Source organism: Apostichopus japonicus, chromosome 23 (assembly GCF_037975245.1).
Source record: "Apostichopus japonicus isolate 1M-3 chromosome 23, ASM3797524v1, whole genome shotgun sequence".
NCBI lineage: Eukaryota > Metazoa > Echinodermata > Holothuroidea > Aspidochirotida > Stichopodidae > Apostichopus > Apostichopus japonicus.
The window spans coordinates 985,007-1,273,364 of NC_092583.1; the positions used below are offsets into that span (position 1 = coordinate 985,007).

Consider the following 288,358-nt stretch of genomic DNA (forward strand, 5'->3'; position numbering starts at 1 on the left):
TTTAAGTAAGTAAGTAAGTAAAACTTTATTTCATCCCAAAAGGGAAAATACAAGCTCGCATATGTACATATAAGACAAATACAAGATGATAAAGAGTAAAAAGACATAAGAATGACAAACATGAGAGTATCAGAGAATTAAAGTATAAAAGTTTAAAGGCGTGATGATAAAACAAATGTAACACCCGTATAGATGGCAAGAACGGGAAGATAAAGCAGGCAACTAACGATTGAAACGAAAATTAAAGAGCTTAATGCACTGAGGGATAAAGGAAGATTTGTGTCGATTTGTTATTGCACTCGGAAGCCTCATCCGCCCACTGCGAGATATTATTGCACTGCTGAGATTTAGAAACAATGGGTGATTCTCGTCGGCAAGGATGGCGTCGAGCTTAGACTCTATAACATTATGATACATACACTCCATTGTGAGCTGGTTCCCACCCAGAATACGGTTAGCCTGTCTGATAACAGAATCAATGCGACTCTTATCATAAGCAGTCACATTACCACCCCAGCATGTCATACAATATGTAAACACGCTACAAATGACTGAGTTATAAAATATAGTGAGGATACGACTGTCAATGTCAAATTTACTCATTCTACGGAGACAGTATAGTCTAGGGTTTACTCTCTTTACCAAATAATCAATATGCTCATGCCACGCAAGTTGATCATCAATAACAACACCAAGATATTTATAGGATGAGACTTGTTCTACGGGATTTTCTTTAATCACAACCTCTCTCGGTTGACCCTTGACCCTTCTAAAATCAATATTCATTTCCTTTGTTTTTTAACATTAAGCTCCAGGAAGTTCTTATCACAATAACCGACGAAATGATTAATTTCTTCCAGATATTCCCTGTCATCATCCTTTTTAATCAAACCGACTAAGGCTGTATCATCTGCAAATTTAATTAAATGGCAACTGTCAGACGAGGATCTCACATCCGACGTGTACAGAGTGAATAAAAATGGGGCTAGAACGGTTCCTTGTGGAGCACCAGTATTTGAGTATTGGACATCTGACATACAGTTGGATGAGCTAATGTGAACATATTGAGAACGATTGGTAAGGTAGTTGAGTATCCAAAAAATGAGATCATGCGAAATATTCATATTTAACATCTTGTCGGCCAAAACATGAGGTTGAATTGTGTTAAACGCAGATGAAAAATCAAAGAACATAATTCTGGCAGAATTACCTGATTTAGAATGTTCAAGGTGGGAATACAATTTCTCCAAGCAATTTAAGACCGCGTCCTCTGTATTGCGATGGGCCCTATAAGCATATTGTTGAGGGTCGAGGTAGTCATCGACTAACGGCTTTATGTGCCGCAGTACAATTCGTTCACACGACTTCATCAGGACAGAAGTAAGGGCCACAGGCCGAAGGTCATTCATGCAGGATATGACAGCCTTTTTGGCTACTGGAATAATACAAGAGCGTTTCCATGATACGGGTATTGTTTTTGTACAGAATGAAAGATTAAAAATGTGAGTAAAAATGTCGGCAAGTTGATTGGCACAGGTGTTCAATACCCGTGGTTTCAGTTGGTCTGGGCCGGCAGCTTTAAATGCATTTAAACGAGAAAATTCCCGATAAACTTCGCCCCTGGTTACACATAAAAAGGGTTTTCCCCCAGCACAGTCGTCTAATGACTCTCTGAGAAGATCAGTCTGTGTAGAAAAGTCATGACAATCAAATCTGTTGTAAAAATCATTCAATGCGTTAGCGTAATCAATAGAGGTATCAGGCAAATATGATTTATGATTGTTAACCATGTACCCACTCATCAAACGGATTCCCTCCCAGACTTCTTTCATATTATTATCAGTAAATCGGTTTTCAATCTTACGCTTGTAAATAGCTTTCTCCTTTCTAATACAGTCTTTCAGTTCTTTCTGGACTGCTTTCAGTTCAGCTCTGTCCCCTCTGCCAAAGATGCCTTTCTTCCTGTTGATCACTGATTTGACTGTGCTGGTAATCCACGGTTTATTGTTTGGATACACCTTCACTTGCTTTGTAGGGACCGAGCAGTCTACGCAGAAGTTCACGTACCCGGTAATCGCATCTGTTAGTTCATCGATGTCACTTGATGAACGGATAAACATATCCCAATCTGTCGTATCCAGGGTCGATTGTAGCTGGTCGAGTGACTCCTGGCTCCACTGTTGGACTGTAATCACAGCGGGCTTCTGCCTTAGGACGATTGGTCGATACCGGGGATAAAGGATTACCAGGTTATGATCCGATTCTCCAAGGGGGGAGATCGATACTGCATTGTAAGCGTCTTTAACGTTCGAATAGCACAGATCCAGGGTAGCCTCTTCACGAGTGGGGCAGTTCACATGTTGATAGTAATGTACGCCGGTTTTCTTCAAGTTGGTATGATTAAAATCCCCATCAATGACGATAAATGCATAGGGGTGGGCAATCTCCAAGTCCTGTATGACCGTGCTTAGATCCTTTGCAGCCTCTCTGGCAACATTCCGATTGGGGATATAAACAGTTAGATGAATGACATGTGAAAATTCCCGGGGTATATAGTACGGTCTAAGGCCAACAGTCAGAATCTCGATATTTGGGGAGCAAAAGTGGCCCTTTAAAATTGCAATGTTAGGATGGCACCAACGATTGTTAACATAAAGACATACCCCTCCTCCTTTTTGTTTCGCGGCCAAGTCCAGATTACGATCACCCCTCAGTAGTTTGAATCCATCTATGTACATGGACTCGTCTGTAATGTTATCGTTAAGCCATGTCTCAGTAAATGACATGAGACTGATATCTCTGAATTCCTGGAAGTAACGTGCATTGGCCTGTAGTTCGTCGATTTTATTGTTTAGCGATCGAACATTCCCCATGATGATAGATGGTAAAAATGGTTTACCCTTGCAACGTTTCTGTCTTTTCTTGACTCCTCCCGCCTTGCCCCTTCGTCGTTTCCGCATTTCTTTCGGTAGTGAGTGCATCCAGTTGTGTGTTGGCTGATCGCGCCTAGACTGTAGGATACGTAGTGTGTCCGAGTCATAACGGATCGGTGAGTTCAGTCGATCGAAAACCTCATGATTCTGACATAATCCGAGCCGTGGAAATACAAATAGCACTAACATCCAGGTAAAATACTTCCTTATATCCATGATAATTCACGAGCAAAGACAGATAGACATCGGACAAAGGTGAAATACAAGAAATTAGGATGATGAAATTGCGAGCCGTGTCGCCACAAGTGCAGCGCCACCAAGAGAGCTGATTATGATTATGATTATGGTTATGATTAATTATGATTATGATTAATTATGATTTATGATTATGAATTATGATTATGAATTATGATTTATGATTATGAATTATGATTATGATTAATTATGATTATGATTATTAATTATGATTAATTATGATTGTGATTAAATTATGATTTTTTTATTTTTTAGCCAAAATCGCGACTTTTTCAATTCTTCCCGAAATTATATGGGTGTGGTAGAGGGCTCTTCTCTGTACTTATAGGATATATGTATGCTCTAATTCGTTCAAATAATCAAGAAAAAAAGACTCTTTTCATACAATATTTTAACCATCATTCTGACAATATTAATGCTCTACATGAGGCTTAATATTCCAAAAAAAACTCATAAAAACTGATAAAAAAGTACTATCGAGCGTCATGAATCCGAATGAAGCATCCCGACAGAAAAATGAGAAATGTCATTTTTGGCCAAAATTTGGCAATTTTGTAAGGCTATACCCCTTAGCCAAAATCGCGACTTTTCCAATTCTTCCCGAAATGATGTGGGTGTTGTAGAGGGCGCTTCTCTGTATTTACAGGATATACATATGCTCTAATTCGTTCAAATAATCAAGAAAAAGACTCTTTTGATACAATATTTTAATCATCATTTTGACAATATTAATGCTCCACATGAGGCTTAATATTACAAAGAAAACCTCCTAAAATATGATGATAAAGTACTATCGAGCGTCGGGAATCCGAATGAAGCATCCCGACAGAAAAATGAGAAATGTCATATTTGGCCAAAATTTGTCAATTTTGTAAGGTTTATGATTTTTTTTATTATGATTTTTATTATGATTTTTATTATGATTTTATGATTTTTTATGATTTTTTATGATTTTATGATTTTATGATTTTATGATTTTATGATTTTATGATTTTATGATTTTATGATTTTATGATTTTATGATTTTATGATTTTATGATTTTATGATTTTATGATTTTATGATTTTATGATTTTATGATTTTATGATTTTATGATTTTATGATTTTATGATTTTATGATTTTATGATTTTATGATTTTATGATTTTATGATTTTATGATTTTATGATTTTATGATTTTTTAGCCAAAATCGCGAATTTTTCAATTCTTCCCGAAATGATGTGAGTGTGGTAGAGGGCTCTTCTCTGTACTTATAGGATATACATATGCTCTAATTCGTTCAAATAATCAAGAAAAAAAGACTCTTTTCATACAATATTTTAATCATCAATTTGACAATATTAATGCTTTAAATGCGGCTTAATATTCCAAAGAAAACCTCCTAAAAATTGATAAAAAGTACTATCGAGCGTCATGAATCCGAATGAAGCATCCCGACAGAAAAATAAGAAATGTCATTTTTGGCCAAAATTTGGCAATTTTGTAAGGCTATACCCCTTAGCCAAAATTGCGACTTTTTCAATTCTTCCCAAAATGATGTGAGTGTGGTAGAGGGCTCTTCTCTGTACTTACAGGATATTCATCTGCTCTAATTCGTTCAAATAATCAAGAAAAAAAGACTCTTTTGATACAATATTTTAATCATCATTTTGACAATATTAATGCTCCAAATGAGGCTTAATACTAAAAAAAAAAAAACTCATGAAAATTGATGAAGATGTACTATCGAGCGTCAGGAATCCGAATGAAGCATCCCGACAGAAAAAATGAGAAATGTCATAAATTTGGCAATTTTGTAAGGTTATACCCTAATGATTTTTTAAAATTTTTACCAAAATCGCGACTTTTTCAATGCTTCCCGAAATGATGTGTGTGGGGAAGAGGGCTTTTCTCGATACTTACAGGTTATATCTATGGTGAGGTGCATGCTTTGCATAAACGTTCTATATCAGCCAAGGAAACTTGCTTACTTTTAACAAATTGTCATTAAGTACCTGTAACTGTAGCCGTCAAAAAGGACCGAATATTCTACGGAAGGTTGCTCTTTAGTTATTCGTCTCGTTTTGTTTGCTTACCTTCGTGAAAAACTACAAATACAAATATACAAACAACTACAAAGTGCACATTCGATCGAAAACATAAACAATAACAAGTGAATATATCATCTATTATATTAAGGCTAGCCCATTCAATAATTTTTAGTCCCATCTAAACTGTCACTAAGTTTTCACGAAAGACAATGTTTACTATCCCTGTAACTGAGGGATATACATATTACAATTGGACAGGAAGCATTTAGGTCTGGGGTAATTTTACATCTTAACCATAACATAAATTAACGTACCTCTATGGACTCTTATTACAAATTTCGGCTCAGTTAAGCAAGTGAGTAAAGGTGTGATGAATCGGGTCTAAACGACATGCATGGTCGGCCTATCTGCAAAGAAACTGTGCGGTCTGTCTGGAATAATTGCCGAGTGAGAGACACCTCTCCCACGTGAGCAAAACAATTTAAACTAACCATTGTGCTGTACTGCAATTTGAAAACAATTTAAAAAGTACCTTTTTTGTTAAGTTTCACGCATCAGTTGAGGCTTGCTTTTGTTAATGCTTACAAACTTTGACACACCACTGATATGTCATGGGAATTATTACCATTTGTATATTAGTTAAGACATTGACTTCAACCATGGCGTTTGTGCTAAAATTCTGTCTTTTCTTATTAGCGTTCTGCTTATCGGAAGACACTGCGTGTGCTCGATCAACTGTAAGTTAATTTTAAATTGAAGCTGCATTTTACGTTTCTTTGGTTTGTAACCTTCCATCATTCCTACGTATACACCAAATATTCACACATAATAGAAGGGTTGCCCTAAGGAATGAAAAAGATCAGTCTGGATGCAAATATCCAATTTAATCCAGTATAGAAGACGTCGTGTTCCAACTAGTTAGTTGCAACTATGATATCTTTGGGAACCTTTCAAGTTTATGCTCAGCTTTGAAATTTCAACGTTCCTGGTTTACACATTTTTAATTTAAAGATGTATGCGTTATTTTACTCTTAGTGGTCGACTATCATCACAATATAGATTTTGGAAAATTCTAGACAGAGTGCAGCTTATAGCAAAATCTATTGATCCATGGGATGGGGTGAGAATGGGAGGGGAGGGGGTGAAGGTGGACATCTGTTTATCACAAGTATCTCTATCATAAAAGTTAACCAGATAAAGGTTGTAGTTCCTTCTCCCCTTAAACGTTGTGGTATTTGTCAGAACCGTTGAAAAGAAATGTTATTTCTAGATAGAAAATTGAAAATCAAACAACTGAATGCGGTTTCTCATTGGTTCCCTCCACACTCTCCTGCATAAATTCGCCTCTCGATCAGCTTGTATTTAATGTGTTTGTTGATCTGTGTTTAAACTAGTCTGAATATATGGTATATACAAAAAAAAACAAAAAAAAAAACAATGTTATTACTTTAATATTTCAGCGTTTTCTTAACAAAAAGAGCCTGAAATCTTACATCAAGAATCCAGATGAAATCCGAGGTAAGATACTAAAATCACTTTCAGGAAAAAGTTTGTATCATCAAAAGTTTAACCAAAATCAGAAACTTTACCGAGAAGGCACATCGAAGTTGTTCTTTCCAATAGTTATGGTTAATTTGCTTTAAGTGGTGGAAAGTTACTAATTTTGTTTGACTACTCAAGTTTCTTTCAAATGTAAATGAAAATTCCAATGTGAGAAAACTGGTAGAATTAGCATAAATTAGTTTATTCATTTGGTAAATTTATCGTTTACTCACGTTACATTTTGGATCACTTAAACTGGGCTTCTTTTTGGCATGATCCTAAACTATGCACGAAGAATATTGACATCTAACCTTATCTTTACAGTAGGTACAAACTTGTCAGGTCTTCCTAGGAACAGAAGAATGTTTTAAAATAATATTATATATATTGTTCCCCATATGAAAACTAATATATATAGTTATAGTTATATATATATATATATATATAGTTATATATATATATATATATATAGTTATATATATATATATATATATATATATATATATATGTTTAACAGTTTTTCCGTTATTCCTATATATATATATATATATATATATATATATATATATATATATATATATATATATATATATCGTTTACTCATGTTACATTTTTTTTAGAATATTGAATAATATTTGATAACAACATTTTGTCTCAAAGGTCGTTTTAGTAAACTTTAAACTCTGAAAGTAGTAAATATGCGTGGTTGGTATTACCTATCTACTTATACATATAGTTGGTATTACCTATCCACTTATACATACGTAGTTGCTATTACCTACATGCGTGGTTAGTATGACCTATCTACTTATACATTCGTAGTTGGTATTAAAAAACTTCCTTATACATGCGTGGTTGTTATAACATATCTACTTATACATACGTAGTTGGTATTAAATAACTAACTTATAACACCAACATCTTACGTGAAAACATTTTACTCACTCACAAATCAATTCCTGAAATTATAATTTAACTTTTTTTTAGTATTAAACTTTTTCTAAACATAGTTTGACAAAATAAAATCTGCTACATCGTCTGCAGTGTAGTGTCTTCCTCAGTATCGGTACATCCTGTTTGACATGTATAGGATCATGCAGACTACCTGAATTGGTGGATTGTATTTGAAATCCAGTCTATTTTGCATTTATTATAAGTTAAAATTGCTGTCCTTTGTATTAATCTGCAAGCACCACATGTAGAGCAAGAAAGGTTTCATTATTTTCGGTGAAGACATAACCATGTTTCAGATCATCATAGGGTTTTTGCATATCCCAATAATTTTATGTATGCAAAGTAGATCATACCTTTGCTTATAATGACATTATATTACTCACTATTGTCATAAATACGACATTTTAAAACTGTCTTGTGACTATAGGTATTCAACATGTTTGCAATTACATTTTGTATATGAGCAATATTTGAGTTAAATTATTCAACGAAAGCTGCATTATAGTATGACCTAGTATAACCAGCCAAGAGACCAGGAACTATTTGGTCAACAAACTGTGTACAGAATTCTACTTAAATATGTAACTTTTTTTTAATAATTAGGAATATATATCCATTAACCTTATACATTTGTTTATATCAACGTTTGACCAATGACCACTATAGCTACTGGTTAATCAAGTTTTGAGCCTTTATCCCTATAGTTCCTGGACACGCCCATTCAAGATGTTCACTTATTTATGCACACATGTAATTTTGATATGTTGCAGCCTATCAAAAGGACCTTTTTTTATTTTGAAAGTGACATTAGCTGTATGGTTAATCTCAATGACATATAATAGCAAATGACAAATAAAAGAATAATGTACCCGAAAAGATTTTTTTCTTGGAAGGAAAATGATGGCGTTATAGAAAACCAACATAACTGAGAAGTGTATTAGTAGAACAGCTAACAATTTTTTTCTTTTCAATCGTAAGATCAAGCGTCCACCACCATAGGCTTTACGAATGCGTACATCCATCAGAAACAATACTTCAATAAAATGAACCACACGGGTAGCATCATCATTTTTTTTTTATAAAGTTATGAGCCTAGGACATTGATCACGTTGTCTAATCGTGTAGGAGTGGTATTTAACTGTTTCTTAAAATTTGATATCATACAGGTTAATTAGTACCTCAAAATATGAAACTGATAATGGTGACCCAATTTTTGTTGTTCATGTAGAAACCATCATTACCACTTTTTCGGTCAAGCGTACAAGTTACGTGCAACAAGGAAAACCAATGTGTCTGTAATTATACATTCAAATTTGTTGTCGTTCTTTTTTAAAATGATGGGATTGCTTACAAGAGCATATTTTTTCGATTTATTGCAAATTACCCTGAAATGTAGAAGAACACTTCTCCAAAGTATGTACTCATATGAATAACAAGTTAAGATAAATGCCATTTATATTCACTATTAAGAGGGACACCTAACGGAAGCCAAAATTTCAAGTAAAAATATAAATTTTATCCGTTCAACAGTTTAATAGAAAAACGTATTCTATTGACACTAAAGGTGTGTCGACATGCACGCCTTCATAGGTCAAGTTTATAACTAAATAATTGCACAAGAAAAATTCCGACAGCTTTAACAAAGAAAAACGGCAGTCTTATATTCTGAATAAAACCTTGTCATCTCTGAATGTTACAGAAATACGGCAAATGATATATATCTAGAAAAACGCGTGATTTATGTCCATTGTTGATGTTGAATGATCCGAGGCAGAATCTGCACGCTATTGAGTATCCTGTTGTTGTATGCTTGAAAGAGTCTTCTGTTTCCCTCACGACCGACGACAGTCAGCATTTTTGCTTCAGTTTAAATATGAAACGTTTCAATAGCTATTTCACAAGTCAGAACAAAACAGATTCCTTGCTTTTTTTTGTGCTGTTTTTTTTCCCGGTTTTAAAAAGATATATATACAATGGAAACCAAGCAATAATATGTTTTTGCTTTGACAACCAATCATTCCAGTTAATACATTCCAATGATTAACCTTTACAAAATTGCACATGTCTAAGGGCATTTAAGAAATGGTGTGAATGACGTGACTATAACTGTCTGGTGGTTTTAATTCGTTTGTACCTTATGAGTTGCTCCTCTGCTGTTTTTAAAATGGATTGCAGCCATAACAGAATCGAATCTCAGTATGACATGTTTCCCGAAAGGTAAACAGGGCGGTATTGAAGAAGTTAGCATGCATAGATCCCGGATGTATGACCTGATTAATTCGCAGATGACATTACAAGGGTCTAACCTGTACCGCGTAAGATTTTTTCAAAGGGGTTCTATTCGTAATTCGTAAGGTTGGCATGAAATATACATCTCTGATTAGTCAAATGAGAATTTTATTTCTAAATTTTGTTCGTTATACGTCATATGTCGCACAAGTAGGTATTTTCGTTATAGATATTTTAACAGTGTTTTAGTCATTCGAAGCCAACTTATGTTACCCCTATCAACACAATGGACTAACTTAAAAAGCTTCAGATACAGGGAATATATTGTATATGAGTTTTAAACACTTCTGTATTAAACACAACATATTTTAACATCTAAAGACATGTTAACTATATAATATTATCAACATTTACTAATGTAATAGTACCAAGTACAACTGTAATGTTCCTTTGATAATTTTAGTCTACCTGTTCCATGTTTTCTCTTACATTGACAACAGTGCAGACCCTAAGATTTTAGTCATAGCAACCTTTCTGAGTAATGATAGTCTAGCCGTCGCTGGACAAACGATTTGTACTAACGAGGTCTTCGGCTTTGTGTACAGAGTTTCTGTATGTTGCCTCGTTGGACAAATCTAACCGTACTAATAATTACCGACTTTGCGATCCACGTTATAGTCATTGCCGACTTTAAATCTGTGGTCTCCCTCACAAATTTACAAGGTCAGTAATAGTGACTCTATATTTTTCCCTTTCGGGAAACCAAAATAGGAATCCCCGCACAAGATTATGGCATTATAATTCGAAATTTGTGCTACACTATACATGTTAACGACACTGTTTTCTTCCCATGAAGATCTATAGTTGTGTAGATGTTACAGTGGCCAAGATGGGACGTTTTTTATATCATAATTTAGGCCATTCATTGAAAATGTCCTACTTTTTCTCTAATTTTTGGCTTTTTCCTATGGGATTTGAAGAACAGTTGATACTGTCGGATTATGTGGTATGCCAAATAAGACATTGATCATGGATTTCATGGCACTGATATTGCTAGTTTTATCCAGGTAAAGGATCAATCATGTCGTGGAGTGCATCCTCACTTTGAGGCATGAGGGACCAGAAGCATATAGCCTCTTCCAGTGCACAAGTTTGTTTTGTGTTTTTAAGTAAGTCATTACTCCACTGCACTTTATCAATAATTATATGCAAATGAGTCACCAGCAATCCGCATTATAGTCAATAGGACGGACGCCAGAGCTGGATGACAAATCACAATAATACTGGGGATTGTTTTGAAAAGAAAACTACGATTGGGTGGATTTCATTATTCATGCGTGTCAAGCCTACAGTATCATTTCTGTTCAAGTCAGTTCTAGTATACAATAGATAGTTATTACTGTTGTCCCAAATTTGACTGAACCCTGCAAGGAAGAACTATGGTCGGTGGTGACGAAGATGTTTGATAAACACCTGGCGATGTTCATTGCCCATCTCCTTCCCCATTTCACCCTTATTATTTTATCCACTGAAAGTTATGAACAACGCTAGTCCTGCCAGGACTGTTTGTCTGGTGTCAAATGAAGTTTTTTGTATCTTCACTCATAACTTACAGGTAAATTTCATATAAAAACAAGTTTATCGATAACCCATACATGCTGTGCATAGTCTGGAAAGCAGGATATCCAAAATAATTGCAAACCGTAACACGAATGGAAATTTACTTCAATCCAGATAGTGTGATATTTATAAGTAATTGTTCTACAAATATTTCCTGTTTGGTTTAATTACGTTTATTTAAGTTTAATTAAGTTTATCGATAACCCATACATGATGTGCATAGTCTGGAAAGCAGGATATCCAAAATAATTGCAAACCGTAACAAGAATGGAAATTTACTTCAATCCAGATAGTGTGATATTTATGAGTTATTGTTCCACAAATATTTCCTGTTTGGTTTAATTAGATTACGAACTATTCGAACCCGTAATCGGAAATGGAGGGCGCTACAGAAGATCAAGTGACCATCAGTTTGTAACTCAGGTCACTTTCAATGCCTTTGGAGAAAACTATCGATTGAATCTGGTGCCCGCTCCTCGCTTTTACAGACCTGATTTGGAAGTCGAATATGTCGATACACATGGCAACGTCACAAGAAAACGTTTAGACGTAGACGACTGTTTTTATCACGGTCAATTGACGTCCCATAATGTATCTACAGCAGCAGTATCCATTTGTAATGGAGTTATGGTTAGTGATCATATTTGTTGGTAATAAAGAATTGTAAAACATAAAAGAAATGGTAGCGTTAACTTAGCTTTAATAATGACAAATTAAATATTGATAAAAATGTGAAATTTTAATAAAAGAACATATTCTGCATCCGAACTACCAATCATCAATGACAAAGTGAATAGTTTATTTATTTATATTTCCTCAGAGGAGAATAATAATTAATCACCCCCCTCCCCCCAAATATATATATAATATTTTGGGTAGAGAGGAATATTTACAGCTGTCCAAAGCATTCAAATTGTATCATGTTTCAATGATTAATCATCAAGAAGAAATATACTAAGCTATTGTCCAGATGATATCACACAGCCCGGCTGTTATCCAACTTTCTGGAGTAGTTGAAGGATTATCCAGTCAAAATAGGTTTCATTCAATTAACCATATCCCGAGTCATATGCAAGATATTGAAATGGGGTTTTCAACTAGCAGTAGGAAATATTTATCTCTTTAATATATGTTGACATTTTTCGTCACCAGAGAATCCTTAATATGTTTTGTTTCATTTCAGCGGGGAGTGCTTAGTCATAGAGATGACACCATTTATGTCACTCCTTTGACAACAGATCACGCACAGGAGTTTTCAAAGAGGTACAAGAGAAGTAGCAATAACATGCATTTGATCTACAGACGAAATACTGAAGATACTGACAAGTATTGCGATGTTGAACGTAAGTTACGGTTTATAAAACTGATATGTAAATTATCAGCTGACCTTAACAGTGGCGTGCGCAATGGGGGAGGGGAAACGGGTACAGAAGGGGAGACGGGAAGGAAGGGAGGGGGCGTACCCCCACCTACACCGTCGGTCGGGGGAAACATCCAGTCGGGTTGTTTTGCAATTTAAAAGTGTTTATTAGCACAATCTTGCGTAATTATAGACCAAACTTCGAAATCCAGTGCACCTACCTGAAGGGCAAAGTAGAAAGAAGGAAAGATAGTAAGAAGTGAAATACGGTGAATAAAAATGGATCAAGAAGTGGCATATTGAACTCCTGTTTTTTAAAGAGAACATCAAGGATGGTGCCTTAGTTTGATATGTTGTGATATATCCGACATTACTAACCATGTTTTCTTACAATATACTCTTTACAGCTCCTCCGTCCTACACAGCATTCAGTGAATTTACCGCTGAGGCAGCACAGACCATTGAGAATACAAATCTTCCACCTAAATACCTGGAAATGTGTGTCATTCTAGACAACGATTTCGTTACTAGACATACTCCCGACCATGAGGCGTACGCCCTGACACTTCTAAATATTGTAAGTAACACAACCTAACTAGTAATCCATGTTACGACATGGTTAGTGAACATACATCATAACATGTTAACATGTATCATACACAAACCCTACACATCTTGAACTAATATTAATTACTACGAAATACGTAAACAACCAGACCCAACCCTGTTTATAGAAATATATTGTTATTAGCTGATTTCTGCACAATGAGAACCATCAGTTCATTTATTTCTACTTATGTTTTTCTTTTGTTTTCCTTTTGAAGGTAAGTAGGAGATATTCTGAACCTACCCTTGGCGTGATCCTCAGGATTTACATTGTTCGTATTATTGTCATTGCCAGTGATACAGCAACGGTTAGTACAAACAGCTTACATTTAATGTGATATCTAGCCATCATGTGATGTGATGTCACCTTTCATACTGTCATGTGATGTGATACGTTGCGTTGTCCTATCATGTCGTGCCTTCGTTTTTGGTATCCTGTGGTGCGACGTGGTGTGTTTGCGGTGTCGTGTTCTGTCCTATTTTGTCGAGTCCTGTTCATGTTGGTCCCTCTCCATCTATAACAAAGCTCAATCTGGAGTGGAAGAATACTGATGAATAATACACAATAAAATATATCCATCGTTTCTATTTTTGTTAGGTTGATGGTGCAACTTTTACCATCGATAATGTTGATGTTTCTGGTACTTTGGCGTCTCTTCGTTCCTGGAGTATAACAGTAAATCCGCAAGGAGATGATGACCCAGATCATTGGGATAACCTTCTAACTTTTTCTGGGTAACTTTTAAAATCTCACATAATACTAAATGGCCTTCAATATCTTACTGAGTCATCAAAATATAAAAAGAGAATCCTATGAATAGCTGTGACTTGCTCCTGTTTCATGATTTACGATAGCAATCGTGGTAGAATACATACAGTAGTCTAATGCAACGTTCAGTAGTATAACATATCTCGTAAGACCATGGCTATAACTCATCATGGTTAAAACTGAACTGGTGCATGAATATACTACTAAAGATCTTCATTATCGTGACTTTAGGAAGCATAATTCATTGACATTTTCCCGTTGACTTACTCACAACTCATCGTGATGTTTAAATGTCTAAATTCTAACTGGGTCAAAGTTTCCCCTCACTGGACAACGACATGTTGACTGTTCTTAGCATCTCCAGGTTTCCGTACCATGACAAAGTAGATGTTTAGAAACGTGATCCCAAAAATAAACACCCTATGGTGCTCTTTGAAGACCCAGTTTTCCAATTATCACAGCCATTTTACTTATATTCATGCATTCTGTCATTCAAGTCATATTTTACATAATATTGTTTGGTAACATGAAATGTTTTCCAGTACCTTCTGGCTGTTTTCTTGATTACTTGATTTAAAGAGTATTACACCTAAAAATAAATTCACTAAGAATTCTTGGAAGAATTAAAACGGTTAAAAGTGATCCCAATTTTCCAATCATCACAACCAATTTGACTTATATTCGTGTATTGTTTCATTCAAACCGACTATTCACCTGTTACTTCTGGCTGCTTTCTTGATTACTTTGGGTGCATTAATGTAATTGGAGGACCATCGAGCTGTAGCTATAAGCCATCAATTTTACATAAATGAACGAACATGGCTGACGCTGTAAATAAACTACTAATCAACTACAAACTAAGTGAAGCAAAAAACAACATTTTCCTCATTTAACCGTCTACTTACATAACTAATGTGGTCCATAAAACGTAAATGAAACGATGGTTCTGCAAGTATGTTTCTACTGTTGCAGCTTATCACCAGAAAGAAAGTTGTTGAATGTTTCTTACGTTTAACATTTCTCATTTTTTCCAGGAAAGATCTAATGAGTTCAACGTCGGGAAGTGGGTTGTTGGGTCGTGCATACACAGGTGGAACCTGCTTATCTGAGCTCGGTATTTCCATCAACGAGGATTACGGACTTTCGACAGGAATTATAGCTTCCCATGAAGTTGGTCATACGTGAGACCGAAGTTTTGTGTTTAAAAAATAACTTGTTGCATGAGAGATTCTTGATAAACATTCGGGAGAGGCTCTTCCCGGCAGTGGTAATAAACGTCAACATATTGTTGGCAAGGCCTCGTATAGCTTAATTGCATGCAACGAAAACTAATTGTTGGCGATATCCAAGAAATCGTTTGCTTCCACAACAACACATATGATTTTGAGGATAAGTTACATATTATATATCCATTATTGCATTTCAACCCTATTTTATCTAATGAACACGTGTCGACCGTCATACTATCATTATAATACCAAAAGGCAAATCCGGGACGTGAATGCAGAACGGGTGTACTAAATGTTTAAATTAAAGACTTTTCTCTTTCTCTCTCTCTTCCTTTCAAGGTTGACTCTGCAACATGATCAAGGCGGATGTGATTTGGGATACGTCATGGGATCATCGATAGGAAACGGACAAAACATATTTAAATGGTCAACATGTAGTAGCATGAACTTAAAGATATATCTCAGGTAATTTGTTGAAAATAAAAAGGAAACGAGACGGATGGGAATGGGTGTGGTGACAACCTCGCACGATACACATACTGTCAAAGAGTTGCCTATTTAAAACGTAAGGTATGTTGATATTCATAGTACATTGGCATACACGGGAAACGTAGGAAGGCAGGCCATGGGAGGAAATATGGGGTTTGCTCTTTATTCCTAATATGAAAGAAAGCATTCATGAAAATCCAGTAGATCAGTGACTTGTAACTTATTTCTTGTTTTTCGTAGCACGGTTGTTTCCGCGTGTCTGGATGACGTTCCTAGTGAATTGCTTTCTCCACTTGTAACGACCAATCTACCGGGAGAAACAATATCGTGGGAGGAGCAGTGTCAATTGATAGGTGCAATCAGTACTTGCGGAGAGGTTAGTGGACAATGGCCACTTTTCTGTCGTCCTGAAACGTCACAAAGATAATATAGTGAAAGTACTTTCAATAATGAAAAGATTCCAACAAGAATTTGAACTGAACTGTCTTACAGACTAACTTTGAAGAATTTTAATCAATAATATATGGCTGAAATTCTAACGTCAACTATAGACTTTCTTGTTGACAATCGCATAAGTATCGAGTGGATACAAATAGGTGAGGTATGGACTCTTTTCTTCTATTTTAATCTGGCACAAATGTTAAGGTTTGCCTGTTCTCGTGTAAGCTGTAACTTCTTGACTCAAACATAAAATAAACAACATGATATTTGCTATTCATAGATGGACTGCGGCCAATTGAGATGTCAGGTTCCAGAAGGCTGTGCTACATATGGTGGCCATGCAATGGCCGAAGGAACGCCATGTGGGACAAATATGGTAAGTTGTGATTTGCTTTAAGATTCAATGATTTGTACCGACCTCTGTCTCAAATTTTCAAGAGGTTCATTCTTTCTTGTTTTTCGACCACTCTGTATTTTGAACAGTAAGAGGTACAAGATAGAGAACAGTAACAGTAAACAGTCTCTGTAACACTGTAAAATAGTACAAGTAACGAATGCATCATCTGAAGTCAAAGCCGAGTCTGGGTGATTATATGTTGCTAAATGTTTTAGTAACTGGATTCTATACTATTCATCCATCCATCCGTCCATCCGTCCATTATCTATCTATCTATCTATCTATCTATCTATCTATCTATCTATCTATCTATCTATCTATCTATCTATCTATCTATCTATCTATCTATCTATCTATCTATCTATCTATCTATCTATCTATCTATCTATCTATCTATCTATCTATCTATCTATCTATCTATCTATCTATCTATCTATCTATCTATCTATCTATCTATCTATCTATCTATCTATCTATCTATCTATCTATCTATCTATCTATCTATCTATCTATCTATCTATCTATCTATCTATCTATCTATCTATCTATCTATCTATCTATCTATCTATCTATCTATCTATCTATCTATCTATCTATCTATCTATCTATCTATCTATCTATCTATCTATCTATCTATCTATCTATCTATCTATCTATCTATCTATCTATCTATCTATCTATCTATCTATCTATCTATCTATCTATCTATCTATCTATCTATCTATCTATCTATCTATCTATCTATCTATCTATCTATCTATCTATCTATCTATCTATCTATCTATCTATCTATCTATCTATCTATCTATCTATCTATCTATCTATCTATCTATCTATCTATCTATCTATCTATCTATCTATCTATCTATCTATCTATCTATCTATCTATCTATCTATCTATCTATCTATCTATCTATCTATCTATCTATCTATCTATCTATCTATCTATCTATCTATCTATCTATCTATCTATCTATCTATCTATCTATCTATCTATCTATCTATCTATCTATCTATCTATCTATCTATCTATCTATCTATCTATCTATCTATCTATCTATCTATCTATCTATCTATCTATCTATCTATCTATCTATCTATCTATCTATCTATCTATCTATCTATCTATCTATCTATCTATCTATCTATCTATCTATCTATCTATCTATCTATCTATCTATCTATCTATCTATCTATCTATCTATCTATCTATCTATCTATCTATCTATCTATCTATCTATCTATCTATCTATCTATCTATCTATCTATCTATCTATCTATCTATCTATCTATCTATCTATCTATCTATCTATCTATCTATCTATCTATCTATCTATCTATCTATCTATCTATCTATCTATCTATCTATCTATCTATCTATCTATCTGTGTTTATTAATAATGTATGCATTTATTAACCTCAGGTGTGTATATTAGGGGAATGTGTATCGGAATCATCTGTGCCTGTGCCAGTGGCTGGCGGTTGGTCAGAATGGACGGAAACATCTTGCTCGAGAACGTGTGGAGGAGGCGTTATCATTCGAGAAAGAGTGTGTAACAATCCTTTTCCGGCCTATGGTGGAGCTCCTTGCGAAGGAGATGGGTTTGAACCACGACTGTGCAACACTGAAGTAGTAAGAAACAGTTTTCCTTTGTGATCTGGATTGCGTTTTAAAATCAAATTCCTTACCTTCCTCAATAATAGATCAGGTCAATCATAACAAGCAAAGAAGTCATGATTAAAAACTTGCTTACAACTATCATAGTTGTCTTTATTATTTGGATATTCCCCTTGTGTGGATAATTAAATAGAGCCGATGCCGACTGTCTTCAGAAATAGCGACACGTTTAGCCTTGTAGCATGAATCTGGTAAGTACCTGAAGCTCTCTGACGTTGAGTGTTGAGAAGAGAAGCAATGGCAAAGAGCCTGGACTGAGAAAACAGTAACAGCACCAACTTTGTCTAGCTTACAACCAGCTCTCTGAGGTACAGCCCTAACGTTCTAACTTATCATTACAAGTTATGTATTCCACACCATCTTTATATTACAATAGAAACCTTCAAACGTGAGAGGCTTGTAATTAATGGTCTCTGGTACACAAAACGTTATTTTAAATCAGCTATTATCTGAGTCAACGCAAATCTTTAACGTGTATAGCTAAACGCATTACTTGCTCATATAATTCGTTAGCATTCATCTTTTAAAGCTACGTTAGCGACAAAGTTATACAGTTTACCTAAAATACTAACTCTATCGTGCTGACGTGGTTTATTCACACTTTCAAAAAGACGTTACGAAAGTTTTGATCGGTAATATAGAAGGCAGGGCCAACTCCGTACTTTTCAGTGCCTTAGGCGAGTCATGCACTCAGCGTTTCCAGATTACAAAAAAAAATAAAAGAAAAGGAGAACTATTACCATATAGTAAATCCCAGTGACTACAATATACTTCATAGGTGGGGAAGGGGCAAATTGTAAATTTATCCAGATTTATTTATGTAGGTGCATGAAGCTATATGGAAGGGCCGGAGGCAGATTAATGATTGTATAAAGGAAGTGGTTCGGCCTGGGTCCATTAAACTGGCTATAAAAGGGTCTTCTGGGGGGGGGGGGCCTTTCGCTGAAAAAAACCTTGAAGTTTAGACAACAAAAAGGTGCATTCTCAGGCACATTTAGAAATTACTTTAGGTGTATAGTTACATCTTAACGCAAGGGTGTGCTACCCAACGCATCGATTCCAGAGGGAATTCTGTGCCCGTAGGCATGCATGGACTAATTCTAACTGGACTGAATGTTGAAAAGTTGGCTGATTCACACACAGATTACAGTAACTACTGTAAATCTTAAAAGTTTTGTACCATAGTAAATACTGGATTTTGCTTACAAATCTGATAAATGGTAGCATGTTCTACTAGGTTTACAGTAAGAACCGTGAGGATATGTGAAATCCCAACAAATACCAACAACTGGATTTGTTGGAATTACACATATGCTCTGTTCTTATTGTAATCCTAATAGCACATGCTACCGATTTAAAGCACAATCTATTTTCTACTTTGATACAAAACTTTAAGATTTACAGCAGTAACTGTGTTCTCTGTGTGCATCGGGTGGAAAAATGCGCGACCGACGATGTAGATGGGTCATGCCTGCCCCATTGCGTACGCTGCTAATGAATGTACAACGCATGGTAGCGCGACATGGTGACAGTAACAAAGTTTTGTATTTTTGATAGATGTGGTAGAATACTTCATTCAATTAATAGCGGTTTTGATTCTGCAGGGAGTTTCAATTATAAAAAGACACATTAAAAAGGAAAGCCATTTTGATGTGTTGTGAATTATGGCGAAAAGCTCATCCTTTTCCGAAGACGAAAGATGATTTTAATTAAGATCCCAACAATGGATCGATAATGAAAAAAAAACGGGAATTGGGTGAATGCACTTTGTTATAGCCTGAGAATTTGCTATACTATCAGTTTCACTTTTAAACCTTTCAGTCGTGCACTGTGTCGCCAGATGGGTACAGAGACGAACAATGTTTGGAGACGGCAAATGAGCCTTACTTTGACGGTATCGTTTATGGATGGACTGGCATTTTTGCTTCTTTCTTGCCTTGTAAGTGATATATTTTATATTAATCAATTTATAATATAGTAAATTTAAATATCAACGCTATAAATAAATATATAAATATATAATATATATATATATATATATATATATATATATATATATATATATATATATATATATATATATATATATATATCGGAATAACGGAAAAACTGTTAAACAACTATGCTGCATTTAGAGAAAGGCTGGATCTCGAGTGAGATACAGTAATTAAATTAGGTAAGTGATTGTGATTGAAGTAAAACAGCCAATGTTTGGTTTTTGCAGAGCTTTCTAGCAAAACTAGCTCTTCTTCAGTGCATGATCACCGAAAGTGACAAGGAGTAGCAGGAATTGAAACTATTTTGTAGAGAAGATTGTCGGCATGGTTGCAAAGGCACAGCGACTTACTGATTTCTGCTGAATTGAGCAGAAGTTTTAGAAATTCGGATTATTATTATTACTTCCAATCACTTACCTATATAGATAGACAGATAGATATATAGATAGAGAGATAGACAGATAGACAGACAGACAGACAGACAGACAGACAGACAGACAGACAGACAGACAGACAGACAGACAGACAGACAGACAGACAGACAGACAGACAGACAGACAGACAGACAGACAGACAGACAGACAGACAGACAGACAGACAGACAGACAGACAGACAGACAGACAGACAGACAGACAGACAGACAGACAGACAGACAGACAGACAGACAGACAGACAGACAGACAGACAGACAGACAGACAGACAGACAGACAGACAGACAGACAGACAGATAGATAGATAGATAGATAGATAGATAGATAGATAGATAGATAGATAGATAGATAGATAGATAGATAGATAGATAGATAGATAGATAGATAGATAGATAGATAGATAGATAGATAGATAGATAGATAGATAGATAGATAGATAGATAGATAGATAGATAGATAGATAGATAGATAGATAGATAGATAGATAGATAGATAGATAGATAGATAGATAGATAGATAGATAGATAGATAGATAGATAGATAGATAGATAGATAGATAGATAGATAGATAGATAGATAGATAGATAGATAGATAGATAGATAGATAGATAGATAGATAGATAGATAGATAGATAGATAGATAGATAGATAGATAGATAGATAGATAGATAGATAGATAGATAGATAGATAGATAGATAGATAGATAGATAGATAGATAGATAGATAGATAGATAGATAGATAGATAGATAGATAGATAGATAGATAGATAGATAGATAGATAGATAGATAGATAGATAGATAGATAGATAGATAGATAGATAGATAGATAGATAGATAGATAGATAGATAGATAGATAGATAGATAGATAGATAGATAGATAGATAGATAGATAGACAGACAGACAGACAGATAGACAGATAGATAGATAGATAGATAGACAGATAGACAGACAGACAGACAGATAGATAGATAGATAGATAGATAGATAGATAGATAGACAGACAGATAGATAGACAGACAGATAGATAGATAGATAGATAGATAGACAGACAGACAGATAGATAGACAGACAGATAGATAGATCATCATGTATCTTATTAGATCATAGTAGACATCGCAGAGATACCTTAATAAACTATTGCGATTAAAATCGAATTTAAATTCAGGGGTTTCTTGGATCACTTATTGAAATACATTTTAAAATCATAATATAATGATATTGGAAATATCTGTCTCATTGCTGTTGTTCAACGCTTACCTAATGTCGTACCGTTATCTTCTTTTCGTCTTCGGGCAGTTACCGATTACTGTCAAAATACTTGTCTTAGGTCGGATAACGCATTTTACTCCAGGAGACCCCCCGGATTAAATACGGATGGAACAGAATGTTGGGATTACAATACTGCTGACGAATCAAGATACCTTCGGTGTGTTCGGGGTTTCTGTTTGGTAAGCTGAAAATCAAAACTACAGTATGAAATGTTTCCAAAAAGGTAATGTAGGCGATATTGAAGAACTTAGCATGCATAGACTCTGATTAATTCACTTTAGCTTCGGCTTTGAGTACAACGTTTCTGTATGCTGCAGTGTTGGACGAATCTAACCGAAACAGTAATTACCGGATTTTGCGATACGCGTTACAAACATTGCCGACTTCCAGTCCGCGGTCCTCATAACAACTTTGTAAGGTTGTAAGGTCGGTAAGAGTGACTACATAGGTTTTGAAACCAAAAAGAGTTGTGACTATGCGTTAGTTAATTTAAAACCAATATAACGGTGATGACTAGGGTTATGCAGGTACTGGGCTTAATTACGTGACAATGGGATATTCACTATTGGATACTAAATAAGGGTTTTATAATCACTTTGCAAGAAAATGACCTTTCGGCATCCTAAAATTTCATGTAAATGTATACAATGTCTCTAATCTTTTGGAGGAAGGGGCGGGGCACAGGGGCGGGAAAGATGAGAACATAACAAGCGATGTGCAATTTGTAAATCATAACCTTTCTTACAATGATTGCGTATGTGTGCGTGTTCGCGTTTGTAGGTGTCAGCTGTCCAGACAAAAGGTTAGAATATAGGCGATTGTCACATTTGGTGAAATGGTACAAAAGAAATCTTGTCACCATATCAAACAAAAGAGAACAATTGTCATTGGTTGTCCAGACAAGGGGTCAGAATTAAGGGGAAATTGGTGTTGATGTCAGTCTGTGTGTGTGTGGTTGTGTGTGGCGGAAGTTCGAACAGATCTCAAACCTTTTACGTGGCTGCCCCGTATGGAGTTCAAGAATTATTTTGTTATGGTGGAGTTCAAAGTTCATTTGGTCATTTTGAGATCAGCTGAACGGAAAGATTTAGCAACCTTACAATCACGGTATATAAAGAGGAAGCCATGTGTTTATGTCATAAACAGTATGGGGATTATTCATGTTAAGTAAATATATTCTTCAGATATAATTGGAGCTCAAAGGTCATTTGAAGTCAGCAGAGGTCAAAGTTTGAAACTTCAACACCGTTACCTTAAGCATGGAATCTTAGATAATTATCATTTTTAGATTCTCCTTTTTGTGTTAATGAACCTATTTCATCGATTAAAATACCGTCTATTTGTTAATGAGACAGTAATACATGCATAAAAATCAGAAATCTTTTTCATGTATAGACATTCGGATGTGATGGAGTAGAGGGCAGCAGTAAAGAATTCGATATGTGTCGCATCTGCAATGGAGATGGAAGTTCTTGTACATGTACGACCGGATCTTTCACTACAGGAACGACCGGAGGTGAGTTATCAGGCTGGCAATAAACAGATACGCAATTTACTATTTTAAACCAATGGGTGCGACATCTTTAGCAAGAGAACTTCTTTGTAAGAACATTGACAGCATTTCAGTTGAAGTTTGTTGGTCGGAATGTGCTTCTAAATGGTGGGGCAAAACATTCGGGACACTTGCAGTCCGTTCAGTTTGGAGGGACCAGAAGATTTGTTGCAGATCAATGTTCTGGCGATCTTAGGGTATGGGAGGGAGATAATTCTTCATACGACATTGGCCACCTAAATTAGATGCAAAGTGGTGATATAAATATATATATATATATATATATATATATAGCATCATGTTTGATCTCTAGAGTAAGGCAAAATATGTCACCAAAAACAGAACTAGTATTGTTCGATACAGGTGACAAACGCCTACAGTGGAATTACGACCTTCCTTACCGGTTTCGAACTCTGGACATACAATCGGCTCCCATAGCCCAGTGGTTAGGGTGTCCGCCTACAGAGCGGAAGGCCCGGGTTCGAATCCCGGTGGAGGCTGGAAGTTTTTCACTGTTCTTGATTTTCCAACTCATTACGATTTTCATTTTCATTTTTATATATATATATATATATGTATATGTATAATGTATACGTATAATGTATATATATATATATTTATTTATAGATATATATATATATATATATTTATACCGAAGTAAATTTATATTCCATAATATTAAAATCTTAATGAGACTATGACGGACCAAATGTTCTCGGCACCAGCCCATCCCTTCCCTCGCCCTTGCAAAGACCGTACCATGGATCTCTTATATTTCCTAACGCAATTGATATTATGTGATCATATTCCAAGCATTGAGACCTTGACATCACAGATGTCGTTACTCAATTTCGCTTTTATGGTTCCACAGTTGTCTGTATAGCCGTGAGACTTAACAGTGTACGGGAAATACAATAAGAACTAGTGTGGGTGATAAACTTGCTATTTAGACAAGTTAGAACTATCAGTGGGTTGCAATGTTGAGTGGTTTCATTTGTTTTAACGACACCATTAATTGGGAAGTTATTGGTATTTTAATTAGTACAATTACTGTACATTGCCTAATTTCATGTAGGTGGTATATAATGACAATCTACTATTTGCTACTAGAATACAACGTTTGGGACGACATTCCAATCGGAGCGACTTCCATCCAAATAATCAACAACGATGTCGGTTTGGGCAACAACATTGGTAAGTGAAGCAAATCTTACAGTAGGCCTATATGTAAGTTTGAGGTCACGTAAACGTATCCAACTGCTTACTCCCGATTGATTGCATTAGTGACCGTCGTTGATGAACACAAACCCTTCCTTATAATAAATTACGCTTGACCGTTTCAAATGGAATTATTATAGGCAAATCCATAATTTGGAATAAAGTACATGCTTCAAATCATTAAGTATACGCTTGAAATCCATATAAAATTACTTTGACACCTGACAGTATGATTCACTGTTGAACATATGTTTCCTTTTCTGAAATGTTCCCAACTGGATGACACTGGTGACACCCCTTATGCATATACATATAAAATGAAGCACAGTTATTTGGTTATACTTACAAGCAGATTAGCCCGGAAGGAGTAGCTGATATGCTAGAAATTAGATTGTCCGTAAGGTATTGCCTAAGAAGTAGCCTACAACATCATCCAACAGACCCCAACATTAGTTCCATCAACTATACTTGTAGTCTTAGGATCTGATCTATAATTAATGTGCCAAAGAACCTTTTCTACTACCCCCGCCGGATTATACCATCAAGTTGTTAAATCGACTATCACCGATAAAATTTTACCGTAACCGTATAGGTTTAATAAATTTGAAAGTAATGAATGAATGCCGAGTATTAAACCTAGCTTCTGCTCGAAGTCTTCCAGTATCTCATTACTGAATACAAGCCAGGAGACTAAGTATTTGATTTAAGTTCAATATAAGTTTCCGTCACCCATTTTTCATAATAATATTCACACGTAAAAAGGAAAATTGTAAAAGTTTGAATATTTCGCTATTTGAAATAAACATTTCATTGGTTAAGCCACAGAGCCATAATGTCATCATTCCGATTATCAATTAGCGTCGAAATATTTACTACAATATGCTTATAAATTTCATCAGTAATAAATTGAATATGTTAAAAATCTACTTGTTATCTAGCCGGACAAACTGCAGGCATTTCTTTCACGCTCAATTGAACAAATAAACACCCGAACTAATCAACTTCTTTAAATTGTAGCTACAAACGTACAAATATTGACTTGGTAAGTTATAAGCTTACCTCCTCATTCACCGTCAAAGAGTCAAATCATTCACGTTGGCAGAGGATGTGGAATACTGAAGCATTGTTTGCATTTCTATCAGTGCTTGGATCTTACCCATATTCTTAACCTTTTGGGGAGTGTTTTATGCAGTTAACATTTCCTCCAATATTATGCCATGTGTTTTATTCCATTATTGTTTCAAGCCATCACTGGTTTAGATTCGTCAATGCAGTACTTTCGTGGAAGTGGTTCTAGCATAGACACAAGTGTTCGAGCAGCCTTGGGAAGCTTCATCATACTTCATGCAGCTGACGGGGTCGTGGAAACATTTCGCAGCACAGGCCCAAGTCCAGAATCCTTGCGGTTTGAGGTTTATCTAGCGGTACCTGTGCAGAATTTGATAACGTACTCTTACTGTCTTGCTAAGACGGGAACTACATACTTGTAAGTCGCGTTAACGTATTCCATTTCACCTACCTCACAGCGAATGCCTCCTTTCATCTAAGGCAACAATACTAGTAAGGATATATACGTATATCTAAACTTAACACGCAGAAAGTTCTAACAATTGAGATATGTGTTTATGCTTTGTCAACTCAAGGCTAACTTGTCTGTAATACAATATGTCGCATTGCATAGTGGACTGCAAATCAGTGGCCATGGAAGAAGTTATGTAAGTTCAGTTATCAGAAGAAATACTCTCCAGGTGGATTTAGTTAGCCACAATAACATATTCCTTAAATTTGGGCAAAGTGAAAATAGTATGTACCATTTGCAACTTCTTATGATCCTCCGAATAAAACCTGCAGCATCTACATTACATCATTTGCTTGACATACGTGTGAATATTTTCAAGTTGACGTTTTCGTAAACAGGCTAACCTAATCCAAACTTGATTTCAATTATTCTCTAATGTTATTCGACGGGTATGACGTTTACTAGTATTTGTAGGTAACTCAATAAATAAACATTGTAACTATAGTGAGTATTATGCATGGTAGTATTTAGGAATGCATATAGTCCTAGAGCATAGTCGCTGATTTAATAGGGATATTTAGATTCGGAATTAGATGTAATAACTGCAGAATGTTTGCTTAGCTGCCAAAGTTCCATGAAGTTAAGATTCATTGGAGTTTACCTTCCTCTGTAGATGATTGGTACATTAATCACAATACCAATGCTATTTGTCAGTTCAATCATCAAGATGATATCATTTTATCACTATGTTACTGACAGATATAGTCAAAAAACAGTTTCACATACACGCGTCTATTGAAGCATAATACATGAAACATTTCGTCGTACTTTCTGTTTCATTCTCAACTGTCAGAACGTGGTATGTTTAGATCAAAATTGTGAAAGATACTTAAATTAAAATCTTTGGCATCTTGAGTAGCCAAAGCTACATAAAGTAAAAAAATTAATTGCAGTTTAACTTTGTGTACGGCAATTATCTTCCTCGGTGGATGATTTGAACCTTAATCAGAACATCAAGGTTATCGACATGTTACAGTCACAACAGAGTTTCAAATGCATGCGTCTATTGAATCAATCTTATTTTGTTTTACATTTTCATGTTTCATTCTCACCTTTCAGAAAGTGGTATATTTTAGATAGAAAGTGTAAACGATGCTTTAAAAGCCTTTGGCATCTTAAGTAGCCAAACGTTAGTAATCATAAATTTATCTACCTCGAATTGAAATGACTTTTCTCAAACGACTGTAAGCACCAGACGCCAACGGTACGTCACATACAGTCTTATGTCTGCAATCTCCAATTGGCCAGTATATATTTAATCATTTTAACTGTTTACGACAACTGTTTGTTCATACAACAGCTGGGATGTTGAAGACTATGGAGACTGTACCGCAACATGTGATGGCACACAAATGAGAACGGTCACCTGCACAGAAAAAAATAACTTCGTTGTCTCTCAAGTTGATGATGGTCTTTGTGAGACAAACGTTGGTCCCAAGCCTAACTCTGTCACGAATTGCAACGTTGGCATTTGTCCGTTATGGTTTACCGATACTTTTGGTGATGTGAGCGAATTTATTGATTTTCAATTAATTTTTCTTTGAGATTTAAGTTATTGTATTCCAGATGCGTGTTTGACTTCAATAATGAACCTTAACGGTTTGCACACTTCCGTTTTGATTTAAAGGTTATTTTCGAGATCAATTGCCGGCACAGGTGTCAAAGGCTTTGCAAGTACCAGGTTTCAAAGTTTGCGACAATTCCTGTTGTCGTTCGAAATATAAACCTGATAACGGTTGCTATGGCAATATGTTTCTTTCCTATTTATAAAATTGTGCATAGAGAATAACCAAATGATCGAAGGAAACTATGTCAAAACAGAGACAAAATATCTAAGATGGTAATAATTTCGAAAAAAACGAGGTTACGAAGTGCGAATGATATTATGCAAAGAAACAATAAGGATATACGACATATACATATTTCGTACGGATTCCAGAACTGTTAAGGAATTTAAGAATGCCAAACATTCTGATATATTTATGTTAGAAATGGCAAGTTATATATGTCAAGTTTAATGCTAAAGGGCATTTCATCAATGACTTCACATTTTCACTTCATTTCACACTGCAGTGTTCTGTAAACTGTGGAAAGGGAATACAATTTAGGGAGCTGACTTGTAGGCTCGGATCTTCAGTTATTGGTAGTGATAATTGTGATGCCAGTACTAGACCATCAGTATCACAGGAGTGTCTTTCAGATGTCTGCCCAGGAGGTAGGTTTGGAAATGTTTTTTGTTGTTGTTATTTTTCATCACTGTGCATCCGTTGCTTTACGAGATAATGATTAGATCTTATAATATTCTACAATCGGTCCTTGTGCTGAATGAAATGAATGTTCTTATAGCAATTGACAGCGAATTACTCGATGGCTCATTTAGTTCACAGTATGGACAACACAAACCGTCACACACTATTCTTGCATGGCTGTAAAGCAGTAGAGTTAAGGGGTTTAAGTGTGTGCGTGGGGGATGGGGGTTGGGTGTGGGGTTGGGTGTTCCTTCATAGTAGACATCCTCAAAATTTTTTGTACCAACTTTGTCACTGCATTTTATATCAGGCTGTAGTTGACATATCAAGACATCAGAGGGTGACAATGTATGTTTTTATATTATCACCTTTGCAAATTGCTCCTGTATGGTTTTGAATTCTTTATCAATCTAAGTGTATCTTAGATTATGTCTACATAATACTTGTTTTTTCTTACATTTTCTCACACAGCTTGTGATGCAGCATTTATTACCACCAACGGCCGAACATCTGGTACTTTCCAAACTCCTAGGTTTCCCAGACCATATCCCAGGAGGTCGTTATGTAATACCTGGATATTTGCCGAAGTAGGGAAGCATGTTGAAATTAGATTCAAAAGATTTCAACTTCAACCAAATAAAAATGATGGATGCAGGGATTGGCTGTTGGTGAGTAGGCAATAGGAAATACCAGAGACGGATAAAAAAAAACTTTATCTTACCAACAAACTCTTTTGTATTTGCTGAAAATGCTGTATTAATTAAATACATAAATCCACAGTAACTAATGATGTAATTATGACTATTATCTTTCACAGATAACGGATCTCAACACTGGTGACATGAAACGATATTGTGGAAAGCGTCCGAATTTTAGAATTACTTACGACCATGAAGTAAAGCTCGAATTCCGATCAAATAGACGACGCCAGTTTCGTGGATTTAGCGCAAATTTCGTTGTTCTTTAGACAAGGTTTATATTGGTTATACTTTTAGGTTTTTATTACTTTTACAGCATATTAGTAGTCAGACAAAACTTGAACTCAAACCATATAATTCTATACTCTTAGAAACGTTTTCCGTTTTCTATCCAACGGAGATATCAATGTTAAATTGCGCTTACATCTCCATCTTGTTTAACCGTATGCATGGAACTTTCTACTGGAATGATGGGAACGCAAATTCCGTTCGGTATAATATAAGTATGATGTAGACGTTAGAAGTAAATAACTTTTATGACTTAAGTTCAATAATACTCAGACGTTGTTTTTTTTTTGCTGTTGTACATGCACTAAATGTAATTCCTTGTTCAAGCATATTGTTTCATAAGTTTGTCATTACGAAGTATACGCTTAATTACGTTTTAAACGTTTTTATTTCGTTGTACTTTCTCTGAGATATATTGTTTCATAAGTTTGTCATTATTAAGTATACGCTTAATTACGTTTTTACTTCGTTGTACTTTCTCTGCATGTGGTATATTGTTTCATAAGTGTTTCATTACTCAGTAAACGCTTAATTACGTTTTTATTTCTCTGAGGTAGGCTATATTGTTTCTTAAGTTTGTCATTACTTAGTATACGCTTAATTACGTTTTTATTTCGTTGTACTTTCTCTGCATGTGGTATATTGTTTCAAAAGTGTTTCATTACTCAATAAACGCTTAATTACGTTTTTATTTCTCAGAGGTATATTGTTTCTTAAGTTTGTCATTACTAAGTATACGCTTAATTACGTTTTTATTTCGTTGTACTTTCTCTGCATGTGGTATATTGTTTCAAAAGTGTTTCATTACTCAATAAACGCTTAATTACGTTTTTATTTCTCAGAGGTATATTGTTTCATAAGTTTGTCATTACTAAGTATACGCTTAATTACGTTTTTATCTCGTTGTACTTTTTCTGAGGTACAGTTTCACTGTGCATCCGTTAGCGACCCCACCTTTATAATTGCATACAGTATTGAGGATGTCAGCGACCCCCACCAGACTCTCTTAATAAACGTATGTGGTTTTCATCAAGAAAGAGACAAGATATGCTTCAGTACTTTCCACATATATAGATAATGTTTCAATTTGAGATACTTGATAGTTTCACTGTTGGATCTATAACATGACATTGTCCGGAGGTCACGAGCCTAATCCTAAGACATGGGATGGGTTAAAGGGGGGGGGGGAGGAGGCGTGGGCTGGTATGGAACCAATCTTAAAAAATGTCTCGTTTCGTTGATGGGAATACCCCCAAAAGCATGCATCATGAGATATTTGTTTTATACGGAAACATGGAAAGCAAGCATTACTAATTTTTTTATTTTTCATTTTTAGGTTTACAGTCTTGTTCAGGGCCAAGGCCTTCTCACACGACTTTACAACTTAACCCTGTTATTGGTAACTTGTCACACCTACACACCAAAGTGTGCACAATTCAATCAATCTCTCCTGGGGCACCACAGTGCACCACAACCACGTGTCCCCCGGGGGACTTCCCATAGGGTGCAGCCACAAACCGGCGCACACAACTATATGTACAAGTTACCTCGCAAGTCCCCATTTATACACCTGGGGGAAGAGAGGCAATGGAGATAAAGCGCCTTGCCCAAGGACACAACGTAATGATCTGGCCAGGGCTCGAACCTGTAATCCTTAGATCACAAGTCCACTGCCTTAACCACTTGACCACAACGCCCTCACATTACTAGACCAGCATGATGAAGATGTAGGTCCCACCTGCAAAAGTGAGACTCAGATGAGTTTCTTTGTACAAAGCATCAATGCATGGCTTATGTTAGCTATTTTATGTCTGCTCTACTTCGGTCAGAATTTTAAGACCTATACGACGTAATGTTTAGTAGCCAATACTCATTCCCACAGTGTCGGCCATTTCAATCCCTATGTCCCAAAGGGGTTCGTGCGATATTTATAATATCATGCAATATACAGAATGCCCATACCCCCTGCTAGTTCGTTTCAATATCATACATAACACAGCCACATTTGAGAAAGAAAGAAAGAAGAGGCTTCTCCCCATTTGGTCGCTTAAGCGTCGTACAAATAACTGCTGATTATTATTATGATTATAACAAAACAACAAAAATGTTTTGATAATTACAAAGTGTGTAAAAGCGTTTAATTTGCACAGAAAGACGTTTACAATGCGAAATAGCGTTACTCTAAATTATGAGATTTCATCACGCACAATAAGCGTATGTAGAAGCATAATTGGGTGACATAAATCATGTTGGCTTTTCCAAGACGAATGATACCATTATTAACATATGCGCGAGGTTGTCTACAACATCACATTACTGACAAAATAATTACAAGGAATAAGTAGGCTTGCACAAACGGCTCGCCATAGGTTTTCCAGGTGCAACAACACGCATTTCAAGAACAATGATCCGACTTTCTGCGCTACAAGTTATTGCCATTGACATGTACATAAATCGGCTCAATGTGTAATGTGGATTTTGTACAACAAATGTCTATTGATATGTGCGCAGTCTGCTTGGCGCGCGCAGAACGTGTATTCTGGCATTGCATAACTTAGGCCTATTACTAGTAGTACTAGTTGGTAATATGAATATGAATATGATAGCCCTGGTCTTAATGAACGTTTCGAGTTAGCCAGAGTAACGGTAAATATGACTGCACCGAGGTCCACTTGATATACGCCTGGAAGCCTACATGTTTATCCAGATCAACAATCATGACGACTTGTTACATTTCGAAGAAGGTTAGGCTACTATGGGTTTTTGTTTGGGGCACACGGACTAAGTTAGGCTTCGCCTACGGTAGGCTATGTCTATAATTAAGTTGGGCTACAAACTGAGTACAGTACATATAGGCATAACAGTAACACTAAGACTTAGGCAGTAAGGCCTACGTTTTCCAGCCTCGTTTAGAGGACACAATAGTTGGAGACTAGAGGTAACTGGTACAGACTTGAAGGTAAGTCTTATGATGCTATTTAGCGAGGGGCTATTAATTAATACCACTTAGAAAGTACGTCAAAACAAAAGGACTACAGTATAGCATTTAGCAGGATAGGTAACGCAAGGGCACAATAATTATACGCGAATCGTAACCGTAACAAACGAGCATAATATTTTCAGAAATTCCGATCAAACTCCGTCCAAACGAAAAAATAGTTCGATTTAGGCTAGTAAAGTCTGATTTTTCGAGATACCAACCCAGTAAACATTTTGACGTCGGATCGACGTCGGGTTTAGGTCCAGATGGTCGGTTAAACGTCGGTGTCCAACATAAGTAGTAGTTCAGACGTCGGATTGACGTCACAAATTAATCCTTTCAATTTTCGACGTCCTAACGACGGCGGATGGACGTTTGTTAATATCGTAGTTATATAAAGGTAGTCTTTCCGACGTCGGATGACAGCCCTTTAATATACGTCGCGTTTCAATGGTCCATCCGACGCCGAAATGACCTATTATAATAGACCTATAATAAAAGGTTCGTTGGATCGACGTCGGATGAACTACGTACAGGCGACGTCGCAATGAGAACGTCCCTCCGACGCTCAAACGACCATTCAGAATAGACTAATCATAAACGGTTCGTTGTATCGACGTCGGTTTAACTACGGACAGGCGACGTCGCACTGAGAACGTCCCATCGACGCTCAAACGACCAGAAAGAATAGACTAATCATAAACGGTTCGTTAGATCTACGTCCGCTCAACTACGGACAGGCGACGTCGCACTGAGAACGTCCCATCGACGCTCAAACGACCAGTCAGAATAGACTAATCATAAACGGTTCGTTGTATCGACGTCGGTTCAACTACGGACAGGCGACGTCGCACTGAAAACGTCCCTCCGACGCTCATACGACCAGTCAGGATAGACTAATCATAAACGGTTCGTTGTATTGACGTCCGTTCAACTACGGACAGGCGACGTCGCACTGAAAACGTCCCTCCGACGCTCATACGACCAGTCAGGATAGACTAATCATAAACGGTTCGTTGTATTGACGTCCGTTCAACTACGGACAGGCGACGTCGCACTGAGAACGTCCCATCGACGCTCAAACGACCAGAAAGAATAGACTAATCATAAACGGTTCGTTAGATCTACGTCCGCTCAACTACGGACAGGCGACGTCGCATTGAGAACGTCCCATCGACGCTCAAACGACCAGAAAGAATAGACTAATCATAAACGGTTCGTTAGATCAACGTCCGTTCAACTACGGACAGGCAACGTCTCACTGAGAACGTCCCATCGACGCTCAAACGACCGGAAAGAATAGACTAATCATAAACGGTTCGTTGGATCGACGTCGGTTCAACTACGGACAGGCGAGGTCGCACGGTAAATGTCTCTCCGACTTAATCATTGATATAGTTGGTTGGATCGACGTCGAATGAAGTGTCGACAAGAGACGCCATATTAAACGACGTTAAAACAACAATTCAAAATAGACTAATCATAAACGATTCGTTGGATCGACGTCGGCTGAACTAGTTCGGTGTTGGAACGGCATTGGCGGTAGAAGTATATAAGCTTCCCTCTTTATACGCTCCAATGACTATCTAGAAATATACTATATCATAAACAGTTCGTTGGATCGATGTCGAATCAACTTTGAACAGCGGGCGCTTACGTGAATACGTATACCTTCGACGTTTAATACAGTTTATTAATATAACGTAAAATAAACATTTCGAAATACGTGTATCCGTGACATCCAACTTAACACTGGCAATCATATGCGACTCAGACGAAAGCTGTGAAAGTACCGTCAGTATATACAACAACTTCTCGCTTATCATGCCGTTATTAAGGTAAGTAAAACTTAAATGAATCCAATAAAAGGAGACATATTTTCAGTAAAATGAGACTATAGAGCAATGTTAAACATGTTAACAAGTATATTGCAAATCTACACTCGTTTTCTTCCATAACACTTGCACTGCGAGTGAAAGAAAGAACCATATCTGGTGCAGTAATATTGAGGTAACGTTTAACTTAAATAATTGATTCGGTCATGGCAGCTCCATATAACAATTATGAATCAAGTAATCGTTTGACGCACTAGAGCATACCTCGTTATACCCCATCCCATATCCTCACAAACACATCCCCGACTACGCTTTTATAACACTTCCGTAGACAAATGTGCGTCGGCAGCGCTTTCATCTTCTGCTGAGCGAACGTGAAAGAGGAATGTCAGTTTTCCTAATATGCGCTGTCCAAGACTATGGTAGCGCAGAAGGGACATTGCATTGAACAGTTACCGACTTTTCTAAACCACAAACAACGGTAAATTGTCGAGTTGACGAGACGATAACGTCATAAAATTCACAAACTTGATATTGAATGTTGTTAATTTATTAATTTTCTGTAATTTGCTGAGTCGCACACTGAGTTGCTACTATCTCAAAAATGACAGAAATCGGAAAATGTTGACGAGATAAAGTATCTCCTTCAAGTTTCTGCAAATTGGCAGGTTACCAACTTTAACAAAACTACAAATATCTGAAAAATGTTGAGATGGTAACGTGATTCTAGAAATTGCCGTTTTGACCGTACAACCGACGGATCTCGTCAACGGATTAATTTTCTGTAATTTGAAGAGTGCCAAACTTTTTCAAAGAAAGTCGGGAAATTAAAAAGAAAATTACTCTTCAATGATTTGACGAATTGCACTATACTAATCTCGCGAACATAGCATTATATAATTGCGTTGAATTTTGGTTGCTCCATAGTGGAATTGTGTTGTTGCTTGTTCATTTTTTTAATAATATTTACGAGTTGTAATTGTGCAACACGACACTTTAACGGTGGTCATACGGGGACATGTCTCACACATTATAGAATAACTCAACTTCTTGCCAAAACTCGTGGTTCTGTCGGGTACCCACGCTTTCTTGACATGTCTGTCAAAAAGCTTATACCTGTACCATTGGTTTAATTCTAGGTAGACTGGCCACTGTTTAGCCATGTAGTGCCCCCCCCCCCCCCCACACACACACAGAAACACTCATTTATAGGGAGTTTCATCCGCCATTTCGGGTCACAATCTGTTTGTTAATTTGGTGTGGGCGCTAGGGCTGTTGCCACGGCAACTCAATTTTAAATTGGAATTAATGTAAACAACATAAAAACAGTACGACTCTTTCATACCGTTTTATATTTTCACAGCACAGCAGACTACCCCCAACCTCCGCAAACTCTGCATTAAATCTCATGTATAGGCTGGGTCATGTAATGTATGATTAGCCATGACCCATGATAATTGGTCATATAGGCCCAATAATCACGTGCAAATAAACAAAGGGTCAAGTTTTTAATGCTTTAGTATAGGTCAGGCCCATCTTTTAAGTGTTGCCGAGGCTGAAACTTCTAGAGTGTGGGACCTCCTTTATAGCTACTGGTTATCTGCTAACTTAGGTAGATCAAACATAGCTCCTGCGCCAGAATGCGATCTATTTTCGCGGTTATAAAACACTACCGTATTTTATTCTTAAATACGATCGTGCAAATGCCGAACCTGGCTTAAGAAATAGAAACAAAATTGACTTCTCGTTCAAAACGGTCTTTTAATGAGTCAACCATTCGGACAATTGAAAATACAAAAGATTACATTTTCTTAGCACAAAGTACGTCAGTACAAAACTGTAAACATGCAAAATAAAGCCTACATATAACGTTCGGACATTCGGTGAATTAAAGGCTGTTGACAAAAGGATCCAAACTAAATTAGAATAAATTACTTCCAAATATTTCTTGTGCAAATAGTGTGAGCTATATCACACTAAAATTTGATAAATATCTAAGCCTTAATAGCACGATTCTGTAGAGCTGTTACTGTTGAGTACTTGAGGCAAATTAAATTTTCCTTGACGGGGGGGGGGGGGGGTAGTATAGCGATTACATGGGGGGAGAGCCTCTTCGACTTGCAAAATGTGTGCAAGCAAAAAGTAAAACAAAAGGTTTCATTCGACAATATTTCACACCTGCAACTTTCCATATTACACTACTTGTATAATATTTGGATCAGTATCAGATCTTTAGTTAATTCTAATTTATTCAGTTTCCGGAAACGGGGACCAAATATGCTACGTGTATCATCCCTTGCTCGTATAACTGATATGAATCCCACACGTTAGATAAGTCATATATTCCCTTTAGTGCAAACACACGCCCTCACATATTCAACATTGAAGGTTTCCCGCGTAAATATTAACATAAATAATCACTCTCCTACACAATGACCGGCTGGTCGAATCGTACGTACGTACAAGTATGATAAGTTGCTGTAATCATACACGTTTTACATGCACGTGTTTGATCTCGCAGCTTGCGAGGCATGGATTATACATTGTATATATGACAAACATTCCACGTCTAACATACATTAACCGGCCGTTATAGCTATAACAAATTGATCAGCATCAAACAGGGATTTGCGGTTACGAGATTTTTCGGAGTACAAGGTTTTTATATAATAAATGCAAAACTAGTGGCAGCGGTCTCAAAAAAACAAAACTGCCAAGGATTCGATATAATTTGTGGAAATAAGGACCTTGCTCTGTATACTTATGTTGTTATACTATGTATAGCCTATAGGCTCAGATTTATTTACCAACCTAGTGTATGCTGTTGTATATACTGCACAGGCTGTAGGATGTTATAGCCTAGGCCTTGTCTGTTTTTTGTTGATTCCTCGAATTAAGTTATAACCTATACTGGAGTATAGCAGAAACTGAAATGATAACGTCCTCATTGTGTTCCTCTTTATGAAGTCGGACAAGGCCTAGACGTAGGAGGTCAATTTTATTTTTTCAAACATTAAAAGGCTAGGGCCTAGGTCTATTCTTCGAACGGTATAACAATAAAGGTAAATAATTGAGCTTAGGCCCAGGGGTTGCTACAATTTTCGTCCCACTCCCAGTTTCAAACTGCCCCAAGCTAGGATCACCCCCCCCCCTCCTATATCGTATTCTTAAACATTACCAAAAAAGGCACCAAAAGTGGTTTTTACCATATTCGATACTATCCTAGACTAGGGCCTAGAGGCTAGTTCACAATCCCAAAGAAGAGAATGCCCAGGGACACTGGGATATTAATTTAACAATAACAGTTTAGGAAAGACAAAATCCCCACACCTGTCTTGAATACTCAATATAGTTCCCTCTGAGACTAAGAGGATATTTTAGGCCAGTTGAGCACAACTGCCCGTAGCTTAAGTCTCGAATTTTCAACATTTCTTCTTTGCTATGGCTTATGTAAAACCAATATCGTATTGGAAAATAAGACGTAATGTACAATTTCAACTAAAGCACCACCCCTATCTCAAAATAGATAAGAGTAAAGTTCCTAAACAGATTCAAGAGCCCAGCAACTTAGACATTCCAGTCACAAATACTGCACTAAATTTTACTTCTAGCCCCACAGTATCACAAACAGGCCATGACAATGTTAGGCTTAGCACTAGGCCTTCTGAAAGCAAACACCTCTTCAACAATACATTAAACAATCCTGGAGTTACCCACAGGCCGAGTAGTAATTCTGAAAGTGAATTTGAAGAGCTTTCACAATGTTCTAGTAGCCAGTCAGATGTTGATGAAATGAGCCTCTCTGATCAGTTGGGGGAATGGGCTACATCAAACAACATATCACAAACAGCAGTATCTAGTTTGTTAAACATTTTAAAACCATACCACATAGATTTGCCAAAGGATCCAAGATCACTTCTAAAGCCCATTAAAGACATTTCTTTTGAAAACATAGCAGGGGGCAAGTACTATCACTTTGGCATTGCTAACTACATTAAATCAAAAATGCAGTTATCACAGCCATGTAAAGAATCTATCTCAATTAAAATTAACATTGATGGTCTACCCCTGTTTCGCAGTTCAAATATGCAGTTCTGGCCAATTTTGGGGATCACTGATCAAATTTTTGACAGTACACCATTTCCAATTGGAATATTTTCTGGAATGTCGAAACCATCTCCAGTTAATGAATTCTTAAAACCATTAATTGACGAGGTTACAAGTCTCGAAGAACATGGTATTGAGCATTGTGGGGCAAAATACCAATTTTCAATATCTGCTGTTATTTGTGATGCCCCGGCTCGTGCCTTAATAAAGCGTGTAAAAGGGCATTCCTCCTACAAAGGCTGTGATCGGTGCATACAAACTGGAACTTGGATGGGAAAAATGGTGTACAAAGAAAGTGCAGATAGTTTAAGAACTGACGAAAGTTTCCAACAAATGCTTGACGAAGATCACCACCTTGAACAATCTCCATTTTCATCTACTTCTATAGGATTAGTTTCCCAATTTCCATTAGATTATATGCATCTGGTGTGTCTGGGTGTTACTCGTAAACTGCTGGGTTTGTGGATGAAAGGTCCGCTCAAAACTAGAATGCCAACCAGAGTGATCAATGCAATTTCTGAGAAGATGATTTCACTTAGAGAGTTCATGCCAAGAGAGTTTTCAAGAAAACCTAGATCACTCCGAGAAGTTGATAGATGGAAGGCTACGGAGTTCCGTCAATTCTTAGTCTACACTGGTCCATTAGTCCTTTCTAGCCAAATACCAGTGAACCTTTACCACAACTTCATGCTGCTTTCCGTTGCAGTTCAAATTCTGTTGTCACCAAGGCTTTGTAACCAATCATCATTGATTGATTATTCTGAAGAATTATTAAAACTGTTTGTTGCACATTTCTCCAAATTGTATGGCAAGGAAATGGTAGTGTACAATGTACATTGTTTGCTTCATCTTGCTGATGATGCACGTAAATATGGTCCACTAGATAATGTTTCTGCATTTCCATTTGAAAGTTATTTGGGCACATTGAAGAAAATGGTGAAAAAGCCATCACTGCCACTGCAGCAAGTAGTTGGGCATCTGTTGAGAAAGGGGGAAATTCAGAAAAGCATGAAGAACAATGAGTGCACTATCCTCAAACAAGAACATTCAAATGGGCCAGTGCCAGAAGGACATTTAGCTATGTCACAGTATGCCTACTTTTATCACAAAGATTTGAATGTCCATATAACTCTTTGCACTGGGGACAATTGTGTTCAAATAGGGAATGATGTGTGCCTAGTGCAAAACTTTTTTGTTACCAATGATGATTTGTATGTGGTTTATCGATCATTCACTCACAAGGAAAATTATTTTAGCTATCCTTGTGAATCAAAGTGTATAGGAATTTTACAAGTTGACAGTATAAGTGAAAATCTACAGGTATCACATTCGAGGGAAATTTTCAAAAAATATGTACTTTTACCGCATAGAAATTGGTTCATTGCTATGCCTATCCTTCATTAAGGAGCAAATTTATATTAAGGAGACTTGAGGCCAGTTACTGTTAGTTTAAGTTTAATGTTAAATACATTTTAACACTTCATTTACTTACATATATGATCATCACTTTAACATAAATTAGAAAAATTATATTACTCAATCTTAGCATGGACCCATTGTATCACATTGTGGAGTTTACGGACTCTAAGGAGATAGCCATCATCAATGAGAAATGGATGGTTTCTGAGGGTACTTGTTTGTGGCCCCCCTTCAAATCTTCAGCAAGTTTGGCAAAGGCTCTGAAGACTACCACAGAGCCCGAGACAAGTTGGAAGGCTTTTAAAATAAGAAAACTATATGCAACAAGTAAGTAAAAATTATGTTAAATATAATTGAAGGGTGTGTCTTCATACTCTCTATTTGCCCCCATTTCTAAGTACTGGTTTTAATACTTGTTACTAATATGCTACACAGCCCAGCCCAGAAGTTTGAGATGAAATGTTGGAGAACAGTAATAAATTAATGCAGTAACTACCATTGAACGCACTGTTTCACCACGATGGGCTATGAACTCACAAGTGCTCTGTCCAGTGGTTACCTAATCTATAAGGACCCCTTCCCCCCCACCCTGTCTCATGCCCTTTGTTTATCCTTCTCATTTTGGCTGGGTTATCCAACTGTTTCCTGATATTTTTCAATTTACCAAGGAATAAAATAAAAATGTAACTTCACAAATTCAAAGTAAAGGTATTCAAATACATGGGGCATATTTTATATTATTCCATACAGATTCATATGACAAGGCAGTTTCCAAACTAAGGCAGGCTGAAGATGAGTCAGACCTGCAGACAGGAGATGAGGAAGTAACCATAGGAAGAAAACGAAAGTAAGTCTCAACACAGCAAAAAGACTGATAGAGTCACACATGTATACAAAGCAGTGAAGCACCAAAGTATAATTATCACCAAGTTTCTCTTTTCAACTGGGGTGGGAGGGTGATTTGTTAGCGTAAAAGTGGTCAAAGTAAGATAGATTTTAGGTTATCATTATTGTATTATGGTAATTTAATTTTTATTTTATTTTTTTATTTTATTGCAGACCTAATCAACGTTATATGGTTGAAAGCTCGAGTGATGAGGAGTTTCCTGCCTCACCAAAGCGACCCAGACCACCATCATTTCCATCAACTTCAACACCTGTAACTCCGCTTGCTCTATCTCCTGCCCCACCGCGCTCTCCAACCCCACCTTGCTTCCCCAACCAAACTTTGGACAATAGTGCAGCCTCTTCTTTCCATTGCCCTGGTAATTTTCTTTTAACTCTTTTCAATTATTTGCAAGCATTGTACATTAGCTCTATTGATTTACAGAATTTTCAGCTTCATTAAATTAAAGCAATTGACACATGTTTGAATTGTTTCAATTAAAACCAGAATGCAAAATGCATTGAGGTTTCGATGACTACAATGCACTAGACTTCTGCTTGTTAGTATATAACCAGAACTAGCTGTTACAATAACACTATGGCATGCTAACACAGGTCAGTCTGTACGTGGTTATACACACCTCCATCAAAAACAGTAGGGTTCTTGTACTCAATGTTATGAATCCGCACACCAAGTATTACAAACCAAACCAAATCGCTTATAACTTTGCACATTAAGGTTGCAGAGGAGTCCACTTATGGACAATTTAGATTGGAATATGCCCACGAAACTTGAAAGAATCAACTTGAAAGAAGCTAACCACAGGTCACTGGAGGTCAACCTGAGGTCAAAGGTCACCCAAATGCAGGTCGACTATTGTATTACAATAGCGTAACTCCCAACCTTGATGGACATTTGGTTCTCAAGTTATTGCAAAAATACTAGTTTTTGACCCCTGATTGACCTTTGTTGACATTGGATCACATGACTGTTATGTTTTGAAACAATCCCTTACCCCCATTCACAACTAGTCCCAAAATATCAACCTTGTTGGAACCTGTCAATGGTAGTTTCACAAGTTGAGAAAAACTAGGCCAACATTACAGCCAACTCCATGAAGTGAAAACAAATCTCAAGTTCACAGGTGCTTGACCTAGTTTCTCCTTGGCAGCTGGCCAAGAAATGTTTTGAAATTCGTGGTACCTGTGCAACTTACATCCAACCAGAACTACCAATGATCTACAAATATTTTCTAGAGAAGGCATGCTTCGCCATTCAAATGCACTATTCCATCAAAATCACATCAACTTTTTAGCAAAATATCCATACGGATGAGTGACAAGTGTTGCAGTAGCTCTAGCACTTTTATATATCTATGGTCTGCAAGCAAGCCTTGGAAGACACTGTTTTACACACACACACACATGTATGTAGCTATGTACATAGTAATTCAGGACTTCTAGCGACACACTTAAGTCAATGGGGATATTGTCGCGAGTTCGGATTCAAATCTACGGATGCCCGTAAGATCATTTTCAATTGTCAATAGGCTCTCCTATTCTTATGAGGCGAATCGCCCATGTCATCTACTTATAGGCTGGACGATGGGAGATACCTATATTATGAAAAGGTTTTTACAAGTTGACCCCTGGTGACCCTAAATGACCTTCGACATCCACCAAAAACGATAGGCTTTTTGTACTTAATGTGGTCAACCTACATACCAAATATGAAATCAATCCAAGCTTTGCTTCTTGAGATATCATGTTTACAAGCGTCTCACTATTTGACCCCTGGTGACCTTAAATGACCTCTGACCTACACCAAAAACAATAGGCTTCTTGTACTCAATAAGGTACTCCTATGTACCACATATGAGAACTGTCCAAGCTTCCCTTCTTGAGATATCGTGTTTACAAGCTGGGCGTCACAAATGCACACACACACACACACGCATGATTGCAAATGTTACGATTATCATCGAAACCAAAAATGCTAAGGTATGAAGACAAAGTAATATTTGTTACTATTTAATATTATTTATTTATATTCTTGTGAAATTGTTATTTATTATTAAATTGATGCTAAATATGCAACAACAAAAAATGAAAGACCTAATGTACAGTATAATTTTTAAGGGAACACAGTTTTACTATGACACATGGAGTTTATAGGAATGTAACTAAGTTTATTTTGTTGTTGTCAACTTTTATTAGATTTTGAAAAAAGGGTAATCTCGATGCTGACTGAGATTAAGGCGGAGGTTCAGCACAACAAGTTGCTGCTAAAAACACTGACTGAGGCAAACGTCCTACCAGAGAGTGAAGAAGACGATTGGCTAAATGAATTTCCTCTAAAGTCCCTTGAAGGTATAACTTCTTTGGAGGAAAAACTTAAAAATGACACAGGATCAAGGAAAAAACTGGTAAGAAATGTTTTTTGTGTGTTTTTGATTGCACGTTTATAAAGAAACCAGTAGTGTAAGCGTTCTATGATTGAGTTTTAGACTAAATGTAACTTGCTGTAATTTCGTGCTCCATCAATTTGTAATATAAAGTTAATGAAAACCTTTTCACAGCCATATTAAATAGACATATGATGCTATGTGGTCTATAAGTCTCATATTTCAACCCAAGTTATAAGTGTAGATGGCACAGTTTAAAATTTGCTCTATGAGCCTTATAATTGCATATTGCTTTAAAAATTGCACTACTTTTTTTTCAACTGGGAGTGGTAGGAGTCTTACAGTTTTAAACAATCTTGCCAAACTCTTAGATACTTATGCACCCAGTGACCCCACTCCTGTCATACGTGGTATGTCATAAGTCATACCTCTATCTGAGATATATTTGCATTATTTTTTTGAAAAAATTGTATCTCTGTTAACTACATACATTTTGAAATATATTACTTTTTAATTATACTTCTTGTAGTAATGTTTACCAAATACATATTTTTAGAAAATAAATTAATTACAACTAATGTAATACTAATAGTAGTGTGGTGGTAAATAACAAGTAAACAATTCATAACTTATTACAACTGGATAACATAAACTTTGTTCCTTAATAAATTTCATTTTTTTTTCGCAATCACCTCCTTATATAGGTCCAGAAGCTGTCTATGATAGGTGGGACCAACTTGGATAGTAGTGTGAGAAGGATTTTATCATTCCTAATGAGCAGTGCCTTGGCCACAAAATTCAACTGGTTAGGCAGGGGGAGTGCCGAAAAGAAAGCCTTTTCTACCCTTCTTCTGAAAGATTTGATTTTTAGTAAGTATACAAATGCCTATAATAAAAAAAATAAAATCGTCCCAGTTGTTCAAATGGTATATATACTGTGACAAACTAACAGTGCTTCAATGATGCATCATGTTACATGTAGAAAAGCTTCACACTGAACTACACACAAACATTATGCATTGTATACATCTTTCCCAAAAGGCCAAGGCCCATATTTTAACCATCAAGCAACTTTGTGTAGATTGAATGGTTTTGTCAGACTGCAATGTGTGACTGTAATTCATATAAGATAATGTACTCATCTTTGCAAAGCGCTGAGCAGAGCAGTTAAATTGGACCAAGTTGATAAGTATCATCAATGCCCTCCAATCATTTGGGATGAGACTTGCCTGAAATAAACAACATAATATCAATTAAGCCATGCGGTCAGTCATTAGATTACATTTTCTCTTGGTTTATTCATGTGATTATACTTATAATTGCTCTTCGTTTTTTCCTATTGTCCCTAGGGGCCATCTCAAGAAACCCTTTGACAAAAACAGCAACCCAGTCACAGGTGGAAGCAGTCATTAAATTATGGCTAAAACATGCTGCAGACCGGACTGGTGCCCGCAAGGACAGGCAGGCACAACAGCCAGATTGTCAGCTTGATTAAAGTCAAATACTTTAAATTCAACATAAGCCTAGATCATCTTTCCATTATCAATATCAAGACTGCTTTCCCATTGTTTAACTTTAGTGTGACACTTTTGAACTGTCATCAAACTGTTCCTTTCACTTAACATGCCTTGTAAATAGTAATGGCTATATTATAGTCTTCTAACACATTTTGAAGACTATAGCAGTAAAAGTAATCAGTAAAAAAATCTTGCAGGGTCTACATCCTTGCATCAAATGCAATTCCATTCTCCTAGTGAAAGATATTTTATTACAATTCAAAGTAGTCCTTAGCCTCATATCAGCCCAAAGTGCCTGCATGACATATAAACTACATGCTGGAGCCTGGTGGTATTCTGTTTGGTTCCTCCAGTGCCTTTCCCAGAGGATGGTGCTACTTTTTTTCTTACAAATTAAGAGTGCTTAAATACAAAATGGTGAGTTATTATATAAGATTGGTAGTGACCAGAAGCCATTCTGGCAATTTTCTTATCCCACCATACTTTTGGTGACTATTATCAAGTTACCACCCCCAGTTTAAAAGTAGTCTGCATAGGCCCCAAATTATAGCACTTTATAATTGCTAGACATTTTCAAAAAGTATTCTCCTGGAGGTCGTTATTCTCCAAATTGTTCTCGGACATTTTCTTAATGAACACCCAAGACGAAAGAATTTCTCAGTGGGGTAAATTTCTTCGAAGGCGGTAATAAAAACAATTTAAGAATTATGACCAAAGGTGACCATATTTAAATTTCTGGCATAATTCGCGGAAATACTGCATACCTTTAAAATTAGCACTGCTACATGCTGGTCGATACGCAGACCGACTTTACAAAAAAAAAAAAAATTCTTACAAAGGAAATCCCGGCCTGAACTTTAATCAAAGTTAGAGGGTGTTGGGATTCAGGCATTAGCCAAATATGCTACAAATAAAAATAGTATATACAAATATTGTACTGCAACTATATACCAACTGCTATTGAAAACATCGGTTGATACTTGATAGGTCCACGGCATATGCCCTTCCTGTACAGACTGTAGTGTTATCCAGGGCATGATCAATTCGGTATCTTATTTCTACTCTGCAGTAATTGACTAAGCAACTGAGAACGAGTAACATGATAATTAAACAACCGATGGGATAAATATGTACTTACCTATCAACTCTATCGATACTGCTCATTCCGTGTTTTTGGTAGCACGATATCTGTATTATTGCGTTTATTCTCGTATTAATTGGAAAAAAAATTATTAGGCTGGAATGGCGATCCGTAACAAGTGTTATGAGGCGGTTTACTGCTACGAGTGTGACGACGCCTTGTGAGCTCGGTATTACTGGTATCTCGATTTCTCGCCCTTGCTCAAGTAAATGAGTCAAATATTCCGTTGATTATAAGATTACCTCTCTCGTCTCTAAATTAAAGTCCAATTAGCGTTGTTAAGTTACTTCAAGATACTGATAAGAAACCATGTTTACTTAAATAGCCTGTACGTCCGCAAACAACGATCACTAAGAGCGATTGTTTCGACTAACTTTTCCCTACTGACATGCCTCTGAAATAACAACTCTTGGGCTCACTCATGTTCGGGCATCTGGTCACTGATTGGTTCAATGTTACCTAATTCATCAAATCTGTCACTGCAAGGACCAACCAAGAGTGAGAAATAAACGTCACGTGCTGTTTATCTTTTTATTGTTTTTTTTCTGAATTGACTAGACGTCTGAAATAGCGGGTCAAGCAATTTTTTATGTTTTTCTTTTTAAGGGATTGTGGGAACCAAGGGAATGTCAAAAGTGCAACGAGGTTAATGACCTTACATCTTGTAGATAGACAGAATGTGGTATATGCACAAAGGCACCGACATTTCCAATCTACGTGTGTCTAGTAACGACTCCAGAACTGATGTAAAAATATTTATATTTCGAAATTTCAGTTGTATACTTGTTTTGGATTGCTGTTATGGGAAAATATTTATTTTTTACATTGTTTTATTTTGTTGGTAATTTTCCTTTTTGTACTTCTCGAGTGTTTTCGGGATTTTCCCTACCTCTAGTGTAGTGAATGCGAGAAGGCATATTTGGTAGGAGATTAGTACCGTGACCTAGCGGTGTCAAACCTATTCTACTTGTAAAATGCGATACCAATAGGACTGCATGGACTATTTTCTTTACATTTGTGTAATGAACCGTAGGCGGTTGCAGTGATATTACGGTAAATCGTTACCGCCATAAGGGCGACAGAAAATTTTTTTTTCTTTCTTTCGATTGCGACAGCTTGTCTCCATAAAACCCACCTGGTCAGAGTGTATTTAGGTTAAGAAACGTTGGAATCTAATTCGGAAGTTTGTTTTCTGAAATTCATGAGGAAACTATGAATGGGACTTTAACATATGGCATTTCATCGGCGGTGGGGTGTAACTCGTACGACAATGTACATGTAGAGCGCTCCTTTTTACCACAACGGTGTATGTTGACAAGTTTGGAACAACAGTCAACAACTTCCAATGCCTTTTAATAAACATGCAGCTGTAGTAACATATAGTCTGTGCTATGTAGCGCATTTTACCTCTATTAACTTTATAGTAGACTTTTCTTGTGACTTTATCATATTATTGTAATCAAATATAAAAGAGCCGTTTTCTTTTAAAACGAAATATTTCAATCAACTCATGTTTTTCATTTTTCGATTTAAAACAAACTTACCATACATTGTTAGTAAACTATAAACCAAGCCAGAGTCAATCCGACGTTAAAATGATGTGTTACAAAGACGTCCACTTAACGTCGTTTGGTATATCGAAGAGACGGCCAAACGTCGGACCAACGAATAATGGACGGTTTCATCGACGTCAAATCAACGTCGACATTAAATGTTGGAAAAACGTCCAATGAACGTCGTTTGAACGGTATACCGAAGAGTCGGCCAAACGTCGGACCAACGAATATTGGACGGTTTCATCGACGTCGATTCGATGTCGACATTAAATGTTGGAAAGACGTCAAATGAACGTCGTTTGAAAGGTATACCAAAGAGTCGGCCAAAGGTCGGACCAACGAATTGTGGACGGTTTCATCGACGTCGATTCGACGTCGACATTAAATGTTGGAAAGACGTGAAATGAACGTCGTTTGAACGGTATAACGTAGAGTCGGCCAAACGTCGGACCGACGATTATTGGATGGTTTTATCGACGTCGTTTCGACGTCGACATTAAATGTTGGGAAGACGTCCAGTTAACGTCGTTTCAACGTATACCGAAGAGTCGACCAAACGTCGGACCTACGATTATTGGACGGTTTCATCGACGTCGAATCGACGTCGACATTAATTGTTGGAAAGACGTCCAATGTACGTCGTTTTAACTGTATACCGAAGAGTCGGCCAAACGTCGGACCAACGATTAATGGACGGTTTCATCGACGTCAAATCAACGTCGACATTAAATGTTGGCAAAACTTCCAATGAACGTCGTTTGAACGGTATACGGAAGAGTCGGCCAAACGTCGGACCAACGAATATTGGACGGTTTCATCGACGTCGATTCGACGTCGACATTAAATGTTGGAAAGACGTCAAATGAACGTCGTTTGAAAGGTATACCAAAGAGTCGGCAAAAGGTCGGACCAACGAATTTTGGACGGTTTCATCGACGTCGATTCGACGTCGACATTAAATGTTGGAAAGACGTGCAGTGAACGTCGTTTGAACGGTATAACGTAGAGTCGGCCAAACGTCGGACCGACGATTATTGGACGGTTTTATCGACGTCGTTTCAACGTCGACATTGAATGTTGGGAAGACGTCCAGTTAACGTCGTTTCAACGTATACTGAAGAGTCGGCCAAACGTCGGATCAACGAATATTGGACGGTTTCATCGACGTCGAATTGACGTCGACATTAATTGTTGGAAAGACGTCCAATGAACGTCGTTTGAACGGTATACCGAAAAGTCGGCCAAACGTCGGACCAACGAATATTGGACGTCTGAATCGACGTCGAATCGACGTTGCCCCACTTTGCAAACGGAAACGTGGGAGACGTCGGTCCGACCATTTCACGCGACCCAAACCCAACGTCGATCCGACGTCAAAATGTTTACTGGGAACAGGCAACACTCAACAGCAAAAGCTAGTGATTTGTGGTCACCAAACGCCTAAAACAATTCCCAAAAATGTCAAGTGTCAATAATAAGTTAAACAACGATCACGTTTGCATGAAGAAAAATTTACATTAAAAAATTTAGTACAAAATACATATTCTGACTTGGAAGGATTCAAAACACCTTATTTTCGGCTTATCGCGGTAACTGATCATTTTGCCATTAAACATTTATTCTATTCACACCATTTCGTAAATACTGATGACGCGATAGACTAGCCAAAAATACTTTTTTTTAAAGACGAGGCCTAAAGCCCAAAGGTTAATAAAACAAAAAACAAAACCCCCCAAATATGTTAAACTCTTCAAAAACGGCAGCAATAGTAAGTTCCGAATGATATTGATTCGCGGCAACATTTCGGAGATGTCATTTTTGGTTCGGTATAGGCCTACCTATCCTACTACTACGTATAACCAATATATAGGCCTACTAGGATAGAGCTGATAATATGGTAGCATACTCGATATTATTGCCACTATGACTTCCACAATGAATCGTCAAAATAACGTGGTCCAGAGGTTCTCTCTAGCTAAACCCCACCCATCACTCAAGTTGGCCATTTCATGGCATCGTAATTTTTCGTATCATGACCGTGTGGATTTTTTTTCGATTTTAATTCAGGACTTTTCAGGAGTAAATTGCAATTTTCATATTCGCCTCAATTCACACAAGTTTTGTACCACATTTATTTTCATTTGTGTACTCTGAAATCCAAGCCACACCAAGAGAAAAAACCACCACAGTTTTTGTTTGATAAGATATCAGAAAAAGATGTTCTCCTGATGCTGTCGGCACTTTTCCTTACGGTGGAGAGATAAAGACTGTATATATACCGTATGTTACCATATAGCCTAGTCAAATAGGATAGGCCTCAATCCATGGCATAAGGCCATTGCAACATTCGAGTTTGTCTCGCTATTACTATTAGGAATGTTTATCTCAGGCTGATCGATCCGTATACATTTAATTCTGGATTTGTTTGTGGTTGTCTGGAAATTCAACACATTCTCTGATATTTTAGTAACATTTCTTTGATCTTGCCGTTATTAGAATAGTATATAGGCCTATATTTAGGCCGATCTCTTGACGGTAGGCTAATAATGTACCGGTAACTAGTAAACTCGCAAACCGTGTTTAGGCTAGTTGCGAATTGATCGCCGCGATCATTGAAATGTTGCATATCAAGACTTGAAATTGCCAAAGAACACCCACTTTATAAGTTATAATGGATTTTATTTCTTAGAGACGTTCACGTATGGCGGAGTTGTATGGGGCCTCCCATCTTCCAACCCGTTCCCACTTCCCCGGTTTGTGGAAAGATAATTCTAAAAAGTACCTCTTTTTCATAAATAAGAAGCTCCGATTAAGTTCGGTAAAAAGTTTCGGTAAGACCAGACTGAGTTTTGCTTTCTTGTCTAGTTTTAAAAACGTTTACGTTCGGCATGTGAACTAATGAGCACCGGTCGTTAACAGAAAACACATGTTGTGTGCGCTCATACAAGGGCGTCAATTTGCAATTGAAAAGTGGGGGGGGGGGACATAAATGACTGAACATGGATAAAACTGAAGGGGCCCGCCTTAGGGCTCCTGGTGGGTTCGGGGGGGGGGGGGGTGCGAAACCCCGGCGGGGCTCAGGGAGCGGATTCACTTGTTGAAATCCTCAAGTTTGCTTCTGTTTGGTACCTGAATTAATGTCAGTCATAAACATATTGTAACAAGCCTGGATGTAATTTTTTGCCCAAAATGCCTCCCGGATTTCCGGAAATGGCACTTCCCAGGCCTTATGAGTTGCATCTAAACATTCTTTATTTTGAGATCTCATGTTTTAGAAATTTACACTTAAAATCACTTGTTGTAAAAAAAAAAAAAAGCACTTAACGTTACTTTATAAGCTCTGCTTCATTCATTGTTTTACACAGGTATTTGAAATTATAATGTAATGTAAATAAAATCTTATATAGCGCACTACGCGCGATGCATCTGTGCGCTTTACAAACAAGCACTGGTGAAGAGTAAAGCGATAAAGCAGATTGACTACAAAATCTACAATTTGAATGCTATAAAGTGAAAATTCCAATTGAAGTTAGAACCTAAAAACCAAAACGACAGAACATCATAAAATCTAAAAATCCTAGAAACCATCATTATAGTGCTCTTGAAAGAGATGCGTTCTCAGATGTGACTTGAAGGAGGTGAAGTCCGTGATCATGCGAATTCCGGGAGGCAGCTCGTTCCAAAGATCAGGTACGCTAGTCGCTAGGGCATTCCCATGGTATTGGTATCTATGGAATGCGATGTTACTACTTTTATAACAACAACAACAACAAAAACAAACAAAAACACGCAGGAGTCCGTACATTCATAAAATGGAAAAACCTGAGCGTGGGTGGGTGTGTGCATTTATGTCCTGTCAAGGGAAACATACCACGTGGGATCTTCACACAGAGTGTGATGTGTGTTTGTGTTACTCTTTAATAGGGGCCCTCCATAGCGAGAGGAGACGGTAAGAGGAGGGGAAGGGGTTAGCTATAGAGACATATATGTCTGCGCACTCATTACAACGTTTGAAAGCAGTTGGTTTACATTACGACCCACGCAGTCTTATATTAGGCTATGCTGGCAGGCTAAAACTGATACAAAACGGCTTCTGTAGAGGCCCCGTCGTGACGTGAGAAAATGGCACAGAAAATGACATTCCGTACTATGAGATCCATAGCAGCAAAGTGTTTTATTTACCCTATTTTATGATTTGATCCTTATTCTTCAAAACAATTAATTTTAAAGATATTCTGAATAGCCTTTCAGCCACTGTCACTCCTAAACAGATTTGTAGTAAGCATTGAATAAAACTTATTGTTTTGATAATAGTTCCTTGCTACCGGAGAATCAATTTAGTGACAAATACTTTGATTTGGAAACCGTTGGCAACCGTATGCTCTACTTTTGTGGGGCAAAAGTGATGTCCTTTGGGGCTTATAGCCCTATAGCATATATACACCGGTGAATCTCTGCCGTTTCCATAATTTTTCCCCTTTTTTTTCGTGACGTATGTATATATATATATATATATATATGTCAATTTCCTATTGGACAATCCAGTCTCTCAGGGGAACTCAAACCGCCTTTTTGGTTTCTGGAACGGAATATAAATCATAATTTCGGACTTTTGACTTTGGGCGTCCCACAGAGCCGTCTCATAAATGTCCGTAAAGTTTACGTCTCAAGCCTTGTAATAACCACCTGTCATTTATGTTCCATGAACGATGCCGGGTATATATATATGTTTTATCAGGGAGTTACCATGACAACTCCCTGGTTTTATTACACATTTAAGCGCCAGACAAGACACCCTGGTCGACATAACTTTGTTGCCCACACTGCGGTTGTTTATTCAATCCGTTACTTTTTTGCAGCCGTAATGTTTTCGGGAATTAGATGCGGTCGTAACATAAGGTGGATAGATCATGTTCGGGCATTGGTTTGAGCATGGAGCTATTCTCGTTTATAGCTCCATGGTTTGAGTGACAGACAATTTCTCGTTGTTACTTGTCAACGTGGATTAAGATAAAGCGAGAATTCCGAGGCATTTGACCCGCCCGTCCCGCGGGGAGTGCTTGACTGCACGGCATGCGATTTTCATCGAGCGATCTGGCCTGGATCTTGTTAAAATGACTCAATCTTCACCGGATTGGAATAACAATTTTACAATTCTCTCCGGCTTACGGATGGATTTATTTTGTTGTTGTTGTCCCCTTTGCCTCTTATTTTCATCAATTATTTAAAAATGAAGCAGTGTAACGTACGGACTTGATTAATGTTTGCCAGCAGAAATAATGTAATATTTTAAGTAGTGTGTGCGTGAGTGTGTGTGTGGTGTGTGTGTATTTCGCTACATACCTTAGTCGAGCACCTTTCTAGTCAAGTCTCGAAATATTACCAATTTACCGCTAGTAGCGACATGTGAAGCTGCTGTAATTGATATGCCCTACTTTTTGTAATCGCGAGGGAAGGTTTTGAACATGTTAATGGACTTTTATTGCGCTGTGCAAACAATAAAACTGTGACAGCGAAGCGACAGGAATTCGAGTTCCTGTTTTCCATCTGTTTTTATTCTCTGTACCGCGGAACATTATTTTATCCGACTGTACTCATAGCTTACTTACATGTGGTGCATGTTGAAGGCTGCAAAAGTTGGCGATTCTCGAAGTGTCAAGGATCGGTTTCACATTTCGACATTTGCTTGCCAACCTCCAGCAGACGACAGTTCAAGATTCGTTTATCAGTTCGTAACATTTAATACAGTGGACTGAAGTCCACGAAGATTCGAAACACCTTCAAGACAACCCCCGTTTATGGAACCCTCACGTATCTACTAATTCAACTCCGAATGGATCGATTAATAAACATTGCGAGGGCGTCACCTTCCGGAATGTTATAATAACAATGTTAAGCATTGACTAGGGCGTACGATGCATGGAAAATTGAAGGAAAGTCATATTCAAATGTGCTGTATGATGTAAACATTGGACAGAAAATCACATGTTGTGGAACATTAACTGCTGACCATCATGCACATTAAAGAGTACGGTATGTGGAACATTGGCAGAGAGCATCACATTTAAATGCGATACATCTGACTGGATCACTGACATGGGGAGCATCACAGATCTAAATTGAACATTAACACAGCATCACATTAAAGAATACGGTATATGGATGATATCGGCGGATAGCATCACATTATTGGCCATATATCTATACGGAACACTAACAGAGCATCACATTAAAAGGCGATGTTAGTGAAACATTGACAGAACATCGCGGTTAAAGAGTGCGATGCCGGGAATATTGATGGAGCATCACACTAAGGGATGTGATGTGTGGAAGACTTACAGAGCATCTCGGTAAAACGTGCGCGCAGTGCACTGAAATACGACAGAGCATCCCATTAAAGCGTGCAACGCGCGAGGCATTGGTAGACCTCCACGTTTAAAGTGTGGGTGGTGTCAACCACTCACAAACTGTCACAATAAAGTAGTAACAAATCTTTAACGCCGAAACCGTTATCAGCCGGATTTGAGAAGGAAAAGTTTGGACCTTTAGCAGCCCGGGTTTCCTGTACTCTTGTTTGATTACGTTCTGGAATTGTGTCACGCTTTTGTGAAATCATTTGCGTATATTAAAAGGAAAAAAACTGAAACTTGATTCCCTTATAGAAATTGACTGCATAGTGGACCCTTTGTAATAATTTTTTTTGATTGTGAGAGAGCTAAGTAAAAATAAAAACTATCGATGGATAAGACGAAAGAGTAATAGCAAGATATAAAGAATCGTATCAATACATATTTTTTGAGATTTTATTTTCGCAAAAGCTTGAATTCAGAAAGCAACGACATTTCAAAGTCAGATTGGACTGGTTGTCTGCGGTTGGTAGATTTATAAAGACTATCCCTTTACTATACGATGGAGGATTGATCAACTTGTCCAGTAACTTTGGACTATTGGATACTATCAAAACTAAATTTAGTCGGATTCACTTGAAATGGTTACAGACAAGAGAAGTTTGTACCAAACAAGTCATAGAGCGTTCAGATATAATTTGGTAAACTACGTTTCAGGCATTATCGGTGCCAAGTTTGTGTCCTTCGCGTTCAAAATTTGGCATTTCCGTGGATCATGAGGAATTTGAAATACTGTACTAGTGGAAAGTGGCATATGTAAAACTTTTCATAACGAGAACTAGCCTGTGTATTTTGTAATACATGTTAACGACCACAGACGCGCTCATCGTTCTGATTTTGTGTTTATACCTGTTTGTCTGTACCGGCTTCTCGGTGGTCCCGTTGAGGTTAAACCAGCCAGTGGTTTTGATTTTACATGAACAACCATTGTTAATAATGGAAAATATCCGCATGTGTAAGATCGTAGTGGTAAGTTGCTTAGTTCAGTTTCTTCTATAAAACAGTTAGTGGTTAAGGTTTTATCCATTTCACGAAAACCTGGTTAAGGAGTTGTTTTTTAATCATGTTATCTATATTGCTGTTCGTGAAATCGATAAAAAAACAAAAAAAAACAGACCTGTTTATCGTACAAATTAGGCTAACTGGTGACAAAGAGGTTACTTTAATTGTTCGGAAGGGTGGTGAGTTGAGTTTTGTGACACAGGAAGACATATTGTAGTTAGGCTCTGGCTTTATGCTACGTACAATAGCGCATATATAGAGAGGCGTGGTGCCGTAAGATGGAGTGGTGGTGGCCGTGCACGTACCGGTACGTATTATGGAGAGGGTGGGTGTCTTATGGAGGGAGTTGGGGTGGGGGGGGGGGGGTGAGGAGTCGAGGTATGAGATTCTACGTCTCATTTTCTGGAAGTATGTTTACTCATGAGGGATTCTGTGGTGTGTACATTTTAACGGTTTGAAATGACTGTTGTCCATCAACAGCTCGATGCGGTATTCAATACTGCACTTTAAAGACACTGAAGACTCGCCCCAAACCGCGTGTCGCGCTCTGGAAAAGTTAACTTTCCGTTGCTTGCATATGACGTTTTCTTCTTGTCGCTACAAAATGCAGACAGTAATGAAACGTGATACCTTGTTATCTTTTATCTAGACCTAAGATGTCCACGCTGCTATGTACACGGTGTTGTGGGTATTGACCGTAGCTGCATGTATTGACTGTACACTAGTGTCTAATTACCGACGGTAGCAAGCTGTGTGTGTACTTTCTTGGATCGATGGTGGTGTCTGACACTCTGTTACACCTCATTCGAAACTAGGTCAGATTACCGGCATGAGACGTTTCTTTGTTCGCGAGTCTTCACACCCTTTAATGCTGCCATTGTGTTTGCTAGTTAAAAGTTGTGTCTCAGGGATTGATCATTTTGTAAATATGTGATGTCATTGTGCCTCAAGGATGTGAAACCTGTTATTGTTTCTTTGTTTTTCTTTTTATAATGATTCAGTATCAAGTTGCAAAACCTATAACTTTCCTTTACGAGTACCGTGAAAATAAATATTTTAATAAATAAAACAAACTTTAAAACAAAAGAGCCATTGTAGCACATGTGGCTCGATTTAAAGTCCTATTTAGAATTGATCGAATCTTCGGCCTTGTGTGGTGTCTGAATGGACAGTCAATCTGTGATATCCCAAATCTGGGAATACTTAGCTGTTTGGAGGCATGGCATTTATCTCTATCCTATGGACTAATAATAATGGTCACGGGTTTGTGACATCTTTAGGTATATATGAACACATTACAATCATTGTGGTATTCATAACTTCACACCCCTTACAGTAAAGTTGGAGACCTTTCCCAGTTTTCCCAGTTCCGTCGACCTCCCCCCCCCCCCCCAAAAAAAAAAAAAAATACGTGAGCAACTATGACATCACGCCTGTTTGCTTCAAGTTCACTGTAATAAAAACTGTACCACAATTACAACATATAAATATCTCTTAAACGCATTAAAGGGAATAACATGCAAGTTTCCACCAGGATGCTTGGTCTACTCTATATATATCTTTCATTAATCAAAAAAAAAAAAATGAATATCACACTGGACTATCCTTTTAAAGACAATTTGAAGAAACTGTCGTTGATGTTTTGGCGAATAAATCAATGTTCTCTGCAGGGCTAGGTCATTTTAGGTGTGTATCTTGTGATTGCCAAAACAGACATATGATTTATTATATATACATCTGTATCGTTGCGGTTACGTTTGCCGGGTATTGTCCTCTTGGCAGACATTTTAATGTTTTCGTCTGTTTAAATATGATTTTAATGTGTATCATTACTTCACATGTGGAAACTCATTACTTCACATGTGGAAACGATTAATGTCTCTACAGTGACTTTTATATATCCGTTTGTAAAGCATGTTGTTTATCTGTTAACAAGAAGAATGCATAAAAACAAAATCAAAAATACAAAACAAGGGAAGCGAAAGCAAACTTTTAAAGGATAGTTCCAGGCAGAATTTTAGTCCTAATATTATGTCAAAGTCCGGGAAATATAAACAAATTGATTGCTAACCGTGTATATATTTATTCAGATTGTCAAGAGTTACAGCTGTTAAAATAACCGGCTCAATCTATAACTGGAATGCTCCTTTAAGGCTAAACTGATGATGACGTCAGCCCCACAGTACAGGAATAAACTTGAATGCTAATTCATTGTTTTATAAGTTCATTGTTTATGTGGTTTGCTTTCCTAGAATTCCCTATAAGCGCTGTTAAATAATGAGGTGGATTAGAAAGGCATATATACAATCGTCTTAATATTTCTTCATTTGTTTTAATACGTGACGTAACGAGTTTGTATTCGCTTATTCATAATATTGTTATGCCAATAATGTACTGTCAGTTGCATAGCCCTCGTGTGTGTATGCATAATAGCCGTGGTAATCCACGCAGCCAAGCTTCTCGTTTGGGGCATGTAAGATTATGTGGGCAGTGGGGGTTTTGCAACATGGAACGATAGACGAGTACTGCGCATGTGTAAGTATATCCGCGTACGCATAGATTTCATAGTCTCTCAACTTAAACTTCTTTTTGTCTCCACAATACCCCCCCCCCCCCCCCGGAGCTATACCCCAAAGAACGACGAGAAGTCTTTCGCGTGTAGGAGCCTATACCATGGCAAAAGGGTCGGAATTCGCAGAACAGACCTAAGCGTATAGTGTCCAATTATAACTTGTTGCTAGGATCTTGGTCTAGTACATTCTAGGTGGGCCCACAGGTGCGTCTCTTGAGCAGATTATCTGCAGGCAGCGAGGTTATCATAATACCATTTATGCGGCCCACGGAACCTTAGTAGGCTACATGGAAAGCCCAAAAATATATCTATCCTAGGTAGTATGTAAATCAATATGTAGGACCTGCTACATGCGACATAGAATATAACAGATGGGACAACTTTCTGGGCTTTCAATTCTCATGTAATGTTATATGTAAATTTGGTCACGGGAGTGGGTGCACTGGATTAACTTTTCTCCCAACACCTTAGTCTAGCATATTGTGTGGAACCCAGTTTAATCAAACCGAAGTTACCAGTTTCGTTTACACGCACATAAACCGTGCACGGGAATCAAGGGTAATACTTTTATGATTTAAAACCTTCTCTTGACAATCACGTTTCACACTTTTAGACTTCTTCTTTCTATAAATCTGCTTTTGTTCGGTTCAGATTTCACCTTTAAATGCAAAATGATAATATAATTCAATTGCTATCATACTCATGTATGTGCACGTACAGGCTACATTCTTGAGGCTTATTTTCAAAGAAAACAAATGGAAGAAAAGTCCGTCATCGAGAAAGATATGGTAATACAGGGGGATAGTATAGCCGTGAACATGTGGCCATGAACAATTTCTATATGGAACATGAACTGTTGTGTTGTTACGATTTAGTCACTGAATTACAACAGTGGATATATATATATATATATATATATATATATATATATGTAGGCCTATATATATATATAGGCCTATATATATATAGGCCTATATATATATATATATATATATATATATATATATATATATATATTCATTTCATTAACATAAAGTCTGTTCAAAGTATCTCTTTCGAGATCCGGCTTAAGGATTCACAAATGATTTTCGAGTTGGTTAGCATCATGTTTGATCTCTAGAGTAAGGCAAAATATGTCACCAAAAACAGAACTAGTATTGTTCGATACAGGTGACAAACGCCTACAGTGGAATTACGACCTTCCTTACCGGTTTCAAACCTCTGGACATACAATTAGCGTCCATAGCCTAGTGGTTAGGGTGTCCGCGTACAGAGCGGAAGGCCCGTGGTTCGAATCCCGATGGAGGCTGAAAGTTTTTTCACTGTTCTTGATTTTCCAACTCATTACGATTTTCATTTATATATATACATATATATATATATACATGTATATGTATATATATATAATATATAATATAATACAGTGGCTAATATATATATATATATCTATATATATCTATATATATATATATATATGTATAATATAATAAACAGTGGCGTCGATGAATAAGCCGACTATAGACAGCAGCATTATACTGGTATAGTGACGTGACACGACAATAAAACTCACTTTACACAAATGTAATGAAACCTAGTATGAGGTACATCTGTGTCATATACATATGTTTAAGAGTACATTTAATATAACATGTAGCTTAGATGAAAATGGTGCTATCATATCCGTATATATCATCGCTATTGGTCTTTTTTGTTGTTGCATAAACTTGTTTTTGGCGACCCGTTTTGTCATTGAAAAGTTCTGTATGTCCGTGTGATTTACCCCCCCCCCCCCTCACCCTTGGCTACACAAAATGGTCAAGTAACTCAAAGTCTGGTATACCCCATACTTCGTTATCTACGTTTTTTATACCTGAGCTGTTTCTGACGAGTATGTGCTTAGGTATAGACCATCTTAACCCACGTGACCATTACTATTACCGTATATACTATTTTGTTCTCAGAAACCTCGCCGTCTGCTCGTCTTTTCATTTCTTCAACTTTTCGTCTTCACAACTGCCTATATCATCTTACTGAATAACTACAGCGACGCTGTTATGAAAGTTGCCGACAGCCTCCCGTCTGTGATACTCCATTCTACCGGTTCGGAGCGATCTGCGGTTAAACGGTCATCGGCTAATAAACCGAGAATAGGACATGGGACGGTGTTTAATGGCTACCGCGATATCATTTTCCATAAGGTAAGCAATAGATTTGATTAATGGCTGCCAATATGTCTATATTTAATTTACAGTTTAATATGGCAACTTGCACTTACCCCGAAAATCTTCCAGTCTCTTCTCGTTGCTGCTTAGAATTTAAATAAATACAATTGAACACGTTCACACTAAAGTGGCTTAGAATGCCGAATTCCTCATTTAAAGCTCGGTAACAATGGGCACCACAAATCGGAAGTCGGTTCAAAACCAGCTGACAATGTCTAGGCTTAAATGCTGAAGCATCAGTCCATATGGTTTACTGAAGCGTATCGTGTTTCCTATTAAACTACTATCTCCAAGAAAAGCCCTGAATGAGAGAGGGGGCTTCTCAGCCTTTTGGCTTCCCCTTCGAGGGGAATCGTGATACACACCTGACGATGATCACACAGTCACAATGCAAGGGGACTGGGGTTGAGAGCGGATCAGTCGTTCGGTTTTTCGTGCCCAGGTTCTTTCCTGGGTGATATTTCTTAAAAAGTACAAGAGAGAGTGGAGACCCCAAATACTTTTCCCCTTCTCTGGCGTCCCTTGACTTACCGTAGATTAAAGTTCGTCGCCCACAAAATTTCAAAATCATACATTTTCTTCTCACTTGTTCTATAGCCTTTACGTGTATCGTGTGGATCATGCGCAGTCGTTTCAAGTTCCGGTCATCTCTTAGGATCTCGGGCAGGCGGTGATATCGACGCCCACGACTGCGTCATCAGGATGAACAACGCCCCCGTCCGAGGCTATGAAAAGGACGTCGGTACGAGGACTACCATTCGATCAATGGCTAACGTAAATCTGGCGAGATCTTTCGCCACGCGGAACCATTCCCGAAAAGAGATCCTGGTTGCCAAGGAAACCAGAGCAGAGGTCATCCTCATTAACTGGATGAATGAGCATCACGTGCGCAGGCGCAAAGGACGGGAGTATCAATATGCTTTAAAGTTAGCTGGCAGGCACCAAGATGTCCACTTTTTTGAGTTCACACCCGCCAAGATGATGGAAGCTGAGAATCTTTTTCAAAAGGAGACTGGAATTACAAAGTAAACATTTTAATGTAACATACCCAGCCCCCCCCCCGCCCCAACCTTCCCTCCCTCCCTCCACACATCGTTTTCTTCTGCCATGTGTTCATGAGCTTGGTTCGATCCATTTCCTGACATGTGAACAAGAATTTGATTTGGCTGAAAGTTAAACTATTCTCTTTTTAAACCCTTCACGCAACTCATTACAAAATGAACATAAGAAGGAAGAACATATATAGGCTAAGCTTACAGTAAAACATTGGTTCATCACAGTCATCAGTGTACAAATAGGTCCCTTACGTAATCTCAACTCTCATCAAACCCTGCTCGACTCCCCCACCCTAACCACTGACAAAGAAAAAAACATAATAACTATACCAAAATCTCCACATTTGCAAAGAAATTATTGGCACCCTTCATACACATAACGAAGATCATACAGAAAGTGATCTCATTTTGTTCCCGCTATACCCTCCCGGCCTTCCCGGTTCCAAAACTAATGTCAATCGCGTCTATTATTATGATTATGAATTTCTTTTTTTGTATTTGTATTTGTTTTTGACTAGCTGGGTTTATTGTTATATATGATCCCCTGGTAACTTCGCACTCCGTGTAGGTCTGACATTCTGAAAGTAAGAAGGATTGAAACTGACATAATTGTCGTCTGCATGGTGGTATATACCAGGGAGTCTAGACAAACAAAATACTGTGTATCGTGTACCCAACTGCGCATGCTCTGTGGAAGTTCTCATGCGACTGTGAATAACGGCAAACATTCGATACTTTCAGTGTTAAAAGGTTGACAGAATCTCTCGCACGTCATAAACCATGGTAACCAACAAAGCAAAAATCCCTTATATACATGATATTGGAGTCTAATTTTTTTATTTCATTTTATAAGACATTCAGTATGTGTGACGTCATAACAAAAAATCGGTAATGATTCAATTGAACTTTAACTGAAATGAATGGGCAAAAGAGTTGAATTTTATAGATATCGAAATTTAACTGAAAATAATAAATCTTTCTTTCGTTTATTCTATTATGCCCTGCATTCGCCCGTCTGAATTCATGAATAATCATAGCCTACCGTTTGGTGATATCAAGCACAAATCCCATTATTTTTTCCACGCAGTTTCCCTTTCTAATCCCACATAGAGACCAAGCGAACACGTGGCTCTCGACGGGTTGGTTTACGATGATGGCGTCGTTGGATGTCTGCGATCGAGTGACGGTGTTCGGCATGGTTCCAAAGAACCACTGTCAAAAACCCAGGTTGGTTCAGTAACCATGACGACTTATCCGTGGTGACGAGATCGTTGTGATCAAATATAGGCCTATGTATATTATTGTCGTGTATACTCCATAACTTGGAAATGTAAGGTTGTAATCTCTTGGTAAGACATCTATACAAATAAGTCAGTGTTGTCCCGAAAAAAGTGAAGAAGAAGAAAAGAGACAGACAAAGCCATAATTGTGACTCATGTATAGGTTGTCTTAAAGAGTTCAAACTATGAACATGTGCCAAGATAGCTACACCATGTAATTGCATGAATGTGTTTTGATGGGGTGTCAATTTATATATATTTAATGACAGTGTCACAGCATGTTCCTTGAATGTGCTCTAGAAGGAAATAGCAAAACGACAAGCAAAATGGTTCTAAAAGGAATTTAAGGAAGGAATATTTACGATTTATAAATATTATTATATATATATTCATTTGCCTTTGTCGTTTACCTTCATTTCATTAATAAAGTCTGTTCAAAGTATCTTTTTCGAGATCCGGCTTTAGAAATCACAAATGACTTCGAGTTGGTTAGCATCATGTTTGGTCTCTAGAGTAAGGCAAATATGTCACCAAAAACAGAACTAGTATTGTTCGATACAGGTGACAAACGCCTACAGTGAAATTAAGACCTTCCTTACCGGTTTCGAACCTCTGGACATACAATCAGCGTCCATAGCCTAGTGGTTATGGTGTCCGCATATAAAGCGGGAGGCCCGGGCTCGAATCCTGGTGTAGGCTGGAAGTTTTTCACTGTTCTGGATTTTTCATAATATATATATCTTACTGAATTGAATGTAACCAGGAAAAGGAATGCAACCATATAACTGTGAAATTGAATTTCGTTCCTAACTTTCCTCCGCAGTCCGTCTGTGATTTATATACCTTACCACTACTACGATATAAGCGGACATTCAGAATGCCAGTACTATAATCTCAGTGAAAGCCGGTTAGATGGAGGACATCTCTTCATCACAGAGAAAGCTATCTTTGCGCGTTGGGCGGAGAGGTGTGACCTCACCTTTAGACATCCCACGTGGTCTGACAACGAGGCAGGATCCGGCGAACTAGACACGCCATTTTTGAATCGATATAGAGAGATACAAACTAAGTACAATTCTTCTTTTACGAACGTTGCAGATTACATAAAATGGAGAAAAGCACAGTTGATTCCAAAGCGAAGGATGAGATTACAAATGGGGAATAGAATATTTGATGTTGATAATAAGGAAGCATTGGACACCATTTTGAATTTATTGCCAGAGGCTAAACGAGTTGATAAGGCCAAAAAAGCTCCAGTAGAAACACACGATGAAAGCTATAGCAGTAGTAGCAACGACGTCAGGTGACGTCATCACATGGGATGATAATGTTATATTATCATCAGTCATGTAAACAATGGTACGTACGGAAAGCCATTTTAATATTTAATCGGGAAGTTTAGATATCTTCAATTGTTTACTGATTATTTTAGATATCTAAAATTCTATTTCAGATATCTAAAATTAAATTCGAGATATCTTAAATTTAATTCGAGATATCTGAAATTTTCTTTCAGATATCTAAAATTTAATTCGAGATATCTAAAATAGATTTCGAGATATCTGAAATTCGAATTCAGATATCTAAAATTGAATTCGAGATATCTGAAATTGAATTCGAGATATCCGAAATTGAATTCGAGATATCTGAAATTCTATTTGAGATATCTGACATTGAATTTGAGATATCTGAAATTGAATTCGAGGTATCTGAAATTGAATTCAAGATATCTGCAATTCTAATTCGAGATATCTGAGATTGAATTCGAGATATCTGCAATTGAATTCCAGATATCTGAAATGCATATGCAGAAATTCCCGATTAAATGTTAAAATGGCTTTCCATACGTACGTATGGAAAGCCATTTTAACATTTAATGGGGAATTTTCAGATATCTGAAATTGAATTCGAGATATCTGTAATTGAATTCGAGATATCTGAAATTCTATTTCAGATATCTTAAATTGAAATCGAGATATCTGAAATTGCATTCGAGATATCTGAAATTGAATTCGAGATATCTGAAATGTTTTCGAGATATCTGATATGGAATTCGAGATATCTGCAATTCTATTTCAGATATCTGAAATAGAATTTCAGATATCTCGAATTCAATTTCAGATATCTCGAAAACAATTTCAGATATCTCGAATTCAATTTCAGATATCTGAAATTCTCTGGTATTTCGAGATATCGGAAATTGATTTTAAGATATCTGCAATTATTTGTAGATATCTTAAATAAATTGGAGGTATCTGTAATTTAATTTGAGATATCTGAAATTACTTCGAGATATCTGAAATTCCTTATTAAATGTTAAAACGGCTTTCGGTAGGTACGGTGTCGAAAAAAACGTTTAGTACTCAGTCGTACGCATGCGCAATGGTAGGTGAGCATAATATTCATTTCTATAATGTTAAGATGTGGAGATTATTTCAAAACGTGAGTTATAAGGGAAATAATTCTGTCACTTACATTCTGGGTTACTATCGTAACCGATTATGATGGATGTGCTCAGTCCAACTGAGGTTCTTTTGTTTACTGCATGACATTTCTAGGACTGTAGGTGAGTGGAAGTTTATTTTCAAATGAAAAACATGCTCACCTGGTGGCCATGGGCCAAATCCGGCCGGCTGTCGGACTGGTCTTACTCAAAATATAACACTAGGTCAAGCTATAATGAACTGCATTGTTACATAGATTTTAATACAATCAATAGCCTATCGGGCATATAATCAAAATCAATGCGAAAGGATGTTCATAGAGGGATATTACAAGTTGCTGCAAACGGTTGTTTCAAAAAGGCTATCAGGTAATGTAGTAAAAGAAGTTCCACTTAGTAAAACTTTCAGTAGAATCAGAGCTCATTTGCTTAGAACTGCTAATAATTATGAAATCAAATTGTACTGTGAAGGCTATCTGGAATAATTGAAGGGTATCTTGAAGCCACAAATACTATGAAAATAAATATGATCAAAATTATACCCAACATGCTGCATTTTTTTTTATATTTTATATCCCTTTCGAACGGGTAAGACCGTCCTTGAAATAACATTATGCCTTCAACTCCACAAAGTTCTTGAAAAGAATAAGAAATAAACAACTTTTACATACGTTTGACATGGCATTAAATTGTCATTGGGGGGGGGGGGGGTGGGTGGGCTGCTGAAATTCAAGCTCCAAATAATGCAATATCTTAACTGGGTACACAATTCGTAATCCTAACCCCTGCCTCCATTATTTCATTTCAGTCTCTTACATATTTCTAAGTTCTACTGATCGTAATGGTATGAGATGAAGGGGGGGGGGGGGTGGTGGATGAAAAGAACAGTTCTGAAACAAGTTCAAGTCAAAGTATGAAAAAAAGAATTTATTTACATCGATTTCATATTTCATACAAGAACTTTCAAGTAGGAATTCTACATGACTATTTTTCTGTCCAAAATGGTGTCGTCTTACTAATGGTATACAGGTGCTAAAACTCCATAGACAAATACTGTATAATATTAATATCAATTAAAGACACCTTCAAAAATTGCTTTGAAACACTGGCAAGTTTAACGAATTCAGCAAAATATGGTGAAAGTGTGACTTATGATCTTAGCAAACAACAGGTGCCAAAAAAGAAAAAAAACAGGTGTTGAACATGCACTTTGGAAAATTACCTTGACATTAAGACAAAGTTACACATGAAAGGTTGATCAGTTTCCATGCTGTTCTGAATGAAAACAAAACAGCCATTCTGAGAGTTATCAGAAGCAAGGTACATAACCACAAATGAAGCGAGTTATTGAATTTAATGTTATTGGGTCCTGATTGCATGCTTTTCCCTGCACCTCCCCCCCCCCCCACTAGAGAAACTACATCATGTAGTAGATCATATATCATATAGTAGATCATATAGTAGATCATATACTGTATATATATAAGGTAAAATGCAAGTATTATCTGGTAGCTTTTACAGAACAATCTTTTTAAGAACAGAACAATCGGAGAATCTTGTAAGTTACATCCATACATCCAACCATAGATTTTACATACACATAGAAAAACACCTGCAGGCAATAATGTGTTTAAACTATTGCTCTCATTAGAGACAACTCCCAGTTCTCTCAAGGACAAAATTACATCCCATGGGGAGCCATGTTGTTCACTGTCAGCTAGGACCATGCAGGACAACATTTTCGAGTCTCCCGCAGGTTATCAAGAGAGCTAATGAGGTTACCTCACCAGGGGCACTGCCAAACTCATAAACAGGTGCTGGACCCAGTGTAAGGGTATAAGGTGAGGTTACCAGAGAATGAAAAAATCAAAAAGGCTTTGTTACAGACATGAATTTTACTAACCAAACAGGTGGTAAATTCATGTGAAGCCCTCCCGGGAATTGAACCCAGAACCTCTTTACCTATTACTCTAAAGTCAATCCCAAACCGTTATTTTCAGAGTTGACATTACTCCATTGTCCTGGGAACTGCTACTAGATGTCAAAATGTTACATCTCAACTATTTTTTGCCTGAGCTACTCAATTTCCAGTTTGTGTAACATTGACAAAACTGAGTAAAAAATTGGCCAAATTGGAGATAGGTTGATCCCTTGTAAATCAAGATGAAACATTTTACTCTGGAGCCTTCCATAGGGTCGACAACCCAACCGTATCAAGTAACATTGAAATAGCATGTCGCCCGTTGTTGCTTCTAACTAGCACCTGTCCCCCCCCCCCCCCCCCAATGAAGTTACTTTGTTTTATAGCTGATTTATCATAATTCCATACATTCCTAAATTTGATCTAGACACTTCTACAAGGATGCCTTCACTGTTACTGTACAGGGTCGGGAACACTTTGAGCTTAAAAGGTATCACCACAAAACTCTATTTTACGTTTAAAATTGCCAGAACTGAGCCAATCCGCATGAGTATTTTTTTTATATTTTACAGAAGACACATTCAAAGTAGACGACACACATTCGATTATTTTCTAAACTAATATCAACAAAAGTCTAAATCAATACATCTGAGCAAATTTTGTGTGGATCGTCTTTCAATGTTAGGAGAGGCCATTTCATATTTCTGCGGAACAGACATTACTATCAACACAACCATTATTTTATAATTTTCTTCAAAATTTCTCCTCATCGAAGAAAACAGCCAGAACACACTTTGGATATTTAACCACTTTCACCAACCCCATTTCACATTTGCACTTGAGAATCAAGAAACACAAAAACATTGGGAACAAATGCATGAGGATCTGAGGTGCCAAACAGCAGAAAATGAAAAAAAAAACGAATCTTTAAATAAAAATTAAAAAAAAATGAATCAATCAAATCGTAGACATTTTACAGGGACAAAAAACTTGGGGCTCAATTTATGACACAGTTGTGATATTTACAATGATTGGAATAACAGCAGTAACCTTGTTCATACAAAAGCTGAGCCCTACTTGGGAACCATCAATATTAACATGTTCTTCAGTCTCGAAGGTACCATCTCGTCGAAACCCCAGACTTGTACATGTGTTTAGAAACCATTTTTTATTTCTATAATGTATTTTTGCCATCTGGGCAAGATCCTGTATGAATTAATTCCACCAAAACACATTTGCCCTAAATTGAATTATCAACTAATACTCCCCATTTCAACTCTCTCAGGACCCCCGTTTAAGGAAGGTATGATTTCAAGTACAGATGTTTTCAGTCCTGCTGTTGAAGTCACAAGGTAACTTGAACCACACACAGAGCCAACCAGATCATACAATTTCTAAACCTTTCTCTTCACATACAGGAAATTGAGTACTCCTCCGCACTTCTCACTTTAACTTCTCGGGACCAACCCCTAAAAATGCACCTTCTTCTGAATTCATGTAACTTGATCGATTATATTTTCATTTCATTTAAAATTTTAATAATGTATTCTCTACGACAATCATTTCTATCGAATTTCCAATGAAAAGTCATTGTCGTCGTACATTCTATGGCAAACGGCGGCGCAAACTTAAACATCACGTCACTTTTAATTTGCGTTATCTCCCTCAATCTGTTAACCGAGAAAATCATCTGTTCTGAATCAAATCATTGTCAACCGCTCTTGCCAAACAAACAGAAATAACGAGTTGCATAAGGATGTTCAGAAATATTCATCATGGTTAGTTAGGTCTTGTTCACTAAATTGTAAATAAGTCTGCTCTTACTCTACTATGACATAAATCCTACAAGGCTCTCTTCGCAAAATACATCTGTGATAAATTCATGGTGTAAAACCAATAAAGAACCACACAGAAAACTCCACGTTGGTTCTACGGTTGCATGAATTGGGTGTAAATTTTCATACGTTTAAATAACTTACTTAAATAGCTGGAATCAAAATCGGTGCTCATCTCATGAATAAATAGATACAAGAAGCTGTAAATCTCTCACAGAGGCCGCGATCTAATCACTCTGGCTTTCGGCACCCGAATCGCCAAAGTTGTACTTGACAGGGGCACGTGCACGTCGCCCTCTCTCGGCTCGGGGAGCAACCTCGAGATCCTCCTCGATCTGGAATGATTCTTCTTCAGAATCGGAGAAAGCAATCTTCTTCTTGGGTTTGGCTGGTTTCTGGAACAAAAAACAAGAAGGAAAAAATAGAATAAATAATCGTCGTTCGAAACTTGCTGGTAAATTTCAGCGGATATATACCAAAGCTAAAATACTATTTCTCGATATAAGAACGGACTCGATCAGACGAAGGGACTTGAACTAGCAAATTTAAAAAAAATAAATAACTGAGTGAGTGAGCAACAAATGACTATTTGATTCCATCAAAAATTAATATTTCAACACTTTTGTCATGGGCATTGAACTACCGCAACAGGGTCACAGGAGTTTTCGGGGATGTTGGGAGATTCATTCAGTTTTCAAAGCTTGTGGTGGGGGGTCCATTATCCAAGCAAAGGTGAAATGCATTTTGGGCATCTATGGAGAGGGGGGGTCGTGCTTCAGTCCTCACTGAAGCTCATTGGTGTCAAATTTTGCAGACCACCGGTTGACATCTTGTTTTCTCCATTACTCAAAATAAGACTTGAGATGAGGTTTAGAACTCAAAGTTTAAACTACATTGTAACAGGCTTAATAGATTTAAATATTATATCAAAACTTCACCAAGATCAAAACGACAGGTCTAAAGTCAGTCTGAAAAATATGATTCGAAAACATTTTGCATTTTGTTGACGATTTTCCAAAACAAGTTTTCTGGTGATCATTTGCAAATACAAAGTTTTGCTTTCACTATCAATATTTAATTAGAAGTGAATAGATGAATTAAAATACCTTAGTGTAACTGAAATTATCAAAACAACAAAATCGCAAAACTCATTTTCCCAATGCCTTTGTCATTTACATACAAGAGGCATTCAGAGCAAATCGAATTATTTGAAAAGTTTGACATGATATTCAATTTAAATATGTTTGTCCTCAAAGCTGAAATAACTGACTTTCAGACCCCTTCTGATATTATCACATAAGACATACAGATGAAGACAAAGCAACCGTTTCTATGTAACTACCATGAGTTGCCTCAGTGTCAAAGTTCAAAACACCATTTCTATCAATCTTCATAAAACGGTTTGGTCAAACAGGTCAATCTTGTTCTAAATAAGGTTCAATTCAAAGATTAAGGAGATTAATTAATTGCTTTAGAGTTTCATTAAGGCGCGGAATGGGCAGAAGCGTAGAAGTGGTGATTGGAGCTTGTACCCAAAACAATACAGTAAAAAAAATACATCTCTGTTGTTTAGATACAGCAAAAAAACAAAACTCCCCCCCCCCCCCAAAATACCCCAGAACACACAAACAAATCAGAGCGGCTTACCTTTGTTACTTTCTTAGCCCTGGGTTTCTTTTCTGGCACGTCAGAATCGGTTGTGGAAGACTTTGCTGGAAAGAAAAAGTAGCAATAAAATGAGCCATGTTGTGAATATGAACACAGGATAACAGTTTGATGTACTGAAGACATTTTGTGTGAAATTATCACAAAATCAAGTGCTAAAGTTATGTGTTTTTCTGGTTTCTTTCATTTTGGGTACCTCCCAATAATCCAAACCCTCGCTAAAAAAAGTAGTAAATATTTTTCTTTACAAAGATTTATGCATAGGTAGTGGGGGTTTTTTTTTCTCCATGGAAATGCACTTTCTAAAGGATATTTCTATACAATGAAAGTCTCAATGTGTGTTTGCAAAAATTTTAACTTCGACCTTTCCAGCAAACTGCCCTAAAAGCTCAGTGAAAATAACACCGTTCTATGCAGTTTTAAAATTAATAACCATTTTTATTGTGTTATCTGTCGTTAAACATTTTTAGCTGATATAAAATCAACCAGTTTTGTTTAAAGAGTCTGTAGATTCAACAAACATCACTCAAAATTTGCAAGCCCCGCCCAACAGATCATGCGCTAATCAAATCTGTTTTATTTATGACCGTTAGGCATAGGACTTACGAGTATATATAGGCTACGTTTGTGTAATGAACATGCTGATATGGGCGGTCGCAGTGATTTTACGGTAAATCGTTCGCACCATAAGTGCAACAGAAAATGAATTTCTTTCTTTCGATTGCGACAGCTTTTCTCCATTAAACGTACATGGTCAGAGTGCATTTAGAATAAGAAACATCGAATCTACTTCCGAAGTTTGTCTTCCGAAATTCATCAGCAAACATGTATTGAGACTTTATTGTGATAATAAGCGTTATTGTGATAATAAGGTGTGTTGAACATTATTTCTTATGAAGATTAAGATTTGGATAATTTTTTTTTAAAATGAAATGCTGTTAACAGACACAAGGCAGGATATTGAATTTAAAGATAACGTGTGAATTTTTCATTTCGCTCCTTTTTGTGAAGGGGTCAAAATGTGAGGGCAGGGATTAAGGGGAGAGAAAAGTACCATATCTTGATATAGATTGTCATGATTGGTGTCATGGTAACCAGATAATGAGACTGTTATAATCTCTTGTCTAGCCTCTGGATAATATTATCTTTTTAAACAATCAATAAATCAGGTATGAGCCTGGGGCAAAAAACAATTCACGGAACTTTGCAAAAATTGCGGTATAGGCTCAAGTTTGCGTATGCTACAGTGTGTTAGGATAATAGTTTTTGTCCCCGAGGTAGAAAAGAAATCACTGATATTCCGCGAATTCTCGGAAAAAGCTCATGCCTGATAAATACCTTTCTTCTTTGGAGGGGCCTTCTTCTTCTTGGGCTGGATTTCCTCTTCTTCTGAGTCGCTCATTGGTTCTTTTCTCTTCAAAGGAGAACTCCTGGGTGAGTTCTCTGCGTCAAAAGATGACAGACAAAGAAGTACATAAATTAATAAGTATATAAAACAACCAAAACAATAAATCAATTATATAATGAAGCAATGAACTTGTAGGCCAGTTTACTTTACTTGTATTATTATTATTATTATATTTTTTATAATGCAGCAAATGTTCCATCCTTATAATTTATCCACTTTCTTGACTCACCATCACTCTCCTTAACCCCTCCGGGGCTACTCGGGATGGAGACAGGGGCGCTCTCCTGACTCATGGGTGTCTCCGAATCTTCGTCATCTGAGATGACGGCTGCCGGTCTCTTCGTTGACTTGGATTTCTTTGGAGGAGCGATGAAGGAGTCTTCAGCATTGTCCCCATCCTCTACGTCTGACGGGACAAAGTCTACGCTCTCGTTGGGTTTGGAGATGAAATCATCATCTTCGTCGTCACTGCTGTCTTCCGTGTACTTCTTACGAACTGAAAATTCAGAAATCAAACGATTACTGTCCGTAACTTTCACGACGGTCACCGAGTTTTTTACGCTGACAAATGTCAGAAAATCCTGCACCCTGACTGGGGAATGGCCTATCTCTCTGTGACCAGAGGGATAAATGTTTAATGTTGTTGAGGCGGAAGAAGGCTAAATATGGTCGCTTTAAAGTTTCTTCTTCCACCGAGAGCTAAACGGACTGAATAATTTACCCCGTAGAATTCCCTTCCCCCATCTTACTGATAGTTACTTGAAATAACTGTCACGTGAAGAGGAATCCTAATGTTATGCATATATATATATATATATATATATATATATATATAGGAAAATCTGTTATGTAATAATAATAGTATCATCTTCTGTTTTGTCATAATTTAGCTATAATGAGCAACAAAAGACTACTGCAGTCCAATGGAATTACACTCTACTATTGACACAGTAATCCATCACATTACATTAAAAAAATATATATACATAGTGTATAATATACATGATACATAATAATATACATCATCCTTTATAATACAAATAATATATATATAGATATATATCTATATATTACACATTCCTATAGTATATTTATGCTATGGGAACTGCAGTTTCTGAATGTATGTCACATGGATTTTCCCAATAACCCAAAAGTTATCAATCACCAATCTCCTCTAAAGACAAACAAGACAGTTTGGTAGGAATGAAAATAAAATGGCACCTCCAAACATAAGGGGAGGGGTGAGGTGGGGGGGTCAACTTACCAGCTGCAGCCCTTTTGATAGGCTCTTTATCTTTCGGCAAAGGTTTGAATGTCGGTTCGCTGAAATCATCAGAGTCGGAATTAGAATCATCAGACCACGGATTACGCTTCGGCTTGGTCGTCTTCTTCTTGGGCGAGGATTGTTTGAAGCTCAGTTTACTTTGCTTAAGGCCTTTATTGGCATCCTTAGTATCTGTTCAATATGATCGAAGACAAAAGGAGGTGGTTATTTTATAACTCAGATTTTTGAGGATTTTTTGAAGAGATATTTTCTAGTGTCTTCACACTCTTAGTTGCCATTTAAATGCCTACCACATTTACTAGATACGGAAATGGTACAAAAAATCATTCGAAACGTCTTCTACAAGAAACAGAGACCATGACAATTTGATGACTTTTGTATTCTAGTCTCAACAATTCATTTAAGAATCCAAAATGGATGCCAGACTAAGAATTACCACCACAATTGAGCAAATCAAACTTTACCACTTTCAAATCCATCAGTTAAATTTTGTAATAACCATATCTGACTCTCACACACATCTGCCAATGTCAGATTCTAAACAAGAGTAACCATAGTTACACATGATTTTTCTACATAAATATCTCCAGTAAGAAATGCGACTTTCACACATAAACTGGATGTTACTTAACCCAAAATTACAAATTTTTGGGAGTATAAACTATAAATTTTCGAAACAAATTGCTGCTTTAACCTAACCTTTTGCACACAAAAAGTGATAATTTTACAGGGGTGACATAAATTATCGGGGTAGGGGTATACCTCCTTTTGCCTTAGAAAATATTTCCTTCAAGAGTGAACAGTTGTTGTCTGAAGACATTTCACACGATAAGAACATTTCAAACCCAATATTATTTAACCCAGTCGGTTGCAGGGTTTTCAAATTTACAAGCTCATTGCCTTGAGAATCATTTTCTTTTAAAGATAAGCTTGAATTTTATGTATTTTTCTTTTAAAGATAAGCTTGAATTTTATGTATGACAATTAATCTCTGGTTTAACTATCTATTACTAATTTGAATCTATGTAAATATTTAGAACCTCTACAGAGTTGATGTGCGGATAGTGGTTACCAAACTTTAACTTCTTGTTCAACTGGATGATTTTACTCATGAAGAATAGAGCTGTTGTTGTGGTGAAATATGTAATTTAATGTTTTTTAATATATTCATGGGTCAGATAGCCCGAATCTTTTTTATCAACTAAAATTGTTTACATTCAAGGTATTAAACCACCAGACTATTGGCAAGCAAATGACCCAATGTTGACCTGGCCAAATAAATTTGAAACTTATAAGCGAGAAATGATATCGTTCCTTTTTAAATTGGCAATTGATGAAAGGAGAAAACAACTCATCTTTTTTTGTCATTGAAGTAAATAATTACAATAAAAAGAGAATTCTCCTTTACTGATAATCTTTGAAAATATAATTTATTAAATACATCTTGCACTTTGAAAATTTAGACAATGATTACTATGAGGTGAAACTTATCTTGAATACTCCTCAAATAATGTTGGGCAAACAAGCCCAACTGATGCTCCCCCCCCCCCCCCCACCAACAAAGTAGAATACACAGAATCCCCTCTAGAGGGCAGCATGCATACAAAAATTTAACAAAGATGTATCTAGAAAACCATGGTTTTGTATAAAATTTACATCGGTCTTGGTATTCATAAGGTGAATCTTCATAAGGCAACCTTTTGTATTTTGAATTTTTAAAGTTTCATACCATCTAAAATTCCCCCCCCCCCAAAAAAAGTGGATGATTTTGGACATTTTCACATGCGTGTGATTTTATGCGGTGTAACCATTGTAATGCAGTGCAATTCCTTCCTTATAATTGGCTATTTTTCAAGTTATTTTTTATTATCATGTGAACAAAAAGGAGACATGCAATAACCCTGTAAGTCCCAGAGAATAACTTTGACAATATAAACGCAAGGACACTTGACTTCGTACGAAAAGGACAGAGTAACAACAATTTTCTGTCAGAAATGATATTTAATATTGGTAAGAAAGAATTGTTTGTTAAATGCATTTTCTAGATCTAGAATTCATCAAATGGCAAAGGGTCGCTACGATGGGGGGCAAAATTAAGGTGGTAAATTCATTATGGGAAAGTGATTCTCACAAGACTGATGGCTCCAGTTGCTTCAGACATGATTAATCATTTTTCAAAGTTATTCTTCCAATTCCTGCCCTGACCCCACCAATTCACCCACCCCCACCCCACCAACTCACCCACCCCCAGCCCAGAAGAGGTCAACAAGTACCAGAACATCCATTTTGAATACAACTAGAATAACAAGCTTGGACAGACCCGACTAATAGAATTCTCCATAAGAGAACCTGGATTTAATACTATCTTTTCACTCTGATGGCAAATTTAATCAACCGTTCTATGAATTTCGCTTTGGAAGATTTCTCGGCACACTTTGAGTGAGTTAACTCTGTCGTCAGATGCAAGGAATTTACCCTCACGATCCTGTGAGGCGCAAAGGGCACCAGGAAGGGCCGCCCTTGATAACCACTCCGAGACTGAAGTAAACAATTACGGTTGAAAGGATTTGAAAATGGCTTAGTGGCTATCCCACAAGATCCAACTCTGCTGATAGACTTAATGGAATGAAAGTTTCGGGAGTTTTGTCGAAAAGGGGAGGAGTCCATACCGCCATTTTTGGTCTTGGCTGCGAGCCTTTCGGCTAGAGACAACGGCTCACTGGGTTCTTCTTTTATCTCCATCTTAATCTCTTTGCCGTCCTCTGGCGACGTAATCTTTGGTTTCTGAGAAGAAAGAGAAAGCAAAATGCGACATATATATATATAAATAAACTTGGGGTAGCGGAAGTTCTTGCCTGAACTGAAATTTATCCTTAAAGGTATTGAAGACTCGCCCCAAACCGTAGCGGCCATCTGAAAAAGTTAACTTTCTGTTGCTTGCAAGTGACATTTTGTTCGTGTTGCTACAAAATGCAGACAGTAATGAAACATGATACCTTAATTGTTATCTTTAGCTGGACCTGAGATGTCCATCGCTGTTTTGTTTGTATACTGTGCTGTGGATATTGACCGCAGCTGTATGTACTGACTGTACACTAGTGTCTAATTACCGACAGTAGCAAGCTGTGTGTGTATTTTCTGGGATCGATGGTGGTGTTTAACACTTGTTACACCTCATTCGAAACTAGGTCAAATAACCGGCATTAGACGTTTCTTTTTGCGCGAGTCTTCACACCCTTTAAGGTTGTTTAACAATTCCTTTTTTGGTTGTAACAACCCAAATGGATACATCAGATCATCTCGTTAACACTAAATTCAGATTTGAATAAAGTCAGATGTCATGTTTTGTTTTTATTATATGTCTTTGTACAAAGAAAAGTGAAAACATCCACATCATCCAGTCTTAACCAATCACGGGCAAACAATTGTGCGTGCCACTTTCACCAGCGTCGACAATCGCAGAGAATAGTTCTGTGTGTGTAGTAAACTCGACAGTGGTGCAGTGTGTGGGAGTCGAGTGTAAGACTATGGGTCTTCACGATTATGAAAAGATTAGGTCGCGACCTTTGTGCTGAGCCCGGTCGGGTTCAGCTGGGCAGTTTGCGATGGGCTTTACATACAGTGACTGAGGGAACCGAGAACCATCTGCTGTTTAACAATTGATTTCAATAAATGACAGCCATTTCTCAGCGTCCATGGAGACGCTGATACAACATGTGAATGAACATTATCCCTTGTGATGGCCTACTTGCATAGCGGGAGACGTCCTACTTCAACTACATCAAGCATCTCTAATGATTCAATTTAAAAACTCACAATGTGTTGTTTACAGGGATGAGCCTGGGGTAAGAAAAAAATCACAGAACTGTGTATGCTACAGTGTGTTAGGATAATACTTTTTATCCCGGAGGTAGAAAAGAAATCACGGATATTCCGCGAATTCGCGGAAAAAGCTTGTGCCTGTGTTTAGACAAGAATGGTGATACAAAAATCGATTAACTCACCCTGCCTCTGGCTCCACCTGCTGCCGCTGGTTTCTTGGCCTTCAGGGAGGGGTCAATTCGGGGGACCACCCTCCTGGCAAACGGTGAAGGCTTTGTCTCTTCCTGGGTCACCACCTTCTTCTTCTTAATCCCTCTTCCCTTCTTACCCTTGGCATTGGCGGGGAGTACCACCTCCACTGGAGCTTCCATCTCAGCAATTTCATTTGCCTCTAACTCCTAAACGACGACAAACGAAACGGCTGTCAAGTTTGGATCCAGGTTCAAACGGTTTTGTATTGATGATTTTAACGGTCCAAAATTATAGAAACGTAGTACAGTAATGCTATGAAGTGATCTACTACCTAACTGATCCAATACGCATTATCCAGTAGCTAACTGACCCACTACGCTATTTCCAGTATTTTACTGATCCACTATGCTATACCCACTACCTCACTAATCCAATACGGATTATCCACTGCCTTACTGATCCAATACACTATATCCAGTAACTAAGTGATCCAATACACTATATCCACTACCTCTCTGATCCAATACGCATTATCCAGTACCTAACTGATCCACTACGCTATATCCACTACCTCACTGATCCAATACGCATTATCCAGGAATTAACTAATCCACTATGCTAAATCTAATACCTAACTGATCCAATATGCTATTTTTTATATACCGATATTTGAGGAGGGCGTTGTGGTCAAGTGGTTAAGGCAGTGGACTTGTGATCTAAGGATTATAGGTTCGAGCCCTGGCCAGATCATTGCGTTGTGTCCTTGGGCAAGGCGCTTTATCTCCATTGCCTCTCTTCACCCAGGTGTTTAAATGGGGACCTGCGAGGTAACTTGTAAATATAGTTGCGTGCGCCGATTTGTGGCTGCACCCAAAGGGAAGTCCCCCGGGGGACACGTGGTTGTGGTGCCCCAGGAGAGATTGATTGAATTGTGTACACTTTGGTGTGTGGGTGTGACAAGTTACCAATGACCAGGGGTTAAGTTGTTAAGTCATGTGAGGAGGCATTAGCCTCATACAAGACTGTAAACCTTCAACTTTTTTTTATTTTTTTATGCTATATCTACTACTAAACTGATCCACTATGCTATATCTACTACCTAACTGATCCACTATGCTACATCCAGTACTTAACTGATCCACTGTGCTATATCCACTATTTAACTGATCCACTACGCTATATCCAATACTTAACTGATCTACTATGCTACATCGAATGCTTAACTGCTCCACTACGCTTTATCCAAGACCTAACTGATACACTACGCTATATCTGCTACCTAACCGATCCACTACGCTATATCTGCTACCTAACCGATCCACTACGCTATATCTGCTACCTACCCGATCCACCACCTAACACACAGTAACAATTAGAGATTACTGGCAACAATTAAATGCAATAGCAATACCAAACTGGAAATTTATCCAAACTATTGAGTTTCTTCCTTTCTGGAAATGATTTTTCGGTCAAAAAGCTAATAAACTGCAATATAATGGGGACTTGAGTATTTCATTATATCAAATATTTCAAATGCATTGACATACAAAGTGATGCATCACCCTCGACCCTGACTTAGCCCCATACGTACCTCTAGGGATGTCAGGAAGATTTCTAAATCATTGCTCCACAACATGGTTGGGGTCTTCCTCCTAATGTCAGCCAACTCCTTAGCCTGAATAAGAAAGAGGCAAATATGAAGTTCTCTTACTTGACATAACTGTGGTTAGTACCATAAGACCAAAAATGAATGCTGTTCCATCAACCCTTTTGAATAAACAACGACCGATACATAAAATCCCGCACACTCATTCTTCCCCTTTCTATCAATGTCTCTTCTTCTGAAACATTCAACAGATGCAATCAATACCAAGTACCTCTCCCCCCCCCACCCTCCGTCCTCTCTTGTCATCATCCTCTCAATCCTCCCTAGACATTCCGCAACACCTGTACTTGAGCAGTCTCATATCTGTTATCGGTCCTAACCACTGCTATAATTAAACACCCATCCCAGTTCTTAATCATTATATCATCCCCTCATCAACACCTTTACATCATCAAAGTCCATCCTCCTCCCAACAAAGAAATATCCAGACTTGCCTGATGAATCCTTTGTCAGGCCCTCCCTTCTGGTTGACCCCCTCCCCTCCCCTCCAGTTCAACCCAGCCCCCCCCTTGGGCCTACCCCCCACCCTCCCTCTCTCAGTTCCTGCTTACTCCTCCCCTCATCCTCATACCTTTACAACTCTGTCTCAGTAACTCATCTTCTTTTTTGCGTCAAGCCCTCCCTTCTGCTAATCCCCCTCCAGTCCAACCCAGCCCCCCTTTGGGCCAGCCCCCTTCCCCCTTTCAGTTCTTGCTTACTCCTCCTCATCATCATACCTTTACATCTCTCTGTCTCAGTAACACATCTTTCTTTTTTTGTTAAGCCCTCCCTTCTGCTAACCCCCCTCCAGTCCAACCCAGCCCCCCTTCGGGCCTATCCCTCTCCCCCCTTGCAGTTCCTGCTTACTCCTTCTCATCATTAACCTTTATATCTCTCTTTCTCAGTAACTCTTCTTTCTTTTTTTGTCAGGCCCTCCCTTCTGGCTGACCCCCCTCCAGTCCAATCCAGCCCCCCTCTGAACCTACCCCCCTTCTCAGTTCCTGCTTACTCCTCCCCTCATCATCACACCTTTACATCTCTGTCTCAGTAACTCTTCTTTCGTTCTTCGTCAGGCCCTCCCTTCTGACTGACCCCCCTCCAGTCCAATCTAGGACCCCTCTGGGCCTACCCCCCACCCCTTTCAGTTCCTGCTTACTCCTTCCCTCATCATCATACCTTTATATCTCTCTGCCTCAGTAACTCTTCCTTCTTTTCCTTGGTCAGGCTCCACAAGGCCATTCCCAGCAAGTAGTTGAAGTCTGGTCCCGAGCCAGATGAGGATGTAGCGAGACTCTCCACTTCTTCTTCCTCTCCAGCAGGAGGTTCCTCGTCATCTGCGTCCTTCAGGGTGGCTTCCTTCCAAGCCTTGACGGGGTCCGAGTCGTACCCCTTGTGGACCAGTAGCTTGATCATCTCCTTCTTCGCTTTGTTCTCTGCAGATATTTTAAGGTAAAGATGGGACAATCAAAATTCTATATTCACCCTCTATTACAGACTTTCTAATACACAGACAGAACAATTGGTCAGTTCCTCAGAAGAAAAAGTAAAAAAATAAAAAAGGGTAAACATAAATACAAAGTTATCAAGGACAAATGGTGTTGAAGGGTCTTTTCACTGTACCCTTTCCTGGACTACGCACCTACGACGAGTTTGCCTTCAATCTTTTCCAGGATGAATCTCGCTTGGTTGTTCAGTCGAGAACTCTCGGCCGTGAGTAGACCTTCCAAGTAATCCTTCCTCTTCTGGTAATGTTTGACCCTCAGATCGAAAAACTCTCGGAAGATTTCCTCGACGCTATCGTACCGTTTGATACATCCAGCGGAATCGTACAGGACCTTGACAGAGACAAACACATCGGCATAAAAAAAACCCAGAGATTGACATTAAAGGTTGATTGTCTCATCTACCACAGGGGTGGGCACGAAAATAACCTTTTGAGCCGATTTGAGGTATTTGCAGCCCATCCGAGGGGCTTCATCCATTCAGGATGTTCTTACTACGATGGCAAATATAGAACTCATAGATTATATCAACCTTCTACTTGCACTTTACCCATCTGTAATGCTAGGTTTTACCGTCATAAGTAAGTCATTTGTGTAAATTACCCCAAAGTAAACATTTTCAATATTCCGAGCAATGTTTCGGGTAAGGTATAGAGGGTCGACTTTAACAGGGTATTGAAACAACCTTCCCAATGAATACTCCTAAAGATTATAAAGAATGAGTATTAAGCACAGCATTGATTCTTTACTGGAAACATTCAAGAGCATGGTCATGTTCCATTTTATTACAAAATGACTGCCATGGGAGGGGGGGGGGAATGCACTTATAAATGTAAATATTTTGTGAGCTGCAAATTTAATTAACTGAGAAACTTCAGTCAGGATTTTGCTTCATTTTATATGTACGACTCAATCCTTTTGAAAACTGTACCCCTCCTACAGATTGCAGACAGGGGTCAAAGTTCAACTATATTGTGGATTTCTTACCATCTGGTTTGCCTGAGAAATTGTGGTCTGAAGTTTGAACACTTTATGTAGGCCATCGGCTTCGGCTTTCAGCAGTTTCTCTGGCGCCATCTGGATCACAAATTTAACGGTTGTGTCCGTATGATACTCTTTGTAGTCCCTGCAAGCCGATACAAAAAAAAATTAATAAAAAAACGGGAATCAATTTTCTTATCTTTCATCGGCTGCACACTCACTGGCCGAACGTGACCTTTCTCGACTCGGCAGTTGTAAAACGGAGAGTCATGAATTACCGACAGTATTTGTGGGTGCTTAAAGACTTCAATCGGTCAAGAAATTGCCACATTTGAGTACGTCGGCTTCAGTTTGGAAGACCAACATGCAGAGTTCTCCCCGACTGCAGTCGACAACGTGCGATGATTTGAGACTATGAATATATAGTTTCACCAAATGTTACTAATCACGTGGAAATAGTATTGGTTTGTGACATAAACGAGCAGTCTGTTTTTATTTCTTTAACCAATAAGGGGGGCACAAACAGTCTCGGTGGTTTGGTTAACAAGTTTACAACACAGTTATGATTATAAATTCAACTCCTGAGAAGGCCTTACAAAGCTTTCGCACCGTTTGCACACTCGTGGGAAATTTTTGAAAAATGATTTGCTGGAGGCCAAAAAAAAACCAGCGGTAGTCAAACAGAAATCGGATGCAGTAATGGCAATACTTTGAACTATTCCTTAACATTTTGAGAAGAAGATTTGGATCATAAATTTTATGAACATTTTCAGTCCTCGCTGAATGTTACCGTGTAAGTGTAAAACACAGATGTTCAGACAAGAAAGACCCAGTTCCACTTTCAAAAGTTGGCAAGTCAAGATTAGAACACAGTTACCACTAAGTCACCTGATGACAAAGCCATCCATGAATCCACTTTCTGGAGGCCATTACAAAACGAGAGAAACAATGATAAAACCGATTCATTTTGCGGATTATTGCTCACCAAGTCTAAAATTCTAGTCTCCACTAAAAGATATGAATTTCTCATATATAGGTCTGTATTTATCAATACCACGTTGCGAATACAGAAATCTACACACAAGGAGTCTTGATAACATGGCTCAGAGAGCCCCCCACCCTGCCCCACCCCCTCCCACATACTATGAAAGGAACAGAATTTGGTTCGTTTCTACTAAACACCCAAATTATTTCATCGTCGGCAGATGTTACGCGACTCACAGTATAAGGGGCGGGGTCTTGTCGGTCCCGTGCAGCATCGGTTCCAGGACCTGTTCCTTGTAGGTCTGGGTCCAGCATCGGATTGGGAGCTCCGTAATCTCAATTTTGTTGTCTTCGACCACCGCCACTTCACCACTCACCACGAATCGGTTCGGCTCGATCTCCTCTATGGTTCCTTTGAAGCCTTTATAAGATGGAATCTTGACGATGTTTTAAGAAGAAGAACGAAAAAAAAGTTATAACATCGTCAGGGAGACAGAATGAGTTCTCTTTTGAAAAGGAGATGAAGATTGGACAGTTATTTTCATCTCACTTGACAGCGATGCTTGTGATCAAACCCCCCCCCCCGCCTCCTCCCCCCAACAGCAAAGAAATATTATTTCACTTGGCACATATCCTGGTTCTTAAAGTTCATGTCTTGAGGCTGCCAATTTAACACTGGACTATCCCTTTAAAGCAAAATAGGTTCCAAATGAAGTCAGAACTATTTTATAAGTCGTTTAAGCAAGTTGTTCACCATAACCATAATCTTCATCACATCTTTATCACAGTAGGAGTTGCTTCTCAATTTAATAATGGCTGCTACCCCAATCCATCTTAAATTTATGTACCACTTCTGATTTAACTATTAAAGAGAAACAACACTCTTTATCTTTGGAACCGTAATAGCTCTGAAAATGTTACATGCACACCAGCTCTTCTTTTACTGTTGGTCTATCACACATCAACACTTTAATTTGTATAAGTGATGACAAACGCTGGCCAAGAAAACGGGAGAATATCAGGCACAGGACGGTGAAAAAAAAAACCATATTTTTATACCAGTGGTTGTAGGGGGTGCTCACCATAGGTAACAATTCTTCTCCTTGTAACATCCTCTTGAGGTTATTAACGATATCCCTGGTGCTGTAATTGGGTATCTTGGTGCTCCAGCCCGTTCCGATACCCTCGCTACCATTGACCAGTACCATGGGGATGATGGGACAGTACCATAGAGGCTCCACCTTCTGGTTATCGTCGTACTGGTAGGACAGGAGGTTGTCGTCGTTGTGGTTGAATAGAAGACGGGTCAGGGGACTGGAGGTCGAGAGAAGAAAGAATTAATTTAATGAGACTTGACTCAAAAGTACTCTAAAAGTAGAGAAAAATGCTTGAAATATGTGACAACACCCTCCACAAACCCAAAAGGTTGCTATCGTTCATAAGCAAGCTAGTCAAAAGACTTGAATAAAGTTCGGACGGAAAATCCAACTTTACACATTTACAAAAGAAAAAAGGTTATAGCCCGGACCTTCAATTAACGACAGTGACAGAAACAACTTGGAGAAGTTTAAAGTAACCGATGAGAAGACATTTATAAGTCTTGCAAGGAAGTCTTGGTGAACCTACCTAGTCAGGGAAGTCTTGGTCAACCTAACCTTATTAAGGAAGTCTTGGTCAACCTAACCTTATCAGGGAAGTCTTGGTCAACCTAACCTTATAAGGGAAGTCTTGGTTAACTTATATCAATTGCATACAATCTCAAAGTTTGAAGAATAGGACTTATTTAATTTTAGCATACCGCTATGTTCTGATTGCTCTCTATACACAGTAGGCATCAAAACCACCCTTACCTCAAAGTGGTGAAGATATAACGGGGACTGGCAGCATCCTTTCCCCCGTGGAGTCTGGTACCAAACTGACCGATGGGTTGGAGGAGGTTCACGTTATTACTGCCGACAAAATTCTGGGCCAAATTGATAATGGTTCCCATGAGAGATGCCTATTGGAGCAAAGAAGAACATAAGGGCGAGTGAATTGGATACCTCATGTGTGTGTAGGAACTGTACACCTTATGTGTGTGTAGGAACTGTATACCTCACATGTGTGTAGGAACTGTATACCTTACGTGTGTGTAGGAACTGTATACCTCATGTGTGTAGGAACTGTATACCTCACGTGTGTGTAGGAACTGTATACCTCATGTGTGTGTAGGAACTGTATACCTCATGTGTGTAGGAAATGTATACATCACGTGTGTGTAGGAACTGTATACCTCACATGTGTGTAGGAACTGTATACCTCATGTGTGTAGGAAATGTATACATCACGTGTGTGTAGGAACTGTATACCTCACGTGTGTGTAGGAACTGTGTGTATGGTAGAAAAGTATACCTCATGTATGTGGTAGACAAGTTTATATCATGTGTGTGTAGGAACTGTATACCTCATATATGTATGGTAGAAACTGTATACTTCATGCGTGTAGGAACTGTATACCTCATGTGTGTATGGCAGTAACGTATACCTCGTGTTTGTGGTAGAGAAGTATACCTCGCATGCATGAGTGGTAGAAACGTATACCTCGTATGAGTGGTAGAAACCTATACCTCGAGTGAGTGATAGAAGCGAATACACATTATATCACGATGGAAATTACCAAATCCCAACGACCTAAGTGTTTAGAATCTTTGATGTTTATTGGCTAGACGGATAGTAAGCTGTCTCAAGTCCTGTTAAAGCAGTTCATCATCTTTGTTTTCTTATCGATTGTAATTTTTACCTCTCCGTGATGGTAGGCAGACATTTCCGCGACGGCACCAGCCATTTGAGCGACTTTAATCTCTTTCTTCTCGTACTTTTTGAACGCTGTGAACAGAACCTTCCTTTGGCCTGGTTTCAAGCCTACCATAGCAAAAAAGGGTGAAAACAATATAATTGAGTTAAATGGAGAAGAAAAGGAACACGAAACATCAAAAGTATAACAAGAAATATTGCTACTTTTGTTAAACATGAAACTGATAAGTAATTGTAAGGTTCAGTTTACACTTTTTGGAAGTCTTTATATAATGTTATGTCTTTGGAAGTCATCGCAAGGTAAAAATCTTTTGGAAGTCTTTTCATGATGTAATGTCTCGGCCAAGTTTACACACGTCAAATTACGTTCCTTGAGTACAGCCTATATTCTAGTTTGATACTGCCAAATAATTGGATTGGTTTCAATCTTCATTCTCTGATGACATTTATTTTTATGATACAAATTTGCAAGGATGTTTATACACCCCTTTGCTTCCGATGGATGGGTCCAAACTCTTCCGCCCACAGAAGATACGTAGAGCTGTAATAACAGGACATACCATCTACTGCAGAGGGGATAGATCGTTCGTTGTCTGCATTTGAAAAGAGGACCAGTTCCTTGTTGATGAAATCGTTGAAAGTGACTCTCTTGGTATCCTTGCTGTAGAGGTAGATCTGTATCAAACGAAGAAAAAACAGACATTTTCAAACCAAAATATCATGCTGGATTTAAGAAAGCATGAAGCAACTGTTAAAACAGAAATCCCCACCAAGTTTAATTCTCTAGAAATGAAGGTGGCAAAATGTCTACTCTCAGATATATTCTGCCTTGTTGTGGGCATACGTTTGAATTATGCCGAGCAAATAAATATATATAACCTAAGTTATTGAAACAGAAGCAAACCGAACATAACCATTAACCTCATATCACTGGGACGTCGAAGCGGACATCTTGCAGAAAACTGCGAAGAAAAATTTGCCAAGGCCAAAACTGAAAGTTGTAAAATTTTCAATTCTTTTCTTTAGTTACTGAGTCCTGTCTTATGAGTGTGATAGAGATGTTGCTACTTCCATACAGTATGTTATTGCAAGCTGGAGATAAAATATTATGATTGTGTTTTCAAGGATGAGCCTGGGGTAAAAAAAGAATCACGGAACTTTTCAAAAAGTGCGGTATAGGTTCCAGTTTGCGTATGCTACAGTGTGTTAGGATAATAGTTTTTGTCCCCGAGGTAGAAAAGAAATCACGGATATTCCGCGAATTCGCGGAAAAAGCTCATGCCTGTGTTTTGCAGAAGACGTTCATCCTACATATCTCAGTGTAAGTAATAGTGTAGAGGTGATGTTTTGAAATTTGCTTACATCGCTGAGGCCATGCTCCTTCCGTCTCTTTCTTTCCTCCAACCAGCTGGTCAGCCATTCCTTACGATCCTCGACCTTCTTCTTGGCAAAGGCCTGACGGGGGCAAACGCCAAAAAAAAAAAACACAGCGGGGGTGAAATAATGAGTCCATAATTTTATGATATTATAGACGATGATATCACAAGAAGTCACAAGCTTTTGTGAAAAAGAAATTGTGAAAATTTTATACTGGACCTTCTGACTTACTGACTACCATGAAAACATATTGCATAATGAGAATACCTTTATTTTTGAAAAGTTTCTGAACGAAACTCTTATCACCCAAATTGAACGCAATTTTATTAAAATTATTTAAGGAAATGAAGGATACCCATTTCTTCAGGAAATTCTTTTTATTATCACTAAAAGACCTTTCTCATGGAACATGGGATGAAATTAATACACAAAGGTAGCAACAATATAAGAACATTCCATTTTTTTCCCCCCATTATTTTGTCATTTTACCCCTTTTCCATGAGGTTCGCATGCTGGGAAGCAGAATTTAAAACATCCATGCCTTTTCTGCGACCATGGGAACCTGATATATCTCATAGTTTGATGTTGAGGAGTTAAAACAGGCTTTGTATTTGAACAACCAAGTTGCCATAAGGAGTCTAACCCTTCCCTACCCTTCTCTTACCCCCCACCCCCCCAAATTTCCATGGCCCCCCTCAGGATACGACAGACTGTCCAGGAGCCTTACCAGTTCAATAGCGGCATCATCGTCCGGTCCCAAGTAATCAAAGAGAATACGATGTCTTTCCATGTCAGAGAAGTAATCTTTAGCCTCCTTCATCGTGGAGGTACCCAAACCTGAAATATGAGGGAGGGGGAAAAAATTGATCAAATCTAAAGACATTTATTGGTCATTCTGGGAGGACAGGCCGTCAACATAATCTCTGCAAAGCAGCAAGATATTAGATACAAGATATTAGAGAGGGAGAGAGTATTAGAGAGAGAGAGTTGCCTTCAAATTGTTCTAACAAATACAGTCTGTTTTGTCATTGCAGAAATACTGTTAAGTAGTACTGGTTGCATAACATATGGTCATGGGCCTTGCATGCATAGGGGGGGGGGGGGGGATGGGAGGGGGAGGTTTGAGCTTGACAGGGACATATCAAGCAACAGTTACGGTACACTAACACATCTGACACCTTTAGATATGTAAGGATACCATCCAAAATACAGTTAGCAAGCCATAATTTATATTAACTACAATGACAGCAAAAAAATAAATAAAAATATCATCAATAAATCAATAAAATGACCCACAGACTATGGATGGAACAAACCTTTTTTTCAAAACAAGAGCTGTTGACTTCAAAAAGTTTGATATGAATTCCTAAAAAGGGTCAAAATTTCAAACCTTTGTAATACTTTATCTTCCAGAGTTTCCAGTTCTCGGTTTCTCTCATCCACTCCTCAAACTCGGGGATGGAATAAAACGATAGACTGTCCTTCTGCTTTGTAACCTTAGAAAATGGAGGGAGAGGAGGAAAAAAAATAAAACAACGAAATTAACTCGAATATGTAAAAGTAAGTTGGCGTGCATTTCGATACTAGCAGAATCTTCTTAAAGGCTAAATGACAAGTAACAGTAACAGAAGGGACAAAACCACGCACAGAATACAGACAGGTTAATGAGCATGGTGAACACAAAGAGATAGATGTAAGGGGATTAGTAGACAGTTTTATTTTATTTTGAAATTAACTGGAGACGGAAGGCTAAGAATAACCTTACAGCAGACCCCTACGACTGTTTCCTACAAACTTCTGACCTACAAATTTCATTCAAATGAAGAAGAAAAAAATAATCTCATAAAAGTGACATACCAATATCTAACATACAAATTTCATACAAATGAAAAATGAAAAAAAAAAAAAAAACTCATACAAGTGACATACCAATTTCTGACATGGCAATAATTGCAATCAATGACATTCTACCAAGCCCTCCCTGGACATTGAATTCTGACTCCACCATCTGACCTACCTTTACGATGGGAGTGATGAACTGTTCTACAAAGTTGTGTTTGAGTAGATTAGGCCAGTTGTACTGGATGAAGTTGATCAGTAATCCCTTGATATGTGATCCGTCCTGATCCTGATCCGTCATGATCATCACTTTACCGTACCGTAGGGTCTTCAGCGTCTCCGCCGTCTCGTACTTGTTCTTGTACTGGAGGCCGATGATCTTGATCACGTTGTTAATCTCCGCATTTTCCATGATCTACGGGCGGTGACGGATCGATTGTAAAAATTTATATATTTTCATCGTCAAAAGTGTAGAAAAATATTACAAGACGATTGAGATTATCAACAGACAGGGCTGGACACAATCCTGTTCCAGCCTTTAGGCTCCCACCAGATTGCAATGCCCATGCGGTCTACCGACATTCCCCACCCCACCCCCCACATGCAATACAACAACACCTAAGGAACACACTATATAACATCTAAACATGCTAAACTTACAATTCCATCATCAAACATTGGAGATTGTGGTAATCACATCACAACAAAAATATTGCAACCTTGTGGGGCTTTTGCTCTTTAATACTAATGGTTATTATTCTATGTCACTTTTTCTTGCTTATGATTTGCATATATACTGTAAACATAGGAAAGGTTCATTTCAAACAGAAATGGAGGTGGAATTATTTGGAATAACCTGACAACTGCTTTCAAATATATTTTATTGACATTTTATAATTAGTGGTTGCTGTGAAGATGATATATATGAACTGCATACCTGTTTGTGGGAAGCCTCCCGGACATTCAGAACTTTGCCCCTCAGTGGGAACACCCCGTACCTGTCCCGGCCGATCACGCCGAGACCGCTCACGGCCAACGATTTGGCCGAGTCCCCCTCTGTCAGGATGAGGGTGCAGTCCTTGGAGAAGCGGGTTCCTGCGTCGTTGGCGTCATCCAGCTTGGGAATCCCCTTCAGTTTGGAATGTTTAGACGAGTGGCACTTCTTTTGAAGTTCGGTCTAATTATATGAGACGAGGAAGGAAAGAAAGACTGAAGACAATAGCCACGGTTTGCATAACTAATTACCGATAACTAACATGAGTACTGAAACTGTCGTTACAAGTTAAATAAGGTGTGGGGTCGGGGGATGGTAGTAGATTATCTAAAGTCACAGCTGATGAATCATGGAAGACACTTGCATAGAAGAATGAGGCCAAGTTCCTGAGAATATGAAAGAATAATGCTGTCCAGGCGTAAAATGCTCGTGTCTGATTCATTGAGGCAACATGACAACTAGCAATGTACTGTACACGCTTTAATGTATTCATATTTGAAGACAAATGGACAGACAGACAATTGCAGCACCAACAATCAGGCAGACCAGTTTATTCCCGCTCACTGCTTTATTGCTGCTTCCAAGCATAAAACTACTTGTGGAGTTTTGAGACTATTTGAGATCCCTGAATAAGTTTGATGTTGAAGATTGAATGCAATCATTTCGTGGGCCCCTTCATCAACTCGATTGAAGGGGTAGAGCGTTTGGGTGATCGAGGGCAGCACAGAGATAGAGGCATCGATGGCAAATAAATAATACATGCCTTGAATTGCAAGATTTTAGCCACTAGGTGAAAAAAAGAAGAAGCTAGTGCTTGAAAAGTTTACTGGCCTAAATCAAGTTTTCAGTGGTATTTTCCTGAATTATAAAACACACACATCAGTAACTATGCAGGCTTTTGAGTTCTGATAGCAGCCTCAACAAATTTGCTGATAATAAGCGGTAACACTGGGCTTATGTTATAAGAATCGTCCTGATTCAACAGACTAAAAACATGTACATGTCTGTGCTAAATATATCTCACCCTACCTGTTGCTTGAATTTCATCCACGTTGTGACGCTTTCAACAATACCGACGCTGGTTACCTGTGAAAGAGAGGCAATGAGAGAATAATGGACTAGGATTCTAGAAACTAAAATTCAAAATAATATAAAAATAACAATAATTAAATTAAATTAAAAAAATATGAAAAAGAAAAGAAGAGATGATATAAAGAATGAAACATAAATTTTGGGATATGAGAGCAATGTGAAGTACTTAGATGCAGCAAATAAAATGAGGGCCTTCAGTTTTCATTCGCTACTTCAGAATGTTGGTGTTCAGGTCAATTTGCTGTAAACTCACCAAACAAACAGTAAGGAGCCAGGTATTATTATTAACAAACAATATTTTCATTATTCGAAGGAACAATTTTTGCTAAATTTGAAGGAACAACATTTTGAAAAATTTGAAGGACTAATGGTTTGGGTAATTGAAAGAACAATAGTTTGTTTTTTTGGAAGGAACAATACAAGAACTCAAAATTGTTCATAATTTCAAATTATTTGTGACATAATTTATTGACTGTCTAGTGCCTTATACGGACGGAACAGTACCTGTGCCAGAAATAGCTAAAAAAAAACTTAGTATTAAACTGTCACCAGATCTCCTGGTCAGAGGAACTCAAAATTTCTAAGACCAATATTTCCAATCCATCAATTTGGTCAATCTTTTCATGAGCAGTTTCACTTACAGCTTTCAGAAATTTGTCGCTGAGGGGAGCCGTCGATCCAAACTTCTTGGCTTGGAGCGTCATGTTCTCCTTGGTCTGCGAGTCAAAGGTCGGGTTTTCGACCAGACAATTCACAAAGAGCCAGACGTGGTTTTTCAGCTGAAGGGGCAATTGAAGAAAAAATTTTAAAATTTAAAACAGTTTAATGCAAAGGCTTTTCGCTTCTTATTCTTTCGTTCTTAATGGCAACTTTTGATACAGAGAGGTTCTTCACCCATGAAATAAAGTCAACTCTCTCTGGTTGAGACTGTTATTACTACCTAATAAATGTTGTTGGGACCTCACTGCTTCTGCCACCACCCCCTTTGCCCCAATATTCCCACACCCCCCAACACACTTTCCAGCACAAATTAAGACTCACTGTACAAGTTCGCACTCATGTATTCAACACATTTAGATGATCGTATTTTACCTGAAATGGTTTGATGTTGACACCACCTTTATTCTTCCGCTTGACAATGTCCATCAGCTTTCCCACCACCTGGTCGCTGATGTAATCAACATGGCGGCCACCCTGGAAAGTGATGGAAAAATGAAAATGTTATGGCAGGAATCAAGGGTTTGATTTGACATCAAAAGATCACGTCGAGATGCAGTATAAACACAGACGACATTATCAAACAAATCACAATTTTCTGCATTTTCATGGAAATTAATGTTTGCGATATTTCGTCAAAAATACCAGACTCTATCTCCACTATTTTTTTTTTCAGGTTCATGCATTGTCTCTACAATTGTAAATTAACTTCACAAGAAAACTTTTGTAAAAAAAAATTGTGTGAAAAAGGTTTGTAATTAAACAAACGGGAGAATGAAAAAAAAAAAAAGGCCCAAAAATTATGCAAAGTCATTGAAATTTGGGACTGGTGCAAGCAACCCTGAATTGTTGTACTACAATGTTTTTCTTCATTTTGGAAACATTGATGCTGTAAATAAAGTAAACAGCTTGCAGCTTCCAAATGTGGTGACAAGTTAGCATCATTCAAAACACTCTCCATAGTTACAATTAATGATAGATAGATAGATAGATATATAGATATTTATTCAGCCACTGATCATAGAAATACAATGGAAATTGGGTTAAAAACAAGAGCTCAAAAGTCAAAACGAGTACAAACTAAAACAGATTCAAAATATAAATGGATACCAGGATGAAAATGTTGCTGAGACATGAAACACACAGGGTTAAAAATACGTCATAAACCCGAAAATTGGTATTTATACAGATTAATAAAATCAAGATTACGAAAGATTGCACAATAAATGGCACAAACAGCAAGCTAAGGACGTAGCGTACAACAGGGATGAGCCTGGGGTACAAAAAATATCACAGAAATTTGCAAAAATTTCGGTATAGGCTCCAGTTTGCGTATGCTACAATGTGTTAGGATAATAGTTTTTGTCCCCGAGGTAGAAAAGAAATCACAGATATTCCACGAATTCGCGGAAAAAGCTCATGCCTGGTAACAATCAACGAGTAATTGTCAGAAGAAAAGAGACATTGTTCTCGGTGGTTACCTTTGTTGTTGCGATACTGTTGACAAAGCTGACCTGTTGGAAGCCCTTCTCACTCATGGCCAGACAAACCTCCCACCTATCGTTCACCTTTTCCTCGACCAGTTTCAGCGGCGCACCATCGTCGGTGGTTTTATCTTTCAGATACAGCTCGCAGTATGATTTAAAACTAACCACCTGAAGATTATCAAAAATAAATTAATAAATTACGAATGAGCTGCAAGCTATTAGCATATCTTAGAGTCAACATTATCACAGCCTTTGAAATCAACAGTACTACCCCACACCCACCCTGTATATATTTATCAGAGGCCTGTAAAACTCGCTCAAATTTTAAGAATGTATTATTCTTCTCACGGTATAGAAATTCTTCCCTAACGCTGAGGCTGTTTAAAACTGACGTGAAAAAAAAGAAGAAAGCCAAACGAGGAAATTTCAACACTGACTTGTATTCCTCCAAGGACGCTATGAGAATTAAAAGTTAATGTGAAAACCTGTACGCAAGTCTATATCCCTTCCAGGCTCTACAAAGCAGTAAGGAAATTATTCTGCTTGGGCAGTTTGTTAAAAAAATAGCAGGCAATTACAATACTTTTAAAATTATTCTCGTATTTATGAGAATGAACTTCAGAAATCTGCCCCGCTTCCATGATACCTAATCATTTAACAGATTTATCGATTTATTTAGATTTGGAAGAGGCTTACTGACATTCTGACAATCACCAAAATTCTGCATGCTCAAGCCGGTTACTTGTTCAAGTTAAAGGGACTAACCGGAAGCTTGGTACCGTTCAGGTACACTTTGACTCCTTTAGACACTCCGGCGATGTCGTAAGCCCTCCTGGTTAGAAGAGCCACCGTATCTTTATCCAGGACGGACATTTTGAACTTCTCCAAGTCGGGGCTGAAGGTGATTTCGGTGTAGTCGCTCCCCATGAAGTCTGTGAGTGCTGGCTCCGTCTTCTTGGTCATGTTCTTACTCCAGGTCTAAGTAAAAAATAATGAAAAATCAGAAGAGGAGGAAAGTCCTGGTATGTATGTATGTATGTATTTTAGATCCTCCTGCAAGCAGGAACTCGCGAAGAAGCCTCATTGGCTTATCAAAGCCGCAAGCTGACCAAAGTCAGTCTCTTACATTCATATTTAACGTCCATGATTATGAATTGACTACAATTCTGTAACTGGACGACATACATTAATCTTGGAGTGACTCGAACCGGGGACGTTATGATTGGAAGCCTGCACCGGCGTAAACCACTGAGGGCTGAAAGTAGATTAAACCTGTCACCACCACTTTTGGACAATGTTCAAATGAACTAACCTTCATTTTAGTGAGAGCTGTTTAGTTATACCAGGGAGCTGCTACTCTAACATAGCAGCTCCCTGGTTATACGTAAGGTGCCCATGTTTCGACAGACGTTAAAGTAGTTTCAAAGGGGTTGTTTGCTCGGTCACAAAATTAATTATTGATGCTACGTTGCAGAGTGGTAAAGAATTTAAAAACCACAAGTTTCTGTCAGTTTAGGTTGTACTGTATATGTATAACACTTTTAATTGTTGAGAAATGACCCTGTCATTTTGTCAACAGCTGAGGTTAATCAGTTGAAGTGACTGGACTATGTAGTCTAACTACAAACAAATCATTACAGTAGGTCAGTTCCTCAAATGCAACACTAAATTTGATTTGAAAACAAAGACTTTTATGACTTTAAGTGACCTGTTATAAACTCAGAATTTCACAAATTAATATGACAAGGACAAAAAGGATACCGTGTTGTTTTACAAGAAGATTAAACAACAATTAATTTTGTATATGATATATTATAAAACAAAGGATATAACAAAATAATTTAACATAAAGGACTCCACTGAGCAGCCGAAATCATCATCATCATCAATTAATAATGACATTAAAGGATCATTTCAGAGAGTATGCATTGATATTTCAACGGTGAATGTCTTAAAAACCAGGAAAAACTAGAGAAACATCACTTGCACTCAAACGCTCCCTCTTTCTTGGACTATTCCTATGATCAAGACTTTAAATTCTGCCCATCTCGTCATCCTCTGAGAAAGTTAAGAGGCAACTACTCAATATCTCGCAACGGGTCTTCTGGGACAACCATGGAACAAACTGTAGCAACGCAATGCTGCCTAGTCTCATTGCCTTTGTAGATACGGCATATATATTCTTCATTGTATGTAACAGCTATGCCCATTGGCAGTTACATACAGTATCACATTTTAAATGAATTTGGTGAGAAAATGAGTAAAATATACAAATTCAACCAGAATATCAGATCTCAAACAGCAATGTTGCAACATCGAGGAATAATTTTGTGTTCCCCATTTTGTGCAAACTACTGACGTTTAAGAGGACTTTTATGATTTTGAACTAGGAACTTCTAAAACTCAACATAATCAAGCTACTTTTCTGAAAACCCAAAAAAGAAAAAGAAAGAAAGAAAAAGGGAAAAATAAGACCCTTAAAGACTACGCATGGTAATGCTAAAGACAACAAAAACTTGTCTCAAAACATTGTGATACGCTTTGAAATGTAGGTGACCTTTGACATAGGTCTCTCAGACAGATTTTTATACTATATCCAAATTAAATGTGCATAGGCAGAGAATTTTGACGGAAGAAGATGAGCAAAATGAACAGGTTTTATAAATATTTAACTGAACTGTTTGTGGAAATAGAAATAATCAAAGTAACCTTTCTACCTGTTTAAATTTTCTCTTGTATTCTTTGTTGGCTGTTACGACCGTGAACTTGTTACTGAAAACATTACACAGCTTGGCTCCATAACCGTTCCTTCCACCTGCAATGGTAAAAAGATATCGACGTATCCTAACATTATTCTCTACCTGTAAGACGAAGGCCTACATTTGTGTCTAGGTAATATGTTAAAGTGTTAACAATGACAGCCAAACGCCAGGCCATCCATAGATCATGTTCAGAGGTTTCACATATTTTTAGATTCAATATTTGCAAAACTCTTCCCCATAATTACAGAAAATTAAAACCGTAATAAATAATTAACAAACATACAGAATTGAAGCAAATGTGGCTCGATGATGTCATATGATCAGTCTTCATTGTTCTTGGTATTAAAAACATTAAATCTGTATCATAGCTCAAATCAAATAAGATTTTTCTTAGCTGTTTTACGAAGGTCGTTCATGACATTTGTAACATCTCAATAACTTAGCCCAATAGCAATGTGTAGGGTTTGTATGGAAAAATCTGGCTTCAAGGGGGGAAAAAATGCTAAAAGATCATGAAAATCTTGCTTTTTGCCTATTTGGTATGGAACATTTATGGTTAAGTTTAAAAGCAATCAACTCCTACCAACCAGTTTATCCCAATATGGATATATCTCAACATATTTGTTTAATGGTTTCATGAATTAGCAAAATTTCCAAATCAAAAAAGAATTAGCATAGTCGAGAAAATGCAGTCCCCTCCCTACAGTGCCATTGTACTTTCCATGCAACATTGCAGATAATGGCAACTGTTCAGTCACACCTTTGCTTGTGAATATAGAGCACACTCAAAGTACGGCCAGAAAAGTCCCCTATCTCATTTTCTGCCATTTTAATTACTTATTACGAAAAATTGAGACCGTAAATTTTCCTCAAAATTAGCTAAATTCGAAGACATGTCTTCCACACTATTTGCAATATCAGACATAAAATACTTTACATTTATGAAAAAGATGCCTCCAAACCTGACACAAATTTAGGGCTCTTAAAATGCAATCTGGATTTGGTTGCTAGGCGGGGCCGTATCCTAGCAACCAAAATGTGTTCAATAGATTTTTTACCCAATTTCATCCTTTGAGACATGTGGCAAGACACCATATCAATTTCAGGCGATTCTGAGAGGGCCGACATGGAATCAACCCAAAAATCTGTTGATTTGGCATGGATTGACCCATATGTTACATCGCATACTTTACCTGTAACCTTCTTTTGGGTATCGTCAAAGTTACTCGATGTCAACAGATGGCCAAAGATCATTTCAGGAACGAACATTTTCTCTTTCTGGTGTTCTATGACCGGTATGCCGCGACCGTTATTCCAGACACTTATGACGTTCTTTTCTCTGTAACGAAAATGGATGCAAAAGGTAAGTCCGGTAAACGGAAGTAAACGGGGAAGCTTGATAAGCACACAGTCCCAGTACACTGATATAATACAGTATGTTCTACTTTTAAAGTGATGACAGCTCAGGGGTTCATGTCTTGGACTGATGATAGCTCAGGGGTTAATCTGTTACCTGACACCAAGATAACTTCTGTCAATGTGCAGATCTGTGATATCACACAGGATTGCTTAAAGTTCTTTCAAGCAGGATACGTCAAAGTCTGTTACCTTGAAATGTTTGATCACAAGTAGGATTTTCTAGACATTTTAGAAGCTCTAGAATGATGGACTGAAAGTTAAAGTTGACCATTCATTTCTAAGAGCTGTCTTTCCTTTGGTCTCTTTCCAAATGGGTCCAAAGTCTGTTTTCATTTCAGTTAGACTATAAAAGTCTTGCTAGGATTGAAACGTCAGGCACTCTGACTATAACATATTTACATTTTATTTTCATATCATTTATTACTTGTATATTTATTTGATATATTTATATCCACGCAGGCTTTTTTGCAACAGTCTTCTCTCTTAAATTGTAAATGCTGTTTTTCTCAAAACACAGCATGTGGAAGTGACTGCAAAGTCACCAGGATGCTAACAAGGTGTTCCTATTCAAGCAGTGACAAATACTTTTTACGTTGCCTGTGGAATATAATTTTTAAGGTCAAAACTTTGATAATTAACAGAGGAATACTTACGGATCGATGGTAATTTTGATGCAGTTCATGGATGGATCTCTCTGTTTGTTATCCGAAGCATTGACTGAAGAGTTAAAGAAAACGGAGCTTAAATTTGAAAGTCCCGCCTTCTTCCAGGCATTCAAAAGTAAAAACAAAATTACTGCCGAGTGCCATAATAATTGAATATTCATTTCCTTTTCCAACCATGCCAATACATTTGAGCATGGATATCACACAATGTGTGAGTAACTTGCCCAACTGTACAAAGACAAAATGTTCATTACTCAAGAGTCAAGGGTACTGTGTAGCTAGTATGGTATGAATGTTCGCCTTCACGGACATGAAACAATTTTAACATAGAAATGAAAATTTGCACAGAAGGTATAACTGACATCGGCTAGTTAAGAATTTCAGGGACCTGGGACAATTTCTGTACAGTGTTTGTAAAGTCTTTAAATGATTGCTTTTATATACATCGCAAAGGAGTCAATAAAATCATTAAATTGAACACCGATTTATGCAATTTTTGCAAACAGAAGCTTTCAATTCCAACGTTTTGCATCGCAATTAAGAGGTTAAGCGTGACAAACTGAGACTGTAATCTAGACACTTTTTGTATAGAAATATTTTCTAATCTCTGCTAAAATTGAGATAATTTCTTGCAAGTTAATATTACTTTAGGGACTGTCAGTTAATTGGATGAGCTAGCAAGCAGAACTCCATTGCAATCATGACACAGAGGCCAAACACACTCCGCTTAATCTGAGCAAAACGTGGCAGACGAAATCAGAAACACATTACATCTGACCGTTACTCACCCAAAATTTCATCAAATATTTTGTACAGGCCAGGGACGAAGGTGACATCTCGATTTACAAACACGCCTCCTTCATCGACCACCCACATATTCTGCGAGGAGAAACGAAAAGTTAGATGCGAAACAGATCTTCTAGAAGTAATATATTGGTACGATGAATTTAGAATATTTACTGCAATGCGGACTGTAGAAAGACATGTTACATACTTTGAGAATGAAGATGTCACAGAAAAACAGGGAGATTTTCACTTGCTGGGTACAGTCTTTTGTTCATTCGTTTTTTGCTTTCTTTGTAACATTTCTCTCCTGTGCATATATCCACCCTTCAGTCTGGATATGGAGTCTGGACGCATTATAAATCACCATTATCATTATAAGACTTGATACGAGGAGTGCCTGAACAAGGAAATGTTCAGGAATAAATTGATTCATTAGTACTGTAATTGCTTTATTTGCCAGGACTAAACAAAGGTTTACTGTATGTGCATGTCCTAGTTTGAAAAAATTGCAGCCTTCCTTTTAAGAAGTACTTGGTAGGCTCGATCAAATCCACAACCTGGATGTATTACTGACCAGAGTTGGCAGAGTCACATTAGTGTCAGCCTACTTTGCTACTTTTCACAAGTGCACCCCCCCCCCCCCCCCCATCCAGTCCATCAATGAAGTAAGTTTAAACAAGAACAATAACACTGGAGATGTAGGTACAGGACTTGAACAAACAACAATTTAAAGTGGCCATGACACGAAAATTTCAAAGTCCTATATTTTTGGGATCCATCAAAGAATGTTCTCTAGAACATGTATCAACCATTCTGCCAGTTTAAAACTTGATTTTTCAAGTCGAAAATTGAGAATGAATTTACCCTTTTCGGCGTTTGAAACTTTGTTTACTCGAAAATTTTCCGATTCGCATGACGTCATGTGACGTCACGTTTTGAACACATTTACGATCCTCCGAATATACCATTCACGTACACAGTAGACAAGTACACATACCACTAGTAGTTACTAAACAAAACACCGACCACAAGTGCGATATCAAATCAAAATTTCCTGTGAAATGGCGGATCCAGAACCAATTGCGGCAACCGAAGTTCAAAGTGATAATGGTTCTTCACTAGGCAGTGAAATTGGGCTATAATTAGAGTGCCCTTTCTCATATTCGAAGCAGAGAGTGAAGGCGACGATCATTCCAATATTGAACCGAACGTTGAGGGTGGAGCGGAGGTGTTAGAACCGTATCAGTTCGAGCCTGTTAAACGAGCCGAAATTGAAGCTCCACAACATATCGAAGAAGAAATCCGTTCGAAACCATTGCAAGGAACATACAACGTGGTAAGAATTTATTAACGAAGCATTTAAAAACAAAATCCAGTCCATTTTGTGCATGTGTTGTTGGAATTCGCGGAACACCCTAAACCGTATTGTGCGTTGTGTTACGGTAACTTACAACCCATATGTAGAGTGTGTAGTACTAGTAGGGTTGTTGCATACTGAAAGTTTGGCTCGGGGATGTAAGTTGCATTATGCAGCCATGCTAGGTAGGCATATTTGTTATTTCATACTCATTATTACTTGGCTAGTACTTTGGCCTGGAGTTTTGCAAATCAATTTTCTGAAACAAAAGAATGTTTCATGATACACGGAAGGTGTAAAATCACAACAAATGTAACCATAACTGTACATTGTATGCCTGCTTGTTATTGTGGACATCATGGCCAACATTAATACATTTTGAACTTTCATAAATTTTTTCCCAGGCAGTACAGATACATAGCCTACGGTCAACAGGTTCAATGATACTTGGGGTTCCTAGCAAGACACGTCAGGGTTGTGCTACCATCATGTGCAGTCCAAAGGATCAGAAGTGATTTTCCAGCCAATGGTCATTACACTGGATTCAAGTTGCCAGGAGAAAACTCATTGTATAGGAAGCCTTGGTTGAGAAATTCCTCCAGGAACACCTTTTCTAAACTACAATTGTGTTGGATTATCAATCCGTCAGGGTTCCCTCAGTGTTGATATATTGAAATTCAAGACTTTTAATTCAGGATGAAAAGGTTATTTTCCAGACCCAACATCAACAATGAAAGAAAAGGCATGTTTTGAAGCATTTGGACACAAGTATTGGCGTGACCGTGATGTCATATAATATGTGCATAAGGGAACGGGCATTGACCTTTTTAGGGGCATTTACCTCCCAGACGTTTGATTCGTACCTTTAATCTGGAAGCCAAAATATCCATATCACCAATGATATTTGACAGAAAAGTCATAATAAAGACCAATGGAGGCAGCAGAACTCTTGAATGTTTAGACTTTGTTTCTTCAGCAGCAGTTGGTTTGTTTTGTAGTCTTTCTTCAAAAACTCAGCAGTACACCCTGTTAATGGTCTTCGATTGTTTTAATGCGTGTGATGCTGCGTTTCACGTTGCCCATCAGTGTTGTACGTGTCGTCGTGCTTGTGTAACATTTTTGCATGTGAGTTACTTCGTGCAGTGTTTCTTGGTTTAAATAACCCTTTATTGTATTTGATTCTGGATTATTCTAATTAATTTGTCACAACAACGATTGATAGCGATGGACATGCAACTGCTTTGTAGGCTTAAAGCAAAAAAATTCATGTAAGTTGTTTTCTTTTAACCTCCTTTGATGTCACAAATCACATTAGTGTAATTTAAGAATGATAATGTTTATGGAAAGTACAGTTTTACTTTTATGTCATATAATACAATGATTGTTGTTAATGTTAGTTCAGATTGTCCAGAATGACTGTCTAGAACTGATATTGAATAAATTTTGTTCAATGATTTAACACTTGAACTATGTTGTGTGAATTTTTGGCTCTGTGACTTTAAAATAAATCGCTTTGAGATTTAATTAAACACCCTTTGGAATAAAATCTTTTTACCTACCTATTTTGACCCATCCCCATTACCCCCACTCCCTCCACAACATAAAAAATGGTTTTCCTGGAATAGGAATAAGAAATTATTGCTATAACTAACTGATCCAGCATATTCCAGAAATAAATTGGGGCACTGAGATTTGTTCACAAGAAGATGTAACCCATTGCTTCTGAAGCTAACCTCATAGCTTATTAGTATACAATAGAGCAATGAAGGATTGAAGGGGGTGTTAATTTAGATGATACAGTAAAATCTCTTCGTCTATTGCGACTTCAGTGTAGTAACGCTAATACTATAGTACTACTAGTGCTCGGCGCGCTACCTCCTAAGGATCGCCACTTGCCCCATTGGAGGTTTCCTGTTCCCCGATCTGGTCTTCAGAGTAGTTTTTTGTGGATTACTTGACAGAAGAATGACTCTTTTATGTCGAACCGTTAAAGTCCATTTGTTTTATTTCATAACAAAAAGGAGGGATCGTAGTATGCTTCCGTGAAGTGTTCGCTTCATTCGGAGCTGCATACTGGCTAGGCCCAGTGAAATCGGCGCTGGTGTTGTGCACTAACTTGGTCATAATCGCCGTGTTTTTTTCGTCCTTCAGCCATGGATGAAGGCTAATTGCATGGGTAATGATATTTATGCAGCCCCCAACAACACAACGGACCGGCATTTCTCTCGGATAGTTTACAACAGTTGTAAAACAAACTTGAAATTTCTAACGATATAGCGTAATACAGTGGTTGTTCTCTCAGTGTAAATGTGCGTGTATATGGAACGGTATGATCGTCGCGTATCCGATACATGCCTGGGCTTTGCACGTGTGTTCCTAACATGACATCATCATTGTCTTGTTGTGAAATCGCATTCTCAGATATCTATTTTCGGATGCGAATATTAAACGTTAATTACTAATTAGTCCTTGAGGTTTTCAAGGTGTTGAGGATAGTTTTGAACATAGATTTTCTCATAGATTCAGAGGAAGTTACTCTCGATGAGTTGGATTTTTCGTGTCATGGCCTCTTTAATCATCAAATCAACTATGGGGACACTCTTACTTCTGTTACCACATTGTGTTATCCAATTTTATCCGATTTATCCAATTATATACAATTTTGATAATTATCAAATTGTAAAAATTAACAATTAAATTGAAATCATCGAATAATTATCAAATTTATATCAAATGTTATCATATTGTGAACAGGTTACAAGCCAATACCTAGGTACAGTAAACCATAAAATGTACAGTATATACTGAGTATAGGGTACCTGGGTCACTGGTTCCACAGAACCAATATATGTATCTGGCCTCAATAGTATATGCTCAAGTTGAGTTTTCTTTTGGTAAATTCTCTCAACCGATAGCCTCTTGCCCTTTTTCCCATCTTTGGATGATGACTTTTTCCCATCCTTGGAAGGTTTCTCGTCTGGTGCTTCATCGTGTCGGTTTGCTTTCTGGTCAAACAGAGTCTAAGCAGGTGAAACCAAGAAAGGAATTTGAGAATTTTGGAAAACAATCAGTTAAAAGTATGGACCATTTCATTTAAGGGTAAGAATGGCGATTTATTTTAAACAATTAGTGTATAGAGCTGAAAGTGTAGCCCTACAACAGTATGCTAAGCCAAGTAAGAGAATCAGCTCAAGTTACGGTACAGCCGACGTACACCAAAGTATAAGTGAGCCTCAGCTACAACTGACCTTACCAGCCTAACAAGTAATAGGCCTTTATATTATTAATACCGTCAGCCAACTTCTTGGGCCTTACTAAATGGAATAAGTTAGTGTTCAATTTTTGTGTAGCACGGTAGACCCTACTAAGTACTGTAGCATTCTAATTGTCTCAAAGATAGCCTAGCCTACTGTAATTATTACAGTATGATTGATGACCAGTATACCAGTTACATGTGTGATAGAATGGGCAACAACATTCTTTGATAGGAAGTTTGTTATCACGATCTTGCTCAGTGTTTGAATACTATCCTTCAGCTTTGTGCCGGGAATAGAGAAAATTCTACTTGTAGTTGTACTAATACTAGCATGGACACTGCGAAGTTCGGACACCTAAGTGAGGCCAAGTATTAAAACACCCCAAAACTATATCTTCTTATGTTATGGTACAGTATAAATCACCTGAAAATATATACTTGATATGGTGGGGTCATTTTGGAGAGAAAATAACTGTAGCTTTGTAGTTTTTCGTGAAATTGGCTCTTGCAGTAGGTTGTTAGGTGAAATCGTGTATTTCTTAGGGGTGTCCAAACTTCACAATACTGACTAGCCTATCAATACTACAATACTACTAGTACTAGGCCTAACAAGTAACATTAACAAACTACAATAAAAGTCTTTAGGTAATGATAAAAATTACTAGGCTTAGAGTTAGACTTCGCTTCATTGTATTTGTAAACCCTATAGAATTTTGATTTGACCATTTTGCTAAGCCAAGTAAAAAATAAATTGTTCCATGTGGCTGGCCGCAATTCACCAGCCTACTGTCATTGAACATATTCTGTAAGACTGTAGGCTAGGCCTAGCCTAGGCCTACTTGTACCTTTTACTAGTTTTACTTTGGCATTTTCGTAAAGACAGCATGCATAATTTCAGCAACAGACAACTTAAAAAGTTTAAGTTGGCCATAATCTCAGTTGATCTTAACATCAGTTTAAAAAAGTCATTAACCTTCAGTGCTCCATCCGCCATTTTTATGCTGAAAAATGAATAAACAGCACTGCTCCTTGAGAAAACTTTTAAAATGCAGAATCAAACGGTCTTCAATAACGCGAAAATGAAACTTGAAAAACCCCGCGGTTACTGAAGGTCCAATTGGAGAGCTATTTGATTATGACGTCATACTTTTAGACAATGCGCTCGTATTTCGTTCTGACAGAAAAAGACATACTTCTCAGGGAAACTTACCACCCATTGTAGCTCACTGTTGTCACCCTTCTTGTCGCTTGCTGACATTTTATAACTAGCTTCTTTACCTTCGCTTGTTGAATGGTTCAAGTTGATCAGAAGTTAGAAAATCTTGCAGTCATTGTTCGTCGGTACGTAAGTAACCTGTGCTGGTAGTGAAGGCCACTCTCGCACAAGTTGCAGTGTAAATATGGAACATTTAACTTCCCGTTTAAACTATGTTTAAAATCTAACGCAATTCACAATTGTCCCTGATCTTCTTCCGATCGATCCTTACTTTTATCCTGTAAATAAAACGTGGTCGTAAAACATGAACAGAATATCACCGATGATGCTTATCACACAATTACAAGACAGTCGGCTCTGGATTGCTCCGTCCTGTAGGCTTTTGCATGGATCTACAGCAGCTGCATAGGATCATATCGCAGCACTTCATGTGTGCTTGCGACAAGTCTCACCACCGACACCGTAGGTAAGATAGATGGGACTTTATGATTGGAGGAAGTTGTACCTCGAGCATCAGTAGGCCAATGAAACATCTCGTTTCAGTCAATGCATATACGTTTTCATAAGCAGGGCCAGTACGTCTGCTTCATAGCCTACCATTTAGATTTTCGCAAAGGCTCGTATATATCTACTACAGTGGATAAGCTAGGCCTACATGCTAAAGCAAATTTTATATGTTGCTTCTCATAGACACATTAACTAGACTACTAGTCCAAGTTCCACGAAAATAACAAATAAAGTCAATCCGAATTTACCAGTCGATGACGAGAGGCAAGTCGACGACATAAACCAGGTAACAATGTTTGATCTGTAACTTGTAACGTATAAATTACTCAAAGAGTCAAAGCCTAGGCTAGCCTATTTTCGGGTTTCTAGATCCAATTTAGGCCTACCTTATTTGGAGAGTTAGGTTGCTGATGATGGCATAGGCCTATAGGGTCAAGTTAGCTTATCCTAACCTAACTAGAGTATGGCTAGGATGGCTTAGGCTAGGCATGTCAGTGATGTTTAAACAGCATTTGATAAACAAATATATTTATATAATAATTAGCCTAGGCCTTATGACATAATGTTACATATTACTAACAAGTAACATGCACAGTGCCCCTCTGGCTCTGGTGAGACAGAGAGAAAGCTATGACAGGTGGAAGTGCAAAACTCGACCAGACTATGTTTAATTGCAGACGTTAGGCAAAATCATTCCAAAATTAGGCTACTAGTACTGGTTCGTTTAAAACCCTGTACATACAGATTTAACTTTTTAAAACCACGGGTGCATGTTTAAAGGAATTTTTTAGTAAGAAGTGGTATCCAGTCCTTCTGGTCATATCATATTTTGTCTTTGTATTGCCCTAGGGCCTAAGCCTTGCCCTGTGATGAATTTTAGGTTCTTTGATAAATTGCTTAAAATGTTGGCCGTTTCTGCCAGAAAATTCATATCTAACACTGACTTACAACGTGACGTCAGTGCGACACATTGGTTGAACTCGATCGATCAGATCTCACTCTAACTTCTAAGCTCGGCTGTGATACATACACAGGAATGTGCACAGACTTCGAGTTTAGCTGTGAATACAAAATATCTCAATCTAAGTTTGGCCAACATATAATACACAGGAATGTGTACAGACTTCGCATACTGCTGTGATTCAAAAAATCTCTCAAATAACAAATATCTGAACAACATATTACAAACAAGAACGTTTTAACTCTCCAAAAGATTGCTATCTTGCAACTTTACCGGGAAATTTCCATCTAAATCACTAATTTTACTTTCAGAAATTCTAATTTCCTTTCTCCAGTGTAGCTTGCTAATGATAACGTCCTTGCAGCCCCCGAAACAAAGCACCATGATGACATCTCTGTCGTTAATCGTTCTCAAATGTTCAAAATATATTACATTAAGTTAGCGCAAGGTTAAAAAATTAACTTCTCCTGAACCATAGGATGAAAAATCCCTAAACTATGACTGTGACGATGAAAAAAAATATGGATTTTTTTTTCATATACCCAATAGACTGCCACTGAAAAATTCCTTTAATGGCATATTGAAGGCATAATCTAATGTTTGGCAACTTAATATTTTCAGAATCAAGTTTCTGCATCAAAAATTGTTGCCTGTTTGCTTACAAATAATGCAATGGCTGCTGTAGTTAGGCCTATGCTTATGCTAGTGATGGTAGTGGCCAATATAGGCCTAGGCCCAGTGGATACAATACTGTAGTATAGCCTAAAAACAATAACAGTAGGCCCTAGGAGAGTATTTTTGTATATCTAGGAAAATTGGAGATATTATTTCTGTTTCGGTTCCTGTAAAAAGGGATTATGCTAGGGGCATGTCAAAAGTGTTTTCATTATCATATATTGCCAATGTTTCCTGATGAAAATAAAAATTGGTAGGGGTCCTACTGTATATTGCATCATTGAAACATTATGGGGAAAAAAGACATTTTATGGTGTTGTCTATATACATAACATCACAAAGTATGGCACAGTGTAGTTTATCTGTATAAAGCACACGATTAATTTGCAATTAATTTGATAAACTCTAACAAACGGAAACGATCTATATTGAGATGTGAATCAGACCGTTAAGTTTCCCTTAAATTTACTGTCTCTCTGTGTTATCAATTTGTTAGATTTTGTTACCACTGAAAGGCTGAATGAAATTTGACCATGTGAATTTTGGTTGCAACAAATCCATATTTCTCAATTTAAACTATACACATGCTGTACAGTACTAGCCTAAACGGGGTAAGTCTAGCGTAATTAAAAGTGAAGCTTATTTGTTAAAACCATAGGTTCTCACAACTAAACATTAATACAATACTTATTCTCCTTCTCTCCTAGATTTCATCTACCTGTATCTAAACCAGCACTGCATGGAAATTGCATTCTAAATTATCGTTTTAACCAGAGCTGTACTTGATCAAAACTTTTGTTTTTGGTTCACTCAGGCCTGCCCTCAGCAGACTTTTAAATGCTCAATAGACCTATTGCCATGCCAGTAAGCATCCTCTGAATTGTGAAACTAGAAGGAACTTGAAGTGCTGGGCCGGTCGATTCTTTCCACTAAATTTCAAAATGGCAGGTTCTGCACTAAGGAGATTAATGGCTGAGTACAAGCGTAAGTACTGATATCTTGATCTACCTTTGTGCTGCGGAGTACTTCCCTCAGTCCTTTAGCCTCTCCCCTCCCCCACCCCCATATCGTCAGTATGCAATGTGTTTAAGCTTTCCCCTGTGATATCTCCCCTGGGACTGTTTGTTTGCCCAAGGTTGTATCTCAATATGGAATTGGATTGAGACATTCAAGCAGATCACATGACTGTAAATGAAATATCACCAATTCACCTTGCCAACTTTAGGACTTAAGAAATATGCTGACAATTTATGTACATTTAGTTGCAAAATGTCAATTATTTGTTAGTGTACAAATGTCATGGGGTTTACAGCAGATCCCTCAAGTGGAGTTTGAGATCATGAATATTACATATTTTTACTTTTATAACACAGTGTGTAAAAGAATCAATTGCCCTTCTGTTGCATAGTTAGTGTACATGAAGTGTGTTATTGTGTTACTATGTTATTATATTTATTTTGTATCAATTATTTTTGACAGAGATGACAATTAATCCACCAGAGGGTATAGTGGCTGGTCCAGTTAATGAAGAAAATTTCTTTGAATGGGAGGCCTTGATTGTGTAAGTTGTCTCTTACTTTCATATTTTATGTCAGTTTGGTTGCATTTATAGCATCATTAGATTTCTACATCAAATACACCGGAGAAGCTTTCTGTCTTAATTGAAATGAATAGGTAGGTAAATTTTGCATGAATTAATTTCACCATCAGATCTGTTTATTGTAAAATGCAGAAATGGCCTTGATTAGTTAAACAGTCAATTAATTTAAAGTTGCTTTATCATAGTTTTCTTTTATCATTCCTACAGTGGCCCCGAGGGTACATGTTTTGAAGGCGGAGTGTTTCCAGCTAAGATTATTTTCCCAACAGACTATCCCTTAACGCCACCAAAGATGAAGTTTACCTGTGAAATGTTCCACCCAAATAGTGAGTCTGTTGTCAGTTATGAAACATGATAAGTATATATATTTATAAGAATGGTTGTATAATTTTGCCAGTGCTGGCACTAAACAGTAACCAATGTGTCTCTTGGGAAATGAGAGTTGGTAATTTCAGTAGTAGTTGCTAGCCATGAAATTTAAAATAAAAAATAGCTTAAAAAATTGATCACTCTGTGTGTGTGGCTGTAGCTCTGTTAGGTTTAAGCAAGGAGAAACCTCTCATTTAAGAGCCATCTGTAATGAACATTACAACAAACCAAATATCATCTTTATAGTTTCATAATTCAGATGGAAAGTGTTTGGGGGTGGGGAATTGAAATGGTGGGGGTGGAGGTAGAAATTGTGGGGAAGGCGATGCAATAGTTAGGGTTATAGGTTGATGAAGTTCAATAACTTTAAAATGGTGGGTGATGGGTCTAGTCTCTCACCCCAAACTTCCTCTTCCCTCCACCCCTCTCCTCCCCCCACCCTCTGGTTACTACTTACTTCCTGGCTTTGGCCACTTCCTTGTACATCTTAATATTATAGATCTGGGATTGGAATCTTCCTGTTGTCTGCGTTGTATGGAGTGGGGAGGATTACAATTTGTTTGTGAAATTTTCACTCACTATTCCTAAGTTAAATTAGTCAACCAACACAGAACGACCGAGTGAAATAAGTTTTGTTCTGGACTGCTTGCTGGGATAAGGTAATATGTTAGTTGTAAGAGTTGTAACAAAAACCGTCTTCATATTTGCTCTTCAAACTTCCATAGCAGCATATAAGAACAGTTGTGGCATGTTAAGGCATGAATTCTTGCTCAAAAGATGTCATATGAACGAAGTTTCATGGAGCCCTGACTCTGCCCCTGCCCTCCCCCTGACTCTCCCCCTGCCCTCCCCCGACTCTCCCCCTGCCCCCCGACTCTCCCCTGCCCTCCCCCTAAATCTCCCCCTGCCCTCCCCACACTTCAAGGCAACTGGTGCATCATCACTTATTTCCAAGTATTCATAACTGATGTGAAAATATAATTAAATAAGTTTGTTGAACCCTGTTGATTGCTTACCCCTTTTCTTTTCTTTCATTACTTCAAATAGTATACTCAGATGGGAGGGTCTGCATCTCTATACTTCACGCCCCCGGTGACGACCCCATGGGGTACGAGAGCAGCGCTGAGAGGTGGAGCCCTGTGCAGAGTGTGGAGAAAATATTACTATCGGTTGTCAGTATGTTAGCAGGTAACAATATGACAGCGCAGAGATACAGATGACTATCGGCAAAGAAGAGAGCGTAGTGGACAATCGGCTAAGGCATCGGACTCGTGATCCAAGGATTGCTGGTTCAATTCTTGCCTAGTTCACTACGTTGTGTCCTTGGGCAAGATGCTTTATCTCAATTGCCTCTCTCCACCCAGGGGTTATATGGGTACCTGTGAGCATAGGCATAGGTCCCAATTTGATTGGGGGGGGGCTGTAACGACTTGCCCGAAAAATATAACCAACATTTTTTGTGCAACCCGCGCGCGTTCAACGTTCAATGTGCATATCATATAGGCATGGATCGGTTATACATCGCATGCCAACTACATGCAATCATTTGCCCTGTTATTACCCTTTCATATTGGTTATAATTTTGGGGGAATTCATTACAAAATAACAATAATAATAATATAAGTTTAACCATTAAAAAACACATTGCAATTTATTTTTCTTTGAGTAAGTTCCCCCAAAATTCTTGGCATATTGCCCAAATTTTCACAAAAAATATTTGGTTGGGGGGCTGCAGCCCCCTTCTCCCTCCCCCCCCTCCTACGCCTATGCCTGTGAGGTAACTTGTCATTGGGCGCAGTATATAACTGCAGCTGTCTGGAGGGATTGTCTCTGGGACAGGTTAACATTGACCGGGGGTAATATAATGTCTGTAAAGCGCTTTGAGACCTATTGCTGTTATAAAGCACTATATAAAAATTGATTACTATTATTATTTTTATAAAACAATTTATTTAAACTGGTGGTGTAGAACCTCCATACATTGGATAGACCCCACCTCAAATTCATACCCATGTTGTCATAAGGTGTTTCCACTGTTTCGGGCCGCATGAACAAGGCTTTGAAAACCTTGCGACTCACAACCAAAAAATTATCCCGTGCCACATGCAGCTCTGAGGCCAAACTTTGCCCACATGTCGTTTTTGGATACCTACCAGTGCTCAACCCAACGCGAGTTGTATGAATATTTTCCTTCGAGAATATAAGGATACTTAGGTTGCTATGGCGCTTTGCATTTAAATAACTGTTTTGTGTCAAAGTATGTTGTATTACATGACATTGATATTTTGAGATAGAAATGCCCAAAACTGAAAATGTGGTGTTATTAGGGAAGTAGTTAGGTTAAAATATTTTGTGAAGACTTTTGATTCAAACCAGAGTTAATGGCCATGACTGTACATAGGTGATATTTACCAAAGTTGGCATATCCCTCGGCTAATCTCCGACCAACAGCTAGACACTTTACTTTCACGATGTAAACCTATTCCTATGCCCATCGTCTTGTTTACAGAACCGAATGCGGAGAGCGGTGCGAACGTGGACGCCTCCAAGATGTGGCGGGACGAGCGAGAATTATTCAACAGACGCGCAAAGGAGATAGTAAAGAAGTCTCTGGGCTTGGATAAGACGGAGAGCAGTTAAAAGTATGCAATGCATAGAGATTTATCTAGGAACTCATATCGAAAATGCTCATAAAACAGATTTCTACAAAGAAATTGAAGATATCCGTACTAATCTGGATGTGCTATGCAAAACCATTATGTGAAGATGATGCAGAAAATAAGTTATGACCAGCCTCTTAGGATAATTCAAACACTCAAAATCATATCCCAAATTTCAATTTTTGGCAAATGTGGATCTTGTTTGCAAAGTAGTTATCTCTTAACAAGATATTTTAATTGATTTAACAGTCCTCAATAGCTAGATTTGTTTTAGTGACGTAATGGACATTGACCGGTCAAGGAATTTGGCGAAGTTTAAAACTAGTAAAAGTGATATTTTTAGATCATACAACTGTTTGGCATGGTAAGGTTCAGAAACACAGTTATATCAAGGAGACGAGGAGTGGCTAAAAACATACCTCGTTTTCTCAGTGTGAGTTCATCCGAGCCTTTAGGACAGTGCTCTTGTGAATGTCTTAACGATTGTTTAATGTGCTAAAAGTTTGGGGCCAATACTGAGGACCTTTATGTCAAAGTTCATTGTGGGGAGGTTGCCTACCCACCATCCCTGCCTGCACACCAACCCTCCCCCCCCCTGCACCCATAAGAAATGCCATTTCCATTGCTTCTCTTGTACTGCATTTGATTTTATTCTTGCCATGTGAAGAGTTAATGGTTTTCTTGCGAGATGTCGTTACCCATAAAAAAAAATGGTGGGGGGAGGGGGCGGGGGGGGGGGGTATCATGGCATTTAAAAAAAATTGTGTGATCTTGTTAGTTAAGCCTAGATGAATGATACAAATTTCAAGAACATTGCCAAAATAGTGTGCGAAACCTGGATAAGCAATCTGTGTTCTCAAATAACAGAGGTTATGCATGAAAGATGTACAGTTCCAGGTAAGATGTACCAGAATCATCTAGCTTGTCTGTGTGTGTGTGTTTGTTGTTTATTAAGTATTTATGGAATAAACTCGTGTTAGAAGCTATATATACATGTAAAGTATTAAATGTCCTCAAAGAAATAAAAACTTGTTTGAAATATGACAGTCAAAGCCATTTGTACTATTCTCTGATCACTGTTCTTTGTATGGAGAGATCCAGAAATTTAGGGGGCTGTATCACACCCTCCGCGACCGACTGCACAAAAATTTACCGCACTCGACTCGCAATTTGCCCACATTTTTATCTTTTCTCGCCACATTACTAACAATCTATATCACATGCCGCAGAACATCGCCGCCATCATAACTTTGCGTATCCAACTTGAAAGCCCGGATTTGAACTGGATCATGTGGGCAGTAACATTATACTATGACGATATACTTTATGTTATTTTTCCTTCTTTTCTTTCCATCCTTTTTGCGGTGAGGTTAACAAGATGGTCACATATTAAACCTCGAATGACATTTGCTCTCACCCCCACCCCGCCCTTCCCTCATTTTGGACAATAAGATGATGGATTTCGTACTCATATAGAAACAGCTCACTTATATTTTCAGGAAATCATAGATCATTTTTGCTTTTGATTTTATTTTTAGCTTGATACACTTACAAATTTTCGTTACTATTTCAAATACCACTCGATCCCATAACCGTGCGTTACTATTTCAAATACCACTCGATCCCATAACCGTACGTTACTATTTCAATACCACTCAGTCTTATAACCGTGCGTTACCAGGCGCGTATCCAGGATTTTCTAACCCGGGGGGCGCGAATTACTATCTAAGCGGAGCGCCACCACCGGTTGGCGCGCAGCGTACAAGAAAATTTCTGGTTTTGATACCCCCCAGATCACCGGAAACGGCACTTCTCGGGCTTGAAATGACCAACCAGATGTACACTTTTGGCCTGAGAACCAAGTATTTCCTAATAGTTTTTTTCCATCCCAGGTGCGTAGCCAGGAATTTGCCAAGGGAAGGGCGAAACTAGATTCGGCATTGTAAACTATCTATGCGTAGCGCCAACATGGTTGGCGCGAAGTGTACAAGAAAATTTTGGCTGAAAATGCCTCCCAGATCACTGGAAATGGCACTTCCCAGGCCTTGTAAGTTGCATCTTAGCATTTTCTCTTTTGAAAATACTAGCGATATCATAAAAACATTAAAAAAAAAATTTAAAAATATGCTCAAGGGGGGGCGGCTGCCCCCTTCGCCCCCCCCCCCTTGGCTACGCGCCTGTTCCATCCATAACCTTTTTGAAGATTGTCAACCCGGCACACGTCATGTTCGACCTCATCGCATCTCCTGTGGGTCTTTGCTTTTGTAGGTGATTCTACGTCGCGGCCCACAATACCCGTCAGCCCCACTTTTCAAGGTTTTAAGCCCCAAATTTGTTCAGAATTTGAAAATTCACATTTCTCGTGAATAAACTCACTTGAAAACATACCCATAATGTACAAAATTTCATCTATGGACAACCAATATAGAAAAACTTCCTTGAACCCCTAACAGACCGGTCAAAATTGCACGAGTAGAGGGAAGTGTGATGCAGAATGTTGGTCATAAATTTTCGAAAATTCAGACACAGTTAATTTATTGGTGTAGAAATATTAAACCTCTTATAACGGCTATTATAAAACTTGGTTGAAGGAAATGAAAAAATAGCAGATATTTCCGAAACCGAACACTACACACATAGGCGTAGGAGGCGCGGCGGCAGTGGCGAAGCTAGGGGTATTGGTCAGGAGGGGCGAGAATGGTCTGTAGGGGCGCTTTCGACACTATCTAAGCGGAGCGCCACCACTGGTTGGCGCGTAGCGCACAGACAATTTTTGAGTAAAGATACTCCCTAGATCGCCGGAAATGACCCTTTCAGGGCCTGGCTAATTTGCAGATAAACGAAGAATAGGGTGTCATCGCCAAATTACAGCAACAAAATGTGAGAAATGTCAATAAGTAGATGAGAGCGCAATAAAAAAGTCAATAATCTAGAATAAGTAAAAAGTGGTAAAGAGGTGAAAAAGGCGCCAGCAGTCCATTTGAGTCCGTCAGGGGGTGCATCCGCCCCCCTGATCGTATGGACGCTCCGGCACTGCGCGGCGGGGGTGCAGCCCCTAATTCGCCATTACTAATGTAAAAGATTTTTGACATAATTGGACCTCCATGCTTTTTATACATCTACATGAGACATGTCGTTGTTTACATTAGCATCCCGCGGTATACTACGCAATTTGAACGGACCGTACGGTACATGATGGCATGCGATGTAATAACCGATGGTTGCTTATATGATATTGACACGTTGAACGCGCGCTTCGCCCGCGAAAATTTTTGGTTATTTTTTTCAGGCAAGTCGGACAGTTTTGAGGATTTTCATCCTGGAACGCCATTTTCATGCTCACTGATATGATGTGATATCTGCTGTTTGCGTTACAAATTCGAACAGGCGCGTAGCGAGGAATTTGCCAAGGGAGGGGCGAAGCCTGTAGGCAAATTATCTAAGCGTAGCGCCACCATAGGTTGGCGCGAAGCGTACAAGAAAATTTTGGCCGAAAATGCCTCCCAGATCGCTGGAAATGGCACTACCCAGGACCATTTGTTAGCGCGAAGCGTACAAGCAAATTTTGGCCGAAAATGTCTCCCAGATCGCTGGAAATGACACTTCCCAGGCCTTGTAAGTTGCATCTAAGCACTTTCTATTTTGAAATTACTTAGCGATATCATTTAAAAAAATGCTGAATGGGGGGGGGGGCGGTCGCCCCCATCCCAAAATGCGTCATGTTCCCCGACGACACGGTCGAGTTCGAGACCAGCCACAGTTGGTTTCATAGCACAATTCTACACACGCGTTATGATAGACCATATATAGTATATATATAGATCATTAGTGAGAGAGGAAAATGGAAACGTCAAAAAAATGGAGTTGTCGGTGTAAGGGGTAGGGTGAGGCACACTTTTACGAAATCATTGATCCGTCACTGGCTTCCCTTCAGCGCTGTAATGATGTCACTGTTCCTCTTTCTCTTCCCGGTGTCTTCGCGTTTTTCTTTTACTCCCTCCTTTTCTCCTTCTTCTCTCTTTCTTCTTTTTCTTTTCCCTTCCTTCCTCTCCTCCTCCTCTTTTTCCCCTCTTTTTTCCTTTTTTTTTTTTTTTTCTCTCCTCTTTTTCTTACCCGGGGGGCGCGCGCCCCCAACGCCCCCCCCCTGGATACGCACCTGGTTACACTTTCACTTGTTTTTCCGCTTATGAGGAAAATAAGCTTCAACATTTTGTGATTTGACGCGCAATAATTAACTGCAATGTTGTTTCTAATATTACACGAAAACAAGGCCTTAACACGCAAACTCTATATCCCATAAAATCCATTATGAGTCTACTTGAGAAATGGGATCCTCGAACCTTGGCTAACATAATATTCTTTCTTGTAGTCCTCGGTGTATGTGGCCTTTCCTTGAATTTATAACTGAACCTGAAAGAGAGCGTCTTCACGCACCAAGAATAATCTGATTGTCCAATACTCCGCCCTCCAAAGGCATGAATGAGAGTGGTCTGAAGTGATACATCATTTGACCAGATTTTTGCAGCATAAATGCATTCTTCCAAACATGTACTTTACTATCCAACAGGGGCGTCGGAGCCGGTCCGGCGAACGCCGGACCAATATTCACGGCGCAAAAAAAAAGAAAAAAAAAGGTAGGACTAAGAAAAAAAAATGGCAAAAAATAAAGAACCAAAATGAAACAAGCAAGTAGGCTAAATGTGACTACTCTGGCATGGCAGGGGTCTTGTTTTCAACCTCGGGAAGTGCCATTTCCTTCAATCTGGGAGGCCTTTTTTCAAAATTTGTTCCATTACGCGCCAACCATGGTGGCGCGTAGCGTAGTTTGACCTACCAAACGTCCCCCGATAATTACGATAGATGGCCACACTCTGATCTGCCGTACCAATCCCAAATAGCTTCCGACGCCCCTGTCCAAATGACAAAAAATCTTGTTTAACGTAAACATCAACAAACAAACAAATACCGCAATTTACTGTACAAACAGCTTGATAAAACGTAGTTTCTTTCCTTTTTTTATTAGTGGAAAGGTCTTTCCGAATTACCAAGTAATTTCTTCTAAAAAGAGAACATCAATCAAAGTAGGAAACAATCGTGGAATATATTATGAGTAATATGAATATATTATTGAAACAACACATACTTGAAGTTGTTAAAAAGCGTCAATGCAATCATTTGAAAACAACAACTTCGCATTTTTTTTTGCTTCTTCAAAATGGAACTTCCATCAGACTTAAAATACAGTATTGAAAAATAATACAGTTATAAATTTCGAAATTAAGATACCTAATATTTTTCCTGAAATTTTATATATTTGTTTATGTACCGGTAATTCATATTAAGAGAAATAAAGAGATTTATGAAAGCTAGATTAATCTAACCAAAAATGATAGTGTTAATTTGCAGGACTGCTATGCTATAAAATGTGTTTGAAAAAAAAGTTTTATGTAACTATGTGAAATTTTTTAAATATTATCCGAAATGATGTCCCAATTATATAATTTATATTAAAAAAAACCTAGGTTTGGTCGAGATTCAAAGGAACTGTAAAAGTTGATTTTACTCAAATAATTATACAGTTACAAAACGAATTACTTTAAAACTAAATTGACGATACCTGTCGTGAAGTGGAATTTTCTCTGATGAGTTGAGCTTTATTAATTTAGTATGTATCTGCCATACCAATTGTGACATATACATTTCATCAACACGGCTTGGCTTACCATACCAATGCAAATTGATTGTTCTGAATACATTGTCAGTTACAAGGCACCATGGTTACACACTGTACTAACGTAAGACTCTCATTGACAGTTATACGGAGCTATATATATATATATATATATATATATATATATATATATAGGCCTATATATATATAGGCCTATATATATTGGCCTATATATATATATAGGCCTATATATCATTTTTTTTTTTTTTTTGTAAAGTGATTTCTGAATATTCTGTTTCTTCTCAGGAGAGAGGAGTAGCATAGCCAAATGCATCAAAATCGATACGAAATCTTTCATATAGCGCCCTCATTCGTTTCTCGGGTATTTCTGCTATGTAATCGTCCCGAAGCTTCGAACTGTTGGTAGGGTTCGTTGAGGTGTGTAGTCGATAGCTAATAGGATCCACTTCAAAGAAATGCTTTAAGACGTAATTACGATCTCGCTCTAATGTCTCCATTCGACCAATAAAATCATATTGCAGTGTGCATGGACTGCATAATTCGTTAACGGAACGCCAATGTTCTTCCGGTGGAGATGCTAATTTATTACGAGGATTCCCAAGGTAAGAAATAAAATCATAGAAAGTTACATTAAACTCTACCGCATTCTGAACACCAAGTTCTGCGGCGTTTATTCCTTTTATTCTCGAACTGAAACCCCTTCTAAACGCTCTTGAATCTGCGTTGAGCGGTTTTTCCAATTTATCACGGTATGCCGATAGAAATCGAGAAATCGGTTCACGTACAAACATAACTTTCTTGTAACTGTTTAACCGTCTGACTGCTTCTTCGGTGTTGAGATTCTTCAGAGTGGGTAGCTTTGCCATCGCAAGGGAGTGAATCATTAGATGGGATACTTCGTCATCGTGTCCTAGTAACCCCAGAAGGATAAGTAACGTTCGCTTCCAGTTAGTACAGGCCACTTTTGGAACGTAACAAAATAACAGTTTATACCTGTCGAGAACGACGACATGGTCTAGCCTATCAATAAGCGATTGTTCAATCGATCGAACTTTTGAATTATCAACTTGACTGCAAACTTCGGCTGCTTTCCTCAATCGATTTGCTTGAATCGCATCCTGACATTTATCGTTGCATGTATCCTAATGGTAAATTAAAGAAAAGGAAAAAAGAAGCACGTCATTTGTAAGCGAAAGATGCATGACGTTGAACATTTTCGATACTGTGCGTTTCGCAGAGGTATGATGTGCCAAGTCGGGCCCTGGGAACGTCCCACGGTCCCAGTCATTGGCCGGCTACATATCATAAATCGCTGGCCCCTCCATACTTTTTACAAAGGCTATATACTAGTTCACACACATACATATGTGAAGGCCTATAGATGAACGTATTGATCGGTGGATGGATGGACGGACGGACAGACATATGCCAGATATTGACAATAGATGGATGGATGGGTGGATGGATGGATGGATAGATAGAGATAGATAGATCGATGTACCTATCTGACGTTGTTGACAGACAAAAAGCAATATAAAATATAGATAGATAGCCATCATGATATAGACTTACCGATGGGACCATGTCGTAACCGTCCACTTTTGATGGCACCTTCACTACAGACGGGTTTCCTGCCAAAACGGAGTGAAATGTCCCTTGTTCCGGCGAACGAGCTGAAAGAGAAAGGAATACAAAGAAGTAAATTGCTAATAAAAGCTTTGTGTGCATTTTTAACAACAAATATCGTTTGTTTCGTATAATTAGGCAGGGATAGAGCAATTGCGACGCAGATGGCGGGGAAGGGGGGTAGGGCCATCACTTTCCTACCCCCATCCAGTTTCCATTTTCTTAGTCTGGTGGCCAAAACCGATTCCGCACCAACGGTGGACATTGTCTGCATCGTTAGGGCAAAACAAAATCCTCATGTCACAAAGATATGATTTTGTTTTTCAAATTAGCAATTAAGCTGACTATGTATGACAGTCATGTACCTACAGAAGAAAAAAAAAATATTTCTTCCAAAGAATTGCATTTAGATGAAATCCATAGTATAGGCTTCAAATAATTCAAAACATCATCATTCATAATAGAGATCACCCAAGATATAGGAGAGCGTGGGACGAAAAACAAAATAGTTTCACAGAACTAATCCTATTTCTCTGCCACCCTGCTTCTACCTCCACCGCCCCCCCCCCTCCCCTTTCGCACCGTGACGGTGTCATGTCAGGTAAGTATCACAAGTCTTTTGAAAAGGGGAACAGATCCCATTCATGTTCTTAGCCGTGAAAATCGAGAGGGATACTGCGCTTATTATCATTAAAAGTATATACTTTTAGCCGTGGGTATAATATTATTTAGTGTTCGGCCAGCGTAGTCTAATCATGTTCCTTGGAAACATTTATCGGTCTTTGCCAATAATGCAGTCGAAAAGATAAAAAAGAATGGGAATAGAAAAGAAAATAAAACATATTAGAGCGTGGTGGCCAATTGGCTTAGGCGTCGGACTCGTGATCCAAGGATTGCTGGTTCGATTCCTGCCTAGTTCATTACGTTGTGTCCTTGGGCAAGATGCTTTATCTCACTTGCCTCTCTTCACTCAGGGGTTAAATGGGTACCTGTGAGGTAACTTGTCGTTGGGCGCAGTATATAACTGCTGCCGATTGGAGGGATTGTCTCTGCGACAAGTTATCATTGACCAGGGGTAATATAACGTCTGTAAAGCGCTTTGAGACCTATCGCTGGTATAAAGCGCTATATAAAAAGCAAATATTAGATAATAACCGACTATACGAAAAACCCTGAATCATGGGGAAAACATTCACACCGTTAAAATAGCTGTAACTTTTTGTCACTCCCTTTGACTAAACCATGTAACATTCACAATGAATTGGTTAGCCCTTGAATCTCAGTGAGAGATCTATGTGTTTATAACCTTTTGCCTGCTAATTAATATCCATTTAAAACATCCTTGCAGTTTTAGCTTTATTGTGTGGTTGCTGGTGCGATATCTGTGCTTTTAGACATAATTGGGCGATAAAATGGTTCAAAATACACATTGCACGTGACCTACAATAAATCAAATTCTCCAGTGGTAGGGACAAAAATAATAATAGTAAAAATAATAATAATAATAATTTAAAATTATTATTATAATGATATTAACACAAATACTTAGCCTCACATCACAGAAAATAATTCACCTGCGATAACACCCTCTCCACGACTACCTGCTTCCCACCCCCCCCCCCTTCCCCTCCCCTTCAACAACAATGCAATTGTAAGACTCACCAATTGAGACAGCAGTATAAATTAATGTGACCACTGACATGCACATAATTAAAGTTAAACTCCGAACGGCTTTGGAGCGTCTCATGTAACGAATACTAGCCATATCGTACTTTCATTCAAGTGAAACGTTTCCAAATTGTCCAATCATGCATCTCTCAACACAGACCTATATCCACTTTAATATTTGCACGAAAACAACAAAACTACGCACACTGTCCCCGAACTAAACAAGCATGTGTAATTTCCAAAGCGAATCCACTGCGTTGAAATAATTATGTAACAGCATAACAGATAAAAACAAACACATGAGCCTAGAAGAAAACAACGTATTTGTAGATTAAATGAAGCGCGAACTATTATTCGTCGTTGTTTTCTTCCAGCAGTTTTCAATTAATAAAGGAAAACATCCACGCAGAACTTAAAAGTGTTTGAAGCCCACGCTGTTTCGCTAGTGGTATTATGAATTATTATGAATTCAACGCTCGATAATGCACAACAGAATGGTCGTTGCGCTTGCTGTAGTGGTAATATTTGGTTTTGGTATTTTACAAACAATGACTACTATGAACCTCGGAAGGTCATACATCTGTCGAAGCATTCCACACGGAAGCGTTCATATCAATCGTTAGCTAAACTTGGTAAAAAAATCGATTGACGAGTTATAGAAACCAAGCTGATGATCGCTCAACGCGTGAAACTACACTAGTCTCATATCTATATGTATATATATATATATATATATATATATATATATATATATATATATATATATATATATATATATACATACATATATATATATGTATATATATATATAACTATATATATATAGATAGATAGATATAGATATATAGGCTATCATACTCCAAAAGAAATTATTATTAGAGAAAACCAGAGAAATAACACATGACTCATAAATTGACAAATAAGGAGTAAAGTTTGAGAAAATATTTTGGAATTTTCGGTACTTTCATTGTGTTACATTTTGTACTTTTCATTCGACTGCCAAGTATTGCTGACGAAGGTCCCAGTGGGATATATATATATATTTATATATACATATATATAAATGAAAATCGTAATGAGTTGGAAAATTAAGAACAGTGAAAAAAAACTTCCGCTCTGTACGCGGACACCCTAACCACTAGGCTATGGACGCTGATTGCATGTCCAGAGGTTCGAAACCGGTAAGGAAGGTCGTAATTCCACTGTAGGCGTTTGTCACCTGTACCGAACAAAACTAGTTCTGTTTTTGGTGACATATTTGGCCTTACTCTAGAGATCAAACATGATGCTAACCAACTCGAAATCATTTGTGATTCCTAAAGCCGGATCTCGAAAGAGATACTTTGAACAGACTTTATGTTAATGCAATATATATATATATATATATATATATATATATATATATATATATATATATATATATATATATATATATATAGCTAAATGTATAGTTTGGTCGACATTCTATGGTAAAAAGTGAGCCATTTCGTGGACTTCTACATTACGTCGACAATTTAAGCAATATTTTGCGACCACCCATAGGTACCTATCACACAATGGAAATACTTTTCCTTGTTGCGGAGAGCGCCATCAATTTTGTGTCTAACTCCCGTCTGTTTAGCATGTGGTCTTCAACTATTAACCACGTGTTGAAGTTGAATGACGTATAAGTTAGTGATTTCAAATTAGGTCATTAAGAGGACTTCAGAGGACTGACAAGTTTCATAAGTCTATCTTCATTTCAAAGCTGTCAATAGTTGTATTTTAAGACTAGTCGTATCATACGCTAGTGAAACAGTTGACACAAACGCTAATAAAACTTAATGCAACATAGATATGTAACTGTAGTCCACACTCTTGACATGAGAGAAACATACTTTCTACTGGGGTTATCTCCACAACCATTATAAAAGACAGGCTGTAATATAGTAATAATAATAAAGGCTTATAAGCACAACTTCTATACAGAAAACTGTGTGCACTGCTGTGCTGGAAAACAAATAAATGAATCTCAAAGTAACGATACAAAAGTTAAACCTGGTCGAGATTCTGGCTGAAATCAGAGCCATTGACAAATAAGTAGTGTTTTAATTGCTTCTTAAAAGTAGCAGCATTTTGGACTTCTTTAAGGCTGTCGGAAGCTTATTCCACAAGTTAAGTCCAGCCTTCGCAAACGAGCGACACCCATATAACCCGATAGCCAAAACAGCACTCTATAGAAAACTCCAGCCAGAATAAGTATAGACTGCTTCCAAACCTTGTGTTGCATACCATATATTCTGCATTGCGCCAAGTATGGTCGACTGCCAATTTTCGTAGATCTCTACATCCTGATGGCATAGTTCCTCAAAGAGACTTTTAATCTTCCTTATCAAGATTGAATGCATATACTATACTGAGATTGGAACGCTCTTCTCTATGGGCATACGCATGGTTTCCTTTGGGAATGTTTGTAACATTGATCTGTAAAATTCGTACTGCCCAATATTTATGACATAAGGAAATTAATCAAATCTTCTGATATTATTTGCTTGTCTTCAGTCGATATCCTGGTCATGTTTGTGGAAGGATCTACTGTGTATACCGTTCACACATGATCTGATGCATGGATCTTAACCTGCATGCTGTTATTGTTTAACACACTAAACTATTTATCATACACATTCTACTTCATTGATCCAAAACAGTTCCTTTTCCTGAAACTTGCAAACGTATGCGATTTTACCTCCACACCCACACCATCCATCCCCGACCACGCCTACCGTCCCATGCCCCTCCCCCATTCCTAAAGTGTCAACATTTTCGTGTAGGTCACTGGGTGAACATACTTTCACACATGTCTAACGCATCTTCATCAACTATTATGCATATTGTACTATAACTGATAATTGCACGTTCCATTGATCTTAATGCCTCTCAAAACAGAAGTCTGTTTTAATACGTTCCATGTTATTCATCTGCTAGAAGCCGTTAAGATCGTCTGGAGATATCGAAAACAAAAGGATGGCTTTAGGAAGGATCAGTATATCTGTGATGAAGTGGTAAAAAAAAAAAAAAAAAAAAATAGGACACAAAAATAAAGTATAAGTTACTTTGAAGTCTCTTGTATCTGTTGAATTCTTACGCAACGTCATGATTCTGATAATATTTCTACAACCAACCCCACCCCAAGCCCCACTTCCGTATCTGAATGGTAACTATGGGATTTTGGTGGGTCGTTCGGAATAATTATCAACCATTGCCATTGAAACGGTCCCCCACATCATCTCTCTTCTTCTCCTGACCATTCCCAACCACCAATACCAAAAAAAAAAAATGAAATTAATTATTTAAGATTGGCAAAGCACGAATCTGACAGATATTGTAATGAAATGTAGAAGAGAACTATTAAAACACGATAGGGACAGTAAACTTCTCTCATCTAACATGACCACGTGACTAGCTACTCATTTGCCTCGTCCGCCCCCCCCCCCCTCCGCCCACTCCCCCACCCCTCCGACTGCTCCACATTCCATCAATATTAACCATTACGGGGGGACCCATAAATTTGTCAAAAGTCAAAATAAGAACGTTAAGTCAAGGCTATATACTAATGTGCTCGAAGACGCATATCATACAAGCCAAACAGGCGAACCCCCGACGGTGTATGTAAAAATTGAATCAATCGCTTTCAACCAACTCAACCGTTGAGTTGACATCGCATATAAAATAGTTCCAATCATCATTTACTAAAACATTCGTCTAGTGTTATGACCTGATTCGGTCCTAACTTTTCTCAAGAAAATTCTGAGTAAATTTTGAGGTTGTCTTCTAGCAATAACTTGGGGATGAATATTAATATCACGAATTTGCATTATTTTTCACTTGTTTTATAAATGGGTTTTTGTATTCATTTGTGTCATCACAAAAGGTATTCTGGTAGAAGTAGCATTGGGTTTGTATTGAAGGAGACATTTGAACAAGACTGTATATATCCATATGAATATGCATATCTGTATACATATTCATATTCATAAGGTTCGAATCACTCCAAGATTAAAATATGTCGTCCAGTTACAGAGTTGTTGACAATTCATAATCATGGACGTTAAATATGAATCTAAGAGACTGACTTCGGTCAGCTTGCGGCTTTGATAAGCCAATGAGGCTTTTTCGCGAGTTCTTGCTTGCAGGAGGATCTAAAATACATACATAGGCCTACATACATATTCTCATATATGCATATACATATGCTGTAGATATGTATAACCAATAGGCATATGTATATCAAATGCACACACCCACACACACGTATATGCATGTGATGTGCATATGCATAGGAATATATATACATATAAATCACACCAGAACTCATCTGTCCGTCTTTATCGTTGTGTGCCATCTGCGGCATTAACGCAAACACAATATTCATTTCCCAAAAAATCATGTATTACAGCTGCCATTGATGTGTTCGATAAATTAGGCCATCCACATGTGACCATTATGTATTCTGATTCATGATCTAGAATTCCCTAGCAATCATAATAAATGAAGTTATTAAGAATGATGACCTTTATATGCTCTCTTGACGATGATGTTTAATGGTCCCCTTTATTAATTTAACGACAAGATGGAGGCAAAGTATGAAAGTAACCCAACTAATCACCGTGAAAACAATTAAAAGGTATATATCACTCTAAAAAACGTCCTGGTGAAATAATCCTGGATACCTCAAAGTGACACCATTGGGGTTAAAATATTAGCAGCCAACCCGTATCCTGGTTAGCCTGATTTGAATTTTATCACGCTCTAACTTTTAACTACTTTCCTGGTTGAATTCAGTGACGTAATTGACATGCTAACTTCGCAGGATTTTCGTAACGAGCACAGTGTCGGTCAGGCCAGAAACCATGGATGAGTTTGTCAAAGAAAAATTAGCAGAATGGAATCTATCATCACTGAATGATATATTTGAAGGTAAAGTTTGTTTTGATTATTGTGATGCAGAAAGGTTTGACCTATTTTCTTTGAAATACGTGCGATTGTCTTAACAGACGTTCGGTAGGCCAATAAAGTGGGCTAACACTAAGTTGACTTAGTGAAAGGGCTAGGCCCAACGTTATGACAGGTCTAGCAATGGATAAGCCTACACATTGCTAGCTGTCGAACATGGCTGTGCTTTACTTTAGTACCTTAAATTTTGCACAGTCCTGTTCGAAGGCTAATATAATGCAGACAATGCCAAGGCTAGACCTACATTAAACCAGTTGCTGTGACTTATGCCGCCCTGTAAAAAGGAGCGAACCGCCACTAAAAATGGTAACTCTTGTTTGTTTTCGCAAAATTTGACGACAGAAATTTAGCCTACTGTAGCAACTACCATATCACGATTGCAACTCTCTTTAGCTTGTGCATAGGCTACGCATATCCTAACAGTATTAGGCTAGGCCTGCTGATACTAATGGCTAAGCGTATACTAATGTTAGTCCCCACTGTTAATTGTTACTAAGTTAGGCTAGTAGGATGGTGACTTCGAAGTTCGGCCACTTAAGACTTAAAACACCCCAAAACTAAATCTTCTGGTATAAATCATTTGAAAATATACTTCATATGGTGGGAGAATTTTGTTATAGTACGATACACGGCCAAACTTTCTTTCCTGCAAACTGTTTTCACGTTGTTTTGCAAGAAGATTCTTCGTGATTGTGGAACTGGTATTTCTTGCTAGAGTATTGCGAAGTTCGGACGCGCAACCCACAGTGTGGCGATGGTGATAAAATTGGGGGCGCAGTTGCTTTTTCAGTAATTATAACAGACTTCATAGATCTTCGTCATTTTATTGACAAATATGTAAGTAATTTCTTGAACACGGGTCATTTTGGAGAGAAAATAACTGTAGCTTCGTACTTTTTGGTGAAATTTGACTCTTCCTGTAGATTTTCATGGTGAAATCGTGTATTTCTTAAGGGTGGCCGATCTTCGCAGTATGGCGAACTTCGCAATACTGACTATACTACAGTATGTGTCAGGCCAATAATAATATAACAACAGGCCTCCCACTGAACCATTAATCAACCCAGTAATATCCAACATTGCAATTGAGAGGCTTATCCCCAAAAAATTAGCCCATTTGCTATGACAACCTAACTTCACAGGTCCCCTTGTCCCTCAAAAGAAAGTACACATTTTTTTGTCATTCTCCCTTGACTAAATATGTGTTGTGTTAAGATATACGGATGAATGAAAGGTGGATAGGTGGGTGGAACATTGAACAGAACTTCTTCCTAGGCTTCATATATCTTGTACAACCCATGTATGAAGGTGTTGCATTTTCTCTCTTCCTCTCTTTTTAAGAATGAGATGGATTTCGCAGAATTAATCCTAATGTTGCAGATAACATTTTCATGCAGTGGACCTTGCCCTTCGTTGAAAAGGTTTTGCAGTATGCAGATCTGCAGAGAAAGTGGCAATCATATCTCAACGTAAAATCAAACAGGCTTGATTCTGGTATGTACATATTGCTATCATAACATATTTCAACAAGATATCATGCAATTGCATTGATAGTTTGATTGCTTTTAGTTGTTTATGTAATATACTTTCAGAGAGAAGTTCAAATTGGAGCTTTAAGATTTTATAATATAACAAACAGCAGTAATGTAGTCAAAACCAGTAGATCCAAGTTGATATTGATGCACACATTGTACACCAAAGGACAACACTTGCTGTTGTTCAACTATTGTTAATCAATGTATTAAAGTAGTAATCACTGTGAAGATGATGCATGAAGTCACTTTATGACTCTGAACAATACGGGTTAACATATGCCAAAATATGTTAACCCGCATGTTTCCCAAAATTATGTTAATATTCCTTCTTCTGCTATATGACATCTTAATCTTGTGTTGGGAAACTAGATACAGGTCTATTTACATATATTTGTTTGTACACATGTGTGTAGATGTGTTTTGGCAGGCTGCAACATACATGTATGTTGCAGCGTTCAAACATTAACTAATGGTGTTTGCAGCTGACAGAAAGGTAAGAAATGCACAAGCTGAAGTTTGCGTTGTGTGATAAGCAAAACGGAGTCAACATTATTTAAAACTGAAGTAGTTATTCAAAGATTGGTTTCTGCATTTTCTGTATTTTTCAGATGAAAATAAGAGTAACATTGGATTTAATTTGTTGCCCTGCATTTTACCATCTGGGAGAAATGGGAAGAAGAGGTGCAGCATTGATGATGCGATGAAATCCTTTGTGGATCTTCAACCTGTAAGTTATTATGGCTTCTACAGTAACACTCAAGTTGTCACAAATCAATGAAACAGTTGTTATTTGTAACAATTGACATGCAGACTGATGAGTTTGTAGTGAAACACACTATCAGCTGTGAAAATTGCAGTGACTATGCAGTATCTTCGACCAATTGGGTCTTTGCAACCAGTCTTTCATGATGCTCTTTTACGCTGTAAAATGTTTTTTTTTTTTTCTTATAGTACTGGCAGTTTTACGCTGTAAAATGTTTTTTTCTTTTTTCTTATAGTACTGGCAGTAGTGGGAACTGGTAAAGTGGGGAGCTTCCCTTGTTTAAAGTTGTAAACGAACTCTCCTAATGGACTTATTTTCCAAGTTTTTTTATTGTTTTAAAGGATAAAAAAGGAACTTCCAAAAATAAGGCTACAACAGACAAGGTTGCATGTCTGTTTATAGACATGACTAGTTACTTTTTTTAAAAAGATGACTGAATGTCTTGTGAGGTAAATTTCTTCCAGGGTGGTTAAAGACTTTAAAATTTTGCCCGAAGGTGACCATATTTGAATATCTGGCATATTTGGGGCCAATGCAGCATACCTTCAAACTTTTCAAAGTGTTCTTTTCCAGGAAGTGTGTATTTAAATCTGCTTTTTTTCTGTTTTTTGAAGGTTGGCACCAACATGCCCAAATACTTGGAGGAAGTTGACAACCACCAGCCTTTTGTCTTAATAATGGCTAATCGGGATGCTGCCCATTAAATTTTTGTTGTGGCAGATGGGCATGGATTAGAGCAGCAGACCCTACTAAAGGCTCTTGATGTTTGCTTCAAGTTGTTATATGTATTAGACCTTCACTATCCACTATGGCAATGTGTGGTCACATGGGAGTTTGTCCAGAAGGTTCTATACGGACTGGACACTAAAGTCAAATCGAAAACATCACCTGCCGTGACTGCAATGAGGGCTGCATTGAAAGCAGGAATGGATGACTGATGCCAGAAGCTTGAAACATCATCACTTATCTCCAACTATTGTTCATTCTTTTTTATTGTAATGGTTTGTGACATGTGGAAACTTGCCATGGATATCATTCCTTTGTTATAACTTTTCTTCCTATCTACAGTACCATAGTTGGCCTATCTTTGTCAACATTTGTAGCAATTCTTCCAACCAGTCTCCAAGAGGAATCTACAGTCATACATACAGGTTTTTAAGTTTTCAATACATCGTAAAGTTGCTTTTAATTTGTGTGTACTTATCTGTCAAAAACCAGAACTATGCATTCAGTTAGTATTCATTGTTCAACCTTAGGGACAGGTCAGTCCATCAAGTTTCTCCTCTAGTCCTTTATAATACTTTTTGTTTTACATAGACAAGACTTTTCAGTTCATGAACAATTTTGTTAACACTTTTATTTTCACTCATAGCATGATAAATCAAAATTAGTTGTATATTTTAAACTTCATAGACATGGTATTGCTGTTCATGGAATAAAGGGTCATTTGACAAACTGAAACCGTTATGAGTAGTTCGATCTATGATTAAATCATACTGAAATCGAAACTTGTTTGAAGTACATAATTTTCATTGTTCCATGTCAAAAAGGAACAAAGGTCAACATCTGACATCCTTGTAGCACAAAAATTACATGTGATGCGAAATTCATGTATGGTTCATCATAGTATAAGAAACCTACGTTGTATTTGATTGCTCTCTATGGGTTTTGAATAATAATGACTAAACCTTTTCAGCAGTTCAAAAGATTTCCCTATTCAACTCCTGCTGGAATATTTTAAGAAAAGATGACTAAAGGCGGTAGTACAACATTATTTTCCTTAAAAAGTTTTAAAAGTAATTAATTGTAGTTATATGCTTACTTTAAACTTCAAATCTTTCACCATGTGTGCTATCCATGTTTTTTGTAGTAATTTTAGCTTTATTTTTTTAGTAGTAATAGCTGTACTTTAAGTATGTGAAACACTTGCCATAATGTTGTTTTAAAGTTTACATGTTTACTTATTAATATGATGCAAACACTAGTAAAAGTTTTACCTTCTTTATATCCGTCCATTATTCCTCTCATTCTTCGAATGCATTTGCCTGATTATACTATATATATTTACACCACTTGCCATCAAACATTCTCTTACGTTTACATTCATGTTTTACTATTTGTTTATTGAAGTTTTACTAAAGATGTTTTCAAATAGATAGTTACACCCTCTACTTTTTGTACTTGTTTAAATTTTGTACACGTATTTACTTGTTGGCGTTTCAGTTTGTTGTTCCGAATATGTTCTACGCCACATTACAATGCTTTTGTTATGCATTATCCAGGGAAGTCTATAGGCTGTGTTTTGTCCTGTGCCTAGGTTATTTGATAAAGAGGTGGGATTTACAATCTGACAATGATGTCTCATAAAATAATGAATAAAACCCTGATTATGCTATGGATAAAGAACCAGGTAATTTGTTAAACCTCTGACATTTTTCCTGGTTACAAACTGACCATTGTCCCTGGTCACTAACTGACCATTATTCCTGGTCACAAACTGACCATTAATCCTGGTCACAAACTGACCATTAATCCTGGTCACAAATTAACCAGGATCTTGGTGAAGCTTATTTGACCAGGATTTCCTGGTCAAGTTGACCAGGATTGTGTAGGTGGCATATTGACCCGGAACCTGGCAACATTTTGACCCCATCCTGGTGTATTTTAACCAGGGCTTTTTTTTAGAGTGTATGGTACTGTGTTTTAAATAAGACTACCTTATACGCGGCCTCATTAAGATTCGTTGAACATTATTACAGACGTTAACATTTGTAGAAATCTGCATAAACATAATGAGACATAACTAAACAAGCCTCCTTAAAACAGCTGGCAAAACCACGTTGCTGCTGTTTCTTATTTAAAGTGAACATCTTCTGGCAATAACAATTCGCAATAACAAATTATTATGATCATTTTTTTTCAAATCGCACATCCTCCTTGTGTTTTACTTATGAAAGAACTAAACTCATTTTATGATGTTCGCATGAATATAAAATTTCATCTGTAGAAAATGCTACAACAGAGAAGAAAGAGAGAGCTATTTCTTGTTATTTGTATTACCTCTTCACACGATAGAACCATAGGCGTTCATTGTACTAGAAGTGTATATACAGCATGTCTTGCTGTATAATAAAAGTCATAGAGAAGGGAATAAGAAAAGGCAGAAAAGAAGAGAATTGAACTCATTCAAAGTAGTGGCAATTAAACACCGTCGTCAAATGTATTGGTTCTGTGTTTTTTGGTTGCTATGACAAAATGTACTCTCCTGCTTGCTATGAATTGCGGCCTGAGACTTGTTGTCAGTCTTCTTTTATCTTTTAAGTGGAACATCATAGGAAATGTTTCATTTTTCCCCCGTTGTGTGGATAGACACGTTACGAATGACTTGTTTACTACAAATTTGATTGGTTTCAGATGGGGTATAAGATGAAGGGGAATTATAGACAATATATGTTAATATGCTGTATTAGCCGTAACTTGAAGGGAAAAGAGCTGTAGCGTGTTGTTAGGCAACGGCGTAACCTGCACAAAAATACACAATATACAATGCAATATCCAAGTAAATGCACTAGATTCGAAACTGTATTTGCCTTGTATAGAAAGGAAAGGATTATCTATCTATCTATCTATCTATCTATCTATCTATCTATCTATCTATCTATCTAGCTATCTATCTATCTATCTATCTATCTATCTATCTGTCTGTCTGTCTGTCTGTCTGTCTGTCTGTCTGTCTGTCTGTCTATCTATCTCTCTATCTATCTATCTATCTCTATCTATCTCTATCTGTCTATATCTATCTATGTCTATCTCTATCTATCTATATCTATCTATCTATCTATCTCTATCTATCTATCTCTATCTATCTATCTCTATCTATCTATCTCTATCTATCTATCTCTATCTATCTCTATCTATCTATCTCTATCTATCTCTATCTATCTCTATCTATCTCTATCTATCTCTATCTATCTCTATCTATCTATATCTATCTATATCTATCTATATCTATCTCTATCTATCTCTATCTATCTCTATCTATCTCTATCTATCTCTATCTATCTATATCTATCTATATCTATCTATATCTATCTCTATCTATCTATATCTATCTATATCTATCTATATCTATCTATCTATCTATCTATATCTATCTCTATCTATCTCTATCTATCTCTATCTATCTATATCTATCTATATCTATCTATATCTATCTATCTCTATCTATCTATATCTATCTATATCTATCTATATCTATCTATATCTATCTATCTATCTCTATCTATCTATCTCTATCTATCTATCTCTATCTATCTCTATCTATCTATCTCTATCTATCTCTATCTATCTCTATCTATCTCTATCTATCTCTATCTATCTCTATCTATCTATATCTATCTATCTCTATCTATCTCTATCTATCTCTATCTATCTCTATCTATCTCTATCTATCTCTATCTATCTATATCTATCTATATCTATCTATATCTATCTCTATCTATCTATATCTATCTATATCTATCTATATCTATCTATCTATCTATCTATCTATATCTATCTCTATCTATCTCTATCTATCTCTATCTATCTATATCTATCTATATCTATCTATATCTATCTATCTCTATCTATCTCTATCTATCTATATCTATCTATATCTATCTATATCTATCTATCTCTATCTATCTATATCTATCTATATCTATCTATATCTATCTATATCTATCTATATCTATCTATCTCTATCTATCTCTATCTATCTATTTCTATCTATATCTATCTATATCTATCTATATCTATCTATATCTATCTATATCTATCTATATCTATCTATATCTATCTATCTCTATCTATCTATTTCTATCTATATCTATCTATATCTATCTATATCTATCTATTTCTATCTATATCTATCTATATCTATCTATATCTATCTATTGCCTAATGTTACACATCACAGTAGTATTATCAAGTGCACTGTTACAAGTGCACTGTTAATTAAATATATATATATACATAGGGTATATATTATATATAACATATGCAATATTCAGTGAAACTTTCAATAAAGAGTTGCAACTAGAAAACGAGGAAACGATATACTTACCATGTAATACACGGCGTTGTAGTTGGATAGCAAAGAAGATAACAACGATTGTTAGAACCATGATACCGGTGGCGAGTCTTCTCCATAAAGAGCAAGATGTTAGCATCTTCATACTGCATAAATTATATAATGTCATAAAAAAAATGACTTTACTATTGCACTATGAAAAGTATACAAGCTAACTAACCACAGATTATAAGGAAGTTGACAAGCGATGTAATTCTATTTCTTATCAGTAATACAAGTAAGAGTCACAGTTTCTACGGTGTAGTCTACGTGTATATATATATTTACATAAATATACTCAAATAGGCTCAGCTGTTCACTTCCTGCTGCAATCGGCTTAATACATTGAAGTATAGAGCGAGTAAACATAATTATACTAGCTATTGATATGTACATATGTATGTATATATATATAAATATATATATATTGAATTTTATGTACCGGATATTACGGTATGTTGTATATAATATTAACATTGTAGTCACTGACCTTTTGGTGGCGATTGGATCAAAAGTCCGTTTTCCATGAAGTCTGACTTCTAAAACCCTTGTAAATTATATATATATATTTTTAATATTTTGATACACGGGGTTTAGCGTTGTTGTCAAGTGACATCACGGAAGACCATCCGTTCTAGTGTCATACATTCGTTACACTGAAACAAATATATTGCGTATCATTTGACATACCATACATATACGTTCAGAATTGACAAATACCGTTAATAATATATCTACAGAGTGCCCCTATACGTCCGCACGGCCACAGTTTTAATTCAATAACAGGTTTTCTCATGCAGTCTACACTATACAAGTCGACGCAAAGGCTCTCTCATTATGACATGTTTTGCATCTGCAGTGTTCCGCTTCGATGATTGAAAATTGCATTACATCGCTTACATCCGCGTGACAAACCTCTCAAGTTTTTGAGGAATTTGGCTCTTCGCTGGCAAGTTTAATCGTCCACCGTCGTCGTCGTCCGTAATGAATTTTACGCTGTAATTAGAGTTATATTCCGAAGATGACTATTTGCACATTACGTGTGGCGTATTCATATATTGTTTTTCAGAAATTGAGGAGGTCAACTGGTCTCAAATCTCGCTCTTCTATATTCATAATGATTTCTCTAACCAAAAATTGGCACATTCCCTCTTGCACGATGAACAACAAACATCTCCGTAATTAAGCGAGAAATAGCAATTCCCATAGTGACCATCTCTATACGATCTAATAGTAATAGAGCAGCATATCGCCGCCAACTTTTTCACATTCACACAGTTTAACGTGCAGTGGAGACGATGTAGCGTTTAGGTCACGGTTAAAGTGGCCAACTTAATGAGACGAGTTTTACGCAAAAGAAATGTCTAAACAGAAATAAATGAGTTTGCTTATTTTTGAATGTGGATAAGCGATGCGTATTCTCGATCGAAGCATGCATGGATGTCACGAAAACGAACTCTTTTGAAATTTCTGCGTAAATTACCAAAACAAACGTCGCATGTTACTATATCTTTGTCGTTTGTAAGTGAAACAACATGTGCCATACTAAGTTTAAGCTAGTTTATACTAAGACAAAGTAAAGCGACTGTAATATTGAAAAGGAAGTAATCAAAATAAGAAAATTCTTTGCCCGATGAAAGAAATGAAAGGCAAAGCGATCAAATGTCTTTGTAAACCAGTGATCCATTTTATAACTTCATGATTGCCACAAATTCCCACAATCCATTGAAATTTTGCTTTTTCATGTCGCAATATCTTAAATAGCAACTTTCAATTTCACTTTCAACTAAACGAAATTATAGGATATGGCCTACTGCATGGGCGGCGATCCTGGGGGGGGGGGGGAGGGGGGATATATCCCCCCATGAAAATGGGTGGAGGGGATGTAATACACCATATCCCCCCCACCAAATGCCAGGGATAAGAATATTTTCATGCCTACATTTATGCATCATCGTGAATGTAAGGCTCTTTTTTAGCTTCATTTCTCGCCTACCATAAACGCAGTGCGATCTTTTCAAATAAACCGTCTTTATAAAGCAAGAATAGTTGACTGTAGGCTTCATTGGCCCTATAACAACAAAATGTATTATTGCGCCCACGGTATTGATATATATATAGTACATATATGCACCCTCATAGTATTCATATAGGCCCTATAGTAGGCCTACACACGTACACGTTCCCTCGAACCGCTGAGAATCTCATGTTACCAGGGCAATGCTTAATACACGTTTCACCTGGATGCCCTAGCAATCGGTACCTAGGAATGTAACTATGTGTAATTGTGTATTGCATGTGTATAGGCCTATAATAGCCTGCATGAGGCCATTTTCTTCATCGAAAAATATAAAAGAGCTCTCCGGCGAAAATTCTAACGTAGCGCCTGAAACAAGATTGACCGGGGCAAGTTTCCCAAAATAACACCCGAAATTAAAAAAAAAGTATTTTGGATCCTGATTATGAGATATTTCGGACATGATATCCCTATTTTAAAGTTGGGTATATGCCGCTTGGAAACCTCGGGAAGTGCCGTTTCCGGCCATCTAGAGGGTTTGTAAATCCCAAAATTTTCTTGTACGCTTCGCGCCAATTCATGGTGGCGCTACGCTTAGATAGTCAACAAGGTCATATCCCCCCCCCCCCCACTCGGAAGTACGGATCGCCGCCCATGGCCTACTGATGCATAATCAACATTTTTTTGAGCTATTACATTACTATTTGGATGTGCAAAGTAAACAATTCGAGATAGAATGTCGAAATTATTAGATAGACTGTCCAAACTTTGTGATAAGACGCAGCGGTACTTCGAGATCAAATATCGAAATAGCAATATAAAACATCAAACTGCGAAAATAATCGTCACAATTCCGTAATTAAAAATCGATAAGAGAGATAAAACGTTTAAATTCCGACTTCACAATCTATTTCTTTGTGTACTGGGCCATCTTGTCATGTACACATTTTTATCCCATCGCTCCCATAAAGAGGATGAGATATTGTAGTTCCTTTACAGTTGGACCATATACAGCTGTGTCGGTTGCCACATGGGCGTCAGCAGGTTTCAGAAAGTGAGGGGGACACTATACTATCTAAGCGGAGCGCCACCATTGGTTGGCGCGTAGCGTACCAGAAAATTTTGGGTACATAAGACCCCCTAGATCGCAGGAGACGGCCTTCCTGAGTCGTTTTTAGTTACATCAGAACCAGTGAGGAGAAATTTTGTCTCACAAAACTAAATTCCGACAGAAAGTACTGGTAGAAAGATGCCGTTCTGACACCAAGGGAGACAAATTACACAGCGTCCATCTCAAACGAAATATTGAAAAAGTGGCGCCGTCACCTCCGGGATGAGTGGAGTGGTATATATAATACATGCATGTAGGTGCGAGACGTCAGTTGTTATGTGCCCAGGTACTTTAATAATAATAATCAGAAAAAGGCACCGCGCGCAGAGCGTGTGTAGCGCCTAGCCGACACTCAACAATAAAGATCTACCATATCCGGCGAATACATGTAGCCTTAATTACTTAACCCCTACACCCCTATTCGTCCGTCCAGTCCAAGGGACTGGAGGTAGTGATATGAACATAGTAACTCATCACCATCTACCTGTATGGCTTACCTAATCCCTTGGAACCCATACAAACAACATGTGTGCAAGATTCAATACACTTTCGAATGGTCTCCCCCCCGAACGAATTAAATGGGCAGATTTAGGATATTGGGAGAATGGGAGATAAATGACGGTGCAAGTGATAGATAGCAGGGGCCCAGGGAGTCCAGATTTCTTGACCTTAAACAGAAAATCGCGCATATGCATGTGATTTTTTTTAATAACTACTCTGAAAAGTGGGTGGGACAAATGATATGATATTCCCTCCACTTTTGAAAGTGGGGGGGGGGGACATGTCCCCCCGTCCCCCACCTGTTAACGCCAATGGGTTGCCATAGCAACATTTGCAATGATATTGTCTAATTTCCTGAGTACCTACTCCCTGGAAGGGGTGGGGGTTGTATTCAATGGTGGGGTACCTCAAGGTGACCGGAAATATATGACAGAGGGAGGGGTCAAAACGTGCCCGTATGTGTGTGGATGTGCGTAAATGCGTGTGTGTGTACAACTTTGTCGCAAAAACTCCTTAACGGCTGGCCCGACTTTCCTTGAACCTGAGGACAAGGAACCCGGGGTGAATTTTGTGTCTCGCAATCCCTCCGGAACGCTCAAATTGAGTAAAAATCAAGTTTTTGCCATAACTCCAAGGGGAAACATGGAATTGCCATCAATCCTTCACAGATACGATAGAATGCATAGAAATATCAAAATGTGTGGTTGCCATGGGCTCTGAGGTCAAAGGTCACATGGCTAAAGGTCACATCTATATTTGTTAGCGTCATTTTGTGTCAAAACTCGTCCTCAACATCTGTGCCGATTTTCTTCAAACTACATGAAATTGATCGGACGTGCCTTAGTCAAGAAACCGGAATAATTGAGACAATGTTCTTTGTTTGAATATACAAACTATGTACACATCTCAACGCGAACAGTGTGATTGAGTGTGACCTTAAAACTCTCGCGGAACTAGCCTATAGAAAACACTCGATACGTAGCATACCATTCGGCGGTCCCGATCAGTTTTGATAAACCGAGCGTTATTGCACTCTTTCTCAGTGATCCGACGGAAATCATTTCCCAGGGAAAGAGGGTCCATCATCGTCCCACCCACCCACCATACGCCCTACTGAGTGACGCCCCTGGTCAAAATAGCTTATAAGAAAACTGCAGTCGTCATTATTAGTCAAGTTGTAATTTAAATTTGCGTTCCTCGATAATTCTTCCATTCGGACGGCGCAGCTTATATCTTTAAATTTTAGCGAGAGAGATTAATTACTTGTTTTCGCGTCAAATGACAACTTCATCTTCGAGTCCATCAAATGAGTCTACGAAATGAGTTTTACGAAACAGTATGCCTTCATAAAATGCTATAGGACTGCATTTGCCTGTAGTGTAGGTGATAGGGATCTACCATTTATTGATAACACACGGGCTTAACATGGGTTGTTATGAAATAACTATTTGTAGAAGATAAATGGCCAAATTATGATGTACAAGTGGTTGGGTATAGCAGTGGCGGAGATTTCTTGTCAGAAGTGGGGGGGGGGGGGGGTTGCAGGCCATTGATGAAATAAAAAGTCATAACTACTGGCTCACTATCTAAGTGGAGCGCCACCATAAGTTGGCGCGAAGTGCACAAGAATTTTTTGGCAAATATTGCCTCCCAGATTGCAGTAAATGGCACTGCCCAGGCCTTGAAAAGCTGCATTTAACCAGGGGCGTATGCAGGATTTTCTAACCCGGGGGCGCGTATTACTATCTAAGCGGAGCGCCACCATTGGTTGCAGCGCAGCGTACAAGCAAATTTCTGGTTTTGGTACCCCCAGATCACCGGAAATGGCACTTCTCGGGCTTGAAACTGACCAACCATATGTACACTTTTGCCTGAGAACCAAGTTTTTTCCAAATACTTTTTTTTCTCATCTATAACCTTTTTGAAGATTGTCACCAGTCACACATCATGTTCGACTTCATCACATATCCTGTGGATCATTGCTTTTGTAGGTGATTCTTCATCGCGGCCCACAATATCCGTCAGCCCCACTGTTCAGAATTTGAAAATTCACAATTCTCGTGAATAAAATCACTTCAAAACATACCCATAATGTTGCACAAAATATCATCTATGGACAACCGATATAGATAAACCTCCTTCAAACCCTAACAGACGGGTCAAAATTGCACGAATATGAAGAAGTATGATGAAGAATGTTGGTTAGGGAATTTTCGAAAATTCAGACGGCTACTAAAAAAATTCGTTGAAGGAAATAAAAATATACCAGATATTTCCGAAACCGAACACTTCACACATGGACAGTTTTGAGCATGGGCGCAGATCAGTCTTGGATAATGGTGGGGACGTGTGTCTGTTCTATGACACTATCTAAGCGGAGCGCGACCATGGGTTCGCGCGTAGCGTACGATTTTTTGGGCAAATATTATACCTCCCAGATCGCCGGAAATAACACTTCCCAGACCTAATGATGCTCCTAAACCTCCTTAAGTTTTAGATCTCATGGCTTAGAAATTTAGTTTGGAGAAATTTATGGACGTCTGCAGAAAGAAAATCAGGGGACAAATAATCCAAGTAGACTTTTGTATATACGATGGGTCTGGGGTCCTCTCCCAGAAAACAAATATAGACTGCACAAATGCGATTTCCGTCCTATATTTAACAGCTGTGGATAAAATACAATAAAATGAGAACTGCTGCATGTCATTTGCACAATGCTGGATCAAACTGCGCCAAAGTTCAATACAGGGGAACTTGAAATGCGGCTATTCGTCAAGACAAATTGGTGGTGACACGGTATATCATGTCCCCACTACTGAAAAGGTTGGCGGGGACGCGTCCCGCTGTCCTCACCAGGATCTGCGCCCATGCTTTGGAGGCTGTTTATCGTGGAACGCCATTTTCATGCTCACTGATATGATGTGATATCTGCTGTATGCTTTACAAATTCGAATAATTTTGTCACTGTTCCTCTTTCTCTTCCCGTTTTCTTGCCGTATTTTCTACTCCATCCTTTTCTCTCTTTCTTCTTTTTCTTTTCCTTCCTTCACCTCGTTGAAGTTGGCAAGTGTATACAGTTCCAAAGCTATTGTGGGGTGAAGTTAGCGCTATGAGCTATAGTTCCAATGCGCAAGGTGGGGGAAAGGGGCTAGAAATAATGTGTGGGTCAATTCTAACTCGGTTTTCGGTCGTTAATTGTTGATGTAGCCTACCAGGTAAAAGGTTGATATGACTTTAACAATTTCAAATTTAATAATTTGATTTATTATGCCATTTGGAGCACATAACATAGGCTATAACAGAACATTACTGGCAAAAACTAGGGGGAGTTGATTGTGTGGGCCAACCCCCCCTCTTCAAAAAGTGGGGGGGGGGGGTTAAACCCCCCCCCACCCCCCCCCCCTGTTTCTCCGCCACTGGGGTATAGCATTATAGCCATACTCAACTAGGTACTTTGTTTTATAACGGTTGTGTACTTTTATTGGGGTACTTTTCGAGAGCAATGAGACGGTATTCCGTGTTACTCAGGTAGCAATGGAGCTGGTGCTTATAATGGAATCGGTGCAAATGAAACATGAGATGCACATTGTCCAATGTAGTCTGCATAGCATAGATGTAATTACTAACAAGTTAGAGAACGGTAACTTTAATTCATCAAATATAACTGTCTCTAGCATGCCACTTTGCCATTTTTACGGCATTTTCCTGACCCAACATTTTGTTGCATGCATATACTTTATACAATTCCAGCATTACTTCTTTACCCTTTAATAGCTATTACGACTTACTAGAGATGTAACAGTCCCCCCCCCCCCCCCCGTCTTTATACGCATCGAAGTGGTAGGATTGATCGATACTCGCGCAGTTACTCTGACTACACTGTACTGTGGTCCTTAACATTTTCTTTTCTCTCCTTAGACACTTCTTCAACGACTGATCCATGACGGGTAACCAAAATACTGAGGCAAAGTTAATAGCAACAAATCCAGTTCGAGCCTTCTGCAAAGTATTATTCATTTTCTCTAAAGAGGCATATTACTGGGGTTTTTTGTTCCGGGTAAGTACCAGAATCGGAAATAAATTCCAACGTACGCAGTTTCTCTCGAATTGTAAATAAGTTTGGATGCAGTGGTATTCAGGTTCTTTTGTTGGGGTGGGGGGGTGGGGTGGGGTGGGGGTATTAGAATACTATTTAAGGATTTCCAGTTATGTTAAAATCATATTTTCTTCTCATCGTGTAAACCGCGGCTGTTTGCTGTTTTCACACCATCATAGTTTCACTAGTTGAATTACTTATTTACTTGGAGTACGAATTAAACCTATACACTTTTACTATCACTAATAACTGCTCTAATAGTACTGCAACCCTTTATTTATTTATTTTTTAAATATTATGTACAGCTGCACAGGATGGAATTTGAGAACTTTTCAAGAACTTATCACCGAGACTATATACTTAATCCTTAATTACGTCACTGCACTCATTTTCCTTTCTTCTTATGTTTTTTTACCACCTAAGCTTCCTGTTTAGAAATTGTTTGAAATTTATGCAGTAATATACTGAAATTGTATGTTAGTAACAAAATGAAACAGATTTTCAGTAACAACCATTGTTTACTTTCAACTGCAAAAAGGGACGCTAATTTATGGCACCCGCTAACCGTCGGCCTACAGCAGACGACACTAACACAAGATTGAGTGACTTATTAAGTAACTTCGATAAATACCCCTTCTTTTAATGACATAAGCATGCATGCCGTTTGGGAGATTGCCAACAACTTGACGCTGTTCATACCTTAGTGTTGTTATTTACTCGCCACGCTGCTAATATTTCTTTTATTTTTGGTTGGTTGGAATGAAAAAAAGGGAAGGGTGACATGTACTCCCCACAGCCACTGGCTCCGCGCCTGGAGCACCATAAGTAATAGGAGTGTTTCAGTTATCTGTGCGTGCACCATTTTCCCTTTCCTCCGTTCCCACAACTTGTTTCGTAATCAGCCTTTAAAAAATACGTCTTCTTTGAAATCTTCCAGTGGGGAGACATATTATTATAGTTTGCGCAAAGAAAATACACACCACAACAACCCATGATTTGAAATTCAATTTATATTCCGAAAGTCTGATTTCCAAACAGTTTACTTATAGCCTTCATACCTACTAAATATGTATATAGTATATGTACATTTGTAGCTGGCACCAGGTGGCTGCCCAGATGACGTCTGATCCCTCGGACTGGAACATTATCGCAACTTATTACAGAGTTGTGTTATGGCTATTTGAAATTAGCTGACATATACTCACAGGAGTTAATATATGTGGCAGTCATTTTACAATAAGAACATTTTGGAGCAAATTTGCATAGCTAATTCAAGTCAGATCTGTAAATTTTGATGTGAGTGTCGTTTGTTGTTAAATGCCAATTCCTACATATGTACACATACACATGAAATAAAGAAAGTTCAACGTGTACTCCAAAAGAAATTAATACTAAACAAAAGCAGAGAAATTAGATATATGCAGAATATGTAAATCACATTGAAAGAATCACAAGAGAGGGAAAGGCCTCTTAGACCATAATCTATATTGGCAAATCGTGCCAGGGGTATGGGGGCCTATTTGGAACGAGGTTTTCCGATACGGAGGTTGGTAACTGTGGAGGAAGTGAGTAGTTCTCACATCGTATGTTGTACAATTCTGACAAAGTAAAGTAGGCCTTTCAACTGGGAACCACATCTTTACCATCCTGGACTAGTAGTGCTTGCTTTCAATGTTTCCGTATAACCAAATATCTCATGATAAATGCTTTAGGTGGTATTTACATCAACTAAACGTTTCCCTTCAGTTATGTTCCTATACCAACCCACGCCTCCCCCTCCCCTACCCCCTCCCCATGTCTTAGGATTAGGCTCGTGACCTCCGGAAAATGTCATGTTATAGATCCAACAGTGAAACTATCAAGAACCTCAATCTGAAACATTATCTATATGTGGAAAGTAATGAAGCATATCTTGTCTCTTTCTTGAGGAAAATCACATACGTTTATTAACAGAGTCTGGTGGGTTCGCTGACATCCTCAATACTGTATGCAATTATAAAGGTGGGGTCGCTAACGGATGTACAGTGAAACTGTACCTCACGAGAAAGTACAAGGAAATAAAAACGTAATTAAGCGTATACTGAGTAATGAAAAACTTATGAAACAATTTGCTTGAATATGGAATTACATTTAGTGCTTGGACAACAGCAAGAAACAACATCTGAGTATTATAGAACTAAAGTCATTAAAGTTATTTACTTCTAACGTCTACGTCATATTCATATTCAACCGAACGGAATTTGCGTTCCCATCATTCCAGTGGAACGTTCCATGCATACGGTTAAACAAGATGGAGATGTAAGCGCAATTTAACATATATCTCCGTTGGATAGAAAACGGAAAACGTATCTAAGAGTATGGAATTATATGGTTTGAGTTCAAGTTTTGTCCGACTTCTAATATGCTGTAAAGTATAACCATAATAAACTCCGTCTAAAGAACAACGAAATTTGCGCGAAATCCACGAAACTGGCGTCGTCTATTTGATCGGAATTCGAGCTTTACTTCATGGTCGTAAGTAATTCTAAAATTCGGACGCTTTCCACAATATCGTTTCATGTCACCAGTGTTGAGATCCGTTATCTGTGAAAGAAAATAATAATAATAATTACATCATTAGTTTCTGTGAATTATGTATTTAATTAATACAGCATTTTCAGCATACACAAAAGAGTTTGTTGGTAAGATAAAGTTTTTATCCGTCTCTGGTATTTCCTATTGCCTACTCACCAACAGCCAATCGCTGCATCCATCATTTGTATTTGGTTGAAGTTGAAATCTTTTGAAACTAATTTCAATATGCTTCCCTTCTTCGGCAAATATCCAGGTATTACATAACGACCTCCTGGGATATGGTCTGGGAAACCTAGGAGTTTGGAAAGTACCAGATGTTCGGCCGTTGGTAGTAATAAATGCTGCATCACAAGCTGTGTGAGAAAATGAAACAAAAAACAAGTATTATGTAGACATAATCTAAGATACACTTAGATTGATAAAGAATTCAAAACCATACAGGAGCAATTTGCAAAGGTGATAATATAAAAACATACATTGTCACCCTCTGATGTCTTTATATGTCTACTACAGCCTGATATAAAATGCAGTGACAAAGTTGGTACAATAAATTAATTTTGAGGATGTCTACTATGAAGGAACACCCCACACCCACCCACCCACCCCCCACGCACACACTTAAACCCCTTAACTCTACTGCTTTACAGCCATGCAAGAATAGTGTGTGACGGTTTGTGTTGTCCATACCGTGAACTAAATGAGCCATCGAGTAATTCGCTGTCAATTGCTATAAGAACATTCATTTCATTCAGCACAAGGACCGATTGTAGAATATTATAAGATCTAATCATTATCTCGTAAAGCAACGGATGCACAGTGATGAAAAATAACAACAACAAGAAAGAACATTCCCAAACCTACCTCCTGGGCAGACATCTGAAAGACACTCCTGTGATATTGATGGTCTAGTAATGGCATCACAATTATCACTACCAATAACTGAAGATCCGAGCCTACAAGTCAGCTCCCTAAATTGTATTCCCTTTCCACAGTTTACAGAACACTGCAGTGTGAAATGAAGTGAAAATGTGAAGTCATTGATGAAATGCCCTTTAGCATTAAACTTGACACGGGGTAACTAGCGGGTCCGGGAGAATTTGGAAGAGGCGGGAGAATATGAGACGATATTTTCTCGTATTCCTACTAGACATAATAACAAATGAAGGTTGCATAAGGTGGCTCTTTCTAAAAGATTCAACATAAAAATTGTCGAATAAATCATTAAATCAATGCATATACCTTTGTCTACGGGGATATTAGAAACAAAGGCGGGGTCTCCCATCCAAGCATATCGATTTCAATCATTAAGGTCTTTGCTACTGTGCAATTCCGTTCGTTCTCCACCAAAAATACATGCATTCTTACAATGCTGATCTATTAAAATGTCTTAAACGATTGTCAATCGACTAATGAGACTATATTTCAATTCATAAGATTTCAATAACAAGACATGATTGTAGGTTTAATGCGGGTTACTTACTGGCCCATAAGGTCCTGCATACCAGAATGGAAGACAATCACCGAGATTACAAATTCCCTCCGTGTCTGGCTTCGTGCTTAAACAATGGTTGTCACTGACAACTTCGAGATTGTTCTCGCAACGGACTGATCTAGTCTGCGTTCCTACTCCACAGGTCGTTGAACATTCTCCGAATCCAAGAGCGACCCACCGACAGCTTCCGACATCACAAATTCGTTGTGTCGGTGGCTTAGTTGACGGATCACACATACTATCAATAACCACAGTCGAATCTAATCGGCAAGTTACTGTTCGTGTTTGTATTGCAGTATCGCAGATTGCATCACACTGGGATTGATATATTAAAGCAAGGAAAGCGACAAAGATTTAAACAAAATGATATATATATATATATATATATATATTATATATATATATATATATATAGATATATATATATATATATAGACATATATATATACATATATATATATAAATATATATATATATATACATATATATATATAGAGAGAGAGAGAGAGAGAGAGAGAGAGTAGGTTGGCGTCTATCTTGGCGCAGAGTGCTCTATGTCCATTGGACAGAGCGTAATATATGTTGATACTAGATGAGACTAGTGGAACACTAGTAGTTGTTACTCGGAGTTTCACGCGTTATAGCGATCTTCAGACAGAGTTGTCTGAAGATCGCTATAACGCGTGAAACTCCAAGTAACAACTACTAGTGTTCCACTAGTCTCATCTAGTATCAATATATATATATATATATATATATATATTGCTGATTGTATGTCCAAATGATATATATATATATATATATTATATATATATATATATAGATATATATATAGATATATAGATATATATATACATATATATATAATTTATATATATAAATATATATATATATATATATATATATATATATTGCTGATTGTATGTCCAGAGGTTCATAACCGGTAAAGGAAGGTCGTAATTCCACTGTGGCGTTTGTCACCTATATCGAACAAATCTAGTTCTGTTTTTGGTGACAAATATGCCTTACTCTAGAGATCAAACATGATGCTTAACAACACGAAATCATTTGTGATTCCTAAAGTCGAAAAAGATACTTTGAACGGACTTTGTAAAATGAAATGACGGTAAACGATAAAGGCAAAATGAATATATATAATTGAAATTGTAGTGAGTTGGAGAATCCAGAATAGTGAAAAAACTTCCAGCCTCCATCGGGATTCGAACTCTGGCCTCCCTTCAGATGCGGACACCTAGCCACTAGGCTATGGACGCTGATCGTACGTCCGGAAGTTCGAAACCGATAATGAAGGTCGTAATTCCACTGTAGGCATACATATCAACCTACAATTGACCAATTTTTTAACATTAGCATTGGTACTTACCATCCAACCACTTCAACGACTATTAAAGTCGACATAATTTTGATGAAGCAAAGCAGTAATACATGTGCCAAATTTCAATGATAGTGACATAACAAAAACGCTTACTTCACCGAAGGTATCGTCGATTGACCAGTCAGGACAGTTTGCTCCATTACAATTGGCTGTTGTTGCTGGTTTTGGATCATTACAGTTTGAGTCTTGTACCATACCATTGTTATTCCTACACTCAACTGTTCTCGTTTGTGTTCCCGTACCACACGTTACCGAGCATGCTCCATATTCATCTGTGAACCAGTTACAACTTCCGACATCACAACTTCTATCTGTGTCCGGTTTAGTTGATGGATCACACATGCTATCGACCACAACAGAGCCATCCATACGACAGGTTACGGTTTGAGTTTCCACTCCAGCACCACAGGTGGCGTCACACTAGAAGGAACAAATCGTCGAATAAAGGTAAATGACGCTGTGATCACTTAGTCTAGATAACCTAGATAATGAAGAGTAGTAACATTCATACTTTATTGCAATGATGGTATAACCTCATAAAGAAAAACTTACTTCACCGAAGGTATCATCGATCGACCAATCAGGACAGTTTGCTCCATTACAGTTGGCTGTTGTTGCTGGTTTTGGATCATTACAGTTTGAGTCTTGTACCATACCATTGTCATTCCTACACTCAACTGTTCTCGTTTGTGTTCCCGTACCACACGTTACCGAGCATGCTCCATATTCATCTGTGAACCAGTTACAACTTCCGACATCACAACTTCTATCTGTGTCCGGTTTAGTTGATGGATCACACATGCTATCGACCACAACAGAGCCATCCATACGACAGGTTACGGTTTGAGTTTCCACTCCAGCACCACAGGTGGCGTCACACTAGAAGGAAGAAGTTTTGGAATAAAGGTAAACGACGCCGTGCCCACAAACTCTAAATAACCTATATAGATAATGAAGAGTAGTAACAGTCATACTTTATTGCAATGATGATATAACCTCATAAAGAAAAACTTACTTCACCGAAGGTATCATCGATCGACCAATCAGGACAACTTTCCTCATTACAGTTGGCTGTTGTTGCTGGTTTTGGATCATTACAGTTTGAGTCTTGTACCATACCATTGTTATTCCTACACTCAACTGTTCTCGTTTGTGTTCCCGTACCACACGTTACCGAGCATGCTCCATATTCATCTGTGAACCAGCTACAACTTCCGACATCACAACTTCTATCTGTGTCCGGTTTAGTTGATGGATCACACATGCTATCGACCACAACAGAGCCATCCATACGACAGGTTACGGTTTGAGTTTCCACTCCAGCACCACAGGTGGCGTCACACTAGAAGGAACAAATCGTCGAATAAAGGTAAACGACGCTGTGCTCACTTAGTCTAGATAACCTAGATAATGAAGAGTAGTAACAGTCATACTTTATTGCAATGATGGTATAACCTCATAAAGAAAAACTTACTCCACCGAAGGTATCATCGATCGACCAATCAGGACAGTTTGCTCCATTACAGTTGGCTGTTGTTGCTGGTTTAGGATCATTACAGTTTGAGTCTTGTACCATACCATTGTTATTCCTACACTCAACTGTTCTCGTTTGTGTTCCCGTACCACACGTTACCGAGCATGCTCCATATTCATCTGTGAACCAGTTACAACTTCCGACATCACAACTTCTATCTGTGTCCGGTTTAGTTGATGGATCACACATGCTATCGACCACAACAGAGCCATCCATACGACAGGTTACGGTTTGAGTTTCCACTCCAGCACCACAGGTGGCGTCACACTAGAAGGAAGAAGTTTTGGAATAAAGGTAAACGACGCCGTGCCCACAAACTCTAAATAACCTATATAGATAATGAAGAGTAGTAACAGTCATACTTTATTGCAATGATGATATAACCTCATAAAGAAAAACTTACTTCACCGAAGGTATCATCGATCGACCAATCAGGACAACTTTCCTCATTACAGTTGGCTGTTGTTGCTGGTTTTGGATCATTACAGTTTGAGTCTTGTACCATACCATTGTTATTCCTACACTCAACTGTTCTCGTTTGTGTTCCCGTACCACACGTTACCGAGCATGCTCCATATTCATCTGTGTACCAGCTACAACTTCCGACATCACAACTTCTATCTGTGTCCGGTTTAGTTGATGGATCACACATGCTATCGACCACAACAGAGCCATCCATACGACAGGTTACGGTTTGAGTTTCCACTCCAGCACCACAGGTGGCGTCACACTAGAAGGAAGAAGTTTTGGAATAAAGGTAAACGACGCCGTGCCCACAAACTCTAAATATCCTATATAGATAATGAAGAGTAGTAACAGTCATACTTTATTGCAATGATGATATAACCTCATAAAGAAAAACTTACTTCCCCGAAGGTATCATCGATCGACCAATCAGGACAACTTCCCTCATTACAGTTGGCTATTGTTGCTGGTTTCGGATCATTACAGTTTGAGTCTTGTACCATACCATTGTCATTTCTGCACTCAACTGTTCTCGTTTGTGTTCCTGTACCACACGTTACCGAGCATGCTCCATATTCATCTGTGAACCAGTAACAACTTCCGACATCACAACTTCTATCTGTGTCTGGTTTAGTTGATGGATCACACATGCTATCAACCAAAACAGAACCACCCAGACGACAGGTTACGGTTCGAGTTTCCACTCCAGCACCGCATGTGGCGTCACACTAGATGGAAAAAATCATAAAATAGAGGTCGTGTTTATAATAGGAAGGTGCAATCAGGAAGGTAATCACGATGAAAGCCATTTCTAACATAAATATATCAGAATGTTTGGCATTCTAAAATCCAATAACAGTTCTGGAATCTGCACGAGGTATGTATGTGAGTCAGTTACAACTTTAACGCCATGATGTATATCTGTTGCAGATTGAGCTGATGGATTATTTTGTTATCGTTTACAACAGAATCATCTGTCTGACCTGTTATACTCTTCAAATCTCTACAGGACGAAAACTGTTATCGTTGCTGTATTGATAAAAAGGCGATATGGAAACATCTCTTTCCTGAAACTATCAGAATTTAATGAGGTCGTATTCACATTCCTGAACTTGAGGGTTGGGAATGAACAGACGATGTTGAATTAACGTATATCCTTATCGTTTCTTTGCATAATATCATTTGCACTTCGTAACTTAGTTTATTCGACATTATTACCATCTTAGACATTTTGTCTCTGTTTTGACATAGTTTCCTTGAACATTTGGTTATTCTCTATGCACAATTTTTATAAATAGGAAAGAAACATATTGCCATAACAACCGTTATCAGGTATATTTCGAACGACAACAGGAATTGTCGCAAACTTTGAAACCTGGTACTTGCAAAGCCTTTGACACCTGTGCCGGCAATTGATCTCGAAAATAACCTTTAAAATCCAAACGGAAGTGTGCAAACCGTTAAGGTTCATTATTGACGTCAAACACCCAATCTGGAATACAATAAAAAATCTCAAAGAAAAATTAATGGAAAATCAATAAATTCGCTCACATCACCAAAAGTATCGGTAAACCATAACGGACAAATGCCAACGTTGCAATTCGTGACAGTGTTAGGCTTGGAACCAACGTTTGTCTCACAAAGACCATCATCAACTTGAGAGACAACGAAGTTATTTACTTCTGTGCAGGTGACCGTTCTCATTTGTGTGCCATCACATGTTGCAGTACAGTCTCCATAGTCTTCAACATCCCAGCTGTTGTATGAACAAAAAATGTCGTAAAAAGTCAAAATGATTAAATATAAACTGGCCAATTGGAGATTGCAGACATAAGACTCTATGTGACCTACCGTTGGCGTCTGGTGCTTACAGTCGTTTGAGAAAAGTCATTTCAATTCAAGGTAGATAAAATTATGATTACTAACGTTTGGCAACTTAAGATGCCAAAGGCTTTTAAAGCATCGTTTACACTTTCTATCTAACACATACGAATTTCTGAAAGGTTAGAATGAAACATGAAAATGTAAAACAAAATGAAATTGATTCATTAGGCGCATGCATTTGAAACTCTTTTGTGACTGTAACATGTCGATAACCTTGATGTTCTGATTAAGGTTCAAATCATCCACCGAGGAAGATAATTGCCGCACACACAGTTAAACTGCAATTAATTTTTTTATGTCATGTAACTTTGGCTACTCAAGATGCCAAAGGATTTAATTTTAAGTATATTTTACAATTTTGATCTAAACGTACGACGTTCTGAAAGGTGAGAATGAAACAGAAAGTACGACGAAATGTTTCATGTATTATGCTTCAATGGACGCATGTATGTGAAACTGTTTTGTGACTATATCTGGCAGTAACATATATAGTGATAAAATTATATAATCTTGATGATTGAACTGATAAATAGCCTTGGTTTTGTCAGTTTTGTACCAATCATCCACAGAGGAAGATATACTGCAATGAATTTTAACTTCATGGAACTTTGGCAGCTAAGCAAACATTCTGCAGTTATTACATCTAGTTCTGATTCAAAATATCCCTATTAAATCAGCGACTACGTTCTAGGACTAAATGAATTCCTAAATACTACCATGCAAAATACTCACTATAGTAACAATGTTTATTTGTTGAGTTACCTACGAATACTAGTATACATCATACCCGTCGTATAACATTAGAGTATAATTGAAATCAAGTTTCGATAAGGTTAGCCTGTTTACGAAAACTTCAACTTGAAAATATTCACACGTATGTCAAGCAAATGATGTAATGTAGATGCTGCAGGTATATTCGGAGGATCATGAGAAGTTGAAAATGGTACATACTATTTTCACTTTGCCCAAATTTAAGGAATATGTTATAGTGGCTAACTAAATCCACCTGAAAAGTATTTCTTCTGATAACTGAACTTACATAACTTCTTCCATGGCCACTGATTTGCAGTCCAGTATGTAATGCGACGTATTGTATTACAGACAGGTTAGATAAGCCTTGAGTTGACAAAGCATAAACACATATCTGAATTGTTAGAAATTTCTGCGTGTTAAGTTTAGATATACGTATATATCCTTACTAGTATTGTTGCCTTAGATGAAAGGAGGAATTCGCTGTGAGGTAGGTGAAATGGAATACGTTAACGCGACTTACAAGTATGTAGTTCCCGTCTTAGCAAGACAGTAAGAGTACGTTATCAGATTCTGCACAGGTACCGTTAGATAAACCTCAAACCGCAAGGATTCTGGACTTGGGCCTGTGCTGCGAAATGTTTCCACGACCCCATCAGCTGCATGAAGTATGATGAAGCTTCCCAAGGCTGCTCGAGCACTGGTGTCTATGCTAGAACCACTTCCACGAAAGTACTGCATTGACGAATCTAAACCAGTGATGGCTTGAAACAATAATGGAATAAAACACATGGCATAATATTGGAGGAAATATTAACTGCATAAAACACTCCCCAAAAGGTTTAGAATATGGGTAAGATCCAAGCACTGATAGAAATGCAAACAATGCTTCAGTATTCCACATCCTCTGCCAACGTGAATGATTTGACTCTTTGACGGTGAATGAGGAGGTAAGCTTAAAACTTACCTTCAATATTTGTACGTTTGTAGCTACAATTTAAAGAAGTTAAGTAGTTCGGGTGTTTATTTGTTTCAATTGAGCGTGAAAGAAATGCCTGCAGTTTGTTCGGCTAGTTTTAACTGTTTGTTAGCTTGGGACAGATAGCAAGTAGTTTTTTAACATATTCAATTTATTACTGATGAAATTTATAAGCATATTGTAGTAAATATTTCGACGCTAATTGATAATCGGAATGATGACATTATGGCTCTGTGGCTTAACCAATGAAATGTCTATTTCAAATTGCGAAATATTCAAACTTTTACAATTTTCCTTTTTACGTGTGAATATTATTATGAAAAATGGGTGACGAAAACTTATATTGAACTTAAATCAAATACTAAGTCTCCTGGCTTGTATTCAGTAATGAGATACTGGAAGACTTTGAGCAGAAGCTAGGTTTAATACTCGGCATTCATTCATTACTTTCAAATTTATAAAACCTACGGTTACGGTAAAATTCTATCGGTGATAGTCGATTTCACAGCTTGATGGTATATATAATCCGGCGGGGGGTAGTAGAAAAGGTTCTTTGGCACATTAATTATAGATCAGTTCGTAATGCTACAAGTATGGTTGATGGAACTGATGTTGGGGTCTGTTGGATGATGTTGTAGGCTACTTCTTAGGCAATTCCTTACGGCCAATCTAATTTCTAGCATATCAGTCACTCCTTCCGGGCTAATCTGCTTGCAAGTATAACCAAATAACTTTGCTTCATTTTATATGTGATATGCATAAGTGGTATCACCAGTGTCCTCCAGTTGGGAACATTTCAGAAAAGGAAACATATGTTCAACAATGAATCATACCGTCAGATGTCAAAGTAACTTTATATGGAGTTCAAGCATATACTTAATGATTTGAAGCATGTATTTAATTGCAAAATATGAATTTATACCTACAATAATTCCATTTGAAACGGTCAAGCGTAATTTTTTTTATAAGGAAGGGCTTGTTTTCATCAACGACGGTCACTAATGCAATCAATCTGGAGTAAGCAGTTGGATACGTTTACGTGACCTCAAACTTACATATATGCCTACTGTAAGATTTGCTTCACTTACCAATGTTGTTGCCCAAACCGACATCGTTGTTGATTATTTGGATGGAAGTCGCTCCGCTTGGAATGTCGTCCCAAACGTTGTATTCTAGTAGCAAATATAGACTGTCATTATATACCACCTACATGAAATGACGCAATGTACAGTAACTGTACTAATTAAAATACCAATATCTTCCCACAAAATGGTGTCGTTTAAACAAATGAAACCACTCAACATTGCAACTCACTGATAGTTCTAAAATCGATGCTTACAAGTGTGTCACCCACAATAGTTCTATTTTGTTTCCCTTACACTGTTAAGTCTCACGACTATACAGACAACGGTGGAACTATAAAAGCGAAATTGAATAACGACATCTGTGATGTCAAGGTCTCAATCCTTGGAATATGATCACATAATATCAATTGCGTTAGTAAATATAAGAGATCCATGGTACGGTCTTCGCAAGGGCGAGGGAAGGGTTGGGCTGGTGCCGAGAACATTTGGTCCGTCATAGTCTCCGTCATAGTACATATATTTTTTTTATTTTTTTTATCACTACTTGACATCTAATTTAGGTGGCCAATGTCATATGAAGAATTCTCTCCCTCCCTACCCTTAGATCGCTTGAGTTGCCAGAACACTGATCTGCAACAAATCATCTGGTCCCTCCAAACGGACTGCAAGTGTCCCGAGTGTCTTGCCCCACCATTTAGACGCACATTCCGACCCACATACTTCAACTGAAATGCCGTCAAAGTTCTTACAAAGAAGCTCTCTTGCGAAAAGATGTCGAACCCATTGGTTTAAAGTAGTAACTTGCGTATCTGTTTATTGCCAGCCTGATAACTCACCTCCGGTCGTTCCTGTAGGGAAAGATTCGGTCGTACATGTACAAGAACTTCCATCTCCATTGCAGATGCCACACATATCAAATTCTTTACTGCTGCCCTCTACTCCATCACATCCGAATGTCTATACGTGAAAAAGGTTATGATTTGTATGCATGTATTTCTTTCTCGTTAGCAAATAGACGGTATTCTAATCGATGAAATAGGTTCATTTACACAACATGAAGCATATAAAAACGAGAATTATCTAAGATTACATGCTTAAGGTAACTGTGTTGAAGTTTCAAACTTTAACCTCTGCTGACTTCAAATGACCTTTTGAGCTCCAATTATAACTGAAGAATTTATTTACTTAACATGAATAATCCCCATACTGTTTATGATATATACACATGGTTTCCTCTTTATATATCGTGATTGCAAGGTTGTTACATCTTCCCCTCAGCTGAACTCAAAATGACCAAATGAACTTTGAACTCCACCATAACAAAATAATTCTTGAACTCCATACGGGGCAGCCACATATTAGGTTTGAGATCCGTTCGAACTTCCGCCACACCCACCCACACACACCAAGCAGAGCACGCACAGATGCGCAATCATTATAACAAATTTTATGATTTACAAAGTGCACAGCGCCTCTCACGTCCTCATTTTTCACGCCCCTGTGCCCCGGCCCACGGTTAGATTCGTCCAACACTGCAGCAAACAGATACGCTGTACTCAAAGCCGAAGCTAAAGTGAATTAATCAGAGTCTATGCATGCTAAGTTCTTCAATATCGCCTCCATTACCTTTTTGGAAACATTTCATACTGTAGTTTTGAATTTCAGCTTACCAAACAGAAACCCCGAACACACCGAAGGTATTTTGATTCGTCAGCAATATTGTAATCCCAACATTCTGTTCCATCCGTATTTAATCCGGGGGGCCTTGAGATGTAACCTGCGTTATCCGACCTAAAACAAGGATTTTTGCAGTACTCGGTAACTGCCCGAAGACGAAAAGAAGATTACGGTACGAGGTTAGAATAACAAGAAAAGTGACCGAAGAAATCCCTGAATTTTAATCCGGTTGTAAACGCAATAGTTTACTAAGCTATCTTGGCTGCGATGTCTACGATAATATTTTGTTTTGTATTAATATATATATATATATATATATATATATATATATATAAATGAAAATCGTAATGAGTTGGAAAATCAAGAACAGTGAAAAAACTCTCAGCCTCCACCGGGATTCGAACCACGGGCCTTCCGCTCTGTACGCGGACACCCTAACCACTAGGCTATGGACGCTGATTGTATGTCCAGAGGTTCGAAACCGGTAAGGAAGGTCGTAATTCCACTGTAGGCGTTTTGCCACCTGTATCGAACAATACTAGTTATAATATAATAATAGTAGATATATATATATATATATACATATATATAATATTTTATTAATTTATTAAAATAAAATGTATCACTTACAAGGTAAGAAAGAACGTAAATAGCCAGTCCAGCCGTAAACGATACCGTCAAAGAAAGGCTCATTTGCCGTCTCCAAACATTGTTCGTCTCTGTACCCATCTGGCGACACAGTGCACGACTGAAAGGTTTTAAAATGAAACTGATAGTATAGCAAATTGTCAGGCTATAACAAAGTGCATTCACCCAATTCCCGTTTTTTTTTTCATTATCGATCCATTGTTGGGATCTTAATTAAAATCATCTTTCTTCTTCGAAAAAGGATGAGCTTTTAGCCATAATTCACAACACATCAAAATGGCTTTCCTTTTCAATGTGTTTTTTTATAATTGAAACTCCCTGCAGAATCAAAACCGCTATTAATTAAATGAAGTATTCTACCACATCGATCAAAAATACAAAACTTTGTTACTGTCAACATGTCGCGCTACCATGCGTTGTACATTTATTAGCAGCGTACGCAATGGGGCAGGCATGACCCATCTACATCGTCGGTCGCGCATTTTTCCACCCGATGCACACAGAGAACACAGTTACTGCTGTTAATCTTAAAGTTTTGTATCAAAGTAGAAACTAGATTGTGCTATAAATCGGTAGCATGTGCTATTAGGATTACAATAAGAACAGAGCATATGTATAATTCCAACAAATCCAGTTGTTGGTATTTGTTGGGATTTCACATATCCTCACAGTTCTTACTGTAAACCTAGTAGAGCATACTACCATTTATCAGATTTGTAAGCAAAATCCAGTATTTACTGTGGTACAAAACTTTTAAGATTTACAGTAGTTACTGTAATCTGTGTGTGAATCAGCTGACTTTTCAACATTCAGTCCAGTAAGAATTAGTCCATGCATGCCTATACGGGCACAGAATTCCCCCGAGGATCGATGCATTGGATAGCACGCTCTTGCGTTAAGATGTAACTATACACCTAAAGTAATTTCTAAATGTGCCCGAGAATGCACCTTTTGTTGTCTATAAACTTCAAGTTTCAGCGAAAGCCCTCCCCCCCCCCAGAAGACCATTTTACAGCCAGTTTAATGGACCCAGGCCGAACCACTTCCTTTATACAATCATTGATCTGCCTCCGGCCCTTCCATATAGCTTCATGCACCTATAAATAAATCTGGACAAATTTAGAATTTGCCCCTTCCCCACCTATGAAGTATATTGTAGTCAATGGGATTTACTATAGTAATAGTTCTCCTCTTCTTTTAATTGTTTTTGTAATCTTGAAACGCTGAGTGCATGACTCGCCTAAGGCACTGAAAATTACGGAGTCGTCCCTGCCTTCTATATTACCGATCAAAACCTTCGTAACGTCATTTTGAAAGTGTGAATAAACCATGTCAGCACGATAGAGTTAGTATTTTTGGTAAAATGTATAACTTTGTCGCTAACGTAGCTTTAAAAGATGAATGCTAACGAATCATTTGAGCAAGTAATGCGTTTAGCTATACACGTTAATGATTTGCGTTGACTCAGATAATAGCTGATTTAAAATAACGGTTTGTGTACCAGAGCCATTAATTACAAGCCTCTCACGTTTGAAGGTTTCTATTGTAATTTAAAGATGGTGTAGAATACATAACTTGTAATGATAAGTTAGAACGTTAGGGCTGTACCTCAGAGAGCTGGTTGTAAGCTAGATAAAGTTGGTGCTGTTACTGTTTTCTCAGTCCAGGCTCTTTGCCATTGCTTCTCTTCTCCACACTCAACGTCAGAGAGCTTCAGGTAATTACCAGATTCATGCTACAAGGCTAAACGTGTCGCTATTTCTGAAGACAGTCGGCATCGGCTCTAATTATCCAGACAAGGTGAATGTCCAAATAATACAGACAACTATGATAGTTGTAAGCAAGTTTTTAATCATGACTTCTTTGCTTGTTATGACTAACCTGATCTATTATTAAGGAAGGTAAGGAATTTGATTTAAAACGCAATCCAGATCACAAAGGAAAATTGTTTCTTACTACTTCAGTGTTGCACAGTCGTGGTTCAAACCCATCTCCTTCGCAAGGAGCTCCACCATAGGCCGGAAAAGGATTGTTACACACTCTTTCTCGAATGATAACGCCTCCTCCACACGTTCTCGAGCAAGATGTTTCCGTCCATTCTGACCAACCGCCAGCCACTGGCACAGGCACAGATGATTCCGATACACATTCCCCTAATATACACACCTGAGGTTAATAAATGCATACATTATTAATATACATACACACATATACACACATATAGATAGACAGACAGACAGATAGATGTATATTTAATAAGAATGCGACTCTCCTTATTAATATTTAATGTGCAAGGCAAGTCGTTAGCTGAATTTCATCTTCGCATATATGTATAAACTCCAGTTACTAAAACAGTTAGCAACATATAATTACCCAGACTCGGCTTTGACTTCAGATGATGCATTCGTTACTTGTACTATTTTACAGTGTTTCAGAGACTGTTTACTAAACATGCAGCGATCATATCTTCATTACAAGCCGTTCTATATCTTGTACTATTTACTGTTAAGAAGGAAACTCTGGAACATTTGAGACAGAGGTCAGTACAAATCATTGTATCTTAAACTCAAATCTTCACTTACCATATTTGTCCCACATGGCGTTCCTTCGGCTGTTGCAATGCTATTATATGTAGCACAGCCTTCTGGAATCTGACATCTCAATCGGCCGCAGTCTACCTATGAATAGCAAATATCATGTTGTTTATATCAGCTAACACGAGAACAGGCAAACCTTAACATTTGTGCCAGAGTAAAATAGAAGAAAAGAGTCCGTACCTCTCCCATTTGTATCCACTCGATACTTATGCGATTATCAACAAGAAAGTCTATAGTTGACGTTAGAATTTCAGCCATTTATTATTCATTAAAATACTTCAAAGTTAGTCTGTAAGACAGTTCCGTTCAAATTCTTGTTGGAATCTTTCCATTATTGAAGGTACTTTCACTATATTATCTTTGTGACGTTTCAGGACGACAGAAAAGTAGCCATTGTCCACTAACCTCTCCGCAAGTTCTGAGAGCACCTATTGACTGACACTGCTCCTCCCACGATATTGTTTCTCCCGGTAGATTGGTCGTTACAAGTGGAGAAAGCAATTCACTAGGAACGTCATTCAGACACGCGGAAACGATCGTGCTACGAAAAAAGAAGAAGAAATAAGTTAAAAGACACTGATCTACGGGATTTTCATTAATGCTTTCTTTGATATTAGAGATAAAGAGCAAACCCCATATTTCCTCCCATGGCCTGCATGCCTATGTTTTCCGTGTATGCCAATGTACTATGAATATTCAATACACCTTACGTTTTAAATAAGCAACTCTTTGACAGTATCTGTATCGTGTGAGGTTGTCACCACACACACATTCCCATCCGTCTCGTTTCCTTTTTATTGTTCAATAAATTACCTGAAATATATCTTTAAGTTCATGCTACTACATGTTGACCATTTAAATATGTTTTGTCCGTTGCTTATCGATGATCCCATGACGTATCCCAAATCACATCCGTCTTGATCATGTTGAAGAGTCAACCTTGAAAGGAAGAGAGAGAGAGAAAGAGAAAAGTCTTTAATTTAAACATTTAGTACACCCGCTCTGCATTCACGTCCCGGATTTGCCTTTTGGTATTATAATGATAGTATGACGGTCGACACGTGTTCATTAGATAAAATAGAGTTGAATGCAATTATGAATATATAGTATGTAACTTATCCTCAAAATCATATGTGTTGTTGTGGAAGCAAACAATACTTAGATATCGCCAACAATTTTTTTTTCGTGGCATGCAATTAAGCTACGAGGCCTTGCCAACAATATGTTGACGTTTATACCACTGCCGGGAAGAGCCTTTCCCGAATGTTTATCAAGAATTTCTCATGCAACAAGTTATTTTTTAAATAGAAAACTTCGGTCTCACGTATGACCAACTTCATGGGCAGCTACAATTCCTGTCGTAAGTCCGAAATCCTCGTTGATGGAAACACCGCGATCAGATGAGCAGGTCCCAGCTGTGTATGCAAGACCCAACAACCCACTTCCCGCCGTTGGACTACTTAGATCTTTCCTGGGAAAAAAAGGAGAAATGTTAAACGTAAGAAACATTCAACAACTTTCTTTCTGGTGATAAGCTGCAACAGTAGAAACATACCTGAAGAACTATCATTTCATTTAGGTTTTATGGACTACATTGGTTATGGAAGTAGATGGGTAAATGAGGAAAATGTTGTTGTTTGCTTCACTTAGTTTGTAGCTGATTAGTAGTTTATTTACAGCGTCAGCCATGTTCGTTCATTTATGTTAAATTGATGGCTTATAGCTACAGCTTGATGGACCTTCAAGTACATTAATGCACCCAAAGTAATCAAGAAAACAGCCAGAAGTAACAGGAGAATAGTCGGTTTGAATGAAAAAATACACGAATATAAGTCAAATTAGTGTGATGATTGGAAAATTGGGATCATTTTAAACCGTTTTAAGTCTTCAATCAATTCAGAGTGAATTTATGTTTAGGTGTAATACTCTTCAAATCAATGCGCTCAAGTAATCAAGAAAACAGCCAGAAGGAACAGGAAAACATTTCATGTTGCCAAATTATATTATGTAAAGTATGGCTTGAATGACAAAATGCATGAATATAAGTAAAATGGCTGTGATAATTGGAAAACTGGGTCTTCAAAGAGCACCATAGGGTGTTTATTTTTGATATTACGTTTCTAAACATCTACTTTGTCATGGTACGAAAACCTGAAGATGCTAAGAACAGTCAACATGTCAGTTGTCCAGTGAGGGGAAACTTCTACCCAGTTAGAATTTAGATATTTAAACATCACGATTAGTTGTGAGTAAGTCAACGGGGAAATGTTGATGGATTATGCTTCCTAAAAGCCTGACCATGAAGACCTTTTATAGTATATTTGTGCACCAGTTCTGTTTTCAGCATCATGAGTTATGGTCATGGTCATACGAGATATGTTATACTACTGAACGTTGCTTTAGCCTACTGTTTGTATTCTACCACGTTTGCTATTGTAAATCATCAAACAGGAGCAAGTCACAGCTATTCATAGGATTCTCTTTTCTATTTGATGACTAAGTAAGATGATGAAGGCCATCTAGTATTATGTGAGATTTTAAAAGTTACCCAGAAAAAGTTAAAATGTTATCCCAATGATCTGGGTCATCATCTCCTTGCGGATTTACTGTTATACTCCAGGATCGTAGAGACGCCAAAGTACCAGACACGTCGACGTTATCGATGGTAAAAGTAGCACCATCAACCTAACAAAAATAATAAACGATGGATATACTTTATAGGGTATCATTCATCAGTATTCTCCCACTCCAGATTGAGCTTTGTTATCATAGATGGAGAGGGAACAACATGAACAGGACTCGACAAAATAGGACAGAACACGACACCGCAACACACCACGTCGCACCACAGGATACCAACAACGAAGGCAGGACACGATAGGAAAACGCATTGTATGACATCACATGACAGTATGAAAGGTGACATCACATCACATGATGGCTAGACATCACATTACATTAAATGTAAGCTGTTTGTACTCACCGTTGCTGTATCACTGGCAATGACAATAATACGAACAATGTAAATTCTGAGGATCACGCCAAGGGTTGGTTCAGAATATCTCCTACTTACCTTCAAAAGGAAAACAAAAAGGAAAACATAAGTAGAGATATATGAACTGATGGTTCTCATTGTGCAGAAATCAGCTAATAACGGAACAATATATTTCTATAAACAGGGTTGGGTCTGGTTGTTTACGTATTTCGTAGTATTTAATACTAGTTCAAGATATGTAGGGTTTGTGTATAATACATGTTATGATGTATGTTAACTAACCATGTCGTAACATGGATTACTAGTTAGGTTAACAGTTCATAGCATTACCAGCTTTTATCTGATATGTCCTTGTCACCTTATACTGCCTCGTGTTATGCGGTTCTGACGTGTATGGTTTAATGGCACATGCAAGACGACATGCTGCTATTGCATGATATAAGCTGAAACCTTGTATCATAATAGCAACAAACAGGCACATCACTGTATGAGCAGCAAGAAAATCAGCTGTGGCATGTAGCTTCTAAGAAACAATGTAGTTAAGAATTTTGCCAGCGGTGAAGACACGGTAAGTATCTGGTGTGTCCATGTATATATATATATATATATATATACATATATAGTATAACTTGAAGCTCACAGTTGTTTGATGATTGCTCACGCGTGAACTCTGAGTGACAACTACTAGTGTTCCACTAGTCTCAACTAGTCTCCACATATATGCGTGTGTGTGTTACTTACAATATTTAGAAGTGTCAGGGCGTACGCCTCATGGTCGGGAGTATGTCTAGTAACGAAATCGTTGTCTAGAATGACACACATTTCCAGGTATTTAGGTGGAATATTTCTATTCTCAATGGTCTGTGCTGCCTCAGCGGTAAGTTCACTGAATGCTGTGTAGGACGGAGGAGCTGTAAAGAGTATATTGTAAAAAAAACATGGTTAGTGATGTCAGATATATCACAATATATCAAACAAAGGCACCATCCTTGATGTTCTCTTTAAAAAACAGGAGTTCAATATGCCACTACTTGATCCATTTTTATTCACTATATTTCACTTCTTACTATCTTTCCTTCTTTCCTTTCTACTTTGCCCTTCAGGTAGGTGCACTGGATCTCAAAGTTTGGTCTATAATTACGCAAGATTGTGCTAATAAACACTTTTGAATTGCAAAACAGCCCGACTGAATGTTTCCCCCGACTGACGGTGTAGGTGGGGGTACGCCCCTCCCTTCGTTCCCGTCTACCCTCTGTACCCGTTTCCCCTCCCCCATTGCGCACGCCACTGTTAAGGTCAGCTGATAATTTACATATAAGTTTCATAAACCGTAACTTACGTTCAACATCGCAATACTTGTCAGTATCTTCAGTATTTCGTCTGTAGATCAAATGCATGTTATTGCTACTTCTCTTGTACCTCTTTGAAAACTCCTGTGCATGATCTGTTGTCAAAGGAGTGACATAAATGGTGTCATCTCTATGACTAAGCACTCCCCGCTGAAATGAAACAAAACATATTAAGGAATCTCTGGTGACGAAAAAATGTCAAACATATATTAAAGAGATAAATATTTCCTACTGCTAGTTGAAAACCCCATCTCAATATCTTGCATATGACTCGGGATATGGTTAATTGAATGAAACATATTTTGACTGGCTAATCCTTCAACTACTCCAGAAAGTTGGATAACAGCCGGGCTGTGTGATATCATCTGGACAAATGCTATTTAATAGCTTAGTATATTTCTTCTTGATGATTAATCATTGAGACATGATACAATTTGAATGTTTTGGACAGCTGTCAATGTTCTCTCTACCCACAATATTATATTTTTTGGGGGGGAGGGGCGGGGGGGTGATTAAATATTATTCTCGTCTGAGGATAAATAAATAAATGAATAAACTATTCACTTTGTCATTGATGATTGGTAGTTCGGATGCAGAATATGTTCTTTTATTAAAATTTCACATCTTTATCAATATTTAATTTGTCATTATTAAAGCTGAGTTAACGCTGCCATTTCTATGTTTTACAATTCTTCTTAACTTTTATATCAGTTATATCCCATTACCCACAAATATGATCACTAACCATAACTCCATTACAAATGGATACTGCTGCTGTAGATACATTATGGGACGTCAATTGACCGTGATAAAAACAGTCGTCTACGTCTAAACGTTTTCTTGTGACGTTGCCATGTGTATCGACATATTCGACTTCCAAATCAGGTCTGTAAAAGCGAGGAGCGGGCAGAAGATCCAATTGATAGTTTTCTCCAAAGGCATTGAAAGTGACCTGAGTTGCAAACTGATGGTCACTTGATCTTCTGTAGCGCCCTCCATTTTCAATTACGGGTTCGAAAAGTTCGTAATCTAATTAAAACAAAACAGGAAATAATTTTAAAACATTAACTCGCAAATATCACACTATCTAGATTTAATTAAATGATTATTCCGTGTTTACTGTGTGAATCTGAGAAGGAAAACCCGACATGTTACAAACAATCAACTAGATTTGCATCACGATTAGCGAAATAAATGTACCTACTACAAAAGCGTTTGTTAAGTCACAACGATACATTGCGTTAAATCTGTGGAACAAACCATTCTCTTTAACGTATTAATCAGTTGATAAGGGACTCTTAAGCAGAACTAACATTGTTTGACGAAGTTGGCGCACAGGTACAAGCTAACAACGCAACGGAAAATTTGGTGATGTGAACGATTTCTGTTCAACATTCTACTTGAAAACAATCAATTCGTTACGAATGTTAACTTTTATTCAATTATAGACTAGAACCGTGAAGTATCACTTGAAGCCAGTGAAATTGGTTTATTATTTTATATCATTAAAATAGATAACCTAAGTATATCATTTTTGACCCTTGTTGTTGTTGTTGCCGTGTCTGTCGGGTCATCAATTCTTTTTTTCTTCTCTCCATCCCTTGTCTACTAATCCCCTTACATCTATCTCTTTGTTTTCACCATTCTCATTCACCTGTCTGTATTATGTGCGTGTTTTTGTCCCTTCTGTTACTGTTACTTGTCATTTAGCCTTTGAAGAAGATCCTGCTAGGATCGAAACGTCAGGCCAGCTTACTCTTACGCATTCTCCTACACCGGCTCTCTAGTGGATAAGCAGTTTGCTAACAGTTTTATTTTATTTTGGGTCATCAATTAATCAGACAGGACTACTAAGGTGGGCTCACCGACGACACTTCTGTCAGCTTCAAAACATGAATCAGGGAGTTATTAAATATTACTTTTTAAATCATACCTGCAATACTCTAATTTGCTTCCTGATTATACACAGCTTTTATCTATCAATAAACTTGTTTGGTTTTTTAAATACATTTAAAAAAAGAGCATCACGTGACACGTTTTAGCGTTGAACGTATGTCGTCCGTTATTAAATTAAGAGAAAATGGGCAAGGAATTAGTGGACAATGAATATCACCAGGGCTTTATGAAACAACTCCGTCACCAACGAAATAGTCATTCCTTGCAGATTACACCATGGAATCAAATATCTGTTTCCCAACGTCCAGTCAGATCGGAGACAACAAGAATGGTTAACTATTATAATAGAATTGAATAAAATGGAAACTTTACTACAGGCTTGATAAGCATGAAACTGGGTATAGGAATGTGTGTTTTTGTGTTTTAACAGAAAGTTCATGATGTCTAGAACGCTTAACCTGTAGGTCGATGGCATTCAAACTTTGCGTTATGGCGTTGTATCTCGTTACATGGGATGTCGTACTTCCACGAGTTCTTACTACATAGGTCGGAGGTAACAGGCCATGAAACAAAGACATTTGGCAATTCTGCGTTTATAATAACAAAATGTCGGAAACATAAGACGACACACCTGTTTTGCTGATGATATCATAAGGTCAGCCTGGGCAAAGGTCATGTCAGATTGGCCCAAATCGATTGTATCCACACACCAAATGAAAAAAAAAAGATTAATTGTATTGTGCTAAGTAAGGCATTATCCTAGGTCAAGTCAAAAGTTTAGCTGAAGGGCAATATTTTTAAGTTTTCAAAATGGTGTGTTGTGAACCTCTACCTGCAAAAACTGATTTGGGTGTTTGTGATTTTATCCTTTCATGGTTGGTAACAATAGATTACTGTGAAATATCAAAAGGGAGTTACTTATTTGTTTAGCTCGTAAGCTACTTCTCTTTCCGTGCAAATATTTGTCCGTAATTGGCCATTAAAAGTATGTAGGCTGAATCTATATACTAGTCTTTTAGAATTAGGTTAGTTTGCACTTTTTTTTTACGAAAGCTAATTAAGCGGTAATTCCTTACAAACTGCAAATAATTTGGACAAGGTCGGGCAAATATCAATCTTTTACAGAAAGTTTGGGTGAATTCCCTGACGAAAGTAATTATGACGTCTTTCACACCATATCTTTAATGCCCTTGGAACTTTTTTGTTGTTGAATTGTTGGAACGTGTGAAAATAAATCGTTGGGTGTAGACGCAAAAGCTACTCATTGGTTGGTTTTCATGCCTTTGGGCCTCCGTTGTTATTGTTGCATATTTACAGGGAAAACATTTGACATACCAAATGCTTTGGTTGTAATTTGTTTACATCTGTATTCGGTTCTTCTGAAGTTCCCATTAAAAATGTTAATCCAACACCATTTGTCACTCAATTGGATTTTTGATCGTTTTTATTTCAAAACAAAAAAATACTTTTCGAAAAGTTTTCACCCAAGACAGAGCCTTGTCACGAAAACCAAACAACTTGAACGATGGAGACCGTAATCGTATGGTAATGACGTTGTGACGTCAGAGGAGATGACTTATTGATCAATATGTGGCTTGGCAAACCCAATCCCTTTGATACTAATTTTTCGCAATGTTTGAATCTGGTTTAGAAAATGTATAACCTGCATACAAAAAGTAAATCTTCTTACTGAGTCACGGCTCATGGCAACCAACGATAACACGCACAAGTTAGTTATGAACAGAACAGAAATGGTCGGATACACGTCGACCACTATGGCGGGCCATCAGTCTCAAATCATGGGAGATCGACTTATACCGATTTAAATCGACATATACCAGTTTCCTTCGACTTATACCAGTTTCCAGTAAGTAAACTGGTATATGTCGATTTAAATCGATGATATGTAGAATGAAACTGGTATATGTCAAATTAAATCGACATATACCAGTTTCATTCTACATATCATCGATTTATTTTACTTATCATCCATTTAAATCGATGATAAGTAAAATAAATCGATGATATGTCGAAGTAAACTGGTATATGTCGAAGTAAATCGATGATATGTAGAATGAAACTGTTATATGTCAATTTAAATCGACATATACCAGTTTCATTTGACTTATACCAGTTTAATTCGACTTATACCAGTTTAAATCGACATATACCGATTTAAATCGATGATATGTAAAATAAATCGATGATATGTAGAATGAAACTGGTATATGTCGATTTAAATTGACATATACCAGTTTCATTCTACATATCATCGATTTAAATCGACATATACCAGTTTACTTCGACATATCATCGATTTATTTTACTTATCATCGATTTAAATGGATGATAAGTAAAATAAATCGATGATATGTAGAATGAAACTGGTATATGTCGATTTAAATTGACATATACCAGTTTCATTCTACATATCATCGATTTAAATCGACATATACCAGTTTACTTCGACATATCATCGATTTAAATCGACATATACCAGTTTACTTCGACATATCATCGATTTATTTTACTTATCATCGATTTAAATCGATGATAAGTAAAATAAATCGATGATATGTAGAATGAAACTGGTATAAGTCGAAGGAAACTGGTATATGTCGATTTAAATCGGTATAAGTCGATCTCCCATGATTTGAGACTGATGGCCCGCCATACGACATATCATCGATTTATTTTAATTATCATCGATTTAAATCGATGATAAGTAAAATAAATCTATGATATGTAGAATGAAACTGGTATATGTCGATTTAAATCAATGATATGTAGAATGAAACTGGTATAAGTCGATTTAAATCGATGATATGTAGAATGAAACTGGTATAAGTCGAAGGAAACTGGTATATGTCGATTCAAATCGGTATAAGTCGATCTCCCATGATTTGAGACTGAGGCCCGCCATAGACCACAACCCCACTCACCAGCTCTTCATTTTATCGTGTTTCTTTCAAATTTCGGCCAGTTGGGACAATAGCCTATCGCTAATACCACTCTGTACTGTCCTCCTATATCATGCTTCAAAAGACTCGTACTGACAATATGAACATTACCTACCCATTATCTGATAGAAACACGGGGGAAATCCCTACAATCAGACTATTCAATTGACACAAGACTGTACAAACAATGATAATGAAACACTCCCATTGGTATGGCGGCATGCAAATACAGTGGTTTGCTTAAAATAGCTGGAAGGTGAGAAATAACTCTAAAAGAAGTAAACGTTTCTTTGTTAATGTTTTCTTGTGAAATTATTTAGTCATTTATCTTGAAGGGTAAAATCCATGACGCTATGCATTTTGACACACCTTCATTGTCCTTAGTATAATGTAAAACGATTGTATATTTCTCGTGAAATTTTTCACAAATATATGATATGTTATAGCTGTTCGTGCAATTCACTTCTCAATTATGTTGGTATTCTATAATGCCAGCATTTTCCTTCCATGAAAAGCATCTATTCAGGTATAATATTTTTTTGTTTGCCATCTGCAATTATATTCCATTGAGATTAACCATACAGCTCATGCCACTTTCTAAATTAAAAACAGGTACATTTCATTGGCTGCAATATACCTACTTGGTAGGTGGTTCTTCACGCAATTACAACTTTACCATAGTAACAGAACGTATACCCCATTTAAAATGTAGTAGTTAATCCCCTAATGTGTATCATACAAAAGGGAGGTAAAATATGGTGAAGTTTTGCCAAACTAGCTGCAGTTACTTATTACTATCTAGTAAAACTTTCTTTGGGTGTGTTTTGTTGCTTATTTCGGCTCCAATGAAACGAGTGAAGCCTTTCTTTGGTTTACATGTGGTGCTTGAATATTAGTATAATGGGCAGCATTTTTTAATTTCTGAAAAATATTTAAACATATTTATTCATATCCATTCCATTCTTTCAGGTAGACTGCACAATAACTCATTCCAAAAGAGGATGTCCGAAGTCACCACTGCAGAAAAAGTATTGTTTTCTTTAGAATCAGCTTTGTATAAAAAAGGTTATTACTGGTAAAGTTAGATATTAATTTCAGAAATGAATTTGCTCAATTCAAAGTCTTTGGTGCGCCATATCACCATACCATGTTACAACGGGTGAGTCTTACTTTAACTGTAAATAAATTAGTCAAAGTTACATTAAGTCTTGACAATTACCACAAGAAGTATTTCGTTCTTGTTTCAATCTGTTTGATTTGTACCTTTAGTACCATTATAGTAAGTTTTAGTAGTGTTATCAATTTTTGGTTCCTTGCTTTAGCAAAAGGAACCTATGTAGTCAGGTTGGCGTGTGGGTATGTGTGCGAGTGTGCGTTTGTTTTGCTATCTGACCGAGGACTTGAACAAAAGAATTCCAGGTCCTCGGTTGTGATTTCTAAAGAATCACCACGTCCTCGGAAGAATTCTATTGTATGGGGTATTGTTAAGGTTAGGTTTACGTGGATTGAACAATGGAAAATACAATGGGGTCCTCGGTCTGATTGTAATACAAACATGTGTGTGTCTGTGTGTGCGTCTGTGACACTTGCTTGGGTACACTGTTACTCAACAAGGGAAAGTTGGACTTAATTGAAACTTAGTATATAGATCCGCCATAGTGAGAAGGTGTGCCCTATTGTTTTGGTGCCTGTGAAGGTCACCAAAGGTCAGTTAGAGGCCAAAAACCCAAAATATTAAAACTGCAATAATCTCAGTGCCAATGTGCAACAAGGTTGATATTTTGGGACAAGTTGTGAACTGGTTAGGGGAACATTTTGAAATTTAACATTCATGTGATCCGAGGTCACCAAAGGTCAATTAATGTTAAAAAACAAGTATTTTTGCGATAACTTGAAAACGAATTGTCCGTTAGGGTTGGGAGTTGCTTCAATGTAATCCAATTGTCGACCCGCATCTGGGTGACCCTTGACCTCAATTTGACCTCTGGTGACCTTTACGTGTTTTGGGGATTTTTACAGTTTCGATGCTATTTTCAGATGTCAAAGGTACCTTCTGATCATAAATGTCAATAGGTTGACCCTGTGTGATCTTTGTGTGTGAAGTTATAATGGGGTCAAAGTTTTCGGTCGGAGTTAGGATGGCTGTACAGACTTGTCGTGTTGATTTTTGGTATCAGGAGTTCAAACTACATCTAAAACCAAGGTCAAAAGGTCAAAGGTCACATTAGAAAAAAGGTGCTTATTTTGGGAGAAAACGGTCGAAAAAGAAAATGTTTGGTTTTGATGCTAGATTTGGATATCAAAGGTACCTTCCGATCAAAAATGTCAATGGGATGACACCACGGTGAGCATTGTGTGTGAAGTTATACAAGGTCAAAGTTAATTTTCAGACATTTAATGCAATAATCCCCAGTGCCAAGGTCTGACACGGTTGATATTTTGGGACAAGTTGCAAATGGTATAGGGAAATATTTTCAAACTTAACGGTCATGTGATCCGAGGTCACCAAAGGTCAATTAATGTTAAAAAATTAGTATTTTGGGGGGAGAAAATGGGGAAAGAAAAAATGTTTCAATTTTTATAGTTTTGATGCTATATTCACGTCTCACCGATCAAAAATGTCAATGGGTTGACCCCAGGTGACCTTTGTGTGTGCAGTTATACAAGGTCAAAGTTAATTTTCAGACATTTAATGCAATAACTCCCAGTGCCAAAGTGTGACACGGTTGATATTTTGGGACAAGTTGCAAATGGTATAGGGAAATATTGTCAAACTTAACGGTCATGTGATCTGAGGTCACCCAAGGTCAATTAATGTTAAAAACTATTTTTTTTGGGGGGGAGAAAATGGGCAAAGAAAAAATGTTTGAATTTTTACAGTTTTCATGCTCTATTTAGGTCTCACCGATCAAAAATGTCAATGGGTTGACCCCAGGGTGACCTTTGTGTGTGAAGTTATGCCAGTTCAAAGTTAATGTTTAGACATTTAATGCAATTAACTCCCAGTGCCAAAGTGTGACACGATTGATATTTTGGGACAAGTTGTGAATGGTGGAACATTTTCAAACTTAACGGTCATGTGATCTGGGGTCACCAATGTTATCATATCTGTTGACCCGCTTGTAGGTTACCTTATATTTCTTACATTTTCAACGCCATATTCGGATCTCAAAGTGCCTTCCGATCAAAACTCCGATCACAATTTGTGATCACGAAAGTGTTGGCTATAGTATTGGTTACTTTATGGGTACATGTAGGACCACAATTACTTGGACTATTTGAGCCCAATCTTTCTATGATAATATTATGTGTATTGTCATATACCCCTACGCAAGGAACCACAGTGACCTTGGGCTCTTGTTTTATAGATAATTTGTGCGCGGACAAACTGTAACTTAAGTACCGGTAACGCGAACTACCATGTTTTTCGCCTTTTGTTTTCGGAAATATATATACATATATATAATTAGTCTGAATGAAAATTGACTAATCAAACAAACTCTGTGACTTTCCACCACTTAATGCAAACTAACCATGATTATATCAAAGAACTGCTCCGATTTGCAGTTGCGATTAAGCTTTTGATGATACAAAAATGTTCATGTGATTTTATTTCTATAAGTGATTTTAGTTTCTTACCTCGGATTTCATCTGGATTCTTGATGTAAGATTTCAGACTTTTCTTGTTAAGAAAACGCTGAAATATAAAAAATAATAACATGTTATTCATACATACCATATATTCAGGGCTACTTTACACACAGATCGATAAACACATTAAAGACAAACTGTTAATTTATACAGGAGATTGTGGACGGAACCAATGAGAAACCGCATTCAGTTGTTTGATTTTCAATTTTCTAACTACAAATAACATCTTTCTTCAACGGTTCTGAGAATACAACCATCGTTTAAGGGGATAAGCAAATACAACCTTTATCTGGTGAACTTTTGTGATAGAGATGCGTGTGATAAACAGATGTCCACCTCCACCCCTCCCCTCCCCTCCCTTTCTCACCCCATCCCATGGATCAATAGAAATTGCTATAAGCTGCACTCTGTCTAGAATTTGCCAAACTCTATTTTGTGATGATAGTCAACCTCTAAGAGTAAAATAACGCATACATTCTTTAAATTAATTTTTTTTAAACCAGGAACGTTGACATTTCAAGGCTGAGCATAAACTTGAAAGGTTCCCAAAGAAGTCATATACAGTTGGAACTAAATAGTTGGAACACGTCTTCTATACTGGATTAAATTGGATATTTGCACCCGGACTGATCTCTTTCATATCCTTAGGGTACCCTTGTATTATGTATTAATATTGGATGTATAAGTTATTATAAGTTATTTACTATATATACAGACGAAATACGTTCTAGCTCAAATTGTAATGTTATTAAATATGCAGACGATACTGCTTTCTCATGTAATATAACAAAACATACACATATGAGTGACCAATTCAATTATCAAAAATTTGTTTCAAGTACAGTTGAACTATGTGATAGAAAAAAATTGTTACCAAATTCGAAGGAATCTAAAGAAATGGTACCGGGTATTTGTTAATGTCAATATAAAGAATGAAGGTCTCCTTACATCAAAGATGACAAAAATTGTAATTCATGTAACAGAGGTAGAGCGCATATCCCAAACTGTATATCTAGGACTTTGCATAGATGATAAATTAAATTTTACAAATCATATTTCCAGAATTTTAAAGAGAGTATATTTTATTGTTTCAACTTTAATTTATATTGCTCCGTATTTCACTAGAGAGGTAAGGGATAATGTTTTTACTGCCAATATATTGCCACATCTTGTTTACGCTGTTCCTGCTTGGTATCACTTCTTACTGGCCAAAGAGAAGCAACGATTATAACCTTTTCAAAATATTGTGCCAAAATGTTTAAACTTGACTTTGAAACTTTGATAGCGAAGGTAAATGATACTGCCAAAAATGATTTTATAAGAGTAAGTACGAATATTTATAAAAATGAAAATCATCCACTACACAATGAATTGACATCTCTATTGAAAACGACTAACTATAATCTAAGAAATAAGTCAACTCCCAAATACAGAATATGTGCTTACAAAAATTCATTTGTATACCAAGCTGCTATATATATTCAAAATGGCAAAGTTAAACCTTTCTTGTAATTTTAATATACAGGAAATGTGTTTAAATATTTAATTTTCTATTCATATTTTAATTTTATGTTTCAATGAACTTTTTACTAATTCATCTTCGTAATGTACTATTTGAATTTTGATGTCCTTTTTATAAATATTTATATTTATACTGGAACTAAATAAACTGAAACTGAGTAGGAATAAATGGAAGGTTAAAAACCAAAGAAACGTAAAATACTGCTTCAGCTTGACGCTCACTTACAGTTGATCGAGCACACACTGTGTCTTCAAGAAAGCCAAACGCCAATAAGAACAGAGAGAAATTTAACACAAACGCCATTGTTGAAGCCCGTTAGCTAACTAATATGAAGTGTTGTCAATCCCGAAGATACATTAGTGGTGTAACCATTAATAGGGAAACGCCTCTAGTGATGCGTGACAGTTAACACAAAGCGAACTAAGTGAAATCCAAAACTTTGTGTAAGCACCAGAGTTGGGGACTCGAGTCAGGGACTCGGACTCGAGTCCGACTCGAGTCGCAAATTTTAGGACTTGAGACTCGACTCGAGACTCGGCTGTCAGAGACTTGGGACTTGACTTGAGACTTGCCCAAAAAGTTAGCAAAGACTTGGGACTTGACTTGAGACTTGCCTTCAAAAGACTCGGTTTTTCTACTAGAGACTTGTTTGTATTTCACAATTTTCTAATCATTAAATAACTTCATAAGTTGATATCGATAATAAATAATTATGGTTTCGTGTACGCTCGAATTACGAGCGCCCAACGACGACTACATGCGTTACCGTAACTACCATTGGCTTGGTTGAATATTCCATCCAGGGCTGCTGTTTGGCTGAAAGTTGGCCTTTTTCAATAAAACAGTGGTTAGCAAATTTTGAGGTAATTTGTTCCGTGGCGTGTGCCCCGGTTTTGCTATTCGGCTGTTTAATTTATACCACATAATTCCTGGAACACTGTTACATTATTCGTAGCCTGCATCATTGTATTCAAACTTCAAAGACTTGAGACTTGACTTGGGACTTGCTCATAGGGACTTGAGACTTGACTCGAGACTCGACCTCCAAAGACTTGAGACTTGACTTGAGACTCGCTCAAAATTTTCAAGGTGACTTGAGACTTGCTGGTAAAGACTTGAGACTTGACTTGAGACTTGCAGCTAGGGACTTGTTGACAACTCTGGTAAGCACCATAATTAGATATTACCTAAACACAGATCTGCGGTTGTACGCAATAGTAATGCGACCGAATTACACCCTCAAATAAAATATAGAAGGTGATTGAGGATATTGTAGTATTGAACAGACTTGTGAACTTAACTGTTCGGGTGACTTTATCCGTAAATCACATCTCCCTATACTCTTTTAATGTCCTTGAATACACTCTAGTCACAAACAATGTCACTGATATAAGCAAGGAGTGGTTTATAACCTCCCTGGTATAACCATACCTGTAACGGAGGACATTGCAGACACAATTCCCTAACAATATGGTCGAGAGCAAAAATAGTTTGACTGTTTTAGAAGAACATTTTCAACATAGTTGTGAAATTTTGCAAACAGTTGTTATCAGGAACAGTTTTCTAGATATTGATAATTGAAATATGTAGTTCCGTTTACTTTAAGTAATTTGGTATTTCTACAAGAATATTTAATAGATCAAAAATAGGATAAAAAGAGGTATAGGATACATCTACGTCATGTAACAATTTCGAATAATATCACGTGATTCTCGGTATCATTGACTGAGTTTGGATGTATACAGACTAACTTTTTTACTTAATATGCAAAGTAAGTACAATTTTTTGGGGCATTTGGTCAACAAATTATCATCCGACGTCAAAGTCACGTGAAGTTTTAACACTAACGCCATGCATGGTTACTTAAAAAAGGTTATCTACGATGTACCGAACAAGTTACCTAAAGTGAGGTTAATGCTTTCTTATATCTTATAATAGCATACGCCTTTTACATGCCCATTGGAACTATAACGTTGTGAATAAACTTCAAAACGGCCTTTTTTGCATTGGGTCACATAGGAAACGTATAGTATTTGCTATCCGTCGGGCCCTCAATTACGTAGTTCAATGTATCATGTTTTTGTGTGTGGTAAATCAGGGAGCTATTTCGGTAATAGCTCCATGGGTTAATCGACTCTCTCCAGCAATTAAAACGTTTGTTTTTCTTTGGGGCGCCCAGTTTATGTTAATTGAAAGAGATATTTATCCAGCAACGCTGTATACATCAACTTTCAGTCAACTTTCTATTCGGACTGAGGATTTGAAAATAAAAATAAGTAATGTCGTTTGTCAATGAAGAGTATCTTCACACAAACTCATGTTGTTGTCTTACCCACAACGCTCTTTGCAAAACGAATGTGACTGCCATTTTGTAACCTTTACGAAAATATAAAAACTGTGCTGATTTGTTCATTAGTTTTTATAGAACTTTCTTTTTTTTTAATACGCAAATCAAGCGACAGATGACCATCTAATGGCTAACTAATATGCAAGAGTTGCCAACAAAGATCCTGTGACCAAGGAGTTTAATTTTTCGTATTCGATGAATTAGATATAATTGAAATGCCTTAATATGTGCTAGAGTTACTTTCAGTCAAACTAATTGAGAATATGATTCGTCTCTTGTAAACCAGAAAGCAATAGTCTACGAAAAGTTACAGTTTTTAATGGTTATGACTAGGTTTTTTTATTATTGTTGTAGAGAATACCGTACTGCGTCGCGCATAGGCTAGCATCCTATCATACCACCTTACGGCGAGTTTGCCGAACAAATGCGGTTGCTATGAGATTAAACAGTAGTTCCAATTAAAATTACCAAAAAATATAAAGGAGGCCAGAAAAAATCAAAATATCGCTACAGCCAAGACTGAGCAATACTGTTCATGGTAAGGTGATTATAGTCCTACATACCCTATTTCCGGTACATTGTGGGTCGATTGTTCATTTGTGGGCTGAAATGTAATATATTCCGTATTATTTGTATATTTAGTATTTGTTATTTTGATATACTTAGGAATAAAATATGATAACGTCATGTTTCGTGAAGTCATCAGAACTGTCCTCAAATGTGCTAGAAATGATTAACCAAAATGGTCGCTCATACTGAGACTGTGGCACTGTTTTAAAAAGCGACCCAAAAGGCAGTGTAATTAAAAAAAAGTGCCCATGAATTGTATCTCGTAACAGTAGTCCGGCACAACGTCCTAGCATAGTTTTTTTCTAGATAGCCCAACCTATGATCAGAACTGCATGGTGATTCAACTGAACAGGTTTTAACAGTCATCATATTCAAATTTTTGTAAATATCTATATGGTCAGAACGATTTTATGAGATCAAATCAGTATGCTGTTGTCAAGTGTGATCAACTAATTTAAATGAGAGACTGAGACAATATACCGTCATCAGAGCATCATCAACTGTGCTTATTACTTTATTCTTTTTAGTTTTTTTAGACTTCAACGTGTAATATGTAGGTTTCCTAGCCTACCGTAGACATACTCCAAATGCGATTGAATGTGTATGCTGTTGTCAAGAGTGATCAACTAATTTAATTGAGAGACGGGGAGAGTACACCGTCATCAGAACATCATCAACTGTGCTTGTTACTTCATTCTTTTTTAGTGTTTGAGACTTCAGCGTGTTATATGTAGGTTTCCTAGCCTACCGTGGACATACTCCAAATGCGATTGAATGTGTATGCTGTTGTCAAGGGTGATCAACTAATTTAATTGAGAGACGGGGAGAGTACGCCGTCATCAGAACATCATCAACTGTGCTTGTTACTTCATTCTTTTTTAGTGTTTGAGACTTCAGCGTGTAATATGTAGGTTTCCTAGCCTACCGTTGACATACTCCAAATGCGATTGAATGTGTATGCTGTTGTTAAGTGTGATCAAATAATATAATTGAGAGAGGGGAAGAATATACTGTCATCAGAACATTATTTACTGTGCTTACTACTTTATTCTTTTTAGTTGTTTTAGACTTCATCGTGTATTATGTAGGTTTCCTAGCCTACCGTAGACATACTCCAAATGAGATTGAATGTGTATGCTGTTAACAAGGGTAATCAACTAATATAATTGAGAGACAGGGAGAGTACGCCGTCATCAGAGCATCATCAACTGTGCTTAATACTTTATTCTTTTTAAGTGTTTCAGATCTGAGGGTGTAATGTGTAGGTTTCCTAGCCTACCGTAGACATACTCCAAATTGCGATTAAATGTGTATGCTGTTGTCAAGAGTGATCAACTAATTTAAATGAGAGACTGAGACAATATACCGTCATCAGAGCATCATCAACTGTGCTTATTACTTTATTCTTCTTAAGTGTTTCAGATCTGAGTGTGTAATGTGTAGGTTTCCTAGCCTACCGTAGACATACTCCAAATGCGATTAAATGTGTATGCTGTTGTCAAGAGTGATCAACTAATTTAAATGAGAGACTGAGACAATATACCGTCATCAGAGCATCATCAACTGTGCTTATTACTTTATTCTTTTTAGTTTTTTTTAGACTTAAGCGTGTAATAGTAGGTTTCCTAGCCTACCGTAGACATACTCCAAATAAGATTGAATGTGTATGATGTTGTCAAGAGTGATCAACTAACTTGAGAGACGGGGAGAGTACGCCGTCATCAGAGCATCATCGACTGTGCTTACTACTTTATTCTTTTTAGTTTTTTTAGACTTCAGCGTGTAATATGTAGGTTTCCTAGCCTACCGTATACATACTCCAAATGCGATTGAATGTGTATGCTGTTGTCAAGGGTAATCAACTAATTTAATTAAGAGACGGGGATAGTACACCGTCTTTAGAGCATCATCAACTGTGCTTATTTATTCTTTTTAATTGCTTGAGACTTCAGTGTGTGTAATGTGTAGGCTTCCTAGCCTACCGTGGACATCCTCCAAAATGCCAGATTTGCCAAGCTCGATCGCTACCTCGAAAGTAATCAGAACCTTTAAAATTAATCACATGTCGCTTTAAAAGTACCATTAAACTTTATTCAAAGGATTATGATATTAATAATGCGAAATGAAGCTTAAAGTACCCTGGAATCCACTTAATTAACCCTGGAGCAATATCCATCACAGAGCTTCACGAATCCAGATGAGCACCCCCTCACGGATATTTGGGGCATTCCACTATTGGTCCAAATTTGTTAATTTTGTTAGGCTATATGATAAAGCTCTTCTCTTTACATATCAGGGCATTCCATTTTTGGTCCAAATTTCACAATTTTGTAAGGCTATATACCCTTATGATTTTGTCAAATTTTGGCAAAAATCGCGACTTTTTCAATTTTTCCCAAAATTATGTACACGAAGTATAAAGCTCTTGTCTTTACATATCAGGTATAATATTCCTCATATTGTGTCCCATATGAAAGTAAATACCATAAAACTTTATTCAAAGGAATATGATATTAATAATGCGAAATGAAGCTTAAAGTACCCTGGAATCCACTTGAGACTCGAGAAATATCCATCACAGAGCTTAACAAATTCAGATGAGTACCCTGACGGATATTTAGGGCATTCCATTTTTGGTCCAAATTTCACAATTTTGTAAGGCTAAATACCCTTATGATTTTGTCCAATTTTGGCCAAAATCGCGACTTTTTCAATTACCAAAATGATGTAGACGATGTATAAAGCTCTTCTCTTTACATATCAGGTATATATTTCAAAAAAGACAATTATTATGACGAAATATCGAATATGATTTGAATAGTTTCAAGGACTAAAATTCCATACAATGCCACTTTAAACTTCATGAAAAGCAGCTTATGAGCTACGGGAATCCGAAATGTGCGTCCCAAATGAAATTTGAGAAGTGTCATTTTGGGGTCAAATTTGATCATTTTGTAAGGCTATACCCTTATGATTTTTCTCAATTTTGGCCCAAATCGTGACTTTTTTATTTCTTTCCAAAATCATGCGTAGGATCGTTGGCGCCATTCTGATTACCTGTCAGTCAATAACTATCTCATAATCCGTCAAATTGTTGCAAAAAAAAAAGACAATTATTATGACGAAATATCGAATATGATTTGAATGATTTCAGGGCATATAATTCCATACAATGCCACTTTAAACTCTATGAAAAGCAGCTTATAAGCTACGAGAATCCGAAATGTGCGTCCCAAATGAAATTTGAGAAGTGTCATTTTTGGGCCAAATTTGATCATTTTGTAAGGCTATACCCTTATGATTTTTCTCAATTTTGGCATTCTGATTACCTGTCAGTCAATAACTATCTCATAATCCGTCAAATTGTTGCCAAAATAAACAATTATTATGACGAAATATCAAATATGATTTGAATAATTTCATTGAATATAATTCCATACAATGCCACTTTAAACTCTATGAAAAGCAGCTTATAAGCTACGGGAATCCGAAATGTGCGTCCCAAATGAAATTTGAGAAGTGTCATTTTGGGGTCAAATTTGATCATTTTGTAAGGCTATACCCTTATTATACCCTTATGATTTTTCTCAATTTTGGCCCAAATCGTGACTTTTTTTATTTCTTTCCAAAATCATGCGTGGGATCGTTGGCGCCATTCTGATTACCTGTCAGTCAATAATAATCTCATAATCCGTCCCTTTGTTGTAAAAAAAACAATTATTATGACGAAATATCGAATATGATTTGAATAGTTTCAGGGACTAAAATTCCATACAATGCCACTCTAAACTTCACGAAAAGCAGCTTATAAGCTACGAGTATCCGAAATGTGCGTCCCAAATGAAATTTGAGAAGTGTCATTTTGGGGTCAAATTTGATCATTTTGTAAGACTATACCCTTATGATTTTTCACAATTTTGGCCCAAATCGTGACTTTTTCTTATTTCCAAAATCATGCGTGGGATCGTTGGCGCCATTCCGATTACCTGTCAGTCAATAATAATCTCATTATCCGTCAAATTGTTACAAAAAAAAAGACAATTATTATGACGAAATATCGAATATGATTTGAATAATTTCAGGGCATATAATTCCATACAATGCCACTTTAAACTCTATGAAAAGCAGCTTATAAGCTACGGGAATCCGAAATGTGCGTTCCAAATGAAATTTGAGAAGTGTCATTTTGGGGTCAAATTTGATCATTTTGTAAGGCTATACCCTTATGATTTTTCTCAATTTTGGCCCAAATCGTGACTTTTTTATTTCTTTCCAAAATCATGCGTGGGATCGTTGGCGCCATTCTGATTACCTGTCAGTCAATAATAATCTCATAATCCGTCAAATTGTTGCAAAAAAAGACATTTATTATGACGAAATATCGAATATGATTTGAATAGTTTCAGGGACTAAAATTCCATACAATTCCACTTTAAACTTCACGAAAAGCAGCTTATAAGCTACGAGTATCCGAAATGTGCGTCCCAAATGAAATTTGAGAAGTGTCATTTTGGGGTCAAATTTGATCATTTTGTAAGGCTATACCCTTATGATTTTTCACAATTTTGGCCCAAATCGTGACTTTTTTATTTCTTTTCAAAATCATTCGTGGGATCGTTGGCGCCATTCTGATTACCTGTCAGTCAATAATAATCTCATAATCCGTCCCTTTGTTGTAAAAAAAACAATTATTATGACGAAATATCGAATATGATTTGAATAATTTCAGGGCATATAATTCCATACAATGCCACTTTAAACTTCATGAAAAGAATCTTATAAGCTACGGGAATCCGAAATGTGCGTTCCAAATGAAATTTGAGAAGTGTCATTTTGGGGTCAAATTTGATCATTTTGTAAGGCTATACCCTTATGATTTTTCACAATTTTGGCCCAAATCGTGACTTTTTTATTTCTTTCCAAAATCATGCGTGGGATCGTTGGCGCCATTCTGATTACCTGTCAGTCAATAATAATCTCATAATCTGTCAAATTGTTGCAAAAAAAGACATTTATTATGACGAAATATCGAATATGATTTGAATAGTTTCAGGGACTAAAATTCCATACAATGCCACTTTAAACTTCACGAAAAGCAGCTTATAAGCTACGAGTATCCGAAATGTGCGTCCCAAATGAAATTTGAGAAGTGTCATTTTGGGGTCAAATTTGATCATTTTGTAAGGCTATACCCTTATGATTTTTCACAATTTTGGCCCAAATCGTGACTTTTTTATTTCTTTCCAAAATCATGCGTGGGATCGTTGGCGCCATTCTGATTACCTGTCAGTCAATAGCTATCTCATAATCCGTCAAATTGTTGCAAAAAAAAAGACAATTATTATGACGAAATATCGAATATGATTTGAATAATTTCAGGGCATACAATTCCATACAATGCCACTTTAAACTCTATGAAAAGCAGCTTATAAGCTACGAGAATCCGAAATGTGCGTCCCAAATGAAATTTGAGAAGTGTCATTTTGGGGTCAAATTTGATCATTTTGTAAGGCTATACCCTTATGATTTTTTCACAATTTTGGCATTCTGATTACCTGTCAGTCAATAACTATCTCATAATCCGTCAAATTGTTGCCAAAATAAACAATGATTATGACGAAATATCAAATATGATTTGAATAATTTCAGTGCATATAATTCCATACAATGCCACTTTAAACTTCACGAAAAGCAGCTTATAAGCTACGAGAATCCGAAATGTGCGTCCCAAATGAAATTTGAGAAGTGTCATTTTGGGGTCAAATTTGATCATTTTGTAAGGCTATACCCTTATGATTTTTCTCAATTTTGGCCCAAATCGTGACTTTTTTTATTTCTTTCCAAAATCATGCGTGGGATCGTTGGCGCCATTCTGATTACCTGTCAGTCAATAATAATCTCATAATCCGTCCCTTTGTTGTAAAAAAAAACAATTATTATGACGAAATATCGAATATGATTTGAATAATTTCAGGGCATATAATTCCATACAATGCCACTTTAAACTTCATGAAAAGAATCTTATAAGCTACGGGAATCCGAAATGTGCGTTCCAAATGAAATTTGAGAAGTGTCATTTTGGGGTCAAATTTGATCATTTTGTAAGGCTATACCCTTATGATTTTTCTCAATTTTGGCCCAAATCGTGACTTTTTTATTTCTTTCCAAAATCATGCGTGGGATCGTTGGCGCCATTCTGATTACCTGTCAGTCAATAATAATCTCATAATCCGTCAAATTGTTGCAAAAAAAGACATTTATTATGACGAAATATCGAATATGATTTGAATAGTTTCAGGGACTAAAATTCCATACAATGCCACTTTAAACTCTATGAAAAGCAGCTTATAAGCTACGGGAATCCGAAATGTGCGTCCCAAATGAAATTTGAGAAGTGTCATTTTGGGGTCAAATTTGATCATTTTGTAAGGCTATACCCTTATGATTTTTCACAATTTTGGCCCAAATCGTGACTTTTTTATTTCTTTCCAAAATCATGCGTGGGATCGTTGGCGCCATTCTGATTACCTGTCAGTCAATAATAATCTCATAATCCGTCAGTTTGTTTCCAAAAATAACAATTATTATGACGAAATATCGAATATGATTTGAATAATTTCAGGACATATAATTCCATACAATGCCACTTTAAACTCTATGAAAAGCAGCTTATAAGCTACGGGAATCCGAAATGTGCGTCCCAAATGAAATTTGAGAAGTGTCATTTTGGGGTCAAATTTGATCATTTTGTAAGGCTATACCCTTATGATTTTTCTCAATTTTGGCCCAAATCGTGACTTTTTTTATTTCTTTCCAAAATCATGCGTGGGATCGTTGGCGCCATTCTGATTACCTGTCAGTCGATAATAATCTCATAATCCGTCCCTTTGTTGCAAATATAGACAATTATTATGACGAAATATCGAATATGATTTGAATAATTTCAGGGCATATAATTCCATACAATGCCACTTTAAACTTCATGAAAAGAATCTTATAAGCTACGGAAATCCGAAATGTGCGTTCCAAATGAAATTTGAGAAGTGTCATTTTGGGGTCAAATTTGATCATTTTGTAAGGCTATACCCTTATGATTTTTCTCAATTTTGGCATTCTGATTACCTGTCAGTCAATAACTATCTCATAATCCGTCAAATTGTTGCCAAAATAAACAATTATTATGACGAAATATCAAATATGATTTGAATAATTTCAGGGCATATAATTCCATACAATGCCACTTTAAACTTCACGAAAAGCAGCTTATAAGCTACGAGAATCCGAAATGTGCGTCCCAAATGAAATTTGAGAAGTGTCATTTTTGGGCCAAATTTGATCATTTTGTAAGGCTATACACTTATGATTTTTCTCAATTTTGGCCCAAATCGTGACTTTTATTTCTTTCCAAAATCATGCGTGGGATCGTTGGCGCCATTCTGATTACCTGTCAGTCAATAATAATCTCATAATCCGTCAGTTTGTTTCCAAAAATAACAATTATTATGACGAAATATCGAATATGATTTGAATAATTTCAGGATATATAATTCCATACAATGCCACTTTAAACTCTATGAAAAGCAGCTTATAAGCTACGGGAATCCGAAATGTGCGTCCCAAATGAAATTTGAGAAGTGTCATTTTGGGGTCAAATTTGATCATTTTGTAAGGCTATACCCTTATGATTTTTCTCAATTTTGGCCCAAATCATGACTGTTTGATTTCTTTTCAAAATCATGCGTGGGATCGTTGGCGCCATTCTGATTACCTGTCAGTCAATAACTATCTCATAATCCGTCAAATTGTTGCCAAAATAAACAATTATTATGACGAAATATCGAATATGATTTGAATAATTTCAGGGCATATAATTCCATACAATGCCACTTTAAACTTCACTAAAAGCAGCTTATAAGCTACGAGAATCCGAAATGTGCGTCCCAAATGAAATTTGAGAAGTGTCATTTTGGGGTCAAATTTGATCATTTTGTAAGGCTATACCCTTATGATTTTTCTCAATTTTGGCATTCTGATTACCTGTCAGTCAATAACTATCTCATAATCCGTCAAATTGTTGCCAAAATAAACAATTATTATGACAAAATATCAAATATGATTTGAATAATTTCAGTGCATATAATTCCATACAATGCCACTTTAAACTTCACGAAAAGCAGCTTATAAGCTACGAGAATCCGAAATGTGCGTCCCAAATGAAATTTGAGAAGTGTCATTTTTGGGCCAAATTTGATCATTTTGTAAGGCTATACACTTATGATTTTTCTCAATTTTGGCCCAAATCGTGACTTTTATTTCTTTCCAAAATCATGCGTGGGATCGTTGGCGCCATTCTGATTACCTGTCAGTCAATAATAATCTCATAATCCGTCAGTTTGTTTCCAAAAATAACAATTATTATGACGAAATATCGAATATGATTTGAATAATTTCAGGACATATAATTCCATACAATGCCACTTTAAACTCTATGAAAAGCAGCTTATAAGCTACGGGAATCCGAAATGTGCGTCCCAAATGAAATTTGAGAAGTGTCATTTTGGGGTCAAATTTGATCATTTTGTAAGGCTATACCCTTATGATTTTTCTCAATTTTGGCCCAAATCGTGACTTTTTTTTATTTCTTTCCAAAATCATGCGTGGGATCGTTGGCGCCATTCTGATTACCTGTCAGTCAATAACTATCTCATAATCCGTCAGTTTGTTTCCAAAAATAACAATTATTATGACGAAATATCGAATATGATTTGAATAATTTCAGGACATATAATTCCATACAATGCCACTTTAAACTCTATGAAAAGCAGCTTATAAGCTACGGGAATCCGAAATGTGCGTCCCAAATGAAATTTGAGAAGTGTCATATTGGGGTCAAATTTGATCATTTTGTAAGGCTATATACCCTTATGATTTTTCTCAATTTTGGCCCAAATCATGACTGTTTGATTTCTTTTCAAAATCATGCGTGGGATCGTTGGCGCCATTCTGATTACCTGTCAGTCAATAACTATCTCATAATCCGTCAAATTGTTGCCAAAATAAACAATTATTATGACGAAATATCGAATATGATTTGAATAGATTCAGGGCATATAATTCCATACAATGCCACTTTAAACTTCACTAAAAGCAGCTTATAAGCTACGAGAATCCGAAATGTGCGTCCCAAATGAAATTTGAGAAGTGTCATTTTGGGGTCAAATTTGATCATTTTGTAAGGCTATACCCTTATGATTTTTCACAATTTTGGCCCAAATCGTGACTTTTTTATTTCTTTCCAAAATCATGCGTGGGATCGTTGGCGCCATTCTGATTACCTGTCAGTCAATAACTATCTCATAATCCGTCAAATTGTTGCAAAAAAAAAAGACAATTATTATGACGAAATATCGAATATGATTTGAATAATTTCAGGGCATACATCATTTTGTAAGGCTGATGATCTTTTTACAATTTTGGCCCAAATCGGGACTTTTTTATTTCTTTCCAAAATCTTGCGTGGGATCGTTGGCGCCATTCTGATTACCTGTCAGTCAATAATAATCTCATAATCCGTCAGTTTGCTTCCAAAAATAACAATTATCATTTGAGAAGTGTCATTTTGGGGTCAAATTTGATCATTTTGTAAGGCTATACCCTTATGATTTTTCTCAATTTTGGCCCAAATCGTGACTTTTTTTATTTCTTTCCAAAATCATGCGTGGGATCGTTGGCGCCATTCTGATTACCTGTCAGTCGATAATAATCTCATAATCCGTCCCTTTGTTGCAAATATAGACAATTATTATGACGAAATATCGAATATGATTTGAATAATTTCAGGGCATATAATTCCATACAATGCCACTTTAAACTTCATGAAAAGAATCTTATAAGCTACGGAAATCCGAAATGTGCGTTCCAAATGAAATTTGAGAAGTGTCATTTTGGGGTCAAATTTGATCATTTTGTAAGGCTATACCCTTATGATTTTTCTCAATTTTGGCATTCTGATTACCTGTCAGTCAATAACTATCTCATAATCCGTCAAATTGTTGCCAAAATAAACAATTATTATGACGAAATATCAAATATGATTTGAATAATTTCAGGGCATATAATTCCATACAATGCCACTTTAAACTTCACGAAAAGCAGCTTATAAGCTACGAGAATCCGAAATGTGCGTCCCAAATGAAATTTGAGAAGTGTCATTTTTGGGCCAAATTTGATCATTTTGTAAGGCTATACACTTATGATTTTTCTCAATTTTGGCCCAAATCGTGACTTTTATTTCTTTCCAAAATCATGCGTGGGATCGTTGGCGCCATTCTGATTACCTGTCAGTCAATAATAATCTCATAATCCGTCAGTTTGTTTCCAAAAATAACAATTATTATGACGAAATATCGAATATGATTTGAATAATTTCAGGACATATAATTCCATACAATGCCACTTTAAACTCTATGAAAAGCAGCTTATAAGCTACGGGAATCCGAAATGTGCGTCCCAAATGAAATTTGAGAAGTGTCATATTGGGGTCAAATTTGATCATTTTGTAAGGCTATATACCCTTATGATTTTTCTCAATTTTGGCCCAAATCGTGACTTTTTTTATTTCTTTCCAAAATCATGCGTGGGATCGTTGGCGCCATTCTGATTACCTGTCAGTCAATAATAATCTCATAATCCGTCCCTTTGTTGTAAAAAAAACAATTATTATGACGAAATATCGAATATGATTTGAATAGTTTCAGGGACTAAAATTCCATACAATGCCACTTTAAACTTCATGAAAAGAATCTTATAAGCTACGGGAATCCGAAATGTGCGTTCCAAATGAAATTTGAGAAGTGTCATTTTGGGGTCAAATTTGATCATTTTGTAAGGCTATACCCTTATGATTTTTCTCAATTTTGGCCCAAATCGTGACTTTTTTATTTCTTTCCAAAATCATGCGTGGGATCGTTGGCGCCATTCTGATTACCTGTCAGTCAATAATAATCTCATAATCCGTCAAATTGTTGCAAAAAAAGACATTTATTATGACGAAATATCGAATATGATTTGAATAGTTTCAGGGACTAAAATTCCATACAATGCCACTTTAAACTCTATGAAAAGCAGCTTATAAGCTACGGGAATCCGAAATGTGCGTCCCAAATGAAATTTGAGAAGTGTCATTTTGGGGTCAAATTTGATCATTTTGTAAGGCTATACCCTTATGATTTTTCACAATTTTGGCCCAAATCGTGACTTTTTTATTTCTTTCCAAAATCATGCGTGGGATCGTTGGCGCCATTCTGATTACCTGTCAGTCAATAATAATCTCATAATCCGTCAGTTTGTTTCCAAAAATAACAATTATTATCACGAAATATCGAATATGATTTGAATAATTTCAGGACATATAATTCCATACAATGCCACTTTAAACTCTATGAAAAGCAGCTTATAAGCTACGGGAATCCGAAATGTGCGTCCCAAATGAAATTTGAGAAGTGTCATTTTGGGGTCAAATTTGATCATTTTGTAAGGCTATACCCTTATGATTTTTCACAATTTTGGCCCAAATCGTGACTTTTTTATTTCTTTCCAAAATCATGCGTGGGATCGTTGGCGCCATTCTGATTACCTGTCAGTCAATAATAATCTCATAATCCGTCCCTTTGTTGCAAATATAGACAATTATTATGACGAAATATCGAATATGATTTGAATAATTTCAGGGCATATAATTCCATACAATGCCACTTTAAACTTCATGAAAAGAATCTTATAAGCTACGGAAATCCGAAATGTGCGTTCCAAATGAAATTTGAGAAGTGTCATTTTGGGGTCAAATTTGATCATTTTGTAAGGCTATACCCTTATGATTTTTCTCAATTTTGGCATTCTGATTACCTGTCAGTCAATAACTATCTCATAATCCGTCAAATTGTTGCCAAAATAAACAATTATTATGACGAAATATCAAATATGATTTGAATAATTTCAGGGCATATAATTCCATACAATGCCACTTTAAACTTCACGAAAAGCAGCTTATAAGCTACGAGAATCCGAAATGTGCGTCCCAAATGAAATTTGAGAAGTGTCATTTTTGGGCCAAATTTGATCATTTTGTAAGGCTATACACTTATGATTTTTCTCAATTTTGGCCCAAATCGTGACTTTTATTTCTTTCCAAAATCATGCGTGGGATCGTTGGCGCCATTCTGATTACCTGTCAGTCAATAATAATCTCATAATCCGTCAGTTTGTTTCCAAAAATAACAATTATTATGACGAAATATCGAATATGATTTGAATAATTTCAGGATATATAATTCCATACAATGCCACTTTAAACTCTATGAAAAGCAGCTTATAAGCTACGGGAATCCGAAATGTGCGTCCCAAATGAAATTTGAGAAGTGTCATATTGGGGTCAAATTTGATCATTTTGTAAGGCTATACCCTTATGATTTTTCTCAATTTTGGCCCAAATCATGACTGTTTGATTTCTTTTCAAAATCATGCGTGGGATCGTTGGCGCCATTCTGATTACCTGTCAGTCAATAACTATCTCATAATCCGTCAAATTGTTGCCAAAATAAACAATTATTATGACGAAAAATCGAATATGATTTGAATAATTTCAGGGCATATAATTCCATACAATGCCACTTTAAACTTCACTAAAAGCAGCTTATAAGCTACGAGAATCCGAAATGTGCGTCCCAAATGAAATTTGAGAAGTGTCATTTTGGGGTCAAATTTGATCATTTTGTAAGGCTATACCCTTATGATTTTTCTCAATTTTGGCATTCTGATTACCTGTCAGTCAATAACTATCTCATAATCCGTCAAATTGTTGCCAAAATAAACAATTATTATGACAAAATATCAAATATGATTTGAATAATTTCAGTGCATATAATTCCATACAATGCCACTTTAAACTTCACGAAAAGCAGCTTATAAGCTACGAGAATCCGAAATGTGCGTCCCAAATGAAATTTGAGAAGTGTCATTTTTGGGCCAAATTTGATCATTTTGTAAGGCTATACACTTATGATTTTTCTCAATTTTGGCCCAAATCGTGACTTTTATTTCTTTCCAAAATCATGCGTGGGATCGTTGGCGCCATTCTGATTACCTGTCAGTCAATAATAATCTCATAATCCGTCAGTTTGTTTCCAAAAATAACAATTATTATGACGAAATATCGAATATGATTTGAATAATTTCAGGACATATAATTCCATACAATGCCACTTTAAACTCTATGAAAAGCAGCTTATAAGCTACGGGAATCCGAAATGTGCGTCCCAAATGAAATTTGAGAAGTGTCATTTTGGGGTCAAATTTGATCATTTTGTAAGGCTATACCCTTATGATTTTTCTCAATTTTGGCCCAAATCGTGACTTTTTTTTATTTCTTTCCAAAATCATGCGTGGGATCGTTGGCGCCATTCTGATTACCTGTCAGTCAATAACTATCTCATAATCCGTCAAATTGTTGCCAAAATAAACAATTATTATGACGAAATATCGAATATGATTTGAATAATTTCAGGGCATATAATTCCATACAATGCCACTTTAAACTTCACTAAAAGCAGCTTATAAGCTACGAGAATCCGAAATGTGCGTCCCAAATGAAATTTGAGAAGTGTCATTTTGGGGTCAAATTTGATCATTTTGTAAGGCTATACCCTTATGATTTTTCACAATTTTGGCCCAAATCGTGACTTTTTTATTTCTTTCCAAAATCATGCGTGGGATCGTTGGCGCCATTCTGATTACCTGTCAGTCAATAACTATCTCATAATCCGTCAAATTGTTGCAAAAAAAAAAGACAATTATTATGACGAAATATCGAATATGATTTGAATAATTTCAGGGCATACATCATTTTGTAAGGCTGATGATCTTTTTACAATTTTGGCCCAAATCGGGACTTTTTTATTTCTTTCCAAAATCTTGCGTGGGATCGTTGGCGCCATTCTGATTACCTGTCAGTCAATAATAATCTCATAATCCGTCAGTTTGTTTCCAAAAATAACAATTATCATTTGAGAAGTGTCATTTTGGGGTCAAATTTGATCATTTTGTAAGGCTATACCCTTATGATTTTTCTCAATTTTGGCCCAAATCGTGACTTTTTTTATTTCTTTCCAAAATCATGCGTGGGATCGTTGGCGCCATTCTGATTACCTGTCAGTCGATAATAATCTCATAATCCGTCCCTTTGTTGCAAATATAGACAATTATTATGACGAAATATCGAATATGATTTGAATAATTTCAGGGCATATAATTCCATACAATGCCACTTTAAACTTCATGAAAAGAATCTTATAAGCTACGGAAATCCGAAATGTGCGTTCCAAATGAAATTTGAGAAGTGTCATTTTGGGGTCAAATTTGATCATTTTGTAAGGCTATACCCTTATGATTTTTCTCAATTTTGGCATTCTGATTACCTGTCAGTCAATAACTATCTCATAATCCGTCAAATTGTTGCCAAAATAAACAATTATTATGACGAAATATCAAATATGATTTGAATAATTTCAGGGCATATAATTCCATACAATGCCACTTTAAACTTCACGAAAAGCAGCTTATAAGCTACGAGAATCCGAAATGTGCGTCCCAAATGAAATTTGAGAAGTGTCATTTTTGGGCCAAATTTGATCATTTTGTAAGGCTATACACTTATGATTTTTCTCAATTTTGGCCCAAATCGTGACTTTTATTTCTTTCCAAAATCATGCGTGGGATCGTTGGCGCCATTCTGATTACCTGTCAGTCAATAATAATCTCATAATCCGTCAGTTTGTTTCCAAAAATAACAATTATTATGACGAAATATCGAATATGATTTGAATAATTTCAGGACATATAATTCCATACAATGCCACTTTAAACTCTATGAAAAGCAGCTTATAAGCTACGGGAATCCGAAATGTGCGTCCCAAATGAAATTTGAGAAGTGTCATTTTGGGGTCAAATTTGATCATTTTGTAAGGCTATACCCTTATGATTTTTCTCAATTTTGGCCCAAATCGTGACTTTTTTTATTTCTTTCCAAAATCATGCGTGGGATCGTTGGCGCCATTCTGATTACCTGTCAGTCAATAATAATCTCATAATCCGTCCCTTTGTTGTAAAAAAAACAATTATTATGACGAAATATCGAATATGATTTGAATAGTTTCAGGGACTAAAATTCCATACAATGCCACTTTAAACTTCACGAAAAGCAGCTTATAAGCTACGAGTATCCGAAATGTGCGTCCCAAATGAAATTTGAGAAGTGTCATTTTGGGGTCAAATTTGATCATTTTGTAAGGCTATATACCCTTATGATTTTTCTCAATTTTGGCCCAAATCGTGACTTTTTTATTTCTTTCCAAAATCATGCGTGGGATCGTTGGCGCCATTCTGATTACCTGTCAGTCAATAATAATCTCATAATCCGTCAAATTGTTGCAAAAAAAAACATTTATTATCACGAAATATCGAATATGATTTGAATAGTTTCAGGGACTAAAATTCCATACAATGCCACTTTAAACTTCACGAAAAGCAGCTTATAAGCTACGAGTATCCGAAATGTGCGTCCCAAATGAAATTTGAGAAGTGTCATTTTGGGGTCAAATTTGATCATTTTGTAAGGCTATACCCTTATGATTTTTCACAATTTTGGCCCAAATCGTGACTTTTTTATTTCTTTCCAAAATCATGCGTGGGATCGTTGGCGCCATTCTGATTACCTGTCAGTCAATAACTATCTCATAATCCGTCAAATTGTTGCAAAAAAAAAAGACAATTATTATGACGAAATATCGAATATGATTTGAATAATTTCAGGGCATACATCATTTTGTAAGGCTGATGATCTTTTTACAATTTTGGCCCAAATCGGGACTTTTTTATTTCTTTCCAAAATCTTGCGTGGGATCGTTGGCGCCATTCTGATTACCTGTCAGTCAATAATAATCTCATAATCCGTCAGTTTGCTTCCAAAAATAACAATTATCATTTGAGAAGTGTCATTTTGGGGTCAAATTTGATCATTTTGTAAGGCTATACCCTTATGATTTTTCTCAATTTTGGCCCAAATCGTGACTTTTTTTATTTCTTTCCAAAATCATGCGTGGGATCGTTGGCGCCATTCTGATTACCTGTCAGTCAATAACTATCTCATAATCCGTCAAATTGTTGCAAAAAAAAAAGACAATTATTATGACGAAATATCGAATATGATTTGAATAATTTCAGGGCATACATTATTTTGTAAGGCTGATGATCTTTTTACAATTTTGGCCCAAATCGGGACTTTTTTATTTCTTTCCAAAATCTTGCGTGGGATCGTTGGCGCCATTCTGATTACCTGTCAGTCAATAATAATCTCATAATCCGTCAGTTTGCTTCCAAAAATAACAATTATCATTTGAGAAGTGTCATTTTGGGGTCAAATTTGATCATTTTGTAAGGCTATACCCTTATGATTTTTCTCAATTTTGGCCCAAATCGTGACTTTTTTTATTTCTTTCCAAAATCATGCGTGGGATCGTTGGCGCCATTCTGATTACCTGTCAGTCGATAATAATCTCATAATCCGTCCCTTTGTTGCAAATATAGACAATTATTATGACGAAATATCGAATATGATTTGAATAATTTCAGGGCATATAATTCCATACAATGCCACTTTAAACTTCATGAAAAGCAGCTTATAAGCTACGAGAATCCGAAATGTGCGTCCCAAATGAAATTTGAGAAGTGTCATTTTGGGGTCAAATTTGATCATTTTGTAAGGCTATACCCTTATTATACCCTTATGATTTTTCTCAATTTTGGCCCAAATCGTGACTTTTTTTATTTCTTTCCAAAATCATGCGTGGGATCGTTGGCGCCATTCTGATTACCTGTCAGTCAATAATAATCTCATAATCCGTCCCTTTGTTGTAAAAAAAACAATTATTATGACGAAATATCGAATATGATTTGAATAGTTTCAGGGACTAAAATTCCATACAATGCCACTTTAAACTTCACGAAAAGCAGCTTATAAGCTACGAGTATCCGAAATGTGCGTCCCAAATGAAATTTGAGAAGTGTCATTTTGTGGTCAAATTTGATCATTTTGTAAGACTATACCCCTATGCTTTTTCTCAATTTTGGCCCAAATCGTGACTTTTTTATTTCTTTCCAAAATCATGCGTGGGATCGTTGGCGCCATTCTGATTACCTGTCAGTCAATAACTATCTCATAATCCGTCAAATTGTTGCACAAAAAAAAGACAATTATTATGACGAAATATCGAATATGATTTGAATAATTTCAGGGCATATAATTCCATACAATGCCACTTTAAACTCTATGAAAAGCAGCTTTATAAGCTACGAGAATCCGAAATGTGCGTCCCAAATGAAATTTGAGAAGTGTCATTTTGGGGTCAAGTTTGATCATTTTGTAAGGCTATACCCTTATGATTTTTCTCAATTTTGGCCCAAATCGTGACTTTTTTTATTTCTTTCCAAAATCATGCGTGGGATCGTTGGCGCCATTTTGATTACCTGTTAGTCAATAATAATCTCATTATCCGTCAAATTGTTGCAAAAAAAAGACAATTATTATGACGAAATATCGAATATGATTTGAATAGTTTCAGTGACTTAAATTCCATACAATGCCACTTTAAACTTCATGAAAAGCAGCTTATAAGCTACGAGAATCCGAAATGTGCGTCCCAAATGAAATTTGAGAAGTGTCATTTTGGGGCCAAATTTGATCATTTTGTAAGGCTCTATACCCTTATGATTTTTCTCTATTTTGGCCCAAATCGTGACTTTTTTATTTCTTTCCAAAATCATGCGTGGGATCGTTGGCGCCATTCTGATTACCTGTCAGTCAATAACTATCTCATAATCCGTCAAATTGTTGCCAAAATAAACAATTATTATGACGAAATATCGAATATGATTTGAATAATTTCAGGGCATATAATTCCATACAATGCCACTTTAAACTTCACGAAAAGCAGCTTATAAGCTACGAGAATCCGAAATGTACGTTCCAAATGAAATTTGAGAAGTGTCATTTTGGGGTCAAATTTGATCATTTTGTAAGGCTATACCCTTATGATTTTTCTCAATTTTGGCCCAAATCGTGACTTTTTTATTTCTTTCCAAAATCATGCGTGGGATCGTTGGCGCCATTCTGATTACCTGTCAGTCAATAATAATCTCATAATCCGTCAAATTGTTGCAAAAAAAAACATTTATTATCACGAAATATCGAATATGATTTGAATAGTTTCAGGGACTAAAATTCCATACAATGCCACTTTAAACTTCACGAAAAGCAGCTTATAAGCTACGAGTATCCGAAATGTGCGTCCCAAATGAAATTTGAGAAGTGTCATTTTGGGGTCAAATTTGATCATTTTGTAAGGCTATACCCTTATGATTTTTCACAATTTTGGCCCAAATCGTGACTTTTTTATTTCTTTCCAAAATCATGCGTGGGATCGTTGGCGCCATTCTGATTACCTGTCAGTCAATAACTATCTCATAATCCGTCAAATTGTTGCAAAAAAAAAAGACAATTATTATGACGAAATATCGAATATGATTTGAATAATTTCAGGGCATACATCATTTTGTAAGGCTGATGATCTTTTTACAATTTTGGCCCAAATCGGGACTTTTTTATTTCTTTCCAAAATCTTGCGTGGGATCGTTGGCGCCATTCTGATTACCTGTCAGTCAATAATAATCTCATAATCCGTCAGTTTGCTTCCAAAAATAACAATTATCATTTGAGAAGTGTCATTTTGGGGTCAAATTTGATCATTTTGTAAGGCTATACCCTTATGATTTTTCTCAATTTTGGCCCAAATCGTGACTTTTTTTATTTCTTTCCAAAATCATGCGTGGGATCGTTGGCGCCATTCTGATTACCTGTCAGTCGATAATAATCTCATAATCCGTCCCTTTGTTGCAAATATAGACAATTATTATGACGAAATATCGAATATGATTTGAATAATTTCAGGGCATATAATTCCATACAATGCCACTTTAAACTTCATGAAAAGCAGCTTATAAGCTACGAGAATCCGAAATGTGCGTCCCAAATGAAATTTGAGAAGTGTCATTTTGGGGTCAAATTTGATCATTTTGTAAGGTTATACCCTTATTATACCCTTATGATTTTTCTCAATTTTGGCCCAAATCGTGACTTTTTTTATTTCTTTCCAAAATCATGCGTGGGATCGTTGGCGCCATTCTGATTACCTGTCAGTCAATAATAATCTCATAATCCGTCAGTTTGTTTCCAAAAATAAGACAATTATTATGACGAAATATCGAATATGATTTGAATAATTTCAGGGCATATAATTCCATACAATGCCACTTTAAACTCTATGAAAAGCAGCTTATAAGCTACGAGAATCCGAAATGTGCGTCCCAAATGAAATTTGAGAAGTGTCATTTTGGGGTCAAGTTTGATCATTTTGTAAGGCTATACCCTTATGATTTTTCTCAATTTTGGCCCAAATCGTGACTTTTTTTATTTCTTTCCAAAATCATGCGTGGGATCGTTGGCGCCATTTTGATTACCTGTTAGTCAATAATAATCTCATTATCCGTCAAATTGTTGCAAAAAAAAGACAATTATTATGACGAAATATCGAATATGATTTGAATAGTTTCAGTGACTTAAATTCCATACAATGCCACTTTAAACTTCATGAAAAGCAGCTTATAAGCTACGAGAATCCGAAATGTGCGTCCCAAATGAAATTTGAGAAGTGTCATTTTGGGGCCAAATTTGATCATTTTGTAAGGCTCTATACCCTTATGATTTTTCTCTATTTTGGCCCAAATCGTGACTTTTTTATTTCTTTCCAAAATCATGCGTGGGATCGTTGGCGCCATTCTGATTACCTGTCAGTCAATAATAATCTCATAATCCGTCCCTTTGTTGCAAGAAAAGACAATTATTATGACGAAATATCGAATATGATTTGAATAGTTTCAGGGACTAAAATTCCATACAATGCCACCTTAAACTTCATGAAAAGCAGCTTCCTCATATTGTTCCCCATATGAAAGTAAATACCATAAAACTTTATTCAAAGGAATATGATATTAATAATGCAAAATGAATCTTAAAGTACCCTGGAATCCACTTGAGACTGGCGGAATATCCATCACAGAGCTTAACGAATCCAGATGAGTACCCTGACGGATATTTGGGACATTCCATTTTTGGTCCAAATTTGTCAATTTTGTAAGGCCAAAATTTTGGCCAAAATCGCGACTTTTTCAATTCTTCCCAAAATTATGTAGACGATGTATAAAGCTCTTCTCTTTACATATCAGGTATAATTTTCCTCATATTGTTTTCCATATGAAAGTAAATACCATAAAACTTTATTCGAAGGAATATGATATTAATATTGAGAAATGAAGCTTAAAAATCCCTGGAAATCCACTTGAGACTTGAGGAAAATCCATAACTGAGCTTTAAGAATTCCCATAAGCACCCTGACGGAAATTTAAGAAATTCCATTGGGGTCCAAATTCGACAATTTTGTAAGGCTAACCCCTTATGATTTTGTCAAATTTTGGCCAAAATCGCGACTTTTTCAATTCTTCCCAAAATTATGTAGACAATGTATAAAGCTCTTCTCTTTACATATCAGGTATAATTTTCCTCATAATGTTTCCCACATGAAAGTAAATACCATAAAACTTTATTCAAAGGAATATGATATTAATAATGCGAAATGAAGCTTAAAGTACCCTGAAATCCACTGGAGACTCGAGGAATATCCATCACAGAGCTAAACGAATCCAGATGAGTGCCCTGACGGATATTTGGGGCATTCCATAACACGGATATTTGGGGTATCGGAGGATGTCCGCGGTAGGCTAGGAAGCCTACACATTACACAATCAAGTCTCAAACACTTAAAAAAGAATAAATGAATTAAGCACAGTTGATGATGCTCTGATGAAAGCATGTTCTCTCTGTCTCTCAATTAAATTAGTTGGTCCAAATTTGGCAATTTTGTAAGGCTACATATACTCTTATGATTTTGTCAAATTTTGGCCAAAATCGCTACTTTTTCAATTCTTCCCAAAATTATGTAAACGATGTGTTTGACACAAAGCTATTAATGTAAACCCCACAAAAAGTGGCTATTTTAATTACAAACATTCAGAACAAACGCATATGCGTGCCCATATAGGAAGTGACGTCGCTTAGGGGTGATCTTGAGGGGCACGTTCCCGCCCCAAAAAAATCGTGCCCCCAGGTGCGCACCACATTCCCGCTCCCTTTTCACCAGATGCAATTTGTTGGGTTAAAAAAAATACTTAAACACATCTGCCTTATTATAAACAAATATCGGACAGACTAAGCGCGAAAATTCTTGAACATATAGTTACTTCAAGTTGCAAAATATAGCCCCAAATTGCATCTAAGGACCCTTAATTAATCAAAAAAATTGGACCCAATCCCTTCAAACCCCAGGCGCGGCGGAACGGAAAAATTATTGGGGGGGCTAATGTGTGGAGACTATCTAAGCGGAGCGCCACCATCGGTTGGCGCGGAGCGTACAAGAAAATTTTGGGTTTTTTCAAACCCCCAGATGGCCGGAAACGGCACTTCCCGAGTGTTTTATGCTGCGAATACATGGCCCTAAAATATGGGTCTCAAGTCTGCAATTTCTCAGATTGCACGTAAGGTCTGTAAAAACATTGTAATTTGTATATTCGATGGTGTTTTAAGAGAGTAGCTATTACTCGTAGTGTACTCGCAAAGACGTTTTTGAGTGTAGTAAGAGCAGTGGCGGGGCTAGGGGTATTGGTCGGGGGGGCAAGAATGGTCTGTAGGGGCGCTTTCGACACTATCTAAGCGGAGCGCCACCACAGGTTGGCGCGGAGCGTACAGAAAATTTTTGAGTAAAGATACTCCCGAGATTGCAGGAAATGACCCTTTCCGGGGCCTTGCTAATTTGCAGATAAACGGAGAAAAAATAGGTGTCGTCGCCATTTTGTCGGAAAATACACCGACAGAATATGACAAATGTCAATAGGTATATGAGAGCGCAATAAAATAGTCAAAAATCGCGAATAAGTAAAAAGTAGTGAAAAGCTGAAAAGGGCGCCAGCAGTCCATTTGAGTCCGTAAGGGGGGGGGGGGGAATCCGCCCCTGACTGTATATATGGACGCTCGATCCGCCACTAAGTAAGGGGATGTTGGAGAACTGGCTGAAATGAGGCAAGTCATTGGCCTAAGACGAAGTTGTGTTACGCTTACCGGTACTCACACTCACTGCTTCCACTTTTCACGGGGCGTGAAGACGCGGTTGGGATGACAATGTGGTCTATAGCCAAGGGACGGGCCGAGGGTCCCCCAGCAATTACTAAAATTATTACACCTATATAGTATACTTGTGCATCGGACAGATCGACAAGTATGCATTGAAAAATGGGCAGATGTACGTTTCGGAGCCTTGGTAAATATTGGGGGGGCTAATCAAGCTTTTGCCCCCTCAACTTTTTTATTGGGGGGGCTGAGCCCCCCCAATTCCGCCGCCACTGCCAAACCCCCCTCCCCAGGACGGCATTCACAAATAAACATTGTGCCCCCCCCCCATAATTTAGTGCTGTGCCACCAAGATTGAAATGTCTGGCGATGCCACTGGGCAGTGTTCAAATAAACGGCCGTTTGATACGGCTCTGACTTTCTGGAATATAGGTACTGTGCCGAATTATCCAGTTAACAGATGAGGCAAATGCTTAGTGCTCGTAATGCTAGGTGGCCCTTGACTTTTGGGAAGGGGCGGTGGTAGCGGAGGGGTACGTGGTCACAGTGCCTCCATGGACACTCAAAGAAAAGAAAATACATCTGGCATTCTCTTCAGTCTTTTTCAGGGTAGTATCTAAACAAAAGCTTTAAGAAGTGCCGGATAAGGCGGAGAGGTCGGAAGCAATATGGCGTTTTCGTGGCCAAAGGTTGTCAAATCGGCACTGCATTGGTTCAATATGGAATAGTTTGATGATTCCGAGTACTTTCGTGGTTGAGATGTAGCTTGGCAAATCTCACATTTGGAGGATGTCCGCGGTAGGCTAGGAAGCCTACACATTACACAATCAAGTCTCAAACACTTAAAAAAGAATAAATGAATTAAGCACAGTTGATGATGCTCTGATGAAAGCATGTTCTCTCCGTCTCTCAATTAAATTAGTTGATCACCCTCGACAAAAGCATACACATTGAATCGCATTTAGAGGATGTCCACGGTAGGCTAGGAAGCCTACACATTACACACTCAAGTCACAGAATATATAGAACTCTTATTAAAGAATAAATGAAAAAGCACAGTTGATGATGCTCTGATGATGGTATATTGTCTCATTCTCTCATTTAATTAGTTGATCACACTTGACAACAGCATACACATTCAATCGAATAAATCGTACTGATATATATATATATACAAATGTGAATATAATGATTGTTTAAATCCTCAGTTGAATCACAATGCCGATCTGACCACAGGTTGGGCTATCTAGAACAACTATGCTAGCAGCTTGCGCCAGACTACTGTTACGGGAAATAATTCATGAACATCTTTTTCATAATGAAGCTGCCCTTAAATTTAAGCTGCTTTTCAAAACAGTGTCATAGTCTGAGCACGAGTGGCCATTTTGTTATATATTTCTAGCATATTATAGGACAGTTATGATGACTTTATGAAACATGATAATATCATATCTTATACTCGAGTGTATCCACCTGACAAATATCACATAATACGGGATGAAACTGCAAAATATATCACATTTCAACCCACAAAAGGAACAATTGACCCACAGAGGGTTACCCAAATTCAGGGCTTTAAGCACCTTTATCATGCACATTCTTGCTCAACCTTGGGTGTAGCAATAGTTTGATCCTCTCTGGCCCTTTGCTCCAGCCAATGTTTTCCTCTGTCCCTCGTAGAGAGTCAAGAGCTCATTTTGCAAGCCAGACTTCTCAATGTATCGTTGCGATGAACAAATACGCACGCAGAAGTAGTCACAAGGTTGAATAGGGCTTTATCAGCAAAACAAAGTTATAGGACATCGGACAATGAATAATCGCAAACTCAGACTTCCTACCCTTAAGTGATAAGTGTATCGTCAAAGTGAATAAAACTTAAACAAAAAAAAAGCTATTAGATTCCATAAAATATAAAAAAGGTAATAGATTCCAAAAACGGATCGAAAATGTAGGAATCCTCTCTGAAATTTGAGCTGAGAAATCGACTCTTCTTTGTCAGTCTTATATTTTCTCGGTCAAGTTGACACAAGAGGATAGTTATCTCATTCCTGTCCGAAAAGAATGAAGCCGTTCCGAATGAATCTGGCTGACGAATAGTTTGAATGGTGATGACGAGTCTCTAAGATTGTAACGGCATTCTTGACTGTTTTACTCTCCTCCTGGAAACTACAATACCCTTCATCTCCTGTCAACTGCTCAGCTTGACTTTCGCTAATTTTCATGACCCTGTTGAATATTCAGTGACATCGCTTCATCTGGATCGGGAAAAGACGATTCCATAAAAGTAACATTGATGATAATACCCGATAAGGTATTCAAAAGATTAAGATTATAACCAAAACAAAAAAAACATATGTAAGAGGAACTTAAATGAAATGCATTGCTGAGAAATAACTATTGAATTTAGCCTTTTTATTGAAATTTATGTACTATGCATAATAGTTTTGATGTCATACTGGGGCAACATATCAAACACTCAATCAACTTCTCAATCTTAATTTTCTTATTTAAGAAAAACAAAAAATTCAACGATACAATTAGGGCCCCCACCAAAACTGAAAGCACTGGATAATATTACATAATATACCATACCTAACCTAACATTGCAAAGAGGCATTGTTTTTATTTAATAAAACATTAATAAACATTTAATAAAACAAATATTTCAGATGATGTTGTTAGTGGGCAGCATACAAATTTGAAAGAAAGCATTTACCTCACTTTAGGTGACTTCTTTAGTACATCCTCTATGACTTCTTGGAACAAATTCTGAATTCCCTGTCCACTAAGAGCAGAAGTCTCGTGAAATCTGTCGAAGAAAAAAAAAATTAAGAAACAAAACAAACTATAAAACTAAAAGGTATGTATGGTTCTTGGTACTGATAGGAAAACAGGAGTATGCATTATTAGTAAGCCCTAGTGAATAATGTTCATTAGTGTCCATTAGCTTATAGATACATTAGTATATTAAATATTTATATAGATATATCAATATGTGAACAGATATATAAATTTATTAAATATATAAATATATAGATATACTAGTGACCATACATACCTTTCCCTGCATGGTCCCTCATTTGATTATTTTTTTTAAAAACTTTATTGACATTTTTTTTCAATTCCCTTTCTTACATTATCCCCTTTTTTCTCTTTTCAAATATCCTAGGACCTAACATACGGTGTACATTAAAACAAGCCTCTCTGATTATTCAAGACAACATAAACTACTTCTTATGGTCGCAAAAGTGTGCATCCAAACAATTATTGCCATAGTTATACCGATAAATATGGAACACATCGTAGAAACACGAGTCAGACTACCTAAACTCTTCCCTATTCTGTTATTAATGAAAAATAAATTAATATGTAAAAGTAAGTTGGCCTGACGCTTCAATCCTAGCAGGATCTTCTTCAAAGACTACATGACAAGTAACAGTAACAGAAGGGACAAAAACACGCACAGAATACAGACAGGTTAATGAGCATGGTGAACACAAAGAGATGGATGAAAGGGGATTAGTAGACTAGGGATGGAGAGAAGAAAGAAAGAAACCATCAGGGGAAGTGGAGAGGTAGGAGATAAATAGTGGAGGGACAAAGAGAGGATTAAGGGAAAGGGGGTAGGGAATAAACTTGAGAAGGACAAAGAAAGGTGTGGAGGAAAAAGGGTGGAAGAGAGCTATGAGAAGAGGAGTGATGGGGGGGACAAGGGTAAAAGGAGGGGGGACAGAAGAAAAGTTAGTCATGTCCTTCCTGAATGTTGAGCCCATGAGGTTGTATGGTGCGAAGGCGCTGCATCCACAGCCTCTCTCTGCTGATTCATACTAGGTCAGGACGGCTACCTAAGGATTCAATCCCCTGTAGGGAAATGTCATTAATGGTATGGTTGGGAAGGTTAAAGTGTTCTCCAACTGGGGTCTCAGTCTTCATGGTTTTGACTGTGAAAAATAAATTAGTCAAAGGCAGCTGCATTCTTCAGAGTGGTGGAGTCATCCGACTTGACAAATGTAATCAATCAATCAAGTCAAAGAAGAAATATCAAAAAAGAGTCATTCTGTTCCGTGTATCAGTTGTTCAGAATGGGGGAGGGGGGAAGGGGGCGGGGGGTGTCAGTTGTAGACTATGTGTCTTTCTCTGCGTACTACGGCAAACTGTCACATATAGATCATCAGGCAACTTGCATGTTTTCAGACCTTTTGGGACTACACTCCTCTCAATAATTCCGCTTGTCAGTTTACGTCCCGACTACTTTCCCACACGAAACTGGAAAGACTCTGAAAAGCTTTTAACCATTGGCTTTGAAAATCATAAAAAAATAAAAGTAAAATGATTAAAAGATGTCTTTCTGCAAAATGGCTGGATCGACTCCATGCCCATGAGAATGTTCATGCTGCTTCCAGTGAAATAGATGCATTGCAATTTGTTTTTAGTCTTTCCAATTTTCCGGGATGGGGGAGGGGGGTTGGAGGAGGGGGAGGGGGGTTGGAGGAGGGGGAGGGTGGGGTGAGTGTTAAAGAATGGAATTGGTTTATCACCATAATATTATAATTGCCAGATGTTTTCACCTCAAATTTCTAGACTGAGCCCATTTCATCCCTTCTTCTCGTGAAACCGTTCTTTTACCTTTGACATCAACCTTTGAAATGAGAAAAACAAAGGTATTGTGCTTTGAAAGTTTGAATATATTAAAATATATCAATCTCTTTGTAGTGTCAAAGGTTGGCCAGAGCAGAGTATGCATAGACACCAACAATCGTAAGAAAGTAATTAAGCAACCTGATGGAGATACTTACGCCGAACAATCCACTCCAACAGTTCTAAACGGAGGCTACCGAAAATCTAACCATCATTAATATCACATTGATGATAGAGACCTATAGATTATATCATTTATATCATTAATATCACAGTGATGATAGAGATCTGTAGATTATATCATTAATATCACAGTGATGATAGAGATCTGTAGATTATATCATTAATATCATGATATCATTAATATCAGTGATGATAGAGATCTATAGATTATATCATTAATATCATTGATAGCACAGTGACAATAGAGATCTGTAGATTATATCATTAATATCATTAGATCATTAATATCACATTGATGATAGAGATCTGTAGATTATATCATAAATATCATTAATATCACAGTGATGATAGAGATCCATAGATTATATCATTAATATCATGATATCATTGATAGCACTGTGATAATAGAGATCTATAGATTATATTAATATCATTATATCATTAAAATCACAGTGATGATAGAGATCTATAGATTATATTATTAATATCACTATATCATTGATAGGAAAGTGATGATAGAGATCTATAGATTATATCATTATATCATTGATAGCACAGTGATGATAGAGATCTATAGATCATATCATTAAGATCATAATATCATTGATAGCACAGTGATGATAGAGATCTATAGATTATATCATTGATAGCAGTGATGATAGAGATCTATAGATTATATTAATATCATTATATCATTAAAATCACAGTGATGATAGAGATCTATATATTATATTATTAATATAATATATATCTTAGTAATCAAACAAGTAGAATTAATAGGCAGACTAACCTTGCTGGCTTAATTAGCAGCGGGCTAATAAGGTAAACAGACTAACCTTACTGGCAACAACTTTTATGCAGACATGATCCATTGTAAACTGTGTCAGCTTTGAATTTTTAATAACCTTAGCAGTGGAATAATAATTAGAAGTAGTAGGCAGACTACCCTTATTGGCTTAATTAGCAGTGGGCTAATAAGGTAAACAGACTAACCTTATTGGCAACAACTACGATGCAGACATTATCCATTGTAAACTGGGTCACTTCTTTCAGCCAGCAGTCAAGATTTTCAAACGAGGGTATGCTTGTCACATCGTACACCATGAGGCAGGCGTGGCTGTCCACAAACAGCTCATTCCGAACTTCAATGTAATCATTATGTCCTGACATGTCCCACAGATGTACTCTTACTGCTCAAGAAATAGCAAAATTCAAACAGTTGACCTCAATTTAATACTAGTATGAATTTTCATTGTTTTTTATGCCATAAAATCTAAATATTAGTTGCCTGTCCAAATGTCTAGGTTTTAATGTTTATCTAAAAAATTTTTATTTTGGGTTCGTCTTTACAGAAAATCATGTTAGGATCATATGGCTTAGCAATCAGTTGGTTTCGGGTTAGATACCTGGCCGAGGCATAGTTAGGTGGGTTTTTACCCCAAGAGTAATCAACGGTTTTCCCATATGCAATGACTTTCTAAGCTAAAAAGGTTCCAAATTTGAGTTTTAATGTTTAATTGGAAGCCACCCCACGTTTAATTTGTAACCCATAAGTCCTTCCAGGTTTCCCACATTTGTGGTCGCTTAAAATATGTAAAAATAACTGCTGAAAATGATGATTATATTATAAACATCAGGCTATCTTACTCACTTGATACATTTACCTTTGGGGTTTTTCTTGGGGGGGGGGTGGGGGCCATTAGACAAGTAACTTATTAGCAGTTTTTTGTCTTTTATCAAATTTAAAATTAAATCTTTCTGTGAATAACAAACCCAGAGTGTTAGATACAATAACATGCTGAATTGTTTCCTCTGTTACTGAAATAAGAAACTGTCAAAAGTACAAATAAATTATGTTAAACTTTGTGTCCAGTATCAGGATGGTTCTCATTTATTAAAAGTAACATCACAAATTTTATGAATATTTTATTTCTCTTTTTTTTCCAGTGCAGATTACTTGAAATGCACTCTGCACAAACCTGTTTAAAATTTAGCCATTGAGATATGCATTGTTCGTTGAATGGAATCAGTCCTTTCTCAACTTGTTATTATAAAACAGACAGTACATTTTTACAAGAACAGTTACATAAATTGATTCTTATTCACCTTCAGCATCTCTGTGTGAATGGATCTTGAAGCCATAGTCGACCCCTACCGTTGCTTGGTAGCTGGGAGTGAACTAAAAAGTACAGGAAAAAGGAAGAAAGCAAAGGTGATGCTATTTGTAAATACTGTTACCCAACAGATAGATTAAAACAGCTAACACAGAGGAGTTCAAATTATAAATTGTACTTACCTCCTCAGCTTTCACAACAGAAAAATGCCCCAGGCATTGGGCAAGCAAGAACTTGGACACTTGAAAATGCTGTCACAATTCTCTGCTATCGATTGTTTTATTAGGGGTAGAATATCAGCAACCATAAAGAACCTTACCTTATCTTCACAAAAGTGTTTGATAATGCAGGTCTTGCCGACACCTGTGTTGCCAACGGTTACGATTTTCACCCAATGTAGCGACGAGATCTCGTCAGAGATGGAGAACGGAAGATGTCCGACTTCTCTTTCCATCTTCATCTAAATGAAACAGAAAAGTAAAATTTAGTATCACAGTGAGCTCACTGAAATATAAATACTAAGCCCAGATTTGGAAAGTTTCCTGGAAAATTCCTTTCATGAGTTTTGCACAAAACTGTGGTCAAGAAGGTCTATTTTTTAAGTCTCAATATGTTTTTGTTGATGAATTTCAGAAATCAAACTTATGAAGAAGATTCAAAGTTTCTTATTCTAAATGCACTCCGACCAGGTGGGTTTAATGGAGGAAAGCTGTCGCAATCAAAAGAAAGAAATTTATTTTCTGTTGTAAACATAGTAGTCTACACATGCGGTCCGATCAAGATCGTAACGCAGACCTATACTTATATCGTCCACGTTTTACAATTCTTGGGAGGAAACGTCTGAAAACACCTGTTTATTCATTGCAATGGAAGGAAATGACACAATTTTGCAAGCTTCATCGGTATAGACCGAGAGAAAGATACAAGAGCAGACACCTAAGACAGGCTAGCCACAAAAGTAAAAGTAAGCCTAGGCCTTATGGTCATAAACAAAAAGGAAAGATTTGATTGGCGAATGATCTGTTGGGCTGGGCTTGCAAATTTTGATTGAAATTTGAAGAATCTACGGTCTTGTTAATAAATCGGGCGAATTTTATTCAGCTCTTAAATTTGACAAACACGTACTGAGACGTTAAATCACCAGTATCCATTCCTAGCTTTTCTAGGTTCGGCTACGTAATATGCGATCACCTATTATTTTTTAAACTAATGAGCAAAAATGAGAGAATATACAGTAGTTTAGTTTAGTAGGAAATATGGATCAGGAGGGACACTCAAGTTCCCCATCAAGGACCCTATTGGAGAGAAAACAACTGAAGATGCAACAAATCAGACCCGATAATTAATGCTTAAAGTGCTTGTTCAAAGCATTCTTAAACCCATTCACACTACTTGCAAGTACAACTTTCTCAGGCAAATTTTGTTCCACTCATTTGCAACCCTATTAGGAAAAAAGTTATGCCCAATATGAATCCAACTTTGTGACTTTAGGAGTTTATGACAATGACCTCTGGTAAAACTTCTATTAGTAAACACAAAAATGTCAGTGAAGGATTAATTGTCAAAACCATGCATACACAATCTTGAAAACCTGAATCAAGTCACCACGTAACCTCCTAAGCTCCAGTGTGGTGAGATTCAGCAGCTGTAACTGGCTATAATAAGGAACACCCTCTAAGGAGCTAATCATTCTAGTAGCCCTCCTCTGGACCTTCTCCAGTACTTCCAGCATGGCATACTCCAGATGAGGCCTAAACAACTGCCTATAGTATAAAGCCATAACAACTATGTCCTCTTTCAGAAAACTGAAGTTTCTCTTGATCATACCTAAAACCCTATTACCTCTTTTAGCAGCTTTGAGACCATGTTTAGAACGTTGCAGAGATAAGTCAATGTAGATATCTAGAGAGATTACAGTATCCATTACCTTTGTCATTTACATTACAGAGCACCATGAAATAACTGTATATGCCTAGGGCTTGAACAGACTAACAACTTAGGGGCAATAGGGTAACTTTTGTTCAGCTTAGGCCTAATGTATCCTAGCCCAAGCCCATACGATGGTCCTTTCGAAGACCTTTCCGATTAACTAAATATAGTCTATAACAAGACCACTCATTTGATAGCCTTTCTGTCAGACCCGGGCTAGTAATACTAAATGTACGTTAGTTGCAAAGTACTAGTAACGCTTTCCGTTATTTGTTACATAGTAACACTAACAGTAACTTATCGTAACTAACGTTATGGTCTATTAGGCTTAACATTAAACTATCGAGTCTTTTCGAAATTTCAATCTTTTCACCAGGTGACTCTCTTTGGAAATCTGTTCTATCATCCACCTGACCCCTCTGTCAGAAAACTTGTTCCTGTCGGCTCCTGTGCTGAGAAAACATTTAATGTTGACAGCGGCTCGCGGTGCTTTAGTTTGGGGCTTATGTGATGGCCCAGGACCAACTTTACCAGGTGCGGTAGAGTAAAGGGGTTTCATGCTTGAGTGACTGAAGTATGGTAACGCCTACCGATTTCTTCAATAACAAATGCTGTTTAGAAAATTTCCGGACATTTTTAAGCCCCGCCTATTGACAAAAGCGGAAGTACGCATGACTCAGTAATGGAATAGGATTCGCCGGATGGGACAGCAGCCAGTGTGGTATCTCGCTCAACGAATCTTTGCATGCAGCAGGAAAAGGTTAAAAATTAGATTTCTTCCTTTGAGGGTAACATTCGCAAGCTGAAACTACCGAACCTAATCTGCAATATTCGGAGGCATCCGAACGGCAGAGGTGGTGGAAGACCGTTAAATCCAGGGGATGGGGGCATTGGCGTAGGAGACCAATTTGGTTTTGGGGGGCTGTAACGACTTGCCCGAAAAATATAACCACAATTTTTCGTGTGCTCAATAGCTTAATGTCACATTTAATAACACTGTACTTATTACTCCAAAATATGTCATGCTGATTACATGATAAGTGAAACCTTTACTTAACAAAAATGGGCACTTGTAATTTTTGTAAATGGGGCCAAAAAGGATTTTTTTTTATTACAGAATTGGTAGGGGGTCAATGATGAGAATGAGATTTTAAGGGGCTTACTCTTCCCAAATATGATTCTTTTGAAAAATATTTGCAGCACATTTCTTCATAATGCCATAACAGGGTGTTGTATATGTGTTGATGGTGGTGAGGGAGGAGAAATTAAATCCAAGCTGATGAAACCCATTAGCACCTTCAGGTTGAAATGCTTTAAAAAAAGAGAGTAGATAACAGTAAATAAAAGTCACTTTTTTTCAATTTATTACTCTTCAAACTTTTTTACCTGTAAGTGTCCATGGAAAGTTATAACTACTTTAAATCCTTTTTCTAACATACTTTTTAAAAGGGAATTGTCCAATAGAGGGGAAAAAAACGAACTGTTTATTAGAAAAAATAAATAATGCACCTTTATGCGGCGAAACCCACATGCACACAGCATGGTCTATTGCAAAGATATGAACATTTAAACATATGACGTAATTTTTAATAAGGTATCTGGCAACAATATATCATGAGTCACATGATGATGGCAGAATGAGTTGACAAAACCTACATTCTTCTTTGTTATGTACAAATAATCTATTTTTAGAATAAGGGAATAATATTCGACAAAAGACATAAAAACAATTAAGAAAATAAACAATGGGTCTGAAGATGGTACCTCTGATGACAATTGAACTTAAAAATGACCTTGATTCATTCAGCTAAACTGAAATTACTTTACACCACAAATGACCTCCCCCCCATCCACTACCCCCAACATAGGAACAAATATGAGCCAAGTTTGATTTGAAAATGACTTGTGAGGGACCTAACTTCTTTTCAGCTAGAAGTAGAAATTGATTTTGTCTGTCATACAGTACCAGAGGGTACATACACATCAATGACCAACCCATAAACCTGTATGAAGTAATTTCATCTCCGCTTGAATATTTTATTGACAAAGATAAAACTATTTTTACTTTTGAATACGAAAAAATAAAATAAATTTTGTATAATATACACAACGGACGATATTATTTCATAATCTTAACAGAGGCAGAACTTAAACCTTCTGGTGGAGAAGAGAGAAACCATTCCATTCTTGGTGAAGACTTTTTCACTTTTTCATAGACTATACTGTAATTTGAGCGGGGTGGGGGAGGATGAAGGGGGGTAGGATGAATGGGTGGGAGAGAGTATCAACATGCAGTATCAAAACGCTCTACAGTAACATTCTTCCCAGATCAACAGAGGTGAACATATACAAAAATTGGCCTTCACACACAATTTAAATTTACCCTGATTTTTCCGAGAAATACAAAAGAAACTTTTCTTGAAATTCTTTAGAAAGATGTATTTAATGTGCAACATGTAAGCTACTTGACATCATTGCTGATGTTATTACACTCATTATGACATCTCAGTTTCCTGAGATCCAAAAACCTATTCATGAAATTAGTTTGAGAGAACTTTTCGACGTTATTTAAAAAAAAAAAACCTAACACAGTATTTAAATTCATTGGTATATGTAGTGATTTTCAAATTAATTTTTCAAATTTAACCTTTAACAACCCTCAACACTGATTTTCCACACATTGCACTTGATTACTTGAGTAAAAACCTGATCTGGTAAAATGGAAAATGGTTTTGGGAATTCTATAGCAATCGGCTACTTAGAAGTTACTGGCACCACCTAAGGAATGTCTGTCAAATGACTGGCTTGGCAGTACGACTGGCATGACGGCAAAAAAACAGTCTAGAGGTTATAAAATCTGTCAGTTATTATCCCTACCACCGATGGGGTTCATCTTCCAATATCAGAAGATTAGACAGTTATCATCGTAAAATGGTAAAATGCCTACACCTTCATGACTGATACTCTGTAGATGCCGCAAGCCTGGATTCATCTTACGGCAGCAACTGAAGAAGTAACTAGATGTTTCGATCAGAAGACCAGAGCTTCCGACAATCCTCTTTAGCCATCAATGAGTTGCTCTTCTCCTGTTTGGGTTTCGGCAAGGCATCAGTACAAACAGTGTGGTAACATGTCGGCCATTACATCAGGAATGTCAAAGTATGTCTTTGAGATCAATCCAAGAAGCCTTCAACAGCTCCTGGTGAACCTGTAATGAGAGCACATACAAGCTCTTTGATTTCGACAAGATATAAAACCTTTACGGACACGATATTTGAAAGGAAAGAACACTTACTCAAGCTAATCCGCTATCCTTTGTACTCCTTCTTGGGTACTCCAAACAGTACCCTTCGTAATGTAGTACCATGCAGTACTCCATCTTAGTACTCCATAAAGTACTCTACCTAATATACTCCATGTTTTACATTAGAAATCCATCTTTATAGTACTCCATGTAGCACCATAAAGTACTCCATTTAAATACTCCATATAATACTACCATAGTATCAAATAGTATTCCATCATAGTACTTCATATGGCACACTCCATATGGTATCATTAAAGTGCTCTACTTATATTCCATGTTTTACATTAGTACTCCATGTTTTACATTAGTACTCCATGTTTTACATTACTGTAGTACTCCATCTTTATAGTATTCCATGAAGTACCATAAAGTACTTCATTTTAGTACTCTATATGATACTACAACAGTAGCATATTCCATCTTAGAACTCCATACTGATACACTCCATACGGTGCTCTACATTATACTCCATGCATAACATTAGTACTCAATCTTTATAGTACTCCATGAAGTACCATAAAGTACTCCATTTAAGTACTCTATCTAATACTACAATAGTACCATATAGTAATCCATCTTAGTACTCCATATGATACACTCCATATGGTACTCTACCGTATACTCCATGAAGTACAATATAGTACTCTACTTAAGTACTCTATAATAACAATACAATACTACCATAGTACCATATAGTATTCCATCTTACTACTCCATATGAAACCCTCTGCTAGAGACAGAGGGAGGGTATGATGGAGGGTGAGAGGAGGGTGAGAGGGAGGGTGTGAGGGAGCTCTTCGATAAAAACAAGAGCCCAAGGGCACTGCGGTTCCTTGCCCCAGGGTACATGACAATAAACAGAATTTATCATAGCAAGATTGGGCTGAAATAGTCCAAGTTAAATTGTGGTCCTACTTGTACCCATAAAGTAACCAACATAGCCAACACATTTGTGATCACAAATTGTGATCGGATTTTTGATCGGGAAGGCACTTTTGAGATCTGAATGTGGCGTCGAAAATGTAAGAAATATAAAGTCACGTCAAAGCGGGTCAACAGATCTGATAACATTTGTGACCTGAGATCACATGACTGTTAAGTTTGAAAATGTTCTACCACCCCATTTACAACTTGTCCCAAAATATCAACCGTCTCACACCTTGGCACTGGAAGTTAATGCATTAAATGTCTAAAAATTAACTTTGAACTGGTATACATAACTTCACACACAAAGGTCACCCGGAGGTCAACCAATTGACATTTTTGATCAGTGAAATGTGAATACAACATCAGAACTATAAAACTTAAAACATTTTTTCTTTGCCCATTTTCTCCCAACAGACTTGTTTTTCAACATTAATTGACCTTTGGTGACTTTGGATCACATGACCGTTAACTTTGAAAGTATTCCCCTATACTATTCGCAACTTGTCCCAAAATATCAACCATGTCACACCTTGGCACTGGGAGTTATTGCATTAAATGCTCGAAATTAACTTGTGTCAAATTACTGAAAAAAGACAAATACTCAGATATCTCAAATACATGGATATTGTTTATTTTTTCAAATACTAGATATAAACTGTACTGTTGTTATATAAAATATATGAACTTAAACTACACAACTATTTACAACTATATATAAAAGGAAAGAGACCATGTAGTGTTGATTGAGGTTTAATGGCAGTAAATGATTATGACTTTTTATTTTAAAATGAATATTGTTGTAATGTAAGCCCCACCACTACCCGCCTGCTATCCATCCCCTCATTTCTTCCATGAACCATAAAAAGCTTGATATATTGTATTAACATATACTGCTTTCCTAACTAAACTTGGTTTTGGACAATTCTGCCAAAAAATGTAGACCAGAAATGAATAAATTATTAGGAACACTTAAAATCTTAAAAACAAGAAATACAGAGTACTTTTATGTTGAACATCGTTGTCAAAACTGCAGGGTCTTTACACCTTGTTTTGAGGTAGAGCTGGATGAAGACATAGAGTTAGCTGAAGTGCTGGCAGATGGTATAGTTTTTGTGATTTTGGTTATTGTGCTTCCTTGTATTCTTCACATCCTTCAGTCTGGAGCTTGTCCTCTATGGTGGCTCCTTCAAGAAAGCTGTGCATTTTATCGGTTGGGAGGGTCAGCTATTGTAACTAATCTTTATTAAGTATGGTGAATTGTATTCTTTTTGGTCCATTTCTACGCTCACGTTTACTGAAGTTATGAGCCTAGTTTATGGCCCATGAATCTGCAATGAAAAGATTGTAGAAACAAATATTAACATGTTAATTCATTTGAATACCTGCAGTCTCTGAAAAAATAATGAGAAGTTAATGACCTTTTCTGTTTTCCATTGAATGCTCTTTTAGGTTTGCTGTAACTACGAAAAACTGGTTTCATGACAATATACCCACATCAATTATTATAATTCCTGATTATAATGTTATTCGTAAAGATAGGACTGGCAACGGGGTGGGCAGCTGGCCTCTATAACAAGGAGGGGGTATTTTTAAATCTGCCACGACATTAGTTGCCTATTGCCTATATGTAGAACAATTCAGGTTTCTTACGCTTGTGCAGTGGCACAGTGGGCAAGGCGTTAGACTATGGATCATTTTGGTCTGGGTGGCAGAGGTTCGAATGCACTTTCTTTGTTTACACCAAACTACAGATGCATTGTTATTTATAACTAATTTAATGTGCAAATTCAAAACACATATTTCATCTCTTTTAATTTTTGGGAGATTCGTCTGAAAAATTGTTTCATTTTGTACACACAAACTGGGTTTACCTCTAAGTTAGGGTATATCTGAAATTGATGGCTCTGTTCATCACCCTCACTCTAATATACCTGGTGAGAGGCTTGTGAGAAGAGGTGTATAATTTGCACTATAATTAGTGCTGCATTGATTCACTGACATATACAACAATCAAAAAGCCCTTTGTATTCCATGTGTGACCGACAAATGTCTAACTTTTCAAGTTTGCTTTGAGTACTGGAGAAGTTATATGTTGTAAATATGATTGTCATTGATATGCATGGACTTGGATATTTGAAAGTTAACTTTCTGTTGCTTGCAAGTGAAGAATTGTTTGTGTCGCTACAAAATGCAGACAGTAATGAAACGTGATACCTTGTTGTCTTTAGCTTGATGTTGTTCTGGATTGTTAAATTTTGGTTCAAATTTGCAAGGTTAATCAAATTTGGTTGCAGTTTCATCAATTTTGTTCCATTTTTAAAGAAATTAAAAATATTGTTCAAGTTTGTTCAATTGTTGTTAAAATTGTCAAAGTTATTCGAAGTGGTTAAATTTTTGTTCACGATTTGCTCAACCTTGTTCAATTTTGGTCAAGGTTTGTTCAACTTTGTTCAAATATTATTCAAATTTGGTTAAAGTTTATTCAAATTTCGCTCACAGTTATTCAAATTTGGTTCAAGTTTGTTCAAGTTTTGGTAAGATTTGTTGAAATTGTGTTCAAGTTTGTTCATGATTGTTTAAATTTTGTTCTGGTTTTTTAAATACTTGATCAAATGTGGTTTCAGTTTGATCAATTTTGTTCCATTTTTTTAAAGAAATATCATCAATATGTTCCACTTTTTAAAGAAATATAAAAGTTTCTTCAAGTTACTTCAAAATTGGGTTCAAATTTGAGCACATAAGACATATGGTACACATATTTTGGTTTAACTTGTGTTTTCATGGCAGTTTTGCAGAGAAATCCATGTTGCTTTGTGATCACTGTAATAGCTCTCAAGGACTCCACTACCAATTGTTTTACTTGTAGGAATATTTGTGTAGATATGATCTAAGCATGAGTTATAATCTGTTGTAGGAGTGAGTATGATTTGTTTGTATTTGAATGTTCTTGTGAATAAAGAGAGAAGGCTGTTTTTCTCTGGCGTGTTTTGGAGTACATCAACATTGAAATCACCAATAATCAATGTTTGTTGTGAATGATCTATGTGACTTAGAAAGTTACTCAATGCATCATGGAATTGTTGCATGGGAACCTTATTAGACCTGTAAATTAGTGCAATTTGAATAGTTCCAGCACATGTGTCTTTGGTTGTCAGGGAGATTTCAATATTATTTGTATTCAGAGTATGTTCAGTCAGTGTTGTGATATTATTCTTAGTGTAGATTACAGTGCCATATGGGGAATTTGAGACAGGAGCATGAGATGGGATGTTTTTGAATAGTGTAAATCCTTCAATGAACAGCTCATCATTTGGTATTGCTTCTGATATATGGCATTCAGTGAAAAGTAGAATATCAGCAGATGTGATTGTGCTGTCATGAATTATGTCAGAAATGTGTCTCTTCAGTGATCTTACATTTTGATGAATGATGGTAGTGCTGTCCGTACTTTCAAATGCATGGCTGCATATTTTCAATGATCGTATGGATCGTAGGTTTTCTACTTCCTTGACAACATTTCGATCGACATTAATTTTTTCTGGATTAAGTTCAAGAATGTATAATCCATTTATGGAAGTCACTCTACTTAATGCAACATAGTGGATGTGACATTGTGATCTAGCACCTGACATATCAACAACTATCTCTTTCATTGTATCTCCTTGACATCTATGGACTGTCTTTGCAGTTGCTGGTCTGAGGGGAAATTGTTTCCGCATAACTTCTGCATTTTTGTTGCGACCAATCCTGAACTGTCGACTACTTCTTGATATTGGTGTCCATGTTGAAGCAAGCTTTGAATGATACAGTTCTCTTTTAGAGTGTCGACATGCTTTACCTACAGTAATGTCATCGAACTGTACCCATATAGTGTGAATGTTCTGATCATGTACATTCTCTATATACTTGATGATACCAGTAGCACCATTTATCATTCCATCTTCAACTGAAACATTGAGACAGAGGTCAACTCTTTGATCAATGCCCAACGATAGTTCAGTGAATAATCCCATTGTCTTTTGAGGATTGTTCGGTATGCAAGTCAGTATTTTCTGTTTGACTGTGTTTGGGACATCACCTACGACAATGTCTTGAGATCTAATTGTGAGCTTTAGAGTGTCTAGTTTGGAAAAAACTTCATCATTGTGTGCATTCACTCTTAGGTTTGTCTGATAAACATGTGTAACATTTGATGGAACATTGTCGACTGTAAACTGTCTAGTGTTCAGCAGCTTCAAATCATCATCTGTTTGTCTATTTTCTCTTAGTCGGTTCAAAAGTTGAGCAAAACTCTGGTCATCTTTTTGTCGCATGATTTCAGTTAGTTCAAAGGCCATAAAATGATCTCTCCATAAATTAGATGCAAGTGGACCATAATCATGAGTTAGATCATTAAATATCCATCCATCAAACACTGGCTTGAGTTGAAAGAGATCACCAACAGCAATAATGCTAACACCTCCAAATATTTTCTTGCTACCCATAATTTGTTGCAGTCTTTTATCTATGTATGTAAACATCCCATTACCAACCATAGATATTTCATCAATGAAAATGATTTTCAAATTTCGGAACTTCACTTGAAGTGAGTTTAACTTGTCTGATGTTAATGCCTTGTAATGAAATCCTTGACTAGCTGGAATGAGTAGAGCACTGTGAATGGTACTGCCTTTGATACCATATGCTGCTTTGCCTGTTGGTGCTATTAGAAGAATGTGAGTATCATCTGGATCACTTCCAGGCTGGCTAGAATAGTATTTCAAAAGTGCATTGTACAGAGCTTTCAATACTTGAGATTTTCCTACACCAGCTCCGCCAGTAAGAAATGTGTACAGTGGTTCTTGTTTTGTTTTGCACCAATGCAGTACATAGTAGAAAAAGTCTTTCTGCTTTTTATTGAGGCTGCGTACTAGAGTTCTATATTCTGAATCTGGCAAGCGAGGTTTTTGCAATTCTTCTATGTTTGCACTATTGACTGCAATCCCAATGTCTTGTCCAATATCATACAATTCAGGTGATTCATTGGAAGGGATTTTCACTTGTTGTTTATCCTTTTCGTCTCGATGAGCCTTTTCCATATGTTCTGTATTTGGTGCAATCTCATCATACATCTCATGGTCTTCATTTTCAATATCATCTATTGCCTGGTCAATGACATCTCCACTGTGGTTATATTCTGCTTCCTTGTCTTTAATCTCGGATTCAACCTGAAGGTATCGTTCTTGGTATGTATCACATGACTCTATGATATTATTCTCAGATCTCCAAGGAAAAAACAACATCAGTTGCTCTCTGTAGTACTTTTCTGCATCATTTTCCTTGTTAAACCGAACATATCTGATGATCTTGGCTTTGTTTCTCTTTCTAAAGTTTAATGCACCAACAGTATAGCATTTGACCTCACCAGTATCCTGCATATCATGGCCATCAGCATTATCATGTGATTCATAGTCTTGGGCAATGCTGTCTTTGTTCAATTTGATAGAAGGGTCATCATCATTTTCATCTAATTCATAATCATTATTAGTACTCTCATTGCTCTTGTTGTCACTAGTGATATCGAACCAAGCTGCAAAGTCTGCAAGGCAATAATGTTGTAGTGCTTTAGGTCGGGCAGCATACTTCCTGATAAGTCCCATACATTCAATATCTGTAGAGTAATCTGGCAACTGTTGAATATATTCCAATGGTTTGATCAGGATTGTTCGATCTTCTAATGGTGAGGTATTTATAAACACAAACTGCCTGGAGGCTTTTCTGAGTGACATTTGTAATACCAAATACACTGCTTCTTGAGCACTCATTTCAACATGATTAAGGAATTTGTTTCCAATGTGTCGTACTTGCTGTTTGATGTCCATGTTCCCTTCTCTTGCTTCTGATGTTGCACGTTGCATAAGGTTACTCATACCTCTTTGTCCTTTGCTAATGTAAGATACAATGTACATGGCACATGCATATGGGTCCAGCACATATTGAATATCCATATTAGCTCTCCAAGTTTCTAGCAAGACTTTATTGTAACCATTAATCCTGACTTCAGATGGTGATCTTTTGAGAAAGATTTTGTCTGATGTTATTGATGAACGTATAGCAAGAATGTAATCTCTTTCTGTGCTTCCCAACTTTGTCAACATATCTTCAAATGTGTCAGTAATGTCTTCAGCAAGTTTCAAATCATCCAAGTAAGCCTTTATGCACTTGTACAATTCTGTAGTTTTGTCATTGCCTTTATCTTCCAATGGTGTTAGAATCATGGTTCTAGGCATTGGTGGGATAGGAAACCCAAAGCGGCAAACACCTTGTCTCTTTTTCCTGCATGTCTTTGCATGGCTGTGAGATTGCAAGTTAACAGTTTGGTTGACTGTGTCAGGTACGTTACATGTGACATATTGATCAACAAATGATGCTACTTCTGTAGGAGGTGCATTTCCATATAAGGGTGCATCTTTGACCCAAACGAGCATGTGAATGTGTGGGGAACCTCTCTGTTGGAACTCAACTCTGTAGAAATGATCAATGATCTCACCAATTGGATGATATGAACTATACAGGAAATTATTCAAGAACCTACGAAACATGTAATCAAAGTGACGTGCACATGTGACAGGGTCACTCTGGATAAGGTCAGATTTCTCATTCCAATTCATGTTTAAAAGTTCTTCATCTGTGAAATGTTTGTTTTTGATTGTTCTTCCAAGGATTTTGAGTAGGTGAAGCCACCTTGTTTCAGCAGCAGAGAATGACAGAAACCATGTTGGGATTCCAAGTTGTCGAATCATTGCAAACAGTTCTTTCTTGGACCTTTCCCAATAGGGAGGGGATCCTCGTAATGTTCGGAATACTCTAAATCCTTCATCTAGGGTCAAGATTTGCTTGATACTTTCATTTGTTTTGAAATGTTGAGCAGTTAATTTCTTCCCTTGTGTTTTTTTCTTTCTCATACTAAGTGTTACTTTCTGCTGTATTTGGTTTATTTGTAGCTTCTTGGTTTTGTAGAATATGTTTTGGACAGATTTGGCAAATCTTCTATCTTTGTGGCGCAGTTCCCACTTACAAATTGTGCTGTAGTGTACCTTAACTTTGTTGTCACTTCTTGGCTGTCCACCAAATAATGTTGGAAATGCAAGTATTTCAGAAAGACTGTCTTGAAATAAGCCCATAGGTCTATTTCCTTCACCTGGTGCTACGCAATAAGCAAGTTGGCTTTGTTCCTGAAATTCTGGTGTTAGCATAGTATCTAATGTACCTGTAAGTTGCATGTCATCATTTTGAGCTTCTGTCCAATCATCATCTGAATCTGGATTGTCTTCATTGTTGGTTTGAATTGAAGGAGTTGCACCTACTGGTAAGTCAGCATTCTCATTTTTGTCAGATTGTTTTTCAGGAGGTTCTATGAATTCGTGCCAATCATCATCCATCTGCTGTATCGTTTCATTCCAATTCTGATCAATTGAGACTCTTTCATCTTTGTATAATTGACTGTTTGCAACTAGCCATTTTGCAGCATCAATTACTTTATTGGGCCTGACATTTTCACTTTGAACTGAGTGCTTATAAGAAAGTTTTCTCTTAAACTTGACAGGAATAGTCATGCTTTCATTTAGCCTGCGTGGTAATAGTCTACATGTACTTGAAACATCAGCTGCAACATTTACCACATTTCCTTTCAGATTCAATTGTCGCCCTCTAGGAAGTTCTCGAATTTGCATAAATGGTATACGAAGAGCTACTAATTTCTCTTCAAGAGAATGCAATTTTAATTCTTTTGGAATTGTCACAAACTTCATGTTATTGTTAAGGCTTAATGGTGGTATCTTATCAGAATTAATATATTCCTTGCAGGTACTACAAATCCACAATTTGTTGTTGATAGAAGGATTGTGTAAAGCAATGCTGAAAGTAGATTTTGCTGTTTTCTGTACAAAGCTAGTGACACTTTCTTTATACCATAACTGTTCACAACAACAGCACACATATTCAGGACCTACTGAAATAGAGTTGAGAAAGCTTTCTTGCAATTGTTGAATTGATGAAGTGTTACAGCTGGTTCTCTTGTTGTATTTGGATTTGATTTCATTACCTGCAAACTGTGGATCTGTTCTAGCTTGTGCCATACGTTCTTGATTCTTTTGTTTTTCTGGGACAGAGTAGGTGTCATTTTTGCGAATAGTGTTCATTCGTTTGATGTTTTGTATCTGTTCAATTTGAGAATATTCCAGTTTTTGTCTTTTGTCTTTCATTCGTTTGATGTTTTTTTTTCTCTCATTTTGAGAGTACTCCTCATTTTGTCTTTTGTCTTTCACTCTTTTGATGTTTTTTTCCCTCTCATTTTGAGAGTACTCCTCATTTTGTCTTTTGTCTTTCACTCTTTTGATGTTTTTTTTCCTCTCATTTTGAGAGTACTCCTCATTTTGTCTTTTGTCTTTCACTCTTTTGATGTTTTTTTCCCTCTCATTTTGAGAGTACTCCTCATTTTGTCTTGTGTCTTTCACTCTTTTGATGTTTTGTATCTTTTCCTTTTGAGAGTACTCCTCATTTTGTCTTGTGTCTTTCATCCGTTTGATGTTTTGTTTCTTTTCCTTTTGAGAGTACTCCTCATTTTGTCTTGTGTCTTTCATTCGTTTCCTGTTCTGTACTTTTTCATTTTGAGAGTAGTCCGGTTGTTGTCTGATATCTTTCATTCGCTTGGTATTTCTTGTTCTTTCATTTTGAGTGTACATACAATCTGTCCTCTTGGCTTTCATTCTTTTTATATTCTTCTGAATTTGTTCTTGACAGTACATCTTGTTTTGTCTTCTAGTTCTTTGGTAAGTAATGTCTTTTTTCCTTTCTTGTTCTCTGTATGCACTGTTAGTTGCTCTAAGTTTTTGCATTCGTTTAGTACTGTTGGAACAGCTACTACTGGGAGGTAATTTAGTGATGTTCACTTTCTGTTTCTGTTCATCTTTATTTTGTTGCCACAAGTTTTGTCTGTTCAGTTCTTCTTGTACACGATCTCTTGTTGTTTTTGGTTGTGCAGATTCAAGGTTCTGTGCTACAAGACAGAGATCAGTATTATTAAGTCCATACACAACATCAAAGTGACTTCTATTTGTGTTTTGTATGTAAATTGCACGTTTATTTGTATCTATTCTTTCTGAGAGACTACCACATGCTGGAAATCGTAGCCATTTCCATTCACTACCAGATACAGCATATGTATAAATGTCAGTTTGTAAAACTTTTGCAGCAGTCATTATTTCCACTTCAGTAGCCCACACTGAATCATCTGACATATGGGATGTTTGCATATAATCCTGAACAGATTTACTAGTAGATGGTAGGTCACATTCCAGAAGAGATTGCACTATCAAGCGTCTTAGGATATGATGATTATTTTCAGACTTTGTTATTATAAATGACAAAGATCTAAAGAAACAATTCCCATCACCTACTATTCTCCAAATATTACATGGTCTTGCAGTATTAGTATACAATATTGGACTGCAAATATTTGGGAAATTTGGATAAGAACTGGTATGGATTTGTTCGTTTTTGTCTGTTATTAACTGCTTTAATATAGCAATCTTTCCATCACGCCATAAGTCATCTGGAGGGAAGAAAGTAAACGTGTCATGAGTGTGTATACTTTGCAAGTTAATATCAGTAATGTTCGATTGACCAACTGAATGTTGCTCTATTGCTTTTTCAGAGAGAGTTTCATTAGCATATGTTTGTGCCTGGCATGTTTGGTTTGAAGTTATATTTTGCTTTGATTCTCTTCTTGTCTTGTTTCGCTGTCTGTAACTCAATTTTTTTGTTCGTGGCATGACAGAATATTGTGGACAATCTCCTTTCCGACAACAGTTTCTGTGGGATAGTAGTGTGTATATAGAGAGTGATTGACTGTAAATGCTGTTGTGGATTTTGGATATCTATCACAAGCATTTGATCAGAATGTGTGTTATTTTTTCTGGAACGGTTTTCTTTGCAATGCTTGGAATTGAAGTACTTTTTGTATCTCTGTGAAGTTCTTGTTAATATTGTTTAGTTCTTTTTGTGTGCTTAAAATTGATTTATGTCAAAGTATTTGTTGAGTCACCTAGAAATGATTTCAAGAAGTGATAAGGATTTCTTAAAGTGGGTTTTAATTACTGTCAAGTAGTATGTGGTTTTCTATCAGAACTGTTTAAGAATACCTTTGATATATATGTTTCAAATTTTCCTTTTATTTTTATGATTATTTGCACTATACTTCGTTCTGATTGTCAGTAATTTTGAGCAGTTTTCTGGGTTTTTATTTGAAGTATTTTCAGTGCTTTACATATGCTTTGTTAGTAATTTGTAGCAGTTCTTTTGCTTTATTAGTACTTTTGATATTTTTAGCTATTTCAGTGCTTGTCAGCAATTTTTAGACATCAAGTTTGGATATTATTTGGCCTGATAAACTGCTGGTTTGATTGACCAAGTAAACTGTATAGTTATCTTAACATAAAGTGATAGCTAATAATTATCAACTTTAAACCAGTACTGTAAGCCCTGGGATGGCTTTATAGTTATCAACTTTAAACCAGTACTGTAAGCCCTGGGATGGCTTTATAGTTATCAACTTTAAACCAGTACTGTAAGCCCTGGGATGGCTTTATAGTTATCAACTTTAAACCAGTACTGTAAGCCCTGGGATGGCTTTATAGTTATCAACTTTGAACCAGTATTGTAAGCCCTGGGATGGCTTAATAAATATCAACTTTGAACCAGTATTGTAAGCCCTGGGATGACTTAATGAAAATCAAGTTTGAACCAGTATTGTAAGCCCTGGGATGACTTAATGAAAATCAAGTTTGAACCAGTATTGTAAGCCCTGGGATGGCTTTTAATAAGATGGAACTTACACAGAACTTCAAGCCCTTGGGTGTTGAACTGGTATAGCTCACCTGCAAAATAAAAATACAGAAAAACAAACATGTTCTCAAGAAAAAAATGACTGTGTCTAGCTTTAAGATCAGCCTACATGGGGTAGCTTACACTTATTGTCGCTCACCCCTACTTTTTCGCACAGCATAGAAAGTGGTGCCTTCTGCCTTTCAAACATGTAAACAGAAAACACTGAGAAAAATTAGGCCTAATATTAATGTAATGTATTTCTCCATATCTCATTAACAGACTTCAGCATACTACTGTTGGTATAAGTTACGTCTATTCCAGCCTGATTAATGTGTGGGTTATCTAACTTTAAAGTTAAGCCTATCCTAGACTACATAAATTACCCATGGGCCTAGCCAATTCTGTTAGAGTTAAGAGTGGTCTTGATAAAAATCTAACTAGGTGACAGTTATTTTCGTAAACCACGCCTGGTAATTTCTCTTACATACCATCCAACCTGAAGATTTTATTTGGCACTGAATCTCGACAATTGCAAAATACCAAGGAAACCTTAAACAACAGAAGGAAAGATATGTATACCTTGATTTGGAACAATATCGTTGACTCTGAAACTAGAACTTGAAGCTCTTGGGTGTTGAACTACTGTAATATAGCTCACCTGCAAAATACAAATAAAGGAAAATAAACATTATCTCAGAAAATGGCTGAGTCTGGCTTTGGGGCCAGCCAACATGGGATAGCTTACACTTATTTTTCTGATTTTCTCCCACCTTTACTTTCCGCATACTGCTTAGATAACGGTGACTTTCTGGCTTCAAAACATGTAAACAAACAACACTATTCTTGGACCGTTTCGATATTATTTTCATTAATGTAAATGACTGTACGTGCGGAAATTGATGAGAGGAAAGTACCAGGGGCGGAGCACAACTAAAACCTTCTTAAGACTATCAAGAGTAAGACATAGGCTAAGCCTAGATTCAATGAAGTGAACTTGAATTTTACAAACCTAGTAAAGTACTATGGCTTTTCCAAGGTCATTTGATTTCTCATCCACCTGGCTGCTAACATTAGTCAAATAACAAAATAAAAGGCCAAGGCTATTAATACATACATTTCCTTCCCTGAATATGAATACTCCTAGTTCTAGGCCTAATCCTGAAAACGTATTCAATATGTTTCTATACCCAACATTGCTGGTTGTTTACCCCAAAATTAACATTTCTATTACTATTTTTTTACTATGGTTGGATTCCCCATTAAATTTTGGTCCTCAATCAATTACAACAAAATTTGTAAAGGACTTTTCTGAAATGTTTGGCTGAACTGAAAGTCTGACAGTGGTACTGATCAAGTATAATTATATAGATTTACATGTTTTCAAAAATTGAAGTAAAGCAATGATCAAATGTGAAAGTAACATATTAGGTGGGATATACAGTACCTTACAAATTTAAGATACAACAAAGGCCAGGTGTAGGTTGTTAATACTACTTTGATCGATATAAAGAGGCTACAACAACTTGAACAAGTACAACTAGCCTAGCAATACTAATAAATTTGTAATAAATTGAAGAAAGTACATCACCTTTTTCTTTGGTGAGATGGGGGTTAGATTGAGGGGTCAAGGTGTACATGCATACGTTAACTGATCATACTCGTTTATACGTAAGTATATTTAACCAATAGATGTTTTTTTAAAGTAACATAGAGCCAGTTTTTTTAAAGTTTCATAGGCTTCATATATGTAGACCGCAGAGTGACTGTGGAGACAGTAATAATATAGTACAGTAGCCTATACAGTACTCAGTACTACTAGCCATTACTTTTAAATGAATAGTAGTCCTACTATAGTCTATACCTATGGTAACCTAGCAAACTGCTCATTGTTTAAATTATAAACAGTAAAATCTTACAAAATGTTACACAATGTGACATGCTATACTAGTACTAGCCTATACATACTTGTATTTATTTTTGGTGGGAATGGTGAGAGTCTGCAAGCAAGAAACTGATCCTAGTGTAACCCTCTTTTGCTGTCATTAGCTATAAACTATTAAGTAAAAGAGGAAGAAAGAATCCTTGATTAAGAAATCAGTCCAACATGTGTTTTAGCATGTCACAAGTGTTTATTACTCATATCATCTTCAATGATACATCTTTACAATCCTATCTCATTCGATCTCTGATAATAATCATCTTTACTACTTTCCCATTAACAGATCTTTCAGCAAACTCTTTACACTTTCTATCATAACCCTCATTCCCTCTAACTATGCTTCCTCATCTTAACCATCATCTCATTGTCACAATAACAAATACTATTTAAACCCTCACACACACACAAACTCACGCACACCTACAGATATGCAACTCTGAATTAACCTTTACTTCCATCACCTTCCTCCTTTCCATTTCCACTAACCCTCAAATACCTGTTGAGCACACTGTAAACTTAACTAACTTTTATATATACCCAATGCATTAAACACATGAATCAGAGACATATTATCCTTTCCCCTGCTTTCGTGCTCAAAATAGAAATCTTGAGAACCATCATCTCACTTGGTACCATGGAAACATGTAAATTACTTTTAAATAACCAATCACATGTGTGAACAGATACATCACCCTTGAATAATGGATCAGTCTAACTTAATGACATATGCCAATGACATGGAGATACAGACAATACACCTCATATGCTCCCTGTGGTGGACCACAGCTTGCCTCCTGGAGTAGCATATATGTGCTAGCTCTACACTGCCTATATAATAACACTGTACAGGTTAAAGGTCCTTAGGGTATGGCAATAACAAGTCATAGAAATACTGAGATTTCTGGTGAATCTGACCATTTTGATTATACATAAGAATTACAATGGTATCTAGGGTATCTTACCTAACTAGTATCATACAAATAATATGCAAACAACTCACCTATTAAGTAAAAGAGGAAGAAAGAATCCTTGATTAAGAAATCAGTCTAACATGTGTTATAGCAAGTCACAAGTGTTGGCCTCCTTCCTGCTGGGTTCTTCCATTTCGGATAGGTAAACAAAATTACATATAACTACAAAAATTAAATAGGGGGGGGGGGCAGCTTTCCCAAGCTCCACACTAGCAATCACAAAATTAGTCTGTACTTACTATCTATTTACAATGAGTATCCAGTATTACATTACCAAAGAAAATAAAGTACGTACTTATTTGAAAATAATTAAAAGTAAGATACCTTTAATACTGTAGCCAAGACTGTCTTCTAGTAATAGTAGTGTTGCAATACAAATCTTCTTCACACTATAAAGCAAAGTCGCTGTAAGTCATCAAAGCTGATTGCAATATGTTTCGATCGATCCAGATAGAGTGAAAGAATGGTTTTGAATGCTGCAGGCCTGAAATGCTGTTAATTATCTGATTCTGAACTCCGTGTCAAGATGGAGAAATATCCTCTGTACCATTACGCTCATGCATGCATTCTATCAGTCATCACTGCTGACAATAATCTGAAGTGAAGACTGCTGCTTGACCTCTCCATGACAAAAGTTAGCAAATTGTGCAAAAGCTAAGTTCAATGTTTTGATAAAGCATGAAGTATCTCACCAGTGGTGGTATCAGCCTAAGTAAACAGGGAGGGGGAGAGATAACATAGATTATTGGGTGTGTAAATATCTATTTACCTCACAATGACAAAAGGCAAATTGTCCAAAAGCTGAGGTAAGGTTTGGATAAAGCATGGAGTATCACACCATTGGTGACACCAGACTAAGTAAACCGGGATCGGGGAGCGGGGACGGGGGTAACCTGGAGGCAACATAGATTCTTGAGGGTGTCAAAATGTATCAATTGGACAACTTTTACATATCTAACCTCTGAAAATATTGCAATTTTAAACCTGATTAGAGAAGTAGGGTCACCCAGATGCGAGTCGACAATTGGATTACATTGAAGCAACTCCCAACCCTAACGGACAATTTGTTCTCAAGTTGTCGCAAAAATACTAGTTTTTTATCATTAATTGACCTTTGGTGACCTTGTATCACATGACCGTTAAGTTTGAAAATATTCCCCTATACCATTTGCAACTACTCCAAAAATATCAACCTTGTCACACCTTGGAACTGGGAGTTATTGCATTAAATGTCTGAAAATTAACTTTGACTTCATATAACTTCGCACACGAAGGTCACACAGGGGTCAACCTATTGACATTTATGATCAGAAGGTACCTTTAACATCTGAAAATAGCATCGAAACTGTAAAAAATCCACAAAACACGAAAAGGTCACCAGAGGTCAAATTGAGGTCAAGGGTCACCCAGATGCGGGTCGACAATTGGATTTCATTGAAGTAACTCCCAACTCTAACGGACAATTTGTTCTCAAGTTGTCGCAAAAATACTAGTTTTTTATCATTAATTGACCTTTGGTGACCTTGTATCACATAACCGTAAACTTTGAAAATATTCCCCTATACCATTTGCAACTTGTCCAAAAAAATCAACCTTGTCACACCTTGGCACTGGGAGTTATTGCATTAAATGTCTGAAAATTAACTTTGACCTCAAATAACTTCGCACACGAAGGTCAAACAGGGGTCAACCTATTGACATTTATGATCAGAAGGTACCTTTAACATCTGAAAATAGCATCGAAACTGTAAAAAATCCACAAAACACGAAAAGGTCACCAGAGGTCAAATTGAGGTCAAGGGTCACCCAGATGCGGGTCGACAATTGGATTTCATTGAAGCAACTCCCAACCCTAACGGACAATTTGTTCTCAAGTTATCGCAAAAATACTAGTTTTTTATCATTAATTGACCTTTGGTGACCTTGTATCACATGACCGTTAAGTTTGAAAATATTCCCCTATACCATTTGCAACTACTCCAAAAATATCAACCTTGTCACACCTTGGAACTGGGAGTTGTTGCATTAAATGTCTGAAAATTAACTTTGACCTCATATAACTTCGCACACGAAGGTCACACGGGGGTCAACCCATTGATATTTATGATCAGAAGTTACCTTTAACATCTGAAAATAGCATCGAAACTGTAAAAATCCACAAAACACTAAAAAGGTCACCAGAGGTCAAATTGAGGTCAAGGGTCAGCCAGATGCTGGTCGACAATTGGATTAAATTGAAGCAACTCCCAACCCTAACGGACAATTTGTTCTCAAGTTATCGCAAAAAATACTAGTTTTTTATCATTAATTGACCTTTGGTGACCTCGGATCACATGACCGTTAAGTTTGAAAATATTCCCCTATACCATTTGCAACTTGTCTCAAAATATCAACTGTGTAACACCTTGGCACTGGGAGTTATTACACTAAATGTCTGAAAATTAACTTTGACCTCATATAACTTAACATACAAAGGTCACCTTGGGTCAACTTATTGACATTTTTGATTGATGAGACCTAAATTAGAGCATCAAACTATAAAAATTCAAACATTTTTTTCTTTGCCCATTTTCTACCCCCAAAATACTAGTTTTTTGACATTAATTGACCTTTGGTGACCTCGGATCACATGACCGTTAAGTTTGAAAATATTCCCCTATACCATTTGCAACTTGTCCAAAAATATCAACCATGTCACACCTTGGAACTGGGAGTTGTTGCATTAAATGTCTGCAAATTAACTTTGACCTCGTATAACTTCACACACGAAGGTCACACGGGTGTCAACCAATTGACATTTTTGATCGGAAGGTACCTTTGATATCCAAATCTAGCATCAAAACCAAACATTTTCTTTTTTGCTCGTTTCCTCCCAAAATAAGCACATTTTTTCTAATGTGACCTTTGACCTTTTGACCTTGGTTTCAGATGTAGTTTAATCTCCTGATTCCAAAAAACAAAACGAAAAGTCTGTACAACCATCCTAACTCCGACCGAAAAACTTTGACCCCATATAACTTCGCACATAAAGGTCACACGGGGTCAACCTATTGACATTTATGATCAGAAGGTACCTTTGACATCTGAAAATAGCATCGAAACTGTAAAAATCCCAAAAACACGAAAAGGTCACCAGAGGTCAAATTGAGGTCAAGGGTCACCCAGATGCGGGTCGACAATTGGATTACATTGAGGCAACTCCCAACCCTAACAGACATTTCGTTCTCAAGTTATTGCAAAAATACTAGTTTTTTATCATTAATTGACCTTTGGTGACCTCGGATCACATGACCGTTAAGTTTGAAAATGCTCCCCTAACCAGTTCACAACTTGTCCCAAAATATCAACCTTGTCACACATTGGCACTGGGAGTTATTGCAGTTTTAATATTTTCGGTTTTTGGACCATAACTGACCTTTGGTGACCTTTGTGGGCACCAAAAACAATAGGGCACACCTTCTCCATATGGCGGATCTATAGTCCAAGTTTGGCCTCTATCCAGCATTCCCTTATTGAGATAGAGCGTACCCAAGCAAGTGTCACAGACACACACACACACACACATACACGCATACATACACACACACACACGCCAACCTGACTGCATAGGTTCCTTTTGCTAAAGCAAGGAACCAAAAAATCAAACCGAATGATACTTACACTAGTCAAAGCCTTTCATCTTTTGTTTTTGCTTTTTGTAATGCTGGTAATCTAGCTATTACTGACATCAAATTCTGCGCCTTATACGAAGGTAGGCTGGAAGAAAAGAGAGAAAAGCTGTAAATCACTTTTACTGGATTAAAAAAAAAAAAAACATGTAGAATCAAAACTCTGAGTAATATATTTAGTAATATGCCAAACAATTTTCAAATTAAAGTTAGAATTAAAAAATGATTCTTTTTAAGCAAAGTAGGACACTAGGCTGAAGTCTAGGTACATCAGTCTATGTTCAACTATTTTAAACTGGATTTGAAAATATACAAGGATTTCTGTAGGTTTTGAGTTCCTGTGGTGTGACACTAATAAATTGTTATAATGTTGAATAAATGTTGCATTAATGTTGAATAATGTTGAATAAATGTTGAATTAATGTTGAATAAATGTTGAATAAAAATTGAATGATAAAATGGACGATAATCACATGACAAATACGGACAAATACGGACAAATACGGACGTTAAGTCATCTGGTATGAAACATAAAACGTACTGTATGATTCTCTGATATTTTACGATGGAACCTAACATGTTATTAAAACAAAATTAAAAATCTCAATGGGAAATGTGAACAAACAAAACCTGAAACCCATCAGAATAAGCAAATGCTGGATTCTAAAAGTGCAAACATATATCTTACATTGTTTTTTTGTGCTCTTTCAACTAGCTTTTAAGTTTTTCCCAAACAAGATTGAACTTCATGGTTTCAACATCCAAGAAGGGAATGACTTATAAATCCATGTTTTGTACCCCCAACAACTCCTTCCCATTCTCCCTCTTCCTTCACTATCCATATACGTCCAACCACAGACAAGTTTTTCTACCAAGTCATTCATTTTTCTCTTTACTCACCATTCTCAGCCCCTTCCAACCCCTCTCCCCAGCCCCCCTTTAAACTAACTCTCTCTTTGTTATAATCCTCTTCGAAGTTGATCTCCATCAGACCATTCATCACCTGCTTACATTCATCTCAAACCCCAATGTTTTGTCTAACTCTACTCTTTTCCTTATTCATCGTTCCAATCAATTCGTCCGTCCCCATCTGGCGAGTTCACCTCTATTCCTCTCTTTTCAGTTTAGTCTGCCTCTAAAGAAGATCCTGCTATGAGATTGAAACCATCCGACCGTCGAAACCATCAAACCATCTTACTTTATTGCAAGACTGTTAGTCATCATCGGTCATAGGTATATATCACAGCAGACAATTCAAAGTTACAAACATAATTCTCTAGGAATTGTGAAAGTGACATGTATTTTTTTCTTGGGTGGGGGGGAGTGGGGGGGGGGTGTTTACAGAGAAAGCTCTTCTTAGGATTCACTTACTCATTAATTTGCCCTTTCCCTCTTCCTTTACCAGATGAAGAGGCTAACAACTTTGGACTTCGCGGAGGTGTCGGGTTAGTCAGTGTGGTAACACCCGGCACTTCGGAGCCAGAGTCGCTGAAAGATGAAAGGACTTTTCAATTTGTGGTAATACACCCGAGGATACAATTGTAAAAAGAGATTTCAAAATACTGAAATGAGAAAGTAGCTTATGCTGTTGGTTGGACGGCAAGAGGTGAACCAACATTTTTTTATGGATCTAGTTGTTGTTTGTTTTTCATTTTCGTGGAGTTGGGGGGGGGGTAGGGCAGGGAGGTACTGAATGGAGAGGATGGGCATAATACAACCATAATCATAAAGAGTTTGAAATATTAAAATGTGAAGCAACCATTCATTGGAATATCATACAGATTATAGAGATGGTTTTGTTCTCCAGGATGGCGTTTATTGTCAGACTACTCGTATTATGGTTTTGTGCTCTAATGTATTCTTTCAACCCCACTGAAAAAAAAATTACCATAGAAACGTTTTCAGTTCAATCAACATTTTGTGATGAAGTCGATGTTTTGGGTTTGCGTTCACCATCAGGAAACAATGCCTTTTGGGGAAAATAACTGACCTCTATCTGATACATTTGTCTTATAAGAAATATTTGAGATTGGTCACTTACCCATCTTCATTAACAACAACCGCACCGGGTAAAGATGACAAACTGCTGAAAGGTGAGAGCCGTTGTGTCGATGACTGCAATGTCCCAGAACTGAAGAAAATAAATATATTCGGAGGCTCTTTAAGTCCTCCTATCAAAAACGTTATGTATTTCTAAACTGATGCAGAGATCACCTGCCCATTATACGACATTTGCTGAGCCCAAAATCCCCCAAATTAGCTTTCAAGATCCATTTAAACTAGACTTACCTTGCAATATCAAGAGTTTGCGAAATGTGTGAAGGAGTAGCAATTCCCAGATAAGAAATCTGTTGTGGAGTAGCTTGTACTGCTTGGAAGCTGTGGATAAAATAGACATACATAATAATAATTTCTTCTGTTTTCAGTTTATTCTGTAACTTCAGTGGAATCTGCCATTTACAAAAAAAGGGACACTGACATGATTTTCTGTCAGAAGACGTAAAAGAACATAAACAGATCATAAGTCTGTTGACAATCATCAGTCAATGAATCCTCCTGATTTTGGGACCTAACATAAGCCCTGTGTTATTGCTTATATATCAGCAAAATATCACTGGGTTGCTCTCAAAAGCCTGTGTTAGGCCTATGTACAGTAACGGATGTGTGTGTGTGTGTTGCAAATCAGGAAAAGGCCAGCCTAGCGAGAACTCAATTTGAGCCAGTACATCTTTTTAAGCTCTTTGCAAGTGGCTAAACTTTTGAAGGTGTAGGCTTGGGGGATAATCATGCTCTTTACTAGTTTTTGAAGGTCTGTACATCCAAGTGGTGGAGATGGGAGGGGAAGAGAAGGGGACAGAAAATGGGAGCGACATGAATCCTTTAAGTTTTTACACATTTCGACCTCTGGCCCGAGACTTGTAATTGTAAACAGAAGTATGTTTCTAACGTTTGTGGTCAGATTAGACCAATACCCTTTGCAGGCCAATCTTTCCACTCTTTCTATATTGATATAGAAATCTCACAGAACCTTCTTTTCTTTTCTTTTTTCCTTTTTTGATGTGCTTTACAATGGTGGCCTTTAGCAATCCATAGCAATAGTCAATCATGACTCCACATCAACAACAACAACAAAAAATCAAAATTCTATGGCCAAAAAGTTGTTATAATATTTGTTATATTCTGACCACTAACGCCAATTGCATACATCTTATGAAACCTAGATGTGGTATTGTTGTCAACTATTGGAAAATGAGCTGAAATTGAGACTGACTGTTTATTTAAGAAGCTACAGTCAAAACTGATGGACAGAAAAGATCTTGAAAATGATGTTGAAGAAATGAGACAAGTGTAATATTCACCATCCAGTAATGACAAAACTTCATAGAAATTATTTTGCTGATACGGTATCGGGCACTACATGCAGGCGAAACTGTAGGCAAACTTTCAGAGCCTTAGATACGGCATTGCAAACTATCTAAGCGTAGTGCCACCAATGGCTGAAAATGCCTCCCAGATCGCTGGAAATGGCACTTCCCAGGCCTTGTAAGTTGCATCTTACCATTTTCTCTTTGAAATTACTAGCGATATCATAAAAACATACCAAAAAAATATGCTCAAGGGAGGGGGCGGCTGCCCCCTTCCCCCCCCAGCTACGCCCCTGACTACATGTACAACCTTGAAGTGAAAAATTGAAAGAAGACAAGAATATTGGTCATGAAAGCCTTACCCTTGATTTTCCACAGTTCTTGTACCAAGTGAAGAAGGTGATGTCCCGAAGGTAACAATGTGTTGTTTCCATGTTCGTACTGCACTGAAGCTGCAGGCGAATTGAGACATTTGAAATTTTATTGAAGTCAACATGTCTTGTGATACTACAGCATTGCAGTGTATACTTCCTTCAAGTCCAAAATTAAATCACATTTAAACTTAGTGATTATTCTTCTTAGGTGGTCATGACTTTACTTAAATTTGTTCCCTTTGTTCTGGTTTTTGTCATATATAGATCTATTGCTCTTTGTCAAGGGGGGACTGCTCCAATTATAAGCTATGCTTCCTCAGTACTCCTCCACCATCTTGTGAAAATGTTGTACTGTTGTATGGAAATAAACTCAAACTTAATATATACCGTATACAAACAGTGAACTATAAAAGGCAGCTGGAAATGAAAACACAGGTCTCCAAAAGTGTTGCCAAGAATTGTTACTATATGACAAAACATGGAAGAGTGCTGTGAACATGCATCATCAGGTGTAGATAATTACGATAAAGTATAAGTTAGCAGTCACTCACACATCACTGTCAGCATGTCTCGCAGACTGTAAGGAGTTTGCGGTACTCAAGAGAGCTGCCTGTTGTGTTGTTGTTTTTAAGGTATTTGAGGTGCTTAGAGGTGTTGTCTGTAGTTTCCTTGGAGGTACTACTTTGGAGCTGCAGAAAAGAGTGGAAAATTGTCTTTTCTAATATGTAAAATTTATGTATCCTGTTTTTGAAGCTTCATCCTAAAGCCAAGGGGTAAGGGGGGGGGGGAGGCAGCGGTGGATAGCAGTAGGGGCTTCTATACTAACCTTACAGTCAGTAGGGGGGTTTCTCTTCGAGAATCTTGACTGCGCAATTATAGTCTTATGCCTCAATATGTGAGATGGTTCTCCTGGCAGAGAGCAAATAAGGTGGGGTTCAAAACTCTTATGGTAGGGAAACGGACAACCCCCTAATCCCCTAAAATCACACCCTACATTTTGAAATACAGTTATTATGGATAGAGGCTTACCCTTGATTGTCAATTCTTTTTGTTCCATGCAAGGAGGAGGTGGAAGATTTCTTCGGGTTTCTTGCTTGGACTGCTTCGAAGCTGAGAACAGATGGCAAAAATTAACATTATATAATTGGGATAAAAAATATCACATTTTATTTTCTACTGGGGATGATACTCTGAGACCCCTTGCATAGGGAATCAACTTTGTTGACCCCATGGCCACACCCCACCCCTTCCATTAAATTCTGGATCTGTCCATGTTACCTTTTCTCTGATGGGCTACTTAGCGTGGACATTTTTTGTAAATGATTTTTAAAGGAGACAGTGTAAACATGTACAGCAAATATATGTCATGTAACAGTTGAACATAACCGTGGTGGATGTTAAGCTGTTCTGGAACATGCATGTCAAAACACTAAACATGCTTACAAAATCTTTGGAAATGATGTAGTTTTTCTACGACTGAATACAGTCACTTGGCAGGTACCATAATATACTGTAGGATGTATGTTCCAGGCCAATCTGAGAATATTACTCACTTATCCAACACCATCTTTGCCATATCCACGTCCGTCCGAAGGCCGTATCGTTTCTTTATGCTGTTCCATCTTTCTAGGTGGTCACCAACCCGAACACGAGACAAATTGCTCCTTCTGTTGGAAGCTCGATTTCTTGCCATTTTCTCTTCAACAGACATACCAGCAGTTCCTTTGTGAACACGCTTACGCTCTACTTCAAACTTTGGATCCATCCTGATTCCCTTCTATACTTAAGGCACTTCACTCGCATGAATTTAGTTTTCATCCGATTTGTCGAAATGATTCCTGACCATTCTTTATTTGTTGGCTAATACAGTAAGCAAAATGTATAGGCAGCTTGCATGGCTTTTACAGTTTACATACAGAAAGTCTGTCGTGTATCAGCTGTTTTCGTATAAAGGCAAGCAGTGTTTATCTACGGTGACAAGTAACCTGTTAACAAACTTCCATGGATGAAGGCCATCCATTCCTCCACATGTATTTCTTACTCATATTCAAAATGGAAGTAGCTCCTTCCTTCAGGTGTGGCTAATTTGCATAAATGAGTCTACACAAACTTTATCGAAAGTGATGATGCTTTAATAATCCGATAATTACATCTGTCAGGGAAAGAGAAAAAAAAGCATAAAAAGAGTGAACTACAAGTTAAAAATGTGGTGTGTTTGTTTGTGGTGTGTTTTGTTTGTTTTGTGGTGTGTGGTGTGGTGTGTTTTGTGGTGTGGTGTGTTTGTGGTGTGGTGTGTTTTGTGGTGTGTTTTGTTGGACGGGGTCAATGTGGTGTGTTTTAGTGGATGGGGTCAAGACATTTGTACCATATAAAAATGGACTGTATAAATTTGATAACATTTTTCTGCATGTGAGTTGTTTGCTTTTTTAAGCATTCAGTTATTTCAAGTTTCTTTTCATCATGACTACGAATAAGATAGATCAGTTCTTTACCTCCAATTAGTTACAGAAATAGCAGTATAGGCTTGCTTAGTAACTTTTGAAATTTTTGTCAGATTATAAAAAACCTTTGTTGAGTTACTGATGACATGTAGCTCACTTTGACTAAAAATGGCAGTAACTATTCACAGTATTGGAGTGGACAATGTAAAACGTTTTCAGTTTACACAGAAACACTCTATCAATTCTAAAAATGATAATGTAACACAAATCAATCGAATTGTCTACTAACAATACATATAAGCAAGTACAACCATAAGATTTTCTTTAGGTCAAAAGATTCACCTATGTCTGAAAAAATATCTCTTTTCAATTCTACATTATACAAACTTGTGCACTGTTCAGAAAAAAATTCATTTCATGGTAAGCAGCCATTAATTCAATAATTGGTCTCCATCACAAAATACCAAATTTCCTACTGCAACATAAAAATGCATTTTCTTAGCCTTTGCCAAGTTGCTCAATTCTGTACACACACCTTTAAAGTTACAGTACATGCCTATACCTAGCCCTGTTTTGATAATTTTTATCGTAATGGTATGTGACGATATTATTCAATTTCAAACCCTATGAAATTGTAACGTTCATGTCCAGCAATGATTGTCGTGACATAGTTAATATAGCTACTGCAAGTTACAACTTGTTCACTAGCTTCTACAGTACTAAAGTCATATGTACGTTATGATTGTGAATGCTTGCATGTATTTCATCACCTATGGTTAACATTAGGCCTAACATAGTAACAATACAATAGGCTAATGCTGAGACAATGGAAGTACAATATCAAAACGCGGATGAAGATTGACACCAAAATGTCAAAATCATATCCAGTATGCTCTAGTATAGTTCTGTCACGGGTACGTCGAAATGAAACAGGCGATAAACAGGACATAGAATAGTCAATTTTGGACAGTTTGCGGTGCCAGCTGCAATAAAGTCAAGAGAAATTGTTTAATAGTACAGTAGGTGTGGTTATACGTAAATGTAGGCGCGGCTAATTTGTGCGAAACCCTCATTATTTATCCGGTGCGCTCGCTTACATAACATGGTTGTTATTACCCTTCGGAGACTGTAGCTAGGAGAAATCTATTCAACCAGCCTTTGATGTTTGTTGTTTCACTATAGTATAGCAGTATAGACGTGGCTTATTGGTACGAAACACTCAACGTTTATATATATATCTTTGTTTACATCGCAGGTCATGAGGAGCAGTAACTAGGAAAGTCCATTATTGAAAGGTTACCTGGCAATAAGTTGCAATAAAGTAAAATTTGTATCGGGAAAAATTTGTCAATTTAAATTTATTTTGAAAATTTTGCACCGATATTAAATCAAATAATGATAACGTATCTACAAAAAAGCTAAAATTATTCTCCATTTTATACATTGCGAACAAAGTACCACTTTTGATATTGTATTGTAGTGTCCCAATGACCTCTAACAGCATGTGTAATAAGGAGGTGTACTGTACAAGGATCTTTACTAAGTCTTCATTGACCTTGTGTTCGTATAACCAATTTACGGTCTAGATATCACCAGAATTACTCCTAGCCAGCTTAAACGAAGACGGATACATCTGCAAGAGGAAAACTATTTTGACACAATACTTAAATCTGGTGAACGGCCCTAGAATAATTTGTCCCTACAACTCCTTCAACGAAGGAGGATAAACCAGTGGTAGCCTAAAGCCTACACAGGTCCTGGCAGTATGTGGAGTACAGGTCTAACTTAGGCTAGCCTATGTAGACCCATTGGTACTACTGTACGATAGCACTAAATGTCCTAGGGGTTAATAAGCCAACTGCTAAGGTACAAACATGCAGCATTTGTAGTGTCCATTTTCTTTCCTTTTGTAAGGTTCATACCACTCCTCGGTTACAGTTACTGCACCTGTGATTAAGGTAGTGCACATTGACGATGTGGAACCTATAGATTTTCTGTTTGTAACCAATATTTGACATTGAATCCATGAATCACAGATGACCCAGCGTGGAGTCAATTTATATCAAAATAAATCACCATGGCCAAGAACAAGTGGATTTCATATTTTTTGTGGCTTATAGGTGGTGTTTTCGGTTTGCACCATTTCTATCTTGGACGTGACAGACAAGCATTTGTATGGTGGTGCACAGGTGGATTCTTTGGTGTTGGAGTTTTCAGAGACCTCTGGAGAATTCCAGATTATGTAGACTCTGCAAATAATACACCAGAGTATAAAAGGAAGTTAATCCAACAGATGATGAAGAATCCCAAACCGGCTTTTTCAACCTCTAGATTTTGTGCCCAGTTAGTTATTGGTACTTTCTTTGGCTACTTAACATTGGTAGCCATATCTGAAGATTTTGCTCAGGAATTTCCGGTGGTACGAACTCTCGTAGTACCCTTTGCAATAGCTTTAGGTGTTCACATTGTAGGTAACATCGGTAGGGAACAACAGGGTGCGCTAAAGCCAGCGCTGTATGGATCATACATGCTTAGCCCATTGTTTGCCTTACCCAGCGGTGTAGCATACCAAGCCATTCTAAGTGCCTTCTTATTTCAGAAGAACAAAAGATTCAGGAAAACTCCAGAAGGCTGGATGACTCAAAGTATATGTAGGAGGCTTTTCGTTCTTTTCATTGCAGGTATGTTTTGATGTTATCACTAAAATGGCATTGCTAACAGCTGGACTGTTTTCTAAATAAAACAAAGAAAATAATAATAATTTTAGAGCAGGTTTAGTATAAATGCAGGTCTTGTGTTATCAAAGATTGCAACATGATTCAGAAGAATATGGATTATGCTTGGAAATATCTGAATCACTAACATTTGCAAATTTACTGTTGACTGATTTTATTACATTATTTCTAATACTGATTTGCGATAACAAGATATTTGAATACTTTGGCAATGTGCAGAGGCAGACCAAAACATTTTCCTGGAAAAGCAAAGATGAAAAGAGAATATATGCCAGTTCTCAAAGTTAACTTTCACTTCAAAGTTAATGATTGATGTTGATACTTGTTTCTTTTATAATTTTTAAATGTAATATGTTACATTTCACGTTTTGATCAACAGGATCCTGCATAACTGGTCTTTGGTTTTCGGCAATATACTTCAATGCCTCCATCACCACAGGGGATGGGGAAACGATCAAGGTTAGAGATGCGGTCAATCACTTCTTCAACTCACCTTTCTGGAAGGAATTCGTGGCGACCATGAAACGGTTATATCAGAGAGGAAAAGCCAGAGGTTGGAGACGTCTTTGGTCAGATCTGATGGACTCGTTTGATCCTCTGGGCGAGATGAATGCTTATAAGGTTGGTAACAGATCCAAACATGAGAAGCAATCTAGATTAGCCGGCATTTTTCATATAGGCCTACACAGACAATTAAAGGAGCGCTTTGTCCATCGAGGTTTGAGTTATATTTGAACAAGTTAGCCCGACCCCAAACATTTGTAGTGTAATCACAAAGGTTACTGACCCATAAAAATGTGTATTCCTGATGATCCCATGGTAAAGGGTTTATAGTACTTATGCCAACAAGTATTAACTGTATATTCCTCTTTAAGGGTAAGAGGAAAGGGGGGGGGGGTAGGAGCAGATGGAGAAGAGAATGGTTCCTCCTCCCCTCTATGGGAATAAACTAATTTGGAGAATGGTATCAGATATCAAGTTTAATAACAAACTCAAATCTCAATTTTGTGGGATCAGAAGGATGTATGGTTTACAAAGTACTGACAAATTTCTTTCTGTGCATCCACTTTGGAGTAATGTAGAGATATGTATAGCTTGGTCATATCAAATCTTCACTGATGGTCATCCTTAGATGTCCAAATTGTCTGATGCTATATCTGGAATTTTCCACTCATAATTTCATAAAGTAACTAACGATACATCTGTTTCATTCAAAAGGTGTTGGGACTAGAGCGGGGAGCCACCGATGCAGAGATCAAACAGCGTTATCGGACTCTGGCGCTACAGTATCATCCGGATAAGAGTAAAGATCTTGATAAAGAAGAAGCCGAAAAGAGATTTATGCAAATCCAGGAGTCGTATGAAACGTTGTCCAAGTTAAAAAAGGAGAGAGTGGCTAGAAGGCCACCCAGTCGATAGCCAAACTATCAAAGGCACCGGCTGCAAGGTTCTTGGACTCAATAGAGTCTACAGCATCTCCTCGTTTGATTTAAAAATTTCAAAAGAAACAAAAACATCGAACCACATTCCACTAGATTCACTACAATAAATGGTCCAGTTTTACAGGTGAACATTACCAAAATAGTCCTGCTTACTAGGAAAAAAGATGTAACATATTGTACACCAACCATCAGAGACAGGCACAGAGAAAGGCTTACAATTCTTGATTAAATGTGTCTCGTTGATAGAATTCATTGCACACTCACTTGAAAAACCTGGACTGCAGTTGAAAGATATTAACAGCTCAATGGCAAAAACATAAAATGTTGGTAAATGCTTACTAACAGTTACAAGATAAATGACCAATATATTTGGCATTCTAGCATAATTTTGGGACAATCACATACACCCCGTAGAAAATGTGTGCTTCAAGTTGGTTTTTCAATACCATTAAAAAGATTCAAAAGTTTCTGTACAACAGTTACATGTAAACTGTGTCCTGGATTTTTGTAAAGTTTTCTAAATTTGACACTTGTTTGCCTTTTTCGACGAAGCTGAATTTTGGTTTTACCAATAGACAGACAGATCAGAATGTTTGTAAGTTTTTATTTAAGAGTAGTTTCAATGTCGATTGCTTTATCGTTGATTATTATGCAAATGATTGTTGCCCGTCCTCTCTCTTCAAAAATTATTTTGAGATCATGCAACGTCATTTTCTAGAGATCCCGAAATCATATCGATTTTAATGATAGTTTACTTAATATAAGATTTTGTATCTTTTTTATTTGTCGTTTTTATAGTTTGGTCGTGATCTTTCATTGAAACTTGAAAGCAGGCTACCCGACTGGATGCAACCCCCAACTTGACTATCATAACTGGGAAAATTGTGGAAAGTAGTGTAGTGTTTGCCCTGACTGCCAAATTTTAAGAAATTTAACCAATCTTGAGAAAAGAATTAAGCATTTGACATAAACAAGCAGTAGTAATTAACAACAGAACAGTCTCTGTGTGCGCTCATCAGTGTGCTGGGGGGAGTGGGGGGTCATAGTTCGACTACTAATAACTAGTTTGTGTCGGTACAGTTCAGTCGGGTTCCATTCAGTCCAGAACATTTCAGCTCCACCTTTGTATTGACCTACACCTTTGTATTGACCTACACCTTTGTATTGACCTACACCTTTGTATTGACCTACACCTTTGTTTCTTGCTACACCCATTACAATGAGATTATAATGTACGGTTAACAGTCTTCTGAATCTGATGCCATCCAAAATGGTGTGTTCAGAGTAAGACTTGAACAAAATTGTCAATCGGTATAAAAATTAGTGAAGTAACTATAGTAAACCCTGATTAAAACCTTGATTTGAGAGCGTGGTGTCCAATTGGCTAAGGCGCCGGACTCGTGATCCAAGGATTGCTGGTTCGATACCTGCCTAGTTCATTACATTGTGTCCTTGGGCACTTGCCTCTCTCCACCCAGGGGTTAAATGGGTACCTGCGAGGTAACTTGTCATTGGGCGCAGTATATAACTGCTGCCGACTGGAGGGATTGTCTCTGGAACAGGTTATCATTGACCAGGGGTAATATAATGTCTGTATCGCGCTTTGAGACCTATCGCTGGCATAAAGCACTGTATAAAAAGCTAATATTATTATTAAAAAGAAAAGTAAATTAAAAGTGAATGTTTAGCCTATAAAAATTAACTTGAAATCTACACCTTGGAAGAACGTTTCTGTCTTATTTTTAATATCTAGTTATTTATCATTGTTTGAAATCATGTGTGCTGCAGAGGTATATGGTATTCTCTTAAACTGATGTAAAAGTTGTTAACAATTCATAGAAAGAAGGGTGCATGGAACTAACTATGTAAGCCATTCTTTCCACCTTTTTATGTGCAATTGTGCCTTAAACTATAACCCTGCAAGAAGTCAAACAAAATGGACATAGTACTGATAAACAACATCATTTTTATTTGCTGAGGTTGTTGACTGAAATCTGTAATTTATTTCATTTCTCTTGTGAATTTTTTTTCCATCATTTAGAAAATTGCACTTCTAGGCAGTATATTAATATTACTGTTAATGAAATAGACATATTTTCTGTGTCAATTCGAATATAAAGACAATTTGTAGAAATATGCAATGTTGTTAATGTCAGAATGAATATTAAAATGAAAAATACTATAACACTGATGGAGGAACCGTTGTTCACCTTTTCTTTTTTCGTCTGTAAAAGTTTCTCCAATCAGCAAGATGTCTTCAGCTTTGACAATAGTTGAGGCAGCTTGGTGGAAGAGATGATCGAATTCCTGGGTACAATGGGGGTGCAAGGTGGGTCAAATTGCAGTGAAGGTAGAGGTGCACTTTCTTCCAAGGAGTTATGCATCTGGGTAAATAAAATGTGCAAACAAAAGTTACATTTCTTTGATACAAGAAATTAAATTACTTTGACCCCATGTTTTTTGTTCTCCATCTTGGAGCCCTCCAATTGTAATTGGAATGTACAAGAGAAACTACTGCATGAACATAAAGAAGTTGGGAGCTTTTTGTCTTTGCAAAAGAGGGAAAGATTATTGGTCCAGTGCATATACCCTACCCATTTGGAAAGTGTTCTTTTGCGAATTGTTTCTTTCAATATCAATTAAGCTTGCTTATAAACATCTGGGTAAGATGTAGATGAACTCCATACCCGCCTCCTCCTACCCCACAAAAGAAAAATACCTAGGAAAGGCCTACAAACCATGAGGGGCCATAATTATATATATATATATATATATATTATATATATTATATATATAATATATATTTATATATTATTTATATATAATATATTATTTTAGGAGAGTTGAGAGAGAGCAAGCAGAGGAAACTGGACTACCAAACCATGTCCTGCCCCCTCACCCCCCCATCCACAAACACACAAGCATGTATTTCCGGCTTGACCACTATGGGGTCGAGCAGTGTAATTCATGCCAAAACAAGCTTAACTTTGAAACTTTCAAATTACCGCAGCACTCTTGGTAAACCCCAACATAAATACATTTTGTACATGATGAGAATTAGTCCATTAACCATAGGTTGCATTTTTCAGCTCTCTTGACCTCAACTTAATGAAAATTTATCTCTCCTGCAAACAGACTGGTTAGTTTGGAAGAGTTGATTTGTTCACACCTTGCCATGTATGCCTTGATCTGATAGTGATTCGGCTACTACTGTAGCTGTGTGAAGAGTTGCATAAAAAACAGACGAATAGGTAGCTCAACTAAGGTGCGTAAAGATGGGACTGATCACTCAGTTAACCAACCGGAAAAAACCTGCCGTTTAGTACAAACGGCTGGTTTTGGATGCAACCTATAGCTAATGGACACTTTCGCTGCATGTAAGTACCTTCATGTCAACTAGACTGGTGCCTTTCCATTTCACAAAGTGTTTGACTTCCTTCAGGTTTGGTATAATGGATGGCAACACTACGGCAGTTGGCCTCTCCCACTGGTACACTACTCCTTCCTCCTGTCTGCTGGGAGACGGCTTCGTTCTGCTTTGAGGAGAGAAATCACAGTCTCAACACAATGAAAGTTACAATGGTTTTTTGTTGTTCACAATCTAAATTATTGACTTTGATAGGATTTGCCCTTGTTCAAGTGTTCTAACTAGCACTACCCAATCCACTGCATGTGCACAAGTGGTGGGGGGGGGGAGAGGGGGAGGAGTATTGTGGTCCAGAAGTTAAGACAATGGACATGTACTTGTGTGAGGCACTTTCATCTCACTTGCCCTTCTTCACCAAACTGTTTACTTGAAAGGTAACATCAGTGTTTACCATGGGTTGAGGTTGCATGGACCCTTCCAGGTGTCCTCCCGGGTAGGTGATGATGCGGGGCGCTATAGTGCCCCTGCAGCAACAGTTCTGACCGATGCAAATTTAGGGACTTCTGTGGAGCATTTTAATTACCAATGGTCTAGGGTTAACTATTGTAGGTCCCAACAAAAAGGCATTGGACTTGATACAAGACTATATATCAAAATTACAACTTTATCTTTTAAATATCTTCAATGAAATTTTACATGCAGGAGAGATACAGTATTAAAGTGTAGATCAAAGATAATGCAAAATACATGTAAAAAGGTTTACTGGTAAAGTAATGACGTTTTAGGGTCATTCCCTCTTTAATTCCGTATACCTTCCATGATATCTCTTGCCTGCATTCAACTCCAAAGGGGACGGATATAACATCTGCCCCGCCAGCCACTCGCTGTTCCCCTCCATGGGCTCTTCTCTTCTTCTAATGGGTGTAACAGGGGGTAGGTTGGAAAGTGACACGTTTGGTCGGGATGAACGGGTTCTCATGTTCCTCCTCTGGGTTAGCGGGGAGAGTGTGGTCCAAATCATATTCATCTTACCAAACTCTGACGAACCAAAATGTCTACAGAAGAAAGAAATGAACACACCATAAAAGTTATCTGATCTACTTTGCTTATTTCTTCCTTTGGCAAAATTACAAGAAGCTAAATTTGTTCCGAATAAATCTTTCTACCTCGTAGATTAAATTTGTACTCTATTTTGCAAATTTATTTATCCGAATAAATCCATCCCTTTTTTTCACCTTGTTGATTCAATTTATACTCTAATTTTTGCAATCATGTATATTTTGATGAAATGAGTATCATTGTATCTTGAATAAATATGGAGAAATTGGTAAGAGCTGGATGTTAATGGTCAATATTTTATTCTTTTTTTTCTCTCTTTCTCGAGCTGCTCCTTCCTCTACAAATTCTCTACAAGCCTCTCATACTACTCTCTGATGGAAACTAATATATAAAGGTTCAATTACTCCACAGTAGCATTAATATAACATTTAAACTGAATCTCAACAACATTTGGATGAATATACCATAAAACCATAGTAACGGGGCCTTACCCACTTTTGGGTCATGAACTAAGCTTTGTTGTTTAGGCAGCAGTTTATCAAACTTTCAGAATATTTATCTACAACTTTTTTGCAGAGCATGACAATGGAGACCAATTGTATTAGACATGACCTCCAGCTAGCTTATGGAAAGTCAGAGCATAGATTCTGAGAGGGCAGTGGGGGAGCTAGGGGTATTGGTCAAGGGGGGCGAGAATGGTCTGTAGGGGCGCTTTCGACACAATCTAAGCAGAGCGCCACCACAGGTTGGCGCGGAGCGTACAGAAAATTTTGGAGTAAAGAAACTCCCTAGATCGCCGGAAATGACCCTTTTCCGGTGCAAATTTGCAGATAAATGAACAATAAATAGGTATCATCGCCATTTGTGATAACTCGGAAGTTTATATGGGTGTTGAAAGTACATGCGCTTCATCACAATCCCTGTGGTATCTTTGTGGGTGCTCATGTTTTCGTAGCCCTGACACAATGAGCTATGGGACTATGATTGCAAATTTGACTCTTCTGTAAAATGTCATCATAAATGCTGTTCCTCACTTTGAGTATTTAGCTGACTTTCTCTGCTTCTGAAGATCGTTTGTTTCATCAGTGCCTGTGGAGATACTGTACAACAGCCGCTGGTTCCCTCCCTGTGAGGTCAGCCGAACACCTGCTGGTATGCATGGTAGGATGACAGGCCTAGTCCCCGACAACGATGAAGATGCCACTCCTTCAGTTCTCTGAAATTTACCTTGATCCTTCAAGAAATTCCTCCATAACTCTTAGAACGGACAAAGAATTTGAATGGATCAAGCCGCCTTTTAATTCACAGGCACTTTTGAAAAAATATTTTTTAATTCAAATTTTCATGATTTGCATTCGAAAGGAGTATTTACATACAGGGGACAGAAAGATGTGTCCCCCTTTACAAAATGTTCTTGCTCGCCAGTGTCCTGCATTGGAGACCCAAACAGATGGCAGAAAAGATTACAAACAACCTCACAAGAATATTATAAACTCACAGTATTATCAACAAGATCTGTCAAAGGAGAAGATTGGAATTTGAAATGATGTGCATGTCACCGATTGGCTGTACTACCCTCCCCCATGGAAGCACGAAGCGACCCTAAACTAACTAATAGCTTACATGATATAAGCCAGCTACCTTCACTGTGTTTGATACCCATCAAAAATTAACAATATGCAGTAAGTTCATACAACAGGGTCAACATATTAATATCAAGTTTTCCAGAAGTTGTAAATTTCTTACCAAGATCAGCTTCAGCCTTGGCAAGCCTATTAGCAGTGGATTCTCTACTTTGTAGATTCTCCTGTCAAGAGAGAGAAGATATTTTAAATTATTCATGTGAATGTACAACTAGGGAAGGAATGACCATTTTGGCACTCCATGGGCTACCCTGGCGAGACAATATGGAACATCCATTGTTTTGTACCATGTTCTTAAATCATCGTAATCTGTGACTTGCGGTTGCCGTTGGCACAAGAAAAATTGCACGACGTCACATTTTATCCAGAACGTAATGAGAATATCTTGATGTTTATCTGGACAAAGTTAAGTCCAGCTTACAAAAGAAAACACATAAATAATAAGGGGCGAGATATGAGACGTTCCAGGTACACAGGATTGTGTTAGGTAAATTAGAATTCCGCCATGTTGGAAATATATATGTATATTATACTATATAGTAGTATATAGTATAATATATAGTACATAGTGTATAGTATAATATTGATATAGATGATAGATATACAATTGATGGTAGTATTGTATAGTATATAGTAAAGTAGTTTATAGTATAGTACATAGTGTAAAGTATTGATGATATAGATAATAGATAGTATTGGTGATAGTATTGTATAGTATAGTAGTATATAGTATAATATATATAGTACATAGTGTATAGTATAATATTGATGATATAGATGATAGATATAGTATTGATGATAGTATTGTATAGTATATAGTAAAGTAGTTTATAGTATAGTACATAGTGTAAAGTATTGATGATATAGATAATAGATAGTATTGGTGATAGTATTGTATAGTATAGTAGTATATAGTATAATATATAGTACATAGTGTATAGTATAATATTGATATAGATGATAGATATAGAATTGATGGTAGTATTGTATAGTATATAGTAAAGTAGTTTATAGTATAGTACATAGTGTAAAGTATTGATGATATAGATAATAGATAGTATTGGTGATAGTATTGTATAGTATAGTAGTATATAGTATAATATATAGTACATAGTGTATAGTATAATATTGATGATATAGATGATAGATATAGTATTGATGATAGTATTGTATACATAGTGTATAGTATAGTATTGATGATATAGATGATAGATATAGTATTGATGATAATATTGTATAGTATAGTATTGATGATAGTATTGTATACATAGTGTATAGTATAATATTGATGATATAGATGATAGATATAGTATAATATTGATGATATAGATGATAGATATAGTATTGATGATAATATTGTATAGTATAGTATTGATGATAGTATTGTATACATAGTGTATAGTATAATATTGATGATATAGATGATAGATATAGTATAATATTGATGATATAGATGATAGATATAGTATTGATGATAATATTGTATAGTATAGTATTGATGATATAGATGATAGATATAGTATTGATGATAGTATTGTATAGTATAGTATTGATGATATAGATGATAGATATAGTATTGATGATAGTATTTTATACATAGTGTATAGTACAGGGATGAGACTGAGCCGGGGAAAAAAAATCTGAAATTTATCGATCGCCGTCCTGGGGGAGGGGTTTAAGGGGAGGGGGTGTCCCCCTCCCCTTTAGGATTTTTTGTCAGGTAAGGAGGGGTTAAATGCAAAATGGTGGACTCTAGATGGAATCTATCACATCACGTAACTCGCCAAAAAAGTGTGTAATTTCTGCTTGTATAATTTATCCATTAGCTTTTTTGAACCAAAAAAAAGGCTTTTTTGCTTGCTTTGTGCTATTTGATTCCACCACTGGTCAAATTCGGTGTTTCTTCCCTTCACAGTCCAGCATGTTCGGCAAAAAAAAAAAAAAATTAAATAAAAAAAATAATAAAAAACGCGAATTACGAGAAAAAACCTGAAAATGAAAAAAAAAAAATCGGAAATCCGCGTTTCCGCGAAAGAGTCTCATGCCTGATAGTATATCTATGATAGATAGATGATATAGTATAGATAGATAAAGTATTATCTTGATATAGCATTGTTACCTTCTTCGCACCCTTGGCACTCAGACGTTCGTGTTTCTTAACGTTAGCCACCGTCAATGGATTTGCCTTATTTAACCTCCTCTTTTCCGACGATGGAACTGCGACCTTTGACCTGAGTGCCTTGACCTGAATGCTCTCTGCGATGCTGCTGCTGTCGGCATAGACTCCGCTACTCCCCCAAGTCTCAAGGGTCCTCCCGTCGGGATCTGTCACCCTGATGGTACTAGTGAGGACGCTCTCCACAAAGCCCGACTCTATCTGTTCTTCGTTCAACTCAAACCCACTAGAGGCATCGGTCTTGACTGTGACATAGGATGATGATGGTTTGTTGACCTCTGCGACCTCTTTAAGGACTCGAGTTTCCGAACCATTCCGACCTACCTCCTCTGTATACATCGAATATCCGTCGCTTGTGACGGAATCCGAGTCGCTCACTCGGGCCGCCAAGCTCGAAGTTGAACCGTTGAAAGCTCTCGATTGTCTAAAGAATGAATCGGCATTCATCTTGTAGTATCTCCAGTAGAACGGATTGACGGGGAGAATCATCTTACGCTGGACTGCCCTCTCCGACATACCGTCGACGAGTTTCTCGTACCTCTCCCTGTGCCTTCGTAGCTTCTCCTTCATTCTGACCACCATGCTCTCCTTCTCTCTGAATAACATCTCTGCTTTGGCATCCAGCATGGTCGTATGCATAGTCTGGCGTCTGTTTTGAAGCCTCTTGAGGGAGTCGACGTCCTGGCTTCCACGTCGAGAGACGTCCCCGAATCTCACCGCTTCCGAGGATTCGTCGGATTGGTAGTCCAAGTCGTCCTCACTATCGGATCTGTCGGATGGACTCTCCTCATCTTCATCATCTAGAATGTCTTCTCCGGGGTGTAAGTCTCCCCCCGTCTGTTTCCTTCGAATGGGCCGGTCTACTCTCCTCTTCTGTTTCTTCTTCGTAATCCGTCTGCCTTTTCGTCTGGATGACTGCATCAAGCTTCCATTCTGAAAAAGGAAACACGGAAAAACAGGATAATCCTGGGGTAAAAAACAAATCACGGAACTTTGCAAAAAATGTGGTATAGGTTCCAGTTTGCTTATGCACAGTGTGTTAGGATAATAGATTTTGTCCCCGAAGTAGAAAAGAAATCACAGATATTCTGCAAATTAGCGGAAAAAGCTCATGCCTGGAAAAAGGGCTGTAATAAGTAATAGAACGTATGACAAAGATTACCATGGATTGCAACAAATATGGGGTTGATGCAATTCACAGATTACTTGACAAGTTCCACATATCAACAGTAGAGTCGATTTCTCTAGCACAATCAGAATCAGAATCAAAGACGAAATGACTGCTCTATGCTGACAGTATTTATCTACTCTAGATGAGATGATTGCTCAATGCTGACACCATTCAACTGTAGATGAGATGTTTGCTCTATGCTGACACCATTCATGAACTATAGATGAGATGATTACTCTATGCTGATACCATTCATCTACTCTAGATGAGATGTTTGCTCTATGCTGACACCATTCATCTACTCTAGATGAGATGTTTGCTCTATTCTGACACCATTCATCTACTCTAGATGAGATGTTTGCTCTATATTGACACCATTCATCTACAGTAGGTCAGATGATTGCTCTCTGCTGATACATTCATCTACTCTAGATGAGATGATTGCTCTATGCTGACACTATTTATCTACTCTAGATGAGATTATTGCTCTATGCTGACACCATTCATGAACTATAGATGAGATGATTGCTCTATGCTGACACCATTTATCTACTCTAGATGAGATGATTGCTCAATGCTGACACCATTCAACTGTAGATGAGATGTTTGCTCTATGCTGACACCATTCATTAACTATAGATGAGATGATTACTCTATGCTGACACCATTCATCAACTATAGATGAGATGATTGCTCTAGATGCTGATACCATTCATCTACTGTAGATACTATGGTTGCTCTACGCTGACATCAATGATCATGAGTACATGAGAGGACTACTCATTGCTGACACCAGCTCCATTCTTTTGTAAAATTGATAACGGGTATATTTTAAGTTAATCTGCCATTGTAAGTTTACCTATCATTATATAATACTTTGAGGGTCGCTCTGGGTTTACCATGTTTCATATTGGTTTGTCGAACATAGTTCCAGTGGCAATGGCATTTGAAGCAATGAGGCTTAGCAATCCCCGTTCGATACCCGGCCGGGTTATATTAAGGTGGGTTTTTCATCCAAGAGCAATCTATGGTTTTTTTCCCATCTGAAATGACTTTCTAATAGAAGAGATTCCAAATTTTGAGACAAATGTTGAATTGGAAGCCACCCGACGTGTAAGTTGTAATCCATAAGCCCTTGCAGGTCTCTCCCACATTTTTGGTCGCTTAAGCATCGTGAAAATAATTGCTGATAATTATGATTATGATTATTAATCCTTTCGTATTCAACGAAGAACATAGACGAACCTGAGGTGAATGTTGGTTCCACTCAGTTATCTCAGAGTCGCCTTCTGATATAAATGTAGGATCATCCTCCTCCTCCACCATCTGGCCCCTTCTGCTCCTCATATGAGCCTGCCACTTACGACGGCTGACAATGTGGCCCTGGAGGGACCTCTGAAGGAGTGGTACCTTTGGTGGCAGCGGTTCTGAGGCATATCTGTTCGAAAGATCTCTCAGGACTGATTCCTAACAAGAAATTTGATGAAAGAGGCTTGGATGGGGAAGATCATACCACACACAATATTATACAGACACACAATATCTAAAATGATAGGCTGTAACCTTTAACCCCTCCCTTCTGGGAGCACCAAGTCATATAAATAAGAATAAGAAAAGGTCTGTTCTACATCGGGATATATAATAGAAAATAGGCAATTGCAAACTTGAAAATTTCTGAGCGTCTACTAAAGGAAACCTTTAATGTTATTGAGTCAATGTTATGTGATAACACCAACTTCTTTTTAACATTCAAGTAAATCTTGAGATTGTTTTTTGCACATTGTGTTGATGATGCAATCTGATCATACAAGATATATTAACATCCTATCTGCTGTAACAGTTGATTTGTAACTACTTACCTAGTAATTTCAGAATTATCCATTTTTTTTATTGGCTTGCACAAAAGCTTAAAATAAGGAACAGCTGAAATATTGGACAAAATTTTTGGTATTTGAGTAGCTAAGATACATCAAATATTGCAGGTAGAAAGGCAGAAGAAGTAGATGAAAAAGAATTGTTTTTAAAAAAAAAATCCCACTGCTGCCACCATGCATAATAATTGCAAGCTGGTAACAACATGGTCAGACATGGAAGGAGAATATTGCTGTTGATATAGAGAAACTCAGTGGGCTTTCAGAAAGCATCAGAAGCTTCCCATTAATATCCAATAAAACATCAGATCCCAGTCTCACTAGAAATGTTTTACAAAGATATAGATTCATAAAACCCAAACTTAACGTTAACCTTTAACATTCAGCTGAGATGTATTATCATTAAAGCCAAAGCCAACATTAATGCAATGTTGGACACACTCACATAGTCTGTTGGTAATTGCAAAAAAACATTTCATTTCCAAAAGGACGTATACAAATTAATAAAATAACGACAGAATTGACTTGAATCAGTTTTCTCAATGCTCGGTGAAAAAGAGAAAAGTCCTTACATCTTCATTTTGGTAAACTTTGATGAGGCCAATTTTGCTCAAGTAATCTGCTAGATCTTCCTTTGTCTTGATGCCGGCTAGTTCATCGACTGCAGTGATAGCCTCCTGTCTAACCATCTCCTGAAGAAATAAGACAGAAACACATAGTGAGGTATAGATTTAAAATAAATATATACAACAAACTATTTAAATACTGGAATAATGTTTGGGAAAGGATCCATTGATAAATAACGAGGAAATTCTTCATAGCAGTTTTGACATGTGCTTGTGTTGTTGTTGCTGACGAGGGACATTCCTACTTTGAGGAGAACAGAGATTGCAACTCGTCCCATCTTTAAAGGGGTGTGAAGACTCGCGCACAAAGAAACGTCTCATGCCGGTAATCTGAACTAGTTTCGAATGAGGTGTAACGGAAGTGTTAGACACCACCATCATTCCCAGAAAATGCACACACAGATAGCTACCGTGGGTCATTAGACACTAGTGTACAGTCACTACATGCAGCTACGGTCAATACCCATAACACAGTGTACATAGCAGCGATGGACATCTCGGGTCCAGATAAAAGATAACAAGGTATCACGTTTCATTACTGTCTGCGTTTTGTAGCGATAAGAAACAAACTTCCCTTGCAAGCAACGGAAAGTTAACATTTTCACAGGGCGGCACGCAGTTTGGTGCGAGTCTTCAATGCCTTTAACAACATTAAACTTTTCAGACTGAATCATACTTTTCTTCCCACTAGTTATGAGACTAGCATCTTACCAAGAATTTTAGCCAATTGCAAAGAGCAGTAACTATTAATGACCCACATGTGCGAGCATGCTCACAGTCGTCCTTACTCTCTCGAAAGGTCGTTCAAAGGTCAAATAAAGCGTTACCTACCTCATCATCCACTAATTTCGGTATTAGCTTCAGGATGACTTCTTCCCGATTAGCACCGAGCTTGGTCATGACTCGTACGGCATTTGCCCTGACTACACCCCTCGGGCTGGCCAGTCTTTGCTCAAAGAAAACCAAGATTTCCTTCCTGAGCGACTCGTTCAAGTTATATTCTCTACGTCGTCGGATTAAAGATAGAAACGAGAATCGGCATGATAATTGATTCCCGTGAGATGAAAAGTCCTTCCAGAATGAAGGATGCCTTAATAATAAGTTTTATTTCAGATGATACGGACAGGTGTGATATTGACGACCGAAATATTGTATTTAGCTTATTCATGAATCGGCAGTTCACGTTACTTTGTGAAGTTTTGAGACGATTCTGTTTGCTCTTTTTTGCTAATTTAAACCACAAGTTGGGACATGAAAATGTGGAAAAACATAAAGAGGCTGGCAAGAATTGATTTCAATCTAGTTATTATTCTCTTCCTGGGGCCAGCTTGGAAAGGCATCTTGCATTCGTCAATGTAAAACTGATAAAAAGAACAAGTGACCACGGTCAATTGGATACCTAATGAAGCAGCCAGTGCAATAATTCTATAAGGGATATTTAAACTGATTGAAAAGACTCACACATAAATATCAATGACTGCATTACAGACCGTCCTGTACTGGGCATCTCTGGTTGTCTCGAGAAGTAGAACTATCAACAAAGGCAGAAGAGACATACAATGATCAGCAATTACTAAACTCTATCATCAATGTGGATAGGGATAGATATCATCATTGAGTCATATATCATCAATGCACCAAAAAAAAGGTTATTATATTCAATGTATGGAGCTAGGTATCATTAATACTTTGATACCATGCAGACAATGATGAAAATATCATCAGTGCATAGATGGAGAAAGATGATACTGGTATCATCAATACAAGATACTGAGATGTCCAAATGTCAAAGATATCAATAATACTTATATTAATGAAGGAAGATACTAACTGATATCATCAATATATTGAAAATGATATCATTAGTACAGACATTAATATCATCAATACAAGGAAACACCACATCATCAGTGCATATGGAGCTATGTACCTTTAGTACTTTGATCAAACTATCACTAGTGGATGGAGGAAGATATTACTGATATCATCAATATATATCATCATTCAGATATGCAGCCAGATATCATTAAGGAGTGAAACAAGACAGACACCATTAATCCATCAACATCAATGCATGGCTACTATATGAATGTAGCATTGAGCAAGACAACATCTTTTTTCATTTTAAGTCGCAGCTACAAATTTCTATAAACATGCAAGATTAGAGTTAATCCCTAATCCCTGGTAGATAGGATACTAACATTCCTGTATACCAGCCATACAAGAACCCTGGATTGATGTAGGTAAACTACTGCAACCTTATGACTACTAGATCGTAGCATATATGCTATTGAACGACTAGCTCCCAAAGTAGCTCCGAGTGAGAGGTGGAGAGAGAGAGAGAGAGAGAGAGAGGGGGAGATGAGGATAAATACGTCTATTCCTCTCGGGATCAAACTGTACAATGAATGGAGCTGGCCGATGGGGACAATCATTAGTAATGATGTAACTGAGAGTGTGAAGGGGCAGGTAGAGTGTGCATACGATCAACAAACCTTGTTAGTTATGTTACCACCAATGTATTAAAACAGGAAGTTACCAATAAGTAAAGAGAAACATTTACCAGAGAATTGAAGGGATAAAGCTGGTTGAAGTACAAATTCTTCAAACGCAACAGAAGTATAATGAGAGGGGAAAGGACAGAAGTGGGCTGCAAGAGAAACAGGGAGCGACGTTCCCCATTCCATTGCAGATGAGCATGACTCGATGGTATGTAAATACACTTCAGTTGGACGCACATGTTCGATAATCTATAGCCGTTGTTAACGGAAGAAAACTTGGAAGAGTTACAAGTTCCTGACGGGTAAAATATGACGTGAATCAATCATCTTACGTAAAGCCCGGATGAAACTCTCTACGTCCAAACTGACGCCGGCGGGAAACCATTTCTCCTGAGCGATCCGCCTCAACAATGTCAAGTCATCTTCGTCTGAGTCTTCGGAGGAGGAACGACTATCGTCGTCTCCATCTTCCTCCGCTACTCCTCGCAATTTCAGACTCTTTTTATAGAGAGGAAAGATCAGAAGAGGATTATAAACTCACTACCATAATGCAAACGTCCCATATCATTATTAACTTAACTGATTTAACTATATAATCTGTAAACCTTCAAATTGGTACTTCCAGCCAGGGCACTTAACATTGGAAGGGCCAGGGCAGAATCATGCCCCAATCCAGCTCCCCTCCCCCCTATTCCCCAACCTTACCCCCTTAATGTCCACACCATCGGTCTTCATGCTGATATGGGTAACAACATATAGGTTGTGATTTCAACATCAGCGAACATTAGTCTAGTATCTGTCCTTCCCCATCCCTCCACCCCCTCCCCCCACCCCAGCACCCAAATCTCAACCCTGCATTGGAATCCCCATCAAATCTGTGTAATATTCCAAAAGCAAACAAAAAGGAGGAGTTTAAATTTAAATCTCATGACATATATGCAATCCTTCAGAATCTACTGATTACCTGCCTCCTGCCTCTTCTTACAACAGCGCCCCCTGTAAGGTTGATACCACGGGTCTTTCTCCTTTTCTTGTTACCCTTGGTTGACTAGAAGTTTATCGAAAAGAAGTAAACAAACGTTTTTTTAAAGCTCTCAATCAGAGCAAACGGCAGAGTAAGAAAATTGTTATTAAATGCATTGAAGACTCGCCCCAAGCCGCCCTGTGAAAAAGTTAACTTTCCGTTGCTTGCAAGTGAGTTTTGTTCGTGTCGCTACAAAATGCAGACACAAATGAAACGTGACACCTTGTTATCTTTAGCTGGACCTGAGATGTCCATCGCTGTATCATTTGTACACTGTGTTGTGGGTATTGACTGCAGCTGTACTGTACTGACTTTACTCTAGTGTCTAATTACTGACGGTAGCAAGCTGTGTGTGTATTTTCTGGGATCGATGGTGGTGTCTAACACATCTGTTACACCTCATTTGAAACAAGGTCAGATTACCAGCATAAGACGTTTCTTTTTGCTCGAGTCTTCACACCCTTTAAGGAATGTAGTAGCGCGACAGTGAGTGAAAGCAATGTACAAAACTTCCCCCGCTCATCACAACTTTTGATAAATTGCATTCCCCCCCCCTTTTTTTTATATTTTATTTTGTTCAGATAAAAGTTGAATCTCTTTTTTGATGGTGGTAAGAATGACAGGCGAATAAAAAACTGAGTGGATTGATTGTGGATAAGGATAGAGGGGGGAGGGGGGTGGGGGGTGGGGGAATGAAGTGCACCCAGAAAAAGTAAGTGTAACTTTCATTTCTTACCTTGTCAAGAGCCTCAGTGGGCTCAAAAGTCGGGATGACCAGCATCTTTGGAAGATCTGATAAAACAACGAATAATAAATAAGGAAAACTTTCATCAAACTCGGACACACCCTGCATTGAAAACACACTGACATTTATCTACTTGTTATGAATGCTTAGAAAAGTGACCAGACTGAATCACCCTTTGATTGATACCATAACAGAAGCAATACTCAGGTATGTGCCCAGGATTTCCTGAGTGCCGGGTATACTGATCCCCGTCCTGGGGAGGGGTCTAAGGGGGTCTCTCCCATTTGAGAAATTTTTGATTTTTCGATTTTTGAAGGTGCTCAGATGCCAAATGCTGGCACTTGTGTAGCTTTTTAAGCACATACACAAGTACTAGTTTTGCCAACAATTTACATACATATTTTTTTTTTTATTAGTGAAATATATTACGTGGCCTGGTAAAAGTTATTAGTTTGTTTCAAAGACATTTTACAAGGGACCGACTGAGAGGCCATAAGTAATGTTTCTCGCATGCTTAACTGATGCATAATGAGTCTGTATGATTTTGGCATAGGCTAGGCCCAATTTATGTTGAATATATATATTGTTAGGAATGTCGGGATTTCAGATGAAAATAGTGCTGGGCGGGATTCACAATTTTAAATACAGTGCTGGGCGGGGCCGCCCAGTGCCGCCCAGCGTGGGCACATCCCTGCTGAATACTTACTTATGCTTTTCAATTTTAATTTTTGGTCTTCCACAGACTGTCTTCCAGGGGTCCCTGAAGCGGCCCGGGGCGAGATGAGAAATGGCGACCCCATCGATGGGTCTTCCAGGTCCGTGGGCGAGCCCAACTTGACAGAATCGTCCGATGAGGAGGCCCAAGTGAATGGTTCGTGAGCCTCCTTTAAGCAAAAGGAAAGAAAGAAAAAAAAATAAAATGTGGTAGAAAGTTGTAGATCACGCTTCCAAATACACCTAGATTCGTTAACTAAGTATTGTTTCGATCGAACGATTTATTTTCCAATCGTCATTAACAAAAAATTAAAATATACAGCTATTAGGTTTTCATTCTGGACTTGGAAGGTTTTAATTAATTACTTTTATTCCCTTTTTAGTGACAAATGATTTTCTCAAATTATTTAACAACCTAGTAAAGAAAACTATGGATTTGTTTTCTTTCTTTGTTTAATAATTATTCTTACCAATTAAAAGAGTCTAACTAACAACTTTGATGAAATTCATTGATGAGATTCTTCTCACTTTGATGAAATTTTTATTTCTTTTCTCGTCACGCCATTTTCCTTTTGCAAACAGGAATCAAAAAGTGTTTCAAACATATTTTTTCCCATTAAGATCATAACTCATTCCCTATCAAAATGGGTAATGTACAAGTAAATATATTCATACCATGTGAAAATGAAATAACATTAGTGTTCAAATTGAAAGAAGACAATGTTAACCTTCAGGGGCGGACTGGGTCTTAAAAACCGGCCCAGGCATTTTCCACCTAGACCGGCCCATTATTCATTGATATGGTACTCACATAGTGATCGCCGTCCTGGGGGAGGGGTCTAAAAAACCCTTGAACAAAAATGAAAAAAACCTAAATAAAATCCATTAGCACAGACGGGTTGCTAAAAGCACGTTCTTTTGTTTCGAACTAACAGACTAAATAACATGGTGATTTCATGAGCTGATTCACACAGTTATTTCTACACAGCCCGTCTGTATTCTATTAACTACTGTGAAAATGGGTTGTAATTTCTACCAGGCTCCCCAGCCCACCGGGCATTGCCCAAATGCCAGTGTGGCCAGTCCGCCACTGTTAACATTCATTTCTAGCGAAAGAGATATCACAAGAAAGGACGACGATATGAACTGTTGATTTTTTCCTTACATAGGAATGTTCCACCTCTGACTTTGTTTGGAGGTCAATCTCGACACCAGGAACCTAATGAAAAAAAATCAAAAACGAGAAAGAAAGGAAGCCACAAATGAATTTACGATATTTCTTATTACTAATCTTTCATCATCTCTCTTGTCATCCCATCCCACCATCTCCCCTCCTCTCCACCCCCCACCCAGCCCCACCCAGCCCTTTGTTTTGTCTTCATCCCATTAAACATCTCTTTCAGCTTTTGCTAATAACCTTCACTTTCTCTCTCTATGCCAGCATTAATCAGACTTGGTTCTCAATATAAGGTTCAAACTCATTTATCCAAACAGAAGGAAGATTCCATTTCCTTTTGAATCGTTTTCAATCAGAAATTGTTCTCAAATATGCTAGGAATGGTCACTCATGTCAATACAAAACTTCAACAATGTCTCGCTACCAATCTCTTAACATTTTGTTATCTCAAATGTTGTTTTTGTCTACAAAAAATTCATCATCACTTTCGGTAAAAGCCAGGAGGGCGACATTTTGAATTGGGGAAAACTCAGTTTCGTCTTTTTCAACCAATGAGACGCCATGAGAACTGAAATGTAAGTGTAAGTTTATTGCTACGTTACCATTTTCAAAACCCAGGGTGATTCAGGAGGGGGTGTCGGACTGTGACGGTACCCCATGAGTCCTCTGAGAATGGAATTTGGGATGTAACCTGAAGGAAATGTACACAAAGACTAGACTCATTCTGATATCCTTGTGTGTGGGCATCTCTAGAAACCTGGACAGTTACACCCCCATGAAGAGAAAAACATGTCGATGAAGCCAGAATTACCTCCTCAAAACCATGCACGTACAATCACATTTCTTCCTACTTTCTTACTGTGTGTAGTCTTTATATAGTTTCACAACACTTATAAAGTTAGTGATAACTGACTCGGAGCAGACTTTTGAACTAGTGACTGCAGGGTTAAACGTCCTGCACTCTACCCAAATGACTGCAGGGTTAAGCCTCCTGCGCTCTACCCAAATGACTGCAGTGATAAACGTCCTGCTCTCTACCCAGATGACTGCAGGGTTAAATGGCCTGCGCTCTACCCAAATGACTGCAGGGTTAAATATTCTTCACTGTACCCAAATGACTGCAGGGTTAAACGTCCTGCTCTCTACCCAAATGACTGCAGGGTTAAATATTCTTCACTATACCCAAATGACTGCAGGGATAAACGTCCTGCACTCTACCCAAATGACTGCAGGGATAAACGTCCTGCTCTCTACTCAAATGACTGCCGGGTTAAATATTCTTCACTATACCCAAATGACTGCAGGGATAAACGTCCTGCACTCTACCCAAATGACTGCAGGGTTAAACATCCTGCTCTCTACTCAAATGACTGCCGGGTTAAATATTCTTCACTATACCCAAATGACTGCAGGGTTAAACATCCTGCTCTCTTCTCAAATGACTGCAGGGTTAAACGTCCTGCACTCTACTCAAATGACTGCAGGGTTAAACATCCTGCGCTCTACTCAAATGACTGTAGGGTTAAACGTCCTGCACTCTACCCAAATGACTGCAAGGTTAAATATCCTTCACTATACCCAAATGACTGCAGGGTTAAACGTCCTGCACTCTGCCCAAATGACTGCAGGGTTAAATATTCTTCACTATACCCAAATGACTGCAGGGTTAAACATCCTGCTCTCTTCTCAAATGACTGCAGGGTTAAACGTCCTGCACTCTATTCAAATGACTGCAGGGTTAAACATCCTGCGCTCTACTCAAATGACTGTAGGGTTAAACGTCCTGCACTCTACCCAAATGACTGCAAGGTTAAATATCCTTCACTATACCCAAATGACTGCAGGGTTAAACGTCCTGCACTCTAGCCAAAATGAGCAATCAAGCTCTTAGTCAGATCAGATTAAGTCAATCAACACCTTTGCAAATTGTGCATAACCCGGGGATCACACAGAAAGTGTACAACTCAGAAAAACAGGAATGGGTGCTTTACTTTTTGTTTATGGTTTCAAAAGTGCTTTTCTATTCTTCATTCCCTTACAAGTTAATTTCTCTGGTAATATTCTTCACTACTAACTTATGATGATACCTTACAACGTCGTGAAATAATTTTACAACTTTACAACATCGTGAAATAATAGTCTTGATTCAATTTATCTAATCAAGTCATGATCAAGGATATTTAAAGTGTAATAAACATATAATAATCAGTTTTAATTTAATTAAGCTATTTAATCTTGATGACAAGCAACTCCCAAACCAGAAAAGGACATTCATTAACCAACGCTGCTACAAACATCCACAATTACATAATTTTTTTTATTTTATCAACTGTCAATTGTTTTGGGAATATCCCAATTTTTTGACTTACCATCGGGAGCAATTGGCCACACCTTCTTTAGAATTAGCGAAGACCTTTCAGCCATTAAATCACTTTCAGATGTTCGGCCAGCGTTCGTCCAGCTTTCAACAAATTGTTCTTCCGATTCGGTAGAATCTTAAATGTAACAACAAAGCGACCTCTTTGGGTAATTCATTCCTTACTTTGCCAACATTTTCTTTGACAATATGGTTCCATGGCAACCAGATAAGACACAAAGACCGAATGTTGATGAACTGATGTTATCAATTTCTATGAAGTAAACCTGATTGTTAAAAATAATTCACATAATTTTCATTACCTATAAACAACAAAATTCTTCTCCGATGCTCATTTGAAAATAATCCGTCCTGAGCAGCGAGTAAAAATATCCGTATTGGACCACGCCTCTTGATGTTGATGTTTTAAGTGATCTTTTGAAACCGGTGAATGGAATACTTGATAATACATCTAAATCCGGTTTTCCTCACGACAATGTTTCTTTTTGTCTTCTCTTTTCCTTGTCTTTTCGAGATTAGTACTGACTTTTCTCGATAATATATTTATTACTGCTGATTCTCAATATTTTCAATCCCTCCCAGAGCACCTTATATAATAGTTGTTAATGACCAGTACCCAGATACAAGAAACTTTGTATCTGGAAAGGTTTGCTACAACAAACTGAAGCCTCAAGATTATACCTTCTAAAATATCAAATGTCTCCAAAAATGTCTCCTTCTCAGGCAATTCCAGCAGCAAATCTTGCCTCCTTTGTTTAATTTCATCTACTTTGGCAACTCTGGGGCTAGAAAGATGCCTTTGTGGTTCTTCTTCTTCTCTGTCGGAGAGATGCTCTGCGATGGAGTATGTCGATAGCATCGACTGGACGGCGTTAGACTTGATCAAGTCTTCATCGTGTTCCTGAACTAATAACAACAACCTCCTCGTGTACCGACGTCGACTCGCGAGTTGCGTCGGAAAGACGGGCAGTCTTTCGATGTCAAACCTGTGAAGGGTAAAAACCAATCAGGATTTTTGTCTTTGTTTGCATCATCTCCTGAGAGAAGAAAATCACAAAATTTCAGTTTCAGTTGATTATTTTATTTTTTAGTATCGAAGCTTGTTAATACACGCTCGATAAACATTTTAGGAGCGAAACTATGGATCCTTTCCTTTGCCACAGAATAATTTCTGTTCTAGTTCTAGGCAACATTCTTTGAAAATGATTGTGAAAAAAAAAAAACTTCTTCCTCCCTCCCATGATAAAAATGAAGAGCCAAAAATTGCTTGAGCACTACTTATTTTGCACAACTAAGCACAAAAACCTATTTTGTGTATAATTACAAAACATTAACTTAAATAAGATATGACACTTTTAGAAATCCATAGAAATATGATATCCCTTATGTATATATAATGTATTTATTTGCATAAGTTATAAAAAGTCAATGATATCATCAACACCCCCCCTCCCCTAATCAACACCCCCCCCCCTCCCCTAACCTCACCTTTACCAAATTGTTGGTAAAAGAGGTCACAGCACATCAAACTAATGATAAACTGTGGGTGGGGGAAACAAATTTTCAATTATAATTAAGAATAAATAAGAAGAATGTTTTAAATGTAAAATAAAATAGGATGTAACTATCCTTGGTACTTTTGTGTCAGGCCTTCAAAATCTCAGACCCCTAACTAGTGATTACTAACCTTGCAGACTGTATATACACTCTAAACGAATGACCACAACAAATAATAAATAATTCAGTTGGTCAAACTATCTCCTCTTGTGTACAGATTCCTTCAATAATCATTATTTATAGTATAATTGCAGAAAACATGTTAGCAAAAATTAACACCAAATAAAGTGTCAAGCTAACACTTACAACTCTTGCGATCTGTGTCTCTTCCAAATGATACTATATTTCTGGTGAAGAGACTAAAGTCTAAAGTCTTTATAACAAAACCGTTGACCCCGGCAACCAAACAAGCTATTAAAGGCCTAAGGTGATTTGACCGTGGCAAAGTGTTTGTGTAAACAGACTGTTGTGCGATGTCCTGGTTACCGGCTACAACTGGACACCAATGTTTACATATTCTATTTAAAAAAACGTTTCAAATGTAAGAGATTAAGATAACACACTTGTTGCATTGCCATCTGTGAGGTTCATAGGACAATGATAAATAAAGTGTTGCAGACCTGAGGGAGTGATATGTCACATATCAGGACTCGAATTAAGGATTGTGATGGGCAGGCCTCAGCTCTTTAGGGAAATGTAGAAAATTACACGTTTTGTTTTTTGACTGAAATGGCAAGGCACCTTTCAAACTTTTCAGCTATCAAAAAACAACAAGGCAAACTTTCCAACAAAAAAAAATATTTTGAAAAGGCACCAACTTCGGCATATTTTCAAAGGTGAGATTAAACATATTTATACAGAAACAAATTTTGGAAATAAATTAAACAAAAATTAAAAGAAAAAACATATATTTCCTGACAAAATATTGCTTGAGTTGCTGGACAATTTTTTAGCAATTGTCTTCGTTTGATATGAAGTTTAATAATCAAAGTTGATTGTGAGGTCACCTATGGCAACTTGACTAAACTGGACAATGCAGACATTTCTGGTGCAGTCCGTTCTTGGTGCTGTCTGTTCACTGGTGCGGTCGGTTCACTGGTGCGGCCGGTTCTTGGTGCTGTCGGTTCACTGGTGCGGTCGGTTCTTGGTGCTGTCGGTTCACTGGTGCGGTCGGTTCACTTGTGCGGTCGGTTCAGTGGTGCTGTCAGTTTTGACTGATGAGAACGAGACACATAACACTTACACCGGTGCTGTCAGTTCAATGCTGCGGTCGGTTAACTGGTGCGGTCGGTTCACTGGTGGGGTCGGTTCAATGGTGCGGTCGGTTCACTGGTGCAGTCGGTTCACTGGTGCGGTCAGTTCAATGGTGCGGTCGGTTCAATGGTGCGGTCGGTTCACTGGTGGGGTCGGTTCACTGGTGTTGTCGGTTCACTGGTGCGGTCGGTTCACTGGTGCTATCGGTTCACTGGTGCGGTCGGTTCTTGATGCGGTCGGTTCAATGGTCCGGTCAGTTAACTGGTGTGGTCGGTTAACTGGTGCGGTCGGTTCACTGGTGCGGTCGGTTCACTTGTGCGGTAGCTTCACTGGTGCGGTCGGTTCACTGGTGCGGTCAGTTCACTGGTTAGGTCGGTACACTGGTGCGATCAGTTCACTGGTGCGGCCCGGTTCATTGGTGTTGTCAGTTCACTAATGTAGTCAGTTCGTTAGTGTGGTCAGTTTGTTGGTTTGGTCGGTTTGTTGTTGTGGTCGGTTCGTTGGTGTGGTCGGCTCGTTGGTGTGGTCGGTTCGTTGGTGTGGTCGGTTTTGACTGATGAGAATGAGACACATAACACTTACCACAGTTGATGGTCGGGATTAAACGGCATCGGCTCTTCTTTAGACTCGTCCTTGAAGTGAAGAGAAACAAGTTTCTCCAGAAATTGAAACGGGAGGTAGCTGGATACATTGACAAAGCTGAAGGCGTGAAACAAAGAGACAATGCTGAATAATCATGTTAACAAACATTGCAGGGTTCGTTCAGTGAGTACAATGCCGAATCATGTTAACATACTGTGCATGGTTATAAAGTGAGTACAAACTTGTACTCATATCTCAGCATGGTTCCCGTACTTGTACTCATAATTCAGCATAGTTCCCCATATTTGTACTCAACTACATGGGGTGAAACAAATAAACAATACTGAATCATGTTAACGATACATTGTAGTGGTTGTATAGTGAGTACAAACTTGTACTCATAATTCAGCATAGTTCCCCCATACTTGTACTCATAATTCAGCAAAGTTCCCCCAAACGTGTACTCATATATCAGCATGGTTCCCATACTTGTACTCATAATTCAGCATAGTTCCCCATATTTGTACTCAGCTACATGGGGTGAAACAAATAGACAATACCGAATCATGTTAACAATACATTGTAGTGGTTGTATAGTGAGTACAAACTTGTACTCATAATTCAGCATACTTCCCATACTTGTACTCATAATTCAGTATAGTTCCCAAACTTGTACTCATAATTCAGCATAGTTCCCATACTTGTACTCATAATTCAGCATAGTTCCCTCATACTTGTACTCATAATTCAGCATAGTTCCCTCATACTTGTACTCATAATTCAGCATAGTTCCCTCATACTTGTACTCATAATTCAGCATAGTTCGCTCATACTTGTACTCAACCTCATGGAATTTTACTCATATTCATCCTCCGGGGGGAATTCTGGAAATCCCAGTACGGATTCTAGAGCAAGATTAAATGACTGAATTCGTGCTTAGAGACTTGTACTCTCGTTCTTGTACTCAAACAAAGGAGAACTCTACTTGTACTCGGGCTGTTGTAATCATACTTAAAGTCTGCTGGTATGTAATCACTAATGTTATATTTGTAAAGAGGAATAAAGCTGAGACTCAAGTTCAGAAAATATCATTCGCCTTGAAGAAGACACAAACCCCAACAATCATTGAACAACATCTCGCAAACAGCTAAGAACAAAAATGTTATTCCATTTGGGAGATATCACATATTTAATGTTTCTCCGCACAAAAATGGCTGAAGACTTGATTAAGTTTAGTTATGACTATATCATTGAGCCACATGTGATTTAATTATTTATGCTTATTGCCTTGTTGATGATAACCTTTACATGTTCTGTAATGCAGACTAAATATAAGTGTGCCGTTAGTCAAATTAAGACAATCTCCCAGTATAGTCGTCCACAGTTAAAAAATATCAGTAATTATTATCTAAATAAAAATAAAATAAAACTGTTAGCAAACTGCTTATCCACTTTTATCTAATCAATATAAATTCCTTCTTTTTGGTTATTCTGAGTCAAACCTGCCAAACAGACAGTTTTGCAGGATTATTACCACTTTCAAGCAAAACATTTACAATTAATGATACGGTCATTAATTTTCTGGATTATTAGAAAAGGCTAGTTATAAAGGCTCAGCTAAAACAATGCATTTTGTAAAAAAGATTATGGCATGGTTCAGTTGTCGTATTCATCTCAAAATAGTGCATTGGTTCGTGTCTGCACCACTGGTGGGATAAATGCATCTTAAAGTATTTTTGAGGGGGGGTGGGAGGGTGTTGGGGGGATATACTCACCTTATGTGATTTTGGAATCCAACAAGGATATCCCCGTGATCATTGGCAAAGCAGACGCCCATCAAAGAAGAATCAAAACACAGCTCTCTTACAAGCGTGTTGGTCATGTCCCAAATCTGTAAAATTTGATGGTTAGAGGTTGCTTTAACGTCTTTCCCTAATTTTAAGATTTTCTTTCACATTTTCATCTGCAACTGTTGTTACGGTGTATTACAAGTTTTGCTACCTTCTGATACAATGCGTATCATGGAAATGTTCGGTTTATTTCGTAAATCGGCCTACATGCAACAGAATATAATACACCTCTTGGACATACCTAGGTAAAGGATAGAACATTATTGGACCTACATAACAAAATACATTATAAACATATCACTGTACCTATCATTTGTGACCAACTAAAAACTATACATATCACTGGAGCTACATAACAAAATACACATATCACTGGATCTATCAAAATATGCACATCACTGGAGCTACAAAACAAACACACATATTACAAACCTAACTCAAAAAATATGCACACCACTGGAGCAACATAACAAAATACACATATCACTGGACCTACAAAATATGCACATCACTGGAGCTACATAACAAAATACACATATCACTGGACCTAACAAAATATGCACATCACAGGAGCTACATAACAAACACACATATTACTGAACCTAGCTAACAAAAGATGCACATCACTGGAGCTACATAACAAAATACACATATCACTGGACCTACAAAATATGCACATCACAGGAGCTACATAACAAACACACATATTACTGAACCTAGCTAACAAAAGATGCACATCACTGGAGCTACATAACAAAATACACATATCACTGGACCTAACAAAATATGCACATCACAGGAGCTACATAACAAACACACATATTACTGAACCTAGCTAACAAAAGATGCACATCACTGGAGCTACATAACAAAATACACATATCACTGGACCTACAAAATATGCACATTACAGGAGCTACATAACAAACACACATATTACTGAACCTAGCTAACAAAAGATGCACATCACTGGAGCTACATAACAAAATACACATATCACTGGACCTAACAAAATATGCACATCACAGGAGCTACATAACAAACACACATATTACTGAACCTAGCTAACAAAAGATGCACATCACTGGAGCTACATAACAAAATACACATATCACTGGACCTACAAAATATGCACATCACAGGAGCTACATAACAAACACACATATTACTGAACCTAGCTAACAAAAGATGCACATCACTGGAGCTACATAACAAAATACACATATCACTGGACCTAACAAAATATGCACATCACAGGAGCTACATAACCAAACACACATATTACTGAACCTAGCTAACAAAATATGCACATCACTGGAGCAACATAATAAACACACATATTACTGAACCTATAGCTAACAAAATATGCACATCACAGGGGCTACATAACAAACACACATATTGGACATTGACATGGACATGACATGACATGACATGACATTGACATGGACGTTATATTGACATATTGACATGGACGTTAAATGGATGTGTGCCGAGAGATTGGCTTCGGTCAGCTTGCGAGTCTACAAGCCTCCATGGCTTCTTTCGCGAGTTCCTGCTTGCGGGAAGATCACATATACATACATACATACATACATATTACTGAACCTAGCTAACAAAATATGCACATCACAGGAGCTATACATAACAAAATACACATATTACTGAACCTAGCTAACAAAATATGCACATCACTGGAGCTACATAACAAACACACATATAACTGGACCTAACAAAATATGCACATCACAGGAGCTACATAACCAAACACACATATTACTGAGCCTAGCTAACAAAATATGCACATCACTGGAGCTACATAACAAACACACATATTACTGAACCTAGCTACTGTAACAAAATATGCACATCACAGGAGCTAGATAACACAATACACATATTACTAAACCTATGTAATGATACCATACATGTATAAAACTTACTTGAGATAAGCATCTCTTACATTCCAAACCGCCTCTATTTAGACACATTTTAATTCCATATCTGTCACTACTTTTGTATGGACAGAGAGAGGAGCTGACATATAGAGTCCACTACAAGCTACAAACTTGTTTTCCAGCCACTTTCATTAATGATCCTCTTTTGATACAAGAAAAAAAAACAGTACGGAAAATGCATCATGCACTGACGTACCTTGACAGATCCATCGCTGCTTGAAGAAGCAAAAAGTCCAAGAGATGGACAGGAGCACAATCCGTTGATCTGATAACAACAAATGGAGGACGGAAAAAAAAAATTTAAAAAAAGTTTGATCATCTTTATACTTTGAATTCTCAAAAATTAATTTGGGCAATATTTCTGTGAGTTTCAAAGAGTGACTTCCAAAACCCAGTTGTCTCATCTCTCATCACAACGAGTAAGTTGATTCCGGAGGTAACAAATACAATGACAAGCCTGGGCATGCATGGCCCAAGATGGCCCCCCCCCAACAGAATGGACCAGAGGGCACACCCTACACATGCAGGCAGGCACCATGATATGAAGTAATGTGATATGGAGTGTTAGCTCAGTGGTTAACGCCGGTGCCTTCCAATCATAAGGTCCCCCGGTTCGAGTCACTCCAAGATTAATGTATGTCATTCAGTTACAGAGTTGTTGACAATTGAAAATTCATAATCATGGACATTAAATATGAATGTGAGAGACTGGCTTCGGTCAGCTTGCGGCTTTGATAAGCCAATGAGGCTTCTTCGCGAGTTGCTGCTTGCAGGAGGATCTAAAATACATACATACATACATGTTCAAGTCAGACAACGCAGGGGTTTCACTTACTGGCCTTGTATGGTCGTGGTCTTTCAGATGTCCGTGTCTCCTTATCCTATGCTGGTCTGCCTTAGCCATGCCTTGGTTAGGTGTTCTCTGGTGACTGTTCCACAACTCACACACCACGATGGAGCTGAAATGGATCCCAAAAAATCATCATCAATACAGAGCAGGTTAAGTATATCAACCTATGAAATACTATTGTGGGGGAAAAAAATGTTGTTTTTTTAGAAATTGATAAGTTTTTTGTTAATTATGAACAGAACAATCACTGGGATCATGAAAAAAATCTTTTTGAAAGCTACAGCATTTTTGGAATAATAATAATAACAACAACAATAACAATTTCTTATTTAATTCACAGATATTGGAATTTCTTGTACTCGATCTTGGGAACACAATGAGCTGTAATTTAGGTCTTTAACACATATGCACATACACGCGGATGCACACACACACGCACGCACACACTTGACAGAGAGAATAATCATGATCAAGTTTAGTGTCAATCAATTCTAAATGGTGCAGAGTCCTACAAAACCAGAGAAAGCAAAATTTATGACAAAATTGTAAGAATAAATGAAATTAGGGCTAGTAGAATAAGACTCACTTGTTAGAAGGGAGAGCCAAGCAAACAGAGTTGGAAATCATCGAGATGTGTGAAGGACAGACAGGGCAAGGAATCTTTAATACAAGATTGAGAAGGTGATAAGGCAGAGGAGGTTAGTTGCTAGGAAGTATTGCTAAAGGAGACTATGAGGGCAGTGTGGTGGTGGGTATAGGCTTTAATGGGGGCTGTGTTGGTGCAAGGTTAGGTTGACTGGTTGAGATGAGCTGGGCTGAGAGAGCTACTACTAGGAGGGGTGATGGGTGCTGTGGTGGGTGCAAGGTTAGGTGTCAATGGGTTAACTGGTTGAGATGAGCTGGGCTGAGAGAGTTACAGTACTAGGAGGGGTGATGGGTGCTGTGGTGGTGCAAGTTTAGGTGTCAATGGGTAAACTGGTTGAGATGAGCTGGGCTGAGAGAGAGTTATTACTAGGAGGGGTGATGGGTGCTGTAGTGGGTGCAAGATGGGTTAGCTGAAGATTTGATGAGAGAGGGGTCTTGAGATGATATACATAAAGTAAGGGAGATGAGGGGTGAGGAGAGGAGAGAAGAGGGTATCATGAAGAGATGGAATTAATTGAAGATAGAGGAAACATGAGGGCCTTGGGGTAATGTTTAGGATTACATGAGAGAGAGTGGATGATGGGGCCTATGGTGGTGCAACCTTAGTGGTAAATGGGTTGAGAGTAAATTACTAGGAGGGCTGACAGTTTGGGAGCATTATAGGGCAAAGAATGGAAAGCCTTTGCAGAAAAGGACCAGGGTGATGGATTGAGATGATAAACACATTTAAGCTTTACACGATTACAACTTCCATGTAAATTAAAACAACTTTCCAGCGTGACAAGCGAAGTACTAATAACTCACCGAAGACAGGCACTGCAGGCCAAGTTCATACTGACTTTCACATACTTTCATCAATTTCCATATATTCACTTTCTGATGGTTGCAAATTTTGTGAATGAACAAGAAAAACAAAAACTCTTGATTATTATTTTTATTTGTAATATCAGATTAAAGGCACTATATCATCTAATAGGTATTAATAGTAATGTTACTCAAATGAAAAACACTAGTTAAACTTAAGTAAAGTGAAAAAAAAAGAAGACATTTGGGCAGTTTTGAAGTAAATTGCGATGTGAATTTATGCCTTTGCTGAACCATCAGTACACTCTAATCAGTGGCGGAGCGTCCATACAGTCACAGAGGGCGGATGCCCCCCCCCCCACTGACGGACTCAAATGGACCGCTGGCGCCCTTTTCAGCTTTTTACTCCTGTTTACTTATTCACGATTATTGACTATTTTGTTGCGCTCTCAAATGCCTATTGACATTTGTCACATTTTATTGGTGTTATTTTCTGACAAAATGTCGATGACACCTATTTATTCTTCGTTTACCTGCAAATTAGCAAGGCCCGGAAAGGGTCATTTCCGGCGATCTAGGGAGTATCTTTACTCAAAATATTTCTGTACGCTCCGCGCCAACCTGTGGTGGCGCTCCGCTTAGATAGTGTCGAAAGCACCCCTACAGACCATTCTCGCCCCCCCTGGACTAATACCCCTAGCTCCGCCACTGACACTAATACTAACTTTACCCACCCCCACACCCTCTACCTATCCCATCACAGTGTCACATTCATGACACACAGACAATTCGAATTGGAAACATCTTAATGATTGACAGGTGATGACTGGATGGATTTCTTCATTTATTTTCAAAAGAGCAGAAATATTTCCACAAACATCCAACATGCCTCCCCCAGCCCCCCCCCCCCTCCCTCTGCTCCATTCCACTTTATAGAAACTTTACATACAGATGTCACCTGTGTCACTCTGAATTAACATTCTCCACACTCGCCCCCCCCCACCAGCCCCTCCCACCCTTTCAAACACCTTGTCTGATCCACAGGACAATGGTCTGCCAGGTGGGTTCCTCTCACAATGCTCCATGGGAGCAATCTAAGGCCAAGTGTCACACGACAGTGTCCCTGCACTATATATCACATGCTTCCTACCTCCTCTAACATACCACCTGGGGTGACTGTTACTAATTGCCCACCCCTCTACCCACCCCCCCGGTCCCCAAAACATATTATATATACCTTGTCGGATCCACAGGACAATAATCTGTCTGCGTTGTTGCCCATGGCCCCAGGCCCCTGAAACAGCGTCCCATGGGAGGACTCTATGGCCAGGATGGCGCCACAGTGTCCCTGCACTGTATCTCTCATGAAGCTCCTCTTGGCTTCCAGTAGTGATATTTGGCCGCTATTGTGTCCCCCAAAAATAAGCGACTCACAGCCATCTGACTCTTTCCTCCCAAGTGCACAGTCCTATTCATAGATAACATAACAAATAAAAAATTTATGAATTAATGTCAATTAATAACAAGCAATATGCATATCATCATGAACAAGGTTGCTAGGCGATATACAAATTCTATTGATATTCATAAATAGAAATATACATCCCATTATAAAATCAAGCAATATGTTTATTATCATGAGCGAGGTTGCTAGGCGATACACAAATTCTATTGATATTCATGAATAGAAATATACATCCCATTATGAAATCAAGCAATATGTTTATTATCATGAGCGTGAATGCTAGGCGATACACAAATTCTACTGATATTCATGAATAGAAATATACATCCCATTATAAAATAAAGCAATATGTTTATTATCTTGAGGGAGGTTGCTAGGCGATACACAAATTCTATTCATATTCATGAATAGAAATATACATCCCATTATAAAATCAAAAGTGAGTGATTCAGTTTTCTAACTCCTTTTCACAGCAGTGCACAATCCTACTTATTCAAGATGAAACTAATTGAAATCAATTAACTCTAGGAAAAAAAAATATATATAACCAATACGAATATTCATGAGCAGTCTATCCATGTGCAGGAATAGAAATAAACATCCCAGCTAACGGAAATTGGAAACTTCAGTAATTTAGACCAGTTATGGATTTACCTTATATTATAAATAAAGGCAAAATTTGGCCATTTTGAGTTCAGAGTAAACAACTCACCATCCTCATCAGTGGCTAATTTAAAACTGGCTGCTGACAAATTTTACTTTCAGATAGGGGCATGTTATGATCAATGGCAAAAAAATCATACGTTATCGATAGCAACCACTGTAATGTACCCCCTTTAATCAAGTTGCCATAGGTGCCATGCAGCTAATAATTATCTCAAAATCACTAAATTCTATTATCAAACTAAATCTGAGGCTCAAAGCTTGTCTGACATATAAACGCCAGAAAAACGTTTCGCCAGATAAGAGCCCTTACACAGATCAAGATCAAGACTCATAAAACAAGATCTCATAAAATTATCTGACCCAATTTTCGGCCATTTCTCACTTTGCAAAAATAACTGTCGATGGTATTTTCTTATTCATCACGAAAAAAAAAATGAAATCACGGTAAAACAAAAGCACTAACCCAATGATTAATTTCTATTATAACAAATGTTCTGGCAGAAAGTTGTAAAGTTATATGATCTAAGAAACACCAAGAAACATCAGAATCTTTTGTAACTGCTACAGGGAAAATGTCTCCCCCCCCCCCCCAACATCGCTCTGTTTTCAGTTTCCATCTAATTACGTCCTAATCAGGCCAAGAATGGACAGCACAGTCATGCTATCATGTTGCTAAAGGGACCTATCAATATATCATATTTTCTGTATTTCTCTCACAAACAATGTCCCATTTATACACCCAGGGATGTGACCATGCTGGGCGGCACTGGGCAGCCCCGCACAGCACTAAAAAATTACCGCCCAGCACTGGCTTAAAAATTGTGAATCCCGCCCAGCACTATTTTCATCTAAAATCCCAACATACCTAACAATATATTCAACATAAATTGGGCCTAGCCTATGCTAAAATCATACAGACTAATAATGCATCAGTTACGCATGCAAGAAACATAACTTATGGCTCTCAATCGGTCCCTTGTAAAATCTCTTCGAAAAAAACTATAACTTTTACCAGGTACGTATTATATTTCACTAAAAAAAATTTTTTTAAATGTAAATTGATAGCAAAACTAGTACTTGTGAATGTGCTTAAAAAGCTACACAAGTGCCAGCATTTGGCATCTGAGCACCTTCAAAAATCGAAGGGGAGGGGGACACCCCCTCCCCCTTAGACCCCTCTCCCAAGTTGGCAATCAGTTTACCCGGTACTCAGGAAATCCTTGGCACATCCCTGTACACCCTATAACAAGCCATTCATGAACTCCACAGAATCTGGTCACAATGAGCGGTCCTGTAACTGTCTCCAATATATATTTTGGTTTTGTCACCATCAAAAAAATAATTTGCTAAATGTCATTTTGTTGCTAGCAAAAATCTGTGATTGAGGGTTTTGTTTGATTCATTATAAAAATATTGCCATTTGTTTTGAAAAATGTCTTGTTCGGTATCGTCAGTTAAACTCCTGCGATTATCATTTGGACTGGTTTCGCAACGATTATTGGAAGCAACACAGCTTGCGTCAAATAAACATCGGTTGAACCCTATAGTCAATATCCTGAATCAAAAGATTTGAAATGACCCTTCAAACTTTACCAGCTTGACCATAGCGAGGCACAAGATGGAATCGTCGGCCACTGGCGGCACCCACAGCTCCCTAGCTTGGCACGGATTGGTCGAGGTGTCGAATACAAGGATATCACCAGAGTTGAGGGCAGTATAGATCCGATGGCTCGAGGGATCATAGACGATATCAGTGTGTACCTATCGTTGCAGTGTGAGATAACAGAAATAATAAAGTGACAGAGAATAATTATTCAATGAAGTTGATCAATCGTTTCAGAAGTTACCCCCCCCCCACATATATAATGTAGAAAATATGCACCTTGGGGTGACAAATCTTATTTTTTTAATATCACCCTTGAACACAAAATTGTCAGACCCTACAATGACTCGTGTACATAGGATGCGTCGTTCCCCATTGAATACTCAAAAATAATGTTGAATTTTACACGTCTGGGTCAGATTACATATTTTTCACAATATACAGTTGAAAGATTTCAATAATTGGATTTTGGGAGACGGAATCAAAATTTTCACATTAGGTTTTAGAAATGCTTGAACAAGCTTGGGTCTGAGAGGTAAGGGGCGACGAGAGAGGTTGGGAAGGGAAAGGATGTCCTCACAATAATCTTCAGATCAATGATTTTCATACAGCTTACCCCTCCTCCCCCCTCCACCCAACAACCACCATCCCTACCCCCAATTTGACATCTGTGTCAGGTCCCTTCACAGTAAGTACCTGGTAGGTAGCCATCGGATAAATGATGGTCAAAATACTGCCTGACACCGACGAGATTAGTCTAACACTGCCATCCTGAAAGAAGGAGAAAAAAGGGAATTGAATAGAATATCAATAACTCCATTCCTATAGTATTCAAGTATTTCGTTTTTTTAATTTTATTTATGACATATCCCTGAAGGCAATAGCTAGCGATGCAAATAATATTTTTAATGGTCAATTTTTCTCAGATTATTTTCATTACTACTGGTAATAATTACTTGCTTTTTTTTATCCCTGGAATATAACTGCGTATGCCTAGAAAATATAAAACACATTTCCATTCATTTTTCCGGAGCTTTCATTTTTTCTTTCCCCCCCCCCCTCGATCATTTGAGTTTTGTACTTCTTTTAGATTGCATTCAATTGTATGTGATAGCTATCGATGCGAGTAAAATTGAACTGTCTCAAATTCAAATAACACCAAACCAAAACATCGTCAATTGTAAATAATAAGATATTTCCAAGGTAAAAAGAAACCGACCACTTTGAAGTTATCGATGTATTCTGCTCTACGATGAACTTAACAATTTATGAGCTTTTTAAAGAGAGGTGACAAGTTTTTTAGCAGGTCTTTTCAGGGTTTTTCCTTCTACTTTGATATTCCTGAGGGTAATGACCCCTGACCCCTCCTCCTCTCGCACTCATAGATCATCTTGGATACTGGTTCTTACTTAACCGTATATTACCACTGACCTCCGCGGCACAGAGGATTCTTGATGGCATGGAACTGCACTTGATCCGAGCAAGTTTGTGAATGCAGGATTGAATTGGTGTGAACAAATGATGAAACTGGGAAATGAAAAAAAAAAAAAAATTATATCAATGAAAGGCAAAATAAGAAAATTTAACGCCATAAATTATCAAATATACTATGAACAACAGACTTTGATAGTTTAACATGTGGGCAACTTATTTATATAAAGCCAAGATACCTGGTTGAAATTCCACACTTTCACATCATGCAATGTGAAGTAGTACAGTTGATCGCCATGTGCGATACGCATGCCTAGAATTTCATCCGCAACATCAATTCGTTGAGTCTAGAGAGAGAGAGAGGGAGAGTAGAATACATTATTTTGTCAAGCTTCTTTCCACTTATCTGTGACTGTAAGAGTAGGTTTTCTACATTTAATTAGGTCGCACTAAAGTCAACGCACCTAGTTTACAGGTAGTGCCTTTCAATCTCACAATGCAAATTTTGACATTTTCCTGAAATCAACAAGCACATAGTCTTGGGGCAAAATAAACATGCCTAACTTCTAATTGAATTTGGAAGAGTTTTTTAACCAATTTAATCAACTTCAAAACCTATATTTTGGGGGGTTGGGGGAGGGGTATGGGGGTCTTCAACTGGTGCAGCACTAATGTAATATATCTTGTTGATCGAGTCCATTTCCCTCCATGCCCTCGTTTACATATAATTGATTACCACAGCAATATGTAAATGTAGTAACACTACCAGTTAATAGTAGAGACAGCATTACACATCATATCAACATTTAATTCAGAGACCTTCGCCAACGTAATTTTTTAGTTTTTTCCAGGTTGTTTACCTGAACACATTCTTGTCGAGCTAAGCATCTGTTACTTAAGGATCAAATTTAATCTTCAAATTTAACCTTGTCAAGGACAATTTTGTAGGACAAAGTTTTAGAAACTAAGTTTTAAGAATTGGACTTTCATTGACATGTCAGAGCACATACCACAGCAGTTTGGTTTTAAAGTTCAAAAGACATTTAAGCAAAACGGGTGAAAATTTTAAGGGCCGTGGAAGCTTGCGGTCGGCTCAATCTAGACGAGAGCTATTAACGGTAAAGTTGCGGCTCCATTGACAGCTGCGAGCATTCATGAGCAGTGTAGCAGATGCGGAGGAATGCCGTACGTGGTTTCATTTGAGCAATTAATATTCTGGGTTGTGAAATGTTGACATGACCTGGCGATGATACCGCTTACCAGCTGAAAGGTGTCCAACCTCCAAATCCTGAGTGTACCGTCCTTGGAACCGGAAATCAGTAAAGGGTCTGTCGGGTGCGTGACTAGTCCTGTGTGGTAGAACCGTTAAAAATGGAACCTTAAAAAATTCTTCGTCATCGCTGATTTTCGTATACACTACAATATTCCCTGCCTATACCAAATATTAGCCAAGTCCCCTGTTTTTGGCCAAAAAAACAGGGGAGATTAAATATCTACCCTGGAATTGATAATGCTAGCTATAGGCCTACTGAATGCTCTTCTGCACAAGTTCATGATTTAACATACAGTGTATTATTCCAGTCTTCAAGCCAAACTTGTTTTCACACACAGGAAAGTAGTGCTGGCCATTAGAGCACTTGTGTTTACAATCATACAGGTGGCTGGTCAATTAATTAGGTGCACTCAAGGATGAATACTAAAGGCAGTATTTGGGGTAGTTTAAGCTATCAAATAACAAATCATTAATGCTCCAGTTAATTTGAGGAGGACTGTTTGTCTATGGGCCGGCTTGACCGTCATGTATGCAAACTAGTTCTTCATTGTGGAGATATTCACTTCAGACCATTCACTAGCTGATTCATCAAATACAAATTGGTCAGTACTGACACAATAGTTAATGAATTTCTTCAACCGTGTCTTCCTAAAGTGTCGTAATTATCGTTGAAAGTCCGTCCTTCCGATTGGAGGATTGTTAAATGGGGCAAAGGAACCTGTATCTTGTGCCAGCTGTTGCCGTTGGTTACGGCAAGTTTTAATACCAAAAGGAACCAAACGTTGATCCCATCATTGATATAATTCTCACAGAGAGATTATCAGCTGTTAACAATTATCCTATAATTTCTGAAGGAGAAATGATTTTTTTTCAATAAACCTTTTCCTACGAGGCATTTATGGTATGCCCGTATGCCTTAAGAGAGACACTGCTTCAAACAGAACAAAAATCCGGTTTTTAATGTATAACAGGTTGAAGCAGCTTTTTCCCTTGATCACATTCTTGTTTAAATACTAGATTCCACAATTTAAAAATAAAGTTCTCGGGCTGCTACTTCAAAATTGAATGACTTTTAGACAAATGTCGAAACAATTTTTAATATTTCTGATTTGCTTCTGAATTTGATGTGGCAATCTTTTTACCGTCTAAAACAGGGTTGTCCAACCTTTTGCAGAGGCGGGCCGCATGGAATGATTTTGATGGAGGGGGCCGCTTGAATTTATTTTCCTTCCTGATAAAACAGATGAATAAAGTTCAGCCCCCCCCCCACTCCCCGGTGAAACTGACCTGTATGCAGTTTTATGGACCCAGAAAGTTCGAATGATTGATTATATAGCTTCAAATTGTTATCAATAAATCTGCTTACTAAAATTTCGCACCGTAGAGCATCTCTGGCGGGCGGGACGCAACCCTGCAGCGGGCCGGACTGTGGCCCGCGGGCCATAGGTTGGACAACCCTGGTCTAAAATAAACTGGAATATGTGTAAAACTGCCAACATTTGACAGCCATCAGTTTTAAATTCTCTCCCAACCTTTCACCTTTGGTTTGAATATGAAACTAGGTAATTAACACCTGAGATGGTTTTCCGGGACTTACCAGTGACGCAGTTGTAATGTCCGATAAACTCGTGCACTTGGCTGAAGACTATAGCGTTCCAGACTTTGATGGTGCCGTCCATTGAGGCTGTGATGAAATATTCTAAAGGTCTGTACCACACAAAGCTGTAACAGAAAGAAGTGTCTGTTCAGAATGGAGACATGGAGTGTGCAAATAGAAATCGTACCCAGATCAAAACGTCCCCTCAATGATTCAAAGTCTCAGCTTAGCTAATTGTATACAGTGAGTGGGATAGGAATTCAGCTATAAAAAGTTGCTGAGGCATTTAAACTGGCCAGAATTCAAAAACTTCCCTTAAAGACTTTTAGTTTTGTAGGTGCTGAAGTGGACAAGATGGGAAAGATCATTACATTTTTATTGTTTTTTGGGGGGGGGGCTCAAACTTTCTATTGGTGATAAAAATGTCTTGGAATTAATGACCTCCCTGTCTAAGTTTGGATTTGTTTTGACTAAATTTCACCATTTATTATCTATATTTTAACTTTTTCTTACAAATTTGTGTCCTTTGAAACAGACAGACAACAAACTATGGTTGACCAGTCGCATTGTGAAAATATATATATAAATATATACAAGGTATGTATATCTATATATATATATATATATATATATATATATATATATATATATATATATATACATACCTTGTCAGTGCAGTGTCGTGCCAGTTTGGCATGTGGAACACCTGTTGATTGGTAACGTAATCAATCATATAAATCCCTTCATTGCAGAGCGCCACCAACTGCCTCTGCTTCTGGAAGACCCGAATGTCACGAACCCAATCTTCCGACCTGATGCCACAGTCGATGGGCCTGCCCGGGGTCAAAGGGTCGCGGAGCTGCAAAACGAATATATGCATGTTAAGACATGATCGAGAGGGACACCTTGAATTCAGTGAGAAACTTGTTCTATTGTTATTCTAAAATGGATATTGAAAAGTTTCTACTGGTTTCACACATAGATTCTGATTTTATGTTTGAAAGATATCAAAGTTGTAATGTGGGCATTTTCAAACCAGTTTGCCTTCATTCTATAGCCAGATAGTATGTAGTAAAGTAAACAATGATACATTAACACTGATAAGGTACAAGGGTGGTAGGATGGGAACAGGGAAGAGCCTAGGAATGGGTTAGGACAGTGGCATTAATAGTAGCCTAACTTTCATGTAACTGAAACTCAGAACTAATACTACCCAATGAATGGGTTAGGACAGAGTGGCATTAATAGTAGCCTAACGTTACTTTCACGTTTAACTGAATCTCAGAACTAATGCTACTCAGATTAATTGGTTAGGACAGAGTGGCATTAATAGTAGCCTAACGTTACTTCCACCTAACTGAATCTCAGAACTAATGCTACCCAACTGAACGGGTTAGGACAGAGTGGCATTAATAGTAGCCTAACTTTCACGTAACTGAAACTCAGAACTAATGCTACCAAGATGAATGGGTTAGGACAGAGTGGCATTAATAGTAGCCTAATGTTACTTTCACGTTTAACTCTATCTCAGAACTAATGCTACCCAACTGAACGGGTTAGGACAGAGTGGCATTAATAGTAGCCTAACTTTCACGTAACTGAAACTCAGAACAAATGCTACCAAGATGAATGGGTTAGGACAGAGTGGCATTAATAGTAGCCTAACGTTACTTTCACGTTTAACTGAATCTCAGATCTAATGCTACCCAGATTTGTACACATTAATGCTCATAACAAGGAGTGACCGGTTTATGACCATAATGTAACTTGCCACCAAGTGAATCAGTGCTTTTGGACAAACCTAGCATCCTTCGCATCCCAGTGGCAGTGGCGTTGCCAGACATTTCAATCTTGGGGGGGGGGGGGGGGGGGGCACAGCACTTAATTAGGGGGCACAATGTTAAGTTGTGAATGTTGTCCTGGGGGAGTGGTCTAAGGGGGGTGCCCCTCCCCCTTTGAGAAATTTTTGATTAAGTAAGTGTCCTTGGGTGGTGCTAAATTTTGCAACTTTCAGGCTTAGTCTCTCCGATATTTATGGTTTTAATTCAGGCAGATCAAGTTTTTGTTTAAGTATTTTTTTTAACACTACAAATTGAATCTGGGAGGGCACCTGGGGGGCATGATTGTTTTATGGTGAGGGCACGTGCCCCCCCAGACCATGCCCTGGCGATGCTACTGCCAATTGGAAATCTGCACTCATGGAGTCTCAACTCTGTCCACGCCTTGGATCCCTTACATTATTTGGCAACCACGATTCTGAGCTCTTAAACCCTGTAGGCCATACCACCCCGGACACAGAATGAGTTACTTAGCCAGTGACAAAAGTTGATAACTTCAATTGTCACATTCCGATACCTCAACGTGAGCCATTTTCCAGGTTTGCAGAGAGCCGTGTCCTCCTGTCACTAGTTCGTCCATGTCTTCATTGTAGGCCATACTGTGCGGGCAGAAACAATTTTCAGAAACGGTTTTGGAAGATCCAATGACGTTACATTTAATACTGGAAATGAATGCAATTTGCATATGCAACAGCAACAAAAAGAGACTGTATCTTAGGCTACAAAGTACTGTGCTCGATGAGTGTTATCCTGAGACTAGCTATGCATTCAATGCTACGTTAACAACATAGTTAAGGTCCTGAGACTTCTCGCTAGAAACCACCGAGGAAGAAACGGTGAAAGAGAGATCAAACTGCTCCAACTGAGTGGAAGTGATCACCAGGGATGAGCATGGGGTAAAAAAAAAATCATGGAACTTTGCAAAAATTGCGGTATAGGCTCCAGTTTACGTATGCTACAGTGTGTTAGGATATAGTTTTTGTCCCTGAGGTTGAAAAGAAATCACAGATATTCCGCGAATTCGCGGAAAAAGCTCATGCCTGGATCACACAGGGCTGAGTTCCCTATTCCATTCGTGAAGCGAATTAAAATGACAGTTCAGAGAAAAATATATAATTGGCCTGTAGAAGAGAACCTCGCGTATGAATATTTCTTTGGAGATATGTTTTTTCGAAATTTACAAGTTTTATAACAATTTAAGTGCATTGCGGAAGCAAGCAAGAGTGATATCACAGGGGCAAGAGTGATGCCACCCACAATTTGACTAAAACATTTGACTGTTGTTTTATTTTTCACACCATCCATGCCTCTGTTTTTTTTGGGGGGGAGGGGGGGTATGGATCTAACTTGCAGTATAAAAGTTGTAAAGTTTAAAAAATACCAGAAAATTTGTCTGTTTATTCATTTTCTGATCCATCAATGTTGAAAGTAGAAAAACTGGATTTGCAAAGATGAACAGTTTTGGTAATAAACATATAAATGCAGACGTCAAACAAACCATACCTTTTGAAACTGGCATGTAGGAATTGTATACAGAGTTTCACATTCCTCTCTTTATATAAATTAAAACCTCTATATTTCCCTCTCACTACTTGTCACAAAAAAATTACCTCTGGAGTATCTCTCTCTTTAAAAAAATAAATAATAATTGGAACAGTTGCTTTACCACAGAACAGAGGTTGGTATTTCTGTCTTGGAAAGTTCTGAACATTTATGGAGGACATCTGTAAAGACTCTTAGCGACATATCAGAACAGAACCCGATGAAAACCTGTATGTCAAATGGTAGAATTGATCATGAAATACGACATTTTTTCCAAAGTTGACGATTTCGAGCTGTAATCTATCAGTGTGTATACTAGGTCTTGTACAAAATGAGACCAAACACGTCGTAGCCCGCTCTTCTCAAAAGTGCTGCAGATTACGCAAGAAGGATTCAACTTAAAGTGTTTTCTAAAGAAAGGAAGCTGGATAGGACCACTAGGAGATTGAGCGAGGGAAGCAGACAATTATGCCAAGATTAATTTCACAAGTGCTTCAATTTGACAACAAAAGGACTTTGGTATAGTTACGCCATTGTCTTCATAAAAGACCCCCCCCCCCCAGCTATGCCACAATTAATCTGAATAATTTCAAAGTCACATATACGATTTCATAATTTGACAAGAAATTAAAAGTTGCAAGTGAGTCTAGGCGACATTCTTATGAGGACATTTATAGGTGAGTCGCATCTTTTTGTCACTTGGTCCCTCACTTAATTACCCTTCTACTGGAGTTATAATACCTATTTTGAGTCACGGTTAAGACACGACCTAAATGTTTGATAGCAATTAACCAGCATCTCTTTGATATTTATTAAAGAGAGTAATTATAAACTGAAACTTAATTTACAAAGATTCAGAACAGTTAAACCTACCCGATGTTGAGGAACACTAAGTAGATGATTGATGGCCGTGTAAATCCGAAACCTGAGAAGCCAAAAAATAAGATTGACTTATACCAACCATGACTTTCTAGTATTAGATGACGACACCTTGCCTTTTCAAAAACTTGCCAACTAATCGCTGCATTTTTAATCTGCCCAGTTCAAAATTGTGGGAGCTGTCGGAACGAGACATTAACAAATATCTTCAGATCGAGTTGACCTGAAACAGCAAAACAGTACGTACAGACCAAGTGACTAACTATGAGAGGAGCTTAAAATATCACACTGCCGTGGTTCTGATCAGGTGTAAAGAACAGGATATTCTAGGGTTAAGTATCACTGTAATGATACTCTAGCTGCAGCATGGAGGTATCACCAAACCTTCATGATGAGGTGCATATGGTACATGATGAAAGGGTACAGTATCAAGGTATTGATACTCTAGCTGCAGCATGGAGGTATCACCAAACCCTTCAGGTTGAGGTGTTTATGGTACATGATGATAGGGTACAGTATCAATGTATTGATACTCTAGCTGCAGCATGGAGGTATCACCAAACCTTCCTGATGAGGTGTATATGGTACATGATGATAGGGTACAGTATCACTGTAATGATACTCTGCAGCATGGAGGTACCACCAAACCTTAAATATGGTACATGATGATAGGGTACAGTATCACTGTAATGATACTCTAGCTGCAGCATGGAGGTACCACCAAACCTCCCTGATGAGGTGTATGATGATAGCTAGGTACAGTATCACTGTAATGATACTCTAGCTGCAGCATGGAGGTATCACCAAACCTTCCTGATGAGGTGTATATGGTACATGATGATAGGGTACAGTATCACTGTAATGATACTCTGCAGCATGGAGGTACCACCAAACCTTAAGTATGGTACATGATGATAGGGTACAGTATCACTGTAATGATACTCTAGCTGCAGCATGGAGGTACCACCAAACCTCCCTGATGAGGTGTATATGGTACATGATGATAGCTAGGTACAGTATCACTGTAATGATACTCTAGCTGCAGCATGGAGGTACCACCAAACCTTCCTGATGAGGTGTATATGGTACATGATGATAGGGTACAGTATCACTGTAATGATACTCTGCAGCATGGAGGTACCACCAAACCTTAAATATGGTACATGATGATAGGGTACAGTATCACTGTAATGATACTCTAGCTGCAGCATGGAGGTACCACCAAACCTCCCTGATGAGGTGTATATGGTACATGATGATAGCTAGGTACAGTATCACTGTAATGATACTCTAGCGGCAGCATGGAGGTATCACCAAACCTTCCTGATGAGGTGTATATGGTACATGATGATAGGGTACAGTATCACTGTAATGATACTCTGCAGCATGGAGGTACCACCAAACCTTAAATATGCAGGGATGTAAGTGCAGCCAAAAAAAAAAACGGAAAACTATTCGGAGACCCCGGGTGAATGCCGTCCTAACACATCCTACTCCTAGCTTTGACTACTTACACACTATCGTTATGTTAGGCTAGCTCAGAAGTATTAGCGCTAACACATCTTACCCCTAGTTCTTACTACTTACACACTATCGTTATGTTAGGCTAGCTCAAAGTTACGAATACGTCGCAGCGAACTACGGAATAAAAAACAGTCTCACATTCGAATGCGATCACAAATATCGACTTTCATATGCGTATCCCGTAGATTTCCGCCGCTCACAAATATCACAAGCGTTAATTCCGAAAGTTATGTCGAGCACCAGCAGTTACGAAGATATCAATTAGCAGTCCAATCAACGTGAATTAGGCAAGGTTTTTCAACGACAGAAATGAGCTATGGCGATTTGAAGTTCGCACGTACGCAACGATATTCACATGGCACAATGTTGTACAGTGCAATGCGATGATGCGAAACAGGAATGGTATTTTGATTGATCGATGAGTGAAAGTTGAAGTTAGCTTGCTGCAACGGGCCAGGCATTTTTGCCGCGTTGTGTCTTTGATATTCAAACAATTTTGTGGAACTTTATTGGAATTAAAAAAAACGGATTTCCGTAAAAATACGGAAGACTTACATCCCTGAAAAAAAAACCGGATTTCCGTAAAAATACGGAAGACTTACATCCCTGAATATGGTACATGATGATAGCTAGGTACAGTATCACTGTAATGATACTCTAGCTGCAGCATGGAGGTACCACCAAACCTTCCTGATGAGGTGTATATGGTACATGATGATAGGGTACAGTATCACTGTAATGATACTCTGCAGCATGGAGGTACCACCAAACCTTAAATATGGTACATGATGATAGGGTACAGTATCACTGTAATGATACTCTAGCTGCAGCATGGATGTACCACCAAACCTCCCTGATGAGGTGTATATGGTACATGATGATAGCTAGGTACAGTATCACTGTAATGATACTCTAGCTGCAGCATGGAGGTACCACCAAACCTTCCTGATGAGGTGTATATGGTACATAATGATAGCTAGGTACAGTATCACTGTAATGATACTCTAGCTGCAGCATGGAGGTATCACCAAACCTTCATGATGAGGTGTATATGGTACATGATGATAGCTAGGTACAGTATCACTGTAATGATACTCTAGCTGCAGCATGGAGGTACCACCAAACCTTCCTGATGAGGTGTTCATGGTACATGATGATAGGGTACAGTATCACTGTAATGATACTCTAGTTGCAGTATGGAGGTACCACCAAACCTTCATGATGAGGTGCATATGGTACATACTGATAGCTAGGTACAGTATCACTGTAATGATACTCTGCAGCATGGAGGTACCACCAAACCTTCATGATGAGGTGTATATGGTACATGATAATAGGGTACAGTATCACTGTATTGATACTCTGCAGCATGGAGGTATCGCCAAACCTTCCTGATGAGGTGTTCATGGTACATGATGATAGGGTACAGTATCACTGTATTGATACTCTGCAGCATGGAGGTATCACCCAAAGTTGGTTTGACAAAATTCGTTGTGTATAATTTCCATGATAACAATTAAGTTAAACTCATAGTTTTCACACTCTTAACTCCTGTTAGACCCGCTGCCTCATTAATCATGTTAACTGCCACAGACGCTTTTCAATGCAAAGACACTGGGGTTATTAAATACTGAAATACTTATCTCTTATAGAAGGGCTTATATGAAAAAGCAATCCCCGAAATTGAACCTTTGACCCATTGATGCAAACATATCTGGTAAATAGAAACCGTATCACTGTGTTCTCTGATATCACAATCATAGGCCTATGTTTCAGTAGACAGACAGAGAGGAAGGTTGGGCCACTTTCAAAGCTTGGACTGACACCAATGCAACCTACTCACTTTTGGCACTCTACCTTGACTTCATCTAAACTGCTGATTGTCCAAGTGTACATGATAAGACTCGCCCCCGAGTCGATGTGTGTCACGAAAGTGTTTCCTTTAGTCGAGTGATAGAAGGACATGCATCGCAGGACATGAGGGTGACGAAAGGAGTGAACAAGCTACAAAAAACGACAATAGATAAAACAGATGAAGGATTGCCCCGAGATGTGAATTAATCATACTAATATTTGATGCTCAAGGAATATGTTGGTGCCTGCATGCAGTTCATTGCAAAATAAAATCTGGTTGAAATTGTTCGCATCTGTAATCAAAGTCATGTCCTCATAGCATTTTGTATTTAGAGAAGATATGAATTTTTTATTCAAACTTTGTGGTATTTTGCATCTGCCAACAGCAGACTGAAGTTAATATGTGTTTAATTTTTTTGGGTCAAAATATGTTAAAACTCACTTATTCACAGAGGGAAAATATGCAGGCAGCATTTTGATAAAATTAGAATTAAAATAATCATAATAATAATTCTACAGTAAATTCTCTAAATGCTTATCAATACCAATAATTAGGGTTGGATTATCCAATAGGCAAATGAAGCATGTGCCCATAGGAGGGCGGGGGGGGGGGGGGGCCTCCAAATATCAAGGGAACCTCCACGAAGTCTTCAAGACATATATACCACCTTTGTATAAATTCCAGGTTGTGTCTGCAAAAGTCAATAGAAAGGGGCAGAGAGAACAAGCTGTTGGTGCCTTGGGGATCTAGAAGATATAATTATGTTATTTTTTTCTTCCTTTTTTCCCTTTTTCTCCTTTCTGATCGGGGATGCTTAGTAATTAATAATTTACCTGCAGACCATAGGGGACCATGACCATGACATCTTCAGGGTCCAGTTTCTTCAGTAGAACCTCCACATGGCCCTTCACAGAGCTCCATGGAAGAAGCTTAGCCACTGTATGAGTCATCTCTTTAACACAGGAGTATTATTTTTTGCTGTAAGAAATCTTCAAAGTGAAGGGAATGGTTGTCACGCAAAAAACATATGTGGCGGAGTCTAGCTTGCTTTAAATGAGGGTGCAGGGGAAAGCAAAACTTTTGAAAGTTGGAGGTAGCTCAGAAGATGGATGATTGGTAGCATGGAACAAGGCAGTACTTAGGCCTATATGGGCCACATTCCTGAATGATAACAAATGCTTCTGTGTTGTACCGCGGGTGGACAGATAAAGTGCAGAGGAAATTGAACTCACACTTAATTCTTGCTTCTGCAACATCTACAGAATCAACTCCTTCCCTCCCCTGCCCCCACACACAACGACACCCAAAAAAAAAGCACTATTTTAGAAAAATATGTCAATTCTCTTCAGAGCATCTAAGAAATCAATGAATTTCACTGGTCATGTCTTTTTTGAACCAGAGATGGCCATCTCTTTGTTAGGGATTAACAACTACCTTTCTTACAGAAAGCATGGACCAAGGCAATGAAAGCTGAATGTTAAACCTGGAGACACCTAATTTTGATAGGTGTATACTACCCTGATTCCACACTACGCCGATCAGGTGTAGACTATATTGTAATATATAGGCCTAGCCTATAGGCATAGTAGTCTAGAGCTCATAGTCATATTCCCATTTAAGTCACATAACCTAGGGTCTAGACTATTTCATATAGTAGCCTATTTGTTTTTATGGTGTCTGAGTAAAAAGATGATTAGCAAATTTTGAACCATGAATGGACTAAACACAACCAAATCTGATGTAGTTAGTCCTTGGGCCTAGACTAGTAACTTAGAGTAAGTGAGACCTATGTTTGCTACATAAAGTATACTTTGTTACCTTCGTTAGGCTTCCTGCAGTAATATCGTGCTTTTCTATTGCACAATGGGCAAAAGCCTGGGACTAGGCTAAGCCTAACCTACATCTGTTTAATTATTTTCACATGGTTATTCAGGCAAATATAACGCTGGCTATACATGCCATACCAACTGGAGTTCAGTCTAACCAATTCTGCTACTATCGGCAAGCTAAACACGCGACATGTTCATATCCAAACACACACACTGCTGAATGATAGATGGTCTTGGGCTTACTCAAAACTTAAAAGAACTTTGCAATTGCCCTAGTCAGCATCTAACACTAACACTAGTAGGATGGTGACTTCGAAGTTCGGCCACTTAAGACTTAAAACACCCCAAAACTAAATCTTCTGGTATAAATCATTTGAAAATATACTTCATATGGTGGGAGAATTTTGTTATAGTACGATACACGGCCAAACTTTCTTTCCTGCAAACTGTTTTCACGTTGTTTTCCAAGAAGATTCTTCGTGATTGTGGAACTGGTATTTCTTGCTAGAGTATTGCGAAGTTCGGACACGCAACCCACAGTGTGGCGCTGGTGATAAAATTGTGGCGCAGTTGCTTTTTCAGTAATTATAACAGACTTCATAGATCTTCGTCATTTTATTGACAAATATGTAAGTAATTTCTTGCACACGGGTCATTTTGGAGAGAAAATAACTGTAGCTTCGTACTTTTTGGTGAAATTTGGCTCTTCCTGTCAGTTGTCTTTTTAAAATCGTGTATTTCTTAGGGTGCCCGAACTTCGCAGTATGCCGAACTTCGCACTACTGACTATACTAGTAGTAACGCTAACGGCTGAACCTCGTTTGTAAGAGTAACCTAACAAGTAACCCAAGTAACAAGTAAGAATACTAACAAGTAACAGTAACACTGCAGTGCTTAGTAGCACATCAGCTAATTTAAGTCTAACCACCAAGGCATCATTCGTAATGTTTTCTTTTTCTTCATTCCCGTTCACGGTTGTTTGGACTTAAAATCAAGATGAATTAATGAGCCAAAGGCTACAATAACATCCGTCAAAACTTGCAGTTAAGGTCGTGTTGGTAAGACACAGGTTATGGTGCCTCGGCCTTCTTCAAGTTCTTCTTGGATGTGCGTTCGGTTAAGTTGTTGTGCAGTCAATTCTCCCAAGAGTGTCACGTGACCAACTTAGATACGCAACGCTCTGACCTCATTTCAAGGTGGGCGTGGCTACAGCATTTGAGGGCGCATCGCCTAGCGTCTGTGCAGAGCCGTATATCCAGGGAGTTGTTCCATAACAACTCCCTGGTATATCTAAATATACGGCTCTGCGTCTGTGTTCAGATCCATACACTAGTTATACACATACATCTATTGTAACGGAATGATGACGTTTAGATGGATCAATGATGTAAGAAAAGGGATGCATGCCCCTCCCCTAGAGAAACATTGGACAAAAACAGCAGTCTACAGCTACGCCCCTGGGACGAATATATATAATTCTTTCTTTAGTTATGAAATAATAAACAGGTAAACACGTGGGATGAGCTGGCGAGGGCTTCGCCGTTTTGTGTGCACAAGGATCTCAGATTTCAGTTGAGTAATTATTGTTGTAATTACTGTAATTATTAATATTTTCCAGGGAGGTTGAAGGTCTTGTTCACATTGACAACGCAACGAGGATTTGAACTCAGCGATCAGGGGTTAGAGCGCTAGCTCCATCCTCAGCACACTAAATAATCATAAATTATAGGGGTGGGTTAACACGTATGTATTTCTTTATCCAGCTCCTTCCTGGAAGCACGTTAAAGCCCACTCACATTGTTTTAACCACGCCTATATCTCCAGTCTCAGCACACTCATTATGTCACCCACTAAAGGTTCCCCTGCCTTTTTATGTAAACTTCACATCTCGCGCGCACTTCAAGCAGTGGCAGACGACAACTGTTCAACGCACATCCAGTTAGCCGAACAGCGGGGCGCGGCTTATCACAATGGCCTACCCAAGGGCGGCGGAACCGGGGGGCACAGGGGGCACGTGCCCCCCCCCCCACTTTTCCTCAGGGTTAAAAATGTGCCCTTTTTCTACATAAAAATTGAGGTGTCTCAAGTTAGCAAGAGGCCAGGGAACCAGAATGAACACTCGGGAAGGGCCGTTTCCGGCCATCTGAGGGGTTTGTAAAACCAAAAATTTTCTTGTACGCTCCGCGCCAACCGATGGTGGCGCTCCGCTCAGAATGTCGTGCATACAACTTTGGATATTGCAGTGCTAGTATGCATTTTTTCCATGAAAGGGCGGGGGGGGGGGCGTTGATGGAGTGATGTGTATACGCGAAAAAGATAATACAATAAGAGTTATAAAGGTTACTAAATATAAGACTACATCAGTCCAATTGAATTTCTGCAAAGTGCCCTTTGATGTCGGTGCCCCCCAGATTAAAAGTGCTTCCGCCGCCCTTGGGCCTACCATTATGTCAATATCATTAAATGCACTGAGCTGGAGCTATACAAAGCTGTAACCCCTGATGAGCTCAGCGGGGGTCTGTCTGACCGCAAGGGCAATCAAAATCGTGTTGCGCTCAGGATCAGACCTCGCAATCGTGATCTCCCTTTTGGGTGAGGATTCTGGCATTGTAGTGTGTACGCTTGGGGGATCAAGTGACCCGATATCTCCGGTTACTTGAACAAAACTCTCACAACTGCAGTGAATTTTAAACAATCACAGCCTCTTTTCGTGACTATGTTATATTCTCTGTTCGTCTTTGATCCACCCATGGAGCTATAAATGCTCCATGATCCACCTTTCGTTCTCAATGCTTCCAGGTCAGTTTTTTTTATCTATATATCGTGGAAAAACAGGATCCGAACTCGATGCATTCTCAAATGTGAACAAGGCCTATGTGATTAAAGTTTTTTTTTCAAAATTTTTTTTGAAGAGAATTAAGTGTAACACTTCAAAGATTGTCTTTCCTGTAGAAGAATGGAAGTTTTCAAACAAATCACATTTATGCGAATTTTGACTCATTTAGCCTGAATTGCTTCTATAAAGCAAATATCAACAGTATTTGTGGATCTTCGCGTATATTTATGTCACTATTTGCGTTTCATTTAAGGATGCCATTTATTGAAACATGGAGGAGGGGGAGGGGGGCGAGGTGTATAGGTCGACGTAGAATGATGGACAACTCACTGGCAGCAATTACCGGCAGCGTGAGAAGAGCTGAGTAAGCAACTCTTTTTATTGAAGTAGGGCCTATATGTAGTGTCTTGGAATAATTCATTTATTCATTTCTGAGTGCAATTCACACCACTGTTGAACATCATTAGAGGCATTGAAGACTCGCCCCAAACCGCGTGCCACGCTCTGAAAAAGTTACCACTTTCCATTGCTTGCAAATGACGTTTTCTTCTTGTCGCTACAGAATGCAGACAGTAATGAAACGTGATACCTTGTTATTTTTTACCTCGACCTGAGATGTCCACGCTGTTATGTACACTGTGTTGTGGGTATTGACCGTAGCTGTATGTATTGACTGTACACTAGTGTCTAATTACCGACGGTAGCAAGCTGTGTGTATTTTCTGGGTTCGACATGGTGATTAACACTTCTGTTATACACCTCATTCGAAACTAGGTCAGATGAGCGACATGAGACGTTTCTTTGTGCGCGAGTCTTCACACCCTTTAATGATTCCATATGAGCATTTGAGTGCTATCGTGATATACCGTTTCCCAGTCATATTAAAACTGAGTGACATTGTTAGGTTCCCAAGTTAAACACGG

At 37.6% G+C, this 288,358-nt stretch overlaps 13 protein-coding genes, 4 long non-coding RNA genes and 1 other non-coding gene across 32 annotated transcripts; 9 read left to right on the forward strand and 9 right to left on the reverse strand.

The window, feature by feature from the left end:
• Positions 1–782: 782 nt before the first annotated feature.
• Positions 783–2,960, reverse strand: LOC139964894 (uncharacterized). Its single transcript, XM_071966953.1, has one exon. The coding sequence runs from the start codon at positions 2,958–2,960 to the stop codon at positions 783–785; it is 2,178 nt and encodes a 725-aa protein (XP_071823054.1).
• A 2,859-nt stretch (positions 2,961–5,819) lies between these two features.
• LOC139964905 (A disintegrin and metalloproteinase with thrombospondin motifs 15-like) lies at positions 5,820–30,711 on the forward strand. Its single transcript, XM_071966961.1, has 21 exons — positions 5,820–5,955; positions 6,679–6,736; positions 11,910–12,193; positions 12,747–12,906; positions 13,331–13,500; positions 13,748–13,837; positions 14,128–14,264; positions 15,333–15,479; positions 15,867–15,992; positions 16,257–16,392; positions 16,738–16,833; positions 18,278–18,487; positions 20,354–20,471; positions 22,263–22,414; positions 23,631–23,751; positions 24,898–24,981; positions 26,251–26,491; positions 27,885–28,089; positions 28,658–28,799; positions 29,305–29,501; positions 29,651–30,711. The coding sequence occupies exons 1-21, from the start codon at positions 5,830–5,832 to the stop codon at positions 29,798–29,800; spliced, it is 3,150 nt and encodes a 1,049-aa protein (XP_071823062.1). The 5' UTR covers positions 5,820–5,829; the 3' UTR covers positions 29,801–30,711.
• LOC139964906 (uncharacterized) lies at positions 12,918–22,357 on the reverse strand. Its single transcript, XR_011792124.1, has 3 exons — positions 22,224–22,357; positions 13,897–14,061; positions 12,918–13,144 (listed from the first exon to the last, which is right to left on the reverse strand). It is a non-coding gene; the product is annotated as an uncharacterized lncRNA (long non-coding RNA).
• Positions 24,216–24,287, forward strand: Trnac-aca (transfer RNA cysteine (anticodon ACA)). The gene has a single exon. It is a non-coding gene; the product is annotated as a tRNA-Cys (tRNA).
• Positions 30,712–32,334: 1,623 nt separating the features above from the next.
• LOC139964810 (alpha-N-acetyl-neuraminyl-2,3-beta-galactosyl-1,3-N-acetyl-galactosaminide alpha-2,6-sialyltransferase-like) lies at positions 32,335–65,184 on the forward strand. Of its 2 annotated transcripts, none has more exons than XM_071966804.1 (5): positions 32,335–32,563; positions 59,607–59,843; positions 60,465–60,892; positions 62,033–62,149; positions 63,026–65,184. In XM_071966804.1, the coding sequence occupies exons 1-5, from the start codon at positions 32,537–32,539 to the stop codon at positions 63,507–63,509; spliced, it is 1,293 nt and encodes a 430-aa protein (XP_071822905.1). In that variant the 5' UTR covers positions 32,335–32,536; the 3' UTR covers positions 63,510–65,184. The 2 variants fall into 2 exon arrangements, with proteins under 2 accessions (XP_071822905.1, XP_071822904.1); XM_071966803.1 differs by lacking the exon at positions 32,335–32,563 and adding an exon at positions 52,500–55,040.
• On the forward strand, positions 34,152–45,304 carry LOC139964823 (uncharacterized). Of its 2 annotated transcripts, none has more exons than XM_071966828.1 (7): positions 34,152–34,637; positions 40,288–40,487; positions 40,911–41,007; positions 41,220–41,425; positions 43,263–43,471; positions 44,155–44,320; positions 44,800–45,304. In XM_071966828.1, exons 1-7 carry the CDS (start codon positions 34,624–34,626, stop codon positions 44,943–44,945), a joined length of 1,038 nt encoding a protein of 345 aa, XP_071822929.1. In that variant the 5' UTR covers positions 34,152–34,623; the 3' UTR covers positions 44,946–45,304. The 2 variants fall into 2 exon arrangements, with proteins under 2 accessions (XP_071822929.1, XP_071822930.1); XM_071966829.1 differs by lacking the exon at positions 34,152–34,637 and adding an exon at positions 35,844–37,292.
• Positions 65,185–65,551: 367 nt separating the features above from the next.
• Positions 65,552–104,016, reverse strand: LOC139964801 (DNA topoisomerase 2-alpha-like). Of its 2 annotated transcripts, none has more exons than XM_071966773.1 (32): positions 103,640–104,016; positions 101,993–102,193; positions 97,819–97,909; positions 97,019–97,082; positions 96,140–96,285; positions 94,902–94,999; positions 92,950–93,162; positions 92,179–92,352; positions 91,073–91,174; positions 90,622–90,759; positions 89,918–89,974; positions 88,832–89,071; positions 88,073–88,309; positions 87,446–87,551; positions 86,783–86,892; positions 86,041–86,133; positions 85,239–85,353; positions 84,665–84,786; positions 83,736–83,884; positions 82,968–83,199; positions 82,123–82,322; positions 80,908–81,046; positions 80,058–80,253; positions 79,595–79,851; positions 78,365–78,448; positions 76,764–76,979; positions 75,429–75,543; positions 72,739–72,930; positions 71,704–71,970; positions 71,405–71,509; positions 70,049–70,113; positions 65,552–68,796 (listed from the first exon to the last, which is right to left on the reverse strand). In XM_071966773.1, the coding sequence occupies exons 1-32, from the start codon at positions 103,685–103,687 to the stop codon at positions 68,629–68,631; spliced, it is 4,740 nt and encodes a 1,579-aa protein (XP_071822874.1). In that variant the 5' UTR covers positions 103,688–104,016; the 3' UTR covers positions 65,552–68,628. The 2 variants fall into 2 exon arrangements, with proteins under 2 accessions (XP_071822874.1, XP_071822876.1); XM_071966775.1 differs by lacking the exon at positions 103,640–104,016 and adding an exon at positions 103,403–103,551.
• LOC139964817 (uncharacterized) lies at positions 98,478–100,632 on the forward strand. Its single transcript, XR_011792099.1, has 2 exons — positions 98,478–99,152; positions 99,578–100,632. It is a non-coding gene; the product is annotated as an uncharacterized lncRNA (long non-coding RNA).
• On the forward strand, positions 103,987–167,020 carry LOC139964818 (uncharacterized). Its single transcript, XR_011792100.1, has 3 exons — positions 103,987–104,111; positions 139,354–139,492; positions 166,782–167,020. It is a non-coding gene; the product is annotated as an uncharacterized lncRNA (long non-coding RNA).
• On the forward strand, positions 104,165–111,469 carry LOC139964816 (ubiquitin-conjugating enzyme E2 G2). Of its 2 annotated transcripts, none has more exons than XM_071966819.1 (6): positions 104,165–104,438; positions 106,496–106,772; positions 107,268–107,349; positions 107,596–107,714; positions 108,805–108,945; positions 110,267–111,469. In XM_071966819.1, exons 2-6 carry the CDS (start codon positions 106,730–106,732, stop codon positions 110,395–110,397), a joined length of 516 nt encoding a protein of 171 aa, XP_071822920.1. In that variant the 5' UTR covers positions 104,165–104,438; positions 106,496–106,729; the 3' UTR covers positions 110,398–111,469. The 2 variants fall into 2 exon arrangements, with proteins under 2 accessions (XP_071822920.1, XP_071822921.1); XM_071966820.1 differs by having other exon boundaries at positions 106,603–106,772.
• On the reverse strand, positions 116,341–132,492 carry LOC139964741 (carbohydrate sulfotransferase 11-like). 3 transcript variants are annotated; one of them, XM_071966670.1, is made up of 4 exons: positions 132,297–132,492; positions 131,801–131,913; positions 117,682–117,782; positions 116,341–117,251 (listed from the first exon to the last, which is right to left on the reverse strand). In XM_071966670.1, the coding sequence occupies exons 2-4, from the start codon at positions 131,910–131,912 to the stop codon at positions 116,391–116,393; spliced, it is 1,074 nt and encodes a 357-aa protein (XP_071822771.1). In that variant the 5' UTR covers position 131,913; positions 132,297–132,492; the 3' UTR covers positions 116,341–116,390. The 3 variants fall into 3 exon arrangements, with proteins under 3 accessions (XP_071822771.1, XP_071822770.1, XP_071822772.1); XM_071966669.1 differs by lacking the exon at positions 132,297–132,492 and having other exon boundaries at positions 131,801–132,056; XM_071966671.1 differs by lacking the exons at positions 131,801–131,913; positions 132,297–132,492 and adding an exon at positions 119,398–119,974.
• Positions 124,203–128,862, forward strand: LOC139964895 (uncharacterized). The gene is made up of 4 exons (XR_011792119.1): positions 124,203–124,359; positions 125,737–125,889; positions 126,539–126,657; positions 127,308–128,862. It is a non-coding gene; the product is annotated as an uncharacterized lncRNA (long non-coding RNA).
• LOC139964800 (A disintegrin and metalloproteinase with thrombospondin motifs 9-like) lies at positions 140,524–171,363 on the reverse strand. 2 transcript variants are annotated; one of them, XM_071966771.1, is made up of 28 exons: positions 171,211–171,362; positions 169,452–169,509; positions 161,702–161,985; positions 160,947–161,106; positions 160,349–160,518; positions 159,596–159,685; positions 159,161–159,297; positions 157,937–158,083; positions 157,426–157,551; positions 157,018–157,153; positions 156,598–156,693; positions 155,972–156,181; positions 153,998–154,115; positions 153,361–153,512; positions 152,527–152,647; positions 151,694–151,777; positions 150,150–150,390; positions 148,544–148,748; positions 147,394–147,720; positions 146,931–147,257; positions 146,468–146,794; positions 146,009–146,335; positions 145,546–145,872; positions 145,087–145,413; positions 143,586–143,912; positions 142,967–143,108; positions 142,262–142,458; positions 140,524–142,114 (listed from the first exon to the last, which is right to left on the reverse strand). In XM_071966771.1, exons 1-28 carry the CDS (start codon positions 171,286–171,288, stop codon positions 141,965–141,967), a joined length of 5,391 nt encoding a protein of 1,796 aa, XP_071822872.1. In that variant the 5' UTR covers positions 171,289–171,362; the 3' UTR covers positions 140,524–141,964. The 2 variants fall into 2 exon arrangements, with proteins under 2 accessions (XP_071822872.1, XP_071822873.1); XM_071966772.1 differs by lacking the exon at positions 145,087–145,413 and having other exon boundaries at positions 171,211–171,363.
• A 25,943-nt stretch (positions 171,364–197,306) lies between these two features.
• On the reverse strand, positions 197,307–208,200 carry LOC139964814 (dnaJ homolog subfamily C member 27-like). 4 transcript variants are annotated; one of them, XM_071966814.1, is made up of 8 exons: positions 208,061–208,200; positions 206,275–206,422; positions 203,502–203,642; positions 203,175–203,247; positions 202,062–202,258; positions 200,816–200,886; positions 198,964–199,056; positions 197,307–198,502 (listed from the first exon to the last, which is right to left on the reverse strand). In XM_071966814.1, exons 2-8 carry the CDS (start codon positions 206,314–206,316, stop codon positions 198,499–198,501), a joined length of 621 nt encoding a protein of 206 aa, XP_071822915.1. In that variant the 5' UTR covers positions 206,317–206,422; positions 208,061–208,200; the 3' UTR covers positions 197,307–198,498. The 4 variants fall into 4 exon arrangements, with proteins under 4 accessions (XP_071822915.1, XP_071822914.1, XP_071822916.1 ...); XM_071966813.1 differs by lacking the exons at positions 206,275–206,422; positions 208,061–208,200 and adding an exon at positions 205,485–205,685; XM_071966815.1 differs by lacking the exons at positions 206,275–206,422; positions 208,061–208,200 and adding an exon at positions 205,423–205,461.
• Positions 207,525–234,090, reverse strand: LOC139964813 (uncharacterized). 2 transcript variants are annotated; one of them, XM_071966812.1, is made up of 10 exons: positions 233,806–234,090; positions 232,082–232,680; positions 231,558–231,638; positions 231,080–231,217; positions 230,517–230,606; positions 229,079–229,168; positions 228,831–228,920; positions 228,161–228,277; positions 226,782–226,877; positions 207,525–208,319 (listed from the first exon to the last, which is right to left on the reverse strand). In XM_071966812.1, the coding sequence occupies exons 2-9, from the start codon at positions 232,291–232,293 to the stop codon at positions 226,787–226,789; spliced, it is 909 nt and encodes a 302-aa protein (XP_071822913.1). In that variant the 5' UTR covers positions 232,294–232,680; positions 233,806–234,090; the 3' UTR covers positions 207,525–208,319; positions 226,782–226,786. The 2 variants fall into 2 exon arrangements, with proteins under 2 accessions (XP_071822913.1, XP_071822912.1); XM_071966811.1 differs by having other exon boundaries at positions 233,740–234,090.
• On the reverse strand, positions 210,680–220,202 carry LOC139964797 (uncharacterized). The gene has a single exon (XM_071966766.1). The coding sequence runs from the start codon at positions 219,155–219,157 to the stop codon at positions 212,111–212,113; it is 7,047 nt and encodes a 2,348-aa protein (XP_071822867.1). The 5' UTR covers positions 219,158–220,202; the 3' UTR covers positions 210,680–212,110.
• A 355-nt stretch (positions 234,091–234,445) lies between the features above and the next one.
• On the forward strand, positions 234,446–237,124 carry LOC139964811 (dnaJ homolog subfamily C member 22-like). Its single transcript, XM_071966805.1, has 3 exons — positions 234,446–235,650; positions 236,084–236,325; positions 236,923–237,124. The coding sequence occupies exons 1-3, from the start codon at positions 235,047–235,049 to the stop codon at positions 237,121–237,123; spliced, it is 1,047 nt and encodes a 348-aa protein (XP_071822906.1). The 5' UTR covers positions 234,446–235,046; the 3' UTR covers position 237,124.
• Positions 237,125–239,381: 2,257 nt separating this feature from the next.
• Positions 239,382–285,740, reverse strand: LOC139964798 (uncharacterized). Of its 4 annotated transcripts, none has more exons than XM_071966768.1 (38): positions 285,525–285,740; positions 283,604–283,759; positions 282,759–282,919; positions 279,386–279,437; positions 278,637–278,740; positions 277,488–277,569; positions 275,798–275,991; positions 275,133–275,257; positions 273,523–273,611; positions 272,502–272,609; positions 272,263–272,358; positions 271,528–271,602; positions 270,822–270,989; positions 268,335–268,565; positions 267,098–267,169; positions 266,235–266,308; positions 265,634–265,757; positions 264,995–265,063; positions 262,766–262,881; positions 260,991–261,107; positions 258,279–258,583; positions 257,590–257,715; positions 255,823–255,911; positions 255,209–255,262; positions 254,036–254,213; positions 253,321–253,376; positions 252,525–252,608; positions 251,893–252,058; positions 250,520–250,590; positions 249,891–250,112; positions 249,006–249,125; positions 247,808–248,029; positions 245,335–246,324; positions 243,319–243,379; positions 242,607–242,829; positions 241,326–241,568; positions 240,532–240,682; positions 239,382–239,530 (listed from the first exon to the last, which is right to left on the reverse strand). In XM_071966768.1, exons 2-38 carry the CDS (start codon positions 283,718–283,720, stop codon positions 239,390–239,392), a joined length of 5,676 nt encoding a protein of 1,891 aa, XP_071822869.1. In that variant the 5' UTR covers positions 283,721–283,759; positions 285,525–285,740; the 3' UTR covers positions 239,382–239,389. The 4 variants fall into 4 exon arrangements, with proteins under 4 accessions (XP_071822869.1, XP_071822871.1, XP_071822870.1 ...); XM_071966770.1 differs by having other exon boundaries at positions 249,891–250,062; positions 250,521–250,590; positions 285,471–285,740; XM_071966769.1 differs by having other exon boundaries at positions 240,532–240,679; positions 285,471–285,740.
• Positions 285,741–288,358: the final 2,618 nt, after the last annotated feature.

What these genes read in the sequence shown, in the direction of transcription:
- LOC139964894 (XM_071966953.1), bottom strand. Translation starts at nt 2,960, where the DNA reads ATGCGGAAACGACGAAGGGGCAAGGCGGGAGGAGTCAAGAAAAGACAG.
- LOC139964905 (XM_071966961.1), top strand. Translation starts at nt 5,830, where the DNA reads ATGGGAATTATTACCATTTGTATATTAGTTAAGACATTGACTTCAACC. An exon ending in GAATCCAGATGAAATCCGAG is followed by an intron (nt 6,737 to 11,909) that starts GTAAGATACTAA and finishes TGGTTTAATTAG; the next exon opens with ATTACGAACTATTCGAACCC. An exon ending in CGCCATGTGGGACAAATATG is followed by an intron (nt 16,834 to 18,277) that starts GTAAGTTGTGAT and finishes TATTAACCTCAG; the next exon opens with GTGTGTATATTAGGGGAATG.
- LOC139964823 (XM_071966828.1), top strand. An exon ending in ACCATAGGAAGAAAACGAAA is followed by an intron (nt 41,008 to 41,219) that starts GTAAGTCTCAAC and finishes ATTTTATTGCAG; the next exon opens with ACCTAATCAACGTTATATGG. An exon ending in TCTGAAAGATTTGATTTTTA is followed by an intron (nt 44,321 to 44,799) that starts GTAAGTATACAA and finishes TATTGTCCCTAG; the next exon opens with GGGCCATCTCAAGAAACCCT.
- LOC139964810 (XM_071966803.1), top strand. Translation starts at nt 54,873, where the DNA reads ATGTTAACGACCACAGACGCGCTCATCGTTCTGATTTTGTGTTTATAC. An exon ending in GCGATATCATTTTCCATAAG is followed by an intron (nt 59,844 to 60,464) that starts GTAAGCAATAGA and finishes CTTGTTCTATAG; the next exon opens with CCTTTACGTGTATCGTGTGG. An exon ending in AACCACTGTCAAAAACCCAG is followed by an intron (nt 62,150 to 63,025) that starts GTTGGTTCAGTA and finishes TTTCCTCCGCAG; the next exon opens with TCCGTCTGTGATTTATATAC.
- LOC139964801 (XM_071966773.1), bottom strand. Translation starts at nt 103,687, where the DNA reads ATGTCAGCAAGCGACAAGAAGGGTGACAACAGTGAGCTACAATGGGTG. An exon ending in TTTCTCAGGCAAACCAGATG is followed by an intron (nt 80,254 to 80,907) that starts GTAAGAAATCCA and finishes GTCTCTGTCAAG; the next exon opens with GTCCTGTACGATTCCGCTGG. An exon ending in TGAAGGCAAACTCGTCGTAG is followed by an intron (nt 79,852 to 80,057) that starts GTGCGTAGTCCA and finishes AAATATCTGCAG; the next exon opens with AGAACAAAGCGAAGAAGGAG.
- LOC139964816 (XM_071966819.1), top strand. Translation starts at nt 106,730, where the DNA reads ATGGCAGGTTCTGCACTAAGGAGATTAATGGCTGAGTACAAGC. An exon ending in GAATGGGAGGCCTTGATTGT is followed by an intron (nt 107,350 to 107,595) that starts GTAAGTTGTCTC and finishes TCATTCCTACAG; the next exon opens with TGGCCCCGAGGGTACATGTT. An exon ending in TGAAATGTTCCACCCAAATA is followed by an intron (nt 107,715 to 108,804) that starts GTGAGTCTGTTG and finishes TACTTCAAATAG; the next exon opens with TATACTCAGATGGGAGGGTC.
- LOC139964741 (XM_071966669.1), bottom strand. Translation starts at nt 131,936, where the DNA reads ATGACATTATATAATTTATGCAGTATGAAGATGCTAACATCTTGCTCT. An exon ending in ACAACGCCGTGTATTACATG is followed by an intron (nt 117,783 to 131,800) that starts GTAAGTATATCG and finishes TTTCTCTTTCAG; the next exon opens with CTCGTTCGCCGGAACAAGGG. An exon ending in GTTACGACATGGTCCCATCG is followed by an intron (nt 117,252 to 117,681) that starts GTAAGTCTATAT and finishes ATTTACCATTAG; the next exon opens with GATACATGCAACGATAAATG.
- LOC139964800 (XM_071966771.1), bottom strand. Translation starts at nt 171,288, where the DNA reads ATGGCGTTTGTGTTAAATTTCTCTCTGTTCTTATTGGCGTTTGGCTTT. An exon ending in GACTGTGCAACACTGAAGTA is followed by an intron (nt 154,116 to 155,971) that starts GTAAGAAACAAT and finishes AAAACCTTTCAG; the next exon opens with TCGTGCACTGTGTCGCCAGA. An exon ending in GATGCAGCGATTGGCTGTTG is followed by an intron (nt 142,115 to 142,261) that starts GTGAGTAGGCAA and finishes TTTCTTTCACAG; the next exon opens with ATAACGGATCTCAACACTGG.
- LOC139964814 (XM_071966813.1), bottom strand. Translation starts at nt 205,670, where the DNA reads ATGAAACCCCTTTACTCTACCGCACCTGGTAAAGTTGGTCCTGGGCCA. An exon ending in AACACTTTTGTGAAGATAAG is followed by an intron (nt 203,248 to 203,501) that starts GTAAGGTTCTTT and finishes TGTACTTTTTAG; the next exon opens with TTCACTCCCAGCTACCAAGC. An exon ending in GCTCAGTCTAGAAATTTGAG is followed by an intron (nt 199,057 to 200,815) that starts GTGAAAACATCT and finishes TTTCTTCGACAG; the next exon opens with ATTTCACGAGACTTCTGCTC.
- LOC139964797 (XM_071966766.1), bottom strand. Translation starts at nt 219,157, where the DNA reads ATGCCACGAACAAAAAAATTGAGTTACAGACAGCGAAACAAGACAAGA.
- LOC139964813 (XM_071966812.1), bottom strand. Translation starts at nt 232,293, where the DNA reads ATGGATCCAAAGTTTGAAGTAGAGCGTAAGCGTGTTCACAAAGGAACT. An exon ending in GCAAAGATGGTGTTGGATAA is followed by an intron (nt 231,639 to 232,081) that starts GTGAGTAATATT and finishes ATCTGTTCTCAG; the next exon opens with CTTCGAAGCAGTCCAAGCAA. An exon ending in GTTGTTGTTAATGAAGATGG is followed by an intron (nt 228,278 to 228,830) that starts GTAAGTGACCAA and finishes TTCATCTTTCAG; the next exon opens with CGACTCTGGCTCCGAAGTGC.
- LOC139964811 (XM_071966805.1), top strand. Translation starts at nt 235,047, where the DNA reads ATGGCCAAGAACAAGTGGATTTCATATTTTTTGTGGCTTATAGGTGGT. An exon ending in TTTCGTTCTTTTCATTGCAG is followed by an intron (nt 235,651 to 236,083) that starts GTATGTTTTGAT and finishes TTTGATCAACAG; the next exon opens with GATCCTGCATAACTGGTCTT. An exon ending in GCGAGATGAATGCTTATAAG is followed by an intron (nt 236,326 to 236,922) that starts GTTGGTAACAGA and finishes TTCATTCAAAAG; the next exon opens with GTGTTGGGACTAGAGCGGGG.
- LOC139964798 (XM_071966768.1), bottom strand. Translation starts at nt 283,720, where the DNA reads ATGACTCATACAGTGGCTAAGCTTCTTCCATGGAGCTCTGTGAAGGGC. An exon ending in GCAGCGATGGATCTGTCAAG is followed by an intron (nt 262,882 to 264,994) that starts GTACGTCAGTGC and finishes CAAATTTTACAG; the next exon opens with ATTTGGGACATGACCAACAC. An exon ending in AAGTCAGCTAAATACTCAAA is followed by an intron (nt 241,569 to 242,606) that starts GTGAGGAACAGC and finishes TTTCTTCTGTAG; the next exon opens with ACATTTTGGTTCGTCAGAGT.